Here is a 288358-nt window from a genome sequence, read left to right on the forward strand (position 1 = left end):
AGTGCGCGAGATCCGGAGTTTCTTGGGGCTCGCCGGTTACTACCGAAGATTTGTAGAGGGTTTTGCTCGCCTATCCGGACCTCTCACAGCTTTGACTCGGAAGAATACAGAATTTGTGTGGTCAGAGAAGTGTGAGAGAAGCTTCCAGGAATTGAAGAGCAGGTTGACAACGGCACCAGTGTTAGCACTCCCAGAACCGCATAAGCCATTCGTAGTCTTCAGTGATGCGTCTAAGTTCGGTTTGGGTTGTGTCCTTATGCAGGAAGGACGGGTTGTAGCCTATGCATCTCGTCAGCTTAAGGACCATGAGAAGAATTATCCGACGCATGATCTAGAATTGGCTGCGATTGTTTTTGCACTCAAGATCTGGCGGCATTTCTTGTATGGGGAAGCTTGTGAGGTATTTACTGATCATAAGAGCTTGAAGCATTTGTTTTCCCAGAAAAATCTGAATATGAGGCAAAGGCGTTGGCTGGAGCTAATCAGTGACTATCAGTGTGAGATCAAGTACCACCCGGGGAAGGCTAATATAGTTGCTGATGCTTTGAGCCGGAAGTCTCATTTGGAGGATGAAGCCGAACCGTCAGAAATGGATTCGTTACTTTATGGGATGAGAAGGCTCCTTATAGAGAGTTCGCAGCAAGTAGAGATTTTGTCTTCAGTTCTTGATATTCGGGTAACTGATTTTGAAGAATTGAAAGCTCTCCAAAGAAAGGATCCGAAGCTTCTGAACATCAGGAAAAGAGTCCGAAAATCTCGAGGGCTGTTGCACTATAGCATGGATAGTGATGGGATACTTCGGTTCCGAGATCGCAGAGTTGTCCCAAAGGACTCAGATTTCAAAGAACGGATCATGGCGGAAGCTCATGTGGCCCCGTATTCAGTTCATCCCGGCAGTACAAAGATGTATCGAGACTTGAAGAAAAATTACTGGTGGGATGGAATGAAGAAGGACGTTGCCTTATATGTGGAGAAATGCCACACGTGCCGTCAGGTAAAGGCCGAGCATCAGAGACCTGCAGGTATGCTCCAACCCCTCCCTATTCCTGAGTGGAAGTGGGATGACATCACGATGGACTTCGTAGTGGGTTTGCCGAGAATGCCTAGTGGGAAGAATTCTGTTTGGGTGATTGTGGACCGGTTAACGAAGAGCGCTCATTTTCTGCCTGTTAATAACACCGACTCTTTGGGTAAGTTGACCCGTTTGTATGTCAAGGAGATAGTGCGACTACACGGCGTACCAAAGAGTATAGTGTCGGATCGAGACCCGAGGTTTACGTCGCAGTTCTGGAAGAGTTTGCAGGCAGCTTTGGGTACTAAGTTGAAGTTCAGTACTGCTTATCACCCGCAGACAGACGGCCAGTCAGAGCGCACCATACAGACCCTGGAAGACATGTTGCGAGCATGTGTCCTGGAATTCCAAGGAAGTTGGGAAAATCATTTGCCGCTCATTGAGTTTGCCTACAATAACAGCTACCATGCGACCATTCAGATGGCTCCCTATGAAGCTCTTTATGGGAGAAAGTGTAGGTCGCCCTTGTGTTGGGATGAAGTTGGGGAGAGTAGGGTAATTGGACCCGAAATAATTCAAGAAATGCAAAGCCAAGTCCGGATCATTAGAGATAAAATGGCGGCAGCTCAGAGTCGCCAGAAAAGCTACGCTGATACCAGGAGGAGAGAATTGTCATTTGAAGTTGGTGATTGGGTTTATCTTAAAGTCTCTCCCATGAGAGGTGTTAAGCGTTTTGGTAAGAAAAGGAAACTAGATCCGAGGTACGTCGGCCCTTTTCAGATTCTGGAGAGAGTAGGGTCCGTCGCCTACAGAGTTGCTTTGCCAGATTATTTTGGGGATGTTCATGATGTCTTCCACGTATCATCCCTGAAGAAGAGCTTTGGGTAGCAAGAGCCACGTTTCGTCGACCCAGCAGGTATTCAGTTGCAACCGGATCTCACTTACGAAGTTGTTCCGTTGCAGATTTTGGATTGGAAGGAGCAACAGTTGAGGTCCAAGACGATACCTTTAGTTAAAGTGGCTTGGGGAGATCCGTTAGCTCAAGACTTCTCTTGGGAGCGAGCAGCGGACATGAGGGAGCAGTACCCGTATTTGTTCGAATGATGGAGGTATGTATTTTAATCTTGATCTCAGTTGGATTATGAGCGTTTATGTGGCTTGCTTTAAGTTGGTGGTTGATTTGCAATTTCGAGGACGAAATTGTTTTTAAGGAGGGGAGGATGTGATGACCCGCTTTTAAGTGTATTTTCGCTGAAATAATTGTTTTTATTTTAATTAATATATCAGTTATTTATTTTAATTTATTTGCGTTTTAAAATTGGTTTTTTATTTAATTTAATTTATTTGAGGTTGTGTTTTATTTCTTTTAGTTGTTTTGTGGTTTTAATCTTTTTGGCGGTTTGTTTCGTTTTCCCGGAGTGAGGATTGGACCTCATTTCTTTTCACATCATTTTCCTTTTTTCTCTTTTTCCTTTTTTCTTTTTCCCTTCTTTTCTTTTTTCTTTTTCTTTTTTCTTCTCTTTCTTTTTTTTCTTTCTCTCTCCCCGATCCGGACCCCCCCGAGCTCTCTCTCTCTCCTCCCTCTCCCTCACGCCAGCGTCCTCTTCTCCAGCCCCTACCGCCGCCGTCCGGCCACCGTTCGGCCTCCCACCGGTCCCATTCTCTTCCTCTCCCTCCGGTGCACCACCCCTCCAAAACCCACCCCCAACCGGCCGACCGTTTGGCCGGAAAAGCTCCAAGAAGGGCGCACGGATTTTGCTCCGATCCGCCGCCGTCGCTCCACCTCCGGCCACCATTTCTTCACCACTTCATCACCGACTCCTTGCCGTCCTAACCCACCCATTTCCGGCCTCCAACGACCACCGGAACAGCTCCTACGAGCTTAGTTTCCGTTTTGGGTAATCCGGCCATTTCCGACGATTCCACCGCCACCCACGGCCAACCACCACTTCCAATAACTTCACAACCATCCCTAGACCATTCCCTATCAATCTCGTGTCCTAGTTTGTCCCCGTTCAAAAGTGGGTTTTTTAAACCCACGGCCACAGTGAATTTTCACTGTGACGTTGCTGTTTTTCCGCCGTTTGCAACACCTCTTGTTTTCTAAAATTGCCATATAGAGCCGTAAGTATTTTCCAAACCCTATTTTCAGATTTTAATATATATTGCTCATTCAATTATTTACTGTTGTTGGTTGTTGATTCCGGACTGAGTCCGAGGAGTTTCGGGGGTCGGATGGATGGAGGACGGAGTTGCCTGTTTATTTGATTTATGATTGTTGGATTATTTTATTATGCATTGTTATGGCATTACATGGTGCATGCACATGTGTTTGAGGATTTATGTGAAAAGCCTGTGTTTTGGCGTAAGTGTATTGCGGGTGCATGTGTATCACGAGCCCAAGCCGGGATGGGTTATTATCTCGGTGGAGCTCCTCTGGTCACTCGGGAGCGGAATAAACTGAGTGATGTCCCCTGAGTTGTCGAGAGAGATGACGGGAGCGGGGCTAGGGGATGCTTGGCTACGAACGCGCCGGGTGCGGAACCGGGTACTGCCCTACTCACCGACTCCGTGGCCCTTCGCTGGCGAGGGCTAGAGGATGCTTGGCTACGCACGCGCGGGGCGCGGAACTGGGCATCGCTCGTTAGGTGTCACATGCGTGGTGGTACTCTACGGTGTGACACTGGAGCCAGGGTGTGCGGATGACCCCTAGGGGAGGTCATGGTGCATACGGTTAAAATTGGATAATGGTTTATGAGGCCAAATGGGACTTTTGGCGTGGGCTAGATGGACTTCTGGCGAGATATTGGGCCGGATGGACTTCTGGCGAGATATTGGGCCAAATGGACTTTTGGCGTGTTTTTTTGGAAAGGATATGTGTTTTTGGGCCAAACGGGTTTTTGGCGTGTGTGGAAAACTTATGTTTTATGGGCTTTGTGCATTGGGCATGGTTCATGCATATTGTTTGAGTTCTATGTGTTTTTATCTGGTAGTGTTTGGGTTTTACTTACCTGCGGTACCATTCGTGGTTCCGTAACTTTTGGTGCAGAGTTAGAGGACGAAGAGGAGGAGGCTAAGCCCGAAGATGCGGCTCCGCCGGGTTGCTGATGCTATCTTTTTTATTTGTTAAAACTGTATTTGTGTTTTGTAATATTTCATCTATGTATGTTTTAAACAGCTTGTATTATGTTAAGAAAAATTCTGGTACTTAGTTATGACTTTCGTTATCCGCTGCGTGTTTTCTCTGTACACATCTGTTGCCTTGCACACAGTCGGCACCCGTCGATGGGATGGTGACCCGGGTTGTCACCATCCGAACGTCTCAATTTCTCCGTATTCGGGCGTGGGGATTTGGGGGCGTCACACTTTTGATTCAGATTTATGTTGATGATATAATATTCGGTGCTACTAATGAAAATATGTTTCAAGTTTTTGCTAAGACTATGCAGGAAGAATTTGAGATAAGCATTATGGGAGAACTTACATTCTTTCTCGGATTGCAAATTAAGCAAGTAAAAAGTGGGACATTCATCAATCAATCAAAATATATTAAGGAATTATTGAAGAAGTTTGGGATGGAAAATGCTAAGGAAATTGGAACACCAATGAGCCCATCAACTAAACTTGATAAAGATGAATCCGGTAATCCAGTTGACTCGAAGATATATCGAGGTATGATTGGTAGCTTATTATATTTAACAGCCAGTAGACCAGATATTATGTTTAGTGTGTGCTTATGTGCACGCTTTCAATCATCTCCAAAAGAATCACATTTAATTGCAGTTAAGCGCATTCTTAGATATGTTAGTGGTACAATTAACCTAGGGTTATGGTACCCTAAACACACATCTTTCGATCTAATCAGCTACACAGATGCAGATTAGGCTGGCTGTAAAATAGATCAAAAAAGCACTAGTGGAGCATGTCATTTCTTAGGTCATGCACTAGTTTCTTGGTTTAGTAAAAAACAAAATTCTGTTGCACTATCTACTGCTGAGGCAGAATATGTTGCTGCGGGTAGTTGTTGTACTCAAGTTCTCTACATGAAGCAACAACTTGAAGATTTTAAACTCATGTATAATCACATTCCAATGAAATGTGATAATACAAGTGTTATAAATCTTTCAAAGAACCCAAGACAACATTCTAGAACTAAGCATATTGAAATAAGGTATCATTTTCTTCGAAATCATGTGCAGAAAGGCGATATAATATTAGAGTTCACAAACACACACAATCAGTTAGCAGATATTTTCACAAAACCTTTACCGAAAGATAGATTATGTATGATCGGAAGAAAAATAGGTATGATGCATGCTATGAATATCTCTTAAAAGATAGACCAGAGTCAATAAAAATAGAGATAGATTTTTTAAATACTTTTACATAAACTTGAGATTCTTAGCCTCATGTTTGAGACGCTCATTCTCTTCATACAATATCATGTCATTTTTATCCATGGGAACGGGCAAGCGAAATGAAGAATATAATAAAGATTTCAACTGTTTATTCTTCTGTCGAATAATTCTTTCCCTTGTGTGAGACTCTTGAACAATTCGTTGAAGTACAACAATTTGTTCTTTGAGCTTTTCAACTTCCTGATTTTTGGCTTGTAGCCGCTGAGAAAAAGCAACAATAGAGGAAGAGTAGCGAGTCCCAAGACTCACCAAGTCATAAATAGCACCAATGGCAGCTGCAGAAAGGACAGGAGGTTGAGATGCAGAATGCCTCATGGATGGATCTAGAGAAATGTTAGAAGAATGAGCCATTGAGAAAAGAATAGAAGGCTTAAAACGAGAATGCTGAAGGAATACAGATGAGTTATAGAGATGAGATGAAAACTTGATGCAGATTGGATGAACTTCCGGACTGATTTTATAGAGATAGCATAAAGAATAAGACAAACTATTGTCTCTTCAAATCTTTTTTAGTCAAAAGAAATACAAGATATGCTGGACACACATTGTCAAAAGTTTTCTTACTAAGCCAGCGAGATTAACAGTAGATTGTCCCTATTTTTCTAGTAAACGATGAACCTCTGCTGTTATCTGCCGATGTTGACCTTGTATTTGAACCCTTTCTCGTTCCAGCTCCTCTATTTGTGGTTTCAGATCATGAGCATACCAATCTGTAAATTTTTTCAACTCTTGGTTTTCTTGCTTTAGCCTTTTATTCTCACTATCCTTATTAACAAGCTTCTGTCGTAACTCAAATATTTGCATGTTAAGATGATCAATCTCACTCACCCTCGCCATTAACCTCTGAGACATGATCGTAATAGAGGCAGCATATTGACTACTGAGCATTCTTGATTCTGCAATAATTTCAGAATCAGCCTTACTAGAAAAACGGTTCACTGCTCCTATCATGGTATTGACGGCCTCAGGAGAGAAGATTGATGATTGATGCGTCAAGGATTCCTGATTCAAGTCTGGAACATTAGTGGAAGAGAATTGCTCAGTCATTCTATCGTTGTGGAAAAACAAAACTCAGGTCAAGAATCGATTATTTTTTTGGCATCTGATAGATGAAAATGATCATTTTTTTATAGCAACTCAGAGCCTTCAATCACGTTTGTCAACAACATCAGACGATTGTTTAAATCTCCAGCCGCACTAAATTCATAGAGTTAGGCCTCGAGACTTTGCAGCATTAGTCGGGTCACGAACGGCTCCTTTTTCAACTATCTACAATGACTATTAAACGCATCATTTTCTTCAGTCCATTTACTTGTTGTCGATCCTTTTTAATGATGCCAAAAGGGGGAGAAGTTTTTGACTAGAACATTAACATTGTTTAAATTGCTAAACTTGTTATATATGCTTGGAATTATATTTATACTTTTGCTTGAAAACTAACGCATATTTTCAGGGGGAACTTAAGTATTAATACAGGTTTCAAGTTCTATCAAGTATTTGTCCTCATCAAAAAGGGGGAGATTGTTGAACCCAAGGTTTCAAGTTTCATGTGATTATAAATCTACACATGGATTTTGATGATAACAAATGAATTCAAAAAATAAAGGAGTTTCAAACTCAAGTTGTCCACACAATGGAATCAAGTACATTAAAGAACCAAGCATGAGCAAGAAGGAAACAAATTCACATTAAAGTCATAGAGTAATGTTATAAATCTCTTAAAATTCGAAATTAGGATTAATGCTCAAAATTAATATTTATCATAAAGCATTAAAATACATTTTTCACATGTGCATGAATATTTTTGAAAATTAAATTTGAAAATTTTGAAAGATGATTGATTGTCATCTTTTACATGTGCATGTCTTGATTAAAGGGTTGAACTTTGAAAATATTAAAGATGATTGATTGTCATCTTTTACATGTGCGTGCCTTGATTAAAAAGTTGAACTTTGAAAATATTAAAGATGATTGATTATCATCTTTCACATGTGCATGTTTTATTTGAATATTTCAAAAGTGATTAATGCTTTTTTAGACTTATACAAAAGGTAGATGATTTTGTTTGAAAAATTTGAAAAGTAAAATGTGCTCCTTTTGTCATATACAAAAAGTAAAAGATTAGGTTTGAATTTTTTTGAAAATGAAAGTGTGCTCCTTTTGTCATATGCAAAAAGTAAAAGATTAGGTTTGTATTTTTTGAAAAGGAAAGTGTGCTCCTTTTGTCATATGCCAAAAGTAAAATATTAGGTTTGATTTTTTTGAAAAAGTGAATGATGTTGTCTTTGACAATTGAAAAAGAAGAACCTTTTATTTGAATTTTTTAAAAAATTGAATGATGTTGTTTTTGACATGTGAATCTTTTTTAATTTGAATATGAAGTCTCATATGCCTATAAATAGATTATTTGAGAGTTTCACATTCACAACACCAAGAGCATACAACATTCATTCAAAACTTCCATTCTCTCTTTTCTAAGCATTGAGCCTTAATCCTTGTTCATTTTGAGAGATGTAGTTTGCGTTGTATTGTTCTTATTTCACTCATTGAGGAGTGTTTTCTGATAATCTACCCACTATCAGCTTTTGTATCAGAAAAAGGGTGTGTATAACCCTTGTGCGTGTAGAAAGTATTCTACACGGGGAATAGTTGAATCACCACGTGTAAGGTGATTGCAAGTGTAGAGGGTGTTCTACACGGATCCTTTGTAGCGGTGTTGTTCAAAGGTGTAATAGGTTTCTATCTCCACCTGAAGGAGGTTGAATAGTGAATTTGGGAATTCTCAAGGGGTAGCTTGAGGCAAGGACGTAGGCAGTGGGGCCGAACCTCGTTAACATACTGAGTTTGCTTCTCTCTTACCCTTACTCTTTATATTTATTGTTATTTCATATTTTGTTTATATTTTATATTATATATTTGATTTATAATTGTTATTTTTTTAATACAACTCAATTCACTCTCCCTCTTGTGTTAGTCATCTGGGCAACAGAGAGAATATAAAATCATTAATATAGACCCATAGATATCATGGATTTTGGTTCAATAGAGTTGAAGGTAATATCGGCTACTAATCTCATTGCTTTAATTTCTTCCAAAAGCTATTTGTCTAAGCCGTCATCTCCCTTGTCTATGATGAATCGAAGAAAAAGCAAGAGCAACAATATCGTAGAGGCCCGGTTCTTGCAAGAAGGTTCCATATTTCCAATCTTTCTATTTCTACTTTTCTTTGTTTTATTTTTTTTAATAGAAGTTGACGTGGCAGTCGGTCGATTACACGGTGGTTACAAAGGCCGACTGCCTGTAGAAGAACTAGTCACGAGACTTACTTAGTGTGAGGGAAAAAAATTATTATAGCAAAGAGTTCTCATGTAAGTCGGTAGCTCAAAAATCTTTGAGATGAAGAAATCAGCTGGCGAAATCTTTTGGGCCAAGGAACATGGAAGACTTCCAAACTAATAAAATCATACTTAAAAATATAATTTTAAATAAAAAGTTTGTTTTTACACAACTATACAAATAATAATAAAAATAATAAAATTTAAAATTCTTAAATAAAATATTGGGTGTTATAATTTTGGAAGTGCAATTGCTAGTAAAAGATTTCGGGATATTCGAATTATGTTGGTATCATACGTTTATTATCTTGTCACCATGCTTAAGTTGTTACAAAAGAATTTTTTTTCACTGCAATTTTTATTGCATACTGCTAGATCATTAGATGTATTACATCTTAACTGTTATATACGAGAGGTAAGTAGCCTTGTGTTACATATCCAGACGTGTTCAATCACCATCAAATCCCAAGCAAAGGCTGGGGACGCTGCACTATCTCCCTCGGAAAGCCATGCACCGTCGTGTGGGTCTTGAAGGTTTCCATATGGTGGGCTTTGAACTTGGGTGGAAGCGGGATGACTATCACTTCTACCCTATAGGGCAGGTCCATGCTACTCAGCATTAGGTCCACGGAAGATGACTCTCCTATTTTCTTTGCCATTCCTTCATATTTGTCCATGAGGCCTTGTAGCTCGTCTCCCATCCTCTTTCACTCCTCATCCGCAGGTCATGCCTTGCTGGCGATTTGGAGCTCCTTGTTCGTCCTGGCACTCTCTTTGAATTCAACATTCTTTCACCTCAATGCCTCGTTATCTTGCCTGAGGGCTTTGATGTCAGAGGTCAAATTTTTCAATAGCTCTTCCATTTCCGCGACTCTCCCTTCCATGCTCGTCTAAGACTATGAGGACTCTTGTTCTAGCGTTGCACGAGAGCGTGTAGTGGCCAGCATACAAAAGGCACGCTATCTTCTTTAGGCTAAAACAATTTTGGATCCCACAGACAGCACCAACTGTTAATGTGTGTTTTGTAGCTGCCACCCACAACTATAGCCTAGTATCTGCAAAAAAAAAGGGGGGGGGGTGCTTGACTAGAGCCGAGGCCTCCAATGCCATAGTCAGTATTGCAGAGAAGTTAAGATAAGGAATGAGAGGGCAAAGGTCGAGAGTTGGTACTGCGTATCAAACCCCTTCCCGTCATCGACCTTCTCCCTTTTATATCCCTTGGGTTTATTGGTGATTGGTTGCATCGGCCTTAGCTATCGTGATGTTGCATTTAATGCGGCCATCTTTGTTAGCTGCAGGGCCTGAGCTTGAGGCCGACCACTCTCAGTCGCATTTAATGTAGTCGATCTTGTAGGGGATAGGATCTTGACCTATCCACCTCTCATTAATGCTTGAGTATTGGCGGACCCATCGATTCCTTCTCACTCTCTCGGATCGTTGGGCTTGTCTAGGCCTTTACCCATGGGGATTGTGCGCCCTAGGTGCTGCGAGCTTAGGCCTGGCCTAGCTGAGTGCAAAGCCCCTTTCCAGTATATTATAGATAACTTGATGGTAATGCTCTTGTAGAATTCTACTACCTCCGAATTTAAAAATGTACTAAATCTATTGGAAATTTACTCTAAAAATACAACGTTAGAATTAATCTTCTTTTAGGTGTAGATAATGTCGTATTTATAAGAAAATCAAGGCTTTTCAATGGTTAAACAACACATTTAACAACGTGTGAATTATAACCAATTGACACGATGCCTTGTATAGCCCTCACGCAGTTTTTGAGCACTAATCCAAGAGGCATGCACCAGTTACATATTAATTTAGTACATGGGCTCCAATGTCGTTGTTCTTTTGTAGTAGATGGAGTTTCAAGTTAAGAATACTCACCCTTAAAAACTTCTCCTTCCAAGTTCTTCTTTGGGGGTTAGAATTCTTCTTTGGATGAAGCTCTCATGGGAAATGCTTAGAAGGCTATTGGGCAGATATTTAATAAGCTTAGGCCCCGTTTGGATGTTGAGTTGAATTCTTTATAAATAATAGTGAATTAAGATGATAGAGTGAATTTTATGGAGCCCACTTAAGATGAATTTAGATGTGTTTGGATGTTAAGATAAGTTTAAATTATTTATGGAAAGTTAAACAAGGTTTTGGGTCTTAGGCATAAAGAAGTGTTGAATTGAAAATGGTTATGAGTCCCACATGTAAATAGGTTTTAAATTAAAATGAGTTTAGTGATTTAAGAGTTGAGTGTTTGAATGTTAGACTTAACTTAAATTAAATTGAATTGAATTGATTTCAGTTAAATCTAAGTTTCGAACAACCTTCGATGGAGATATGAGAGATTTATTTTGTGATGCAAAATGGTTGACGGTCATGCAATATTTTTAAACAAAATTATGGCCTATATAGCTAGAAAAAAAAGTGGGAGCATCAAACACCAACAACTAGGGGTGCACCATCTGCCCTGCCTCAACATGGGCGAGGCGAGGGCTCTATGCCACAGTTGCAGGGGGCAAGTGGCCCCACTTGCTTTTGGGGCCTCCAGCTAAGGCGGGCAACAGAGGAGGGGCCCAGCCCCATTCCAAGTTTCCCCCTTCCCGCATATATCATATAATATATAATAAAATATATAATATATGTATTTATATAAAAAAAAAAAACCAAAGGCATGAAACAACGTCGTTTTGTCATACAAAATGGTGTGGTTTCATGCCTAGGGTTATATATATATATAACCAAAAGACACCATTTTGTCTATGGGGGTTAAGACAAAACAACATCGTTTTGGTATGGGGGTTAAGAGACCTCCTCTCTCTCTCTCTCTCTCTCTCTCTCTCTCTCTCCAACGTTGCCATCGCACGCACTACATTGTCGCCATCCATCTGCATCTTTGTCACCGAAGGTAAGAATCGAATTTTCAAGGTTTCCAATCCAATGTTTATTTTATTTTTTATAGAGTTATGGAATGGAGATTGGAAGAAGAATGAGATTTAATTGGAGATGGGGGATGGGATTATGTGTTTGTAAATTGTGTGCTTTGGAGACTGGATTGTGCATGTGTTTTTGTGTTTTTTGATTTTTGTGTGTGAGGTATAATTTTGTGACTTTAGGAGATTGAAACCCTTAAATTAATTTAATTAATCCTAAATCCTAAATTAGTTTAGAGATTTCGATCTTGTTGAACTTTCTATTGCAAAAATGAAAATCCAGTTCTATTATATTTCGTTGAAGTTTCTATTACAATGAAAGGCTACGAAGTTGAATATATATAATTGTAAATGCTGATTTTGGTTCAGAATACTACTAGGAAAGTAAGAATGACATATAAATAGAAGTAGCTAGCCCTATGCCTATCAATTAGAAGGCTTCCTTCTTTCCTTCAGTGCACATGCAGTTCTGATCAAGTTGACTATTATGAGATAAAACAAAATTGCCGATTGGAATCTTAGATCTAATAACAGAGATATACGGGGGACTAAAACATTGTAGTAATATTTAAGAAAACGTGTTCTAAATTGAATTTTATATATGAATATATATATATATATATATAATATCATCTAGCAAAGATCCAATAATATAGTTGGCTTGTATCTTCTATGAAGCATCTTAATTAATTAGCTCTCGCGAAAAACGCATGCAAGTGGTTATATTTTTAATATTTTACATATCGTATTTTATTATTGAAATTAGTTTATGGTTGTAGTATTTTATATATTATATCATTACAATATATATTTATTCTATTATAATAAGTGGCTATCTAACTACTACAGTAATTTTTCTTTTTTTTATTAAGTCCGTTACTTTCTTGTTTTAGGGATACAATAGTCTTTTTCTACTTTTCTCACTCTCATTCCCAATTATCTCTCTCCTCTCATTTCGAACATCTCTCTTACTCTCCCATATCTGTCTCTCTACCTCCCTCCCTCAAACCCACCCTCCCACATGTTTCTCTAAAACACTTAAATTTTAATCTGAGTATAAATGCTCATATGTGTAAGAAAAAAAATGGCAATAAAGAACAATAAGTAAAAAAGGAAAAAAAAACACCCACAAAGAAAAACACTTAGATCCGAACAAGATCTATTCAAATATGTTGAGATTAAAAAAAATTATATCAAAACACATAATTTGAATTTATCGTCTAACATTTCAAAAAAATCTCAAATCTTATGCATGCGTTCTTTGAGTGTAGTGATAGTATTTATTGTGATGACAATAATGCTATTTTTATTTTTCTATATTATTCTAATGTATCTTGACTATAATTTTAAACTAATCTTTTTATTTTTTAATGTATGTAAATATGTAATAATTATACTTACTGGCCTATTATTATCTAAATATATTTGTTAAAGTTGGTTTTTTTTTTTTTTGTCTCTACACATTAAATTATTCATTAATCAAGTTTTTTTTTTTTAAATACCATATTATTTTTGTAAAAAATTGTTTAACCCAACTAGACAAACGTGCTTTTCATATGCTCCTAACCTAGTGTATATATATATATATATAGATATAAAGAAACAAGAGCTAGAATGTTAGAGCTGGTAGATCGAGGACCTCATCTACATATATACTGACGTTGCATTCATAACATTGCATTCAATTTATTCGATAAAACAATAAGATGTAATTAAACACTTAATTTCTTCGTGCATTGTTAAATATTGCAATCTCTTTAATTATTATGGCAATGATCAGGGTGTGAATTGATTAAAGTGCCTGAGTGTCTGTCTTGTACGTGGAGGTCAATGGTCTTCAATTTGTATTCCGATTGATCGTTAATAATGTTGAGTTGGCTTGTCTTTTCAGTTTTATGTTTTGAAACGTCAAGTAATTTGTATGCAAGCTTCTTCATGCATAAAAGATGAGTACTTCCGATCATGACAGCACTAATGTGCATAGCACAATGGAAATGTTCCTATGCTTTTGAATGCACATATAATATTCAACAAGTAATGTTCCTATGATTTTGAATGCACATGCATTACCCTGTCTCAAAATAGTGACATAAATAATTTCATGTTGACTATACCTTGATTGTTGATGTTAGTGACATGTTGGTGGTTTTCATTCTTCATTTCTAATTTTTGACTGTTTTGGAGAATCAGAAATATTTAGTCAAGCAAATTTCAGCTATAGCTCTCCTACTCCTACCCTTACCCCTACCCCAACACCTAACCCTACACCTGGCACTAACCCCATGGACCCTAGTCCTAACCCTACGGAGACGAAACTTTGCCCTGCCCCCAAGCTCACACAAAGTAAGAAATATGTTTTCATAATTTGGTTTCACTTTATCAAACTAAAAGATGATGACCCCAATAACCCCCAAGCAAAGTGTAACTACTGTGGTAAAATTTATGGATGTTACTATAGGAAACATGGTACATCACAATTAAAGGTTCACTTAGAAAAACAATGCATGAAGAATCCAATATCAAGATCCTTATAGGAGAAGAATAAATCTAGACTAGATATTAGACCTAAAAAAATATCATATGGGAGTAGTGGGGGTTCAACATTAAAGAGGTATATTAAGTATAATTCTAATGAGTGTAGAAGAATGTTAGCTCGTGTGGTTATTATGGATGAGCTACCTTTTTAGTTTGTGAAGGAGAGATGGTTCCAAGAATATTTTAACTGCTTGGAATCCAGATTTAATATTCCTTCTTGCCACACTGTGGCAAAGGATATTAAAAAACATTACAAGAAAGAGAAAGATTTGTTGAGGGGCTAATTAGCGGGTCAAGTAGTTTGCCCCACTACTGATACTTAGGCATCCGTCCAAAATTATAATTACATGTTTTTTATTGTGAATTTCATTGATTGTGATTGGATGCTACACAAAATTTTTTTGAAGTTTTGTCAAATTCCCGATCACAAGGATAAAATGGTTGAGAAGGCCTTGGAGGTCGCAATAAAGGAGTGGGGGTTGGCATATGTTTTGACAGTGATGGTTGATAATGTCTCGTCTAGTAATGTCACCTTGGGATATCTTAAGACCTATCTTAGAAAGACAAATAAGACAATCTTGGGTGGTAATTATTTGCATGTTAGATGTGCTATATATATTTTGAATTTAATTGTTACTGATTGATTGAAAAATATTGATGACTTGGTTGAACAAATCAGAATGACTGTGATATTTGTGAGATCTTCTCCTGCTAGATAGAAGAAATTCAAGGTTGCTGTGAGGAATGCGAACATAACATCCAAAAATGGCCTTTGTACTAATGTTCCTACAAGATGGAGTTCAACTTTCTTGATGTTGGAGGCAGCCCGAGAATATAAGGAGGCGTTTTAATTATTGGGTAATGAAGACATTCAATATGTCAAATATTTTGATGAGTACGTGGATTAGGAAAGCCTACTGATGATGATTGTAAGGTTGTTGCTACTTTTGTAGATTTTTTTAGGCTTTTCTATGAGGTCACATTGAAGTTATTTGGTTTTTTGTACCTATATTCAATGAGTTATATCAATAAATATGTAGGGTAAAAGAAAAATTAGATGAAATGTGTAGGGGTAACCATTTTAAGATGCGGGAGATGACATTAACGATGAGGGTCAAATATGATAAGTATTTGAAAAATTTAAGTAGGCCAACTATTTTGTTATATGTGGCTGCTGCTTTTGACCCCCAAACTAAGATTGATGTCATGGTATATGGTTTGGGACTTGCACATTGGAAGGCATGAGCTGAGCTTATTAGTAAAATGATTAAAGACCCTTAGTAAATTATTTGATGAGTTTATCGTGATCAAAGGTAGTAATACATCTACACCTACACCTACCCCACCACTTCCTCCAAAAACCGGGGTGGGGAAAAAGCGTACGTTGGCGTGTGGTGAGAGCCTCTCATAGAACCCCCTACTGGTTCGTCAATTTACGAATGCGAAGTCAGAGGCAGATAGATAGTTGGCAGGAGATCTTCTCCCATATATAGCAGACTTCATTTATTAGCATGATGGTAGACCAATGCCATGAAATATCTCATCCTTTGAGAGATAACCCACTTTATTTTAGTCATTCCTATTAGCACAGTTGCCTAAGAGTCGACCTTTAGTATCAAATGGCGTATATTGGATCCATTCCGGAATTCATTATCTGCTACCACTGTGGAATCATTGATTTGCATGCAAAATAGGATTATGGGAAAAGAAATTCATGTTCAGGATGTTCTTGATTTTGATGAGACCAACAAGGAGAAGGGCGGCAATCAACCTAGTTCTAGTAATCGTTGATTTCATTTTATGCTTTTAATTTATTTATATTCATTTCATCCATATTAATTTCAAATTTAATTATTGTAGAAATATATGAGATGACATCTACCTCTGCTGCAATAGGACTGTGGTATTGGACCTACCATTGCGAATTTGCAATTTGTCATAGGTTTGTACAATTTGTATTGTCCCTTAATTATTTTTTGTATTTATATAATTTTTGGTATCTAATTGTTTTTCTTGTATTTTTTTAACTTTTATAATCTTACTATCATATGTGTAGCTTAAGCCTCAATGAGTTAATCCTAATCCCAAGCCCAAGGACCAAAATTCAAATGATCTATTCTCAATGTCTCATCTTGATCCCATCTCATTTTGGTTAGTCAGATTTTAGTTTTTAATTTTTTTCATTTCTAATAAATGTTTGTAATTTTAATTCTTGTTTCTTGTTCATAATTCTAATTTATTTTTCTATGAAATTGTTAATGTTGTTTCAAATTTTATAATCTGACAGTCACAGCAAGCAAGACTAATTACATGTCTTTCCACCCTTGACCACCCCTCTCAAGGCGCCCCAAATGTCACAGTCAAATAGCTCACTTAATTCAGTAAAATTTGAATCAGTTGTATTTCATGATAATGATTCATTCAGTTATTTGTAATGTTGATAAAATGTCTATTGGACCATCTATTTTATGTTTGTACTTTATAATTGTTTTCTTTTAATTTTGTAATAGCTTAATTATTATTAATTTATTAGGTAGTAGTAATTCATTAGTTCATTTGATCTAACTTTTTATAATGTATATTATTTTATTATTGTAAATTCTTTTTTTTTTTTTTTTGGGTTAATTTTTGTATCTAAAAAATAGTTCAAAATCAACTTCTGGGCCGCTGGCCCATTTTAGGGGGGCTGCTCCACCCTTGCACCCCGGATGGGATACCCCTCCCCTCACACCAAAGGCGGGTGCCGGGATGAAAAAATCTCACCTCCGCTCATACGGGGACCCCTCCCCCATTGGGTCCAGGGAGCACCCCCTACATTTATGTGTCGATGTCTTGTAACGGTGCAAAACATGGTACTCCTTCGAAGTTGAGCGCGGCAGCAATCATCACTTGAAAAGGTCAACGTTTGGACAAACGATATTAATGTTTGAACATAAGTGTTTGTCATCCGTAGAATGCCATGCCAATTTGTCCGATACAGCACGCAATAGTCATTCAAGACTTGACAACGTTTGGGAGGGGTGTCTTAACATTTTGAATCTTCGGACAGTTACCAATTGACACCATCCTTACCGCGCCACGTTGTGGTTTGCAGCACTCAACCCATTTGAGTGCAAACGCCAAAACGAAATAAGTACACATTTGGATGTTAACTCATACCTGAGCGCCATGTTAAGGTTTGGTTTGAATAATGAATTGAAATAAGATGAATTAAGATAAAAGTTAAAAAATTAAATAAAATATTTTTAATATATTATTTTTAATAATATTATTATTTTGAGATTTAAAAAAAATTAAATTATTTATTATATTTTATGAGATGATTTCAAAATATTATAATTATTAAATGAGATGATTAAATAAGAAAATCTGGGGAGACCTCAAATTCCAGTGTTTAGGCGTAAGGCTTCACATCCTTACTTTGTTTTCATTTTCAAATTCGTTATCTTGATAGTGTTAAACTTCAACATGTTTTGAGTCTAATTAATTATCTCTAAGTTCTCAATTATGAATTTTTTTGCTTTGAGATGTTGCATAGGTGTTCAAGAAGTTTTAAAGCGACCATTGTGTTCAAGTCCACGTATCAAAATGATCCTCAGTTTAATTTTTGTTGGTAAAGTGACGAGAAATTCAAACGTGGTTCATAGGCAATTATAGAAAGACATGTCGTATTGATATTCAGTTAATTTTTTAAATGGAAGCAATGGAAAACACTATTTTGTCTTTTAAAAGTGACTGCTCCATTTAAATGCTCGTCAAAAAAAAAAAAATTACTTAATAATTAAAGAAATGATTTTTAATATATTGGTGTATTTTTTATTTTTTAAAAATATTTAAATATATTAAAATAAAATAAAAATAAAAAGAACTAAAAAATAAAGGAAAATGATATTATTACTACTCAACTACAACTCATCTACAACTTTTTTTGTATTTGATTTTTTTTTAATTTTTTATTTTACTTAATGATTAAGGAAGTGGGTATTAATAAAATTATATATTTTTTAAATTTTTTCTTAATGATTAAGGATGTTAAAAAAATATTTAAAAGAAAATAAAATAAAAATAAAAAAATTTAAAATACACATGAGTGATAAATGGGTTGTAATGTAATTGGTGGTGTATCATTATCCAAAAATAAAAATAACAAAGTGTGCTAACGGTCAAATGAAGCAGTGTTACATAGGCAGCAAGGTAGCACCGCTTAGAAGCAATGAGCTACCTTCTCCCTATTAGTGATTTCTTTTTTTTACAATTTTTTAATTCTTTTTAACATTTAAAAAATTATAATATTATTAAAAAAATTAATCATTAAGTTATTAAAAAAAAAAACTATCACGACCCATCAAAGGGACCATTTATCGAAACATATTACATTTTCTATTTTTAAATAAAAAATGCACAATCAATCTGCATCAACATAGAACGTAAAAATACATTATAAAAACACCAAAAAAAAAAACTAAAAATACATAAAATAGTAATTAAAAAAATACTAAAATATACACAGAGTCACAGACGCGGGTGGCCGCTGTACGAATTCTTTTTCCAAACGTTAAAATCCTGTCTTCCTTATCGAACCTTCTGTCAATGGTCAACATTATTACGCTAACAATTAGTCAACATTTTGCAGCCAGCCACCTAGAGGGTTCAAAAAGTCCGACTGTCCGAGCACGTTGCCATTCAATTCAAAACAATTACTTTCCAATCTGTTGTTGCATTATTTAATTTAAGAGTAATCATATTTATTATTTTAATTTTTATCATTCTCTCGTTATCTAATATTAAATAATTAAAATTTATTTATTATATTTTATTTATTATATAATGCTTCAACTCTTTTTTATCTCAATATTCAAATGTATTGCTATATATGAATACAAAAAGATCTTGTTCCTAAAACACATGTCGCATATTAAATCTCTAATAAATATATTAAGATCGAATGGTACATTCTTTTGTCTTGCATTACGGATTTATTTGAGAACATAATTATTTTTAGATATTTTCATACTATTTTATTATTATATTTAAGTTTACTATTATTTATAAATTATTACTCTCAAATTATGAACATAATTTTAATAATATATGATGATATTTAATCAAATAATAATATGATATGATATCACTATGAAGTTGATTTGTAACTCTTAACATTTCAAGTAATACCTTTGATTTCTTCTGGATGCATACTCACAAGTCCCGATTATACCGTAAAACTTGGTTTGTGTCTCGATTGGACGGTGATGCTAATAAAATATCTAGTCGTTGCCTTCATTCTGGTCAAGTGAAAACGCTTGAGTTGTAACTTGTGAGGTGTGGAGTAAGGAATGCAAAGTCAACATAGATTAAAATACCATATTCATACTATTATTTGTCTATCTCGAAATATATAAATTGAGATAGAGGAAGTGGTTGGTTACCAACTTGTTGAGTGCAGTTTGGGATCCGGGAGTCAGGAACAGAGGAAATGACAACGTGTCCTGTGGTAACTCTGAGCTCCAAGAATGAGCTTCGGATGCCGGTTATGGGCATGGGAACCTCATCGTACCCACCGGCCGATCCAGAAACGGCAAAGGCCGCAATCATAGAGGCAATAAAAGCAGGGTATCGACACTTTGACACCGCCTTTGTTTATGGGTCGGAGCAGCCTCTGGGCGAAGCAATTGCCGAAGCTCTAAGGCTCGGCCTCGTGAAGTCCAGGGACGAGCTCTTCATCACCACCAAGCTTTGGGCTGCCTCGGCCGAGCGTGATCTTGTCGTCCCGGCTATCAAGATGAGTCTTAGGTATCGTTACTTTTTGTCTTACTTTACATTTTTTTCTTGGTCATAATTACTGGGCCAGCTTTTCTTTGACGGTAATGGAGCAATAGCATCATATATAGCAAGTTCGGTCCCATGTATTTTGAAGTCTACTTTATCCGTCTGATACAAGAAATGTTTAATTTTTTTTATTATTATAATTTTTTTTAATTTTTATACAAAATATAATAAATATTTTATGTTTTAAAAAATTTTAAAATAGTAATAAGATTAAAAAATAATATTTTATTTAATTTTTTTAATTTATCTCATCTCAACTCAAAATAGCACTTCAATGAGATTTTACTTGAGTTACTTGTGCTACTCAAAATATATAGTTTGAGAAAAATAACTCGTATAATAAATTTTAAATAAATAAATTTTACTTACAGGTCCATAGAGAACGTACACATGCTAACCACACTGTTGATATAGTAGAGCTTAGTTTAGAAGAAAAGTTTAAAATATAAATTTCTTTGTAATATTGTTAGAAAAGTTTAAAAGAAATAATCTGCTACAGTATATAGAGTAATATTTTCCCGTGAAAGTTGAGCATCCTTCTCAATCTTTATAAACCATACAGGAATCTGAAATTGGACTATATTGATATGTACCTGATTCATTGGCCGTTGAGAGTGAGTCAAGAGGTGCGTAAGATGCCCATTGTTAAAGAACACGCATTTCCCTTAGATATAAAGTCAGTTTGGGAAGGCATGGAGGAATGTCAGAATCTGGGCCTCACAAGGGCCATTGGTGTCAGCAATTTCTCTTGTAAGAAGCTTGAGGAGCTGCTTTCTGTCGCCAAAATCCCTCCGGCTGTGAATCAAGTAATATTAATTAACTTGTGCAAAATGTGTCCAACTTTCAGATTCTGATTCCTAATAATAGGAATACCAAACTCTTAACGGCTTATCTTCTTCAGGTGGAGATGAACCCACGTTGGCATCAGAAGAAATTGAGAGAGTTTTGCAAAGCCAATGATATACATATTACCGCTTACACTCCACTGGGTGCAAATGGGACGAAGTGGGGAGACAATAGGATTATAGACTGTGATGTCCTGGGAGACATTGCTAAGGCTAAAGGCAAAACTACTGCCCAGGTATGCCTTTTATTTTTTCCCCGTTTATGAGTCCTTTTTAGAGAGAGAACACAAGATTTTTCACCAAGCAAAACTATTTTTGTTAATCGTGTTTCGATCAAATTACTTGAAGGGTTGACTAGATTTATGAGGAAAATCTTGTCTATTTGTTTATTTTTTCCAAATAATTATTTTTACCTATGAGGAAACGTTACAAAGGTAAGAGACATGTCTCATCACAATTTTTCAAAACCCCAGTACTGTTCTTGCCAAGTAATCTTCATTAATGATTTGTTATATTGGTAAATGCATTGGCTTGCAGATATCTTTGAGATGGGTATATGAGCAGGGGGTGAGTTTTGTTGCAAAGAGCTTCAACAAGGAAAGGATGAAGGAGAACATGCAGATCTTTGATTGGTGCTTGACTGAGGAGGATTCAAACAAAATCAACCAGCTTCCTCAGCACAAGGGTACTACTTTTGCCTCTATTTTGGGACCCCACGACCTCGTACTGGAGCTTGATGCTGAGATATGATAAACTACTTATCAACTAATAATTGAAGGACATGGGAGTGTTGGGATAGAAGGATCCACCAAGAACTAATAATCATGGGTTCCCAGGTCATTCCATATATTCATATAAACATTAGGTGATATTTTTGTACTTTCTTTTTTTGGTGGAAAAGAAGAAACGATTTATTTTTCTATGGATCCACCTAGATAAAAGAATAGTTCGTTGTTGAATAAAGGATATTATATTTTTATCAGTCTAAAAATATACAAAAGAATCACAATATTTGTACAATTAACCGCACATTTTTGTAATCACTATGAGATGCAAGAAAGGAGATTACTTGCCGAGAGCCTATGCATTCTCGGGATTAGTCAGGATGCTAATCCTGGACACCTAATACAAGATATTAATTCATTACTTCAAACTCAATTACTAGAAAGCATCAACTGATACAATTTGGGCAATTGTCATTTGGACATAATTACCACCAAACTGCGATTCCATGTACATTTCTTGCATCGTGTAAGAGCATGTGTGCTGACGGCATGCTCTTGTACGTCTAATGGCTGAGCTCTCAGCGGTTTTGGTTTTCGGTCTTGTGGGCTAGTGACTATAGAAAAAAAAAATGGAAAGGGCGGCCCTAAGGTTTCCCTGGGAATCTCTGATACCTAAGTCAGTGGTGAACTTCTAGAAATATAGGGAAACGTAAGTTTAGTGAGTAAAAGAAAGAGCTTAGGTGAAAACTCCCTCCTTTTACTCGATGGTCGGGGGTCCCTTTATACCCAATCCTAAGGGTCAGACGACCATGCCCTGTGGCCTAGGTAGAGGGTTGTCCTCTCAGGGTTCCCTCTACCATACTTCAATTAATGCGACTTGATCCCCTAGATGAAGTAATTAATGCAGCGTGATTTCCTAATTAGTTCAATTAATACGGCATGATCTCTTGGTATTGCTCTAGAGTCCCCTCTCTTCCCTCTAGCGTGCTTTCCTCCCTTTTGCCAGTTTGGTTTCCCGCGCTTCCTGTGTTATGTCTCATCCTAACCCGAACAAACATGCTCGATTAACGTGGATCACATGTCTATGTTGGGTCGCTGAGAAATTCTGCGGGCCTGGACAAGCCTTTCGAGCCCCCTAGGGTACAGGGGACCCTCCTAATGTCTGGTCCAGGCCAATCTTCATGAGCCTAAGGCTCTGGCAAAAATCCCCCAACAGTTTTTCCAACAATGCTCATCAGACTAGGCCGATAGAAATTTCTTTGCTTCGGTCTAGCATTGCCACTTGTTGCTTTTACCCGATCGATTAAGCGAAAACACTAGTGATCTAATTGCTTCATGCATCTGATTTTGGTTCTCCCGTTGTTGTTTTCAATATGACTCTTGGGGAATTAATCCCAATATCTGATGATGGTCATTCCGTCTTTTTTGCAATGATAGCTGTCAAACGTTCTCTTTCTTCCGTGGCCTTGTACGTGTGCAGGGCTTTAAATCATTCTTCCATGCTCTATACTCGTAGGGTATCGAGAGCTGATCGTTACTAACATACCTTCACTCTTATTGCCTTCCTCTCATTTCTTTCGCTATGCCAAGCAACATTGTGACCAATCCAAAAGAACATGTCAAGGCAATATCATTGAGAAGTGGGCGGACATATGAACAACCACAAGCAGCAAATGCCGACCAAGATGAATTTGAATATAAAGTGGAGTCCAAGATGAAGGAAGTCGAGTTCGAGATGAAAGAGTGGAGCAGACAGAGGAGATAGCCGACCAGAAAGCTGAGAAGACTAAGGAGAATAAAGGGGCTTCAAAGCCCAAGAAATCCAAAGAGTTTACAGTTGAAACTCATTCTCCTTCAATTTATGATCCACCAATTCCTTTTCTGCAAAGATTAAGAAAAAATAAGATTGATAATCAGTTCTCTAAATTTTTTAATATATTTAAGCAATTGCATATTAATATTCCTCTCATTGAAGACTTAGAGCAATGCATAAATATACTAAATTTTTTAAAGATATATTATCAAACAAGTGAAAATTGGAAGAGCATGAGACTATGATGCTAGCTGAGGCAAGCAGTACAATTTTACAAAAGAAGTTGCCGCCTAAGCTGAAAGACCCAAGGAGTTTTACGATCCCTTGCACTATAGGAAATTCCTACTAATAAAGCTTTATACAATTTAAGGACAAGTATTAATCTAATGCTTCTCTCTATTTTCAAGAAATTAGGTCTTAAAGAAGCAAAGCCGACCAACATCTCTCCACAGTTGGCGAACAAATCTATCAAATAGCCGAGAGGACTCATTGAGGACGTACTGGTAAAAGTTGATAAGTTCATCTTCTTGACCAACTTCGTTGTGCGCGATATGGAGGAGGGAGGACAACGAGATCCCTTTGATACTAGGCCGACCTTTCCTTGCAATGGGGAGAACCTTAATTGACGTCCAACAAGGAAAATTCAGTTTGAGGGTAAGCAAGAAACAGGTCACTTTTGATGTATTTAAATCTATGGAATTCCCTTCTGAGGTATATTCTTGTTTTCAAATAAGTGACCGAGACGTGCTTATGGCCGATGAGACTTATGGAACTGAATTTCCAAAGCCACCATCCTTTCCTCCTTCAATAAAACCGAAAGTGGAAGAGTTAAATTCATCTCAACTGACATCTCCAAGTAAGGAACCACCCAAGCTTGAGCTCAAACCGCTTCTATCAAATTTAAGGTACGCTTTCTTAAGCCAAGACTTTACTTTTTTAGTTATTATTAATAGTTCCTTGAATGATGTAGAGGAGGAGAAGCTGCTGAGAGTCTTATGGGAACATAAGATGGCCTTGGGTTAGACCATCTCGGACATCAAATGAATTAGATATGGTTTGGTAGTAAGATGAGAATTTTGAGTTTTAAGATAAAATATTAAAATATTATATTTTAATATTATTATTGTTTTAAGATTTGAAAAAGTTAAATTATTTATTATATTTTATATGGAGATTTGGAAAAATTATAATGATGATATGAGAATTTTGAATTTGAGATGAAAATTTTAATTGGCCAAACCAAACCTTAAAGATGCCTTTTGGCCTTGCAAGGCATCGGCCTTTGCAATTTGCATATAGGCCGATGCCTTTTGGCCTTTGCAATGCATCGGCCACCTTCCAAAGATGCATGATGTCCATCTTCTTGGACATGGTGGAAAAAGTTTTACAAGTCTTCATGAATGACTTTTTGGTTTTTAGATATTCTTTTGACAATAGTTTCTCTAACTTATCTTCAGTTTTGCAGAGATATGAGGAGACCAATCTAGTTTTGAATTGAAAAAAAATGCCACTTCATGGTCGAGGAGGGAATAGTGTTTGGTGATGTAGGAATTTATTTCACACATCTTCTCAGTCTTAATTGTTTTAATTCAAATTATTTTGTATGTTTCTTAACTCGTTTGTCTAGAATTTTAGATGTATTTTACATTTATCATTCTTGAAAATGTTTAGTATTTTACAAGTGTTTAATTATTGAAATAGGTTGAAATTGGGCTGATGTGAAGAGACACAATTAGGGCTAAGCCTAGAGAATAAATCCTAGTTGAGCTAATCGAGTCAAAACAGAACATTGTTTGAGTTTTTGGGTTCTAACTGGAGCTACACACCCCGATTTTAACTTTTGTTTGGCTTTCTAGAAAGCTAAGAGGTAGGCCTAAAACTTTTATGAATATTCCAAAACTCATTTCTGCCATTTTGAAGTTTAAAACTTAAAAGAAACAGAGTAGTCCGAATCTGTTCAGAAGTTTATTGCAACCCAGACCCTATTTTGGTTTAAGCCTGTATCTGGAGTTTTAGAAGTCAGAATAAAGCAAGCTTAGGTGCATTGGAAAGCTGAGAAAAAGATCTAAAACTTTAGTAAGGGCCCATCTCTAAAATATTTCATTCCAATGCTCTAAATCCTAACTAGAAGTCGGGCAGCCAAGAATTCCAGATTTTCAACAGCATATATGGGGAATATTTTTTGTTTTAAAATTTGGAAAGAGAATTGATTTTGAATGGATTTGATGGACTAAATATATGCAAGGAGGATCTTAAAAATAAAAAGCTCCAGAACAAAGAAAAGAAAAAAAATGAAAAAAAGAAGTCACATAAGGAATCTACAAAAAATTCAAATTTGCAATGTGCTAAGAGATAGCCTAGACATATTTTAGTACTTTGATTGTAGCTTCCTATCTACATATCCAATTGATGTGATTCTCGATTGGTTGGAAATATATCTTAAAGGACTACAAATTTCTCTCTGATAAAGATTTCAAAATTTGAACTCCTAAAGCTCATACAAGACTGTCAAAAAAGTTAGGCCATTTTTTAAGGGAAATTAGGAAAAACTTATGGTTTCTTTTCTACCATATATAAGCATATTATTGGCATAAAATTAGAGGATGATTGAAAGTAACAGCTGTAATTCTGAGACAAAGTCAGATTTGTGGAGTATCGTCGAATTCCTATTGGGAATCGTCATATCAAGGTGGAGAATGGAGCTAGTGTCTAGGTGCTAAAAGTTGGTACCTACAAGCTAGTTTTGCAAGGCGGTCGCATTCTATTACTCCATCATGTATTATACGCTCCTGAAATACGACGAATTTTACTTTCTGTAGTTTCTTTAATTAGACTTGGTTTTCACATTTTATTTGAAAACATTGGTGTTTCCATATTCTTGGGTAATGTTTTTTATGGTTCTGACGTTTTATGATAATCGATTTGGATTATTCAAATCCGAATGAATCTACTTTTTTTCACTGAATTTGATAATTTAGATTGAAGTAAATGGCATACTAGGCTTGGTCATATTGAGCAAGAGAGGATGACACGATTAGTTAGAAAAGGCTTAATAGGCAATCTCGCTAAAGTCATGCTACCCACCTGTGAACATTGTTTGATGGGAATATAAAAAAGCAAACCATTTGGAAAAGCACCAAGAGCATCTTCTCTGTTGCAATTAATCCACTCAGATATTTGTGGTCCAATGAGTGTGAGGGCCAGACACGGGGCTATAGATTTCATCACATTAATAGACTATTTTTCACAATGTTTATTTGATCTCCCATAAGTCTGAAACATTGGATTACTTTAGACAATACATAAGCTTGGTAGAGAATCAATTAGATAAGAGTATAAAGGCTCTAAGAACTTATCGTGGACATGAATATTTGTCTTAGCAATTTAAAAGGCTCTATGATGAAAAAGAAATTAAAGGTAGTTGATGATGTCATATACACTACAACAAAATGGCATGGTAGAAAGAAGAAATCGGACACTTCTTGAGATGGCTAGATCGATGATGGCGCAAGCAAACCTGCTAATATCATATTGGGGATGCACTTTTGACTGCAAGCTACATCCTTAACCGAGTACCCTCCAAATCAGTGTCATCTACTCCGTATGAACTTTAGATCTATAAGAAACTCAACTTGAATAACTTGCAGCCATGGGGTTCAGCGGGCTTCGTTCATGATTCTTTTCGTAACTTTGGAAAGCTGGGTCTTAGAGGGAAGGAGTGTATCTTTATAAGATATCCTGATCACTCTAAAAGATATGTAGTAATTGGTGAACAATCTAATGGAACGATATCTGAAATTGAGTCACGAGATGTGAATTTCATCGATGATGAATTTCCAATTAGAGGTGAGGTTGATAGAAGTTTGGAACTCCAAGAACTTAAGGATCAAGAGGAAGTCACTCCAAATATCCTAGTTGAGAATGATGAAATTTCTCAAACTCCTAGGAATGAGTGATTTAGCTCCAAGTAATGATATACCACTTGTTAATTATCCACAACGGTTTCAACCACGTAGGAGCTTACGTGGAAATGTTCCCTGTCATCGATTTAGGATTAAAAGCAAAATTTTCATGGTGGGGCTGCAAGATGATAATGACCCTAAAACCATTCAAAAGGCTCTCTCATCTTCTACTAAAGATGAGTAAATGAAAGCACTAAACGATGAGATGGAGTCTATAAGGACTAATCAGGTCTCAGATCTGGTAGACCTATCGCCGAGGTAAAAGGCCATTGAGAACAAATGGGTCCTAAAGGTCAAGCGTAAAGTGGACGGGTCAACAGAAAGGTATAAAGCTCACCTCTTGGAGAAATGATATACCCAACAAGAGGGTGTAGATTGTGATGACCCGCCTTTACGTGTATTTTCACTGAAGGAGTTGTTTTTAATTTAATTATATAATAGTTCTTTTATTTTAAATTATTTTATTTTAAATTATTTTTAATTTATTTGATGTTGTGTTTAATTTATTTTAGTCGTTTTACGGTTTTTTAAAATTGTTTTCGGCGGATCAGTTTTTGGTTTCCGGAATGAGGATTGGACATCATTTCTTTCTTTTCTCTTTTTCTTTTTCCCTTTTCCCTTTTTCTTTTCTTCTTTTCTTTCCTTTCTTTCTTTTTCTTCTTCTTTCCTTCCCGGTTTCTCTCTCCCCACGCAGCTCTTCTTCCTTTTCTCCTTACCGTCACCGGCCCTTTGACCGCCTGGTGCGCCGCCATCCGACCGTCGTGTAGTACACCACCCCCACCATTCTCTTCCCCTCCCACCAAAGATCATCCCCACAAATTTTCAGGGCCATCCGACCAGCCGTTAGCCGCCACGCACGGCTGGAAGTCACGGCACCAGCCCTGTTTTTCCCCTCTGTCGCCAGTTGATTTCTCAGCCCAGAACCGCCGCTCACCAGTGGCGTGGCCTACACCACCCACCCAAATTTCTTCCCCTTCCACCGGTGAACATCCCCACCAAGTTTCACCTCCATCCGAGCCACCGTTAGCCACCACGAGCTCCTCCAAGCCACACGGTTTTTCAGCGATTCCGGCGCCGTCGCACCACCTCCAGCCACCATCTATTCACAGCTTCTTCCCCTACCTCTTGCCGACCTAACCCACCCATTTCCGGCCTCGATCCATTGCCGGAGCAGCTCCCACGAGCTCAACTCCGATTTGGGCTTTTTTCATTTTCTCTGTTGTTTCCACCACCACCCACGGTCAAAACGCATTTCCTTTAGCTTTATAAATATCTCAAAACCATTCCCTATCAATTTCGTGCCTTGGTTTGTCCCCGTTCGAAAGTGGGTAATTTATTACCCACGGCCACAGTATAAATTACACTGTTACGTTGCTTTTCCTCCGCCTTTTGCAACTCTGTGAGGTTTCAAAAAATACCGTATAGCGCTGTAAGTATTTTCCAAACTCTAATTTTAGATTTAAATATATTTTACTCTTACAATAATTATTTGACTGCTGGTTGGCTGATTCCGGACTGAGTCCGAGGAGTTCGGGGGTCGAATGGATTGAGGACGGAGTTGTTTGGTTGTTGTTGATATTTGTTTGAGATTTTTGTGCCTTGATTTTTGCATTGTATCGTGCATGCATGTCCATGTTTAAAAAAGGAAAAACCGGGTTTTCGTGTAATTGCATGCATGTACATGTGTTTGTAAAATGAAAGCTGGGCTTGTAAGCGAGAAATGATCTATGGTATATGTGATCGGTTGGACTGACTGGTTTGAGTCAGAGGCACGTATAGGGATGGTGGTAAGTAGGGACGGTGGTAGAATCCCGCCTGTGATTCCCGCCTACGGTGCACATGTAGGGTTGGTGGTAAGCAGGGACGGTGGTAGAATCCCACCTGTGATTCCCGCCTACGGTGCTCGCGTAGGGAAGGTAGTGAGCAGGGATGGTGGTAGAGTCCCACCTGTGATTCCTGCCTACAGTGCTCTGACGGTCTGGTTTTTGGGCCATTATCGGGGATAATAGCGAGGTTATGTTTAAAGGATATGTTTTGGGCCAAATGAGACTTTTGGCGTGAGTTGGTAAGGAATACGTTTTTTGGGCCAAATGGGATTTTGGTGTGCGTGGAAAAATGTGATTTTATGGGATATGAGCATTTGCATTCTTTCATGCATATTGTGGAGTTTATTATGTTTTTATCTAGTAGTGTTTGGATCTTACTTACCTGCGACACCATTTTTGATACCGTAGATTTTGGTGCAGAGTTCGAGGAGGAGGAGGAGGCTGAGCCCGATGATGCGGCTCCGCCGGAGTTCTGAGTTGGGTTATGCTTTGTATTTGGCTTTGAAACTATATTTGTGTTTTGTAATATTTTATTATGTATGTTTGAGCAACTTTGTATTAAACAATGAAAATTCTGGTACTTAGTTTATGACTTTGTTATCCGCTGCATGTTTTTTCGTGCACATTTGTTGCTTACACACACTTGGCACTCGTCGATAGGGTGGTGACCCATGATGTCACCATATGGACGTCTCAATTTCCCCGTGTTCGTGCGTGGGGATTTGGGGGCGTCACAGGTGGTATCAGAGCGGTTTGGCTCTGAGTAAAACCACAAGTCCCGTAGGTAGTACCAGAATATTTTTAAAGTTGTATTTTAAATTTATTTTAAGTATAGTTGCTATTTGAGTTGTTTTGAATTTATTTGAGCTTGTTTGCTTGTTTTATTTATTTAGTTATATTATTGCATGCTGGTTTCTTTTTGTTTCTTGTTATGTGGTTTTTGGTTTTATATTGTTGGTTTTTATTTATTTTTTCTTAAAGTGGGTCAAAGGTTGTGTTGTGACAGGAAGATAGTGAGACCAAGAAAATCTACTCAAGGGTTTCGGGACGATACACCGAGAGATGATTCTATAGCCCAAGCGATACGGCAGATGACGGAGTTTATGCAACAGAATTTTAGGCCACAACAAGGAGGTCCTTGGCCACAACAAGGAGGGCCTTGGCAACAAGGAGGGCCATGGCTACTACCTGGAGGGCCTAGCGGAGGGGTGCAAGCTGGGTGCACCTATAAGCGCTTTCTGGCGCGTAGAATTCCACACTTCACTAGAGAAGAAGATCTACTTCAAGCTGGAAAGTAGGTCAGAGACTTGGAAAGAACTTTTGAGGTGTGTGGTTGCACTGAGGCGCAACAAGTATTCTACGCCAGCTATCTGTTGCAAGGCACCGTTTCTGAGTGGTAGGATACAAAAAGAGTAATGCTGGAATCAGAGTTAGGATCTTTTGCCGCTGTGACCTGGCAGCGCTTCAAGAAAGAGTTTAATGATCGGTTCTTTCCCGCTTCTGTGAGGTGGCAAAAAGCAAGAGAGTTCTCAAGCTTGGTCCAAGGGAGCATGACCGTGGAACAGTATGCCCGAAAATTTATAGAACTTGGGCGATTTGCTCCCCACCTCATCGCCACAGAGGAAATGCGAGCCGAGCGTTTCCATGAGGGTCTACGTCCTAATATACGCCGTATGGTGGTCAGCCACCGAATATCCACTTTTCAGGATTTAGTGGATGTGACCACTCTTGTGGAGCGAGAGAATAATTTGAGAATGAGTTCCCCTCCAGGACATAAAAGGTGGAGTTTTTCTGGTGAATGAAGTAGTTCGGGTTCGCCTCAGAAGTTTGTTCAGCGGACCGAGACTCGACCATTAGCAGCCTCTGGAGTACGTATGGGAGGACGAGTGCCAGTTTGTGGAAGATGTGATAGAGCTCACGGAGGCGAGTGTCGTCTGGGTAGTAACCAATGTTTTGAATGCGGTTAGACGGGGCATCTTGCTCGTGAATGCCCTAGTCGAGTTCAAGAAAGCCGTAGAGCTCGTCATAGTGGTAAAGCTAACCAGAGGCACTTGGCTCGGGCTCGAATGTACGCAGTGACTCCTGGTACCATTGGAGGCGAGGTTACGGAGACTCAGAATGCTGGAGTCATGGCAGGTATGGGTCTAATCTAATATTTCGTGATGAATGCCTTGTGTGGTTTTGTTTTGTTTTATATATATATATATATATATATATATTATTGAGGCTTGGAGAGAATGACATGATCTGGGTGATCTTTTAGGGAAGTAGAATAATTGAGTTCTTTAGTCTCATGGAGTTTATGAAATGGTTTATAGCGTAGTAGGTTGTAAGTTCAACAAATTTCGATGTTAGATTTTATGAAGTTTCAGCCAAGTTTTAAAGTTTGGGGCCTTATAGATTTTAGGAAAATAAGTTTATGGTAATTAAGGTGTTAAGTTTGACAAGCTTTGGGGGGGAATAATTAAATTTCGAGTTTTAGATTTCGTGATTCGGATGAATAATTTGGTGGCAATTGGGGCTTTAGATTTTACAAGCTTTCAAGGTGAATATTTTGGATTAAAGCCACCAATATTGGGAATTTCAGAAAATGATTTATTACCTACTAATGTTTTAGAATTTGAAAGATTCGGGAGTCGATTTTTCTTTTGTGAGATGTAAGTTCCTTGATCTTAGAAGTTTCGGAAGATGATTCTTATTTGATTTAAGGTTTTAGAATTGCAGAGTAGAAGGACTCATTTATAATAAGAATTAAGTTCTTAGTTTTACAGACTTAGTGTTGTGTCTTGATCTACTCTAGTGAGTGATTAGTTTGTAACCATTAAAATGGGGTTGATTAGAGTTGAGTTATTGATATGAAAATTTTTCTAGAGTAGATTTCTTTGAGGATTGGCGGTAATGATCTAATTCATGTAATTCTTTGAGGATTGAAGATATCGAGCTAGTTTAGGAAATAATTATTGTTAACCCGAGGTTGTAGTGGCAGATTTTAGGAAATAATTCTATCGATTCGAAAGATATAGGTCCATCAGGGTGTTGGAAATAGTAGATTTTGTGTTGATATTGAATACGATTGAATTTGAGGCTATATGATCCATAGACTTTTGGGAATGGATTCTTAGCAGGTTTATGGTCATTCTCGGTACCAAACTTTAAACAATGGCTAGTTGCTGATTTAAGGATACAAGTTGAGTAGATTCAGGAATGATTCTTGTTGAGTTGAAGATATAAGTCCAGGTGATGGAAATGTGATAATGGATCACTTGTACGTTTGAATGATTTGTGGTGTTGGCTAAGAGTACATGAGATCGATGAGTAGTTATGGTAAGTGCGTATGGATTTTGGGGAGTGCTGGTCCTAGTCTCATCTATTTTTGGCTTGGTAGGAGTTGAAGAGGAATCTATGTGGTAATATTAAATTCAAGAGATTTTGGCTTTGAGTTATTTGGTAAGTTGAACGAAATGTGCAGTCGAAGCGGGTTACCCATTGGGATGATGGTTTGAAACGATTGTTGTGTTTATCTTGAGAATTAATTGTAACTTGAAGTCATAGGAATTTAAATTGGTGAGGCTATACTTTTCTTTGGAGATCAAGTATCTAGTTGGGAGAATTGGGGATATGGTTAATTAACTTGAAAGGAGATCGTTAGGTCACCATGTGTGGTGTATGAAGAATAAATCTTGGAAGTTGAAACTTGTGCATCAATGGTGGGTAGCATAATCATATGTATGATGTAATAAAGTAAAGCAGTAGGATCCATGAGTGTTGTTTAATAGTTTTGATGGATTGAAGACTTAAACAGTATGGCCTGTCTTGAGATTTATTTGTGAAGTGCTATTGAAGGAATTAGTTGTGTTAAAACTAGAGTTTTCGAGAGTACAAGTAGGTGGGTGAGTTACCAAGAGCGTTTCGTTTATGTCTAGGTGAAGTCAGTGGTAGTTTATAGTGAGTGAGTTATTGCAAGATTAGATGTTATTCAAAATATAGGTAATGAGCTTGAAGTGTGGGATCTCGGATAGAGGTTATAGGCGCTCTCGTTGGTTGGCCAGGAAGGACTTGGGCCTTTTGGAGATGTTCCTTATCTTTAGAAGAAATGTGTATTTTGGGACGATGTTTTGTGTTTTCAAATTGGGACCCGGAGGTTGATTAGTACTGGTTTCTGTCATCAATCAATGGATGTATTTTTGCGGAATGTTGGTTTTGATTAGGGCAACGATGGCCAACTGAGGAATGAGTGGAGATTTGTGGTTTCGGAGGTATTTTATTTTCTATAGAAATGTGGTAAAAGTTTTCTTGTGATTAGGTGTGGTTTGAGCTTGTACTTCATGATATTAATTTTTGAGGATATAGCATTTATGTATTTTGGTGAGTTATCAGAGTGCACGTGAAAGCATGATTTTTGGAGATTCTTAGAAGTTCAAATTTTGTTTTGATTTTGAAGAATTAGTAGTGATTCGAAATTTTAATGGCAGATTAATCTTTTGGTTATGCAAGTTCGTTTATTGATGGTTAACTTTGGAAGTGGCTATTAAGTTACCAAAGTTGGAATGGGATGAAAGTTTGGAAGGTAAAGTAGAGACGTCGTTGATATTAGTAATTTATGGTGTGAAGATAATAACCATTGGATTTGTTGGGAGTTGTATCCTGTATCTTTGGCGCTGGTGTTTGATCTTGCAAATTTCGAGGACGAAATTTGTTTTTAAGGGGGGAGGATGTGATGACCCGCTTTTACGTGTATTTTCACTGAAGGAGTTATTTTTAATTTAATTATATAATAGTTCTTTTATTTTAAATTATTGTATTTTAAATTGGTTTTAATTTATTTGATGTTGTGTTTAATTTATTTTAGTCGTTTTACGGTTTTTTAAAATCATTTTCGGCGGATCAGTTTTTGGTTTCCAGAGTGAGGATTGGACCTTATTTCTTTCTTTTCTCTTTTTCTTTTTCCCTTTTTCCTTTTTCTTTTCTTCTTTTCTTTCCTTTCTTTCTTTTTCTTCTTCTTTCCTTCCCGGTTTCTCTCTCCCCGCGTAGCTCTTCTTCCTTTTCTCCTTACCGTCGCCGGCCCTTTGAGCGCCCGGTGCGCCGCCGTCCGACCGCCGTGTAGTAAGCCACCCCCACCATTCTCTTCCCCTCCCACCAAAGATCATCCCCACCAATTTTCAGGGCCATCCGACCAGCCGTTAGCCGCCACGTACGGCTAGAAGTCACGACACCAGCCCTGTTTTTCCCCTTTGTCGCCGGTTGCTTTCTCAACCCAGAACCGCCGCTCGTCGGTGGCGTGGCCTACACCACCCACCCAGATTTCTTCCCCTTCCACCGGTGAACATCTCCACCAAGTTTCACCTCCATCCGAGCCACCGTTAGCCACCACGAGCTCCTCCAAGCCACACAGTTTTTCACCGATTTCGGCTCCGTCTTACCACCTCCGGCCACCATCTCTTCACAGCTTCTTCCCCTACCTATTGCCGACCTAATCCACCCATTTTCGGCCTCGATCCGTTGCCGAAGCAGCTCCCACGAACTCAACTCCGATTTGGGCTTTTTTCGCTTCCTCCGCCGTTTCCACCACCACCCACGGCCAAAACGCGTTTCCTTTAGCTTCATAAATATCTCAAGACCATTCCCTATCAATTTCGTGCCTTGGTTTGTCCCCGTTCGAAAGTGGGTAATTTATTACCCACGACCATAGTGTAAATTACACTATTACGTTATTTTTCCTCCGCCTTTTGCAACGCCGCGAGCTTTCCAAAAGTACCGTATAGCGCTGTAAATATTTTTCAAACTCTACTTTTAGATTTAAATATATTTTACTCTTACAATAATTATTTCACTACTGGTTGGTTGATTCCTGACTGAGTACGAGGAGTTCAGGGTCGGATGGATTGAGGACGGAATCGTTTGATTGTTGTTGATATTTGTTTGAGATTTTTGTGCCTTGATTTTTGCATTGTATCATGCATGCATGTCCATGTTTAAAAAAGGGAAAACCAAGTTTTCGTGTAATTGCACGCATGTACATGTGTTTGTAAAATGAAAACTGGGCTTGTAAGCAAGAAATGATCTATGGTATATGTGAACGGTTGGACTGACTGGTTTGAGTCAGAGGCACGTGTAGGGATGGTGGTAAGCAAGGACGGTGGTAGAATCCCGCCTACGGTGCTCGCGTAGGGACGGTGGTGAGCATGGATGGTGGTAGAGTCCCACCTGTGATTCCCGCCTACAGTGCTCTGACGGTCTAATTTTTAGGCCATTATAGGGGATAATGGCGAGGTTATGTTTAAAGGATATGTTTTGGGACAAATGAGACTTTTGGCGTGAGTTGGTGAGGAATACGTTTTTTGTGATGACCCGCTTTTACGTGTATTTTCACTGAATGAGTGTTTTTAATTTAATTAATATATTAGTTTATTTATTTTAAATGATTGTATTTTAAATTAGTTTTAATTTATTTGATATTGTGTTTAATTTATTTAGTCATTTTACAGTTTTTAAAATCGTTTTCGGCGGATCTGTTTTTGGTTTCCGGAATGAGGATTGGACCTCATTTCTTTTCTTTTCTCTTTTTCTTTTTCCCTTTTTCCTTTTTTTTTTCTTCTTTTCTTTCTTTTCTTTCTTTTTCTTCTTCTTTTCTTCCCAGTTCTCTCTCTCCCCGTGCGCAGCAGCTCTCCTTTCCATTTCCGTCGCCGCCCCTTTGACCGCCCAGTTCTCCGCCGTCCGGCCACCGTTTAGTATACCACCACCACCATTCTCTTCCCCTTCCATCAGAGATCATCCCCACCAATTAACAGAGCTATCAAACCAGCCGTTAGCCGCCTCGAGCCCTTGGAAGTCACGGCACCTGCCCTGTTTTTTCCCTATTGCCGAGTGCTTTTGCAGCCCAGAACCGCCGCTCGCCGGCAGCGTGGCCTGCACCACCCACCCAGTTTTCTTCCCCTCTCACCAGTGAACATCCCCACCAAGTTTCACCTCCATCTGAGCTACCGTTAGCCACCACGAGCTCCTCCAAGCCACACGGATTTTCACCGATTCCGGCACCGTCGCACCACCTCTGGCCACCATCTCTTCACAGCTTCTTCCCCTACTTCTTGCCGACCTAACCCACCCATTTCCAGTCCTGATCCGTTGCCGAAGCAGCTCCCACGAGCTCAACTCCGTTCAGTCCCTTTTTTGCCTTCAACCGCCGTTTCCACCACCACCACAGGCCAAAACTCGTTTCTCTTAGTTTCATAAATATCTCAAAACCTTTCCTTATCAATTTCGTGCCTTGGTTTGTCCCCGTTCGAAAGTGGGTAATTTATTACCCACGGCAACAGTGTAAATTACACTGTTATGTTGCTTTTCTTCTGCCGTTTGCAACGCTGCGAGGTTTTGAAAAATACCATATAGCGCTGTAAGTATTTTCCAAACTCTACTTTTAGATTTAAATATATTTTGCTCATACAATAAATATTTACTGTTGGTTGGCTGATTCCGGACTGAGTTTGAGGAGTTCGGGGGTTAGATGGATTAAGGACGGAGTTACTTGATTTGTTGATTTATGGTTGGTTGGTTGTTTTGCATTGAGGTTGCATTTTACATGGTGCATGCATGTGTATTTTATTTATTTGAGAAAAGTCCAGTTTTATCGGCATAAATGAGTTTTGGGTGCGTGTGTCTCACGAGCCCAAACCGGGATAGGTTATTATCTCGGTGGAGCTCTTCTGGTCACTCGGGAGTGGATAATACTGAGTGACATCCCCTGGGTTGTCGCAGGGCGACGACTGGATCGCACGATACGGTAACACTGTCGTGTCGACTCCGTGGTCCCTAGAGTGGCGGGGACTAGAGGATAGCCTGTCCAGGTACGTGCAGGGCGCGAGTCTGGGCATCTCTCGTTTAGGTGTCACACGCATAGTCGTTACCTGCGGTATGGCACAGAGCCAGGGTGTGCGGATGATCCCTAACGGAGATCATGGTGCATGCATAATTGGATTTTTTTTATGGTTTTCGGATGCGGACCATTTTTTGGGAAAATGGCAAGGTTTGGTTTTGAGGTTTTGTGATCCATTTTCTGGAAAAATAGTGGTTTGGACCATTATCTGGGATAATGGCGAGGCTTGGTTTTAATCGATATGTTTTTGGGCCAAATGGGTTTTTGGCGTGCGTGGAAAGATGTGGCTTTACGGGTCATGTGCATTGGCTTTTCTTTCATTTATGTTGTTTGAGTTTTATATGTTTTTATCTAGTGGTGTTTGGATTTTACTTACCTGCGGCAATATTTTTGGTTCCGTAGATTTTGGTGCAGAGTTCGAAGAGGAGGAGGAGGAGGCTAAGCCCAAGGATGCGGCTCCGCCGGAGTTCTGAGTTGGGTTATGCTTTGTATTTGGCTTTGAACTATATTTGTGTTATGTAATATTTTATTATGTATGTTTTGAACAGTTTTGTATTAAATTAAGAAAAAATTATGGTACTTAGTATATGACTTTGCTATCCGCTGCGTGTTTCTTCGTACACATTTATTGCTTTTACACACACTTGGCACTCGTCGATAGGGTGGTGACCCGCGATGTCACCATCCGGACTTCTCGATTTCCCCGTATCTGTGCATGGGGATTTGGGGGCGTCACATAGATAATGAGGAAACTTTTTCTCTAGTAGTAAGGTTTGCCTCAATTCGCCTAATTCTAGCCATTGTAGCACATTTAGATTTGGAACTCTACCAAACGATGGAATTAATGGTGATATTCTTAAAAATGGTCCTGTTCACTATGGAGCATATTAGAGAGATGCTTTAATCTACCTTTTTATGGAATCTCATTGAAGTAGTTTGTAATAAGGAGATTATATCTCCTACTTTATGTCTAAACTCATGCCTTCATGCTTGGATCTCTTTTAATAAGGCAGCATCTATATATGGTTACTTGAATTATTGAGATCTTTAGTTTATTATGGCATGAAATTTTATAAATCACAATTTTTTCGCTGCGATTATTACATATAGCTAATTGCATACTATGATGCATTGCATATTGTATGTCATAAACGGGAATATATGTGACGCCCCCAAATCCCCACGTACGGACACGGGAAAATTGAAACGTTCGGATGATGACAACACGGGTCACCACCTTATCGACAAGTGCCAAGTGTGTGTAAAAGCAACAAATGTGTAAAAGAAAATGCAGCGGATCACGAAAGTCATATAACTAAGCACCAGAATTTTTCTTAGTTTAATACAAAGTTGTTCAAACATACATAATAAAATATTAAAAATACATATATCATTTCAAAGCCAAATACAAATCATAAACTCCAACTCAGAACTCCAGCGGAGCCGCATCCTCGGGCTCAGCCTCCTCCTCCTCCTCGAACTCTGCACCAAAATCTACGGTATTAAAAATGGTACCGCAGGTAAGTAAAATCCAAACACCACTAGATAAAAACATATAAAACTCAAACAATATGCATGAAATAAAATCCAATGCACATGTCCCGTAAAATCTACGGAATAAATGGGTTTTTTTCCACGCACGCCAAAAACCTATTTGGCCCAAAAACATATCGTTTAAAATCAAGTCTCGCCATTATCCCAGATAATGTCCCAAACCACCATTTTCCCAGAAAATGGATCACAAAGTCTCAAACCAAACCTCGTCATTTTTCTAGAAAATTGCCCGTAACCAAAACCATAAAAACGATCCAATTATGCATGCACCATGATCTCCCCTAGGGATCATCCGCACACTCTGGCTCTGTGCCACACCGCAGGTAACGACTACGCGTATGACACCTAAACGAGCGATGCCCAGACTCGCGCCCAACGCGTCCCTGGCCAGGCCATCCTCTAGTCCCCGCCACTCTAGGGACCACGGAGTCGACACGACAGATTTACCATATCGTGCAATCCGGTCGTTGCAGGGGATGTCACTCAGTATTATCTAATCCCGAGTGACCAAAGGAGCTCCACCGAGATAATAACTCATCCTGGCTTGGGCTCGTGAAATACACGCACCCGAAATTCCATTTACGCCAACAAAACACGATTTTCTCAATTAAAATAAAATGCGCATGAATGTAATATATAAATGCAACCTCAAGGAATAAAACAACCAACCAATACCAATCAACACATCAAGCAACTCTGTCCTTAATCCATCCGACCCCTGAACTCCTCGGACTTAGTCCGGAATTAACCAACCAACAGTAAATATTTATTGTAAGAGAAAAATATATTTAAATCTAAAAGTAGAGTTTGGAAAATACTTACAGCGCTATACGGTATTTTTTGAAAGCTCGCGGCGTTGCAAATGGCAGAGGAAAAGCAACGTAACAGTGTAATTTACACTGCGGCCGTGGATAATAAATTACCCACTTTCGAACGGGGTCAAACCAAGACACGAAATTGATAGGGAATGGTCTTGAGATATTTATGAAGTTAAAGGAAGTGAGTTTTGGCCATGGGTGGTGGTGGAAATGGCGGTGGAAAGCCAAAAAGGGCCTGAACGGAGATGGGCTGGTGGGAACTGCTCCGGCAACGGATCGAGGCCAGAATTGGGTGGGTTAGGTCGGCAAGAGGTAGGGAAAGAAGCTGTGAAGAGATGGTGGCCAGAGGTGGAGAGACGGTGCCAGAATCGGTGAAAATTTGTGTGGCTTGGAGGAGCTCGTGCCGACTAATGGTAACTCAGATGTAGGTGAAACTTGGTGGGGATGTTCACCGGTGGAAGGGGAAGAAAACTGGGTGGGTGGTGTAAGCCACACCGCCGGCGAGCAGCGGTTCTGGACTGAGAAAGCAACCAGCGACAGAGAGGAAAAACAGGGCTGGTGCCGTGACTTCCAGCCGTGCGTGGCGGCTAACGGCTGGTCGAATGGCTCTGAAAATTGGTGGGGATGATCTCTGGTGGGAGGGGAAGATTTTGGTGGGGGTGGTGCACTACACGGCGCCTGGATGACGGCGAACCGGGCGGTCAAATGGCCGGCGACGGGAAGGGGAAAAGGAGCTGGGCGTGGCGGGAGAGAAGAGAGGAAAAGAAGAAGAAGAAAAGAAAGAAGAAGAAGGAAAGAAAAGGAAAAAAAAAAAGGAAAAAGGAAAAAGGAAAAAAGAAAAAGAGAAAAGAAAAGAAATGAGGTCCAATTCTCACTCCGGAAACCAAAAACCGATCCGCCAAAAACGATATTAAAAACCGTAAAACGACTAAAATAAATTAAACACCACATCAAATAAATTAAAACCAATTTAAAATACAATAATTTAAAATAAATAAACCAATATATTAATTAAATTAAAAACAACCCTTCAGTGAAAATACACGTAAAAGCAGGTCATCACAATATATAACCATGTGTTGCATATCCAGACGTTTCAAGTCTCCATTAAATCTCAAGCGAAGGTTGGGGGCATCACAACTATTGCTCATGGCCTAAGGTGGTACAATAGTATTTGAGGGTATGCAGTGCAACCTAAAACAAGAGAAAAATAAAGGGGCTTGATTATGAGTTGTGTGGCAAAGTTTGGGTTCCAACGCACCATGCACGGGGAAGTGAGAGACCAACGGAGGAGGAGTTATATCGTGGAGGGTTGTTGTGCTTACGACTTGATAGTTAGACATGCGACTCACGCATTACGGTGTTACAATCGAGATCAATGTTGTGGCAACCCTTGGGCACAAGAAGGAGGTGTCTTTATGTGATGCATGGAGGCTCTAGTGTATGAGTAATACTACATACAGTCGTGGAATTGCAAACGATGCGCAATCGTTTTGAAAAAGAGTGGGATCCACGATTAAAAAGTTAGTTTTTTTTCATGTGAGTCCCATATTAATTTATTTTTTTCAAAACGACTGCACGCCGTTTACACAATCATGACTGCAAATATCATTTCTCCTAATGTATTTATATGAAGTCAGGTCTAAGTACTTTATGAAATCGGGTTTGTAAGTTTTTTCTAGGCGTGGCCAAGGCTGATGGGCTAATTTATAGGTCCATTGTGTTGTTTTAAGGGTCTGATTGAACTATTGAGATTGCTTGGATCAAGTCACTTAGGTAAGTTCGGATAATGAAATGAAATTAAAATTATGTTAATAATTATGAAATGATTTGGACTAGATTTTTATTAGATTTTAAAAAATAAGAGAGAATAAAGTGAATAAAAATATTATAAAATTAAAATATTGTTATAATATTATTTTTTAATATTATTTTTATACCGAAATATGAAAAAATTGTATTATTTTTTGTGTTTTGTTTGAAAGTTTGAAAAAATAGTAATGATTAGATAAAAATGTTGAACATTAAAAATTAAAAAGTATTTGTACTTGAGAAGGAAAAATGAGAAATTATGAGATGAAATAAGATCAACTCACTTCCTAAACAAGCCCTTCAATGATCGATTCTTAAATCTAAAACAAGCCCAACTCATCCAATTAGCATTTATGGGCCTTTAAATAATTTTTCGGATCAAATCCTGATCTAGTCATGGGTCCGCTAGTCCAGTAAAATTAAATGTGCATTAACCGACTCATTGGGTTCAATAAAATCCATAGTCATCCCGAAATAATTTATGGGCCAATGGCTCATCCAATATTGTCAATAACCTCAATTGGGATTCATGATAAAATATTGAGCCCAAGATCCGATTTTTGCCTAAAATGTAAGGGTCTTGTTATCATGCCCGAAGGTTATAGAACAGTGCATTTTCTTTTGTTTTTTTTTAATATTCAATGAATAACAGAGAAATGCACCATTCGGCCACATGCGTCGGTCACTCAAGCATTTTCCAAAATGTAAATCTCAACAATGGGTGCGAATTAAAACCTTAATAAAAACTTCACCCTAATTTCTAGCTTAAGGGCATGTTTGGCAAGCACGAGAATTTTTAAAATTTCTCATAATTTCATTCTCATATATCTCTTAAATACAAAACATTTTTTTAATTTTAAATTTTCTACTTATTTATCTAAATATTACATAATCATTAATCTAATACAAAAATCAATACAACTTTCACAAATTTTAAAACAAAAATAATATTAAAAAATTACATCCAAACAATGTTTTAACTTAATCTATTTGTTGTCACAAACTTCAATACAATACTTATTTTAAAATATTTTTTTATTCAATGTTTTCTTTCACCTTTCCTAAAATCCAATAAAACAAATTCATTCAGGTCATTTAACTGCTATTCATAAAAGTTTGAAATATTTTAAACATTCAAACATACCCTAAAACTCCATATACAATAATTATGTTAAAAAAAAAACAAAAATAAACTCTTTTACAAGTTTGGGAGTGTTCAACCTAGAGTTTATAGGTGTGCTACTCACTTCATAAGACATGGGGTAGCCCCCTCCCCGCTCCTAGCCTCAGGTGGGTTTTCACCCTCGAACCCCACCCCCACATCCCAGGGACGAGGTTCCCCACTCTGCTGCCCATAGAGGTGTAAAAAAAATTGATAAACCAGTAAACCAAACCGGACCGGACCAAACCGATGGGATTGGTTTGGTCCTGAGTTTGATTTGGTCCGGTACTGGTTTTATTTTTCTTAAAACATGTCAAAATAGGTTCGGTACTGATTTTTTTTTTTTCTAAAACCTAACCGGACTGGTTTATATATATTAATTTTTTATATTATATATAATATATACCTATATATAAAATAATTTTGTATTATATGATAAATTACTAATTAATATAACATTAAATTTTAAAATTTCATATCATTTTGTTTATTGTATTAATAGTTATACTAATATTATATAGTGCATATTAATAGTTATACTAATACTATATCATTATATATTATAATATATCATTATATTATATATTATAATATATTTCAATATTCAACCTCTTTCAGGTGGAAATAAAAACCTATTACACCTTTGAACAACACCGCTACAAAGGATCCGTATAGAACACCCTCTACACTTGCAATCACCTTACACGTGGTGATTCAACTATTTCTTGTGTAGAATACTTTTTACACGCACAAGGGTTATACACACCATTTTACTGATACAAGAGCTGATAGTGGGTAGGTTATCAGAAAACACTCCTTAATGAGTGAAATAAGAATAATACAGCGCAAACTATATCTTTTAAAATGAACAAGAATTAAGGTTCAATACTTAGATAAGAGAGAATGAAAGCTTTGAATGAAAGTTGTATGCTCTTGGTGTTGTAAATGTGAAGCTCTCAAATGATCTATTTATAGGCATATGAGATTTCATATTCAAATTAAAAAAGATTCACATGTCAAAGATAACATCATTCACTTTTTCAAAAAATTCAAATAAAATATTCTTTTCAATTTTCAATGACAACATCATTCATTTTTCAAAAATTTCAAATCTAATATTTTACTTTTGGTATATGACAAAAGGAGTACACTTTACTTTTCAAAAAAATCAAACCTAATCTTTTACTTTTTGCATATGACCAAAGGAGCACACTTTACTTTTCAAATATTTCAAACAAAATCATCTACTTTTTGCATAAGTAAAAAAAAACATCAATTACTTTTGAAAATATTCAAATAAAACATGCACATGTGAAAGATAACAATCAATCATCTTTAATATTTTCAAAATTCAACCCTTTAATCAAGGCGTGCACATGTAAAAGATGACAATCAATCATCTTTCAAAATTTTTAAATTTAATTTTCAAAATATTCATGCACATGTGGAAAATGTATTTTAATGCTTTATGATAAAATATTAATTTTGAGGCTTAATCATAATTTTGAATTTTTAAGAGATTTATAATATTACTCTATGATTTTAATGTGAATTTATTTCCTTCTTGCTCATGCTTGTTTCCTTGATGTGCTTGACTCCATTGTGTAGACAACTTAAATTTGAAACTTCTTTATTCTTTGAATTCATTTGTTATAATCAAAATCCATATGTATATATATAATTACACAAAACTTGAAACCTTGGGTTCAACAGAAACTATTCAAACAAAGCATACACATGTGAAAGATGACAATCAATCATTTTTAATATTTTTAAAATTCAAACTTTTAATCATGCCATGCACATGTGAAAGATAACAATCAATCATCTTCCAAAATTTTCAAATTTAATGTTCAAAATATCCATGCACATGAGGAAAATGTATTTTAATGCTTTATGATAAAATATTAATTTTGAGCCTTAATCATAATTTCAAATTTTTAAAGATTTACAATATTACCCTATAAGTTTTAAGAGTTTTAATGTGAACTTTTTTTCTTCTTGCTCATACTTGGTTCTTTGATATACTTAATTCTGTGAGGACCCGCTTTTACGTGTATTTTCACTGAATGGTTGTATTTACTTTAATTAATATATTAGTTTATTTATTTTAAATTAATGTATTTTAATTGGTTTTAATTTATTTGATGTTGTGTTTAATTTATTTTAGTCGTTTTACGGTTTTTAATATCGTTTTCGGCGGATCTGTTTTGGTTTCCGGAGTGAGGACTGGACCTCATTTCTTTTCCCTTATCTTTTCTTTTCTTTTCTTTTCTTTTCTTTCTTTTTCTTTTTTTATTTTTCTTTCTTTTTCCTTCTTTTTCTTCCTTTTCTTTTTCTTTCTTCTTCCTCCTCTCCTGCGTACGCACAGCAGCCCCTTTTTCTCCGTCGTTCGGCCACCGTTTAGTGCACCGCCACCACCATTCTCTTCCCCTTCCATCAGAGATCATCCCCACCAATTTTCAGAGCCATCGGACCAGCCGTTAGCCTTCGAGAGCCGCTGGAAGTCGCTGCACTTGCTCTGTTTTTGCCCCTGTCGCCGGTTGCTTTCGCAACCCAGAACTGCCGCTCGCCGGTGGCGTGGCCTACACCACCCACCCAGTTTTCTTCCCCTCTCACCGGTGAACATCCCCACCAAGTTTCACCTCTATCCGAGCCATCGTTAGCCGCCACGAGCTCCTCTAAGCCATACAGTTTTTCACCGTTTCCGGCGCCGTCGCACCACCTCCGGCCACCATCTTTTCACAACTTCTTCCCCTACCTTTTACCGACCTAAACCACCCATTTCCAGCCTCGATCCGTTGCCGGAGCAGCTCCCACGAGCTCAACTCCGTTCAGCCCCTTTTTGGCCTTCGACCGCCATTTCCACCACCACCCACGGCCAAAACTCATTTCCCTTAGCTTCATAAATATCTCAAGGTCATTCCCTATCAATCCCGAGCCTTGGTTTGTCCCCGTTCAAAAGTGGGTATTTTACAACCCACGGCCACAATGTAAATTACACTGTTACGTTGCTTTTCTTCCGCCGTTTGCAACGCCGCGTGTTTTCTAAAAATACCATATAGCGCTGTAAGTATTTTCCAAACCCTCCTTTCAGATTTAAATATATTTTGCTCATTCAATAATTATTTATCTGTTGGTTGGCTGATTCCGGACTAAGTCCGAGGAGTTCGGGGGTCGGATGGATGGAGGACGGAGTTGCTTGTTTTATTGATTTATGAATGGTTGTTTATTTTTGTGCATTGATATCGCATTTACATGGTGCATGCACATGCATTTTTATTTAATTGAGAAAAATCTGTTTTATTGGCGTAAGTGGATTTTCGGGTGCGTGTGTATCACGACCCCAAGCCGGGATAGGGTATTATCTTGGTGGAGCTCCTCTGGTCACTCGGGAGCGGAATAAATTGAGTGACGTCCTCTGAGTTGTCGCTGGGCGACGACGAGAGCGGGGGTTAAGGGATGCTTGGCTACGAACCCACCGGGCGCGGAACCGGGCATCGCTCTACGCTCCGACTCTGTGACCCTTCGCTGGCGAGGGCTAGAGGATGCTTGGCTACGAACGCGCGGGGCGCGGAACTGGGCATCACTTGTTAGGTGTCACATGCGTGGTCGTAACCTGCGATATGGCACTGGAGCCAGGGTGTGCGGATGACCCCTAGGGGAGGTCATGGTGCATACAGATTAATTGGATAATGGGTTGAGATGGATATGGGCCAAATGTGACTTTTGGCATGATATTTGGAAAGGATATGTTTTTGTGCCAAATGGGATTTTTGGCGTGCGTGGAAAATAATATGTTTTTATGGGTTTTGAGATGTGGTTTATGAGACATGTGCATTGGGCATACTTCATGCATATTGTTTGAGTTTTATATGTTTTTATCTAGTGGTATTTGGAGTTTACTTACCTGCGGCACCATTTTTGGTACTGTAGATTTTGGTGCAGAGATCGAGGATGAGGAGGAGGAGGCTGAGCCCGAGGATGCGGCTCCGCCGGGGTGCTGATGTTATGTTTTGTATTTAGTTTAAAATTATATTTGTGTCTTGTAATATTTATTTATGTATGTTTTGAATAGTTTTGTATTAAACAAGAAAAATTCTGGTACTTCGTTATTGACTTGCTTTTCGCTGCTTATTTCTCGTGCACATTCGTCGCTTTTTCACACTTGGCACACGTCAATAGGATGATGACCCGTGATGTCATCATCTGGACGTCTCGATTTTCCCGTGTTCGTGCGTAGGGATTTGGGGGCGTCACAGGTGGTATCAGAGCGGTTTGGCTCTGGGTAAAACCACATGTCCATAGGTAGTACCAAAATGTTTTTAAAGTTGTGTTTTAAAATTTATTTTAAGTAAAATTGCTTTTGGATATGTTTTAATTGTTTTATTTGTTTGAGCTTGTTTGCTTGTATGTATTTATTTAGTTGTGTTAGTGCATGCTGGTTTCTTTTTTTTTTTTTTTTTTCTTGTTATGTGGTTTGGTTTGGGTTTTTGGTTTTATGTTATTGGTTTTATTTGTTTTTCTTAAAGGGAGTCAAATGTTGTGTTGTGGCAGGAAGGCGGTATAATCGAGGATACTATTATTAGGCAAGAACATTTAGTGTAGTAGACTTGAATTTTTAGCGATGTGGTTTGCTTGTATGATGTTGAGGTCTGAAGGGAATGTCATGATTTAGGCAATCTTTGTAAGGCAGGAACTCACGTAGCAATGAGGAGAGGGATTAGCTTTAAGTCGCTTAAGATGATTGAGGTCAAGGTTTTGTAAAATTTATGTAACGAGGCTATAGGATAGGAGAGTGTAGGTTCAACGAAATTTAAGGATGTGTTTAATGGAATTTTGTTTAAGGATTGGGGTCTATTGTCGCTGTGACCTAGCAGCGCTTTAAGAAAGAATTTAATGATCTCTTCTTTCCTGCTTCAGTGAGGCGGCAAAAAGTAAGAGAGTTCTCAAGCTTAGTCCAAGGGAGCATGACCGTGGAGCAGTACGCCTGAAAATTTATAGAACTTGGGCAATTTGCTCCTCACCTCATCGCCTCGGAGGAGATGCAGGCAAAGCGTTTCCATGAGGGTCTACGTTCTGATATACGCCGAATGGTGGTTAGCCACCGGATATCCACTTTTCAGGATTTAGTGGATGTGGTCACTCTTGTAGAGCGAGAGAATAATCTGAATATGGGCTCCCCTTCAGGACAAAAGAGGCGGAGTTTTACTGGTGAAGAAGTAGTTCGGGTTTGCCTAAGAAATTTGTTCAGCAGGCCGGGACTCGACCATAAGCAGCCTCGGGAGTGCGTATGGGAGGCCGAGTTCCAATTTGTGGCATGTAATAGAGCTCTTGAGGGTGAGTGTCGTCTAGGTAGTAATTAATGTTTTGAATGCGATCAGACGGGGAATTTTGTTCGTGAGTGCCCTAGTCGAGTTCAAGAAAGCCGTGGAACTCGTCGCAGTGGTAGAACAAACCAGAGGCATTTAGCTCGGGCTCGAATGTACGCAATGACTCTTGGTACTGTTGGAGGCGAGGTTACAGAGATTCAGAATGCTGGAGTCATGGCAGGTAGGGGTCTAATCTAATCTTTAGTGATGAACGCCTTGTGTGGTTTGTTTTTCTTATATTATAGAGGCTTAGAAAGAGTGGCATGATCTGGGTGATCTTTTAGGGAAGTAGAATAATTGAATTCTTTAGTTTCGTGAAGTTTATGAAATGGTCTATAGTGTAGTAGATTGTAAGTTCAACAAATTTCAAGGATAGATTTTATGAAATTTCATTAAAGTTTGGGGCCTTATAGATTTTAGGAAAATAAGTTTATGGTAATTAAGGTGTTAGGTTCGACAAGCTTTGGGGGGGAAATAATTAAGTTTCGAGTTTTAGATTTCGTGATTCGGAAAAGTAATTTGATGGCAAATAGGGCTTTAGATTTTACAAGCTTTTAAGGTGAATGTTTTGAATTAAAGCCACCAATCTTGAGAATTTCAAAAAAAAAAAAATATTTATTATCTATTAATGTCTTAGAATTTGAAAGATTTGAGCAGTCGATTTTTTTTTCTATTATGGGATGTAAGTTCTTTGATCTTAGAGATTCCGGAAGATGATTCTTGTTTGATTTAAGGTTTTGGATTTGCAGAATTGAAGGACTGATTTATAATAAGAATTGAGTTCTTAGTTTTACAGACTTAGTGTTGTAGCTTGATCTACTCTAGTGAGTGATTAGTTTGTAACCATTAAAATAGGATTGATTAGAGTTGAGTTATTGATATGAAAATTTTTCTAGAGTAGATTCCTTTGAGAATTGGAGGTAATGATCCAGTTCGTGTTTTTCTTTGAGGATTGAATATATCGAGCTAGTTTAGAAAAATATTTACTGTTAACCCGAGGTTGTAGTGGCAGATTTTATGAAATGATTCTATCGACTCGAAAGATATAGGTCCATCAGGGTGTTGGAAATAGTAGATTTTGTGTTGGTATTAAATACGATTGAATTTGAGGCTATATGATCTGCAGACTTTTGGGAATGGATTCTTAGCAGGTCTAAGGTCATTCTCAGTACCAAACTTTAAGCAATGGCTAGTTGCTGATTTAAGGATATAAGTTGAGTAGATTCAGGAATGATTCTTGTTGAGTTGAAGATATAAGTCCAGATGATGGAAATGTGATAATGGATCACTTGTACGTTTGAATGATTTGTGGTGTTGGCTAAGAGTACGTGAGATCGATGAGTAGTAATGGTAAGTGCGTATGGATTTCAGGGAGTGCTGGTCCTAGTCGCAGCTATTTTTGGCTTGGTAGGAGTTGAAGAGGAATCTGTGTGGTAGTATTAAATTCAAGAGATTTTGGCTTTGAGTTGTTTGGTAAGTTGATCGAAGTGTGCAGTCGAAGCAGGTTGCCCATTGGGATGATGGCTTTAAACAACTGTTGTGTTTATCTTGAGAATTAATTGCGACTTGAAGTCATAGGAATTTAAATTGGTGAGGCTATACTTTTCTTTGGAGATCAAGTATCCACTTGGGAGAATTGGGGATATGGTTATTTAACTTGAAAGGAGATAGTTAGGTCACCATGTGTGGTGTATCAAGTAATAAATCTTGGAAGTTGAAACTTATGCATCAAAGGTGAGTAGCGTGATCATATGTATAAAGTAATAAAGTTGTAGGATCCTTGAATGTTTAATAGTTTTTTATGGATTGAAGATTTAAACAGTATGGCCTGTCTTGAGATTTATTTGTGAAGTGCTATTGAAAGAATTAGTTGTGCCAAAACTAGAGTTTTTGAGAGTACAATTAAGTGGGTGAGTTACCAAGAGCGTTTTGATTATGTCTAGGTAAAGTCAATGGTAGTTTATAGTGAGTGAGTTCTTGCAAGATTATATGTTATTCAAAATATAGGTAATGAGTTTGAAGTATGGGATATCGGATAGAAGTTATAAGTGCTCTCGTTGGTTGGCCGGGAAGGACTTGGGCCTTTTGGAGATGTTCCTTATCTTTAGAAGAGACATGTGTATTTTGGGATGATGTTATGCAAATTGGGGCCTGAAGGATGATTCGTACTGGTTTCTATCATCAATCATTGGATGTATTTTTGCGGAATGTTGGTTTTCGTTAGGGCAGCGATGGCCAACTGAGGAATGAGTGGAGATTTGTGATTTCTGGAAGTATATGATTTTCTATGGAAATGTGGTAAAAGTTTTATTGTGATTAGGTGTGGATTGAGCTTGTTCTTCATGATAATAATTTTTGAGGATATAGCCTTTATGTATGTTGGTGAGTTATCAGAGTGCGTGCGAAAGCATGATTTTTGGAGATTTTTAGAAGTTCAAATTTTGTATCAATTTGAGGAATTAGTAGTGATTCGGAGTTTTAATGTGAGATTAATCTTTTGATCGTGCAAATTTTATTTATTAATGGTTAATTTTAGGAAGTGGCTATTAGGTTACCAAGGTTGGAATAGGATGAAAATTCGGAAGGTAAAGCAGAGGTGTCGCCGATATTAGCAATTTATGGTGTGAAGATAATAACCTTTGGATTTGTTGGGAGTTGTCGATGATATGTATCTCTCAATTAGGTTCAAAGTTGTATCTTGTATCTTTTTGGCGTTGATGGTTGATCTTGCAAATTTCGAGGACGAAATTTGTTTTTAAGGGGGGAGGATGTGATGACCCGCTTTTACATGTATTTTCACTGAATTGTTGTTTTTAATTTAATTACTATATTAGTTTATTTATTTTAAATTAATGTATTTTAATTGGTTTTAATTTATTTGATGTTGTGTTTAATTTATTTTAGTCGTTTTACGGTTTTTAATATCGTTTCGGTGGATCTGTTTTGGTTTCCGAAGTGAGGACTGGACCTCATTTCTTTTCCCTTATCTTTTCTTTTCTTTTCTTTCTTTTTCTTTTTTTCTTTTTCTTTCTTTTTCCTTCTTTTTCTTCCTTTTCTTTTTCTTTCTTCTTCCTCCTCTCCCGCGTACGCACAGCAGCCCCTTTTTCTCCTTCCGTCGCCGCCTGTTTGTCAGCCCAGTTCTCCGCCGTACGGCCACCGTTTAGTGCACCGCCACCACCATTCTCCTCCCCTTCCACCAGAGATCATCCTCACCAATTTTCAGAGCCATCGGACCAGCCGTTAGCCTTCGAGAGCCGCCGGAAGTCGCTGCACCTGCTCTGTTTTTGCCCCTGTCGCCGGTTCCTTTCGCAGCCCAGAACCGCCGCTCGCCGGTAGCGTGGCCTACACCACCCACCCAGTTTTCTTCCCCTCTCACCGGTGAACATCCTCACCAAGTTTCACCTCCATCCGAGCCGCCGTTAGCCGCCACGAGCTCCTCCAAGCCATACGATTTTTCACCGTTTCCGGCACCGTCGCACCACCTCCGGCCACCATATTTTCACAGCTTCTTCCCCTACCTTTTACCGACCTAAACCATCCATTTTCGGCCTCGATCCATTGCCGGAGCAGCTCCCACAAGCTCAACTCTGTTCAGCCCCTTTTTGGCCTTCGACCGCCATTTCCACCACCACCCACGGCCAAAACTCATTTCCCTTAGCTTCATAAATATCTCAAGGCCATTCCCTATCAATCCCGAGCCTTGGTTTGTCCCCGTTCAAAAGTGGGTATTTTACAACCCACGGCCACAGTGTAAATTACACTGTTACGTTGCTTTTCTTCCGCCGTTTGCAACGCCGCGTATTTTCTAAAAATACCATATAGCGCTGTAAGTATTTTCCAAACCCTACTTTCAGATTTAAATATATTTTTCTCATTCAATAATTATTTATCTGTTAGTTGGCTGATTCCGGACTGAGTCCGAGGAGTTCGGGGGTCGGATGGATGGAGGACGGAGTTGCTTGTTTTATTGATTTATGGATGGTTGTTTATTTTTGTGCATTGATATCGCATTTACATGGTGCATACACATGCATTTTTATTTAATTGAGAAAAGCTTGTTTTATTGGCGTAAGTAGATTTTCGGGTGCGTGTGTATCACGACCCCAAGCCGGGATGGGGTATTATCTCGGTGGAGCTCCTCTGGTCACTCGGGAGTGGAATAAACTGAGTGACGTCCCCTGAGTTGTCGCTGGGCGACGACGGGAGCGGGGGCTAGGGGATGCTTGTCTACGAACACACCGGGCGCGGAACCGGGTATCGCTCTACGCACCGACTCCGTGGCCCTTCGCTGGCGAGGGCTAGAGGATGCTTGGCTACAAACGCGCGGGGCGCGGAACTGGGCATCACTTGTTAGGTGTCACATGTGTGGTCGTAACCTGCGATGTGGCACTGGAGCCAGGGTGTGCGGATGACCCCTAGGGAAGGTCATGGTGCATACAGATTAATTGGATAATAGGTTGAGATGGATATGGGCCAAATGTGACTTTTGGCATGATATTTGAAAAGGATATGTTTTTGGGCCAAATGGGATTTTTGGCGTACGTGGAAAATAATATGTTTTTATGGGTTTTGAGATGTGGTTTATGAGACATGTGCATTGGGCATACTTCATGCATATTGTTTGAGTTTTATATGTTTTTATCTAGTGGTATTTGGAGTTTACTTACCTACAGCACCATTTTTGGTACCGTAGATTTTGGTGCAGAGATCGAGGATGAGGAGGAGGAGGCTGAGCCCGAGGATGCGGCTCCGCCGGGGTGCTGATGTTATGTTTTGTATTTAGTTTAAAATTATATTTGTGTCTTGTAATATTTATTTATGTATGTTTTGAATAGTTTTGTATTAAACAAGAAAAATTTCTGATACTTAGTTATTGACTTGCTTTTCGCTGCGTATTTCTCATGCACATTCGTCACTTTTTCACACACTTGGCACACGTCGATAGGATGATGACCCATGATGTCATCATCTAGACGTCTCGATTTTCCCGTTTTCGTGCGTGGGGATTTGGGGGCGTCACAAATTCTATTTTGTATATAACTTCAGCTTGAAACTCCTTTATTCTTTGAATTCATTTGTTATCATCAAAATTCATGTGTAGATATATAATTACACGAAACTTGAAACCTCGGGTTCAACAATCTTCTCATTTTTTATGATGATAAATATTTGATAGAATCTGAAACCTATATTAATACTTAAACTCCCCCTGAATGTACGTTAGTTTTTCAAATAAAAGTATAAATATAATTCCAAGTATATATAACAAGTTTAGTAATTTAAACAATGTTAATGTTCTTGTCTAAAATTTCTCTCCATTTTGGCATCATTAAAAAGGATTCGCAGCAAATAAATATACTAAAAAAACGGTGTGTTAGTAGAAACTGTATATAGTTAAAAAATTAGAATCTCCCGTGACTCAACAAGTGTGGCTGGAGATTTGAACAATCGTTTGATGTTGTTGACAAACAAAATTAAGAGTTCTGAGTTTCTATAAAAAAATGATCATTTTCACCCATATGATACCATATAAAATCAATATTAAAGTTTATCTAATTCGCATCAAATCTTATTTTTATTTTTATAACTCATCTGCATTCTTTCAACATTCTCGCTTTAAACTTTTAATTTTTTTCTAAATGACAATCAACAGGAGGTTGAGGTGTTGCAACATGGTATCAATGACAGGAGGTATTCTACACCTCAACCTCCTGTTCTTTTTGTAGCTGTCATTGATAACATGTTCCAACAAAAAAATAATAATTTGGCTAATAAGTCAGACTCCGATGCTATCTATGACTTGGTGAGTCTCGGGACTCGCTACTCATCCTCTATTATTACTTTTTCCCAGCAGTTATAAGTCAGAAACCATGAGGTTAAAAAACTTAAAGAACAAATTGTTATACTTTAACGAATTGTTTAAAAGTCTCACACAAGGGAATGAATATTTCAATAGAAGAATAAACAGTTGAAATCTCTATTAGATTCTTCATTCCACTTTCCCGTTCCCGTGAATATGGATGACATGATATTGTATGAAGAGAACGAGTGTCTCAAACATGAGGCTAAGAATCTTAAATTTACGTAAAAGTATTTATAAAAATTCTCTCTCTATTTTTATTGACTCTAGTCTATCTTTTAAGAGATATTCATAACATGCATCATACATATTTATCGTCTAATCATATATAATTTATCTTCTGACAAAGATTTTGTGAAAATATCTACTAACTGATCGTGTGTGCTTGTAAACTCCAGGACTATATCGTCTTTCTGCACATGATCTCGAAGAAAATGATATCTTATTTCCATATGCTTAGTTATAGAATGTTGTATTGGGTTCTTTGAAATATTTATAACACTTGTATTATCACATTTGATTGGAATGTGATTATACATGAATTTGAAATTTTCAAGTTGTTGCTTCATGTAAAGAACTTGAATACAACAATTACCTGCAGCAATATATTCTGCCTCAACAGTAGATAATGCAACAAAATTTTACTTTTTACTAAACCAAGAAACTAAAACATTACTTAAGAAATGACATGCTCCACTAGTACTTTTTCGATTAATTTTGCAACCAGCATAATCTGCATATGTGTAGTTGATTAGATTGAAAGATGTGTGCTTAGGGTATCATAACCCTAAGTCATCACTAAGATATCTAAAAATGCACTTAACTGCAATCAAATGAAATTTTTTTGGAGATGATTAAAATTGTACACATAAGTACACACTGAACATAATATCTGATCTACTAGCTGTCAAATATAATAAGCTATCAATCATACCTCAATATACCTTCGAGTCAACTGCTTTACCAGTTTCATCTTTATCAAGTTTAGTAGATGGACTCATTGGTGTTCCAATTTCTTTAGCACCTTTCATCCCAAAATTTTTGAATAATTCCTTAATATATTTGGATTGATTGATGAATGTTTCACTTTTTACTTACTTGATTTGCAATCCAATAAAGAATGTACGTTCTCTCATCATACTCATTTCAAATTCTTCCTGTATAATCTTAGCAAAAAGTTGACACATATTTTTATTAGTAGCACCAAATATTATATCATCAACATAAATATGAATCAAAAGACTATTATTATTTTCGTGTTTAATGAAAAGAGTTGTGTCGATTTTTCCTCTTGAAAAACCTCTTTCAATCAAGAAACTACTGAGTTTCTCATACCAAGCTCTAGGAGTTTGTTTAAGTCTATATAAGCTTTTGTAAGTTTGAAAATATGATTTGGAGAAATATAATTTTCAAAATCTGGAGGTTATTTAACATATACCTTTTCATTTATAAAACCATTTAAGAAAACACTTTTAACATCCATTTGAAAAAGTTTGAAATCTTTATAACAAGCATATGTATGTAGCATTCAAATAACTTCTAATCTTGTGACTGGTACATATGTCTCATTATAATTGATTCATTCTTCTTGATTGAAACATTGGTTTACAAGTCAAGCCTTATTTCTAATAATGATTTCGGACTCATCTTTCTTATTTCTAGAAACCAATTTTATTACAATAATAGTATGATTTTTGGTCTAGGATCAAGTATCCAAACATTATTTCTTTCAAATTGATTCAACTCTTCTTGCATACCTATAATCCAAGATTCATCAAGAAGTGATTTATCAATATTTTTGGGTTCAATCTGAAATAGAAAAGTAGTATGATTACAAATATTTCTAAGATATGATCAAGTAATTACACCTCATGAAGGTTTTCCCAAAATTTGTTCCACTAGTTGATCTTTCACAATTTTTTACTGTTTGGTTGCATCTTGTATTCAATTTTGATGATCTTTCCTAATATCTACATGTTGGACTTCCTCTATTGTGTTCTCTTTGTTGAGATTAAGACTTTCCGTATTATTTATACCTCATGTTTCTTCATTAATGGATTTCTTGGAGAGTTAAGAATTAGATTCAACAAATACTACATGCATAGATTATTGTATAGTTAAAATTAATTTATTGAATACTCTATAAGCTTTACTATTAGTAGAATACCTGAGAAAAATGCATTCATCATATTTTGCATCAAACTTGCCTAAATTATCTCTGCTATTCAAAATAAAACATTTGCATCCAAATACATGAAAGTAATCAATGTTGGACTTTTTCTCATTCCAAAACTCAAAGGGAGTTTTATCTAATTTAGATCTTAGCATAACTCTATTTATAACATAACATGCAGTACTTACCGCTTCGGCCTAAAAGTAATTATGCAAGTTATTCTCATTAAGTATTGTTCTTGCCATTACTTGAAAATATATATTTTTCCTCTCTACTACCCCATTTTATTGAGGAGTTCGAGGAGTAGAAAAATTATATACAAAACTATTTTCATCACAAAAAGTTTCAATATTTTTATTAACAAATTCTTTTCTCCTATCAGTTCGGATACTTGAAATAGTATAATATTCTTTTTCATTTTGAGTTCTCTTACATAATTTGGTAAAAACATTATGTGCCTCATCTTTATGAGTAAGAAAAATGACTCAAGTATATCTAGAGAAATCATCAATAATAACAAATGCATAATATTTTCTTCCTAAACTTGCAATTCTATTTGGTCCAAAAAGATCAATGTGTATAAGTTACAGTGGTCTAGTAGTAGAAATATGTTTCTTAATTTAAAAAACAAATTATTTATTTACCAAATTAGTATGCATTATAAATTTTGTTTTTAAGAAAATTTACCTTTGGTAAACCTCTCACAAGATTATTTTTTGAAAATTTGAAAATGAGTTCCATGTTGGCATGACCTAGTCTTCTATGCCATAGCCAACTAGTTTCATTTTAAGCTGAAAAACAAATAACATCTTGTGAGACAATTTCTTCAAAATTGATTGTATAAACATTGTTATTTCTAAAAGTAATAAAATAAATATTACAATCATAATCATTCAAAATAATGCATTTATCCATTTTAAAAATAACTGTAAATCTTTTATCACATAATTGACTTATGTTCAAAATATTATATTTAAGACCTTCAAAAAGTAGAACATTTTTAATTATCAAAAAAGATTCATTACCAATTTTACCTATTTCCACGATCTTCCCTTTCGAATTGTCTCAAAATATCACGTGTTCTTCTTCTTTAGATTTAAGATCAAAGAACTTAGTCTTATTTTCCGTCATGTGTTTTGAATATCCACTATCTCAAAATCATTTGTTTTTGCTTGTGAATGACTTCATGCATACCTATAAAAACAATTAAAATGATTTTTCATAGTACCCAAGTTCTTTGGATCCTTTATTTATTAGTATTAGAAGAAACAAGATTTTTAGTTACCCATATAACCCTAATAGTTATTGTATGCTTTCTTCTAATATGACAAGCATGATAATTATGACAATTTCTATTACAAAAATTGCAAATAGTATGTGGCATATATAAAAACTTGAATGATTGTAATAGTATCTTTCTTTGACAAAATTATTTTTATGAAAAAAAATTTTGAATATTGAATTTTGATGTAGAAGGATTATCAAATTTTTTTTATAAGATTTGTATTTTTGTTTTGATATATATCACAAGTCTGCATTCTCAAAAATACATATTTGACTACTAAAAAGTTTTTTAAAATTTCTTTTTCTCTTCGTAAAGTTTTCAACAATATTTTCTAAATCAGTTATTTTCTTCTTCAACTCAAAATTTTCATATTTCAAAACAGTGTTTTCTTTTTTTAAAACATCAATTTCATTTATTAAAGAAGAATTTTTATTTTTCAAAATAGTATACTTGGTACCCAATTTTTTAAATTCCTCATAAATCTATTCTAAAACATTTTGCAATTCTTCATATGAATGATTTTCAATATTATCACCTCAAGGTCATCTTTAATCATAAGACAAAGATTTACTGATTCTTCATTACTTGTTTCACTATCTAAACTATTTGAATCATTATCCTATGTAGCTTTCATTGGTTTGTTGCCTTTGTTTCGATCTTTCTTTAGCAGAGGACAATCTGACTTAATATGTTCAGGTTTATTGCATTTATAACAAATTAAATAGTCATTTTTACCTGAATCTTTCTTGAAAAACTTTTTGAAAGATTTCCTCAGATGAGTTTTATTTTTGTTTAAGAACTTCTTAATTCTTCTTGTTATTATCGTAATTTCTTCGTTTTTGTCGTCATTTTCCTCATGTTCATTACTTTCACTTTCATTAAGAACATATTTAAGTGTCAAGCTCTTATTTGACTTTTTCTTTTTCTTTTCTTCTTTTCAATGTGTACTCATGGGTGGAAAGTGACCTGATGAGTTCATTCACCTCGAGTTTCTTGAGGTCTCTAGCTTCAAGAATCGCTGTCACTTTTGATTCTCAACTTTTTGGTAAAGAGTTAATAATTTTTCGTACTATCTCCACCTTGCAATAAACTTTGTCAATAGCTGTCAAGCTGTTTATGATGTTAGTAAAACGAGTGTACATACTAGAAATAGATTCATCTTCATTCATCTTAAACATTTTATATTTATGAGTAAAAATATAAATTTTTTATTCCTTGATTTGAGAAGTTCTTTCATAAGTAACTTTCAAGTTATCCCAAATTTTTTTGCCGTAGCATAAGTCATTATTATATTAAACTCATTTCCATTGAGAGTATCATATAATAAATTCATAGCAGTTAAATTTAATGTATAAAGTCTATTATCTTTACGATTAAACTCTTTTTCTTTTTTTACCTTTACTCCATCAACCACTTTTGTTGGAATATAAGGTCCATTTACAATACAGTTCCAGATTTCTCGACCTTGATCCTGAAAGAATATTCTCATTCTAACTTTCTAGAATGAGTAATTGTCTCCACAAAAGAGTGGAAGTTGACTGCTAGATTGACCTTCACTAAATAAAACTGCAATGTTAGCCATAAGATTTTAACTCAAAAGATAGTTAATCTTATAACAGAGTCCTTACTCTGATACCAATTGTTGTCCAGATGATTAACACAAGAGAGGGTGAATTGAGTTGTGTTTAAAAATTAAAAATTATAAATAAAATACACAATATAAAATATAAACAAAATACGAAATAACAATAAATATAAACAGTAAGGGTAAGAGAAAAGCAAACTCAGTATGTTAACGAGGTTCGACTCCACTGCTTACGTCCTCGCCTCAAACTATCCCTTGAAAATCCTCAAATTCACTATTCAACCTCTTTCAAATAGAGAAAAAAACCTAATACACCTTTGAACAATACCACTACAAATGATACATGTAAAACACTATCTATACTTGCAATCACTTTACACGTGGTGATTCAACTATTCTCTGTGTAGAACACTTTCTACACGCACAAAGGTTATACACACCCTTTTGCTGATATAAGAGTTGATAATAGGTAGGTTATCAGAAAACGCTCCTCAATGAGTGAAATAAGAACAATATAACGCAAATTATATTTATCTCAAAATGAACAAGGGTTAAGGCTCAATGATTAGAGGAGAGAGAATGAAAACTTGAGACTCCTTTATTCTTTGAATTCATTTGTTATTATCAAAATTCATGTGTAGATATATAATTATACGAAACTTGAAACCTTGAGTTCAACACTAATTATCATGGTATCCATATTGATTATTCATCTAAAATAATGTCACTTTACATAAGAGCATTTTCATTGGTTTGACTAAATTCATCTTTAAAATTTAGCCAATATTACACTTCTTTGCATTTGTCTATTCTATTTAAATTCAATCCTCACATTAGATTAGCCATTCATTCTTTATATAATAATAAAATATTATTAAATTTATATTTTTTTAATTTATAATTCTACAAATTTAATATTATTAATAATTATATTATAATTAATTAATATTAAAAAATCATATTTTCAAAGGTTATTTAATTCTCAAAATCATATAAAATCATATTTTATATTATAATTAAATTAATCAATTATATTATAATGATGAGAAAGTAGTATTTTAATTTTTGGTGAATGAATGCAGTCTTCCATATTTAGCTAACTACTGTAGCAAAAATATAAAATATTTTAGATTTGCCGAATCCAAATTCCAATATGGGCCTTTTTTACGCAAATAATTCAAATTTTTGCCAACATCCTCATTTGCTCTAATATTTTTATTTTTCTTCAACTATTACAAGTACTAGTCTCGTCATATATTGAATCCTCAATAATAGACATGAGCTTGTCTCCTCTCCTTTTCTCTCTAGGAAAAAAGCGGTGGTTTGTGGGGTCCACTCAAGATTCTAACATAATCGAGTAGTGGGAGCATAGTTTTAAATACCGTACCGTACCGGCCGGTACGGCCGGAATATTCCGTACCGGTCACCGGTCCGGTACATATATTACACCTATTTCGTACCGGTCTGAATACCGGCCGTACCGGCCGATATTTCGGCCTGTACCGGCCTACGTATCGGCCCGTACTGGCCAGTATTTCGGCCTTCTATTTTTTTTTTTTTCATTTTTTCAAACTACAAGTTTATTTTTTGGCCCCCAATTTATACCAGATTATTTATAATTTATATATATATGTATTTATATATAAATTATTCATATATAAACTATTATTTTAGAATATAATTTATTTATTTATATTTATACATATAATTTATTTATATATCGACTATTCCGAAACGGTACACGAAACGGTACCGGTATCGAAATATTTCGTTCCAATGCCTTGACCGGTACGCCATCCGGTATGGTATTCAAAACACTGAGTGGGAGAGAGTGTGTGAGCGCAGTGGGGTGGTTGGGTATGCCAAAAACGGTTGCAGGGAGGGGGAAAAACTTTTACCAGGGACAAATCAGATAGGCCTACGGCAGTTCTTGGTGGGCAAAATGAATGAAATAGAGGAACGATGGGGGAAACTAAGACTAACAGAAGAAGAAGCAAGTGATATTGTGGTTGGAGATGAAGCTTCTGAGGTATTGTAGAGAAAATTTGAATGCAGTGTTGTTGGTAAAATCTGGATGGATCGAAAGTTGAGTGCAGTGGTAGTAGAAAATACAATGGGAAAGGTCTGGTGTATCAGTCAAAGAGCAAAATTCCAAGAAGTGGGAGTAAATATCTTTGCTATCCAGTTTGCAAATGAAGCCGATAAGATGAGGGTAATGGATGGTAGACCATGGTTGTTTGACAGCTACATGTTTGTAATAATGCCATTTAATGGATTCATTCCACCTCAAAGAATGGATTTCTCGAAAGAAAGAATGTGGGTCCAAATGCTAGAGTTGCCTTTAGCATGTATGAATGAAAAGGAAGGAAAAAGAATTGGTAATACTATAGGTGAAGTTATTGAGGTAGAGATATAGGTCGATGGAAGTGACTGGGGCAGATTTCTGAGGATATTGATGTTAATGGATTTGTCAAAACCTTTAGCAAGAGGAAAGACTATTTCAGTCAAGGGCATCAAGTACTGGATACCTCTAAGGTATGAAAAAACTTCCTCATCTTTGCTTTGAATGTGGCCGTATTGTTCATAGGGAAGGTAACTGTGAGAAAAAAACAGGAGCTGAGGGTGAATAGTTTGGGGTTTGGTTGAGAGCTGGTATGAGGGTAAGGGGTTCAAAGCATTTTAGAGGTAAGACAAAAAATGAGGGTAGTCAGACAATGGAGACAAATGGGATAGATTCTGGGAGTAAAAGTAATGAGGAGAGGGAGGAGAGAGTGGAGTATGTTGATAAGTTACCGATAGGAGAAGAGAAGATTAATGAAACTGAAACCACAGAAGGAAGTAAGGGGTATGAAGAGGGATTAACCGAGGTGATAGTTAAAGAGGCTGAAGTGTTAGCACTTGCAGAACATAGAGTAGAGGAGTCTGCAATAAAAGTTACTTCTGTTGAGGTAATTGCAAAAGGAAGTGGAATGTGGAAAAGAAGAGCTAGGGGAATGGCAACAGAAGATAAAGTTAGTAAGACAGTTAGCATACATGAGAGAAAAAGGAAATGTAAAAAAGAAAATGGGGGCAAGGGGAAAAATAGAGAAAAAATGAAACAATGGTGGAAGGGGAGGAGATGGAAGAATTAAAAAAGAAAGAGGTAGAGGCTGCTAAGCAGCCCCACCTATCTCAATGAAAACACTTAGCTGGAACTGCCAAGTGCTTGGGAACCCTTGAACAGTTCAAGACCTTTACCATATGGTGGAGGAGAAGAGATCCAATGTAGTTTTCTTAATGGAAACTAAGTTGACTAATAGAAAGGCTGAAACAGTAAAGAGAAGGTTGAAATGTGATGGGTTCTTTGTAGTGGAACCTTTGGGAAGGAAGGGAGGACTAATCATGCTATGGGACCATACTATTATTGCTGAGGTGGCCAATTATTCACAAAGACATATAAGCCTTTGGATCATGAATGAGAAAAGACATGAAAAATGGTTACTCACAGGGTATTATGGAGAACCTGATGGTGGCAAGAGAGGTGCCTCTTGGAGGTTCTTCTCCTCACTCAAACCAGACAAGAACACAGGTTGGGGAGTTATTGGAGATTTCAATGAAATAGTAGCACATGATGAAAAAATGGGTGGAAAGCCAAGAGAGGAGAGTCAAATGGCAATTTTCAGAAATGTGTTGAGGGAATGTGGTTTGTTTGATTTGGGTTAGGGGGCAGTGATAAAATTACTTGGAGTAATAAACATGAAGATGATACTTTTACCAAAGAAAGATTAGGCAAATCATTGGTTAGTGCAAAATGGAAAAGTTATTTTAAGGAAAGCTGGATCGAGGTGATGGTTGCTAGATGCTCAGATCACAAGCCATTGCTATGGGTTATAAATCAAGATAGAAGGGTGGGGGAGAGAAAGAGAAGGGTGTTTAGATATGAAGCTAGATGGGCATTGGAGGAGGAATGCTCTGAGGTACTGAAGCAAGTGTGGATAAATGAAGGAAATCATAATCTGCATTCATACTTAGAAAGAAGTAAGACAGCATTAATAAGATGGAGTAGATACAAAGGGGCTAACTCAAATAGGGAATTAGAAGAAAAAACAAAAGAGCTGAAAAGATTGCAAGTGGATGAATGTAGAGGGAACCTACAAGCAATTAAGACACTACAGAGGGAGGTAGAACAAATGTTAGAACAAAAGGATTTGAAGTGGAGACAACGAGCCAAGCAAAATTGGTACCAGCTAGGGGATAAAAACACTAAGTTCTTTCATTGTTGTGCTACTCAAAGAAAAAGTAAGAACAAAATTTTAAAAGTTAGTGATGAAGATGGAAGATGCTTGTCCCAGCCAAGAAGAGATTGAGGTGCCTTTCAATGATACTTTGGAAAGTTTTTCACCTCCTCAAATCCTAATCCAGTGGAGATTGAGAATTGCACTGCCCAGATGGAAACTAAAGTTACCAACCAAATGAATGAAGGACTATCAAAAGCATTTACAAGAGTGGAGATTGCGGAGGCCATTCATCAAATGGCACCCTTCAAGTCACCGAGACTACATGGATTTGGAGCATGCTTCTATCAAAAGCATTGGTCTATTATTAGAGATGAAGTTAGCGTCCTTTAATTGCTGAATGGTAACTCTTTTGCCCCTTCTATTAACCATACTTTTATAGCACTCATCCCTAAGGTTAAAAGTCCTATAAAAGTCATTGAATATAGACCTATCAATCTATGTAATGTGGTCTATAAGATCATGTCTAAAGTGTTAGCTAATAGGATGAAAAAGTTTCTGAATATTATAATCTCTCAAAATCAAAGTGTTTTTATTCCTGGGAGATTAATAATTGACAATATAATGATAGCATATGAGTTGTTGTATTCTATAAAAGTTAGGAAAAAGGGAAGAGTGGGAGTCATGGCCATAAAGTTAGATATGTCAAAAGCTTATGATCTTATCCTCATTGACAGCTTTAACTATTATCTGAGCATCACCCTCAAACAAGACTCGACAAAAACCAAGATCTCTGCATAATTCAAAAGCTTTCCATAGTGCTAAGCATTCAGCCATAGCTAGAATTTGAACATGTAATCTCTGCTCACAGTAGGCAGTGAGGACCTCTCCCATTTCATCCCTTATAACTATTCCAAGCCCAGCTTTTCTTTTCTTTTTTTTTTATCAAGGGCTGCATCCCAGTTGACTGTCACACTCCCTGCAGTAAGTGTCTTCCATCCTTCTTGTCTCATAAGCACTCTGTTTGGGTTTGTGTGTTCTACCACGGATTCGCCCATTTGAAATTCTATGAGTTGCTCTCTTGCTGCATTAATAAGCTGCCTAGGTGGTGTAAATTTATTTTCAAACACAAATTGATTCCTCCTTAGCCATATACTTCTCATTACCACCGCTACTTTTTCCATTTCCTCTTTAGTAAGGATTTGTGCCATCTTCTCAATCAAATCCATTAGGCTTTCTTCTAATATAATCCACTTCTGAACTCTAGCACTTGATTCAATCCAAACATCAGTGGATGCCGCACACTGCCACAAAACATGCATGACTGACTCCTTGTGCAATTTGCAAACTGGGCATAGATCACTCCCCATTACTTTTTTTGCCACCAGGTTACTTCTTGTAGCTATGTAGTTATTCTTAGCTTTCCATAGGAAAAGCTTGACTTTCTCTAGAATATTCAGTTTCCAAATCTTGCCCCATCTCTGATTTGTTATGAATTCTGTTGAACTCCCTTTTATTCCTTCTTCTCCTTTCCATCTCTAGGAAATAAGCACTCCTAACAGAAAAGAGCCCTTTTTGTGAAGGACCCCACACCACTTTATCATCAGCACCCATCTTGCTCAAAGGTACACTGAGAATTTGCTCCACTTCAGCTTCCACAAATATCTCGCGAATTAGAGCCTCATTCCAAATCCTTTCCTCTTCCATGATCAATTCTTCTACCTTTGCCTCCCTTTGTAACCTTGAAAATGGAGACTGAACACTGAAGTTAGAAGGCACAATAAGCCATTTATCTTCCGAGATCTTTATGCTTTTCTCATTTCCCACTCTCCACCCCATCCCCTCCTTGATTAACTCAGAAGCCTTCCAAATACTTTTCCAAATGAATGAGGGACTTCTTCCCAATTTTGCTTCCAAGAATGAGGACTTACTGAAATATTTTTGCTTGAAAATCTGGGCCTCTAAACTTGTGGAGTTTGTAAGAACTCTCCACCCTTATTTAGCAAGCAATGCCAAACTGAAATATTCCACATTTCTGAAACCAAGACCCCCTTTATCTTTTTGCTACCCCAATTTGTCCCAGCTACCCCAATGCAAACCTTTATTAGTTTTCTGATTGCCCCACCAGAACTTGGCCATTAGACCATTAAGCTCATAACATAGATTTTTTTGGAACAAAAAAAAAAAAAACACTCATAGTGTATGTGGGTACTGCTTGAAGAACTGCTTTGATGAGAACTTCCTTTCCTGCAGCTAAAAGGAAATAATTTTTCCAATTAGTTACTTTTCTCCACACTCTTTCCTTAATGCCCCTGAAAGTAAGGTACTTAGATCTACCAATTACTGAAGGAAGCCCCAAGTGTTTCTCATAAGACCCTACCATTATTGATCCACCAGCAATTTTTATTCGAGACTAATCAATCAACTTTGTGTTTGAGCTAAAGAAAATGGCAAATTTTTCTTTATTAAGAACCTGACTAGAGGCCCTTTCATACACCTGTAGAAGGTCTTGAATCTTGTACCACTCCTCTACTGTTGCCCTTCCAAATAGAACACAATCATCTGCAAACAGAAGATGATTGTTTCTGGATCCTCCCCTTGCCACATTCACCCCCCTTGTGACCCCTTTCGAGTCTGAATAATTAAGCAGTGTTTAGAGTCCTTTAGCACACAACAAGAAGAGATAAGGAGATAAAGGATCTCCTTGTCTCAATCCTCATGAGGGATATAAGATAGGTTCAGGTTGTCCATTAACCATTACTGAGTATGACAGTGATCTCACACAGCCCATGATATGGTAGCATTGTGTTGGATGTGAAGAAAATGCTAATGCAACAAATGGGATGGAAGATTCAATTTGTACACAGGAGCTCAAAAGGAGCAGGACATAGGTTAGCTAAGGAGGCTTTACATCTAGATACAGAGATTATATGGATGGAAGAGATACCAACTTGTATAGCTGAATGCATAGAAAAGGAAAAAAGTTGTAATCCTAAGACTATTAAATGATGAATACAAATATCATTTACTTTAAAAAAAAAAATAATAATAATAGACATGAGCTTAATTTGCTTAAAATCTAAATTCCACCCCTTACCCTAACGACCTTCCATAAATAGAAACCCTTAATTAAGATAATGGTTGTGCCAGGTTGCTAGATGGCCACCCATCATTTATAGTTGGGCATACCGCTAGTGTAATTTTTTTTTATGCATTTTTAACATCTTTATTATTAAAAAATTAAAAAAATATATATACAAATGTACTAATAGTAATTTCCTTAACTATTAAGCAAATAAAAATTAAAATTAAAATATTCGAACAATAACTTTGAGCGATAACCTTGAAGGGACTAAGCAGCATTTTCAATTAAAAAAGAAAAAAAGAAACAATAGCTTAATTTTATAAAATAGTAACTTTGCAAAATTTGAGGTGCTACCCTTTTCCATCTCAACTTATATTATATCCTAAATTCTATCATTGCTCGAGTCTCATTTTCTATATGAATTATGAGCCAAACAACAATATTTTAGTCCCACCACTTAAAATTGGAAAAACCCAATTAAACCTTGCCTCAATGTGTGACCGAGAAACCCCATGATGCTTTTTGTGCCTGCCTCTATGCGTATCCTTTTTTACTTGTTGTAGAATATTAAAAAACTCTATTTATTATCTATTTTATTATCATTCACTTAACATTTATTAATATGGTATCAAATAATTGACCTACAAAAAGTAGAACATAATAAATAGTTTCAAATAATTTAATATCAGGTTATGAGATGATTGGAAGATGATATAATAAAATAGATGATGAGTAGCATTGATCAGTACACCCTTACCATGTCATACTTAGGATTAAGTCCTCCTGTTTAGTTGTAAGACTCAACTGAGATCAATTCGGTTTAGTCTAATTTTAATCTGAGTCTAGCATATAAACACACAACTCTTAAATTATTAAATTCATCTCAATTCAAAACCTCTTTACACGTGGGATCTACAACTTTTTTTAACTCAACACCTCTTTATACATAAGATTGAAAACCTTTTTTCAACTTCTCATAAATAGTACTAAACTTATATTAACATATAAATACATCTAAATTTATTTCAAATATGTTTCACATAATTCACTCCATTACCTCAACTTAATACTATTTATAAAAAACTCAATTCAGTTCAACTTAGCCCAACCTTCAAACATAATCTTAATACTACTTTGATCAGCTAAGTCACATTGACAAAAAATGTATCTTCATCAACTTATTTGCTCCACTCTTTTGTTCTTTTATTTAAATATATATATATATATATATGTATAGAAAATATACACAGCAGTCTCACATTTTTTTATATTATTGAAAAATATAAATTTACTATTTTACCCTCTTCTATTTTACACTGATGTGTTGGGTGTAGGGCTGCTGTGTAGCAGTGCTCATATATGTATTGTGTATAACTTTTTACCACCTATAAAATGAAGGTGCGGTTTAGATAATAAGTTGAGATGAGATAAATTGAAATGAAATTAAAAGTTAAATAAAATATTATTATAATATATTTTTTTTTAATATTATTATTATTTTAAAATTTAATAAAATCAAATTATTTATTATACTATATAAAAATTTAAAAAATTATAATAATTAAATTGGATTAGTTATAATCAATAATGGCTCTTTGAAATTGCTTTGAACAATAGAGCTTTTTGACTCTATAGCTTTACTAAAACAGTACTTTTGCCAGAAAATTGCTGCTATGCAGCTATTAAAAATATCATTAAAATGAATTATTATCATTAGAATGTACTTATGTACGAGTTTTTTTTTCCAAACTTTACATCAGCGTGAAGAGATTTTCTACGAAACTACAGCTACGGTAAGCCCATGCGTACTGTTCCTGTTCAGGACTGCAATAAAATTAGGAAGGTGATACTTCTTCAGAACGAGTTCATCGAAAGCGTTTATTTTTATCCTTTTTATGTTTTTTTATTATATTTTTAAATTTATTAAAAAAATTTAAAGAATAAATAAAAAATCATAAATTCATTAAAAATATTTACTTAACCATTAAATGAAAAAAAAAAAAAAAATCAGTGACCACCGTCAATTTCCATAAAATTATAGCTTTTGGAGTTTCCACTTATTTTTCAACGAAAAGACCAGTTTGATGTAGTGAATATTTGAAACTCGTGACCAAGTGATCTCAGTAGTCAGTACGTACGAAATCCGATTGAAGAGGATTAGAAAAATCAATCATAATATATACATAAAAAATTAATCTAACTTAAAGACAAATTTTATAGTTTGACCATTTGAAGTAAGGGGCCGCACACTACCCATAGGCTGCTTTTGACGTGCTATATTATTTGTCATATTTCAAATAAATTAACATGTCTACATCTTTCCAAGTCATCAACTACCACATGATTATAATATATCTTAAAAAAATAAGAGCCGTGCTACACTCATGTGCAGTATGAGATATCTCCCGACAAGAGTAAAAAATTAATTAATTTTTTATATATTTAAATATTTTTTTTAAAAAAATAATATCATTAAAAAAATAATTATTTAATCATTAAATTTAAAAATAATATCGGACCAATCAGATCCCAACTGTCGGTAGAGTAGATTTATTATTTTTATTAATCTTTTGGCCATTCTGTTCACACTTCACATCTTTATTAGTAATAAATCTTTTCCATAGAAATAATATCTTGAACTCCATCCGCGTACTCAATGTTAATACAACAAATTTGCTCACATCCTGCAGCAAACGTGACGTGGAATTGACGTTTTCTAACATTTTAATTTTATATTTTTATGAAGTTGACATTAATTATGTGTAATAATACAAGTATGACATAAGTATTTGGTGTAGATTGATACAGCTGTACCCATTTAGAAAAAAAAATAGAAAATTTATTCGCACGCTTAATCACTTGTCATATATCACTCCGCTATGTTTGATTACAATGTTCTTTCAAAATTTGTCAATTTTTTTTTTAAACAAATCAAATATTTTTAAATCTAAAAAATTTTTCTAAACAGAAAATAATATAATCTTTATAAATATCAAAATTAAAATACCCATAAAAAATTATATCCAACAACTTTCGACTATACGTACACACTTTCACGAACTCTAATATAAATTTATTTTTTTTAAAATAGAAATATTTATTCAAAATTTTCTCACTATTTTTATGAAACCCACTCTAAAAAAAATGCTCAAAATTTATCATAACCAAAAAATACAATAATTAATGAAATTAATCATAAAACAAGAAGGCACGCCTCCCTCACTTCACTTCGTAAATTAAGAATTTGATTCCTTAGGCATATAGATGAGTAGGTGGTCAAATTGGCCTTCAAGCGTATAATCATCTAATTAATTCGATTTCTTAAAGAATTAATTCGATTATTTGGCCGTACATAGATGATGAGTACGAGCTAGAGGTTGAATCAGCACCAAGCAATATTACAAATGGGAATATTTAATTTCATATAATTAATATTCTTTCTATGTGATGGAATATTGTAGATATTTCATTGAGATGAAAGTAGAATAACTTAATTTTCTATAAATATCGAATGAAGGGATTATTTATAGATCTTAGTGAATAAATTAGAAGCTGTTTAATTCGTATGAATATGAATGAAACATGCATTAGAGGTTGTACTTGTACAATGACAACTTTTTTGTTGTACATAATTACTTCGAGAGAGATGCTACAATTATTGAAAATTGGGTATCGAATAGGCTAAATCGTCTTTTTATTTTTTTTTATTTACACATTATTTTAAATATTTTCAAAAAATAATAAAATTTACAAAATTATAATAAAATATTTTGATCTTAATCATTAAGTAAAAAAAAAAAATACACAATTCGGTGGAAATTTTATGAGAAGATGTTGTCCTAAATTTCTTTTTAGAAAATACTAGTTATATATATACACATTTTAAGTATAGAAAAGATTTGCTTACATTAATATCCCACTTACAAACCACGCCAACAAGCTTGAAATAGAGAATTTTATGAGCAAAGATGAGAAAATATATGCTTGCTGTGGAATCACATTCTTCTTTCAAAACCTCCAATATTTTTTTTTAAAAAAAAGAGGGCTCACATGATCAGATCTTCCATGGAGCATTTTTTGATCATTAAGAGTGGAACTTGATGCCAAACTACGTTAATAGGGAACTTAGATTTGAGGCGGGTCTTTTTAGTCGAATATTCAATCAGCTTGTTTAATTGGAATTGTTGTCGAACATGCTCTTGATGGATTCTTAATTGGATGGTTGTTGAAACTAGGTTATCTTGTGAGTATATAACTAATTCTCTCAGCCATCATATTGTTTGTTAATTATGTTCCTAGTGTTTTTTATTCCTTATAGACAAGTTTTGAAACTAGGGCTACATTCAGAGTGCTTTGTTGCATGAGTTGGACTCGTTTCTCTAATTTTTAAATCTGGAATTTCATTACTGAATTAAGTTATCTTAGTTTTTAGCTCTAGAATTTTATTATGAAAAATATTTTAGCTACAAAAAATTACATAAAAGTAAACTCACAAACTGTTATGGCTTGATATGATAGGTTAGATTATAAAATTACTTTTATTATGAAGTAGATCTAATATGTTGGGAGATTTTCGTCGAGGGCCGAGGCCCATGAAGACCGGCTCAGACCAGGCATTAAGCAAGTCCCCCTTACTCCAAAAAACCTAAGAAGCCTGGCCTAGGTCCGCAATGCCCTTTTAACGATCTAGGAAGAACCTACAACCCATATAAGTCAAGCATAGCTATCCGGGTCAAGATAGGACATTACAAAAAAATTGCAAGAAACCAGATCAGCGGAAAGGGAAGGGACGAGACTCAAAGCAGCACCAGAAGATCATGCTACATCAAATGAGTTTACCAAACAATCATGCCTCATTAATGACTAATCCCAAAGGGCCATGCCGCATTAAAGACGGTATGGCGGAGGGAGGTCGATGAGGACTTCCCTTTCTCCTAAGTTGTAGGGCATGACCTTCTGGGTCCTAGGGCTGGGTATATAAGGTCTCTCAACTCTCAGGTAAATGAATCAACTTTCTCTCTGATTGAATCCTTTCAACTAAGCATTTGACTTGCTATTTTCATTACTTTACAAGTTATCAAAAGAGTTATCGCTAACTTAGGTATTGAAAGTTTTTCAGGCTGTCCCAAGTCCACCTTTCCCAATCTTCTCTTTGTTATCGTAAGCCCAAGAGACCGAAGACTCGGACCAGTGAGAACCCAGCTTTTAGGCATACGAAACATGCCGTCAACATAATGGATTTCATAAAATTACATCAATTTATAGGTTTACTTTGTATAATCTCTTTGTGTCTGTAGCTGTTATTATTGAAAGACTGTATGCCTCTATTTACCTTCAAGAAGAAAGAATTAATTTCAATATATTGTTTGAGTCTTGATGATTTTACAGTTATTTTGGACATAGCCATTACTAATAAGAAAAATGAAAATATTGTATAATATTTGTTCTAATTCCATCATGAATGGCCTGTATAGCATAATTTTCATCTCTTATGCAATGCAAAATATTGTTGAATGATATCAATGCATTGTTATAATTACAGAGGAAAACTCTTTCTCATAATTTATCCGCATATTTTGGCACTTGAAGGTTGGTCATATTAATCCTCAAAGGATGATCAAGATTAATTAACTTGAGTATATGATACATATACAGTCGAAGAGTGTTGAAGACGCAATCATTTTATAAAAGAATGAGATTTATTATTAAAAAATTAATTTTTTTATTATAAGAATCTCGTATTTATTCTTTCTTTTTTTTAAAGATTATATGATACTTATGTATTCTACGACTGTAAATATCATTTTTTTCTTGTGAATATACTCTATAAACAATATACTTAATGCGTTAGTATATAGTAGCATTGCATTGGTGGGTCAATTTCCACATCGCCTAGTTTCCATTGTTTGGTTCACGGCTAAAACTAGTACTTAATTAGCATCTAATCTTATTTGCTGCCTTAACTATTCATCTCATAGTGTCAATATTGTGTTAGTACAGTGCTTTTCTCGTTCGAATTCTTTCCAACGTCTATCTCTATTGTATTCTAGCTTGACAATTACAACCATTTGTCTAAAGATGTGTTTGGGATTTGATAGGGGACCTAAAAAAGGAACCTACAAACGCTTTACATCCACTTATTCGGGATCGTGTTTGCATTTTTAGCATGCCTTTTTGTTACGTGGTTGCTTAAGCCGTTTAAGTTACTGTTTAAATAGTGAGGTAATTTTAGATAATCTGTCAATAATAATAATAAAATAATAATAATATAATAAAAAAATAATAATAGTTAAAAAGTAATGATAAAATAATAAATATTAATCTAAATGTAACCTTATAAACTCGTGGCACTCGCCTGTTTTTTCGTTCATGGCTAAAACTAATACTTAATTAGTATATAATCTTATTCGCTTGCTTGACTTTTCATCTCATGGTGTCAATATTGTATTAGTAGAGTGCTTTTTTCTTTCGAATTCTTTACAACCTCTATATCTATTGTATTCTAGTTTGACAATTACAACCATTTGTCTAAAGATGAGTTTGAGATTTGATGGTGGACCTAGAAAACAAACTACAAACGCTTCACGTCCAATTGTTTTAAATAGTGTTTGCTTTTTTAGCATGTTTTGTGTTGTGTGGTTGCTTTGGCCACCTTTAGTCTACTTTTGAGTAACTAGCTAATCTCGTATCATTTATGAATAATAGTGAAAAAGTAATGAAAAATTAATATTAAAATATTAAATATTTATAAATAATAATAAAAAATAAATAAAAATTAATGATAAAATAATAAATAATAGTCCAAACACAGCCTTAGAGCGACTTGCCATTTTTTTTTTCATTTACCTTTTGGTTTTTGATTGTTTGTTCGTTCGCACAATTGGTGGGTTGGGTATCTGTATAAATTTCAAGCTTTAATAATGTTGTGAAAAGTGTTGTGAAGAGTGTTGTGTGTATTATTATTCTGATTTTATTTTATTTTATTCCATCTTATTTTCAAACTAATTTAACAACCTTTTCAAATTAATTGTGACAAATTTTTTAAAATTTCAAATAAAAAATAATAAACAATTACAAAATTTTCAAATTCCTTAACATAAATAATATTATAAAATTATATTCTTACAATATTTTAATTTTATAATATTTTTATTCAATTTTTTTTCTCTCATTTATGAAAATATAAAAAATATTCAATTTAAATTATCTCACTACTATTCATAAGTAATCTTATTACTATTCACAAAATTCTCATTTCATCTCACTATTTAAACCAGCCTAAGAGTTCATTTAGATGTTGATATGAAAAGTTAAATTGTAAATAATAATATTTGTAGGTTTTTATTGAGGTAAATTTAACTTTTTAGATTGAAATTAGATTAAAATAGATTTATATTTTATAAAAAATTAAAATAATAATAAATTCCATTAATAATTAATCTGAGAATTGAATTGGATTGTATTGCACAACCAAATACCGTGGAAGTAAGAATCCATTCAAAGATAGGTGTTTTAATTTGGCACCAACTTTACGCCGTGCAGTATTTATGATTTATCAACCCAAAATCTCAAAAGGAATTATTTACGAGCATACTTAAAGAATTTATTTATTTATTTTTTTAAAATCAATTCAAGAAATTAAATGGTAAAAAATTGATTAGTTTAAATCTCAAATATATAAATTTCATATAAATTCTTATAATAAAGTGGATTTTAGTTAAAAGAAAATTGTAAAAAATCATATTCTTTATTAATAAAATTCATTTTTTATAAAATATTAAAATTTATCTATTTAAATATGAAAAAAATTTGATTATAAGTGATTTTATACATTAATATATATATTTATTTAATATGATTAGTCAGAAAATTAAATTTAAATAAAAATAATATCAATTTAAATTTTAATTAAGAAGACAAACCAATACGCTGGTTGCGTACCAAAACTCGGCCAGGAGAAATGCACATGCAAGCAGACGTAAACCAATAAATAATTGTTTAGGATGTGGCCAATATTAGGCAATATATGCTACTGAGTTCTGAGGAGTGAAAAAAGTCAATCATCTGTGTCTGTCTCGCTCGCATTCCACCGACTCCACCACCCCCCCCCCCCCCCCCCCCCCTCTCTCTCTCTCTCTCTCTCTCTCTCTCTCTCTCTCTCTTTTTCTGTTTTTGGTACCACATCTCTCGTTTAAAAATTTGATGGAAGACTAGCTGCTGATGCTGTGGTCTTTTGACGTCTGTCTGAGCTGTGGTCGTAAAGTGCGGAATTGAATGGCTGGCTTAACCGAAGAGCCGCTTCCGTACAGAATCATGGAACAGGATGCTTCATCTTCATCTTCTCATTCGAGCCCGACCGACGCTGTGTCTTTCTTTGGGCTGTGTTTGGTGCTCGGAATCGCTTGTAGGCACCTCCTGCGTGGGACCAGAGTCCCTTATACATTGGCCTTGCTCATCCTCGGCATTGGCCTCGGATCCATTGGTATTTGCTTTATTTCCATTTCGAATTTGTTACTCTCTCTCTCTCTCAAAGTGTTATTTGTTTTGACCATCGGTTCTAGCTCTGTCTTATCATGGACTCATCTAAGTATCTTCGATGTTTGCTTATATAAAAAAAAAGTATCTTTGAAGTTTCAATAACTGATAGGCTGTTTACAAAGTATAATTCATTTACGTATTATTTACACAAAGCTTTTCAGTTTCTCTTTTAAGCAAACAACCAAAGAGTCTAGAGAGCATAAAGAAATTTAAGAGTACTTATGTCTTTTGGAGACAACACCCAAAGGAGGTTCATGGCCAAGGGTAAAGTTGTTACTGTGTAATCTTGTTCAACCCCTAAATTTGGTGGAGTTTTGCTATGTACAAGCAAAACTGCGTACTAATCTGTGTACTAATACTAATTTCTTCATATTCAAAATTTAAATTAACACTGCTTTCAATAAAATTTGTTTTTTGATCAATCACATGAGATTGGTACACATTAGTGCACAATTATACTTGCAACTAGATTTTTTCAATTTGGTGACAGCGGGTATGCAAATGGTATATAATATATACACCTGAACATTAGAAGGGAAAACAGGAGAAATCTTGATATCGAAGATACTGATTGCAAATACAAGGGACCACCTCAGGAAGGCCCAGCCATATATGGCTCATACTCCAAAAGAATTAGTCCATTACAATTGGAGTTTCTTGAAATTGTTAGGGTGAACACAAAAAAATAGAGGAATATTTTCTAACATTCTTTGTGCAAATTAAATCGACAATCTAATAAAAATAAACTCAACCAGAATAAAGAAAATCAAGCAACCCACAAGCAAGAGACCCAAGAATTTTATGTGGAAAACCCTCAAATGTGAAGGGAAAAACTATGGGACCTAGTCTAGGTTAAAACTTCCACCATCAACAATAAAGGTTATAGATTGTCTTCTATAGAGCAATCTCTAGAGGCTAATGGTACATCAAGAATATCTGTATTCTTGGTTTAACACATAATCATCACCATACAAAATGCATATCAACCAGGGCAACAAAAAAGATTTCACCAAATGGGTATTTGTAGACTTGTAGTAAACAATTAGAGAGGAATTTTAACGATCAGCACCAATCAAAACGAAACTCTCACTGTAAGGAATAAGATACTGAAATCTCATCAAAATCTGACCACTGATAATCCCTCAAAACTCTGGTGGAAGTGTGGGAAAAAGACAAATTTTCACTCATCGTACATACGGCGCCGCAACTCCCTCTCTTTCTTTTCTCCTTTTATTTTCACTCTCTAACACACACGGCACATCACTTATAAAACACAAAACCTACCTTTAGAAAATTACCCAGTTGCCACTAAGTGGCTCACATGGGTTTCTCTCACTTGGCGGGACCTACCCAACAGAATTCATTATAAAAGACTATAAATCTTGTCTTCCAAGTAATGTGGAATGCCATTCACCACCTTGTCATACTAAAATTGGGAACATGGATTCATGGGAAAAGAGAAGTAAATGTACTTCTCTAAAAAAGTGAAAAATATGCAGGGAGATTAAATTTTTGTTAGTCATTGAGAAAATATTTGCTTCTATGATCATCTTGTATACGTATTTTATGTCTGTACTTTTTTAAATTAATATCTATAAGTACTTATCCTGAAATAGAAAAAAAGATTTGCGTCTAAGTAAGAGAAGTCTTGATCATAATAATATTCCATTTCCAAAATCTTAAAACTCCTACAACCATTGGTTGTAGAAATATAAAGAGTCCTGCTGGAATTCAAAATACTATATTCTACTTGCATCCACATCAAATCATGGGCATCACTTTGCCCATTATTCCATGAGTTGATGAAAACGGTGCTCCTTTCTTAATTTGGTCGATAGTTTTGGTACATACGTGAAGAACTGTGAAAGAAGTAGAGACCACCTAGGAAAACTAAAAAAAGACACCATGTGTATAGCAAATTTGCTCAATTTAACAGTAATGCTATGCCATTAACTTTGTCCTGTTTGTAACAATAGATTTATTGTAGGTAGTGTCCTTCCTTCAAGTGATGAAGTAGTTGGGTTACAATGTACTCTATTCTGGCGATCATGATGATGAATATGATTGCATAATAATTCATTTTGTTTCGAATGCTGATGCCACTAGGAGAAATATGAGCTATTTAATCGTGGGTATTTGGAGATGTAATTCATGTTGTATGTGGAGTATGTGAGATTTACTTATGAGTAGGTGTTTTGAAGTATTATTGTTGATATGGAATTTGTAAGTACCATTTATGGTATAGAATTGCTAGAAATTTCATACTGTGAAAATTTTTATTTATTTTGTTTTGGACCATGAACTTGAGGGGTTCTTTTGACTTTGGTGAACTATAAATAAAGCTTGTGGAGATGGTTACCAAATAATTAAAGAATAATTTCCAGTAAACATTGGCATTGAATAGAAGATGAAATTCGACTGTTATTGCATTTTTTTGTAAGCAAGAATAAGTTTAATTAGAATTAGGACTGACCTAATTCGCAGAACAGTGCTGAAGGCACAACTGAAAATTAAATTACTGAAGAAATTCATTGCAGCTATGAAATAGGAAACAGAAGAAACAAGGATGCCTCCAAAAACAAGCATACAGTTATCCAATAATGTTATTCCTGCTATTTTTTGAGCTAATAAATCTTCTCTTTGTGCCCAACATAGATGCTTTGATCACTTCGCTTCACATTTTGTTTCTATACTATGGTGGTAGATAGTTTGGTGGGTCTTGAAGTAAATATTGTGATAGGTTGAGTGCGAAAAACCATTTTGGTACCTGAATGTTTCAAACACCTGGCAGCTTTATGCTTATTTTGATTTTTTTTTGCCTTTAAGGTTTCATCTTTAAACTCTGCTCATTTGGTTGATTCCTTAGATGTGTTTGGATTTATATTTTGTTTGAAATTAATGGTAACTTGAGGTTGATTGATGTACAGAATATGGTACTCACCATCGATTGGGGAAGATTGGCGAAGGCATTCGACTTTGTAAGTTAATTATATACTTACTTAACTACAACACCTAAGATAGGCTTGGCCTGCCACAGTCAGTTTTTGACTCAAGGAGTCTCTCTCTCTCTCTCTCTCTCTCTCTCTCTCTCTCTCTCTCTCTCTCTCTATTTTTTTAATTTTTAATATATTAGCTACCAAAAAGGATAGATGTTTTTAATATGCAGGGGCAAATATTGATCCTGACCTTCTGTTGGCTGTTTTTCTTCCTGCACTTCTTTTTGAGAGCTCATTTTCCATGGAAGTGCACCAGATAAAGGTTTTGGTTCTCTAACTCTCAGGACTAATATTCGAGTTTTTGTTAGTGGAATTGTTTTTTAACACATTTGATTTGTAGACTTGCATACTCCCTTTTTTTCACTGTTCCACCCACTGGCAAAGACTGTAACACCCCGCTCCCCATAGCTAATAATAAAGTCACTTTTAAAAATCATAAATCATAAAAAATTTATTAAAAATTTTTGAACTTTTTTTTTTATAAATTTATATATCATAAAAAATACTAAAATCATAAATCAGAGTTTGCGGAAGTATTTATAAAAAATTTCTCGAACTTTCTACTATAAAAATCATAACTTAAAATCTCTGATACGATCTAGGCCACTTCATGCCTCCTTGGACTAAGTCCCGTTCTGCAGTTATACATTCATACAAATTCTGACTTAGGGTGGTTTAAAAATATAAAAACAAAATAAAATGAGTTGATGGCTCAATAAGAAACCCATCATAGCGTAAACATACTTAACATAAGGTTTTCATAAAATATTTCATGCTGAGAACTTAAAATCATGATCATCCATAAGTTGGTTATGACATGCATGACTTATCTTGGCTTATTTGACTTATCTTACTTATCATATTGGCCCACACATTTAACCCTATATGTGAGGTTGTGTACCGGCCCCACATCCCGCTGCCGTAAGAGGAGCTGCTAGTAGTATGCTAGATACCATGGTGGACAATGCTTAACTCTGTGGCTTGTACATCCACCCATAAATCGTATTGGTACCATGCATTTGAATGACCATCTTGTCAAACTGTGAATATCTTACATTTGATCTTATGGAAGCTTACGTGTCTTATCCAACGTGAGATGCATGATACATACATAACTATAATATGCAGAAGAAAACATGATGACTGTTGTGCTTGCAAATATTATGACATGCGTGATACATAAACATTGACTTTCAATGAACTGGCTTTAATAATAATATATATAACTAGCTAATTATGCTAATCCTAATTTATGATCAAGCTACTTACCTCGTAGTGTTGTTTCTGAAATTTCACTTCATAACTGGTTACCTATACAAGGTACTATGCATTACTAAATTTCTAGAAATACATATTATAATACTATATTTACTTAAATAGATAGTATGGAAATAATTTAATAATTTATTTTTTATTAATAAATACATGTAAAGTGACCCAAAATGGCTACAACTAAGAGATATAGACTAAGGGGCAATATGGTAATTGACTGTCCCATGTTTCTTAAACTTACAAAAAGCTACAAGACAATTTACTTGTAAAAGGAGTTAAGGGCCATGGTGTAATTTAGTTAAAAAGGAATCTATGCATTGGTGAAGGCTATTGCTTCTTTTTCATTTTTAGAGGAATCAGTTGAAACCCATACGGTTTCGGTGCTGAGAGAGTGAATAAAGTGAGAGAGAGAGAGAGTTGTGAGAGAAAAATTTAGAGAAAGAGAAATAGAGAGAAAGAGAGATTAGAGCTTACAGAGAGGATGAGACCGCGTGACAAGCTTGGCATTGGGTTCGGCCGCTGCACTTACGGATGTTTATGGTTTTTCAAAATAACACACGGAAGTGAAGATATTTATAGAGAGATTTGGGAGAGGGTGTCGACGAGTTTGAGTTGGACTTGGTCGTGATTATTCAATAAGAGAGTTTGAATTTAAAAACATGATCTAATAGTTCATTTAATTTAGGATTGGCAGTGACTGAGACTGCGTTGGGTACTTCAATTAGTGATGATTTTAAATTGAAATAAATTTATAATGGTCGATCTTTAAATTAGAAAAGGAGTCTAAATCGTTCAATAAATAATTAATAGAATTTAACCTAGTTATTGAGCCTAATTAAAACTTCTAATCAACCTCAATGATAGGATACCCCAAGACCAAGTGGTGAAAGCCTTGGTCTTGGTGTATCACTCCCCTCAAGGTCCAAGGTTCAACACCTCATGAGTGCAAACAATCCTTTGGGGCCACATCCCTAGTGAATAAGTTAGCGATTTAACTAGTTCCGTGTAGGGAAACTTCTGATGGTTAGGTGCATGGGATTGGGGTTTACTCTGCAGAGGTGGTTTCGAAGGGCCTTGCCTTGGAGACATTCCCTGGCATTAGAAAAAAATGAAGCTTATTTAATATGACCCATTAAATATAATTTAGGTTCAATAAAAATTTTCAATATTTTAACCTTAGAATTATTGGGCCGGGTTGATACAAACACTTCCTCTCCACATATTGTGTAACACCCCCTTCTCATAGGGCTAGGAACTGGGTGTGGGGGCAGTGGCTTAATTTGTTTGTCGGTGGTGGTGTGAGGAGCAGAAAGTGAAGAAGTTGTACGTGGGGCTGGTTTTGTTGGTCTGAGTTATAAGAGAGAAAACAGACGGAGGGAGAGAGCTTGGGTGCATGATAAAGAGGGGGCTTATGTCAAAGGAATCTGCTGGCCATTTAAAGTCAGCAGATTCTATCCATTTAAAGTCAGCAAATTCTATCCATTTAAAGTCAGCAGATTCTATACCTTGTACAGCTTTGATAGCTATCTTCTATATTTGTAAATCTTTTATTCTTTCCTTAATTAGGATATACCAGCTGTAGGCTATATTTAGGCAAATCTGTATATGGTAGTTTAGCTGATTTTAAGGGCAGAAGATTAGCTTGTATTCTGTATATATAAATGGGAATTCTCCATTGAGAGATGCACATTTTTTGCTCAAAGATCTCTAAGTTTGTCAGCTTATGCATGGAATATATATAAAAGGGAAGAGAAGGGCATTCGGCAAGAGGAATTTGGGTTGGAGAAAGTGGTATGAGGGAGAAGTACTCTAGGTGCAGTGCATGGATATGAGTTTAGAGAGAGAAAAATGTAGTTGTCATGTTGCAATAGGGGTGTAGTGGGTGTGAGGGTCTGGGCGTTGTCCAATTACCTGAGTGTTGTCGGTTTGGGCTTGTCAATGGGCTAACTCTATAGGCCCATGGGCATATCGAGTGTTTATCCATCCAAAAGTCTCAATTGGGCTACGTATAAAATTTATATGCAAGTGACAATATTGTAATACCATTAATAGGGCTGGATACTACTTGACAAGCTGCTCGAGATCGGCTCAATCAAACTCGAGTTCAGCTCGATTCATTTATTAAATTAGCCATCCGTGAACACAAAATTATGATCTATTATTAAAAGAAACAACCTGTATAAAGCTTGGTTCGACTTGTATAAGCTTGTATGAACTAGAACAACTTCATATTTATTATTTGTTTATAGTATAATTTTAACTTTATGATGAGAATATCTTAATTATTAAAAGGACAAGGAAATCATGTTGTTCCTTTATACCATGTGCAAAGATACTCTTTGGTGTACTAAACTTACCATCTAATAGGCCTAGGTCCTAAAGCTTTTGGGATACATAAAAGTTCTTTTAAAGATTTGCTCAATACGTGGTAGAAACTTGCTGAAATCCTTCTTTTTATTCAGACCCTTGGCTGAATTATAGTAAGCATCAATTGCTTGATTTCCACCATGTATATGCTACTGTTTAAGTGGCTTAAAAGGTCTACTTTGCAAGGGCCACTTTAAGCCCTCTATAACTCCCTGGGCAGGTCTGGTCTTAGGCCCAGAAACAAGATTATAACCTAAAAACTGCCGAGTATGTGTTCGAATGGTATGACGAACAGCAGCCAAGTGGAGATGACGTGGAGCTTGCATGAACTGACTCACCTGCTGGACAGCAAAGGAAATATCAGGGCGAGTAATAGTCAAATAATTTAGACTCCCCACTAATTGTTGATACATAGTGGGGTCAGAGAGGAGATCACCCTCTTCCCGACGATACTTCGTGTTTACTTCTAGAGGAGTATCCACAGAAGAAGTATCCTGAAGACCAGCCAAAGTAATCAGATCCTGAGTGTATTTATGCTGATTAAAAAAAAATGCCAGAAGGATTAGTATGGACTTATAACCCCAAGAAGTAAGTAAGAGGACCAAGATCCTTCATATGAAAGGAGGCTTGGAGATGATGCTGTAATTGGGTGATCAGAGCAGAGTCCGTCCCAGTAATAACAATATCATCAACATAAACCAAAAGAAGGACAATGCCAGGAGATGTCTTGCAGAAAAATAAAGAAGAATCAGGGTACTCTGCTTAAAAGAAAATTGAAGCAAAGTGGAGCGAAATTTATCAAACCATGCTCGGGGAGCCTGTTTCAGCCCATACAACGATCTTTTCAATTTACAGACATCCGAGGAGGAAGTTGAGGACAAACCAGCGGGAAGGGTCATGTAGATTTCTTCTTTGAGATCACCATGAAGAAAAGGCATTTTTGACATCCATTTGATGAAGAGGCCAGCCTTGGGAGGCAGCAACCGAGAGAATAGTCCGAACCGTAGTCATCTTGGCAACCGGAGCAAAAGTCTCCTCATAGTCCACCCCATATTCTTGCTGATTACCAAGTGCAACCAACCGGGCCTTATATCGATCCAGAGTTCCACTAGAACGCAGCTTGATGGAATAAACCCATTTGCAACCAATAGCTTTCACTTGAGCAGGACAAGGGACGACATCCCATGTATGATTATCCTGAAAAGCCCGAAGTTCCTTGGCCATTGCCGCACGCCAACATTCATGTTTAGCGGCCTCACAGTAACCTGACGGGATGGGAATGGAGGACAGAGTAGCATGAAGAGAAGTATAAGAGAAACCATATCGGTCTGATGGATGAGATACTCTAGTCGAACGGCGAGGAACTGTGGTAGTAGGTAGATCACCTGTAGAGGATGCAAGCTGAACAGGCTCAGATGGTGGACCAGTCTTAGGAAGGGGCAAAGGAGGGCGTTGTCTTTCATATACAAGTCCAGATTTGAAACGGTTAGGAAAAGAAACCGGGTCATCAAAATTAGGCAAAGCGTGCATCTCAGGCAAAGACTCAACAGAAGAAGGAAAGAAGGACTGATTCTCAAAAAACACAACATGACGAGAAATACGAAATCGGTTAGAGCATGGACCAAAGCAAACATAGCCTTTGTGAGAAGCACTATAACCCATAAAAGTGCACCTAACAGATTGAGCAGATAAGTTATGTCGTTCATGGGAAGGCAAATGAACAAAGCAGACACAACCAAAAGTATGCATATCAAGGTAGGTAGGATGTTGACGATAAAGACGAAAGTAAGGACACTCAAAATTCAAGACATTGGAGGGAAATCTATTAATTAAATATACTGCTGTAGATAAGGCTTCGACCCAGAATTGAGGGGGAACAAAGGATTGGAATAGTAACGTACGAACAACATCCAACAAATGTCTATTTTTTCGTTCAGCAACACCATTTTGTTGAGGTGTATACGGACAAGAACGCTGAGAAACAATGCCTTTTTGATTAAGAAAATCATGAAACTCATGAGACATGTATTCATCACCTGAATTAGACTGCAAAATTTTAATGCTAGAAGAAAATTGGGTTTCAACATAAGCAGTAAATTGTTGAAAGACAGAGAAGACCTCAGATTTTGAGCGAAGAAAATAAATCCAAATATACTTCGTATAATCATCAATGAACGTAACAAAATATTTATAATTTGCGTGGGGATAATAGGAGAAATGCCCCACGTATCACTATGAATCAAATCAAAACAACGTTCAGCATGAGTACTATGAGAAGGAAAAGCAAGAGACTTACTTTTGCCTAATTTACATGTGGAACAATCAAAAGAGAGAGAAGAAAATTGATCTTTATTGCCTAACAAACCAGAGTTTATGACATGAGATAAAATAATGGAATTAGGATGACCTAACCGTTTGTGCCACACTTTACACTTATTGTTCACAGTGTTACAAGCAAATGAAATGACTTCAAGAATGGAAAAATGTAAAGGAAATAAATGTCCAACTTTAGGCCCCTTTGCGAGTATCTTGCCCAACACCTGATCCTACACAAGACAACCACCACGAGAAAAACGAACATCACAGTTGTTATCAACCAATTGACCCACTGAAATAAGACTAGTAGAAAGCTGAGAAGATACAAAAACATCTCTAATAGTGGAATCCATATCCCCAATAGCATGAATAGGTAACTGACTACTGTTAGCAATCTGAATGTGTGCCGATCTAGTATAAGGCCGAACATTGCTAAGTGTATCAGAAGAACTAGTTATGTGATTGGATGCACCCGAATCAACAAGCCATGAGGGAGAAAGGGAACCGTTACCTTGCAGCCCTAAGGCTGAAAAAGCGGAAAGAATCATCTGCTGAATCTTCTTAGTAGTAAGAGTAGATGAGTCATCAACAATAGTAGAAGAAGCGGAACCCACAGTAGCCCGATAAGCATTAGCCTGACGATTTTGGGGATGAGTAGGATAATCTTTGATAATATGCCCAGGCTTCTTACAGTAGTTGCAAGATTTTCGTGCACAATTATTAGCAATATGTCCGTATTCTTTGCAATTGAAACATTGAATTGTCCGCATGTCTCATCCCTTGCCTTTTCTGTGAGTAGCATAAGCCACTGTAGTGGGTATCATTTTGTCGTGCTGATAAGTAGCTTGGGTGGCAAGGCGCTGCTCCTCACGAAGTAACTCCCCAAAACAAATATCCAAAGACGGCACAGGAGCACGATTCATCAAATTAGAGTGAGTGACCTCAAATTCAAGACGTAACTTCATTAAAAATTGATCTTGCTTGCTTTGCTCATGAGCTTCCTGCACAACAGAGAGAGACTCTTCTGGTACCTTGGCATAAATTATGTTAGTAAATTCTCCCCAGAGATTATTAAATCCAGAAAAATAATCCTGAATGGAGAGATTGCCCTGAGTGTAACTGGCAATTTCATACTCTAACTGAGACTATCGAGCCGTATGGTCCTGATTATACACCTTTTTTAAATATTTTCACATAGATTTAGTAGTCTTATAAGGCCCCAGATTAAGAACAATAAGAGGATCAACCGATGCTAAAATCCATGTCATCACCCTAGCATCTTTGATCTGCCACTAAGCTAATTTAGGAAGCTCAGTAGGAGCTGGATCACTCTCATCAATATGACCCCATAACTCCTTTCACGTAACAAATAAACGGAATTGAAATTCCCATGTAGAATAATTTTTACCCGTGAATTTCACGATAAAAGACTAGGAAGACATGAGACCCGTAAGTAAAAAAAATAAGCACACGCCTAACAAAGATAATACCTGACCAACCGAAATTTGCTGACAATCCAAAAGAAATAAAGAAGCTGCCGACACACAAAAAATGCACAAGCAGCTGCTGCTGAGACCAAAGAAATTCACAAGAATCTGCTGCCGACACAACCCACAAAGCCGAAATGGAAAAAGGCAACAGAATTTCACAAAACAGCAACAGAAAAGGCAACAGAGAGTGCCGACCAGGAGCCTGAAACCAGAGCCTCGCAACAGGAAGCCGAAAGCCACAAAACAACGCTTAACCCACGACCAGACTGCACCGAAAATCACCCAGAGAGGACCGAATCACCAGAACAGCACCAAAAGACAGAACAGATGCTGCTGAGAACGCCAAAAAGAAAAGCCCGAAAGAAACAAAAACGTAAGACTAGTAACCTGCTCTTGATACCATGTCAAATGGATTGAATACCTCCATTGTGAGGATTTAAAGGCACCAAAGTGCAGCAGACATGGCTAGAATTAAGCCTAAATTACAATAACTAAAATTTGTCTACGTATGGAAACTAGCACCCTGTACAGATTTTAAGTAAAGAAATATATACAAGTGTCTAAAGATAAATAAGGAAACACAGAGCATATCACGCTAACATTCTTGTGGGCTTTGTAACCAGCCATGTGTTTCTGGAGTTTTACTTGCTGTGACTCCAAGGTATGCCTCATACTAAGGAAATGTGAGTCGCTGAAAGATGGTCCTTGGAGAAGCATTTGGAGGACTAAGATGCCTTTAAAGGTTGCATTCTTCATATGGACGTGTTGCTGAGAGTCAAAGAAACAGGTATTGGTGAATCATATGGGTATTGCTAGAATATGGTTTGGACATTTAGATTTATGCTAAAATGGAGCTTTAGGTCTTTTATCGCAGTCAGGATTTAGGTTGGAGAGACAGCAAAATAGATGATGGTTTTTTGTTTGCTGGTATTGTGGAGAACTAAAACAAGAAGTCTTTTTTTTGCATAGAAAGAAAGGAAGAAAGGGGAAAACAGAATCAGGGGATAGGCGTTACCTTGATAAATAAAAAATAATTAAAATAAGAAGAATGCAGAGGCAATGGCAAACAACTGTAAAATGAGCCTAATCATCAAAGAGCAAGGACAAGAATCTGAAGAAGGCCAGATCTATGATCAGACAAACGCAAGGTACCCCAAACATGTAAGATTCGTATGGAAAACATTCTTCGACACCCATATATGACCCTCATCATTTCTGAAAGCTTATCTCTGCAGCTCATTCTAGATAAACCCAGTATCAGATGATTCAATGATTACCATTCAATTTATTCTTTGATTATCAGCTTTAATACACCACCAAATCGAAAAGTTGGGGTTGGCTATTGACAATGGGTTCTTTGAGCTCATGACATCATGACATTCCGTGATGATCAGAACTGAATCTAATATCTGTTGCCCCTTGATGAAAGCATTTTGAGAGCTGGATATAGTATTTGCTAATAGTATCTTCAATTGAATAGCTAAGACTTTGGAGATAATTTTATAGATGCTCTACCCAGGCTTCAAAGACTTTTGCTCTTTTTATTCTTCTTATCAGTTGGGTGTTTCCTTTGCGTACTCCATGTGTACTTGGGTTGTGCCCCTTTTGCTTTTAATAAAATGCATTAATTGTGAAAAAATACACCATCAAATTGATCACATGATTTCTGCATCAGCAAAAGACAATGAAATGAGAGAACACAAGCACTTAAAATCTCTGGCAGCTGTAGAAGAAATATAGTGATCAAATGATTAACTATCAGATGCTAATTTCTAATTACTGTGTAATGACCAAGTTTTTGCTTCTACAATGATTAACTGTCAGAAGCTAATTAGAAACTGCTGTACACACAACAAAAGCAACTTCAAGAGAGATAATGGCAATTGCTTCCTCATGTTCATGGAATCGTAGCAAGAATAGTCAATCAAATTACTTCATTGTGTCTTGTTCATATCATCATCCTGCAAAATGATATTTTCACCTTAACGAAAGAGATATCTTCATAGAATTTTAAGTACCCTATTTAGCTCATTGATATGTATGATTGTTAATGACTTACTCTGTTGGAGCAATTGTAGCTTCAGGCAAGTCATCAGTATTTTTTCAGAATTTAGTTGAACTAGCTGTTTCCCACTCTTTTTATGCGCAGAGGTGTCTTGCACAAATGATAGTCCTTGCTGGTCCAGGTGTTTTGATTTCGACCTTCTGTCTTGGTTCTGCTTTGAAGGTATCCTTACCTTGCTGCTTAGACTACTTGTTTGTATCACATAATCATGCCTGTGATATCCTGCAGTTCACTTTCCCGTACAACTGGAGTTGGAAAACATCATTGTTGCTTGGGGGACTTCTGAGTGCCACGGATCCTGTAGCTGTTGTTGCTTTATTAAAGGATCTTGGTGCCAGTAAAAAACTAAGTACAATAATTGAAGGAGAATCCTTGATGAATGATGGGTATTTATTTTCGATGATCTACTACTATTTTTATTTTTGTTTCTGGTATTGCCATTTAAATTATATGTTTAGCTTTTGAAATCTACCTGTTCTTGTGTATGTATGTTCCCTCCATCCTAAATTGAGTCTTAGTTTTCTCTTTTGGGATGTCTCAAATGAATGCCCCCTATCAAAGTCAAACCATTTTCACCTATATTTGAGAGTTGCAAGCCCCATTTTTGATAACGATGAGGACTGAGGAGGCATCTCCGATTCTCTATGATTTCCCTACACCTCAGCATCTCAAACCTTACGTCAATCTGGCTGGCATTGTGGCAAGGAGGTTCTTGAAGGCAGCTTGTCAAAGGGAACTGGTACAATTTCAGTGTTTGGAGTTGGAATAGGTAGTGAACGGGCTGATCAGACAAGTGCACGTGGGCTTGGGGGTGGGCTATGGTTTATGAGTCTGCAAACTTTGCCGGTCTGCAAGATTGATAGGCTTTACTAAAACCAAGTCAAGCGGGCCCAAACCCAAGGCTATGGAGAGGGGTAAAGTGAAAGTTGCGCTGAACTTACGTTGTAGACAAAGTGTCGAAGAATTTGGTCCTTGTACAAGTTGTAGAGGGTGGCGTGATGGACTCAACCTTTGGTAGTGGAGTCTTTGAGCATTTTCTGCAAGGTCTAGTGTTGGTTCCGAGCTTGTGGAGTGGATGTGGAATCAGTGTGGTAGGCAATGCAAGGGGGTGGGGGGGCTTGGGATGACATTGTCCCTCTTTGTTCATTACCCCAAAATTCATCCTCTAATTGGGTATGTGAAATCTTTGATTTTTCCTCTTTCTCGATCCCTATCCTGTAGGTACAAGATTTGAATCAATAGAGAAAAAGAACTTGCCATTTGTTGGTTATTAGGGGTATCCTTGACAAAATATCAAGTTGGCTCATTCGTCTTTATATTGATGGTTACATGTGTCAAGATTAGGGTTGAGAGAAAATGAAGGGTAGACCAAAATCATGTCTTACCCTCTCACTACTGCAGTATATATATACTATGGAGTACATTTCACATTTTTACCCTCATTGGGTATTATGCCCTTTAACCCTCCCCCTCAAGCTGGAGCATATATGTCATATAAACCCAACTTGGAACAAGTAAGTTTCAACCGAATATGACATAAAGAATTAGTAGATACATCTGCAAGTTGTTCTACATACTTCACAAAAGGTCTAGAAATATCACCACTAAGCATTTTATCAAGAATGAAATGACAATCAATTCTATATTCAATGAAACACCAAATTAGAGGCAATATGTGTTGTAGCTTGATTATCACAAAACAATTGGAGAGGAGTAAGTGCTGGAAAACCAATCTCTTGAAGAAAGTGTTGTAACCATGTCATCTCACTAGTACCTCGAACTATTGCCTTGTCTTTTGCTTCTGCACTAGAATTAGCTACTGCTGTTTGTTTCTTACTTTTCCATGTAACCATATTACCTCCCCAGAAGGTACAATATCAAGTAGTAGATCGTCTATTTGAAGAAGACCTTGCCTAATCAGCATCTAAAAAGGTTTCCACTCGAAGATGTCCATTTGCCCTGTTTAGGAATCCAAGACCAAGAGCTTGCTTAAAATAGTGAAGAATATGGCTTACACCATCCCAATGTGAGACTCGTGGAGCTTCCAAGAGTTGACTCAATGCATAAGAAATGTCAGGTATGATGATAGTAAGATAACTCAACTTTCCAACAAGTCAACAATATGTACTTGGATCTTCAAACAACTCTCCTTTTTTTGAGAAAAGTAAGAAGTATATTAATAAAAGAATAGGCAAAAGTCTCGTTCAGTACAAAGAATGTCCTAACTACGTAGGAACGAAAGAAATAAGGAAATCATGAAAATCTTGGCCATTAAAATTAACAGCGATGGCCCAAGTACAAAGAGTTCTAAAAAAGAAAGCTTTCAGCTCCTCCATCGATCTCTCTTTGTCCTCGAATGTCCGTGCATTGCGCTCCTGCCATACGCACCACATGATGCAAATCGGAATCATCTTCCATAAAGCCTTAATCTGGTTGTTACCCCTTAGGTCAGTCCAGCTAGCTATAGTGTTGCCACTACGGTCTCCGACATAACCCAACCCAAGTCTAGTTTGCTAAAAACCTCGTTCCACAACCCTCTAGCTACCTTGCAGTGTAGTAGAAGATGATCCACAGATTCTCCCCCGTTTCTGCACATATAACACCAATCTACAATGATCACCTTTCGTTTTCTTAGATTGTCCGTTGTGAGGATCTTCCCCAAGGCAACTGACCATACAAAGAAGGTAGCTTTGAGGGGCGCCTTGTGTTTCCACAGTCTTTTCCATGAAAACTGAGAGTGATGCGTTTGTGTTAGGGACTTGTAGAACGTGCGTACCGAAAACTAGGGCTGTACACCAAACCGAGGAACCGACCTCCACCGACAGAAACCGGCCGCGGGACGCCGGAACCGGCCGAAACCGGCGAAGAACCGGTCGGCGTTCGAGGTAAATATATAGAAACCGACGTCGGCCGGTTCGGTTTCGGTTCTCCTGTGCGAAAAACCGCTGAACTGGCCGACCGGTTCTTATATATACTTTTTCCTTTATTACGTATAGAAACGACGCCGTTTCACTTATGGAAAATTGAAACGGCGTCGTTTTAGATCTAGGAAACACAAAAAAATATAAAGGAACGGAGCCAAACGGCGCCGTTCCAAAATGAGATTAAAATCATCCTAGCCCCTCCTTCTTCGTCCCGTCTCCTTCTTCCAGCCTAGGTTTTCTGCAACATTCCTCGGAGAACTTTCATGGCAGACGACGGCGCCGCTTCCCTCCTTCGTCACAGAGACGCTGAAGGCAGACCGAAGACCGCGCCGACGCAGTCGAGATCGATGGCATCGGTTTTCTTTCCCCCAGTCGATCGGTTTCGGCCGGTTGGAAGAACCCCTCTCCCACGTCGGTGGGGTTTCGGTTTGGCGCCGAAACCGACGCCGACGCATCGGTTTACAGCCCTACCGAAAACATACCTTTGCCTGAAGGTATCCACCACAATAAATCTAAGGGCTGGTTGCTTGGTCTGATTGAGTACAACAAACTTAGGAAGGCTTCAAAATTGTCCAATTCCCAATCTTGTGCCGCCTTATTAAAATTGATGTTCCATTAGATTTGATCCCCTACTACCACCATGACCTCTGCCACCGAAGCCGCTTTGGCGCTTGCAACCATGAACAATGTTGGGAAGAGTTCCTTAAGTGCACAATTACAGCACCATGTGTCGTGCTATAACTTGATTCTATTCCCCTCTCCTGAACGGAAACTGGTGTGCCGAGAGAAGACCCCCCAACCTTGCCTGATATGTTTTTACAACCCCACACCATACGCCCCTCTGACTTCCTTAGTACACCATCCGCCCCATAAACCACCGTACTCACTCTCAATCACCAACTTCCGAAGAGCTTCTTGTTCTCTATGATAATGCCATAGCCACTTAACAAGTAATGCTCGATTAAAAGTTCTCAAGTTTCTAATGCCCAGTCCACCGTTTGCTAGAGGCCTACATACTTGTTCCCACCTAACAAGATGAAACTTGAACTCCTCGCCCATTCCTCCCCACAAAAAATCCCTTTGAAGCTTTTCAATACGAAGTGCCACCCTTGCTAGAATAGGAAATAAGGACAAGAAGTAGGTCGGGAGGTTAGATAAAGTACTCCTGATTAGTGTAGTTCTACCCCCTTTAGATAAATACATTCGCTTCTACCCTACCAATTGACGCTCTATTCTCTCAATTACTGTATCCCGGAGAGCAACCGCTTTCGAAGGAGCCCCTAATGGAAGGACCAGATAATTCATAGGGAGTGAGGCGATCTTGCATCCCAGAGTATTGGCCAAGAGTCTTAACCGCGGAACGCTTCCGATAGGCATCATCTTTGATTTGTCCAGATTCACTTTCAACCCTGAGACCACCTCAAAGCAGAGTAGTAGTGCCTTCAAAACTCAAACCTGGCTTTGGACCGCCTCGCAGAAAATAAGAGTGTCATCTGCAAACAATAAATGAGAAATGTTAATATTACGCTCTCCCGAGAGACCAATTGAGTATCCATTCATTCTCCCATATGCGGCCAGGATTGAGATCATTCTACTCAAGGCCTCCATCACAATGATGTAGAGTAATGGGGACAATGAGTCTCCTTGTCTCAGGCCTCTTGTGCTATTGAAGAATTCCGTTGGGCTTCCGTTTATTAGAACTGAAAATTTCGCCGTAGAGATACACCAACATATCCAGGAGCGCCATCTCTCCCCAAAACCACACTTTCCCAGAATATATATGAGAAAGTCCCAGTTAACATGGTCATATGCCTTTTCCATGTCTAACTTGCAAATAATCCCTGGAAAGCCCGCTTTCAGTCTACTGTCCAAACATGCGTTTGCAATGAGAACTGCATCTAAAATCTGTCTGTCCTTTACAAAGGCATTTTGAGGTTTTGAGATTATCTTTCCCATTGTCTCGCTAAGACGATTCGCGAGTACCTTAGAATCTTGTAAACCCCATTAACTAAGCTTATGGGTCGAAAATCCTTAACCTCCTCCGCTCCCACTCTTTTCGGTACCAAAGCTAGAAAAGTGGCGTTTAAGCATTTCTCAAATTTTCCAAACGAGTGGAACTCCTGGAACACCTTCATTAGATCCTCCTTTAGCACCTCCCAACATGTTTGGAAGAACCCCATAGAGAACCCATCAGGGCCCGGTGCCTTGTTTACATCCAATATTCTGTTTACCAGGAGGCAATGAACATGATCTCACGTCCCACTATGGTGAAGGGTTGTCATTTCAGTTTCCATAGCTTTCCTCCAATCCAAATGAGATATTGCACCCTTAATTGTCTTGGGAACAATAGTACCAATTTGAGATCAAGGATCCTATTGGCCTGTATTTTGAAGAAGCACTCACTGAATAGTTTGTGTGGAGGCCCAAACTTGATGGATTAGCGCTTGAGATAATTGATCAACCAAGTATTGCTTGGTTGGAGAACCCTTTTGAAGAGGTTGATGTTCATCACGCGGTGAAAAGGATGGATAGAGACAGAGCGCCGGGTCCATATGGTTTAACCATGGAGTTCTTTCAATCTTGTTGGGAGGTATGGTCAAGGAGGAGCTTTTCTCGTTTGGAAATTTGAAAAGAAGCCTCAATTTGATATTTATTGCATTCATCCCCATGAAAGTTGAGGTTTTGGATTGTAGGATTATCACTCTATTAGTCTAGTGAATAGGTTGTATAAGATCGTTTCAGTAGTCCTTGCTAATAGGATGATTGTGGTTATCAAGAAGATCATTTTGAAGTCTCAAAATGCGTTCCTAGGCAGATAAATTTAGACTTGGTGCTCATCACTAATAAATGCATGGATAGCATAATTAAGTCAAGGGTTTCGAGTATATTGTGTGTGTTAGATATGGGGAAGGCCTACGATCATGTTGACTGGGAATTCCTACACTACTTAGTTGGGCGATGTTGCTTTGGGGAGATATGGTGTTATTAGATTATGCATTGTGTTTCCATAGTTTAGTTCTCGGTATTGGATGATCCAATTGGTTTCTTCAATCGTTCATGGGGGTTGAGATGAGGTGATCCTTTATCTCCTTTTCTTTTTGTCATTATCATGGATACTCTTGGTAGAATATTGTCTACTGTAGTTGGGGGTGGTTTTTTCTTGGGTTTCTTGGTGGGGGGAAACTAATTGAGGCATAATTAGTATGCCCATCTATCTTTTGCAGAAAGTACATTGATATTTTGCGAGGCAGACCATGGCTACATCCAATCTTTGAGGGCTTTTCTTCTATGCTTTGAAGTTGTCTTTGGCTTAAATGTAAATGTTTCTAAGCCAGAGCTAGTTGCGGTTGGAAATGTTCTCAGCATAAGGGGTATGACTTTCAAATTGGGATATAAGGTATCTCCACTAGCCATAAAGTATCTTGGCCTTCCGTTGGGAATCTCTTTCAAGGCCAAGACTATTTTGTATGATGTGCTGGAGAAGATTGAGCATAGGTGGGTTGGGTGGAAGAGGACCTATCTTTCAAAATGGGGTTGGACCACCTTAGTTAAGGTGCCTCTGTCAAACCTCCCCCAATATTTCTTATCATTATTCACTCTTCCCGCTTGTGTGGCGTCCTGTATTGAGAAGCTCCACTATGACTTTTTGTGGAGCAAACTAGGTGAGGAGTTCAAGTTCCACCTTATTGGCGCATTTGGAGGCAGGCTGGGGGTTCGTAATGTAGGAGGCGGGAAGGGGGTTTGTAATCTAAGGGCATTCGGCATTATAACCATGAGTAGATGTGTAAACGAGCCGGGTTCGAGCGAGTGGTGGGTGGTCGTCATGTTTGTTTATTTTTTATTCTTATACATCGACTTAGATTTTTGGTTTTCGAACAGCTCAATTATTATTCGAGTGAGTTTAGCTTGTTCACAAGCTACTTCATTTGAACAAAATAGATTATTTATATTGTATTCATAAACTATTACAAACAAACTTTAACTTTTTTTCTAATATCTTTCTAAAATTGATACATACATATATCTATAGTTGTAGTCATAAGGATTCAAGTAATATGTATAATATTAAAAATGTAATTTCCTTTTATCTCTTTATATTTTTAAGATATTTGCATTATAAGCAATACTAGTAAAAATAGTAAATATTAAGTTTTTGAAGTTTATACGAGTTGTATAGTGTAATAATTAATCATAATTTTGGGTTAATGAATAGCTGATTTAATAAACGAATTGAGTAGAATTCGATTTTGACCAAGCTGATCTCAACCATGAGAGGGAGGCCCATTCCAAATATGAAGGTGGTAGTAGGCGGTGTTCCAATGAAATTTGTATGTGGCACATGGAGTGGGGTTGTGGAAAAATAAAAAATAAAATTGGGAGAGGCATTTCGAGACACCAGATTGGTGGTGGGTTATGGGTCTTAAGATTGGTTTTTGGCACAATATATTGGCGATAGGGTCCGTAAGGATCATATTCTGCAGTCCACAAGATTGTGTGTGAGCATGAGGCTTCTGTGGTTGAATTAATGGAAATTTCTAATCGTTCGCATTAGTGCACGCTAGCTTTATAAGGGTGGCCCGTGATTGGGAAGTTGGTACTTCACATAATTCTTCAATTTGCTTTATTCATTCGGAATAAGTAATGAAGAGGTGGCCAAGATGTTCTGGATTCCCTATAGGAAAGGGAAATTCTCTGTACGTTCATTCTATGAGGCCATCACTACTCATGATAAAAATATTTATCCTTAGAGAAGCATCTGAAGGAACAAGGTGCCTCTTAAGGTTGCATTGTTTGGATGAACTACTTCCTCATGAAAGATCTTGACCATGTATAATCTAAGGAAACGTTAAATCAATGTTATTGATTAATGCTGCATGTGCCAAAATAGTGTAGAAACTATGGATCATTAACTCCTTCGATGTGAGGTTGCTAGGGCCATATGGAATGATTTGTCGGTAGAGTTGCATTAGCATGACCAATGCTTGGTAAGTGGTTGATCTTCTTGCTAGTTGCACTACCCCATGCCAAGGATTCAGAATGCGAGTAACCATTGATTTGGAATGTTGAGGGCATTGTGGGTTGAGAGCCCCACATTGTGCATGTTAGGTTGATTGGTTTAAGTGGTTACATTTTTGGCTTCATGATACTTTGTTACGTGTTATTGAGTTGTGATATTTATAACTATGAGCATTGTTGATGTCCATTTCGGCATGCCCACTGCCCTGCTTACCACTTGCAAACAGACTTGACCCTTGGCTATTTAGAGGGAAGCCTTCGACGCTAAAGTTAGTTCCTTTGCCACCACCTATGGGGGAGTTATATAGAAAAAGGAAAAGGAAAGTTAGACAGATGATCTTGCCTTTTGGCTTAAATCTTGCTTGCTATATATTGTTTAGAGTGTAGTGGCTGGCTTTCCTTTCCTTAGGTGATCTGACGTTTGTCCATGCTTTGAAGGGGACATCACTACGTTTACTGTGACGTCCTCTCTTGAACTCTAAGGTGTTTGGGTTCTGACATAGGCATGTCCCTTAAGGGGTCACTTCACCCCATTTAATGCAGTAACCCTCCTTGCACCGCACCAGGGAGGGGTAGGTGATTCCGACTTGTCTGCATGCTGCGAGTTCCCCTTAGTGCGGTTTGTTGGGCCATCCTTGTATGGGCTGCTCAAGGCCTGCTATTGGGCCCATGGGCCTCCAGCCTGCTTGGTATTGCCCATTTTCCCCTAACAAGCATCATTGATGTTGATGGTATTATTATTGCTTTTTTGCATATTTATAATCACCTTGATTTATTGCATCCTTTGCGTATTTGGCCACTGAATATGCTTAGTTTCCTTGTCCAGGACAGCGATTGTGGTTTATCAGTTATTCTATCAAATGGTCCTTGGAAAGAGCTTTAACTGGACTGCAATAATCAAATTTCTGACCAAAGTCTCACTTGGGGCGTATGTATTACTTTTTTTGTTGCAATCCTAACAAAATTATTCTGGTTATATGACCCTTTCCTTGTCCAGTGTAGGCATTGGTCTTGCTTTTGGAATAATCTCCACTTTATGGCTTGGGGTTATTTTTAATGACACGGTGATCGAGATTACGCTAACACTTGCTGTGAGCTACATTGCTTACTTCATTGTAGGTTCCTTTCCGAGCTTGGGCAGGGCACCTCAGTTTTTGAGTTCATGTATATTCATTATGTTTGAATCTGTTATTGATGTGTATTAATAGTAATTAATATCTTTGAGAAATTTTCCATAAAGTAAAAAAAAGGAACCATCTTGCTAAACATGACAGCCTACTTAATTGCTTTTGCTTAAGCCTTTTGAATTCATGATATCCAACACTATCATACAATGAATACTTTGGATGGTTCGTTTTTTGAAACTTTGACCAAGAAGGTTTGTTGACTACTTCTGTGTGTATCAGTTGCTGAACATAGGGTACTACTTTCTTTGAAGTTTGCTTTTTTGCCATATATATATATTTGATGTGGCATACATTTTAGGGAAGTTTGAAAAAACCCCATGCAATAATTACAATTCACATGGTTTCTTGATTCAGTTCCAAATGACAAAGAAGGTTGGTTGGAGTGCTTGGAGTCTTGTTCTAGAATCATTTTGCTAAATTCAGTATGCTCAGATTAATTACTCTCTAAGTTATTCATAACTTAATATGTTTATACCTCGTATTGCTATTAGTAATTATTGCATTAAACATAAACAGAAATATTGAACTTTTTTTTTTTAGAAGAAGACGGTACTCCAATTTTATTAATAAGCCCTCGTTCATGATGGAGTAATACCTTGGTTATAGCCTGACACCTTGGGGAATCATACAATTAAAAAAACAGCCCAGACCAAGGTGTGAAACAAATACCACTAAACAAAAATAACTTTGAACACCTACGATATATATATATCCTATAAGTCAACCAAAGGAAGAAAAAAGAAAGAAACTGCTGATGTTTTCACACTACAATCCTTTATTAATGGTGGAAGTCCTTCCTCTTCATGTGCCATCCATAAGCCCCCTCCAAGACCTACTCCCTGCGTGACATTTTGAACCCAGTCCAAAACTTTCATATCCAACGTAGTGAAGGAATACCTGCTCTCTCAGTGGCCTGCAAGCCCTTGCCTCTGGGATGGACTGGTAGTCATGGTACTCTCTAATAGTCCCATTAGTGCCACTTGTAGCCAACCAATCAGCTACTTGGTTGGCTTCAAAACATGTGTGGTTCATAGTCATGATAAGGTTCTGACAAGTCAGCACAGGCCATCCCAGTAATCCCTTGTCGACCAATTTGCCCCACCATCTTCATCGAACCTATTTACCACCAGTTGGGAGTCAGACTCCACTGCATTACACTGACATGGACAAAATGCTTAGTTAAAGATTTGAATTTGGCAAATAAGGGGTGGTGTCACGTGGTTGATAAAAACCCGGTGAAATTCTGACATGGCACGACACACTTGGTTCAAAATCCTGAGTCCACAATGCTTGGTGGTTATGACTTTGTGGCCTTAATGATCACTTGGGAAGACAAGAGGGGCAAGTGAGTACTTATGTAACAAATTTGAGGGCCAAAATTGTCTTTTTGTTTGTAGTCACCTCTCACCTGCACATGTAAATGGATTTTCAGCCAACTTCGCAAGCCAATTTCATGGAGGGGAGTAGGTGACAAAGAAAGCTGAAATTAGGGGGTGGGGAGTTCTGCTGAGTTAAAGATTGTGAGAAAAAGAAAGGGGGGGGGGGTAACTGACAATCAGTTGAGAGTTTGCGGCGGAAAAACGTATTCAACACTTCGTCCAATTTATTTTTACTGAAGAAAATTTTCAATCTGTGAGTTCTTAAATCTTTCCTTCTCGGTTCAGTCCAGGCACTGTTTGGTTTTCAATTGGTCTCCCTTGAATTGTCACTCAGAATTAGCTTCAAGCTTTCTTGTAGTGGTAGTCTGGTTTTGGAACACTTCTGGTGAACAAAGCACTTTCATAGTGTTTGCTTGTTCACTGATGATGTTATAACTTTCAACATATAGAATAGTTGAATGCTATTAGTGATTAAATCTTTCAAGTTTTTGAAAATGCAACAAAATCTTCAATTTGAATATATCTCTTAGTTGATCCCTTTTTGAGAGTTCATGTCTTGATTAAGATTTTTTTTTTTAATTGCAACTGCAGATTCTGATATTAATAATCTATTTTAAGGGATTCAGAAACTGACTGCGTTTTTTTAATTAATTTTTTTTTTAGGGTCAAGAGGGGGTTGATGTTTCTGGTATTTTGACAGTGATGACTCTAGGAATGTAAGTTAACTTGTCACAGAAATTTTTATTGTCAATTGGTAAATAGATATCTGTTGACATTACATTTTGTCGACAGGTTCTATGCTGCATTTGCGAAGACTGCTTTCAAGGGTGATGGCCAAAAAAGCTTGCATCACTTTTGGTATGCCTTATGGTTCTGATATATTTTATTGAAGTATATGTAGATGCATTTTTATGTTTCTAAATAATTAATAAAAAATTAAGAGTGAGAATAAATGGAATACTGGATTTATAGTCAGGGACCAGAAATTATCCTGTTAACTACATTGAAAGTCAAATACCATAGTTGGAAAGTTTGTTTTATTGCCTCAGAGATTTCTTGGAGTATTTAAAAATATTGACAGGTTATTCTCACTTCTAAATGATTGAAACCTGATATATGGTGTTCGGGAGACATACGAGGTGGAGAGGGAAAAGGAAAGTTCATGATTTAAGAGCTAAATGAATTAGAAGTCTTATAAACTCAGGCAGGCGCCCCTTCACAAACAGTTATAACTTGTGTTTTTTTCTTTTGTTACAAGTAGCAAATCATTATATCTCCAAATCCATCTTGTCCCTAAACCATGATCTATGTGCTCCACTTTAAGTAATGTATATGGTTTCTTCTTGTTCTTTTCACTAAGTCATAATTTTATTTTTTTAGTGAAATAAATTGTTAAGTCATTTTAATGTTCAATACCCCAAATAAAGAATATGTCTTCAAACTAATCTGTAAATGCTAGCTATAGACACCATGCCACTAGAGCATGTCTTAAAATGGTTGCATCTGTTTCTTGATAGGTATTTGGAATGTTTGATTTATCAGTGAACTGGCACAGTTATAACCTTGACTATGTTCTTCATTTCCTTTTCAGGGAAATGGTTGCTTATATTGCTAATACATTAATTTTTATCTTGAGGTAAGGGCCCCATTAACCACTCCAAATTTCTTTTTTATAATCTATGTTTTTGTGGTTGGTAAAAGAATAGATATGTGGTGGCATTTTGGTTGAGCAAATGTTGACAAGGCATGTGTTCTTGGCATGCTTGCGTATATGCATCTACTGCACTTGATAAAAGATATTTGTAGATTCTATAGGAACATACGAAATGAAGGCCAGCATGATCGAATTCTTACTTTCTTCAAAATTGCAAATTTAAATGCTTTTTTCTTCCTGACAACGACAGTTGTCATAGCTGAAAATTATTGGGGCGTGTTTTTGCATGTATATTTGGGACGTGTCTCTGTGCGAGTGCACAAGCCTTCTTGTTAAGAGAGCGTCTCATGTTACAAGTTCTAGTTTAGTCATATCATAGTGGAACACCTAAGAAGTAATAAAAGGTTCCTCATCAACAACATATTATCTGCATATTGATTAATAAAAAGCTTGGGGCTGGCTCAGGGTTAAACCATGGGTCTTCAATTCTTATTACAGCTCCTTGAAATAGTCCTAACAGCAACCCCTTTAAGGTCACGGCGCTGCAGAGTTTTCTACAAGTGCTAAACTCTTACCCTTAATCACATATGTTACAATTACGCCACATATAAAATGCATTACTCATAAATTCTATGATAATGTGTATGATGTGATCAAGGAAACCAATTTGTTTCATTTTTGCACTGCATGTATAAGTTTTTCAATAATTGACTTCAACTGCTTTGTGCTTTTATTCTAATCAGTTTTTTGAATAGAGATTCTCTCCAATTACTTGGTCGAATTGGATGGTTTAATTGAGGAGGGAGATATACACAGACATCATGTTGACCATGAAACATTCAATGCCATTCCATCTAGGATTTTTGGGCTGTATAGACTATCCCACTTTAGCATTTAATGTTGTGTCTATCTTTCCTTGAATTTGACTACACAATTTGGTTAGGCAATTTGGAAAGTATCTCAATTGAGTAATACCAATTTAGAAAACAAATTTTGATATTAACATACAAAAAAACGTGTGATCAAATTTTTACTCAAAATTGCTGTCAAGTTTAATCTCCTACAAACTGCAGATGGTTAACCAACAGATCTTCTAACGGATCTTCTAGGATAGGGTCTACCTGAACTGTGTGGAAGCTTCTAAAAAAATCCTACTTAGTCTTGATGTCCAGAGAGAACAAAGTTTGAGAAAAATTTCAGCTTTCCTTTGCTCTACACTCTTCTCTGGATTTTTCTCTTGGTTTGGATCTCTGCGGCACATTCTCGGTAGAATAAATACTCCAATAGTCCTATGGTCCCATGTATAGAGCTTATTTAGGAACTTGTTGGGAACTACCTAAATCTTTCTTCCAATAGGAATTGTTTTTGTCATGTCTCATAAATACCCCTTAATTCCTATTGGGAAGATGTTCTTGTTCTTTATAATTGTTCCAATGGGGGTCTAATTGTATCATTGATTGGTCATTTTAGATTATAGGCCTAGATGTGGCTTGGGCCTTCCTTGGGGCGTTACAAATGGTATTTTAGAGTTTATCCTAATCAGAAATGTGGGACTTGAGCCATGCCACCTATGACTGACTAGCTCGATGAAGACGTCGGGAATTTGAGGGAGGAGATTGTGATTCCCCATACTGATTGATAAGGGTAGGTGGTATATGAGATTCCATATTGCTTGGGAAGAATAAGTTTTTGCTCTTTATAGTGGTTCCATTAGGGCTCATTGACTAGCCTTTTTGGAATATAGACCTAGATGTGGCTTGGGCCTTCCTTGGGGTGTTACATTATTATTTCTTTCACAAAGAAAATGGGCATAGAAATTACTAGCAGATGGGCTACCGAGGTGTTGGAGATGCGATCTGGATTCGTATGTCCTTAAGTTCTATTAAGTTTCATAATTGAACTATCATGTTAAGAACTCCGCAGTGGAGTTTTTGTTGATAAATAATGGTGTACCAGAGAATTAAACTACGTCCAAATACAGAATGTTGAAAACACCAAATTATATTACAACCTCCTCCAAATAGTTGGGCCACACCAGTGCACTCATAACAAACTTTAAGTTGTAAACATTGTTTTCTGATTTTTTTCGAAATAAAAACAGACATAACTAAGACTAAACTCAACCCCAATCTTAGGGGTGGTAATCTTGTTGGTCAGTTGGATAGATGGTCTGGTCCTCTTCTCCTTCTGCGGGCTCTACTTTCTATGCAAAAGTATCTGTGATTCCGATGAATGAAACCGCAAGTGGAACTACCACGTGAGATATAATCTCAATAGTACTCTAGGAATGAATGAAGGATTGCAAACAGACTTGTACTTCCCAAGTTTTCATAAAACAGATTGGTTATCCAATTGTTGAAAACAGATATCAAAGATAGCATGCATATAATATCTAACAATTTAAAACAGTACAGGTAATCTTTAACACTCATGACATCAATCATTATTCAATTGTTTGTATTTATGGCCGAGTGTATAGACCGGCTTTGGATGATCCTTAGTCCAGTTGCAAGGTTTGCCATGTCGACATTTATTCACTGCAGAAGTGGCCAGAGGAGTTCCATTTGGATTCTTCCCTTACCCAGCCAAAGGGTCATGTCTCTTCTCATAATATCATTCATTACAGTGAATTATAACATAACATAACATTTTGACAGTTCATGCAATTTAGGAAAAACATCGTGGCATGAAAATATAATATATTCAATCGGCTGTATAACTCGTTTGTTTTCAGAGATGAGATGAGATGAGATTAAAGTTGAAAGTTGTTTTAATATTATTTTTATATTGGGATTTGAAAAAGTTGAATTGTTTATTTTATTTTTATATTGGGATTTGAAAAAGTTGAATTGTTTATTTTATTTTGTATCGGAATTTGAAAAAATTGTAATGATTATTTTGAGATGAGATGAGAGTTTTCTAAAAGCGAACAAGGATTTCTCGAATATCGTAAAAACTAATTCCAATCCCGAGAGACAACATAAATTTCAAGAGTATCGTAGAAGATCGCATATCTTTATTGTGAGCCTCCGCTTTTCTTCGTTTTTTATGGGGTTTTCAATTAACAAATTAGTATAAAATATAAACTTAAATTTTTACTTATAAACCCCCAATGATTCATTATTTACCGAGTTTGTCCTAGTTCCCTTCTCTAATTACAGTTTTGACCCTTTTAACTTTTATTATTTTCAATATAACCCCTTAACTTTTTTTTTTGATAAGTAAAAGAAGTTTTATTTAGTGAATGTAACAGGCGAAGCCCATGTACACAGAAAGTATACAAAAGCACCTAAACTTTATACAATTTGCATTTTGATCCCATTTCTATTATTTTTCTCATGCTTCATTTGCTTCTTAGTTCTTTCATATTTTTATGCTTATTTTCAATTATTGACAATTTTTATTGTTAAAATACCCTAGTGTCCGAATGTTCCCTACTTTAAAATTTCATCTCTACAATTTATCACTTTGTGGTTTTTCTTTGAACACATCAAGTTTCAACTTTAACACACTTAATGAAGCATGGATTATTAAAATCCACTTCTAACACCTAGTGGACGAGACTCCCATATGCTTGAATTTCATTTTTGTTTTTATTCATTGTTTTAAACCAAAATATACTATATTCCTATAAATATCATCATCTTCAATTCTTGTGCTCATTTTCTTGAAGATTTATGTGTCTAAAGATCACATCAGTAAAACTTGGAACTAAGTTAGAGAAGTTACATGTTTTGTAATGTTGAAGCGTTGAAGACCTAACACTAGAGGATATCTAAGTGTGTTGATGTTTTGAGGCCTGGAAAGGGTGTTTGACTTGAGGGGAAGTGTTGAGAAAATAATGGAAAAATCTGGGATTTCCAGACTAAGGACGTTTGGCCAGACCTTGAGAGGAAGAAGTAGAGAAATTTGATAGAGTTGAGTGTAGAGAGAGGGTGAGTGGATTAACATGAGATTACAAAAATGCAAGAAGCCCTTTTATACATGAGTTGCGCGGACTCCACATCTTCATGGTAGTCTGCCAGCTGCTGATATGGCAGTCAGCTGCTGCATGGCACTTCCCAATTTTTTAAATAATTCTATGTGTTCTAATTATGCTATTTTCATTATTATTTTTAATCTAAGAAACTTGTATGTAGTGATTAAAAACAATTTGTAAGTCCTCTCTCTTGGTTTTCTCCTTTGTTTTCGTTTGTGCATGTGTGGGTTTGGGTTACGTTTTTATTCTGTGTGATAATATAGAAGAAAAAAAGTAGAATATTAAATGAAAAGGATATGAAAAGAAATGCATTTTTGGACCAATAGACCACATATAAGAAAGAAATGGAATTTATTCTAATTTGTATCTTTTTTTTTGTAAGTATTCTTATTTTAATTTGGATATTAGCTATTTATTAACTTAGAAAAAGGAGAAAAATCAATAAAGGAATGCAAAAGGAAAAAATGATGAGGAACTTTGTATAGTGCCTACAAAAGAGCTCAAGCTAGAATCCATTAGGACCTTAGACAATATTTCTAAGTCAAAAACCCACCATTTAAAACATATAGAAGGAAAGAAACACATATGAAGAAGAACTGCATTTTGAGGCAGTAGTCCGCCAATAAGAAAGAAATTTAACTTAAGGAAAATGAAACCAAAACCATTTTATTCTGATCTGTCTATTACCCAAAGATTAAGTTAATAGAAAGAGAAAATCAATGGGGCAATGGAAAAGAAGCAAATGGTGAGGATCATACGTTTCCAATGAAAGAGCTCAAACTAAACTCCAGTTAGGGCCCATAGATCTCATAGTTTCTGAGACAAAAACCCACCTTTTTAAGAAAAACAAAGTACACCATTGAAGTTTCTTGAGAAAGTGGTTGGGAAAGGTAGGAAAATGAAGGAATACCAGTACTGTGAGCTCTGTTTCTTCTAATTTGTCAACTGGAGTGTATATTTCTTCTGTGAAATGATAATATTCTTCTATTTTTTTAAGTGTACACATAACATTTAGATCCAAATTACTACATGTAATGTGTTTCATGCATCTAACTCATTTTCTACTTCTTGTGCAGTGGTGTTATTATAGCTGAAGGCATTCTTGATGGAGATGATAATTTCAAAAATGGTAACCCTCATCTTTCCTTATCTGTGCCACAATATGTTCTGTAGATATGGTGAAAGCACACGTTAAAGTATCTTGTACTTAAAAATGGAGATTTGGGGTGAAATATGGTTGAGTTGAAAGTCTGAAAAGATTGGCAAGATAACAATTGGGCAGTGAAATAGGAGTTTAATTTTAAGAGTAGTACAAGTAATCTTGATGTTTGACTTTAAAAAAACTGAGTTGACAATGAGCCCTATCTGAAATGCCATTTTCTTCACATGTAAGAACGACTGGGCATGCCCCCTGTGCCCCGGGGGGGGATGCATTTGTTCAAAACTGACTAAGTGAATGTATTACTTACTAAAAAAAAGTAAGATGGTTGTTAACAAATCAATTGATGTTTTGCATATCGGCATTTCCATCATTTGCAAAGCGATCGGGGTGATCATTAAAATAGACATCAAATTTGTAAGAAAAATTTTATATTTCAGGCATGATGCTTTTGATGGTACTTCTATAAGTACTCTAGGAGTTAAAAGTGCCAAATTCTGTGATCTTTAGGTTCCGTTTGGTAGATAAAAATTTTCATCTCAAACTCAAAATTCTCATCTCATCATTACAACTTTCTCAAATCCCCATACAAAATATAATAAATAATTTAACTTTTTCTTAACTTTTTCAAATCCCAAAACAATAATAATATTAAAATATAATATTTTAATATTTTATCTTAAACTCAAAATTTTCATCTCACTTACCAAGCAGAACCTAAGTCTTTGCAATGATGGGCATGCTTGATGTTCAATTTAAAAATTATATGAGTTTCTTTTAATAGAAAGAATCGTACCAGAATTAATTGATCAAGTTGTATTTCTTTATTTTTATAGTTGCTTGTATTACTAATTTGTTGTTCAAGTACTTAGGTTCTTTATTCGTTTGTTGTATGCTATATAAATTGATCCTTTCCAATTGGTTTTCTTCTACCTTTTATGGAAAACTCATCGGCGAAAAAAAAAAAAAAAGAAAAAGAAATTTCTAAAAGGAGATGCCTAACATTGAAACAAATCTCTATCACAATTCAATTAGAGTTTAGGGATAAGGAATAAAAGCCCTGGCAAACAGATGGTTGACACTACGATGCTCTAGAATAGCTGATGGTGGCAGAATTCTGAATTTGTTTTGTGGTTTCCCTGGAAATAAAGAACAAAATATGGCTAGTTACACTTATTCACCTATGGTTTCAATCTAATTTCCCAACAGTTGGCTTTAAAACTATACTTTACCCTCTTGAGATCAAAGCTCATTGGTATCCTTGAATCCCAATCCTTAATTAATGCCAGCTTCTCTTTCTTTCCTCTTTTATTTTTATTTTTATTTTATTTTATTTTTTTTATAATTTTAAATTTTAAATTTTTTAAAATTATTTATTTATTTTTATTTTTATGTTGGGGAACCTCTCCAAGGCAAGGCCCTTTGGACCCACCCCTGCAGAGTAAACCCCAGTGTTGCGCACCGCACCCTCGGAAGTTTTCCTACACGGAACTGGTTAAATCGTTGGCTTTTTACCAGGGGATGTGACCCTAAAGGATTGTTTGCACCCATGAGGTGTTGAACCTTGGACCTTGAAGGAAGTGAGACCCTAAGACCAAGGCTTTCACCACTTGGGCCAACCCTTTGGGGTTCCAGCATCCCTTTCTCATCGGTTGAGCACCTATATTTTGCCTCTTTAGGCTTTTGGCTGTCAAAGGCAACATAATGTCCTTCCTGGAATAATACCAAACCTATTGCTTTGTCAGAGATGTTTGTTTGTGTATTGAAAGGCAGCTCAAAATCAGGCAAGTTTAACAAGAGGACTACCTCAACTCTGTTTTGACAATGACATCAAATTGAGCTGGTGAGGTTGGTTTACTTGTGCGATTTGTTTGTCGTGGCCGTTGCATGGATTGCAACTTAAACTCGTGCCTACCATGAAGCTATGAGCATTACAAGGCTTGCTATGTGCTTAAAATTACCCTTAGAGTCAGTGCTTGAAGAATACAACATGCGTTGTTTTCTTGTGAGAACAATTGGCTTTTCACAGGGTGCTTGTGGTTCCCCGTTCCTCCATGAAGGTTTAGACGAGGACCCGTGGTGCCAAGGGTGCCGGCCAATGGTCAACGCCAAAGAGGGAATTGAAATAGGCATGTAATTTTCCAGAGGGAAGTACATGTGAAAGATATTTACTTATGTAATTGCAGAGGAAATTCAAGCAAAATACGTTGTGGTGACAATGCTAATTGTTAAGCACCAAAATACTAAACTTCAAAACAAAAATGGCCTTTCCCCCTTCATTAAATCATGAGATATTACATCATCCAAATGTACATAAAGTTAGTCGCCTTAAAGTGGTGGATTGATTACATGTAGTCGCCCGACTTAACATTGTATATTCTAATGGAAGGCATAAGGTACCTTTGGCAGCTACTGGTCTCTGTACATAGGACTCGGGTAGGTTTGACTTTTCTCCCTCAGACATCATGATCTAGATTTGGATTGAAATCTATGGTCCCAAGAAGGAAATCATAGGTAGGTTAGGCGGTTATGACAAGACTGCTAATGAGAGATAATGCTATTGAAAATGTTATGAACACCTTCATGAAAAGATTGGACGGACACGTATATGCTTGGCGAGGAATCACCCTCACTCTTATAGCGACGTGCATCCTCAAGTGTGGCGAGGAATCACCCTCTCAGGTAACACATGTACATACCTAGCAAGGTGAGGAATCACCCTTTGGGGACGTTGTCCTTTTTTCTTATGCAAAATACAGAAACATATTAGTATTAATATGGCGAGGAATAATCCGTCTTCATTATAGGGATAAAAACTCGTAAAACTAGTATTCGGCCTATTTTAGCCCCAGTAACATTCTTTCACTACACAAGTGCTCATCACATAGCTATTCATCACACAGACTTCTCACACAGAGATACTTGTTGCACCATGGATTCTTTTACCTGGCCAATCAACTCAAAGACACCAACATGTGATGTGCTAGGAGATCCTACATCCCGACTATTAGGTGAGGCCAAATACGACACTGTTCCACCCCAATCCCCACAAGGTATTCTCCTTCTCATGTGAAGCACGTGGCAACGTTATGCAGGAATGATCCGGGGAATTCTTTGTCCCATCTCATGATTATAGATTTACGAAATCAACTTCTTACATAGAGATAGACATTTTCACGTAGAGATAGACGTTCTCACACAGAGATATTGGGTTCCCGCACAGGGATTCAAAGTCATGTATTGAAAATAGTTAACACATTCCAACATTGGAAATCAGTGTGTAAATATAGGCATATACATATTGATTGAAATATTTATTCATGCTTGTAGAATGGGGGAGAGAAGTGACAGAGATAATGCAATTCCTCTTACTCACAACATTCATCCCACATTCCTTGCCCTGTTTGAGAAGCTAACCCACCTTCCTACATCGGAAATCTTTTTGTTGCCGCTCTGCTCCTTGCTTTCTGAAGTAGTTGACTTCACGAGCTCTTTGGTTAATAAAGTCTCAAAAGTAAGATCTCGTCCTACGTCCAGGTCCTTTAAATATGGTATGATTTTCAAATGTCAGTTTTGACTCCTTTCTGATTCCAAATCTGTGGTAAGGATTTTCTTTAAACCTTCCCTGTCATATTGCAGGATCGTATGCTTGGTCCTGACTTTCCTTGAAATAGGGTCTCAATTGTGGCTTTAGTTGTACTGCTATGTTTAGACGACCTGACTCATCAAACCTTCACCTTTCATCGTAGAACCACTCCGAATGTGATCTTTTGGATGGAGTTGGGGTTTTGCATGCAGTATTGCCACTTTTTTTGAGCACTTCCGTGTAGTTTTGGAAAGCTCCCTCACTTGCCTAGTCTCTTCTAGGTTGTTGCTCGCCTTGGCGGATAACTCCTTGTCTTGTCAAAGTTATTGGCTTCCGCAGCTCCTCATTCCCACCTTCTCAGTAAGTGGCCTTTTCATGCTCGCTTTTAGTGAAACGGCATACTTATCTCCATCTTCGCTTTGGGACATGTCAACCGAGTGTTTGCAAGGTACTTGCTCACCCATGTGCTGGATTGGCTGTACTTTGCTGCTGCAAATTCCTTAGACCACTGGAGTGTTTTTTTTCTTTGCCTTCCACTCAACTTCAAGAATGGTTTGTCCCTTTTCCTGCTAGGCGGTTCCTCACGTTGCACAAATGAAGATTGGGCTAGTTTGGACGTGCACGTGTTGCTTGCGAGTATGCTGGATCACTGCTTAGATGATGCAAAGAGGAAAGACAACAGCTTCGGGCCAAGCCTTTTCCTCTATCTGCATGGGCCTTGTTGGCTGGAGGCGAGTGTTGGGGTTGCCTTGTTTTGGGGCAACTACTTGGCCTCCATTAGAGTGTTGCTAGCACTTGGACCAAAGACTGAGCGGCTGATGGATTGTGCCACATGGTGGAACTGCCCTGCCTCCCAACAAAGGCAATGATTATCTCTTGCTTGCTGATAGTGTTGATGCCTTGGTGACATGAGTTGCCTTGGAGTTTGAAAGGAAGATTGTATGAGGGTGGCGTGTGATTTCAGAAAGGCATACAGAGAGTGAAAATGAAGCCTCAGTTTTAAAGAGGGGTGTGAGAAACCGCTTGTGCTGTCCATTTGTTGCCTCTGGTAAGATATTTTGAACAAGGGACCAGTGTGCTCATTGTAAGGGCCCAGTCTTTCCTTGTATATTTGAAGAGTGTGTAAAGGTTAGGAGGTGTTGCTTCTGCAAAATAATTTTTCTCTAGTGGTGTGCTTGGCTGAGACTAGTGCATGGGTCATGGGGGCATGTGCTATAGTATGCCTTTGTTAGGAATTTATCTTGTTATTTTTTAAGCATATTACCAATCTGATTTGACCTGTGGTGAGAAAAGTGTGACCTTTAAACGACAGTCAGTAACTCAGACTCAATACCATCTGTGCAATTAATGCATAAATAATAAGTTTTTTTTTTTCTTCTGGTAAAATATTTTTTTAATCTTTTCTAACTTCTTGACATTCATACTCAGTGTGACTTATTATGATAAAAAAATATTTGATGTGCCTATTAGCACATGAAATCTATTAGTTAACCACTACTACGTTCTTTTTTGCATATTTGGTGTTGTAGAGAAGATAATTTTCAATACTACTGGTTGTTGTCAATCTGTACACATTAACATTGCTTGCTTTTGTTTGAGTCTTGAGGAATATCCGTAACTCATACTGCCAAGCTTCTTCTCCTCAGGATATTCATGGGCCTATCTCATTCTCCTCTATGTTTATGTACAAGTTTCTCGGTTCATAGTTGTTGGAGTTTTGTATCCCTTTCTACGGTATTTTGGCTATGGTTTGGATTGGAAAGAAGCTACTATTCTCATGTGGTCAGGCTTGCGAGGGGCTGTTGCATTGTCACTTTCGCTTTCAGTTAAGGCAAGTTTTGGATTCAATTAATTATATGTTGTGACATTAATTTTCATATTCTTATTATTTCATGCATAAACTTGGGAATTCTGTAGATTTATTATTTTCTAATTTGCTTTCTGGTATCAATATGCCTTTTCTTTTCTTGGAATCTTATAATGTAAATCTTCTACTGCAAAATTTTGGTAGTAAAGATTCTACCAGCAAAGAGGTCATAGCGTTTGGGGGTAATTTCATTTTCTGGATTAGCAGACACAGCTCATTCTTGCTGTTTGTATGTGGTAGGGTCTGGTTTTCTGCCAAACCACATCAGCTCACCTATTGTCAATGCCAGCACTTTGTAATTAGTGTTGCGATTCCCAAATTGTGAGAAGTTCAATCTCTATTATCTTGTTCAGGTCTTAGCTTTAGAACTCAATCGTATACGGGTCATGAGATCTTCAATCTGGAATTCTTCTTTTGATATTGCAATCCTTCTTATTGAGAAACACTGCAGACTATGTAGGGCTACGGGGACAGCCTTGTTTGGATGGCTATTTCAACCCATCTCATCTTATCTCATTTCCTTTTCAAACATCACTCAAACACAAACACTCTTCAATTTCAAATCTTTAATTTTTTTAATCTAATCATTACCTAATCATTATAACTTTCCAAACTTCCAAATAAAACCAAAAAAAAAAAAAATCAAAATTTTCAAATCTCCAAAATAAAAATAATATTAAAAAATTATATTCTAACAATATTTTAACTTTATAATATTTTTATTCAAAATTTTCTCTCTCATTTCCTAAAACCCGATAAAACATCTTAATTTAAACCATTTCACTACTATTATATTTCTCATCTTATCTCAACATCTAAATGAGGTTAAATTCAGCTTCCATTCAACTATAGTTGAGAGGGATAAGTATCAGCAAGCTGTAAAGGACAAAGAATCCGATCGATCTGGTGAAAGAAGCAAGCTTGACTATCCCCAAGAAATTAGATCCTTCATCATTATAAACCACCCCCCTCCCCCTGTGCCTCTCTTCCATGCACTGCCCAGCTCAAATGGGACCAGAAAACATCTTTTTTTCATCTTTTTGTCAGCCCTTGCTTCCTTTGCCAACAAGCCCTCTGGCCTCCTTCACACCAGCTCAAAGGGGACCAGAAAACATCTTTTTTTCATCTTTTTGTCAGCCCTTGCTTCCTTTGCTAACAAGCCCTTTGGCCTCTTCACACCTCATTCCTTATATAAGCCACCAGTAGGGGTAAGCAAGGTCCGTTCCGGTCCAGTTTGGTCCCTGCGCTTGGGGGGGGGTATGCTATTGGTCCGGTCCATTCGGCCCAACTTTTTTATTTTTATTTTTAAAAATCGATTAATTAAAAAAAATGATTTAAAATACTAAATAAGGGACTTATTAAATGAAAATTACGTAATAAATTGTACAATTATTAATATATACAGTACTATATATATTATAGTCATACATTAAAAAATATATATAATACTCTATATAGTTATAGTGATTTAATACTAACATATTAAGTTAACTATACTAATACTATTATAAATTTATACATAGATTATAATTAATACTATAACTCTTATAATATGTTAATATATTAATATATTCTAGTACTATATATAATAGTTATACATTAAAGAATATAATACTTATGTAATATTGTGATATATTAATAATTAATTATATAAAATTATTTATATAAATAATAAAAAATATATATTTTTCATTCGGTCCGGTCCAGTAAGGCTGTTCATTCGGGTTCCAACCCGGAAACCCGGGTATAACCCAAACTGGAACCCGGATTTAAAATTCGGGCCGAAACCCGGACCGGGTTAGCTCGGGTTAGATCTAGGCCGGAACCCGGATGAACCCGGGTTTTGCAAAACCCGGATTCCGGATTGAACCCGCCTTTTTTTTTTCCTTCTCTGAGGCTTTAAAAGCATAATTTTTAAAAATAAAAACCTATCTCATATTAAAGATTTTTTTTAAGAAAAATCAATGTTGAAAAGCATAATTCTCTTTATGTAAAAACATATATTTAATATAGAAATTTTTTAAAAAATGTTGAAAATCATATATATATCTTTTAAAAGCCTATATTTTGTGAAAATTTTTCTAAGAGGTAATGTTAAAAAGCATAACATTGTCCAGAATAATAAAATATATAAAAATGAAAAACTAAAATGCATACAATCCACTACATATTACATTACATACAAAATATAAAATTACAAGATATTAGTTACATATTAATAACATAGTCTTTCATGTGATTTAATCACACCAAATAAAACTTCCAAGTATATTTGCTGTAGCCACCCAAACGGAAGACAGCCGCCACATTGAATTCCTAGTATATTCTCTACAGCCACCCAAACTGAAGAGTAAGAATGTATTTCAACAGAGAAAAACACAAACCATGGAAAGGAACACTAAATTCTCCATTTACATAACTGGGTGAATAAAAAAAAAAGAGAGAAATATAAAACTAAGGGTATGACAACTCCAACAGGATAGGTTATCAAGCCAATCAATTGGGGAGAGATAAAATTTGTGTGGTTTTTTTTTTTCTTTTTCTATAAGTGTAAGGGAAAAAACCATTATACACAATCGGGAAATCAGTTTTCATCAGCAAATAAAACCAATCATACCATACAGATGCAAAAACAGAGAAGAAAGAACTAGTGTTAAGAGTACTTACTGTATGATACATGGTGCTTGGAAATAGAGGAACTTACCAAATAACTACGTTTTTCTCCAATAAACTTCAAGCTAACTCATGATTCAAAGATTAAATACAGTACTTGAGCTATAAAAAAAACATCAAAAGATTCAATCCAAGGAAGAGTTGAATATCGCAATCCAGGACAGTAGAGCTTCAAAACATTAGGAATCAAAGTTAATTATTTTAGAAACCTGAAATGTGTCAGAATTTAGAAATTGAATGGGTTTGGTTATACACTTATGACTTCAAGGAAAATTTGATAGATAAGAGTATACAATGCCATGCACTGAAAAATTGATATAAATGTACTGCTAGCTAGCTATTTCAAGGAAGCATCATATTTGTCAATAATTTGGACGTGCTGAACTGCATGTACTGCATGTTGTAGTTATGGTACTGATACTAGAAGTTATTTCACAAATCTGTCACCCATCTACACGGTACTCCTATAAACATGCTCATGATATCTTACATATGACTATTTTCACTAAGGAATAGATCTAGATACTCATCCTTAAAATGCTAGCTGTCAACTGCAGACCGTAAACAATATCAGGTCTTTTACACACACACACACACACACACACACACACACACACACACACACACACACACACATTGATGATCCTTCTCTTACCCTTCTTTTTTTCTCAAGAAAAATAAATAAATAGATAAAACTTTTCCTTCCAACCTTCATCCCAAAAACTTTTCATTCCTGCACAAGCACTTTTTTCAAATCAATGACTAGCTAGCTATCCAGTTGTCTAGTTCTGAAATTGATTTCACCTCTCTCTACATATATTTTTCTATTTTTTCAACAACCCCAAAAAGATCGTAAACCATAAAAGTAACCTCAAAAAATGGCACACGCAAGCTTCAAGAATTTTGTGCACAAGCTGGAACACATTTGAAAAGCAGAAAAAAGGAAAGTTTCCCAACAAAACAAAAAGGAAAGTTTCCCAATAAAAATAGTAGGGTATATCAAAACAAGATGCAGAGCACTGCCATATAGTAGAAAAAAAAAAAACATCTCATACAAATACTATCTTCTTTAGAGAGAGTATAGAAGAAACAAAATACTAGAAACAGAATAATTAAAACAAAAACGCTCAAAAACTATAAAAAAAAAAAAAACCCATGTTTAGCAAAAAAGAGCAGATCTATCAAAACAACAATATATACTTTATACCCACATCATATTTGTTCAAAGGCATTGATCATAGAACAAAACAGACCCAAAAAAAAAACCCCACGTTTAAAAACAAAGAGAAGAAATCTAGCAAAAGACTATTTTTTCACAACCCAAAAAATAGCATATCTAACAAAATAATAAAAGTAATAAAAGAGCCCTTGAAGATCTAAAGAAGGATGCAACAGATCTGACTTGAACAAAAGCTACACGAGCCATAACAGAGAACCAAAACTACACAGACCCAAATCGGTATAAAATGTACCCAAATCACAGAGAACAAACCTTGGGGGTCACGAGGATGATGGCTGTGGCTAGGGTTTCGGCACTCAAAACACAGAGAGAGAGAGAGAGAGAGAGCAGCGGCTAGAATGTCTGCACACGAAAGCGAGGCCATAGTAGACATAGTAAGAAAGAAAATCAAGCAAAAGTTAGGGTTAGCATATTCACCGTGCGAGATACCTTCGAGAAATTAAAGCAAGAATAATTGCAAGATACCTTCGAGCCTCGAAAGAAATTGCTTCTTCCCATTTCTGCTCTCCTCCTCTCCACCAAGTAACCATCGACATCATGGAGATGTGAAAAACCCCTGAGACAGAGCGGCGGCTAGGGTTTCATGGTTAGGTTTCGTGTGAGACAGAGAGAGAGGGGGTGAGTAATCGGGGAAGACGAAAAATTAATTCCTCCGTTCGTTTTATATAAACCCGGTTACATCGGGTTACTAATATGGAACCCGGGTTTCATACCCGGGTCCGCACCCTATAAATCCAGTTTGTCTAATGCGGGTTCTGGCCCGGATGAAATTCGAGCCGAAACCCATAACCGGAACCCCGGTTATCCGGTTCCGGTCTGGATGAACAGTCCTACGGTCCGGTCCAATTTTTATAAGACCAAATGAATTCGATCTTGTCCCGGTTCTGTTGATCCAAAAATAGCCAGTCCGGTTGGTCTCTCTGGTTTGGACCGGCCGAATCTCACTCCTAGCCACAAGGTTTGTCTCAAGGACTGAATTGCCGAACATAGAGAGAGAAACACTTGATATTATTCATTGATCTTCTGAGCCTATACATACTACATACAAATGACAATATGTAACGTCCATATTTGTGGTGGGTATTTTAGAAAATGATTTTAAGAAAACAGGCGGGAATTACGGTTCCTTTAGAAATTTATTTTCCTTTCATGCCAGGATACAGAAGACTTCATGTTTATAAATAAAACTTGTTTTCTTAATTTGAAAGGTTACAGCGGAAAACATTAAATTTCATAGTGAGTCTCTTAAACAAATAACATGCCTAGGCTTTCGTGCTCTTTCCCTTGGGCTTTGCCTGTCCTGATGCGTTATGCTCATCTTGTCCCTGGGAGGGCACACAAAAATTAAAATGAGTTGATGACTCGTAAGCATTACTTCATACAGTTAAAATATAATAATATAGGATTTCAGTCATGCATTCATCACTCCATACATATCATATACATAACATGCATAGAATTTTGTTTGTTTTAAAACGTTACGAGGTGATATTTTTCTTTTAAACATGCTTTCTTCTCGTAAAATAATTTCCCACACCTCGCTGCCTTCATTTCTTAAAGTCTTTTAATGCATACATCTTTTCATACATATATGCATTCATTATTTCTTATCACTTTCATTGGCCGTTGCACACTGTTGTGCCTCGTATGCTGGGATTAGCGGTTTTTTGGACCTAATTCCGCTCGTGACCATGGGTTGGGAATCCATTCCGTCAGGATGCAACACTGGGTGCACTACTAATACTACTTACCCGGCATTGCAATCTACCCAGTTCAGTCCTTTGGTACCTTTCCATTCCGTTCATATGGCCGTTACGTATCTTTATACATTAAGCATTCAGTCCATTCATTCATTTTCAGTCATTTCATTCCTTTACAGTCCATTTAGTTTTTTACAGTTCTTTCATTCAGTTCTTACAGTCCTTCAGTTCATTTCATTCATAAAGTCATTTTAAAAGCTCATTCATAAAATTCATTTAAAAAAAGTTTTCTTTCATGGCATCGTTTAAAACGTCAGTTCATATATCATTAAAGCATCAATTCGTTTTGTTTTGTGAATATACATACAATACATATCACGTATAGCATCCATCCACATGCATACACTTACGTACTTTGGGTGCATGAAAAGGGGTTGCCAAGGAGGGTCATTACGTACTTATACTTGAAAACTTATGCTTAGCTTTCTTTTGTCGTAAAACGTGTTTAGTAGAGAAAAGCGTCAGTTCGTAAAACAATTTAAAGAAAAAGCGTTTCGTTTTCCTCTTCTTTTATTTAAGAAAACTCTAGAAGAGTATGAACGAATACTTACCTAGACTTCATGTTATACTCATTCAATGTAGTGCATTCGTGTGCATGTCAGATGACAATTTACATGTATACACATAACCTTACGCCATTCTCTATCTAATGCATAAGTAACTATTCTAAAAATAGAACTATGCTTCACTTGGAACACTCTCCATCCATCCCTGGGCTCTTACGTGCTATTTACTATGCTAAAACCTTCGGAGTCTTATTCTTTAAAGTGAATTTCCGTAATTCACCTTAGGGTTAAGACACAAAGACTTTTATCTTACTCTTATGTTTCCACATTCTGACGCATAATTCCGACCGACAGAGTCACGTGTTCTAACCTTAGACGATATACTCATCACTACCTTTATGCATCCTAGCCCATACTAAATCCTCATTCCCATCCATGCAAGCCACATGACTTTAAGCCAACTCCGAGGTTTAAACATCGTGCAACCATGCTGAGGACAAATTACCCATTACATATGGTAACAGGCATATGTGTCTCGCTAGCGACACATGTACCTTATCCATTTTTCACCTAAGATCAACTTATAGTCCCAATGAACGCCCACTTGTATAAACAAGCTTCATACTCCGATACTAACTTGCTCAGACCTGGTTGATAGGACTCTTCCTATTTTACGGCCCTGTACAAGTTCATCCCGACAATTAACAAGAGGACTGCATCTACAAATGCACCTCTGTCACATCACGTAGCTCGAGACAAATCTCGAGTTACGGCACGACGCCCATCATGCTTCCACTGCACTACTCTTACACTTTTCCACCACTTTATACATATTCTTAGTCATAAGTCAACCACAAGATGACACCTGTCACCTTGGATTACAGGCCACACCACAGCTGCTTTGGGACGCTGTTACATAGTTCCCGATGCTACACAATATACTCTACGCTCCTCAACAACGAACCATCCTTTTATACGCGACACGCCTTACGGTGCATCGCTACACCACACAGAGCACACGCCACATGTACTCTCTTCCAGTCATACTACACCACGCATCAATATGACGCACGTCACACGGTGCGTCGTTGCACTACATGGAGTACGCTCCATGTGTACTCCCTTCACACCACGCTACATCACAACTACGGTATACACCTCACGCTCATACTTCATAACACAATCCACAACACTACATGATTATGCCCAATACTTTGTTACATAGCCACACTTCGCTTTATAACTACGCAGCGAACTCTACAATTACTAATAACACAGTTTACAGTCCAACTAACTAACTAACATTAACATAAATAACAAGGGATAGAAGGTTATACCATCGATAGGATAACCCATGCGTTGCTCGCTGCCCGTCATGATCAAGGAGTCGGAGGAGTTAACTGCCACCGTACAGTGGCTGTCCACCCCTTAAAGTGGCGGTTTGAGCTTGGAAATAGCTAGGCATGGTCTTGGAAAGGCTCAAGGTGGCCTCGTGGTGGTCTGGGTGACGGAGCACGGCGGCATCTCGCTATGAACAGTGCACCCGAGAGAGAGTGAAGGTGCATGAGAGAGGTGGTGACCATGGAATTTCGTGGGAAGCTATGAGGAGGAAGATGGAGGTTGGTGGAAGTGCTTGGTGGCAGGTGGTGGCCGGACGGTGGCTCACGGTGGCGGATTAGCCATGAGTAGTGTAAACCATGCATGAGAGAGTGGGGGAGAGTGAGAGCTGTGGGTAACTTGGTTGGATATGAAAATGGCTGAGGGAGGTCGTAGTGGTGAGAGGATCATGGTGGTGGTGGTAAGGTAGTGTGGGTAGCTATGCACGGTGGTGAAACTGTGTGTGCGTGTGACCCATCGGAGAGAGAGAGAGGTAGGGGGAAGGAGACCATGGAAATGAAGCCCATGGAGTGAGGATGCCGTTGGTGGAGGTTGGAGACCGAGCTAGCCTTGTATGGTAGCGCTACGGTGGAGAAATGGGCTTGAAACTCATTTTAACTAAACTGCTGTGGGAGGAGGAGGAGGAGGCTGCCATGGAGTTCACTAATGGGAGGAAGGACTTACCGATGAGGAGGGAGGCTGGTGGTGGTGAAGGTGGAGTTGAACGGTCGACAGTGGAGGTAGGCTGGAGGAGAAGCCGCACAGTGAGAGAGAGGAAGGAGCACGTCGGGCTGGGAGAGAGGGAGAGGAGAGAGAGAAAAGTGAGGGAAAAAGGTAGGGGCTTGGGTATTTAATCCAGGCCCTTCGTTTCGGGATCTTCAAAACGATTTATCAGTGAGTTTAAATACCGATTTGAAAACGTGTAAAACATAGAGAGGAATTAAGATGAAGTCTTGTTAATCACTCAAAGAGAATAAAACTATTTAAATTAATTTAGAGTTTTCAACATAAATTTAAATCTCATAATATTTTTAAATCACTAAAATATTTTAATTTAAATAATTTTTCACAATTATAATGTTTTTAGAGCTCATCAAAATATTATAATTGTGCTATTTAAAAACAAGTTTAGTCCAATAACACTGGAAATATCACATATAAATATTTTCAGAATATTTAAAATATCCGTAAGCTTTAAAATACTGAGCTTGCTTTAAAATCTGCTTGATATCTTTTAAAACACGCCATCGAGGTACAACACGTAAAATGAGGCTCATAATTATAGAAGAAAGAAGGAACAGGTTATTACACAGTAATACCCTCATATACACTAATTACACTAATTACAACCATGCCCTCTAACACTCCTCCTCAAGCTGGTGCATATATATCATATAAACCTAACTTGGAACAAATAAGTTTTAACTGTCTACCACACAATAGTTTGGTAAATATATTTGCAAGTTGATTAGCAAACTTCACAAAGGGTGTAGAAACGTCACCATTAAGTATATTATCCCGAATGAAGGGACAATCAATCTCAATGTGTTCAGTCCTCCCATGGAAAATGGGATTAGATGCAATATACACTGTAGCTTGGTTATCACAAAGTAACTGAAGAGGGACAAGAGTTGGAAACCCAATCTCGTGAAGAAAGTGTTGCAACCATGTCAGCTCACTAATAGTGTGAGCCATTACTCTATATTCGGCTTTTGCACTAGATCGAGCTACTACTGTTTGCTTTTTACTCTTCCATGAAACAAAGGTACCTCCCACAAAGGTACAATATCCAGTAGTCGATCTTTTATCTTAAGGAGATCCAGCCCAATCAGCATCTGAAAAGGCTTCAATTCTAAAATGTCCATTTGATCTATACAACAATCCAATGCCAGGAGCTTGCTTAAGATAACAAAAAATATGGATTACAGCATCCCAATGTGAGACCTTGGGCATTTGTAGAAATTTGGCTCACTACACTCACTGCATAAAAGATATCAGGTCTAGTGGTAGTAAGATAATTCAATTTACCAACAAGTCTTTGTTGTCGACCTGGATCCCCAAACAACTCTCATTCCTCTTTTAAGAGTTTACGATTTGGGTCCATAGGTGTGTCAATAGGCTGTGCACCCAACATGCCAGTTTCTTCCAGAAGGTCAAGTACATATTTTCTCTGAGACAGGTTAATACATTTTTTTGATCTACCGACTTCAATTCCAAGAAAGTATCTAAGTTTGCCAAAATCTTTTGTCTGAAACTGATCATGTAGGAATTGTTTCAGCCTAGCAATTCTAGATGAGTCACTTCTAGTAATTATAATGTCATCCACATATACAACCAACAAGATATGACCTACATCACTATGGAGGCGAAATACCGAGGTCTGTTTGGCATCTATGAAGACCAAATGCCAATACAACATAAGAGAACCTCCCAAACTATGCTCGAGGAGATTGTTTCAAACCGTATAATGCATTTTTTAACTTGCACACAGTACCTCAATACTCCCATTGAGCAACAAACCCAAGTGGTTGCTCCATATACACTTCCTCATTTAAGTTGCCATGTAGGAATGCATTTTTAACATCCAAATGAAATAAGGGCCAATCCAAATTAGCAGCAACTGAGATCAATATTCGAACAGAAGAAATTTTGGCAACCGGGGAGAAAGTCTCATTATAATCAATGCCATAAGTTTGAGTGTAACCCTTAGCAACCAAGCGGGCTTTCAGATGTTCCATAGAACCATCAGGGTGAAATTTGATGTATATACCCATCTACAACCAACAAGGTGTTATCGGGTGGTAGAGGAACACGATCCCGTGCCCCATTATGGTGAAGAACATCCATTTCATTTTCCATAACTGTCCTCCATTCCAGATCAGATAAAGCATCCTGAACAGTCTTAGGAATAGAAAGTTCTGAAAGTGGAGAAATAAAACATGAAAAAGATGGAGATAAGGCATGACAAGAGACATATTGGCTAATTGGATATTGAATAACACAAGAGTGAGTACCTTTTCTGAGAGCAATATGTGGAGAGTTTGAATCACTAGGTAACTCAGGATCCAAAGATGGAGACAAGGTTGGTGGAGGCATGGGAGTTGGGGGTTGCAAGTGATGCGAGTACACCTATAAAGGAACACAGGAAGGCACTGAGGAGGGTTGGGTAAGAGTGGGTGAGTGTGTAGGAGAAAGGATAAGAATAGATAACGGTAGAGGATCACACTCAACGACCAAAGATGTTTATGAAAAATAGGGTATGGACTCAAAGAAGGTGACATCAGCACTAGTGAAGTAACGTCTAAGAGTATGACTATAGCAACAATATCCTTTTTAAGTCCGAGAATAACCAACAAACAAACACTTAGTAGCACGTGGATCGAGCTTATCAAAGCTTGGGTCAAGATTATGAACATAACAAACACATCCAAAGATTTTTGGAGGGAGAGAAAAAGATGGAGAGGAAAGGAACAAGATGGAGAAGGGAGAGGAATCATTGAGGACTGATGAAGGCATACGGTTAATAAGGTGACATGCAGTAAAAACACCATCATTCCAAAACGTTTAGCAACATGCATATGCAGTAAAAGTGCTCGGGTTACATCTAACAAATGGTGATTTTTGCGTTTAGCCACCCCATTCTGTTGGGGTATATAAGAGCATGAAGTTTGATAAACAATTCCTTTATTAATTAAGTAAATAGCAAATGCATTAGATTGATATTCTTTAACATTGTCAGAATGCAAAATTTGAACTTTTTGTCTAAATTGAGTTTTAATTTCTTCCCGAAAGACTTTGAATATGGAAAAAGTTCAGATTGTGCTTTCATTAGAAACAACCATGTTATACGAGAATAGTTATCAACAAATGTAACAAAATATTGGGACTTGTTTGATACAATGTTGATTGGTCCTCCCATATATCAGAGTGAACCAATTCAAAAGGACTAGAAGCTCGATTATCAACTCGAGGTACAAAAGACACACGATGGTATTTGCGAAGCTGACATGCTTCACAAGAAAAGGGAGACACATTTCCAAGATTCCTAACTTGACGTTTCAAAAGAGAAATGGATGGGTGTACAAGGAGGCAATGCCATTCAAAAGCAGATGATGGGGATGTGAGGGCTCGAGTGGGTGATTGTTTGACATCGAGGTAATACAAACCACCAGCTTCATGCCCGTCTTGAGATCCTGAAAGATACATATAGAGGGATAAAAGGTCACAGAAATTGAAGAGTTTGAGTAATTTTACTAATGGATAGCAAACTAAAGGGAAAACTAGGAGCATATAAAACAGATGACAAGGATATAGAATCAGTGAGTTTAGTGGATCCAATGCCCGTAACTTTAGTAAGAGAACCATTAGCAAGAGTAACACTTCTTGGAGATATCATAGTATCTAACTTAGATAAGGAATAAGACAAATCGGTCAAGTGTTCATTGGCTCCTGAATTGATGATCCATGTATCTTGAGGAGACAAGACAAGACATGCAATATGCTAATCATCTCTGAAGTTAGGTTGGAGCTTGTTGACGGTGATGTAGCATCTTGGACAGTGGCTTGATTAGTGGACCCAAATGGTCTACCATGTATATCCCAAAATAGTCCACTAAGTGGTTTGTGCGACCACAATGGGTGCACTTACGAGATTTATGACCTCGAGTGCAATTATCTCTGACATCACATCCCCCACGTGCAGCTTTACCACTTTGGCCTCCACGCCCACTAGGAGCAACATAGGAGGTAGCTAAAGCAGATCTCTCATCACTTTGATCAAAAGACAATGTGGCTCGTTGAAATCGGGGAGAACATATCAGGAAATGAGGGAAGTTGTGGACTTGCCAAAATTTGAGAATGCACTGACTCATACTCAGGTTTTAAGTCAACAAGAAACTGAACAACATTAAAATCTTCCCGTTGTTTTAGCATACTTGAAACATTAGAAGTAATAAGTTGATACATTTTGAGTTCTTCACATATACTCATCACTTGAAAATAATACTTTTCCAGGCCCAAAGCACCCTGTTCCAGCCTAAAGAATTGCTTACACAACTCATAAATATGGGTTGTGTTCCCAGCACCCAAATACATCTGTTTGAGATGCCTCCACACCTCTTGAGTAGTGTCAAAATGTATTAAGCTTGTGCAAATATTAGGCTCAATACTAGTCAACATTAGAGGCAATATTTGAGCATCTTTTTGTTCCCATTGAGCAAGGGTAGGACTAGTTGAGGCTGGCATTGGATCAACCAAGTGAGTACGACGAAGACCCTTGCCTTTCAAAAACATTTCAACAAATTTTGACCACAACAGATAATTTTTTCCATTCAACTTCACCGAAGTCATGGGCATACTAGCATTTGGTGCAAGAGACATTGACTCAAATTTAGTTGCCATGGAGAAAAGTATCACAACAATTCAACTTGGAAACAAAGATTTCACACAAAACATGAAATATGGATGAAAAACTGGGACATATAATCTGGAAAAGTAGAAATTCAGATTAAGAACCCAAATTTTGGGCCTGTATTGGGTAGAACCAGCCTGTACCAGTCGAAATAAGCAAGAATAGGCACTGCACCGGCCTGTTTTGGGCCTGAACCAGTCTGTTTTGGGAAATTTCGGGTATTGCTTTTACGGGTTTCACTGGTAACCTTAAACGGGAATAAGCTATCCTAAACGAGGATAAGAGAAGCTGGTTTACCATATACGCATTGCCAAATGGGGCTTATTCCGGATAGATTAAGTTCTTACTCTAGGTTGGGGGCATACGTAGTCGAGAACTGGGTTTGTTGAGACCTCCAACCAAACCCCCGGAAAGCTTGCTGTTGCCGGCGATAAACAGTTCTTCCGGCAGGCAATGACGACGGGAAACTCACCGGCATGCATAGAAATTGCCGGCGAGTTCGATTCCGGTGACCTTGACACCTGAGGTCAACGAAAACATGTTGAAAGTAGCTCCCTCAGCTTCCTGCCGCCAACACTGAAGAGGACAACCACCACTCACCACCACAAACCACCATAGACGGTGATGGTGATACCACACTGTGCCACTAACCACCACTAGCTCCTTGTCGCACAACCACCACCAACTGACTACTCAATGCTTTGATACCATGTAGTCGAACATAGAGAGAGAAAAACACTTGATATTATTCATTGATCTTCTGAGCCTATACATACTACATACAAATGATAGTAATACACTAATTACACTATTACACTAATTACAACCATGCCCTCTAACATTGTTAAATTGAAAATATGGTATTAGGATTTCCTGTTTTTAGGTAAGTTGATTTTGAAATTGGAAACCAACATTGGAACTTCGGCATTTTGTCTCTTTTGCCCATGCCCCTTCACTTATCTGGAAATATTTAAATGTTTTTTTCGTAGTCTGTGTTCTAGTGAAATTTTGAAAAGGATCACTATCCACATCTTCATAACCCAAGTCGTATAACTCAAAAATAACCCAAAGGAAAACAGTTAAGACATTTTGTGTATTGAGCGGTCTCTAACAACACATTGTTTGCCTTGTGCTTAGCAATTTATTTGGTTTCTTCATTATGATCTATATATTGAGGCAACTTAAAACAGTATTTTCTTGTTCCATGATTCTTTATCATTGACAAACATAAAAAATGATCGTAATAGCCGGAATTTGAACATCTCTCATGGTGAAGAAGGGTTTATTGAGGAGAGGCAGATTTTCTAAATTCAGTGGCAGATTACTCGGATTGGTTCTTATGTCCCTGATATAATATCATAAGACAAGAAAGCTGGTTCATGATCGAATGTATGACACACAAAATATGTAAGGATCCATGTATGATAAGTACCTCAAGATAAGGACAGGCTGCAATGCCAGGAGGGGCACACTGGTGGTGCACCTTGTGATGCCATCCTTATGTAGGGACCATGCGGAATCGAGATCACAAAGATATCTAACCACATACACGAGGTTCAACAGTGTGTATCGGCCCACAAAAAAATGGATCTAAGTCCATATGCATGTATGCATCTACGACAGTTTTATTGAGCATGTACTTTTTGAAAAGCAAACCCTATGTCATTGTGTTGGTTACTGTGCGATGCAGTCACTTGCTGAGTATTCACTCACATTTATTTTCATCTGTAAACATTCACTCACTTAGAATTTAATTTATGATCTTTCAAAAATCTTGAATTCATGTGTTCATAAATATTGAGGAATTTTGTGGAAATACACAAGACTTGGACCTTAGTAAATTCTATTTATGACTCTTTTTATTAAGACAGTTTTAATTGTTTTGTCATTATGGAATCTTTTATGTTGGCTCACATGTGATTTTTAAGAATGTTAGCATTCGTAACACTATATTTCTTCTCTCTTGGGATCTGTATTGGTTTCTGTACCTGGAGTTTGGGACTTTATTATGCAATTCTTAAGCTTTTGTTTCAAAGAACTAATGTTCCTCATTCTCAAAGACTTCTTGTGGAAGTTAAAAAAAAAAAAAAAAGTTTCAAAACTACCAGGACAGGTTGCTTTATACACCGAGTCTTCTTACATTCAGTATATTGAATAGCATTCTGCAGGAAAAAAAAAAGAAGGTGCTTTTACAGAGTTTGGATCCCAATTCATTTAAGAGGAAATCCACTAACTACTAAAAAAAGGCATATCTATTTTTGTCTTCATATTTATATAAAGTACATCAATCAGTAACTGAAGTCTCTTAATCTTTGTAAAATGTAACACCTCAAAGGGATGTGGCCTAATTATTGAGTTTATTTGTAACTTAGGTTCCTTGATCTCTGAAAAGTTTCCTAAGTTATGGCTTCAGTTGTATAGACTTCAAAAAGAAAAAAAAATATTGTGAAACTTTTATTGGCAGGTAAATTACATCTAAGTTTAATGGTCGATTGCTTTCCTTATTGCCTTCATGATATCATACCTAAGTAAAGGCAAGGGTTTCATAATTGAAGACAAAGCTGTTATTTGAAAATTAGCCTTTGACTATCTTGAAAAGTATGCTCAAATCTATGCATTGCAATCACAAAGCCCAATTGGAAAAGCCCAATGGCCGCCTAAGGTTTGTTGAGAAGCATTCACATGAGGTGTAGCAGATTCATTTTTATAGACAGCTAATTAGATCATAGTTTGTCACTTGGTGTCTATTACTAACATTTCATGTCTTCTTTTATGTATTTTTGGTGCCTTAATAATATATTTCTTCTAATTGATATACTCTGGTTGTTTCAGCGCGCTAGTGATAGCTCAACAGTACTCGATTCGAAAACAGGAACTCTGGTAAGTGTTTGAGCAAGCATCTAAATTACATCTTCCATTTGAGAGATAAATGAATTAGATCACTTCATGTATCTTTGCAGCTGAAGAGGATAAGAAACCAGAAATTACTTTCTTACATATGAAGATATAATTACACACTTTTTCATTTTCACAGTTTGTTTTCTTCACTGGTGGAATCGTACTGTTGACACTTATTGTGAATGGTTCAACAACACAGTTCATTTTAAGCCTTTTACATATGGATGAGCTATCAGCTGCAAAGGTAAGGACTTAAGTGTAATGTTATTTAAAAAAGACTAAGATAGATCGTTAATTTCTTAATCATGTAGTTGATTTCTAAATGCTTTGTTCGTAGTCTGATATAGACAAGCTCTGACACCAAAGTTGGTATAGGAGAATGGTTGTGTGCAATGTTTCTTTTTTACTCAGATGCCACAAGCATTTATTAGTATCATTTTATTAATATTCTCTTTTAACAATCACTTATTAATACTATGTTGTAAATATTATTTATTGATAAAGAATATCAATAAAGAATACCCTCACTAATAACAACATGGTATGACTCTATTATGCCACAAGTACTTCATATTGAAGAATCACACGGGTAAAGAAAGACTCCAACTCTTGTTTCAGTTGCTTGTAGATATGTCCTCAATAGTATCCGTGTCAGAATACTAGAGAGACCAGAAATTTACGAAGAGATTTTTGGAAAAACTGATCTGCTATGTGCAGCATCATTCTCATTAAGTAGGCAATCTTTACAAGGTAAGAACTAAGCATTAAGTCCTAACTATTAGCATCTATAGATGGTAACAAAGAATAATATAATATCTACGTTAACATCCCCCCTCAAATTGATGTTGGTAAATCAACCAACAACAATTTGCCAACAAGAAATTGATGCCGTTGTCGAGTCATGGTTTTGGTGAAGACATCAGCCACTTGGAGATCAGAAGAAATGTAAGGAAGAGATATTACTCGATTTTCCAAGGTATCGCGAATAGAATGACATTCAACCTCAATGTGCTTGGTGCGTTCATGGAAGATGGGATTGGTTGCAATTTGAATAGCACTAGCGTTATCAACATGAAGTGGGGTAGAAGTAGTCTGAGGAAACCCAATCTCCTCAAGAAGACCGCATAGCCATACGATTTCAGAACAAGCAGTAGACATGACACGATACTCTGCCTCAGTAGATGATTTAGAAACACCATCTTGTTTCTTACATCTCCAAGAAATTAAGGCATCACCTAAAAACATACATCAACCCGTAGTAGATCGACGTGTATTCGGACACCCAGCCCAATCAGCATCACTATAGGCAACAAGTTGAAGAGATGAGTCGGTAGGAAAGAACAACCCATGAGTAGGTGAACCTCAAAGATAGTGGATGATGCGTTGAATTGCAGCAAGATGGAGATGTCAAGGAGAAAACATAAACTGACCGACCTGATGAACAACATAGGAGATATTAGGTCGAGTAGTGGTCAAGTAGAGAAGATTCCCAACCAGGTGCCGATAGAGAGTAGGATCATCCAGAAGGTCCCCTCATCTTTCCTGTATTTGACATTAACCTCCTTAGGAGTATCAACAGAAGAAGTGTCCTCCAAACTAGCCAAGGTGATAAGATCTTGAATATACTTATGCTGGTTCAAGAAAATACCATTGTCCTGATGATGAACTTCCAATCCTAGGAAGTATGTGAGCTGGCCAAGATCTTTCATATGGAAAGTTGCATGCAACAATTGTTGAAGCTTAGTAATCAAACCATAGTTAGTACCAGTAATGATAAGATCATCCACATAAACCAAGAGAAGGACTATGCCCGAAGCAAACTTGTGGAGAAAGAGAGAAGAATCATACTGACTTTGCGTAAAACTGAAGGAAAGAAGTGTATTGCAAAACTTCTCAAACCAAGCCTGGGGCGCCTGCTTGAGCCCATATAGAGAATGCCTTAACTTATAGACATCATGAGGAGAAGAAGTAGTCATACCAAAGGGAAGCTTCATGTAAATCTCTTCCTGGAGATCACCATGACATTTGCCACGACTGTGATGTGGCAATAGCTAAGATGGTTCGAACTGTGGTCATTTTGGCAACAGGAGCAATTGTCTCCTTATAAACAACCCCATATTCTTGCTTGTTACCTAGAGCTACGAGGTGAGCTTTGTATCAGTCCAAAGAGCCATTAGAACGAAGTTTTATAGGAAAAACCCATTTACTTCCAATAGGTTTGACTGTAGGAGGACAAGTAACAATATCCCAAGTGTGATTCTCCTCAAGTGCTTGAAGTTCAGTTTGCATTGCATTTTGCCAACACTCATGTTCTATGGCTTGTTTGTAGCAAGAGGGAATGGAAATAGAGGATAAAGTAGCGACAGGAGAGACAGGAGAGGAGAAACCATACCAATTAGGGGGTTGAGTAGGATGAGTAGACCGGCGAAGAGTGGTGGAAGCAGGAGTAGGAGTAGGAGCAAGATCAGGTGTCGGGTCAAGAATGGGAGCACAGAGGAAGTGGAACCAGATTCATGTCGACGACTTCTTTCATACACAAAACCAGGTTTGAACCTTTCCACAATTGTTGGGGAATCAGAAAAGTTAGGTAGAAGAGAGAAAGATGCAGATGGTAGCTCAACATGAGATGGAAAGAAATATTGATTTTCAAAGAAAACCACATTCCTAGAAACCCGTAACGACGAGCAAGGGGATCATAACAAACATAACCATTTTGAGGTTTAGCATAACCAAGAAAAAAACACTTAATAGATTGAGCAATAATTTTATGTCGTTCATGAGCAGGAAGATGCACAAAACAAATACAACCAAATGTATGAAGATCAGAATATAAAAGAGAATGACCAAACAACTTAAAGAAAGGATAAACATGATTTAACGTAGGAGTGGGTAAGTGATTGATTAAATGAACTGAAGTAGAAATTGTTTCACACCAAAAATGAGGAGGAACAGACGATTCAAGTAAAATGGTTCTTACTATATCAAGAAGGTGACGATTTTTCCTCTCAGCTACACCATTTTGTTGTGGTGTTGAAGTGCTGAGAGATGATTCCTTTGCTTTGAAGAAAGGCCTAAAACTCATTAGACATGTATTCGCTTCCAGAATCAGATTGCAAGATCTTGATGCTGGCAGAGAATTGAGTCTCAAGAAGGGTAAGGAAGCGCTGAAAGACTGAAAAAACTTTTGTCTTAGCCCGTAGGAAGTAAACCCAAGTAAAACGACTAAAATCATCAATGAAAGTAACAAAGTACTTATAATGCGCATGAGAAACAACAGGTGCAATCCCCCAAACATTATTATGAATAATATCGAAATAGTGTGAGGCACGAGATGCATGAGAAGGAAAAGGTAGAACTTTACTTTTGCCAAGTTTGCATGTTGTACAATCAAAAGAGAGATCAAGAGAAAACATGCTTTATGGCCCAATAAACCAGAATTAAAAAAGTACGAAGTACATCAGAGTTTGGGTGGCCTAGACGTCAATGCCACATCTTATTTCCAGGACTAACAGCATTATATGCATAGGAAAGTAAAGGAAAGTAAAGGAAAATTAGGGATAATTGGGGAAGGAGAAACATGGAGAGGAAAGAGTCGTCTCACTTTAGGCCCCTTCGCGATCATCTTCCTGGACACTTGATCCTGCACAACACAACCAGAATGAGAGAAATTGACATTACAATTATTATCAACCAATTGACCAACAGAAAGGAGAATTGTGGAGACACAAAAACATCAGTTAAGGAAGAAGAAAGATCACCAACAGCACGGATAGGTAGAGAACTGCCATTAGCAGTGTTGATTTTCAGATTTCCATCATAATTTCGGAAATTGGAAAGAAGAATAATAGTATTGGTCATATGATTAGAAGCGCCGGAGTCAAAATACCATGGCTTAGAAGAAACTTTATGATTAACTGAGACACTAAAAGTTGGAAAAGCAGAAATAATCATCTGTTTTACCATTTCAGGAGTGAGTGTGTTCGGATTTGCTAAGGCTGTAGGAGCAGGAATAGGAACAATAGGCAAGGCAATAGGCAATGCAGCAGAACTAGAGGCACCGACGGAGGCATGATAAGCAGTAACCTACTTCCTTTCAAGTCGTATGGGACAAGTAGAGATGATATGGCCCGGTTTCTTGCAGTAGTTACAGAACTTTTGTGGGCAATCCCTAGTAATATGACCAAAAGCTTTACAACTAAAATACTGGACAACATGCATATCTCTACCCTTATGCCTCCCTTGTGCTGCACAAGCCACAGGAATAGGTGCACTAGTAGGAGCCTGATGTGCCATGGAAGCTTGAGTGAGTAGACGCTGCTTCTCATGAAGAAGTTCACTTAAACAAGCATCCAGAGATGGGATAAGAGCACGATTCATCATATTAGACCGTGCAATTTCAAAGTCGGGTCATAACTTCATCAAGAATTGATCTCGCTTGCTGGTTGCATGCACTACTTGGACAGTAGAAAGAGTTGCAGTGGGAACATTAGCATAAACAATGTCAGAATAGTCAGCCCAAAGAGTTTGAAAACCAGAAAAATATTCCTCAATTGAGAGACTTCCTTGTGTGAAATTAGCCATCTCATACTCCAATTGAAAATGCCTAGCAGAGTTGTCTTGATTGTAAATCGTATTGAGATAATTCCACATCGCAGTGGCTGTCTTGATCGTAAATCGTATTGAGATAATTCCACATCGCAGTGGCAGTTTTATAAGGCCTCAGATTGAGAACAAGATGAGGCTCAACCGAACTAAGGATCCAAGTCATAACCCGACTGTCCTTAATTTCCCACTTAGACAAAGCATCAACATCTTGAGGTGCGGGATCACTCCCATCAATATGACCCCACAATTCTTTTCCTTTGAAAAATAATTTAAATTGAAACTCCCAAGCAGAATAATTTTTGCCAGTGAACCTAATATGGAACGGTTCCAACTTATCTGATGACATGATGCAACCGAGTGATAGAGAGAAGATCCCACTAGAAAGTCATAACTTGCACCGAAAAAAGTATTGCACAAACAAGCACGCATCAGGAAATATCCCACCAAAAAGCCAAGCAAGAAACAAACAATGAAAGTGCACCGAAAAAAAAAAAAAAACACAAACCAGAAACTGCAAAAGAAATCACTGAAGGCCCCTGCCAATCAGAAATCAACAACCAAGGTAACGAAAACAAGAGCCCAGACCAGAAAACCCTACAGAGGGCGCCGAACTCCCAGAACAGAACTGGAAAACGCAACAGAAGTTGCCGACAGCAAGAACCAAACCAAAAGCACCCACAGAAACCCAGAAACCAGAAAATAGCCACAGACAGCGCCGAAATCCAACACAGAATCACCCCTGAGAGAAAAAAAAAAATTCAAAACATGCAAGTAATCGAACCTGCTCTTGATCCCATGTCAGAATACTAGAGAGACCAGAAATTAACGAAGAGATTTTTGGAAAAACTGATCTGCTATGTGCAGCATCATTCTCATCAAGTAGGCAATCTTTACAAGGTAAGAACTAAGTATTAAGTCCTAACTATTAGCATCTATACATGGTAACAAAGAATAATATAATATCTACGTTAACAATCTGGGTGGATAAAACATAAAAACAAAATGAGTAGAATCTTTAGTAAATGATTCTATAAAAAATAAAGTTTAGATTAGTGATCAGCATTTCATTAAAATAACATTAAAAACACTTTTTTTTTAATAGAAACATTGTAAAGAATCAGGATAAAACATTGCACACACATTTATACCATTTTTATTTAATCTTTTGGGTCTTCTTAACACATTTGCGCCTCACTGCAAGGGTTGATAATCACAAAGATGCCAACTACTATGGTTGTATGAGTGGAATTGGGTCTAAGATATTACATCCTTGGTAAATGGTGGTGTACTCAAGTGGGTCAATCTCCACAACATATATTAGCTCTGACACTAGTGCTTGTCCTTTAATTTCATATGACCAAAAATATTTATAAGCCTCTTATGTATTCATACATCATCTTTCTTTTCCTTTCATTTTTTCCTTTCTCCAAACTTCTGAATGCAAAAACATTCATAACACAAGTATATTCATAAAGCAAATCTAGAGAAAGCATGCAGATTAAAAGCAGTTGAGAAAATTGTAATTGATAACATATTATTAACACATAAAAAGGTATTCTGAAGAAGTTTTATTTACAATGCATGAACATCTCAAAACTATTATTGATAAAATCAATTTATTTAGAAGTTAATAAAATAAATATCGTATCCACTTACCTATCTCCTTCACTTCGGGAACTTAATGAACTTCTCCAAGTATCCACCATTTGGAGCTCCTAAACATCACTTTCCAACACTATGAATAGATCTAATTTGTCCTTTGTAAAACCAACAGTGAGGTGTTTTTTATGCAATGCCTTGTGTCCAATTTTTACCTTCCTCAAACTTGGCCTTCCTACAGTTGCGTCTTTAAAATATTGCTTCTAAGGCACTTCAAACTCCCTCTAATAGATTTGGTCTTGGTCTACCAAGGGTTTCTTTAGGATCGTACTTAGAGTTTTCTGCACCACACCAAGGCTATATTCAGCACTTGTGCAACTTTTCATTGTACTAGCCATGGACCAACACCATGCATGTGAATAGTAATAGACCAATGTTGAAATAAATCTTAAAACATTGCTCAAATTTCACGATCCAAAATTTTCCACTCTTGATTACTAAAGATGGTGATTGTTACAGGGAAAGTGAAATGATTGATATGGATAAATTGGGTAGAGTCTCCAGACCTTTAAATTTCAAAATTTATCAGTTGGAGTCACGATTGACATGCTCAAAATATCAAAGAACCATACTTAACAAAGATCCACTGAGATAGAAGTAAATTTCATGCTTAGATGAAAAAAGATAGTCGATTAGTCTATGATCCTTACAAGTCTATGTGCATTGAAAGAAAACTACAAAGATAAATATGTAGAGACCTTTAAGCTTCCATTATTTATGAGTTGAGTGATGGTGATTGACTTAAGACAAATAATAAGAAAAATAATTATGTACAACTTGAAACTTCCCCATTTTGAGTTAGGAGAGGATAATGTGGCTTCATAGAAGTAAAGCTTACAGCTTCAAAAATGATAAATTGTGATAGATTGCAAAATAAATGGCAGAATATGGAGTCGTTCAACTAACAAAACCTTCCTACATTTAACAATATGGTGAAGATTGGGGATATTACCTAGAGATAGAGTCACCACCTTGATTGATTTAAAAAAAATATCAAAGATTGTTGATAAAAGGGACTTGGACAAAATCCCTGGTATCAGTGACTTTGATAACACATTCGTGTTGTGTTTTTAGAAAATATTGATCAGGACTAATATTCTACATATGCTTTTGCTGATTTTGAGTTTTGTTTCATACATGAAACAATGAGGTACTCTGAAAACCATCAAATAAACAAGAACCATACTGATTTTGAGTAATTGAAAGCTCAAGGCGCATAAAGATGTATGTTACAATACTGGGCAGTAGTCGATATTTATGGTTTCGCGAGTACTCAATATTTTCATTCTTAGTGTATCAGCTAGAATTATAAAATTGAAAATCTTAATCATATCCTTATACGGGTTCTTATTTTTCCTCTTCTTTTTCTTCTTTTTATTTTATTTTATTTTATTTTTTTATTTTTTATTTCTGTGTTTGGTCTTTATATTTGTGTATCAATTAACAGCGGCGCATACTGGGCTACACAAAGTACGAAATGTTGAACAAAGCGTTAGAGGCTTTTGGTGAACTTGGAGATGATGAGGAACTTGGACCTGCTGACTGGCCTACTGTGAAAAGATATATCACAAGCTTAAACAATTTGGAAGGGGAAAGTGTGCAACCTTATGGTGCTTCTGAAGATGATGATAATAATCTGAACCTGGCCAATTTGAACGATATACGCATACGCATGTTGAATGGTAAATTAGTTATTATTGGGAGTGCATCTGAAAGAGATTCTCATCCCGACCCTATGAATTTCAAAGATATAGCAGTAGGCCTCCTAAATGGCGGATTTATTGAAAAGTTTCATGTCAGTCCCGTTACTTCACATGTTTATTACCATATTTCATTCATTTCACTCCCACTACTTATTTTTCAATCTAGCTTTGAATAGAACTATAAAAAACAGTTAGCTTCTTAACATGTTTTTGTTTCCTTTTTAATGTATGTTCCTTTTAATGTTGATAGCATTGCTTATTGATTAATTTGCATCTCTCTGAAAATATTGTTTGTACATTCATTTCTTTAAATCAATTCGATGGTTATTGTGGAATATAATGCTTGCTAAATTGAAGGTAAACTCCTTCGCTACTTTAAGAAGCTTTTCCTATGTCAGGTGTCCAAGCTGCGTACTGGGGTATGCTGGATGAAGGGAGGATCACACAAACTACTGCAAACCTTTTGATGCAGTCAGTGGATGAAGCGCTTGACTTGGTTTCACATGAGTTATGTGATTGGAATGGTTTAAAAACTAACGTTAAATTCCCAAGTTATTACAAGCTACTTCAGGGCTTTGTCCCCCAAAAGTTGGCTTTGTATTTCACCGTGGAAAGGTTGGAATCTGCCTGTTATATATGTGCTGCATTTCTTCGTGCCCATAGAATGGCACGATGGCAACTACATGACTTTTTAGGTAACATTAACTTCCTTGGTCATTGTCAACATGCTTTGCCAGTTATCACATCATTATTGATCTTGCAACCTATTGGTGTCAATTTAGATAAATACATTTCCTTTTCCAATCCTTCTTCCCCACCCCACAGCCAAAAAAAAAAAGTTATATTTAGTACTGAATCAATTCTGTTATCATGACAAGATTGTCAGTGAGATTTTCTACCTTGATGGTTTAGTGGTCCTCCCGTTGTAGCAAGAAAATTTGTTGTTTGATAACAATATTGGAAATTATGGAGTTTGAACCTTTGATTTCTACTTTATCTTATGAAATTAATAACAGGGCTTAAACTTCTATGGAAAACCCTAATTTTAGTTATTTATAGTTGTCAACGTTTTCAATAATCTGAGAACTATGAAGAATATTCAGATCCTTGTCAGTATTGGTATTTTTATGAGCTTCATATAGACTGTTGGCATGCTTCCTAACAGCTTAAGCTTTTGGGACTGATGGTTTTTTCAACATGATCTTTTCACATATTTGCTCGAGCTGTAGCTAAATATAAAATTGCTACTATTGGTATCTTCCATGAACTTGAGATACGTTGTTGTCCCTCTTCCTAACCACTTGAGCTTCTGGGACCAATGTTGTCTAACAACCGCAATGCCACATGTAAATATTCTTTGTCAAGTATAGCATATTATAATCTTCTATTCAGATTCAAGCTCAACAGCTGGATTTACTCAGACAATATGGTGTTGGCACAAAGAATCATTGTTCTGCAATACTTGAGTGAATTCTAGCATTTCTATACAAGAAATGAAAATACTCTTTTAGAAAATAAATATTTCTTTTCAGGTCATGGCCTAAACGGCTATTGCCTCTAATTTAGATTTAGCCTCTGAATATTGTTATTTCTGGACTGCGCAAGTTACAGTGAAATTTTTTCTTCTTCTTTAAAACTCCGTCTATTCTTTAGGTGAAAGTGATGTGGCTTCTATAGTCATCAAAGAAAGCGAGGCAGAAGGACAAGAAGCAAGAAAGTTCTTGGAAGAGGTTCGTGTAGCTTTTCCTCAGGTTTGTAATTTGAACTCCCCTGTGGATGTCTCATGATGATCAGATGTGCTAGATCCTAGTTGGAGTTCATTAGCTAAAGCCCTTTCAGATTTTGTGTGGAATTATGGGACCAATATTGCATCAATACATAGTTTGCGTAATTTTCAGGTTATGTGTTTAATTTTCAGGTTTTACGGGTTGTGAAGACAAGACAAGTAACATATTCAGTGCTGAATCATTTAATAGATTATATCCAAAATTGTGAGAAGATTGGGTTATTGGAAGAGAAAGAGATGCTACATCTTCATGATGCTGTCCAGGTTCATTCAGTGATGATGTGTTGTTCATTTAGTGATGATGTGTTGTTCACTTTCTATTGCATCATTTTTCTCCTAATTTTTTCTTTACCAGAAATTTTGCCTCAATTAACATGCAGACTGACTTGAAAAAGCTTCTAAGGAACCCTCCTTTAGTTAAGATACCAAAAATGAGTGATTTGATTAGTGTGCATCCTTTATTTGGGGCTCTCCCTTCTTCGGTCAGTGCCCCACTCCAAGGTTCTACCCAAGAAACAGTAAAGTTATGTGGTGTGACACTTTACAAGGAAGGTTTCAAGCCAAAAGGTATTTGGCTTATTTCCAATGGGGTGGTCAAGGTAACTAAAAGACTTGCCTTGGATTTCCAGTTCAAGATATATAACTTTCTTATATATGACAGAAATGAGAAATATTGTTTTGCAGTGGACAAGTAAGAGCATAAAAAACAAGCACTCACTGCATCCGGCTTTTACACATGGGAGTACTTTGGGCCTATATGAAGTGCTAAGTGGGAAGTCTAACATTTGTAACATGATCACAGATTCTGTGGTTCTGTGTTTTTTTGTTGAAAGTGAGAAGATACTTTCAGTCCTGAGTTTGGATCCGTCATTAGAAGATTTTCTTTGGCAGGTATGGCTATACTATCTTTGCAAAAAGAAATGAAGATATGACCGCTATTTGAGTTCTTTTACTCAGCAGCCCTGCACCAAACACTTGCTGAGGGAAAAAAATAAAAAGATGAAAAATAAAAGTAGGTGTGTGGTGTAGGGCTGCTGAATAGAATTTTTCATTTCATAATCATTCGTATAGCATGAATAGCCAAATCCATTGGCAACCAACTTGTAAAAAATTGCAAATATAACAAAGTTCTTTAATTTCCTACTATGGGGCATACACTATTTCTACTTATCATTAGATATGCACAATTAAGGCTATGTTCGTTTCTACGTAAAATATTTTCCCAGCGAAAATGATTTTGAAGAAACTCACTGGTTTTATATCGTTTGGTTGAGACTCTCAAAAAGATTCTGAAAACATTTCCAGATGTTTATTGGGTATTGGAATATTTATGCTTTCCTCTTAAAACAACCATAAAGCAGAAAATGATTGGGTTAAAATAAATAGAAAAGTTCAGTTCCCAAGGCCAACAAGTCTAAAAAGGTTAAAATAAATATAAAAATCAACCAGTTTTGCACATAGGAATAACCTCCCAAACTTTCACCCAAAATTCAGACAACTTGCATACCAACAACACCTGGACAGCCATAAATGCCATACACCGCCCTGCCAATCCACCCAAACCACCACATGCTATCAGCTACAATCAAAAATTGAAATAAACTACTGAGCCATGTAACCAAAACAAAAACAATCCAACAAAGAAAAATCAATAGGTTGCACCAGGTACAACCTGAATTCTGGATTTCAATGAAACCCCAAATACCGCTTGCCATTTTTGTCATCATGAAGAATTTGCCTGCTGAGTTTGGTATCACCAATCTCTACACACTAACAGGACCACCTACATATATGGCTTGGGGATGGGTACCAACTGGAGACTTTTGGCAGATGGTACGCCCCTGTGATAAGGCTGCAGGCACTGATCCACTCCATTTTTTGTGACAACGCAAACACTGTTTGCTGAGCTAAATTTTGGTAGATAAGTAGGGAGGCGTTTCATGAGGTGTGGTGGCTTAATTCCAGGGCTCAGAGATTTTTTTTTTAAGCAAAGATTGGGAAAAGGAGATGGACCGGCGGGTGGAGAAGCATCAAGTGCGCACATGGTGGAAGTGGGTTTAGTGTGAGAAGCATAAACGCCAGTATGGTAGTGTAAACATGATAACATAACTGGCTTCGTTAGCACGTGAATACTGATCTTTCATTCAATTTATCTTGCTTTGCAGGAAAGTGCTATTGTTCTTGTTAAACTCTTGCTTCCTCAGATATTTGAAAAAATGGCACTTCAAGATTTGAGGGCTCTTGTTTCAGAACGATCAATAATGAAGTTATACATAAGGGGAGAAACTATAGAAGTTCCTCAGCATTCTATTGGTTTCTTATTAGAAGGATTTATAAAAATACAAGGGGCTGAAGAACTCGTTGCATCACCTGCAGCTCTGTTGCCTTCACATGGGAGTCTAATTTTCGAAACCCTCGAATCGTCAGGTATGAAGAGAGGGGGAACATCTCCAACCTGTTTATAAGTTCTTGTCCCTTGTTATGTAGCGGTAGAGTAGGGCAGGTAATTCCCTTAAAAATTCTTTACACCAAGAGGGTTGTCACCTTGCATAGTGCTCAAAACATTTGATGACATATGTTTCTTGCTCGAATTAATTATCTTTAAGCATGGTTATCTTTCAAGGAAAATCAGCTTAATGTTCCACAAATCCAAGGCATGTTGTACATGGGATTCCATAACCATTAGCCTTTTTACTGATCCTGTTTATGGCCAAAATTTAATTGAGGTTCCTGTTTCTTATTTATGATAACAGGTATCACGGGAGCCAGTTTTTCTCATCAAGGATCCTGCTATCAAGTAGAAACAAGAGCAAGAGTGATAATTTTTGACATGGCAGCATTTGAAGGAGACAGTACCCTCCAAAGGTCATCCTGGATATCTCCTGCTGCTGATCGCCCCCATAGATCCCTTGGCAGGGAACCTCGTCGTCTAATGAGTTGGCCAGAAAACTTCTATAATCTAAAGCAACATAACCAGATCCGAGAAGGGATTGACCAACAAGCTAACAGCTTGTCTGCAAGGGCAATGCAGCTTAGCATCTATGGCAGTATGGTATGATTGAATTGATATATTTTTTAGTGTCTGGAAGTTGCTTCGTGAAATAAAGGTCAAATGAATTTATTTTCTTAGACTAAAGTTTTTGCCCTTCAGAATTTTCTATTTTTCTCTTTTTGTTTTGGCTATTAAATATTAGGGAAATTTAATGAAGTCCCTAGGTTTCACTAAATAACATGGTTCCTGAACTACAGAAGAATGAAAAATGGAAAAAAAAAAAAAAAAATTCTGTGTGATTAGCAACTTATGAAAACAGGGCTGTTCCCAATACCCATCAGCAAGGTAGGCAGAACATCTCCCCCTTCATATGTGCCTTTGGGGGGAGTAGAAATAAAATCCCTCTCACCCCCCACGTGGTGGGAGGGTTTACCTCATTTACACCCTATGAAGGCTTGGGTGGGGAAGGTGCCAAATCTACAGGATGGGGGGAAGTATGGGCATGGGAGTGGAAGGGTTCCAACCCCTTCCCCTCCCGAATCTGCACAGGGTGGGCAGTTCAGGCATGTGACCCTTCCCCTCCCACACGTTTGCAGGCAGTGGGATTAGGGAACCCTCCCTCCAGTTGCACGGGGTGAGGAGAAAAGGATCCACCCTCCACCCACATGGCTAGAGCAGTTCCCACTTCGACCTGCACGTGTGGGGGTGTAGGTGCGGGGAAACCACCACCCCCTGGGTGATTGATTGCAAGGCAATGATGATTATATCTTATACCATCAACCTTAAAAAAAAGGTGACTGATTGCATGTCGTGTCACATGCCGCATCAACATTTCCGTCAGATTTTGTTCGAAACTCTTGACATAATGCGTTGTTTATTTTTGCAAGGTGAATACCAAATGGTGTACTAGAAGTTCTTGGAGGCGTGGTCTCGTTAAGCCATCACACAGCTTGTCTTATCCAACAGTTCCTTCATATAAAGATCGCCGCCTTCTTTCTGTCAAATCAAAAGGAGGTATTACTGCAAGGAAGAACCTTGGCGAGAACAAGTTTACAGGTAATCGACAAGTTAAATATCCAAGGGGCAGTCATCCAGTAGATGATTCTAGTGACGAGTCCGGACCTGAGGATGAGGTTGTAGTGAGCATTGATTCCCCAAGTAGGCTTTCTTTCCGCTAGGTTTCGTGAAAGTCAACATCTTCAGAGTGATCGTCGCGATTCATTTATTATAGTTGTTGCATTCTGCTCGAGGGGTTCTACGTAAATAAGAAAAAGGTCATTATGATAGCCTAAAGGCCTTCCACTACGTAAAGCTCGATGACGTGATATGTTTTATGTTATCTTACTAAATTTTGTATGGTTTATGCACCGATTACCAAATACAATGAAATCCTTTTGAGTAAGAGATGAAACCACAAGTGCATGCATATATTTTATGTAGAGAAATTGAAAAGATCAGAAATTTGTCCGACTGAAAAGTGAACATGAAAAGTTGGGGTTCTTTTACTAATGTATAACGTGTAATACCCTAGTGCAAATGCACAAGGTCCCTAAATTATTATTATTTTAAATAAATCAACTTCATTTAATCAAAACTTCACATACTTTTGTCTATCCGGACAACTTGTGAGATAAAAGGTAGGATTGAATCCCACCACATAATGTTATCAACGGTCCAAGCATAGCGTGTTAATCTATCGTGCTATTTTAAATGTCTGCAAAATAGCTTTAGGCTAAGTTTGAATACAAGAAATGTTTTATCTCATATCATCATTACAATCTTTTCGACTTTCCTCGCAAGATAAGAAACAATTTAAATTTTTTAAATTTCAAAATAATAATAATATAAAATAATAATATCCTAATAATATTTTATTTAACTTTCATTTATCCTTATAGTATTTCAATTCACTATCCAAATGACACTTTAATCTCCTTAATTATATTACTCAACAATGTATAGGTTCCTCTTCAGCTTGAGTTTCCTTTACCATGAATGAAAAAGGATAAGATCTATAATTTCCATGTAAACACATAACTGTAGGTCCCAAGCATTGCTAGCAATTCATCTCCTCAAAAGCTTTAGGCTCCTGTTTATTTTTGCTAGATGCCATTAAAAATCCCCCTTTAGCATCTCTAAGTATGGCTCCAATCATTGCTTGGTTCTGGTCATAAAACATTGCCTCATCTACATTCAGTGTAGAACAGTTGGAAGATGTTCCCAACAACATTGAGTATGAACCAATTTTTGTGGTTTTGACTGGTACTTGTTATGAGCTTTTTGCAAAGCTAAAGCATGATCAATCACTTGCCATGGATTCATCCAACTGTTCTGCACCATTTTCTTCCTTTCAAACCATATATCCCATGTGATAAGAAAGAATAGTTCCATCTCATCCTTGCTACCACCATCTCTTACCTTCCAAGCAATATCATCAAATGCCTTAGTATACTACCTGAAGCTTGTATATATGGTAGATGTTTCCCCTATTATTGTTTTAGAGTAGGACAGCAATAAAGGGCATGAGCTGTATCCTCTACTCCCTCGTTCCAAAATTGGCATCCTTCAACTGTGAAGACTTTCCTTTTCTTTAAATTATGATTTTTTGGCAAGCAATCTTTGCAAGTTCTCCATGCAAAATCTTTCACTTTGTTTGGGATTTTCATATTCCATGGATCCCTCCATAGACACCTCTTCATCTCTACATTGGAGCAGTCTCCTTTATGTCCATGCTTTCGTGTTGCTTTGAGTAGTCTATATACACTTTTGACACTATATTTTCCATCTTTTTCTAGTGCCTATATCAGTTTCTCTTCTTGCTCTCTTGGGCTGAGCTCAATCTTCAGAATTTTTGTTGCAACGTATTTTTTTTTTCTCTCTTGGGAAGCTCTAACCCTTCTATATCCGGGAAGCTCTAATCCTTCCATATCCCACCACTTTGTGTTCTTATCAATAAAGCTTTCCACTCTTTCCCCTTCATCCATTCCATATATTCCTTGGTGTAAGTTCCTGTGTCCAGGTATCCAAAAGTATCTTCCCAGATCTCAATGATGAGTAAAAAACAAAATACACATCTGAAAAATACTTTGCTTTAAAGATTTTGTGCAGCAAAATGGCTTTAGGTTGCATGATTCTCCAACCTTGTTTAGCTAAAAGTGTCATATTGAAAGTTCTAAGGTCTTAAAACCCATGCCTCTTGCATGTTTTGACTCACCCATCCAGTCCCAACATATCCAACAATGTCTCTCTTTTATTCATTATGCTTTTGTCCTTGGCATAATATGACATCATGGTTTCTAGATCATTGCAAAGTTTTCTTGGTAACTTGAAGCAACTCGTTGAGTAGGTAGTAATTGATAAAACAACTGCTTTGATAGGTACTTCTCTTCCACCTTACAACAACAGTTTCTTCTTATAGTTTTGAAGCTTCAACCACACCTTATGTTTTATACAAAGAAGGCGTTTTTTTTTTTTTTTTTTTTTTTTGCCCTGCCTACCACATGAGGTAATGCTAAATATTTCTGATATTGTTGAAAGCTCTAGACCCAAAGAAAGACAAGATTTCCTTTTTTAGTCATGCTCTAACATTTCTATTGAAAACCATAGAAGTTTTTTCTCAATTAATCTTTTGACCTGAAGCCTTTTCATACTTTTCTAGTAGTTGTTGCACCTTCATATTTTCTTGCAAGTTAAATTTAGGCCTCGTTTGGTTACGCAGTTCAAATGAGATGAAATATTTTGAATAGTAGTTAAATTTTTGAGTTAAAATGAGATGAAATAGTTTGTTGTGTGTTTGGATAGTGAGATGAGATGTAATAATTTTTATTTTTTGGGATTTGAAAAGGGCATGGGTCTCAATGAGTTCTTTCAAGTTTAATAGAAAAATTCTCTAATCAATGCTCATTTCTGAGTGAAATCCTTAACTACAAGTCTAACTTTATATCATACAACATTGCTCTTGAAGTCAAGATTTTGTCTCCAAAACTTATTTCCATTCGACTTTTCATACATTTAAGACAATTTAGACGAAATTACAGACTTTACATTGATCCATGGATTTCAATCACTCTTTTATGGATCGATCTGTTATAGAATCATCTATTGTTATAATTTGTGAAAACATATGTAAACTTTTATTTGTTTCTATATCACATTCAAATTTTGAAGATACACCATGTAGCTTAACCAAATAGCAAATCAAGAAGATTACATGAGGTTACTTGTTCTAATGTCTCTATGGCCAATTCTTCAGTGGTGTTTCTCTGATGAGGTGGATTACCATTTGCTTGTCGTTCCATATTATTATTAAGATAATCATAAAAGAAAACTACAAGAATGCACTTCATGATAATCATATCTCTAGTTTCCATACTCCCACTGATTTTGCCAACCGTAAGATATTTGACATTTCAATTTTCTCAAATTCAAAATAGAAACAATACATTCTAAATCATTTGAATCTCCTTTAGTGATCAGTAATGATAATGTATCCAATAAATATTATAGGATTCAACTTTCTTTCATTTGGGTTATAAAGTATTACTTTAATTTGACTGCCTATACATGTATATGTGTTACGCCCAAAGAATAACACGATAGTTGTAGCACAGTTTTGGGATGTCGATCCACAGAGAAACAAATTAAAAGAATAGCAGAAGAAACAAAAAAACTAAAAAAAAATATTAAATGATTGACGGAGAATAAAGATTAATTTTAAATACAAATTAAAATGAAGCAAAGTTACTAACGGAAGAAATACTCAAATTTGATGAACAGTAGAGCATCAGGAATCCCTTGCACAAATCCGGTATTTTAATTATTCTTAATTCATTAGATAACTCAATTAGAAACTCAATTCCCGAAATTTCCAATCGGAATTTATAGATGTATAAACCAAAATTAAATTAAATGTAACCCTTTGAAAAATCATTCACCACTTCTAAAATATGTAAATTACTATCCTTATTGAGAAAATTCAACAACGACAATATACTCAGGAAGCGATATTGCAGCAAAGAACTAAATCAATATAGATAAATAATTGATCCAAACATAATCAAAGAACTAATCAATTCAATAGAAAAAGCATGACTAAGTCTATAAACAAAATAAATTTTATGATTATTCGGAGAAGAAATCATTAACAATGAATTGAGAATAATAAAACAAAAGAGTTTTATCAATTGAAAATCAAATACATGAATTAAAAATAAATTAGAAATGCCATCTAATGTGCAAGTTCATCCCTAACCCTACTCGAGAATTTAGTTATTTATAAATATAATAGATAACAAAAATCTCAAGAGAAGAATGAAGTGAACGGCGGCCATGGAAGTTATTTTCTCATCTCTTCAAATCTGTCTCTTGTGCCTCTTCTCTCCCTCTATTTCGTGCTAATGATATGCTTATATAGGGTAGGAAAGAAACCGTAATTTCTTCATAATTTCTGCATAAAAAGATCTCCTAAATTTTAGGACTCATTTTCCAACCACATATGCACGTCAGGAGTTCGAATTTGAAAATCTTTATTAGAGACCAATTTATAGCCCTTTACGATAGCTTTCTAATGCATCAACAATCGCATTAATCCAATATGTGAGTAAAAAGTTATTATTAAAAGACTAAAGTATGTCCAGACTGTCTCCTGGCGAATTTCAGACTTGGACTTCTTATGGTTTCCTTTTGTATTTTTTTTTTCTTTTTCTTTTCTTCCAAATTGCTCTCAAACCCCATAAAAGTCCTGCTTTGAATTTGACTGGGCTTGACTTGCTCTTTTATAAACTCTAAAATTAAACAAAAAAAATTGTTTAGGAGTATCCCAATGTAAATAGAAATTCAATTCAATAATACACATTAATTTCTATGATTTCTATTCACATTTTAGTATTTTAATCCAACAATAGGGTATTTAGAGTGCACTTTCGCACACTCATCAACATGCCTTAAATCAATTCATAAGTCAAAATAAATCATTAAGACTACTTTACTAAAACACAATATAAGTTCTAAACCATTATAGCCCAACTCTTATGATACTATTTCAATCTAATTCAATGATTTTCTCATTTCTATCTAACTGCAATTCCTCCCTATGAGAAGTATCTCAAGAATTATTAATGGCTTGAGACTTCTCCTGTAGCAAATAGATACATTCATACCATGAAAATAATCTATAAAATAATGAAATACTCATATCTATCAAATATTATAGATAAAAATGTTTGCATGTGTCTATATGCATTATCTCAAGAAACTCACTATTTCTTGTGGCATCTTTTATTGATATGTTTGATTTGTTTTTATTTTATAAAAATCAACACACATCTTGAGATTAGAAAATCTAAATGCGAAAAATATTTTATTTACTAATCTCTATAACTTTTTTTGAAGATATTTTCCAAACTTTTATGTCACAAATTATGTTTCAAATTTTATGTCATAAATTGTAAAAGTTTTTCATAAATCATTTTTCCTTTGGTTCTAATACATACCTCATGAGTGAAAAAAGTTTTAATGAAAACATTATTATGAAGGCATGACAAATACAACTTTATTGGAAAGAAACATGGAACCAACATAAATGGCATATTGAACAAATTGAAATTTGAACATTTGTACTCAAGTTTAATTTAAAAAGAATGCATACACATGTTTAAGATCTGATTTGAAACTTATACAGAAAAATGTTTACCCTTCCATTCGAATCATGTCTTATGCTTAGGGCACCTAAACTTTCATGTGTCATTGTTTTTTTCAAACTTCAATTAACACAATTCTTATATTTTCATTATAATCATTTCATTCCTTTCCCAAAATGTACAAATTAGCAAAATGAATTTGTATCTAGCTAACAACCATGCTACTAACTTGTTCATTTCTTATTATTTTAATGAAAATAATGCTTCCAAAGTAAACCATTATGTACAAAACTAAAAAAAAAAAACAAAATTCATATAGTTTAACATGTAGTAATTAATTCAATCTTCTTAAACATTGTAATTTTCTGACCCTTATCAGTATTATCAATAATAATTGATGTTAAACTTAAGATGGATAAACTAGGGTCTAAAACTCTTAGTGTAAATTTGACATGCTCATGTTTCTCTATATTAGAGTCAATTCTATACATGAAACTTGTAATAATATTCATATACTTACTGTAAGAAAAGATTTTTGATCACATTAATGCTTTGAGGTCGACATTCCTAAACAATAATAGAATTTAAATCATTACGAATGAACTAATGTCATCAAGATCCCTCACTTGGAAGTGAATCCTGATGCACAGAATGTTCCCTCCAGTTTTAAATTCAGAATTTAAACTATGCATTATCAATAATTTAAACTACACACAAGAAATTGTTGGACAACCTGGATCTTTATATTTTGGAGGAGAATTATTCTGAAGGATGTCGCTTACCTGTTCTGTAAGAAAAGTCTTCTTTTGCACTTTCATTGTACACTTCGCAATATACAGATCTTTTAAAAATTTAGCGTAAGATGGAATCTGTTTAATGGTATCCAACAAAGGAATGTTAATTTTCAATTGTTTGAAAATCTCAAGAATATCAGCATTTTGAACCAATTTGTGAGAAGGTTGCAACCTTTGGGGAAAATGGACATGTATTGGGGTTTTCACAGGCATATTTAGCTCAACATTGTCAAGTTCACCATCACTATTGGAATTTAAAGAATTTTTTATCTAACCAACTTTCATTGAAATACTCTTATCAATTGTTTCTCCATTGCGTAAAGTGGTGATGGACTTGGCATGTTCAAATTTTGAATTAGAAGAATTTGAATTTCTTACCTCAAATTTCCCTTTGGGATTTGGCTGAGATTGAGCGGGAAGTTTACCATTTTCTTGAACATGCAATGTGGAGGTCAAGTCACTAATGGAAGTTCTCATCTCATTAATGGCCTGCATTCTAAGTATTAATTTTGGATTGCTCCTGCATAAAAGTTTGTAATATCTACTCAAAAGTTTTCTTATGTGGAGGCACATAAGGAGTTGAAGAAGAAGGCCCTTGAGGATTTTGATTTGAGTTGGACTCGTTCCTTCAACTAAAGTTGGGGTGATTTCTCCATTCAGAATTATATGTTTCTGAATAAAGGGAAGAAAATAGGGGTGGACGGGGGCCGCCCCCCGCTACCCCGCCCCCGTCCACCCCGCCTCCACATGGGCGGACGGGGTACCCCGCACCGCATGAAATACACTAAGCGGGGGCGGGGGGCGGGCAAGGCTCAACCCCGCCCCGCTTTTCCCCCACCCCGCATTTTATTTTTATATTATAAATAATATTTTATATTTATAAATATATATATTTTTATTTTACAAATTGTATATATATATTTATATATAATATATTACAATTTGTTAAACTTGTTCACAAGAATCACAAGAGAGTGAGACTTGTTCATCACAAGATTGCATATGCCATGGGTACCCTAGGCCCCATTTATATAGAACTCTAAGGTCATACAAGAGTTTTACTTGAGCAATGTGGGACTTAAACACAAGTTTAACAAATTTAAAAATTAGTAGTATAATTTTTATGTTATTAGTTTTTAAATTACTATTATATATATAAATTTTAATTTACGATTTAATTATATAATAATTTGGGTCTAAAAATAATATTTTTAGACACAAAATTTTTTTTTAAGCCCATTAAAATATGGGATTCTTGAAGTGGGCGGGGGGCGGGGCAGATGGAGTGTTCGCCCCGCCCCCCCGGCATCGGAGCGGGGGGCCCCGCCCCCGCCTCACGAGGGCAGCGTGCGGGATCAAATATTCATCCCCCGCATATGCGGGGGAGGGGTGCGGGGAAGGGGTGCACCCGCCCCGCATGATGTGGGTAGCACCCCTAGAAGAAAATGGTCTCCTATAAGAATTTATGGCATTTTCTTGGTCGATTAACACCTCTTTAAAAGCGGAGATTGTTGGACAATCCTAAGTTAGGTGTCCACTAATCTCACATATGCCACAATTCTCTCATTCTTTTTCAACGGCCTTAACCAAACTTACCTTCCTAAGTTTCATGGCGTCGACTTTTCTTATCCAACTTGTTATCCTAGCATTCAAATCATCATTTCATCTAAGGACATACATACCCTCTTGAAACATGGCATTGAGCTTGGGCTTATTTGACTGATCAGAATGATCTGTGTTGTTCCAAGATTTGGCATTTTTAGCCAATTGATCAAAATAGTCCTAAGTATCATCAGGATCTTTAAAAAATTTCTTTGCATTTCTTGCCGTGTGTCAATAGATCTTGATCTCAAGGAATTCAGCCAATTTTTGGCTTTTTCTTTCAAAGAAAATTGGAACAATTTTAATCTAACAACATCATCATTGACAGCTTGGTTTTGTAAAGTTGCACAAACCGCTTCAAATTCTTTTAGATGTAAATAAGGATTTTCTGAGTCTAAGCCATGAAACTTGAAAAGTAATTGAATTACCCCTAGTTTTAAATCAAAATTGTCTATATTCGTAGGAAAAATCATGCAAGATGGAGTACTTGTCCGCAAATACTCACGCAAAGTTCTCATTGGTAGATTATTTTGAAGTTCATGATGAACACTATAATTCTCAGCCATGGTATTAGAATGAGAATTTTTAGAATTACTAGACAAACTATCAACTAATTCTTTTAAAACAATTTCCTCTTTTCTCAACATACCAGTTTGATAACGTTGCCACAAGATCATTCATTATAGAGGTTCAAGCACATTCAAAAGTTAAAAGTTATGGAGAGGTCTCAAAATTAATTAATGCATGCACCACTTAAAGTCTTCTATTCTAAATACTAAATGAAAAACAAGCAAGAAAGTAAAAAAAATGGACGAGATTACCAAATGATATGAATATGAAGGCAATGTTACTTAATCTCTTTCCTGTCAAAATAACAAAAATCGTATCTACAAAAAAAAAAAAAAAGGAGAAAGTTAGCAAAAAATTATTAAACTTTTATTTTTCTTTTCTTTTAAAAAAATATTATCACACATTGCAATTCTCGTCAACGGCGTCAAAAACTTGATGCCCCTAAACTTTAACTCAAATAGTGAACCAAAAATTTAGTGTAGTTTTATCTGTAAATATACAAGTGTTATAATACCTAACATGGTCAAATCCACAATGATTGACTTATGTGATGAAGAAAATAAACTCAAACGAAGAAATTAAATTACAAAAAATGAACGTGCAATCAAGTAGATAGGAAAACTATTGAGATGAAAATTTTTAAAATAACATAATAAATTTAAAATGATAAAATGTATTAATATGGAGAATGACTAAGGTTTCGAGAATCCGTCTAATAATTTAGAATATTGTTTCCGATCGATTTACTTCAATTAAACTAATAATGATTCCATTTAATTGTAAGATTTAGCATTTAAGGTTAAGAAAAATAGTCACTAATGATTAAGCATAAACAATTGATGATTATAATCTTCACAAACTCATTTAACTATCACATGGATTTTTTCAAGCATTCACTGTATTCAAAAATCACAATGAATCAAGATAAATATATAAACAATCAAAATACCCAATAATAAAATCCTTCAATCGATCAAGCTCACAAAATAAACTCCATTGTTGATCTGAAAACAATATTTAAGTCTTTAAACTTCACCTCTAATCTTAGTACGATAGTTTAGCCAACTATATTCATCACAAGAGTCATAGAAATCAAATAATTATTCTCCATCAGTAAACTAAAATAAAACACAAAATAATAATGAAAAATAATCTGAACAAGAGAGCAAAGGTGAGAGAAAATAGAGTCTCAAAAGAAAAACTCCTCGACTTCCAGCTTCTCGTCCCCTTGTTTTGTGTCTTTTTCGTCCTCCAAACGAAAGTGAAAACCTGCACTTTTGCCACCCGTAGCTACTCTATTTCTTTCCCCTAAAACCAGAGCTAAAATTTCCAAGCTTTTCTTTCTCTTACTCTCTGTAAGCTTCCTCAGTCAGTCCCTGTAAGTTAGTTTTTATGCTTCTCTCACCAAAGTTCTCTTTTTTCCTGTGCTGACCTCCCGTGAATCACTCCTCTAATCTCTCCAAAACCTGCTATGTGACACCCCGTAAGTCCATCCTCAGCACATGAAAAGGTTAGCCTTTTCTTTTCTTGTTGCAAAGTCCACTGCATGATAGTTGAAATGTAGTTGCCATGTGTGCTTGTGCTTCCAAAACAATTTTTCTTTTCTTTATTCCATGCATGGGTCCCATATAAAATTTGCCTTTCAATTTTCTGCATGTAAACACATAGAAACAAAAAAGAATAAGTGTCACAACCCCACCCTATCAAGAGGGAGACCATGATCCCGTACCTATTCTTTTCCTATTATAAAAGTAAATTTATTTATATATGAATTCTCATATTGTTATTAGTATTATTATTATTATTTTATTAATTTTTTTAAAAGATAATGTGAGACGATTCGAACGCATCACGCATAAATTCTAATTTCTAACTGAAAAAAATATCTAATAGACATACCTTTACATTCCTTTACAAAGGACTCTCAGAGTCCGTCATCTATTTATTTAACATAACTACTTTAAACAAAAAGGGACTCAGTCCCTTCAGTCTTTACAAAAGGAAACTAACTTAAAGCAGGAGGGGTTTCCATTACCCCACTATATACTTTATACCCAAAGGTATCTAGTCTAGAAGTTAACTCAATAAAACATCCCCGTGTGGGGTCTAGTATTATATATTTTCATAAAAAGAAACCAAACTACTAATGGACTACTAAACATCGGCCCCTCCCTCCTCAGAAATACTCAGCTCCTCAGTAGATTCATCTGTACTTGGACATTTAAAACATAAACACAAAGTGAGTCTAATACTCAGTAAGCAGTACACCATGCTGTTAACTTAATAAGCATATAGTACTTTCTTTTGAAAACATGCATCCATAAACCAATACTAATTCTGACAATACTTCCATACATATACTTTCTTTATAACATCATGCATACACTTACTTCTTACTATCATGCATATACTCACTTCATACTTTCATGCAAAATCTTTATTTCTTATTTTCATACATACTTATATATCATATTTTCATGCATACACTTCATTTAATCTTTTACTTTCTTGTGGCCAATGCACTATTACGCCCCGTGTGTTGGGGTTAGCGGTCCTATTGGACCTGGATTCCACCCGTGGCCACAGGTTAGGAACCCCTTTCTGCCAGGGAGCAGCACTGGGTGCACTACCAATACTACTTACCTGGCATTGCAATCTGCCCATTTCTTTGATATCATTTCCTTTCATGTGGCCATTATATATTTTCATACATTAATTCATTCCTTTTCTTTCTTTGAAATCAACATTTTCAATATCTTCCTTAGTCCAATAAATATGTTTTTATTTTGGAAAATAGCATTTTATGTCATGCTTACATACAAATAAAATCTTAGTTATTTCAAGAAACATGTATAAAAATTTCATAACTTAGGGACTACATGCATGCATTTACCATATATACATACAATCAATTATAATCAATAGGATACTTAACAGGGGCTACCAAGAAAGGCTTGTACATAATATAAACTCATTTATTCTTTAATTAGAGGAACATTTGGAAAGAGATAGAGAAATATTCTTCCACAAGAGAACTTGAAGTGGGTGCATGGTCATAGCTACTTACCTCGATCCGCTGCAATCCCTTTAACTTCAGAAAATCCTAATCCAATAAATAACAAGTGTGTTAAAACTCATCCAACATCCTTTAGATCCCCTTTTAACGATGGCTAAAATATTAAAAATCTAACATCGTTTTCTACCCTTAATGTTACCTCAATTAATTGCCCTCTGGACAAATCCTTACAAGAGTAACATAAGAAAATAGTTAATTTAGTTAACATAACATAAAAACAACTCCATATATGCATTTAATCACTTAAAACAGAACATAATTATATATATACACAAAACAGAACATTAAAACAGCCTTATATATATAATTAATCCCTTAAAACAGAGCATATATGTAGATATACAAAACATAACATCAAAACATCCCCATATAAATACTTAATCCATTAAAACAGAGCATATATGTATATATATAAAACATAACATCAAAACATAAACTAAACAATTTAGTTAGCTTCCAAAATCACATTAAATCACATTAAACAATTTACCTTAAGCTCCTAGATTCTTTCAAGAGGTGAAGTGAAGGTCCAAAGCTTGAAGAAAATGAGAGGAGTTTAATTTCTTGAAGATGAGAAGAAAAGAGGAAAGTGGCGTTGGCTAGCATGGAAAGAGAGATGAAGAAGACTTGTTCTTCATTTGTTAGGTGTAGACCGATGGGTTTGAAGAGGAAAATCCTTCATCTATTAGGTGTAGACCGATGGGTTTGAAGAGAAAATCTTTCATCTATTAGGTGTAGACCGATAGGTTTGAAGATAAAATCATTCATCTATTAGGTGTAGACCGATGGGTTTGAAGAGAAAATCCTTCATCTATTAAGTGTAGACCGATGGGTTTGAAGAGAAAATCCTTCATCTATTAGGTGTAGACCGATGGGTTTGAAGAGAAAATCCTTCATCTATTATGTGTAGACCAATGATTCATAAGAGAAGAAGGCTTAGTTAAATTTTGGTCATTAAAAGCTTAAGGAAATGGAGGGTTAGGATTAGATTTAGGAAGATAACTATTCTAATTACCAATCCAATGGTAGGAATCATTTGTGCTCTTTCATAAATCATAAAATTTTAGGATTTAAGGAGAAAATACTACAAGGCCTTAAAATCATGTACTTAATTTATTTTAACAACCCACATAAAAGTAAAAACACACTCATCTAAATAAAATAATAAAAAATCTTTACATGAACATATTTAACTTAAGGAATAAAATAAAATGACATAAAAACTCACATAGTAAGACTAGGGTATTACAGTAAGTGTCGTCCATGTGCAAAAAGTATTGCTTTTCTTCTTTGTCTACATGTGTCCCATTGAAAAGTCAAAGATCAAAAAGTTTAAAAATAACACTTGTCTTCTTTAATCGAGAGAGTATAATTGATCACAAATCTTGCTAGCTAGCTAGCAAGCTAGCGCATGCCTGAGCAACCAGGTGCCCCATGCTGTCAAAACATCTGCATAGAGGTCACGTCTAGAAGTATTATATAAAAGCAAGAAAAACAAGAAAGAGAAATAATATAGACAGAAAATTAAAAATAAATAAAAAAGTAAAAATAAAATATAAAAAATATATTGTACATGTGAGAAAATATTACCCAATTAAATCAGAGGTTATAAATTTAAGTATAAATCATGATATTAACCAATTTAAATTACAACTCAAATTTATAAATATTAACTATTTTTCCATCTAAAACCAATAATAATGTCACTAAGCAATTAAAATACATTGGTTTTAAATATATAAAATATGCAATATTTCAGTTCAATCAACCCTCTTATGGAAGGAAGAAATAAAGTTGACTATTCTTAATTATTCTTCCTCTCATGTTGATGTTGTGATAGAGGAAGATTTAAGGAAATGGTTTTATAACTGGGATATATGGCCAACTAGAGGTTTCTCAAAGAATTGAAACATGAAACTTAATTAAAAGATTGAATAGAGGAAGCTTGGCTTGTCTTTGACTTCAATGAGATTATTTCACAAGAAGAAAAATGGGGAGGAAGAGATAGGCCTAACCATCAAATTAGGGACTTTTTAGATATGCTGGGGGAATGTGAACTAAAGGACTTGGGATTTATAGGGCCTAGATACACCTGGTGCAACAAACGGGAGGAATCAGCTTTGATTTCATAAAAGGTTGGATAGGTTTCTGGGAAATATGGCTTGGTGCAATATGTTTGAAAGGGTTGCAGTATTCCATGGCTCTTCCTTTTGCTCAGATCACTTACCAATTTGGGTGGATGTGATGGAAATTCAAACCAGAAGGAGAGGGCCTAAACCATTTAGATTCGAGGCTATGTGGTTGGGAGAAGAATCATGTTCTCAAATTGTTCAAGATTAATAGAAAATGCAAGGAAGCTAGAATGGTTTACAAGGAGTCATGGATACTATTTCTGGTTGCACTCTAAACTGCAATTATGGAATAAAGCTAAGTTTGGAAAAGTTCAAGCCACATTGCATGAAGCAAGACTGAGACTGAAGTATGTACAACTGTAACACTCGTCCTTGTAATGAGACCTTTAGAAAATGATTTTAAGAAAAATGAAGGAAATTACCGTTCATTTAAAAATTTTTCCTTTCATGCCAACATACGAAAGACTTCACGTTTATAAAATAAAACCTATTTCTTAATTTAAAGAGAGTTATAGTGAAAAACATTAAATTTTATAATTAAAAGTCTTTCACATAAAATATTGTGCCTAGGCTTCCATGCTTTTCCTCTTGGCTGTGTTTATCCTTATGCATGCCATCATCTTGTCCCAAGGAAGGCAAACATAAAAACTAAAATGAGTTGAAGACTCGTAAGTATTACTTCATATAGTTAAAATATAATAACAAAAGTTTTCAGTTATGCATTCATCACTCCATACATACTATACATAAGACATTCGTTCAATTAAAACATTACAAGGCGGGGATCTTGAAAAGGATTTTCTTTAGTAAAACATTTCCCCACACCTTGTGTCTTCATTTCTTAAAGAGCCTGAGCATACATGCATTCTTTCTTTACATGCGTACATTCTTTTTTGTCACTTTCATTGGTCGTTACACACTGTTACGCCGAGTGTGCGAGGGTTAGCGGTCTTCCTTTGGACTCGGACTTCGCCTGTAGCCACGAGTTGGGAATCCTTTTTCAATCAGGGGGTAGCGCTGGGTGCACTACCAGTACTATTTACCCAGCATTGCAATCTGCCCATTCGTGTGGTACCCTTTCATTCATTCATATGGTCGTTACGTATTTTCATACATTAAAACATTTATTCATTCAGTCATTTCTTTCATTCTCTCATTCATCAGTCCATTCATTCATAAATGTCATTTAAAAGCATGGGCTTAAACATCATCTTTCAAGGCATCATTTACAACATCATCTCTCATGTGGATATTTTAAAACATTAGTTCATATGGGCATTTTAAAACACTTTTTTTGCGTCATTTAAAATATCACTTAAAGCATGAGGCATAAGTCTCGCATTTCATTTTATGAAATACATCCAATACTTACTACATATAACATTCATTCACATGCATACACTTGCATACTTTGGGTGCATAAAAAGGGGCTGCCAAAAAGGGTCATTACATACATATACTTGAAGACTTATATTTAGCATTCTTTCTTAAAACTTTGTCCGTGTCATTTTGTAAAGCATTGTAAAGGGAAAAGCATTTAATTTTCATTTTCATATCTTCTAAAAAATTCTAGAAAAGTATGAACATAATACTTACTTGTACTACATGACATACTCATTTCATGCAGTCCATTTATGTGTGTGTCAGATGGCAACTTACATGCATACACATAACCTTAATGTCATTCTTTATCTAGTACATAAATAACTAAACTAGAAATAGAACTACACTTGACTTGGAATACTCTCCTTCTATCCCATGCTAAAATCTTTGAAATTAAATTACAGTCACTACCTCTGTCTTCTATGTCTTTCTTATCACGTTTTCTCTTTTTGGGACCCACTTGGGTCATCTTTTCCAAATTTAGCATTCTACTTTGAGTGCTCATTCACTAAAGTGAGTCTCTATAGTTCACCTTAGGGTTAAGACACTAAGACCTTCATCTTACTCTCTTATTAACCACATTCTGATGCATGACTCAGACTTAGTCTGAGTCCCAATCATAGACGGTACACCCGTCACTTCTTTCACGCATCCTAGCCCATACTAAATCCTCATTCCCATCCATACATGTCACACTACTTTAAGCCAATTGTGAGTCTTAAATATCATGTAACCATGCTTAGGATAGATTACCCATTATATATGGTAAATCCGTCCAGTACATGTGTCTCACTAAATGCACATGTACCTCACCCCCTTATCACCTAAGATCAACTTATAATCCGTTGAACGTCTACTTGTATAAATAAGCTTTATACTCCGATATCAATTTCTATTCAAACTCGGTCAGCAGGATTTTCCTACTTCGTGGCCCTTTACAAATTCATCCCAACACTTAATATGACAAGGCTCTATTCACACTTCCATCGTGTCACGTACCTCGAGGTTAATCCCAAGCTACATTGTGACACCCGTCACTATGACAAGGTCACATCACAACTACTTTAGAACACTGTTCCACAGTTTCCGACTCTATACAACACACTCTACGCTCCTCAACTACACTATCCAAACCTTCATGACATGCCATTTGGTACATTACGACTTCACTACATGGAGTACACTCCACGTGAACTTCCTTCCATTCAACTACGCCACACACTACTATGATGCATACCGCATGGTGCATCACTACACAACATGGAGTACATGCCACACACACTCCCTTCATAACACTATGCCACATTACTACTACAGCACACACTTCATACCCACACTTCACAAGACAGTCCAAAACACTTCACAATACACTGCACAACTATGTTCAACACTTCACTATACAGCGAACTCTACAATCCCATCAGCTAACATCTAACATAAATAACAACGGAAAGAGGGTTACACCATCATCAGGATTAACCTGTGCATGCTTACTATCCATCACAGTCGATGGCATAGGAACGGTCGTACGTGGCGGCTAAACCATGTGTGGTGGCTATCCACCTTATATGGTGGCTGTCCACCATGTAAAGTGGTGGTTTGGGTTTAGGGCTAGGCTAGGGGAGGCCAAGGGAGGCTAGGAGTGGTCTCACGGTGGTTGGGGTGACGGAGCACGGCGAAGCCGTGGGTTTCAAGAGGGACCCATGGGTCTCAAGGCATGGAAATGGAGGGAGGAGATGGGGAAACTCGACTGAGCATGGAGGTGGCAGAGGGAGTATCGTGGTGGCAGGTGGTGGCTGAAGGGCAGTGTATCTAAGCAGTGAGGTGCAACCCGTGTGAGAGAGAGGGAGGCTACATGAGGGGTGGATCGGAGCTATGGTTGGCCGGGTTCGGTGGATTATAGGTGGTCTTCTCCACCAATTGATTGGTTTAAATTCAATTATGGTGGAGCCTTATTCCTTGACCATAATAAAATTGATATTGGTGCAATTTTTAGAGATTCTTATAGTTCTATTGTCATAGCACTAAGTAGAGGGGATGAGGAATTTCTTGAACAAGAAATTATGGAAGCTATTGCTGTTTTGGGGGGACTACAATATTGTCTAAACATTGGCATCCAAAATCCAATGATTGAAAGTGATTGCAAGTATTTGGTTGAGGAAGTTAATCATGAAGTAGATTCTTTTACAGTTAAGAGAATTGTTATTGCTGAAATGAAACGATTAATGCAGGACTTTAGGAATTGCAAAATACAATGTGGTGGTCGACTTTCTAATGCCGCTACTCATCGTCTGGCTAGATATGCATGGGCTAATTCACAAATGCATATGTGGTGGCACTATGTTCCTACTTTTATTGAACATATTATTTATGTTGATCAGTTATCTTTTACTTAGAATTGAGGTCTTTAGCATCTATTTGCAATGAATTTCAAACTTTCTATAAAAAGAAAAAAGAAAAAAGAAAAAAAAAAGATGCAAGCACATGGAAACCAATAAATAATTGTTAAAGCCTTATTATTAAGAGCATTGTTTTTAGATTATGCATATGTAAATGACGATTTTGATAAATATAAGATGAATTTAGATTTTGGCTATTCTATTTACACAAGTCTCTATATTGGAATAACTATTTTTTTATTATATAACAATAAAATAATATAAGATGAATTTGACTTTCACTATTCACATCAAACATCTACATTAAATTATCTATTTATTTATTATATAGTAATAAATAATTAACAATTTAATTATTAATATAATAATAAATAATTATATAGTAATAAATAATTCACATAAAATCTTCTTCTCTTTCCTTCATTCCCACCACGACAGTTTCCTCCCCCATCCATTTTTCTCTCCTCCCTGTTATCACCCCCAACATCTTTTCAGTTAATCATGGTTTTCTCCCTCTTTCTTGCTCTTCCCACATTCGCCAACCTAACGACGAAGCCATGCACTACCCAGCAAGGCATCATACCTCTTCCACGCCCCACAGAAGAGCAAACTATGGAAGCCACCCGGCAAGGTGCTACACCAGAACCACCATAAAAACAACCCAAGCACACAACCCAACTTTTGCACAAACCTCTGTTTTAGACAACCCAAAACAAAGCAACAAATATGCATCTCCGACAACCACTCCTCATCCACACCATGATTTACACCATCCACAACAGGACCTCTACGTTGCACCATAAGTCATCCCAAGTTCTTCATTGTCTATACACCACCGAGCTTCCCTCCGTTGCCCCCTCACCCTCCCCCTGACCACCTTATTCCATGATGCAAGCCTCACCAACCACAATACCCAACTCTACGGGCCAACAATCACAAGCTTCCTCGCTGGAAGAACTCTACTAGTGCTCCACCCATAGCCACCCATAATCTATTTTCTGAACGAATTGGTGGGGATCAAAAGTGTAGGTTGCTGCCAAGTGCCGTATGAGAGAGAGAGAGAGAGAGAGAAATAAGATCTGAAAATATGAGAAAAAGTTAAAGAAAAATAATAAAAGATACATTCTTAGCATATAATAAATACCAATTTTACTTTTTACTATACATTTACTGTAGATGAAAGTTTAAAACTTTAGATATAGATGCAGTTGGGTTTTTCTTTTAATAGTTAAGAGCATTGGCATTGGCTTCATCAAAAGCCAAGCCAAATGCATAAATAGATGAATAGGTGAAAAAAGGGCTGCATTGGATTAGTCAAACCAATAAATGGGTAACTTTGACCTGCAGTATTTCTAACCTTTCTTTCATATTTGAAGTGCTCCTGTACACTCATCTTTGAAATATTTTACTCCATTTTATTTCATCTACCGGTCAATTTTCTTTTCCCTCTCTCGATTTTTCCTCCCCGAGTTTTCTCTCCCCATTTCTCTCTTTTTCATTTCTCCCAATCCCTTCGGCTCTACACTTCGATTCTTCCTAGCGGAACACTCTGTTCGATTCTTCGTAGCAGAACACTCGGCTCTACACGAGCTTCTTCTCCAAAGGCAACCGGTATGTTTTCTCTCCCCCTTTCTCTCTTTCTCTCGTTTTCAAGCTATTTTTTATTCTTCCTTGGATTCTTGGAGCAGAATCATTCAGGGGTTTCTTCTACAGGTTTCAAGCAGATTAGATTCGTGCGGAAGGCAAAGATTTCAGGTTCGTTGGATTGCTTTTCTCCTGCAACCCTAATCTTATTTCGGTTTTTGATTTCCATTTAGCCCGATTGGGGCTTTTGCTTTCGGATGTTTGGCTGGGAAAAATTTATGGTTACCATTGAGCATAGGACTGATGTTGGTTGAATTTATTTTGTGAATTTCTTGTAGATTTTCTAAGGTGCACTCAGTCCTTTCAGCTCAAGCAACCACACTCATTCTGGTATTGTAGTTGTTGGATCCGTAATGTATTGTTGCCTATAGGAAGATTTATGTGGCTGTGTGTGAATTGGTTTTGTATGCACTCGGTTATATGGAACTCTTCCCTAGCAATTCTTCTATTTGGTTATGTGTTTGTCTAAATATTTGCTTCGGGATGATGAGCAAGTGATACTTTCTTATAAGTTTTCTTATAAGATACGATATATCTAGTATGTCCTAATATTTTTATTTTTCCAAATGATGAATATTTTTGAGTCTGTTGTTCTTGTGTGTGAGTGGATAGATTTGACTATCATCTTTGGTTTGTTAACTATTGGAAACTACATCCAACATGCAAATCAAAGTTACCTCACTGATTTGAATTGGACACTATTATTTGATAATGTAAAGAATGACATGCTTGTGTTCTTGTTTGTGTTTGTGTTTGGAGTTTTGCTTCTGAACAATGACATGCAGCATCTATTTTTAAAACTTGGTGAGGTTGGAGCTAATGTTTGTTTGGGAAGTAATTGATTGGGTAACACTCTGCCCACTTGTGGTATTTGTATGGGCTGAGTTCAGTTGCAGCATGTGGTTTTGATCATTACTCTTTACCCACCTGAGTAACATCATAGTATCCACCATTGAACTCATCTCATGGTCTGCCATGATGCATGATTAGTATAAAACATCCAATATGTTATCTCAGTGCAGGTCGATTAAAATGTTTATGTTTTTCTGTTATTTGAACTATTTTTTAATATGAATATAAGACTGTAAAAAATGGCCAATTTGAAGTACAAAATGGTCTAAAAGTCCTGGCAATAGAGGCATGCATGAGAGAACAAAACATTGGCTTAGGAAAAATGGCAAGGGCATTGTGTTCAGCCTGTGCCTACCAGTTTAAATTCTATATGCTCCCATACTTAAGGCTGAATTCTAGCCTATGCCTACCAGTTTATTTCTAGCTCATTTTGTGTTTAAAGGCATCACTAATGTATAGTTTACTAGTTGATCATCCATCCAATTTAATCTAATATGTCTTTAGAGACATCTAATCTAATCTCACTAATAAATTACAGTCTCATATTCTAATAAACTGTTTTTTAATTTTTATACTGTTTTTCTATTTATGGAAAACTTGGTTTCCATATATTAGCTGAATTTGATAGGCCTTCAATAGAGCTTGTGGATCTACTGTTTTTCTATTTTTTTTATACTGTTTTGCTTTAAACCGTCTTCTGGACCTTGTTTAATGCAAAATACGTTGTATGTGCTGCTGTTTTTCTGTTTTTGTTCTTTTTTTTTTGGATCTGTTTTGCAGTCATTTATTTATACTATTTTTCTATTTTTGTTATACAGTTTTTTTGTAAACTGTTCTGTCTTGTTTAGCTATTATTTTTTTCAATTGCAATCATTTTTGAATTGTATTGTCTTGTTTATTGTGATGAATTTGTATGTGTCTGACAACTTAATAATTACAATTTTTAAAGGATGGACAATCTTTTGGAGGAGGACCCATTCTTCACCACTCTCTTACAAAGTGGAGGAGAAGGTCCTATTATCACTCCAACATTCACACAACATTCTAATTCTTTGGTCAGCCCAACTCCCCTTCACGGTGAAAAGAGGCCTCCAACAAAAAAGTTCAAAGAGGAGCTTCTTTCACTGTTAAGGAGGATAATGTACTTATCTCTGGTTGGCTTAACATTAGTATTGATGACATTCGGGAAACTGATCAGAAATCCACTCAAATGTGGGAGAGGATTTCTGATTCTTATCACGAATATAAGAAACCACATAATGTGAACCGTTCGATTGGGTCATTGATCAATCGTTGGTCCATGATCCAAAAATGCACAAATAAGTTTTGTGCATATCTAGCACAAGTTGAGTCATTGCACCCGAGTGGTGCGACCGAGCAAGATAAGGTATGTACTATTTTCCTTTAATAATGTAGTCTATTTATGTAAGATTTATTTTTTGACAATATTTCTTAAACTTTTTTTCAGATTGAAAGAGCAAAGATATTGTATAAAGAGATGAAATAAGGGAACTTCACATTAGAGCATTCTTGGAATCTTTCGAGGCACCAAGAGGCTGAAAAGGAAAGCTTGAAGAAGTGGAAGGCACAAGAATCATCTGATGTTGAGTTCAACATGGCATTAGAAGCAATGACCGAGGATAGATGACTGTTCATGGCAAAGAGAAGAGAATGGCAGACGAAGGCTGATCGCGATAGAGGTACACAACTGGAGCTTGATAAAAGAAAGTTTGAGGCTGAGATGATGAGCAAGGATCTTTCTGGTATGAATGCCATGCAACAAGCCTATTTCCATAAAGTTCAGAAAAAAATTTGGGAAGAGTCAATGAGTGATTCAGATGGTATATCCGAATGACCTATGCATTTCCAGCTTCTAGTGGCTGCTTAGCCACAAGACTTCCTGAGGAAGCATGTGGCTAGGCAGCCACTATGAATGGATTTTATTCTATTTTTTTAATGAAAATCTTTGGAACAATTTGTGGTTAAAAAATCTGAATGTTAGTTTAGTTTTTGGCACTGTTTGTGGATAGGAAATTTGTGAAGTACCCATCCTTTTGGAAGTGTTTGTGGATCTGAATTGTATGTGATGCAACTTGTATTTGTTGAAAGTATTTGGTGAATGGAAGTTGTATTTCTAAACTTGTCTCTTGGATCTGTTTGTGGACATTAAAATGATAATGGTAGTTGTTTATGGTGTCATTTAGTTAGGCTGATTTTGTACGCTGTTATGTGGCTTTTTTTTTTTCTGTTTTGAGGATGTATTTTTTAACTTAAGAAGCTGAATTTGTGTAGGTTTTATTAGCTTCAGATGTTGCAGCTGTATAGTTTAACTTAATAGTATAGTTTGTGTAGCTTTTATTAGATCCATACGAGATTTATACGAGATTTGTGTAACTTTTAAGAAGCTGAATTTGTAGAGATGTGTAGAGATAAATCCAGCTTTTAAGAAGCTGGATTTATACGAGATGTGTAGCTTTTAAGAAGTTGAATTTGTGTAACTTTTAAGAAGATGTTGCAGCTGTATACGAGATTTAATTACCATATAATTATTTCTGATACTGCCTTCAATATAAATAAATATAAATATATCCATATAAGTTAATAAAATGCACAATATATACTGCCTTCAATATAAATATATATATCCAAAAAAAGTTAATAAAAGGCAGTATATAAAGGCACAATATATACTGCCTTTAATATAAATATATATATATATATATCCATATAAGTTAATAAAAGGCACAAGTGATACTGCCTTCACTTAAACAAACTAGTGATAGGTTCTCAACATTAAAATAATAAAAAGGAAGTCATAAAAAGAAGCTGAATTTTAATGACCACTACAATACACCATAAGGATGTTGGCTATTCAAGAAATCCATATTATGCTTGGTCATGCATATTCCATAAGTGCTCGATAAGGTCGGCTTGGAGTTGAGAATGAGTGCCTCTATCTCTAATACGATGATGTTGGATAATGAACTCCATGAATTCAGGTATATTATCGCGTGAAATTGGCTCGGATGGAGTATCATCATTGGCTTCATAATTGAATTGGTCAGACCCGAGATATAGATGACGTTCATCTTTAACAATCATATTGTGCAAGATAATGCATGCGTACATAATATCTTTTAGAACTTCGGGTTGGAAATACCTTGCAGGTCCACGCACAATTTCAAATCTAGATTGGAGTACTCCGAACGTACGTTCCACATCTTTCCTTGCAGACTCCTGGCAAGCAGTAAAATGTTTTTTCTTTTTCCCATGTGGAGCAGGAATTGTTTTTACTAATGTTGCCCACGAAGGATATATACCATCAGTAAGATAATATCCCATTGTCTACTCGTGACCATTGATAGTATAGTTGCATGGAGGAGCACGACCTTCAGCCAACGCAGCAAAAACAGAAGATCGATCAAGTATGTTGATGTCGTTATGAGATACAAGTAAACCAAAAAAAAAAAAAACATGCAATATCCAAAGATCATAAGAGGCAACAGCTTCCAAAATAATAGTTGGTTCATTTACGTGAACAAAGTACATTCCTTTCCAAGCACTAGGATAATTCTTCCATTTCCAGTGCATGCAATCAATGCTACCCAACATTCCTGGAAATCCACGCCTTTGTCCAACTTCTAGTAACCTTGCTATATCATTGCTGGTTGAAGACCTCAAGTACTCACCCCCAAAAATTGACACAATCGCCTTTACAAATTTCTTCATACTCAACTATGCAGTACTTTCTCCAATTCTTACATACTTATCCATAAGATCTGCTGTTACCCCATATGCGAGCATCCTAATTGCCGCAGTCATCTTTTGAAGGGAAGACAATCCAAACCTACCACTGGCGTCTCTCTTTTGGACAAAATAATCATCATGAGTCTCAACTGCAGAATGTATATGTAAAAAAAGATCACGATTCATTCAAAATTGCCTCCTAAAAACATTTGGCGAATATATTGGCGGTTGAGCAAAGTAATCATTCCAAAGGCGTTCATGACCTTCCAATGGATTGCGTTGGATGAACATATGAGGTTGAGAATTAGGATGACGTAAAGAAGATGCTCCAAGAGTTGCATGTCGTTGTCTATGTAGGACCATTGCTTCTATCATAAGATTCTCATGATCGAAATAATCTTTATTTAAAATATAACGAGTATTGCTATAGGGATCCATAGGGAACTAAGAGAAAAAAATGTGAAGAATTGGAAGAAGAAATATTGATTTTTGATGAGTGGGAAGTAGTTTAAGAATGAATATATTTATAGGGTTTAATCCAAGACTATTAGCTACATCTAAAAAACTTGGCAAAGGAAGGACGGTTAGCTACATCTACAAGTTGGTTTGAAAAATTATGGATATGAATGTTGGGTATTGTGTATAGTGGAATGAATATGTTTGACCAATGATAGAATTGTAGATGTAAAGTTTAGATAGAGAAAAAGGGTGGTTTGTAGTTAGTTTCAAACATAATATTTTATCTTGGATGAACAAATTGTATATGTGTTTATTGTTCCTTAAATTATTATATATTTGATTGTTAGGTAGAAGAAGTATTGGTAAAATGTATTTGTTGGTAATTAGGTTGAGAAAAAAAAATTAGAAATCAATAATTTAAATATCAAATTAAATTATTAATGTACATATAGTAGGTTTAATTGCAAAATATGAAAAAAAAATATTATTAAAAATATAATATTATATTATTATTTTGATGAATCTAATAATTAATTTAATGTGAGATTATGAATAGAAAGATTTTAAAATTATAAAAAATTTGTACTTTTTATTAAAATTTGAAAAGGATTTTGACGAAGTTAACGTATATGCCCTAAAAAGTGGGAGATCTTTTGGATATGATAAGCGGGTAATGATGCCATAACTAGGACGTGATCGACTTCTGCTCGAAAGTTGAGGAGAAACGAAATGTCAGAGCATCTCTCTATCGCTCACAGTCGGCAGCCCTCCCTCCCTCTCTCTCTGTTTTTGGTGCCACATCTCTCGTTTATAAATTTGATGGAAGACTAGCTGCTGATGCTGTGGTCTAAAACGTCTGTCTGAGCTGTTGTCGTTAAGCGTGGAATTGAATGGCTGGCTTAACCGAAGTGCTGCTTCCGTACAGAATCATGGAACAGGATGCTTCATCTTCATCTTCTCATTCGAGCCCGACGGACGCTGTCTCTTTCTTTGGGCTGTGTTTGGTGCTCGGAATCGCTTGTAGGCACCTCCTGCGTGGGACCAGAGTCCCTTATACATTGGCCTTGCTCATCCTCGGCATTGGCCTCGGATCCATTGGTATTTGCTTTATTTCCATTTCGAATTTGTTACTCTCTCTCTCTCTCTCAAAGTGTTATTTTATTTTATTTTTTTTACCATCGGATTTAGCTCTGTCTTATCATGGGCTCTATTCCTGTGTTTTTTTTGTTCACCGTAACAATTTCAAGGAACTCCAATTGTAATAGACTAATTCTTTTAGAGTATGAGCCCATATATGGCTGGGCCTTCCTGAGGTAGTCCCTTGTATTTGCGATCAGGATCTTCGATATCGGGATTTCTCCTGTTTTTTCTTCTAATGTTTAGGTGTATATATTATGTACCATTTGCATAACCGGATGTCACCAAATTTAGGGATTGAACAAGATTACACAATTTACCCTTGGCCATGAACCTCCTTTGGGTGTTGTCTCCAAATGACATAACTAAGTACTTTTAAATTTCTTTATGCTCTCTAGACTCTTTGGTTGTTTGCTTAAAAGAGAAACTGAAAAGCTTTGTGTAAATAATACGTAATTGAATTATACTTTGTAAACAGCCTATCAGTTATTAAAACTTCGAAGATAATTTTTCTTTTTTTAATAAATAAACATCGAAGAAGAACACAGGAATATTTTCTACCATTCTTGGTGCAAATTAAATTGACCGTCTAGTAAAAATAAACTCACGAACAGAATAAAGAGAATCAAGCAACCCACAAGCAAGAGACCCAAGTTTTTTTTTGTTGATAAGTAAAGCAAGAGACCCAAGATTTTTACGTGGAAAATCCTCAAATGTGAAGGGAAAAACCACGGGACCTAGTCTAGATTAAAACTTCCACCATCAAGAATAATAGGTTTATAGATTGTCTTCTCTAGAGCAATCTCTAGAGGCTAACAGTACATCAAGAATACATGTTTTCTTGCTTTAACACATAATCATCACCATAAAAAATGCATATCAACCAGGGCAACAAAAAAGATCTCACCATATGGGTATTTGTATACCTGTAGTAAACAATCGGAGAGGAATTTCAACGCTCAACCCCAATTAAAATGAAGCTCTCCCTATCAGGTATATGATACTGAAATCTCATCAAAATTGGATGACAGATAATCCCTCAAAACTTTGATGAAGTGTGAGAAAAAGACAAATTCTCACTCATTGTACATATGGCACCGCAACTCCTTCTCTTTCTTTTCTCCTTTTATTTTCACTCTCTAACACACACGGCACATCACTTATAAAACACAAAACCCTACCTTTATTGCCACTAAGTGGCTCACATGGGTTTCCCTCACTTGGCGGGACCTACCCAACAGAAATCATTATAGAAGACTATAAGTCTTGTCTTCCAAGTAATGTAGAATGCTATTCACCACCTTCTCATACTAAAATTGGGAACATGGGTTCATGGGAAAAGGGAAGTAAATGTACTTCTTTAAAATAGTGAAAAATTTGCAAGGAGATTAAATTTTTGTTAGTCATTGAGAAAATGTTTGCTTCTATGATCATCTTGTATACGTATTTTATGTTTGTACTTTTTTAAATTAATATCTATAAGTACTTATCCTGAAAAAGAAAAACAGATTTGCGTCTAAGTAAGAGAAGTCATGATCATAATAATATTCCACTTCCAAAATCTTAAAAATCCCACAACCATTGGTTGTAGAAATATAAAGAGTCCTGTTGGAATTCAAAATACTATATTCTACTTACATCCACATCAAATCATGGGCATCACTTTGCCCATTATTCCATGAGTTGATGAAAACGGTGCTCCTTTCTTAATTTGGTTGATAGTTTTGGTACATCTGTGAAGAACTGTGAAAGAAGTAGAGACCACCTAGTAAAACTGAAAAAAGACACCGTGTGTATAGCAAATTTGCTCAATTTAACAGTAATGCTATGCTATTAACTTTGCCCTGTCTGTAACAATAGATTTATTGTAGGTAGTATCCTTCCTTCAAGTGATGAAGTAGTTGGGTTACAATGTACTCTCTACTCTGGTGATCATGATGATGAACATGATTGCATAATAATTCATTTTGTTTCGAATGCTGATGCCACTAGGAGAAATATGAGCTATTTAATCGTGGGTATTTGGATATGTAATTCATCTTGTATGTGGAATTTACTTATGAGTAGGTGTTTTCAAGTATTATTGCTGATATGGAATTTGTAAGCACCATTTATGGTATAGAATTGCTAGAAATTTCATACTGTGAAAATTTTTATATTTTGTTTTGGACCATGAAATTGAGGGGTCCTTTTTTTTTTTTGGATAGTTAACTTGAGGGGTACTTTTGACTTTGGTGAAGTATAAATAAAGCTTGTGGAGAGGGTTACCAAATAATTAAAGAATAATTTCCAGTAAACATTGGCATTGAATATAAGATGAAATTTGACTGTTATTGCATTTTTTTGTAAGCAAGAATAAGTTTAATTAGAATTAGGACTGGCCTACTTCTCAAAACAGTGCTGAAGGCACAACTGAAAATTAAATTACTGAAGAAATTCATTGCAGCTATGAAATAGGAAAAAGAAGAAACAAGGATGCCTCCAAAAACATCCAAAAACAAGCATACAGTTATCCAATAGTGTTATAAATCTCCTGCTATTTTCCGAGCTAATAAATCTTCTTTTTGTGCCCAACATAGATGCTTTGATCACTTTGCTTCACATTTTCTTCTATACTATGCTGGTAGATAGTTTGGTGGGTCTTGAAGTAAATATTGTGATAGGTTGAGTGCGAAAAACCATTTTGGTACCTGAATATTTCAAACACCTGGCAGCTTTATGCTTATTTTGATCTTTTTGCCTTAAGGTTTCATCTTTAAACTCTGCTCATTTGGTTGATTCCTTAGATGTGTTTGGATTTATATTTTGTTTGAAATTAATGGTAACTTGAGGTTGATTGACTTACAGAATATGGTACTCACCATCGATTAGGGAAGATTGGCGATGGCATTCGACTTTGTAAGTTAATTATATACTTTACTACAACACCTAAGATAGGCTTGGCCTTCTACGGTCAGTTTTTGACTCTAGGAGTTTTTCTTTTATTTTTTTCATATATTAGCTACTAAAAAGGATAGATGTTTTTAATATGCAGGGGCAAATATTGATCCTGACCTTCTGTTGGCTGTTTTTCTTCCTGCACTTCTTTTTGAGAGCTCATTTTCCATGGAAGTGCACCAGATAAAGGTTTCAGTTTTCTAACTCTCAGGACTAATGATTTGAGTTTTTGTTAGTGGAATTGTTCTTTAACACATTTGATTGGTAGACTTGCATACTCCCTTTTTTCACTATTCCACCCACGTGCAAACACTGTAACACTTCGCTTCCCATAGTTAATAATAAATTCACTTTTAAAAATCATAAATCATAAAAAATTTATAAATAATTTTTCCATCCTTTCTACTTTATTACTTATCAAAAAAAAAAAAAATTTATAAATAATTTTAGAACTTTTTCTTTTTATAAATTTATAAATCTTAAAAAAATACACAAATCATAAATCAGAGTTTGCGGAAGCATTTATAAAAAATTTCTCGAATTTTCTACTATAAAAATCATAACTTAAAATCTTTAACACGATCTAGGCCACTTCACGCCTCCCTGGACTAAGTCTCGTCATGCAGTTAGACCTTCATAAATATTCTGATTTGGGGTGGTTTAAAAATATAAAAACAAACTAAAATGAGTTGATGGCTTATTAAGAAACCAATCATAACATAAACATACTTAAAATTTTCATAAAATATTTCATGTTGAAAACTTATAATCATGATCATTCATAAGTTGCTTATGACATGCATGACTTATCTTGGCTTATCTGACTTATCTTATTTATCATATTGGCCCACACATTTAACCCTGTGTGCGAGGTTGTATACTGGCCCCACATCCCTCGGCCGTAAGGGGAGTCACTAATAGTATTCTAGCATATCATGGTGGACAACACTTAGCTCCGTGGCTTGCACATCCACACATAAATCACATTGGTACCATGCATCTGAATGACCATTTTATCAAACTGTTATTATCTTACACTTGATTTTATGAAAGCTTACATGTCTTATGCAATTTGAGATGTATAATGCATACATAACTATAATATACAGAAGAAAACATGATGAATGACGTGCTTGCAAATGTTATGACATGCGTGGTATATAAACACTGGCTTTCAAAGAACTGGCTTAAATAATAATATATATAACTAGCTAACTATACTAATCCTAATTTATGATCAAGCTACTTACTTTGTAGTGTTGCTTCTGAAATTTCACTTCATAGCTGGTTACCTATACAAGGTACCATGCATTACTAAATTTCTAGAAATACTTGTTATAATACTCTATTTACTTAAATAGATAGAATGGAAATAATTTAATAATTATTATGTTTTATTAATAAATACGTGTAAAGTGACCCAAAATGGCTACAACTAAGAGATATCGACTAAGGGGCAGTATGGTAATTGACCGTTCCATGTTTCTTAAACTTACAAAAAGCTACATGATAATTTACTTGTAAAAGGAGGTAAGGGCCATAATGTAATTTAGTTAAAAATGAATCTATGCATTGATGAAGGCTACTGGTTCTTTTTCATTTTCAGAGGAATTAGTTGAAACCCATACAGTTTCGGTGCCGAGAGGGAAGAAAGTGAGAGAAAAAAGTCAGAGAGAGATAGAGAAAGAGAAATAGATATAGAGAGAGAGAGATTAGAGCTTATAGAGAGAGGATGAGACTAGGGGTAAAAGTTTAAATTGGAAAACCGGCCTGGACTCGTTGGTCCGGTTTTGGACCGATTTGGTCCAGGCCCGGTTTCTATATTGTAAAAATCGGCCAGATCCAGTCCGGTTTCGGTTATGTGCTTTCCGGGATTGGACTGGACCGGTTTAAAAATATATATAAATTAAATTTTTAATATTATAGAAAATATTATATATATAATTATATATCATATATGAAATAATTTTATATTATAATTTATAGCATAAAATTTTAATCTTAAATATGAACATTTGTACTTTGTTTGATCCTATGTTATTAATATAAAATATATATTAATTACATTTTATCGCCTAATAAATTCTCAACATATTCCTTTTGATAAATACATAATACGTTAGTAATACTAATATTAATATACATTAATATATTAATTACCTTTTGCTTTAATTAATTATTATACATTAGTATAATAATGTATATTAGTATATTAATTACATTCTATGCCCTAATGCTAATATTAATAGTATTAGTAATCCACTAAGTCTATATATAAAGAACTATATAAATCATTATAGTAATTCCCCAATTTTACTAATAAAAAAATATAAATCATTATAGTTTTAGTAATTTAGTAGTTATACTAGTACCATATCACTATATGATAGTGATGTATTACTATATCACTATAAGTCTATATGATACTATTGTGATATAGTAATACTAATACCATTAGTATTAGTATAACTATCAGTGATACTAATACTAATACCATTATTAGTATTAGTATCACTGATAGTTATACTAATACTAATATTAATACTAATACTATTATATAGTTATACTGATCACTGATTCACTATAACTATATATAGTATTAATATCACTATATGTAGTAGTAACACTATAATATATAGTATTAGTATATATTAATATATTATAAGAGTTATAGCATAAAATATGTATAATAGTATAGTTAACTTAATATCATAATATGTTAGTATTAATTCCCCTTTCTATACTTAGCAAATGAGGTTTGTTTATATCCCTGGTTAAGAGTTTATTGTCTCTCTTACTGGTAGGTTGACTGGGGGTTTTTTCAGTCACTTCAACTCCCAAAGTAGTAAAATCAAAACCAAAATTAATCGGAGTGAACATAATACATAGAAAAGGAAAATCCAAAGGATGCATTCCCATGAATAATAAAACAGTGTTTGAACATTCATGGCCGTACAGATTTCAAGGACTCCAAAAACTAAAGCTTACTCCCCAACTCCTTAAAACAGCTTAACTACCCCCTAGCTATTTATTGACAAAATTTACCTGCTTCATTTTTTTATACAATAGTTTTTTTTATAAAACATATATTTTTTTGATAGCAGTTATTTTATGAAATTGAGACTTGATTAAAACTAGAGAACCAAGCTGAACCGGACTGGAACCGGTAAAACCAGAAGTACTGGTTTAGGAGGGTAATCGGTGCGGAATCGGTTCTTGAAAATGCAAAACCGGTGTAACCGGTTCGGTTCCAAAAATTCTACAAAACTGGACTAAACTAGACCAGTTACACCCCTAGATGAGACCATGTGATAGGCTAGGCACTGGTTTTGGCCATTGCACTTATGAAGGTTTATGGTTTTTGTAAGGCCCTGTTTGGTTCCTTGACTGCACTGAGTGCAGTTCACTTTTTAGCATCTTCTACCATACAAACACCAACTTTGACTGCATCGTAAATAAGTTTAGTGGTCAATACCGTAAATAGATGTAATCAGTCTTGACCAATGGCAGCTTTTCTGCAATGGCATCATTATGCCTACAAACCGAATGGTGGAAAGAGAAAAGTCATGTTTTGTATATTTTGCCCTAACTTTAGGTTGATGGCTGCAAGTGTAGCTTGGAAAAAAAATTTTGCTCTTTAAGGATTTGACGCCGGCAGTTCATTTTTGGTATGTCAGATGAATAGTCGAATTTAATGATGAAACTCATTTATTTTACAACTTCCTATAAATATATCTAAACTCATTTTAACATCTAAAAACATTTAAACTCATCTTAGATGGGCTCTACAGAACTCACTCCACCATCTTAACTCACTACTTTTGTTTGATAAGTAAACGGTAGTATTAATAATAATAGGCATAGCCCAAGTACACAAGATGGTATACAAGAGATAAGACCTATTTAGGTCGCTATAGAAGTCGCAAGGAAATCATGTAGATTTAGACCATTAAAGTCTATAGCTAAGGTCCACAGAAATAAAGTACTGAAAAAATAGCAACGAAGCTCCTCTGATGTGCGCTCCTTATCTTCGAAAGTTCTCTCATTCTTGCCAAATACACCACATAATGCAAATAGGGATCCACTTCCACACCGCTTTGATTTGAGAATCTCCGCCCGGCATCACCCAACTGGCCAATAACTCAACCACTGACTCCGGCATTACCCAGCTTATCTCTACTCGACTGAAGACTTCATACCACAAAGCTCTAGCTGACTCACAATGTAACAGGAGATGGTTCACTGACTCACCAGATTTCTTACATATACAACACCAATCGGTAATGATAATCCGACGCTTACGCAAGTTATCGGTAGTCAAAATCTTTCCTAACGCTGCTGTCCAGGTGAAGAAAAGAGCTTTGGGAGGCGCCTTATTCCTCCACAAGCTTTTCCATGGGAAAAGAGAATTTGGTATAGTTGTAAGGGCCTTATAAAAAGATCGAACCGAGAAAGTACCCTTACCCACAGGTTTCCACCACAGCTTATCTTCATGCCTTCCGTTCATCTTCATAGAGTACACTAGATTGAAAAAATCCGCGAAGCTGTTTACTTCCCAATCCTGTGCTGTTCTACAGAAAATGATATTCCAATGGACTTGGTCCCCAGAACGAACCAGAAGATCTGCCACCGAAGCTTTTGGGTCAGAAGCCACTCGGTATACCGACGGAAAAGAATCCTTCAAAGCCTCCTCTCCGCACCATATATCTCTCCAAAATTTTATACGTGTGCCCTCCCCCACCAAAAATTTCGTATGGTTGGCAAAAACCCCCCACCCTCTTCTTATATGCTTCCAAATCCCCACCCCACAAGGCCCCGTCCCCTCTCTAGTGCACCATCCCACCCCCCCCCCCCCCCCCCCCCCCCCATAAACTGCCATGTTTGCTCTCAACAACTAATTTCCATAAAGCTTCCGGTTCCATATTGTACCTCCATAACCATTTCCCAAGCAATGCACGATTGAAAGTTCTTATGTTCTTTAACCCCAACCCACCTGAGGAAATAGGTCTACAAACCTTATCCCAACTGATTAGGTGAAACTTGAATTCATCTCCCATCCCACTCCACAGGAATTCACGGTACAACCTTTCTATCCGAGCTGCCACGGAAGTTGGAATAGGGAATAAAGATAGGAAATATGTAGGTAAGTTAGACAGAGTACTCTTAATCAGGGTCACACGGCCTCCTTTTGACAAATACAATCTCTTCCATCCAGCCAATCTTCGTTCTATCTTCTCAATCACTGGGTCCCAGATAGCAACAGATCGTGAAACGGCCCCCAACGGTAGTCCAAGATAGGTCATAGGGAGATGAGCGACCTTACATCCCAAAATACTAGCCAACTGTCGAGTGCTACTGACATTCCCAACAGGAACTAGCTCTGATTTATCAAAGTTCACTCTCAAACCTGACGCTGCTTCAAAGCATAACAAAAGTGCTTTCAAAGTCCTAAGATGTTCTTGTTCAGCCTCACAGAAGACTAAAGTGTCATCTGCAAAAAGTAAGTGGGATATCGAGATTAGACCCCTATTCAGATCACCCACTGAAAATCCAGCCAGCAGACCATTGGTAACTAACGCCGTTAACATCCTACTCAGAGCCTCCATGATGATGACAAAGAGTAATGGGGATAGTGGATCCCCCTGTCTTAACCCCCTCGAGCTGTTAAAAAAACCTTCTGGACTACCATTGATCAACACTGAAAAACTTGCCATTGAGATGCACCATCTAATCCACCTACACCATTTTTCCCCAAACCCGCACCTCTTCAGTAAAAAAATTAGGAATTCCCAATTTACATGGTCATATGCCTTTTCCATGTCTAGCTTACAAATGATCCCTGCAATACCAGACTTTAATCTACTATCCAGGCATTCATTGGCTATTAAAACCGAATCTAGAATTTGACGACCTCTAACAAAGGCATTTTGTGGTTTGGAAATTATCTTACCAATGGCTTCACCCAACCTGTTTGCTAGTACCTTTGAGATGATTTTATAGATCCCATTAATGAGACTAACGGGCCTAAAGTCCTTCACTTCCGAAGCCTCGGTCTTCTTTGGAATTAAGGCAATAAAAGTCGCATTCAGGCTTTTCTTAAATTTCCCCCACAAGAAAAGTTCCTTAAATACATTCATAATATCCTCTTTTACCACCTCCCAGCAAGATTGGAAGAAACCCATCGAGAAACCGTCTGGTCCTGGTGCTTTATCTTTTCCCATTCGTCTGATCACTTTATACACCTCCTCTTCCTCAAAAGCTCTTTCTAACCATGAAGCTGTGTGTGGCTCAATCGAATCAAATTCAAGTCCATCCAATTTTGGCCTCCATCCCTCTCTTTCTGTAAATAGCTGTTCCAAAAAATTCAGCACATGTTCTCGGATCACAGGAACCTCCGTACATTCACTACCATTAATTTTCAGCATCTCGATGGTATTATTCCTCCTATTAGAGTTTGCCATTGTATGGAAGAATTTTGTATTTCGATCCCCTTCCTTCAGCCACAATGCTCTTGACTTCTGCCTCCAAGAGATCTCTTCAAGAGATAAAACCCCTTCGAGCTCGGCGGTCAACACCGCCCTTCTAGAAATTTCCTCTGCGGTAAGCGATCTATCTTCATTGAGCCTTTCTAGAACCTGTAATTCCTCCATCTTGTTTTTCTTTTGTTCCCCAACATCACCAAAACTTTGGGTGTTCCAAAGTTTTAGATCCTCCTTAAGAGCCTTCAATTTGCCTGCGAGAATATGAGAGGGAGTACCATTAAACTGATAAGAAGACCACCAATTCCTTACCCTGTCCACAAATCCTTCACTTTTCAACCACATGTTTTCAAACTTGAAATAACGACGCCCGCTATGAATGCCTCCTCCATCCAGTAAAATTGGAAAATGATCTGAGCATAGGCGCGGTAATCGCCTCTGACATACCTCCGGATAATGACATTCCCATTCCGGCGATATTAAAAATCTATCCAACTGAGACCATGTTTGACTATTAGACCAAGTAAAAAGACCACCCATGAGTGGAAGGTCCACCATATTCAAGTCAAAAATGCAGTCGGAAAACTCTGTCATCGCTGGTCGTAGTCGACTGACCCCATATCTTTCACTGGGGAATCTTATAACATTAAAATCCCCTCCTATGCACATAGGAAGGTCCCACCAGCTGTGTACACCCGTCAATTCTTCCCAAAGGAGATGCCGGTTGCTGTCTACATTCGGACCATAAATTCCTGCAAAAGCCCACAAAAAATTATCCTCTACCATCTTAAAAGAACATGCCACCGTATAATCCCCTATGAACTCCTCCATCTTTACCACTACCCTTTTATCCCACATCACAATGATACCCCCAGAAGCCCCATTCGAAGCCAGATAGACCCAATCCACATAAGGACAATGCCATACACTTCTCACTATATTTCTAGTCACCAACTTCAATTTGGTTTCCTGTAAACAAATAATATCCGCCCGCCAATCTCGCAGCAAGTTTTTTATACGAGCTCGCTTATTACTCTCGTTCAACCCCCGAACATTCCAAGACACGATTTTTGGCTTCATAAAGAAAAACAAGTACCCTTCCCTTTGACCCTTTCACGGCTTGAACTTCCCTCATTCAAAGACCAATTCAGTCTCTTAAGCTCCCTACTTTTCTTAGCACCCTTATTCTTAGAATGCGAATGTCCCACCTCAATAGCTGTGAGGAGCGCCATAAATTGTTCTTCATAACCCACACACTCCATACCCACTATATGTTGAATATCCTTTACCTTTTTAAAAAGCCAATCCGACATCTCACCTTCATTGGGTAACAAACAGTCTAGAGGAAACGGATTCCTCTCCCCATACGCCTCAGCCAGATTAAGACCCTCCCATTCCAGCACTGTCTCCACCATCTCCATCCCATCCGAAGGTTGGTTTTCCTCTGGAGTGACAGGAACCAACAACAAATCAGTGCTATCACTCCCCCCTACCTCTACTTGTTTGGTCGATGGGTTCTGTGTGTTTAAAACTGGTAAGGATGGTCCCGATAGCTTGCTTTCTTCACTGAGCATCACGGGGTCTTGACTCTTTTCCGTTCCAAACTCTGAAAAAGATTCCAAATGTTCGCCAAAAACACCAGGGACCTCAACTTGGGGTGATACCATCACCACATTTAATTTCGGCTGATTCTGTGTGAGAAAATCCGGAAAAAAAGACATCGGGGCCCTAAGCTCAATAGTTTCCTCCACCCGCGACGGCAGAATCTGCTTCTCTGCAGTCGCCGGCGTTGTCTGTACCACCGGGAAAGGCTTCGCCGTCGTTATCTGTTCAACCGGGACCTGGGTCACCATCGGGTTCTTTGGTTCCGACGTAGTAGGGTCGGGTCGATCTGTCCGGATCTTCCAAGCCTTTGTGGCTTTCGGCCCACGGGAAGGCCTCGGGTCCTTAAGATGTAAGGCTTCAGAATTGGCCAGAGAAGGTCCCGGCCCATTGGGAAGGTGATTTTCAGATCTCGGCCCATATGAAGGCCTTTCTTTGAAGGCCACTCCAACCCCCCCATCTAGGCCCACTCCCGGTCCATTATGTGCCCGCCCCCACTCTTTCCTTATTAGATGGTCTATCTTCCTTTGCAGATCACCTATCTGCGACTTAGCTTCCCAAAGGAGTTTAAGCGTCTCCCCATCAGTCACGCCTCCTACATGTCTGCTGCCAACCTGCCCCTGTACACGACATGGCTCTCTGTTAGGGACCTGTCCCATAGCCTCATCATCATGTACGAGCCTACCTTCACCTTCAGTCCGAGCCACCTGCGGCTGCACCACCATCAGTGCCTCCCTGTAAGACTGAGGATTCGCCTTGGTAGACTTCTTCATCAGACTTACATTCTGTCTCTTTACATCTGCAATCTCCCACAACATCTCCCCCATTTTACTCCAACCATAACCCTCTTCCTCCGGGACGAAGATAAACTTCCTCCTCCCTCCAACTCCATATTCCACCACTGCCAGATAACGTCCTCTCTCATTTGAACACCGTTGAGCAATAAAGCTACTGCTGCCTTCCCTTATTGTGGTGTAAAAATCGATTTTTTCATCCTTAGAGCACCCATCCATGGCCTTAGCGAGCCATGTTACAGCTGAAGGTCCCAGGACTATACTAGCCACCATCTTCCACGTTCTTTCCGTGATAACCACCCTGCCCCCCTCCTTAAGCAAAGTGAAACTTTTAGAACCTATAACTAACTCCTTACACGAATACATGACCATTACAGAAAGCCAGAACAACCGCCGTAAGGACCGTCGCTAACCACCCAAACTAACGCAAGGATACTATCAGCAAGCTAAACATCCTCGAGAGAAAAGCTCACGTTTTCACTCAATATTGTTTATCACGTACTTCGGTAAAATATGAGTTGAGTTTGTTTTAATAATTTAATGAGTTGAGTTTGTAAAATAAGCTCACTACTATTAATAAAGAATTGAGTTCAGCTCAGCTCAACATCCAAATGCAACCTAAGTAACATGGTTATTGGGCCTAATTAAAACTCCTAATCAATCTCAATAATTTATCGCTTGTGGGCTTATCCAATATTACCCATTAAATATAATTTAGGCCCTACTTAACAATATATATATATATATATATATAATTTAGGCCCAATAAAAATTTTCAATATTCTGACCCTAGAATTATTGGGCTGTGTTGTTACAAACACTTCCTCCCCACATATTGTGTAACACCCCCTTCTAGTAGGGCTAGGAACTGGGTGTGGGGGAAGTGGCTTGATTTGTTTGTCAGCGGCGGTGTGAGGAGCAGAAAGTGAAGAAGTTGTACATGGGGCTGGTTTTGTTGGTCTGAGTTATAAGATAGAAAATAGACAGAGGGACAAAGCTTGGGTGCATGATAAAGGGGGGGCTTATGCATGGAATATAAATAAAAGGGAAGAGAAGGGCATTCAAAGTGGTATGAGGGAGAAGTACTCTAGGTGCAGTGCATGGAGAGGAGTTTAGAGAGAGAGAAATGTAGTCGTTATGTTGCAATCGGGGTCTAGTGGGTGTGAGGGTCTAGGTGTTATCCAATTACTTGAGGGTTGTCGGTTTGGGCTTGTCAATCGGCTAATTCTATAGGCCCATGGACATATCGATTGTTTATCCATCCAAAAGTCTCAGTTTGGCTCCATATAAAATTTTTATGCTAGTGACAATATTGTAATACCATTATAGGGCTGTAAATAAACAATACTACTTGACAAGCTGCTCGAGATCAGCTCAATCAAACTCGAGTTCAGCTTGATTCATTTATTAAATTAGCCATTCGTGAACACAAAATCATGATCTATTATTAAAAGAAACAACCTGTATAAAGCTGGTTTCGACATGTATAAGCTTGTATGAACTCGAATAACTTCATATTTATTATTTGTTTATAGTATAATTTTAACTTTATGATGAGAATATCTTAATTATTAAAAGGACTAGGAAATCATGTTGTTACTTGTATACCGTGTGCAAAGATACTCTTTGGTGTACTAAACTTACCATCTAATAGGCCTAGGTCCTAAAGCTTTGGGATACTAGAAAGTTCTTTTAAAGTTTTGCTCAATACATAGTAGAAACTTGCTGAAATCCTTCTTTTTATTCAGACCCTTGGCTGAATTAATGTAAGCATCAATTGCATGATTTCCACCATGTATCTGCTACTGCTTAAGTGGCATAAAAGGTCTACTTTGCGAGGGCCACTTTAAGCCACTCTGTAACTCCCTGGGCAGGTCTGGTCTTGGGCCCAGAAGCAAGATTATGACTTAAAAACTGCGAGTATGTGTATTCTTGTGGGCTTTGTAACTAGCCATGTGTTTCTGGAGTTTTACTTGCTGTGACTCCAGGTTATGCCTCATACTAGGGAAATGTGAGTCGTTGAAAGATGGTCCTTGGAGAAGCATTTGGAGGACTAAGATGCCTTTAAAGGTGGCATTCTTCAAAGAAAAAGGTATTGGTGAATCATATGGGTATTGCTAGAATATGGTTTGGACATTTAGATTTATGCTAAAATGGAGCTTTAGGTTTTTTATCACAGTCAGGATTTTAGGTTGGAGAAAAAGTAAAATAGATGATGGTTTTTCGTTTGCTGGTATTGTGGAGAATTAAAACAAGAAGTTTTTTTGCATAGAAAGAAAAGAAGAAGGGAAAACAGAATCAGGGGATAGGCATTATCTTGATAAATAAAAAATAATTAAAATGCAGAGGCAATGGCAAACAACTGTAAAATGAGCCTAATCATCAAAGAGCAAGGCCAAGAATCTGAAGAAGGCCAGACCTATGATCAGACAAACACAAGGTACCCCAAACATGTAAGATTTGTAAGGATAACATTCTTCGACACTCATAGATGGACCCTCATCATTTCTGAAAGCTTATCTCTGCAGCTCATTCCAGATAAACCCAGTATCAGATGATTCAATGATTACCAATCAATTTATTCTTTGATTATCAGCTTTAATACACACCAAATCCAAAAGTTGGGGTTGGCTATTGATAATGGGTTCTTTGAGCTCAAAGCTAAGGTTTTGGAATTAATGGCAGTTGATGTGGCATTGGTGTTGTGCATAGTTGAGAGAAGCCGTGGCTGAATCTGGGTTATTTCTTTAGGTCAAATCAGTGTGGAATGTCTGGTGGGGGAGGTGGAAGCTTTGGTCCTGTCAGGAGGCGTAGAAACAAACCATCTCTCCTTAATAAATACAACAAATAGTCCAACTTCACATCGTCATATGGCATTTCCAGCATCAATTTGCAGAGCGCACCCCTAGTATCCCTAGTTTGATTCAACTATCATGACATTCAGTGATTATCAGAACTGAATCTAATATCTGTTGCCCCTTGATGAAAGCATTTTGAGAGCTGGATATAGTATTTGCTAATAGTATCTTCAATTGAATAGCTAAGACTTTGGAGATAATTTTATAGATGCTTCTACCCAGGCTTCAAAGACTTTTGCTCTTTTTATTCTTCTTATCAGTTGGGTGTTTCCTTTTCGTACTCCATGTGTACTTGGGTTGTGCCCCTTCTGCTTTTAATAAAATGCATTAATTGTGAAAAAATACACCATCAAATTGATCACATGATTTCTGCATCAGCAAAAGACAATGAAATGAGAGAACACAAGCACTTAAAATCTCTGGCAGCTGTAGAAGAAATATAGTGATCAAATGATTAACTATCAGATGCTAATTTCTAATTACTGTGTAATGACCAAGTTTTTGCTTCTACAACGATTAACTGTCAGAAGCTAATTAGAAACTGCTGTACACACAACAAAAGCAACTTCAAGAGAGATAATGGCAATTGCTTCCTCATGTTCATGGAATCGTAGCAAGAATAGTCAATCAAATTTCTTCATTGTGTCTTGTTCATATCATCATCCTGCAAAATGATATTTTCACCTTAACGAAAGAGATATCTTCATAGAATTTTAAGTACCCTATTTAGCTCATTGATATGTATGAATGTTAATGACTTACTCTGTTGGAGCAATTGTGGCTTCAGGCAAGTGATCAGTATGTTTTCAGAATTTAGTTGAACTAGCTGTTTCCCACTCTTTTTTTGCGCAGAGGTGTCTTGCACAAATGATATTCCTTGCTGGTCCAGGTGTTTTGATTTCGACCTTCTGTCTTGGTTCTGCTTTGAAGGTATCCTTACCTTGCTGCTTAGACTACTTGTTTGTATCACATAATCACACCTGTGATATCCTGCAGTTCACTTTCCTATACGACTGGAGTTGGAAAACATCACTGTTGCTTGGGGGACTTCTGAGTGCCACGGATCCTGTAGCTGTTGTTGCTTTATTAAAAGATCTTGGTGCCAGTAAAAAACTAACTACAATAATTGAAGGAGAATCCATGATGAATGATGGGTATTAAATTTCGATGATCTACTACTTTTTTCTTTGTTTCTGGTATTGCCATTTAAATTACATGTTTAACTTCTGAAATCTACCTGTTCTTGTTTATGTATGTTCCCTCCATCCTAAATTGAGTCTGTCTTTTCTTTTTTGGGATGTCCCAAATTAATGCTCCCTATCAAAGAATCAAACCATTTTTTCACCTATATCTTAGATTTGCAAGCCCCTTTTTTGATAACGATGAGGACTAAGGAGGCATCGCCATGATTTCCCTACACCTCAACATCTCAAACCTTACGTCAATCTGGGTGGCATTGTGGCAAGGAGGTTCTTGAAGGCAGCTTGTAAGAGGGAACTGGTATTTCAGCATTTGGAGTTGGAATAGGTAGTGAACGGGCTGATTAGACAAGTGCATGTGGGCTTAGGGGTGGGCTTGGAGCAAGTTCACTCTCAATCTATGGTTTAAGAGTCCGTAGACTTTGCCAGTCCAGAAGATTGATGGGCTTTGCTAAAACCAAGTCAAGCGGGCCCAAAACCAAGGCTATGGAGAGGGGTAAAGCGGAAGTTGCGCTGGACTTGCGTTGCAGACAAAGTGTCAAAGAACTTGGTCCTTGTACAAGTTGTAGAGGGTGGCATGATGGACTCAACCTTTGGTGGTGGAGTCTTTGAGCATTTTTTGCAAGGTCCAGTCTTGGTTCCGAGCTTGTGGAGTGGATGTGGAATCGGTGTGGTATGCAATGCAAGGGGGAGGGGGGACTTGGGATGACATTGTCCCTCAGTGTTCATTACCCCAAAATTTATCCTCTAATTGGGTATGAAATCTTCAATTTTTCCTCTTTGTCAATCCCTATCCTGTAGGTACAACATTTGAGTCAATAGAGAAAAAGAACTTGCCATTTGTTGGCTATTAGGGGTATCCTTGTCAAAATATCAAGTTGACCCATTCGTCTTTATGTTAATGGTTACGTATGTCAAGATAAGGGTTGAGAGAAAATGAACGGTAGACCAAAATCATGTCCTACCCTCTCACTGCTATAGTATATATACACTATGGAGTACATTTTACATTTTTACCCTCATTGGGTATTGTGCCCTTTAACCCTCCCCCTTAAGCTGGAGCATATGTCATATAAACCCAACATGGAACAAGTAAGTTTCAATCGAATATGACATAAAGACTTAGTAATACATTTGCAAGTTCTTTTACATACTTCACAAAAGGTGTAGAAATGTCACCACTAAGCATCTCATCGAGAATGAAATAACAATCAATCTCTATATTCAATGAAACACCATATTGGATGCAGTATGTATCGCAACTTGATTATCACAAAACAACTGGAGAGGAGTAAGTGCTGGAAAACCAGTCTCTTGAAGAAAGTGTTGTAATCATGTCATCTCACTAGTACCTTGAGCTATAGCCTTGTCTTGACCATGTAATCCAAGGAAACGTTAAATCAATGTTATTGATTAGTGCTGCATGTGCCAAAATAGTGGAAAAAATGTGGATTATTAACTTGTTCGATGTGAGGTTGCCAAGGCCATATGGAATGATTTTTCGGTAGAGTTGCATTAGCATGACCAATGCATGGTAAGTAGTTGATCTTCTTGCTAATTGCACTACCCCACGCCAAGGATTTAGAATGCAAGGAACCAATGATTTGGAATGTCGAGGGAATTGTGTGGGTTGAGAGCCCCACATTGTGCATGTTTGGTTGAAATGGTCAAGTGGTTACATTTTGGGTGTCATGATACTTTGTTACATGTTATTGAGTTGTGATATTTATAACTATAAGCATTGTTGATGTCAATTTCGGTATGCCCACTACCCTGCTTACCACTTGCAAACAGACTTGAGCCCTGGCTATTCAAAGGGAAGCCTTCGATGCCAATGTTAGTTCCTTTGCCACCACCTATGGGGGAGGTATAAAGAAAAAGGAAAAGGAAATAGTTAGACAGATGATCTTGCCTTTTGGCTTAAATCTTGCTTGCTATATATTGTTTAGAGCATAGTGGCTGCCTTTCCTTTCCTTAGGTGATCTGACGTTTGTCCAAGCTTTGAAGGGGACATCGCTGCGTTTACTGTGACATCCTCTCCTGAACCCTATGGTGTTCGGGTTCTGACATAGGCATGTCCCTTGAGGGGGCACTTCACCCCATTTAATGTGGTAACCCTCCCTGCACTACACCAGGGAGGGGTAGGTGATTCCAACTTGCCCTGTGCCAATTGAATCCATAGACGTTCTTGCTGGTGCAAGTCTTCTTGTCCACACCCCGCGAGTTCGCCTTAGTGCGGTTTGTTGGGCCATCCTTGTATGGGCTGTTCAAGGCCTATGATTGGGCACATGGGCCTCTAGCCTGCTTATTATTGCCCATTTTCCCCTAACAAGGATCATTGATGTTGATACTTTTGATGGTATTATTATTGTTTTTTTGCATATTTATAATCACTTTGATTTATTGCATCCTTTGCATATTTGGCCACTGAATATGCTTAGTTTCCTTGTCCAGGACAGCGATTGTGGTTTATCAGTTATTCTATCAAATGGTCCTTGGAAAGAGCTTTAACTGGACCGCAATAATCAAATTTCTGACCAAAGTCTCAGTTGGGGCGTATGTATTACTTATTTTTGTTGCAATCCTAACAAAATTATTCTGGTTATATGACCCTTTCCTTGTCCAGTGTAGGCATTGGTCTTGCTTTTGGAATAATCTCCGTTTTGTGGCTTGGGGTTATTTTTAATGACACGGTGATCGAGATTACACTAACACTTGCTGTGAGCTACATTGCTTACTTCATTGTAGGTTTCTTTCCGAGCTTGGGCAGGCCACCTCTTTTCTGAGTTCATGTATATTCATTATGTTTTAAATGTGTTTGGGTGTTGAGATACTCTCAACACTTCTCAACATACTCCATTACTATTCATTACTTTATTATTAATTTTCACCTACTTTTTACTACTATTCAATATTCTATCATTACTTTTCACCTACTTTTTCATTACTATTCACAACATACCTCAACACTTCTCAACACTCAAACCCAACCTAATTTGTTATTGATGTGTACTAATGGTAATTAATATCTTCGAGAAATTTTCCCAAAAAAAAAAAAAAAGAACCATCTTACTAAACATGGTGGCCTACTTAATTACTTTGCTTAAGCCTTTTGAATTCATGACATCCAACACCATAATACAATGATAAATACTTTAGAGATGGTTCGTTTATTGAAACTTCACTTGACAAAGAAGGTAGGTTGACTACTTCTTTGTGTATCAGTTGCTGAACATAGGGTACTACTTTCTTTGAAGTTTGCTTTTTTGCCATATATATATATAAATTTGATGTGGGAAGTTCGAAAAAATCCCATGCAATAATTACAATTCACATGGTTTCTGGATTCAGTTTCAAATGACAAGAGGTTGGTTGGAGTGCTTGGAGTCTTGATCTAGAATCATTTTGCTAAATTCAGCATGCTCAGATATATTATTCTCTAAGTTATTCATAGCTTAATATGTTGATACCTCATATTGCTAGCAGTAATTATTGAATTAAACATAAACAAAAATATTGAACTGTTTTTTTTTTTAGAAGAAGACGGTACTCCAATTTTATTATTAAGCCCTCATTCATGAAGGAGGAATACTGTGGTTATAGACCGACACCTTGGGGAATCATGCAATTAAATAAACAGCCCAGGCCAAGGTGTGAAATAAAGACCACTAAACAAAAATAACTTTAAACACCTAGGATATATATATATATATACTATAAGACAATCAAAGGAAAAAAATAAAAAATAAACTGCTGAAGTTTTCACACGACAATCCTTTATTAATAGTGGAAGTCCTTCCCCTTCATGTGCCATCCATAAGCCCCCTCCAAGACCTACTCCCTGTGTGAACTTTCATCTCCAATGTAGTGAAGGAATACCTGCTCTCTCAGTGGCCTGCAAGCCCTTGCCTCCGGGATGGACTCATAGTCATGGTACTCTCTAATAGTCCCATTAGTGCCACTTTTAGCCTACCAATCAGCTACTTGGTTGGCTTCAAAATATGTGTGGTTCATAGTCATGATAAGGTTCTGACAAGTCAGCGCAGGCTATCCCAGTAATCCCTTGCGACCAATTTGCCCCACCACCTTCATGGAACCAATTTACCACCAGTTGGGAGTCAGACTCCACTGCATTACACAGACATGGACAAAATGCTTGGTTAAAGATTTGGATTTGGCAAATAAGCGGTGGTGTCATGTGGTTGATAAAAACTCGGTGAAATTCTGACATGGCATGACACACTTGGTTCAAAATCCTGAGTCCACAAGGCTTGGTGGTCGTGACTTTGTGGCCTTAATGATCACTTGGGAGGACAAAGGGGGGGCAAGTGAGTGATTATGTAACAAATTTGAGGGCCCAAAATTGTCTTTTTGTTTGTAGTCACCTCTCACCGACACATATAAATGGATTTTCAGCCAACTTCGCTAGCCAATTTAATGGAGGGGAGTAGGTGGAAAGCTGAAATTTGGGGGTGGGGAGTTCTGCTGAGTTAAAGATTGCGAGGGGGGTAATTGACAATCGGATGAAAGTTTGCGGCAGAAAAATGCATTCAACACTTCGTTCAATTTATTTTTACTGAAGAAAATTTTCAATCTGTGAGTTCTTAAATCTTTCCTTCTCGGTTCAGTCCTGGCACTGTTTGGTTTTCGATCGGTCTCTCTTGAATCGTCACTCAGAATTAGCTTCAAGCTTTCTTGTAGTGTTAGTCTGGTTTTGGAACACTTCTGGTGAACAAAGCACTTTCATAGTGTTTGCTTGTTCAATGATGATGTTATAACTTCAACATACAGAATAATTGAATGCTATTAGTGATTAAATCTTTCAAGTTTTTGAAAATGCAACAAAATCTTCAATTTCAATATATCTGTTAGTTGATCCCTTTTTGAGAGTTCATGTCTTGATTAAGATTTTTTTTAATTGCAACTGCAGGTTCTGATATTAATAATCTTGAACTATTTTAAGGGATCAGAATCTGACTGCCTTTTTTAAATTAATTTTTTTATAGGGTCAAGAGGGGGTTGATGTTTCTGGTATTTTGACAGTGATGACTCTAGGAATGTAAGTTGACTTGTCACAGAAATTTTTATCGCCAATAGGAAAATAGATATTCTGTTGACATTACATTTTGTCGACAGGTTCTATGCTGCATTTGCAAAGACTGCTTTCAAGGGTGATGGCCAAAAAAGCTTGCATCACTTTTGGTATGCCTTATGGTTCTGATATATTTTATTGAAGTATATGTAGATGCATTTTTATGTTTCTAAATAATTAATAAAAAATTAAGAGAGAGAGTAAATGGAATACTGGATTTATAGTCAGGGACCATAGTTGGAAAGTTTGTTTTATTGCCTCAGAGATTTCTTGGAGTATTTCAAAATATTGACTGGTTATTCTCACTTCTAAATTATTGAAACTTGATATATGGTGTTGGGGAGACATACAAGGTGGAGAGAGAAAAGGAAAGTTCATGATTGTAGAGCTAAAAGTGAAGTCTTAAATGTCAAAATATTGTGTGAATGGCCGAATCAATTTGGCCTTGAGTGATGTGTATATTATATAAGCTTTACAAGAATGCTATACATGGAAAGAAATAGCTGTACATGGAAAGAATGTAATTCCCGAATGATTCTAGCCCTATATGGAAACTATATTCTGTCAAATATGCTAACTGTACAAACCCTAAGTAAATTAAGAAAGTGTGAAAATAAGGAAAGAAGAATTGAATAGAAGAATGATTATGGACAGCAAAACTTTCCATTGACAGCCCCCCCGTCAAGTTGATGCGGGTTGATCAACAAGCATCGATTTGCTATTTAAGAAGCAATGTCGATCGCGAGTGAGAGTTTTGGTGAAGATATCAACAATTTGTAGTGCAGTGGAAACATGTAGAAGAGTGATAACACGAACTTCAAATGTTTCACGGATAGAGTGACAGTCAACTTCAATATGCTTTGTGTGCTCATGATAGACAAGATTGGCTGTGATCTGAACAACACTCGTATTATCGGTATGTAGAGGTGTAGGATTGGTCTTAGAAAAATCTAGCTCAGCAAGCAAACCTCGAAGCCAAATAATTTCAGAACAAGCAAGGGACATCGCCCGGTACTCAGATTCTGTAGATGACTTAGATACTGTCTTGCTGCTTACTCTTCTAGGAGATCAATGCATCACCTAAGAACACACAAACCAATGATGGAGCGATGTGTATCCACACGACCAGTCCAATTAGCATTGCTATAAGCAGCAAGGCGAGAAGAATTGCCTAGAGGAAAGAATAAGCTACGGGCAAAAGTGCCTTGAACATAGCGTATGATCCTATTGACAGCAGCCAAATAGAGGAGTCTGAAGAAATTGGCTGACTTGCTGTACAATAAAAGAAATATCCGGTCTAGTAAATGATGAGATAAACAAGGCTACCCACCAACTTCCGGTTTAAATTGGGATTAGCAAGTAAGTAACCTCCTCTTTGCGAAACTTGACATTTAATTCCATGGGATTATCAACAGAGATAGCCTCCTGTAGTCCAACTATAGCCACCAAGTCACTTGCATACTTATGTTGATTGAGTGAAATACCAGAGGGACTACGATGCACCTTAAGACCAAGAAAATATGTGAGAGACCCAAGATCTTTCATATGAAAGGACTCTGAGAGATGAGTCTTGAGCTGGCCAAGTAAAGCAGAATCGGAACCAGTGATCACAATATCATCAACATAAACCAAAATAACAACAATACCCATATCTGATTGCTGAAGAAACAATGAAGTGTCATACTTGCTCTGCTTGAATGAAAATTGTAATAAATTGGTGCGGAATTCATCAAACCAGGCCCTCGGAACTTGTTTGAGATCATAAAGAGAGCGATGAAATTTACACACATGTGAAGCCGGAGAGGGAAACAATTCCGGGGGAGGCTTCATATAAATACTCTTTAAGATCCCCGTGAAGAAAAGCATTCTTGACATCCATATGATGTAGTGGCCAATCACTGGAAGCAACAAGATATAGAATCGTACGAATACTAGTCATCTTAGCCATAGGAGCAAAGGTCTCTTCATAATTGACACCATATTTCTAACTATTCCCAAGTGCAACAAGCCGAGCTTTGTAACGATCCAAACTTCCATCAGACCGGACCTTGACTGAGTAAACCCATTTGCAACCTAGAGGAACAATGGTGGGAGGACAAGGCTCAATGTCCCATGTGTGATTGGCCTCTAGAGCGGCGATTTTTTCCTGCATAGCTTGTCGCCAACAATCATGCTTGGCAGCATGAGTAGGATGTGAGAATATCAAAATTGGACAATGTAGCTGTAAGTGCTGAAATAGAATTGCCAAAACTAGGGGAAGGAAACCCTTACCTATCCGAGAGTACAGAAACTCGAGGAGAACGATGTACCAAAGGCTTTGGAGGTACTGCAACTGACTGGATTTGGAGCGTGGTACGATCAGTTATCGGGTGAGCCACCGTAAGAGACTTAGGCGGAAGTGTCTTGTATACACAATACTTGGTTTAAAGTGAGAACGGACTTGATGAAGATTCGAGAACTGCTGCTCAAAGAAGGGAAGGAACACAATAGAAGAGGAGGGCACAGAGGACACATGAAAGAAATGTTGATTTTCAAAGAAAATAACATTCCTAAAAATGTGTGTATGATGTAATGTAGGATCATAGCAAACAAATACATTTTGACACATTATATCCCAAGAATGCACATTGAACAGATTGAGCAGATAATTTATTTCACTCATGAAGAGGTAAATGAACAAAACATACACAATCAAAGGTATGGAGGTTATCGTAACTAGGTTGCTTAGCAAATAAGTGGAAATAGGGAGACTCCATATGTAGGACTTGGGAGGTTAAATGATTGATCAAGTGAGTAGTAGTTTTCAGAGCCTCAACCCAGAACATGGATGAAACAGAGGATTCTAACAAGAGGGTATGTACCACATCTAGGAGATGACGATTTTTGTGTTTGTCGATTCCATTCTATTGTGGAGTAGCGGGACATGAATGTTGATGAATAATACCTTTAGAAGTTAAGAATACCTTAAACTCAGTAGACAAATATTCACCATCGGAATTTGTGAGTAATGTCTTAATAGAAGCAAAAAATTGATTACATACGAAAAACTCAGTGAAAGTATGAAAAACCTCAGATTTAGAGCGAATAAAGTAGACCCAAGTAAATCTGCTATGATTATCAATAAAAGTCACATAATATTTAAATTTTTCATGTGAACAAAAGGGGGAACGTCCCTAAACATTACTATTGATAAGATTAAAGCAGTGAGAGGCTCTACTAGCATGCAAAGGGAAGGGAAGGGTTTACCTTTTGCCAAGGTTGCAAGAAGCCCACTCAAGAGATAAAGAAGAATGTTCTTTATTACCAAGTAAACCAGAGTTCAATACATGGGATAAGATCTAAGTATTGGGATGACCTAAACGACGATGTCACATCATACTAAGATCTTGAATATTATTACAAGCAAAAGTAGGGGTGCTACCCGCATCATGCGGGGCGGGTGCACCCCTTCCCTGCACCCCGCCCCCACATGATGCGGGGGATGAAATTTCATCCAGCACCCCGCCCCCGTGAGGTGGGGGCGGGGCGAACACCCCATCCTCCCCGCCCCCCGCCCACTTCAAAAATCCCATATTTCAATGGGCTTAAAAAAATTTTTTGTGTCTAAAAATATTATTTTTAGACCCAAATTATTATATAATTAAATCTTAAATTAAAATTTATATATATAATAATAATTTAAAAACTAATAACATAAAAATTATGTTACTAATTTTTAAATTTGTTAAACTTGTTCACAAGAATCACAAGAGAGTGAGACTTGTTCATCACAAGCTTGCATATGCCATGGGCACCCTAAGCCTCATTTATATAGAACTCTAAGGCCATACAAGAGTCTTACTTGAGCAATGTGGGACTTAACAAATTGTAATATTATATATATATATATACAATTTGTAAAATAAAAATATATATTTATAAATATAAAATATATATATTTATAAATATAAATATAAAATGCGGGGCGGGGGAAAAGCGGGGCGGGGTTGAGCCCTGCCCGCCCCCCGCCCCCACTTAGTGTTTTTCATGCGGGGCGGGGGACCCCGCCCCGGCATGTGCGGTGCGGGGTACCCCGTTCGCCCATGCGGAGGCGGGGCGGACGGGGGCGGGGTAGAACGGGGCGGGCCCCCGTTGCCCACCCCTAAGCAAAAGACTTAATAGAAGAAATTGGAGAAAGTGCTGGAACAGGCAAAGTAGTGGAAACAAGCGCCCCACTTTAGGTCCCTTCGTGATCGGCCCCCTCGTTACCTGGTCCTGTACAACACAACCATCACTATAACAATTAACAACACAATTATTATCAACTAATTGACCAACAGAAATGAGATTCGTGGAAAGTTGAGGAGCAAGAAACACATAAGTGAACTTAGAAGATGCATCTCCGATAGCAGCTATTGGCAAAGAATTTCCATTGGCAGTCTGAATAGCAGATTGACCAGCATAGGGTCGAACATGACACAAAGTAGTGGGATTATTCGTCATGTGATTAGAGGCCCCCGAGTCCACGTACTAGAGTTTAGTAGAATTGTTACCTTGGAACCCCATTACTGATAATGCCAAAATTAGCATTTGTTGCACCATTTTGGGTGTGCAGTAATTCGTTGCAAGAGGTGCAAGAACAGAGGGGTCACCTGAAGAAGAGTCATGGGCCACAGAAGTTGCTGCTGAGGGTACAACAATAGAAGTTTGAAATGCTTGGGCCTAATGGTTCTGGGGGCGGGCAGAGACGACATTCTATGATAATGTGACCCTTCTTCTTACAATAAGAGCAGTATTTTGTTGGAAAGTTTCCAAAATCCGCCTAGTCAACTCTGCTGTATTCTAGGAGATATTGGCTATAAATGTGTGAATATTCTAGGAGATTTAGTTTCCTTAGAAGTTAGGATTAAATTTATTCTTTCCTTTTTCCTTCTGCAGTAATCTATTTATACTGTCTTGTACCTATGTTACGAATTAATGAGAATTATTCCTACAAATTATTCTCTCATTCTAGATGGTATCAAGAGCAAGGTTCCATTTATGATTCATATAAAAATTCTATTCCCTTTTCTGTTGCTGCCAAGCCTTTTACCATGTCTGATACTTCAAACAAGGCCAAATTTAAAAACAAGCTAGAACCAAAACCTACCCATTCTGAACCATACTCTGTCCAAATTACAAACATACGACTAAATGAGGTTAACTTCCTACAATGGTTACAATTAGTCAGGATGTATATTCGAGGTAGAGGAGATACTCACCAAGAAGAAGGCAGTGTGACCAAGTATTTCAATGTTCTTAAGGGACTTTGGATGGATTTAGACTTATTCAATGATTATGAATGGAAAAATTTTGATGATTGCAATCATAATAAGAAGATGGTGGAGAATGCTAGAATATTTAAATTCTTGGCTGGACTTAATAATGAATTTGATGAAGTTAGGGGAAGGATTCTAGGGAGATAGCCATTACCTCCACTTGGAGAGGTATTTTCGGAGCTGCGAAGAGAAGATTGTCATCGGAATGTCATGATGAAAAAAAAGAAGGATGAAACTGTGGAGAACTCTGCATTAGTTGCTGCCAACCCTGCTCCTTATTGTGCTACTAGTACAAATCTGTCAACTGCCAATATTTCTGCACAGCGGGTCCTATTCTAACCAAAGGGGGTTTGAAGATAAGCCTCGAGTATGGTGTGATTATTGCAATAAACCACACCACACTCGAGAGACTTGCTGGAAACTCCATGGAAAGCCTGCAAACTGGAAGATTAGCAAATCTGGAACCTCTAGCAGCAACTATATAGCCCCAGAGCCAATGAAGCAAAGGCTAATTTCCTAAGTGTTGAGCAGGTGGATCATCTTCTTCAATTGCTGAAATCCACTCCTACATCCGGTCCTCCTACTGGTTCCTTGGCCCAAACAGGTAATACTCCTAGTACCTACTCTTGTGGCTTAACTATTGCACCATGGATTATTGATTCTTGTGCATCCGACTATATGACGAGTACTTCACAAATTTTTCAATCTTATTACCCTTGTCCTGGTAAGAAAAAAGTCAGAATTGCAGATGGAAGTTTCTCATCCATTGCAGGAACAGGTTCTGTCCAAATCTCTGAGAAAATTGAACTAAAATCTGTCCCCTAAACTTGCTTGTAATTTGTTGTCTGTTAGTAAACTCTCACGGAATTCTAACTGTTGTGTCATTTTCTTTGATTCCCATTGTGAATTTTAGGACCAACTCTCAGGGAGGATGATTGTTAGTGCTAGGATGATTGATGGACTCTATTATTTTGATGAAACCCTATTCAACATTAAACGAGCTTAGGGTTTGAGTAGTATTAGTACTTGTTCTATGCCTGTACAAGAACAAATTATGCTTTGGCATCTTAAACTTGGATATCCTAGTTTTCTCTATCTAAAACATTTGTTTCCCAGCTTATTTAAAATTGTTGATTGCAACTCTCTTCATTGTGATACTTGTCATCTATCCAAGAGTCATCTGAACACCTATCAATCAAATGGTTATCATGCTTCAAAACCTCTTTATTTAATTCATAGTGATGTTTGGGATCCCTAAAAAATCACTACTGCATCTGGAAAAAAATGTTTTGTGACATTTATTGACAATTATACAGGGTTGTGTTGGGTGTATTTGATGAGTGATAAATCTGAAGTTGAAAAATTATTCAAGGATTTTTATCATATGGTTGAAAATTAGTTCCAAACACAAATAAGTATCCTTAGAACTGATAATGGTACTGAATACTTCACAACAAATGTTTAGGAACTTTTTTGTCTGAAAAAGGCGTTCAACATGAATCTACTTGTCGTGACATCCCACAACAAAATGTTATTGCAGAGCAAAAAAATCATCATTTATTAGAGGTTGCACGTGCCCTAATCTTTTCTATGCATGTTCCTAAATATTTATGGGGTGATGCTATTTTGACTGCTTGTTATCTCATTAATAGGATGCTTACTCGTGTTTTGAAATACATCACTCCTTTAGCTTGCCTAAAGGAGTTTTTCCCTACTTGTCGAGTAACATCAGATTTACAATTAAAAGTTTTTGGGTGCACTGTTTTTGTTTATATACCAACCCATCTTCGGTCCAAACTTGACCCTAGGGCAGAAAAATGTATTTTCCTCTTATATGCTCCTAATAAGAGGGAACAAATATTTTAACCCTATTACAAAGAAAACTCACATCAGTATGGATTTTTTTTCCTTGAAAAACAGCCTTATTTTAGCCATAACTATCTTCAGGGGGAGAAAGAGAAGAGTGAAGATGAGTTTTGGCAAAATTCTAATATTTTTCCTAATGTTTTCATTGACATTGACATGTACATCCATACTCCTTTAGAAGGTCAAAAAACAGAAAATTTATTTAGTGAAAATAATGGAAATCTGAGTCTACCTGTACAAGGCATAAGTGATTCACAACTAGGGGGAGAAATACTACCAGAGATTATCTCATCTGAACTTCGTGTTTATACTAGAAGAAGAGATCGTCATAATAATAGAAATCCTTCTTCCAATCCAGAGCAAAGCCAATCATCATCACCTCTAGAATTTTGTTGACAATTTTTTCTGATCTAGATTTACCTATAGCCCTTAAGAAAGGAGTTAGAACCTACACCATACATCCTATTGCCAAATATCTATCCTATCATAGACTCTCCAATACCCATAAGGCCTTTACATCCAATTTTTCTCATATGTTTATTCCAAGAACAGTTCAAGAAGCCTTGGATCACCCGGAATGGAGATTGGCTGTTCAAGAAGAGATGAATGCACTAATTGCTAATGACACTTGGGAAATTGGTGATTTACCAGGGGGAAGAAGACTGTGGGCTGTAAATGGGTATTTATAGTCAAATTCAAGGCTGATGGTTGTGTGGAGAGGTACAAAGCAAGACTTGTGGTAAAGGGGTTCACTCAAACATATGGAATTGACTACCAGGAAACTTTTGCTCCCGTAGCCAAGATGAACTCAATCCATGTGTAACTATCCCTAGCAGTCCATTCCAACTGGCCCTTGTATCAATTAGATGCGAAGAATGCCTTCTTAAATGGAGACCTAGAGGAGGAAGTTTTTATAGATCAGCCATCAGGATTTGAAGGCAAAGAAGGCAAGGGGAAGGTGTGCAGATTGAGGTAGTCTTTGTATGGACTCAAGCAATCTCCTAGAGCTTAGTTTGAATGCTTTGGGAAGGCGATAAAGAGTCACGGCTACTGCCAAGGTCAAGCTGACCACACTATGTTCTATAGACACACTGGTGAAGGCAAAGTAGCTATACTTATTGTCTATGCTGATTTTATTCTGACAGGGGATGACAACAATGAAATTGAGAGATTGCTAAAGAGTTTGAAATCGAAGACTTAGGTAACTTGAAATATTTTCTTGGCATGGAGTTTGCAAGGTCAAAGAAAGGTATATTTGTTTCCCAACGAAAATGTATTCTTGATTTACTTGGAAAAACAAATTTATTAGGGTGTACAGCTGCAGAAACACCTATAGAGCCAAATCTAAGACTTCAACCAGCTAAACCTAAAGAAGTAATCAATAGAGAACAATACCAAAGATTGGTAGGGAAACTCCTGTATCTCTCTCATACTCAGCCTGACATAGCTTTTGCAACAAGTGTGGTAAGCCAATTTATGCACTCACCAGGACCTGAACATTTTGATGCTGTATACAAAATCCTAAGGTACCTAAAGGAGACTCCGGGTAAAGGCTTATTGTTTGGAGGTCATGGGAGGTTACAAGTGGAAATATACACTAATGCAGATTGGGCTGGAAGTGTCATTGATAGGAGATCAACTTCTAGCTATTGCACATTTGTTGGATGAAATTTAGTAACATGGCATAGCAAGAAACAAAATGTGGTGGCAAGGAGTAGTGCTGAGTTTAGGGCTATTGCTCATGGAATTTGTGAAGCATTGTGGATTAAAAGATTGTTGGAAGAGTTGAAAGTTGCTAGTTCATTACCAATGAAATTGCATTGTGATAATAAAGCTGCAACAGCTATTGCTCACAATCCAGTTCTTCATGATAGAACAAAACATGTGGAGGTGGACAAGCATTTTATCAGGGAGAAAATAGCTAGTGGGGTTATTTGTTTGCCCTATATTTCTACAGCTGAGCAAGTAGTAGACATACTTACAAAGGGACTGTCGAAGAAATAGTTTGAAAACTTAATCAGCAAGCTGGCTATGAAAGACATTTTCAAACCAGCTTGAGGGGGGGTGTTGGAAAGTTTCCAAAATCTGCCTAATCAACTCTGCTGTATTCTAACAGATATTGATTGTAAATATGTGAATATTCTAGGAGATTTAGTTTCCTTAGAAGTTAGCATTTAATTTATTCTTTCCTAATTTATTCTTTCCTTTTTTATTCTGCTATAATCTATTTATACTGCCTTGTACCTATGTTATGAATTAATGAGAATTATTCATACAAATTATACTCTCATTCTAGATATTTCTTGGAACAATTAGCAGCAATATGCCCACATTCCTTGCAACAAAAACACTGCAAGGTGCTAGAATGCACAGACGGTCCTCGTCGTTGAGCAACATAATCCATAGGGGCTGACCCTGAACTACCATGAGATTGCTCCAGAGTAACTTGAGTACCAAGCCGTTGTTTTTCACGAAGTAACTCACCAAAACAAACATCAAGAGAAGGAACATGAGAGCGATTCAATAGAGAAGAGTGAACAGATTCATACTTGGGTCGGAGTTTCATAAGAAATTGATCACGAAGACTAATCTTGTGAAGATGTTGAATAATGGAAAGAGAAGCAACATGAACATCCGCGGTAACCGGATCATAATATTCGTTCCAAAGAGTCAGAAACGTCGAATAATAGTCTTGGATGGAACGATTGTCATGTTGAAACATGGAAATCGCATGCTCTAATTGAAAATGACGAGCACTGTTATCTTGATGATATACTTTCTTTAAGTAAGTCCACATGGATTGAGCGGTACGATGAGGCCGCAAGTATGTGGCTCAACCGAGCCAAGAAGCCAAGACATAATCTAAGCATCAAACACAGCCCATGGTGGAGAAGACGTTGAATCCTTGGATTTATCAAGATTGGGTGCACAATCCGTGCCATCAATATGACCCCAATGATCTTTTCCATTGAGGAAAAGTTCAAATTGAAAAGTCCACTTAGAATAATTGTTGCCCGTAAACTTGGCACACATAGGTGTGGAGTCCATTGTAAATAAATGAAAATCGAGCCAAAAAATAACCAAAAGGAAACTGCCGAGAAGCAAACAAAATGCCCACAAAACCGAAAAAAAACTTTACGAGAAAATACCCACAACCTGCAGAATATTGTTCCGAGACTACTGTGCCGAGAGGAACAAAGCACTGTTATGAGAGTAACCAAGCCAGAGAGACACCAGAACCACCAAGGGAAGGTTGTGCCGACTGCCACCAAGCCACAGAGTTGTCGAGAAACCCAGAACAGAACCACTAGAAAGAAATGAGGGGAAAAGAAAAAAAAAATCACAGGTGCACCACAGGACCACACAGACCTAACCGAAACACACGAGAGGCACCTCCGAAACCGAGAAGAGAAGAAAAAAAAAAATTCAAGGAACAAATTAGCAGTTAGCTCTTGATACCATGTCAAAATATTGGGTAAATGACCGAATCAATTTGGCCTTGAGTGATCTATATATTATATAAGCTTTACAAGAATGCTATACATGGAAAGAATGTAATTCCCGAATGATTCTAGCCTATATGGAAACTATACTCTGTCAAATATGCTAATTGTACTAGCCTAAGTAAATTAAGAAAAGGTGAAAATAAGGAAAGAAGAATTGAATAGAAGAATGATTCATTGACATTAAAAACTCAGGCAGGCGCCCCTACACAAACAGTTATAACTTGTGTTTTTTCTTTTGTTATAAGTAGCAAATCATTATATCAACAACATATTATCTTTTGTTAAAGTCATTTTAATGTCCAAGACCCCAAATAAAGAAGATTTCTTCAAACTAATCTGTAAATGCTAGCCAAAGACACCATGCCACTAGAATGTCTTAAAACGGTTGCATTTGTTTCTTGATAGGTATTTGGAATGTTTGATTCATAAGTGAACTGACACAGTTTTCACCTTGACTATGTTCTTCATTTCCTTTTCAGGGAATTGGTTGCTTATATTGCTAATACGTTAATTTTTATCTTGAGGTAAGAGCCCCATTAACCACTTGAAATTTCTTTTATAATCTATGTTTTTGTGGGTGGTACAAGAATAGATATTTGGTGGCATTTTGGTTGAGCAAATGTTGACAAGGTATGTGTTCTTATAATGCTTGCATATATGCATCTACTGCACTTGATGAAAGATATTTGTAGATTCTATAGGAACATACGAAATGAAGGCCAGCATGATAGACTTCTCACTTTCTTCAAAATTGCAAATTTAAATGCTTTTTTCTTCCTGATAACGACAGTTATCATAGCTGAAAATTATTGGGGTGTTTTGTGCATGTCTATTTGGGACGTGTCTCTGTGTGAGTGCACAAGCCATCTTGTTAAGGGAGCGTCTAATGTTACAAGTTCTAGTTTAGCCATATCATAGTGGAACACCAAAGAAGTAATAAAAGGTTCCTCATCAACAACATATTATCTGCATATTGATTAATAGAAGGCTTGGGGCTGGCTCATTGGGGTTAAACCATGGGTCTTAAATTCTTATTACAGCCCCTTGAAATAGTCCAAACAGCAACCCCCTTTAAGGTCACAGCGCTGCAGAGTTTTCTGCAAGGGCTAAACTCTTACCTTAACCACATATGTTACAATTACGCCACATATAAAATGCATTACTCATAAATTCTATGATAATGTGTATGATGTGATCAAGGAAACCAATTTGTTTCATTTTTGCACTGCATGTATAAGTTTTTCAATAATTGACTTCAACTGCTTTGTTCTTTTATTCTAATCGGTATTTTGAGTAGAGATTCTCTCCAATTACTTGGTCGAATTGGATGGTTTAATTGTGGAGGGAGATATACACAGACACATCATGTTGACCATGAAACATTTAATGCCATTCCATCGAGGATTTTTGGGCTGTATAGACTATCCCACTTTAGCATTTAATGTTGTGTCTTATCTTTCTTTGAATTGGACTACACAATTTGATTAGGCAATTTTGAAAGGATCTCAATTGAGTCATACCAATTTTGAAAACAAATTTTGATATTAACATATAGAAAAACACGCGATCAAATTTTTACTCAAAATTGCTTTCAAACAAGTTTAATCTCCTACAAACTGCAGACTTACTCTGGTTAACCAACATATCTTTTAACAGATCTTCTAGGATAGGGTCTACCTGAACCGTGTGGAAGCTTCTAAAAAAATCCTACTTAGTCTTGATGTCGAGAGAGAACAAATTTTGAGAAAAATTTCAGCTTTCCTTTGCTCTACACTCCCTACTAAGTGCCGATACAGAGATGGATCAGATAACAGGTCGCCCTCATCCCGACAAAGCTTTAAATTGACCTCCATAGGTGTAAGTACTGAGTTTCCAGATTGAATCCCAGCCAAGGTGAGAATCTCTTGGGTAACAAGAATGTACCTCAAGACCAAGAAAATACTGAAGTGGACCAAGGTCTTTTATATGAAAGGTAGTTTTGGGATGCTGCTGTAGTTGCTCAATCAGGTGAGAATCAGAACCTGTGATAACTATATCATCGACATATACTAAAAGAACAAGAAGTCCAATGGCAGTTCTTTGAATATAGAGAGAAGAATCAAACTGACTTCGAAAATGAAAATCAAGAAGAGTGGTACGAAACTTCTCAAACCATGCACACGGTGCCTTCTTTGAGCCATAGAAAGACCGCTTCAACTGACAAACCTCAGTAGATGATGAATTGAACATACCAGGTGGAGGAGACATATAGATTTCTTCCTTCAAACCCCCATGTAAGAATGCATTTTTCACATCCATCTCCGCCTTTGGAAGCAGCAATGGCGAGAAGAGTACGTATAGTAGTTATTTTGGAAGCGGGTGCAAAGGTCTCTTCATAATCAAGTCCATACTTTTGACAATTTCCAAGGGCCACTTAAATGGGCCTTATATCTTTCAATATTACCATTTGGCCAAAGTTTAATAGTGTACACCCATTTGCAGCCTATGAGTTTTACGCCATCAGGACATGGGACGATGTCTCAAGTGTGGTTATCCTGAAAAGCCTGAAGTTCATCTTGCATAGCTTGCCTCCAATGAGTTCAAGCAGCAGCTTGAGAATAAGACTTGCGCATAGAAGTAGTATCAAGAGTAGCCTGATGGGCAATATGTACGAACCCATACTTGTCCGGGTACCTGAAACTCAAGATGATCGTTGAGGTTTAGTTGGGATGGGATCAAACGTCGATATTGTGACAGGAAGGAGCATCAGAGACTGTGGACGACGTCGTTGATACAAAAGCCTTGACTTCAAATGTTCAAGAGTACAAGACACATCATAAAAAATAGGCAACTGAGCAGAAGTAGAATCATGTGAAACGCAAGACTGGAAGAAATATTGGTTTTCAGAAGAAAACCACATTTCAAGAGACACGGAGTTTGTGAGCATCTGCATCATAACACAAACCTTTTATGAACATTAATATACCCAAGAAAAGCACACCGAGCTGCCTGAGCAGAAAGCTTGTGATATGGAGAGTCAAATTGTAAATTTGGAGGGGGTAAATGATTAATGAAGTACACAGTTGTAGATAAGGCTTCTACCCAAAAATGAGGAGGCACAGAAGATTCAATCAACAAAGTACGAACAACATCCAAAGGATGACGATTCTTACGCTCAGCAACCCCATTCTGTTCAGGGGTGCAAGGATATGAGCGTTGAGAGAGAATACCCTAAGTTTTGAGAAAATCCTAAAACTCATGAGACATATTCCCCCCCAGAGTTAGAAAGTAGTGTTTTAATACAAGCAGAAAATTGAGTCTCAACAAACACAACAAAAGCTTGAAAAGTGGAAAACACATCAGCTTTTGATCGAAGAAAATATATCCAACTGAAACAACTATAGTCATCAATGAAGGTCACAAAATACTTTTATTGAGCATGTAAAAGAACGAGACTCACTCCCCATACATCAGTATGAATTATCTCAAAATATGTAGAAGCACAACTACCATGTAAAGGAAAAGGTAAAGATTTGCATGTACCAAGTTTACAAGAGCTACAATCAGAAGATACAATAAAAACGGAATTTTTATTCCCCAAATGACCTTGTTGCATAAGATGATGCAAAATAGAAGAATTGAGATATCCCAATTTTTATGCCAAACATCACTATTATTAGTAACTACAGTACAAACAAAGGAATAAAAACTAGAATTGGAAAATTGAAGAGGAAATAGACATCCCACTTTAGGCCCTTTCGCGATCACGTTCCCCGACACTTGATCCTGCACACAACAACTACTATGATCAAAATGAATCTCACAATTATTATCTACAAGCTGTCCAACAAAAATGAAATTCTTAGATAATTTTGGTGACACAAATACATTGTTGAAAGAGGGCCCTAGAGTTCCAATTGTAGTGATAGGAAGAGTATTACCATTGGCTATTTAAATGTTCTGGTCACCCTTATATTTACAAACATCATGTAAAGCATCGGCATTTCCAGTCATATGATTGGAAGTCATAGAGTCAACCAACCAGGGAGAGGTGAGGAAATTTCCCTTACCTTGAAGACCAAACGCTGAGAAAGCGGAAACAATCATCTGTTAGTAGAAAGAGAATGAAACCTGTAGAATAGATTTGATGAAAATAAATTCACTTTATTCAGAGTGTACATACAAGTATATATATACCCTAAATACAAGAGACCCATATACCCTTATACAAATACATTATAGACAATATATTCTAACACTCCCCCTCAAGCTGGGGCATATACATCATATAAACCTAGCTTGAAACAAATAGGTTTTAATTGACTCCAACACAAGGATTTAGTAAACACATCTGCGAGTTGATCTGCGGACTTCACAAAAGATGTAGCAATGTCACCACTTAGTATCTTATCTCGAATGAAGTGTCAATCAATTTCTATATGTTTAGTCCTCTCATGAAACACAGGGTTAGAGGCAATGTGCAGTGCAGCTTGATTATCACAAAATAGCTGGAGAGGGATAGGAGCTGGAAACCCAATCTCTTGAAGAAAATGTTGTAACCATGTCAGCTCACTAGTAGTATGTGCCATTGCCCTGTATTCAGCTTCCGCACTAGAACGAGCTACTACTGTATGTTTCTTACTCTTCCATGTAACCAAGTTACCTCCTACAAAGGTACAATATCCCGTAGTAGATCTTCTATCTGAAGGAGATCTTGCCCAATCAGCATCTGAAAATGCTTCAACTCTAAGATGTCCATTTGGTCGATATAGTATTCCAAGGCCAGGTGCTCGCTTGAGATAACGAAGAATATGAACTACAGCATCCCAATGTGAGATCCTAGGCGTTTGTAAAAATTGACTCAGTACACTCACTGCATAAGAGATGTCTGGTCTAGTGATGGTAAGATAGTTCAATTTCCCAACAAGTCTTTGATACATACCTGGATCTCTAAACAACTCCCTTTCTTCTTTCAAAAATTTACGATTGGGATCCATAGGGGTGTCAATAGGTCGTGCACCCAACATGCCAGTTTCTTCCAAAAGATCAAGTAAATATTTCCTCTGAGATAGGTTGATGCCCTCTTTAGATATACTGACTTCAATTCCAAGGAAATATCTAAGCTTGCCCAAGTCTTTCGTCTGAAACTGATCATGTAAAAATTGTTTTAGTCTAATAATTCCAGCAGAGTCACTCCCAGTAATTACAATATCATCCACGTATACAACCAACAAAATGTGACCTGCATCACTATGCAAGTAAAATACCGAGTGATCTGTTTGGCATCTGTGAAGACCAAATGTCAATACAGCATCAGAGAACCTTTCAAACCATGCTCGAGGAGATTGTTTTAAACCGTATAATGCCTTTTTCAACTTGCATACAGTACCTCGATACTGTCCCTGAGCAACAAACCCAGGTGGTTGCTCCATATAAACTTTCTCATGCAAGTCACCATGGAGGAATGCATTTTTACATCCAACTGAAATAAGGGCCAGTCTAAATTAGCAGCAAGAGAGATTAGCACTCGAACAGAAGAGATTTTGGCAACTGGAGAGAACGTCTCTTCGTAGTCAATGCCATAGGTTTGAGTGTAGCCCTTTGCAACCAAGCAGGCTTTCAGACGTTCTACAGAACCATTAGGATGAAATTTGATATTGTATACCCATTTACAGCCAACAAGTTGTTTATTAGGTGGTAGTGGAACAAGATCCCATGTGCCGTTATGATGAAGAGCATCCATTTCATTTTCCATAGCTGTCCTCCATCCCGGATCAGATAATGCATCCTGAAGTGTCTTAGGAATAGAGAGTTTTGAAACTTGAGATGTAAAACATGAGAATGAAGGGGATAAGGCATGATATGAAACAAATTGACTAATAGAATGTTGAGTAACACAAGAACGTTTACCTTTGCGAAGAGCAATAGGTAGAGAGTCCGAAGTACAGGGCAACTCAGGATCTGAAGATGGAGGCACGACTGGTTGGGGCATGGGAGCCGGCAGCCGCAAACGACGTGAGTAAACCTGTAAAGGAACTGGGGAAGGTTGGGTAAGGTTGGGTGAGTGTGAGGGAGATAATGTAAGAGTAGGTAATGGTAGAGGATCACACTCAACACTCGAAGATGTATTTGAAAAATAGGGTATGGACTCAAAGAAGGTAACATCAGCACTCGTGAAATAGCATCTAAGAGCAGGACTATAGCAGCGATATCCTTTTTGAGTCCGGGAATAACCAACAAAGAGACTTGGTAGAATGGGGGTCAAGTTTATCAAAGCCTGGACCAAGGTTTTGAACAAAGCAAACACATCCAAAGATTTTTGGTGGAAGAGAAAAAGGTGAAGATTATGGAAACAAGACAGAGAAGGGAGATGAACCATTAAGAACTGATGAAGGCATATGATTAATAAGATGACAAGCAGTAAGAACACCATCACTCCAAAACCGTTTAGGAACATGCATATGTAGCAATAGTGCTTGGGTTACATCTAACAAATGCCGGTTTTTGCGTTCAGCCACCCCATTCTGTTGGGGTGTATATGAACATGATGTTTGATGAACAATTCCTTTCACTTAGGTAAGTAGTAAAGGCACTAGATAGATATTCTCTAGCATTATCAGAACGCAAAATCTGAACCTTTTTGTTAAATTGAGTTTTAATTTGTTTCCAGAACACTTGAAATATGGAAAGAAGTTCAGATCTGGCCTTCATAAAAAACAACCATGTCACACGAGAGTAGTCATCAACAAATGTAATAAAATATTGAAACTTGTTTGATTCAATGTTGATTGGTCCCCATATATCAGAGTGAACCAATTCAAAAGGACTCGACGCTCGTTTATCAATACGAGGAACAAAAGACACACGATGGTGTTTACTAAGTTGACACGCTTCACAAGAAAAGGGAGACACACTTCCCAAGTTCCTAATTTGACACTTCAAAAGAGAAAGTGAGGGGTGACCTAGGCGACAGTGCCATTCAAAAGCAGATGATGAGGGGGTTGTAAGGGCTCGAGTGGGTGACTGTTGAACATCAAGGTAATACAGACCACCAGCTTCATGCCCCGTACCAATCTTGTTCCCCGTCTTGAGATTCTGAGAAACACATGAAGAGGGATAAAAAGTAGGGGTGAGCATCGGCCGGTCCGGACCGGCAAAACCGACCGGACCGGCACTGTTTGGACCGGACCGGACTGGACCGAATTGGGTCCGGTCCGGTCCGGTCCCATTTTTAAGGGACCGAAAAAATTCGGTCCGGTCCCGGTCCGGGAGTTTTTCACCCCGGACCGGACCGGACCAGACCGAATAGAAATAAAAAAAAATAAATATTATTTATATATATTATTTATATAATAGTATTAGCATATTACTAATATATATAATAGTATACTATATGTATATATATTAAATATATTACAATATAATTACATAAATATTAAAAAAAAGGTCATTAAATATTAGCATATTATATAAATATATAGTTATCACTATTACTATTATTACATATAGTTATTAGTTATAGTATTATTACTACTAGACTAATAGTATTAGCATATTACTAATATATATATAATACTATATGTATATATATTAAATATATTACAATATAATTACATAAATATTAAAAAAAATGTCATTAGATAATAAAAAAAAAAAAAAGTCAACCTTAGACCGAATGGACCGACCGGACCGGACCGGACCGGTCTTGATGGAGTTCGGTCTGGTCCAGGGTGGGAAAACCCTGGACCGAATAGGTCCGGTCCGGTCCACAAAACCGGACCGGACCGGACCGAACTCACCCCTAATAAAAAGTCACTGAACATTGTAGATTTTGAGTAATCTTACTAATAGACAACACACTAAAAGGAAAACTCAGAGCATGTAGGACAGATGACAAGGATATGGAGTCAGTGAGTTTAGTGGATCCAATGCCTGTAACTTTAGCAAGAGAACCATTAGCAAGAGTGACACTTTTTACAGATGGTACAGTATTTAACTTAGACAAGGCAGAAGACAAACCGGTCAAATGTTCATTAGCTCCTGAATCAATGATCCATGGACCTTGAGTGGATGAGACAAGACATCCAGATGCTATACCTGAGTGGGTAAGAGTAGCTGTGGAAGATGAAGCCCCTGTGTGACCCAAAAACCGCTCATACTCATCCTTTGATATGCTAATCATATCTAAAGATGGGTTGGAGCTCGTTGACTGTGGATCATCTTGGAAAGTGGCTTGATTAGCAGACCCAGATGGTCTACCATGTAGATCCCAACAATAATCCACTGAGTGGTTAGTGCGACCACAATGGGTGCACTTACGAGATTCACGACCTCGAGTGTGATTATCTCTGGTATCACGTCCTCCACGTGCACCCCCACGTGCACCTCTACCACTCCGATCTCCACGCCCAGCAGGAGCAACATAGGAAGCAGTTAAAGCAGATCTCTCATTACTCTGATCAGAAGACAATGTAGCTCGCTGAAGTCGGGAGAATATATCAGGAAATGAGGGAACCTGTGGACTTGCCAAAATTTGAGAACGCACTGACTCATACTCCGGTTTTAAGCCAACAAGAAAGCAAACAATATTAAAATCTTCCCGTTGCTTTAGCATACTTGGAACATCAGAAGTGATGGGTTGATATATTTTGAGTTCTTCACATATGCCCATCACTTGAGAATAATATTCTTCCAGGCCCAAAGCATTCTGTTCCAACACGAAGAATTGTTTACACAACTCATAAATACGAGTTATGTTTCCAGCACCTGAATACATCTGATACAGAACTCAAATTCGTGAGAATCGTGCTCTGATACCATGTAGAGCAGATTTGATGAAAATAAATTCACTTTATTCACAGTGTACATACAAGTATATATATACCCTAAATACAAGAGACCCATATACCCTTATACAAATACATTATAGACAATATATTCTAACAAAACCAAAACCAAAACATTGTATTCTAATCTAGCTGTTACCCAAAGATTAAGCTAGTAGAAAGAGAAAATCAATGGGGCAATGGAAAAGAAACAAATGGTGAGGATCGTATGTGTCCAATGAAAGAGCTCAAACTAAACTCCAGTTAGGGCCCTTAGATCTCATTATTTCTGAGACAAAAACCCACCCTTTTTAGAAAAACAAAGCACACCATTGAAGTTTCTTGATAAAGTGGTTGGGAAAGGTTGGAAAATGAAGGAATACCAGTACTATGAGCTCTGTTTCTTCTAACTTGTTAACTGGAGTGTATATTTCTTCTATGAAATGATAATATTCTTCTATTTTATTTTTATTTTCTTAGTGTACACATAAAATATAGATCCAAATCACTACATATAATGTGTTTCATGCATCTAACACATTTTCTACTGCTTGTGTAGTGGTGTTATTATAGCTGAAGGCATTCTTGATGGAGATGATAATTTCAAAAATGGTAACCCTCATCTTTCCTTATATGTGCTACAATATGTTCTGTAGATATGGTGAAAGCACGCATTAAAGTATCTTGTACACAATAATGGAGATTTGGGGTGAAATATGGTTGAGTTGAAAGCTTGAAAAGAGTGGCATGATAATAATTGGGCAGTGAATAGGAGTTTAATTTTAATATTAGTACAAATAATCTTGATGTTTGACTTAAAAAAAACTGAGTTGACAATGAGCCCTAGGTCAAATGGCATTTTCTCCTCATGTTAGAACGACTGGGCACTGGGGGGTTTTGACTAAGTGAATGTATTACTTACTAAAAAAAGTAAGATAGTTATTAACAAATCAATTGATGTTTTGCATATCGGCATTTCCATCATTTGCAAAGCGATCAGGGTGATCATTAAAATAGAGACATCAAATTTGTAAGAAAAATTTTATGTCAGGCTTGATGCTTTTGACGCTACTTCTTTAAGTACTCTAGTAGTTCAAAGTGCCAGATTCTGTGATCTTTAGTTTTTGCAATGATGAGCATGCTTGAAGTTCAATTTAAGAATTATATGATATTTTTTTAATAGAAAGAATCGTATCAGAGTTAATTCATCAAGTTGTATTTCTTTATTTTTATAGTTGTTTGTATTACTAATTTGTTGTTCAAGTACTTAGGTTCTTTATTTGTTTGTTGTATGCTATATAAATTAATCCTTTCTAGTTGGTTTTCTTCTCCCTTTTATGGAAAACTCGTCGGCGAAAAAAATAAAAATAAAAAAAAAATTCTTAAAGCAGGTGCCAAACATTGAAACAAATCTCTATCAAAATTAGAGTTTAGGGATAAGGAATAAAAGCCCTAGCCAACAGATGGCTGACACTACGACACACTAGAATAGCTGATGGTAGCAGAATTCTGACTTTGTTTTGTGGTTTCCCTGGAAATTAAGAACAAAATATGGCTAGTTAACACTTATTCACCTATGGTTTCAATCTAATTTCCCAACAGTTGGCTTTAAAACTGTACTTTACCCTCTTGAGATCAAAGCTCATTGGTATCCTTGAATCCCAAGCCTTAACTGATGCCAACATCTCTTTCTCATCTGCTGAGCACCTATGTTTTGCCTCTTTAAGCTTTTCGCTGCCAAAGGCAACATAATGTCCTTCTTGGAATAATACCAAACCTATTGCTTTGTTAGAGATGTTTGTTTGTGTATTGAAAGGCAGCTCAAAATCAGGCAAGCACAACAGGAGTGAAACCTCAACTCTGTTTTGACAATGACATCAAATTGAGCTGGTGAGGTTGGTTTACTTGTGTGATTTGTCTGCCTTGGCCGTTGCATGGATTGCAACTTAAATTCATGCCTACCATGAAGCTATGAGCATTACAAGGCTTGCTATGTGCTTAAAATTACCCTTAAGAATCGGTGCTTGAAGATGACAACATGCGCTGTTTTCTTGTGAGAACAATTGTCTTTTCACAGAGTGCTTGTGGTGCCCCGTTCCTCATGAAGGTTTAGGTGAGGACCCGTGGTGCCAAGGGTGCAGGCCAATGGTCAACGCCCAAGAGGGAATTGAACTAGGCATGTGATTTTCTTGAAGTACATGTGAAAGATATTTACTTGTATAATCACAGCAGAAATTCAAGCAAAATACGTTGTGGTGACAATGCTAATTGTTAAGTACCAAAATATGTTGAATTTTCTCCCTCGGTCGTCATACCGGGATCTGGATTTGGATAAAAACCTATGGTCCCAAGAATGAAATCATAGGTAGGTTAGACAACTATGACAAGACTGCTAATGAGAGATAATGCTACCGAAAGTGTTATGAACACTTTCATGAAAAGATTGGACGGACACGTATATGTGTGGCGATGAATCACCTTCACTCTTATCGCTATGTGCATCCTCAAACGCAGCGAGTAATCACTCTCTCAAGTAACACATGTACATTCATAGGCATGGTGAGGAATCACTCTCTGAGGACATTGCCCTTCTGTCTTATGCAAAATACAGAAACACATTAGTATTAATATGGTGAGGAATAATCTGTCTTCAATATAAGTATAAAAACTCGTAAAACTAGTATTCGGCCTATTTTAGCCCCAGTAACATTCTTCCACCACACAAATGCTCATCACATAGCTATTCATCACACAGATATTTGTTGCACCATGGATGCTTTTACCCGGCCAACCAATTTGAAGACACCAACACGTGATATACTTGGGGATCCTACATCCCGACTATTAGGTGAGGCTAGATACGACACTGTTCCACCCCAATCTCCACAATCTATTCTCCTTCTTGTGATGCAGAAATGGTCTAGAGAATTCTTTGTCCCATCTCATGATTATAGATTTGCGAAATCGACTTCTTACTTAGAGATAGACAATTTTGTTAACATATACAATTTAGGAATGTTTGGCTGTTACACGTATATTGATCTTTGTTAATATTAGCTGTACACAATATATTTACCATGTATAGATGCTGGAAATTAGGAATACTTAACTTTCCCATGTATAGATAATATATGCTTTCCTCGTAAAGATTGGCAAATTGCCTTGATAATAACATAGATGCTTGGACCGAGACAGTTTAGTTTTTCCAAAGCTCCTCATGTATTTTTTGGTTTCTCTAGTATTTTGACATGGTATCAAGAGCAAGGTTTGTGATTCTTGCCTGTTTTGAAAATTATTTTCTTGTGTCTTTGGGGATCTTGGCACCATCTGTTGCTGGTTTCTGGTGAGTTTGTGGATTTCGGTGCTCTTTGTTACACGTTTCTATTTCCTAGGAAGTTGTTGGCGATTTCTGTTGCAGTTCCTAGTTGGGTCTTGCATTTTGGTCGTGTCTGTTCACTTTTCTTGCCTCTAGTCTATCTTTCGGCATCGTCTGTGCACTTTGTCTTGGTTTCTTCTGGATTTCGGTGCAATTTCTCTTGGTTTTTGGTTTGATTTCCTCTTTCAGCATTGCCTGTTTTGGTTGGGCTACATCTTTTGGTGCAGTTTGTCTTCTCTGTGCAGTTCTGGGTGCAGCTTCCTTGGTTTGCTGATCTGGGTTCTTTCAGTAATTTTCTTTCGACATCTATTTGTTTCTAGTCTGGGTTCTTTGTGTTCGGCACTTCTTTGTTTTTCGGCACTTCGTTTTTCTTTGTGCTTGTTGCAACCCTCTTGTGGTGGGCTATTTTATTCTTGGTTCCATCATGTCATCAGATAAATTAGACTCGTTCCGTATTTGTTTTATTGGCAAAAATTATTCCGCTTGGGAATTTCAATTTCAATCGTTTGTCAAAGGGAAAGAGTTGTGGGGTCATATTGATGGGAGTGATCCTGCACCTCGAGATGTAGAGACTTTGTCTAAGTGGGAAATCAAGGATGCTTGGGTTATGACTTGGATTCTTAGCTTGGTTGAACCTCACTTTGTCCTCAATCTGAGGCCTTATAAAACTGTTGTTGCCATGTGGAATTATCTTAACAAGGTTTACAATCAAGACAACACGGCTAGGCGTTTTCAATTGGAGTATGAGATGGCTGATTTCACACAGGGAAGTCTTTCCATTGAGGAATATTTTTCTGATTTTCAAAATCTTTGGGCTACCTATTTAGATATTGTTTAACAAGGTTCCTATTGCAGCTCCCTCTGTTGTTCAAGTAGTGCACGAAACAAGCAAGAGAGATCAATTCTTGATGAAGCTCCGTTCCGACTTTGAAATTGCTTGTTCTAATTTGATGAATTGTCATCCTGTACCATCTGTGGATGCTTGTTTGAGTGAACTTCTTCGTGAGGAGCAACGTATAGTAACTCAGGCTGCCATGGAACATCAGGCTACTGTCAGTGCCCCTGTTAATGTGGCTTATGTAGCACAAGGGAGGAATAAGGGTCGAGACATGCGTGTTGTCTAGTGCTATAGTTGTAAAGCGTTGTGTCATATTGCTCATGATTACCCACAAAAATTCTGTAATTATTGTAGGAAACCAGGGCATATCATCTCTGCTTGTCCTATTCACCTTGAACGGAAGCAAGGTACTGGTTATCATGCCTCTGCTGGTGCCTCTAGTTCTGTTGTATTGCTTGCTGCCTCGTAGGTTGTTTCTTGTCCTACTCCTACAGCCTTTGCAAACCCGAACACACTTACTTTTGAAATGGTACAACAGATCATCATTTCTGCTTTTTCTACTTTTGGCCTCTTAGGTAATCATAAAGTTTCTTCTAAGCCATGGTATTTCGACTCCGGAGCCTCTAATTATATGATCAATACTATTTTTCCTCTTTCCAATGTCAAAAATTATGATGGAAATCTGAAAATTAACACCATTGATGGTGGCTCTTTGCCTCTCAACGCTGTTGGTGATCTTTCATCTTCCTTAACTGATGTTTTTGTGTCTTCTGACCTCTCCACAAATCTTATTTTTATTGGTCAATTGGTTGATAGTAATTGTAATGTCCATTTCTTTCATTTTAGTTGTGTTGTGCAAGATCAAGTGTCAGGCAAGATGATCACGAAGGGGCCTAAAGTGGGATGACTCTTTCCTCTCCATGTTTCTCCTTCCACAATTATTCCTAGTTTTCCTTTACTTTCCTTTGCATGTAATGTTGTTAATCCTAGAAATAAGATGTGGCATAGACGTCTAGGCCACCCAAACTCAGATATACTTCGTACTTTGTTTAATTCTGGTTTATTGGGAAATAAAGCATGCTTTTCTCTTGATCTTTCTTTTGATTGTACCACGTGCAAACTTGGCAAAAGTAAAGTTCTTCCTTTTCCTCATCATGCATCTCGTACCTCACAATGTTTCGATATTATTCATAGTGATGTTTGGGGGATTGCACATGTTTCTCATGCGCATTATAAGTACTTTGTTACTTTCATTGATGATTTTAGTCATTTTACTTGGGTTTACTTCATACGGGCTAAGGCAGAATTTTTTTCAGTCTTTCAGCGCTTCCTTGCCCTTCTTGAGACTCAATTCTCTGCTAGCATCAAGATCTTGCGATGTAATTCTGGAGGTGAATACATGTTTAATGAGTTTCAGGCCTTTCTTCAAAGCAAAGGGATCATCTCTCAACGTACTTGTCCTTCGATACGAGAACAAAATAGTGTTGTTGAGAGGAAAAATCGTCACCTTCTTGATGTGGTAAGAATCCTTTTACTTGACTCATATGTTCCTCGTTTTTGGTATGATGCACTTTCTACTTTGGTTCATTTGATCAATCGCTTACCTTCTCCTACGTTAAATTATGTTTCTCCTTTCCTTAAGTTGTTTGGCCATTCTCCTTCATATTTTGATCTTCATACATTTGGTTGTATTTGTTTTGTGCATCTCCCTGCTCATGAATGACATAAACTTACTGCTCAATCTATTAAGTGTGCTTTCCTTGGTTATGCTATCCCACACAAGTGTTATGTTTGTTATGATTCCCATGCTCGTCGTATAAGGGTTTCTAGGAATGTGGTTTCCTTTGAAAATCAATATTTCTTTCCATCTCATGTTGAGCTGCCATCTCCGTCTTTATCTCTTCTGCCTAGCTTTTCTGATTCCCTAACAATTGTGGAAAGGTTCAAACCTGGTTTTATGTATGAAAGACGTAGTCGACATGAGTCTGGTTCCACTTCCTCTGTGCCCCCTCTAGATCTTGACCCGGTGCCTAATCCTGCTCTTGTTTCCACCACTCTTCGTTGGTCTACTTGTCCTTCTCAACCCCTTAATCGGTATGGTTTTTCTTCTGCCGTCACTCTTGTCGCTACTTTATCTTCTATTTCCATTCACTCTTGCTACAAATAGGCCATGGAACATCAGTGTTGGAAAAATGCAATGCAAGCAGAACTTCAAGCACTAGAAGAGAATCACACAAGGGATATTGTTCCTTGTCCTCCTACAGTCAAACCTATTGAGAGTAAATGGGTTTTCTCTGTAAAACTTCGTTTTGAGGGGACTTTGGACCGGTACAAAGCTTTTCTTGTAGCTCTGGGTAACAAACAGGAATATGGGGTTGATTATGAGGAGACATTTGCTCCTGTTGCCAAAATGACCACGATTTGAACCATCTTAGCTATTGTCGCTTCATAGTCGTGGCAATTGCATCAGATGGATGTGAAGAACGCCTTTATTCATGGTGATCTCCAAGAAGAGATCTACATGAAGCTTCCCTCTGGCATCTCTGTATGGCCTCAAGCGGGCTCCCCAGGCTTCGTTTGAGAAGTTTCGTATTACACTACTTACATTCTGCTTTACGCAAAGTCATTATGATTCTTCTCTCTTCTTCCACAAGTCTACGGCAGGTATAGTTCTTCTCTTGGTTTATGTGGATTATATCATCATTACTGGCACAGACTCTGGTTTGATTACTAAGCTTCAACAGTTGTTGCATGCCACTTTCCACATGAAAGATCTTGGTCAAGTCACATACTTCTTGGGATTGGAAGTTCATCATCGAGCAAATGGTATTTTCTTAAACCAGCATAAGTATATTCAAGATCTTATCATGTTGGCTGGTTGGGAGGACACTTCTTCTGTTGATACTCCTATGGAGGAAAATGTCAAATACAGGAAAGATGAAGGGGATCTTCTGGATGATCCTACTCTCTATTGGTGCTTGTTTGGGAGTCTAATCTACTTGACCACTACTCGACCGGATATCTCCTATGTCATTCATTAGGTCAGCTAGTTTATGTCTTTTCCTCGGCATCTTCGTCTTGCTATAGTTCACTGTATTATTTGCTATCTTCGAGGATCGCCTACTCGTGGGCTATTCTTTCCTATAGGCTCATCTCTTCAACTTGTTGCCTACAATGATGCTGATTGGGTTGGTGGTCCGGATGCGCGTCGATCCACTACTGGTTGGTGTATGTTTTTAGGTGATGTCTTAATTTCTTGGAAATGTAAGAAACAAGATCATGTTTCTAAATCATCTACTGAGGCTGAGTATCGTGTCATGTCTGCTGTTTGTTCTAAAATTGTATGGTTACATGGTCTTCTGGAGGAGCTTGGGTTTCCTTAGACTAATTCTACCCCTCTTCATGTTGATAACACTCGGGCTATTCAGATTGCGAACAATCCCGCCTTCCATGAACACACCAAGCACATTGAGGTTGATTTTCATTCTATCTGAGATACTTTGAAGAGTCGGGTGATATCTCTTCCTTACAATTCTTCTTATCTCCAAGTAGCCGATGTCTTCACCAAAGCAATGACTCGATGGCGGCATCAATTCCTTGTTCGCAAATTGTTGCTGGTTGACTTGCCAGCATCAATTTGAGGGGGGATGTTAACATATATAATTTAGTAATGTTTGGCTTGTACACGTATATTTATCTCTTTGTTAATATTAGCTGGACACAATATATTTACCATGTGTAGATGCTGGAAATTGGGAATACTTACTTTCCCACGTATAGATAATATCTACTTTCCTTGTAAAGATTGGCAAATTGCCTTGATAATAACATAGATGCCTGAACCGAGACAGTTCAGTTTTTCCAAAGCTCCTCTACGTATTTTCTGGTTTCTCTAGTACTTTGACAATTTTCACACAAAGATGGACATTCTCACACATAGATATTGGGTTCCCGCACAATGATTCAAAGTCATGTATTGAAAACAGTTAACACATTCAAACATTGGAAATCGGTGTGTAAATATAGGCATATACATACTGATTGAAATATTTATTCATGCTTATAGAATGGGGGAGAGAAGTGACAAAGATAATGCAATGCCTCTTACTCACAACTTTCATCCCACATTCACAGTACTGCTTGAGAAGCTAACCTACATTCCTACATTACTTCAAAAATAAAACTACCTTCCTACATCGGAAATCTTTTCGTTGCCACTTTGCTCCTTGCTTTCTAAAGCAGTTGACTTCATGAGTTCTTGGGTTAATAAAGTATCAAAAGTGAGATCTCGTCCCATGTCTAGGTCCTTTAAATAGGGTAGAATTGTCAAATGTCATTTCTGACACCTTTCTAATTCTGAATCTGTGGTAAGGATTTTCTTTAACCCTTCCCTGTCATACTGCAGGATGGTAGAGATAGATTACCAAGCATCATCCGCATGCTTGGTCCTCTGACTTTCCTTGATAGAGGGTCTTAGTAGTGGCTTGAGTTGTACTGCTATGTTCAGACGACATGACCCGTCAAATCTTCACCTTTCATCCCAAAACCACTCCGGATGTGGTTGGATGGAGTTGGGGTTTTGCGTGCAGTATTGCCACTTTTTTTTGTGTACTTTCAGAAAGCTCCATCACTTATCTAGTCTCTTCCAGGCTGCTGCTCACCTTGGCGGGTAACTCTTTGTCTTGTCAGAGTTACTAGCTTCCGCGGCTCCTCGTTCTCACCTTCTCAGTAAGTGGCCTTTTCATTCTCACTTTTAGTGAAATGGCACACTTATCTTCATCTCGCTTTGGGACGTGTCAACCTTGCGTTTGCAAGGTGCTTGCTCGCCCATGTGCTGGACTAGCTGTACTTTGCAGTGCCTACTGCTAATTCGTTAGACCACTGGAGTATTTTTCATCTGTGCTTCTACTCAACTCCAAGAATGGTTTGTCCCCTTTTGCACTAGGTGGTTCCTCATGTTGCACCAGTAAAGATTGGGCCAATCCGGACTTGCTTGTGTTGATTGTGAGTATGTTGGATCACAACTTAGTTGATGTAAAAAGAGGAAAGACAACAGCTTTGGGCCAAGCCTTTTCCTCTATCTGCATGGGCCTTGTTGGCTGGAGACGAGTGTTGGGGTTGTTGGCCTCCATCAGAGTGTTGCTAGCACTTGGACCAAAGATTGAGTGGCTGATGGGTTGTGCCACATGGTGGAACTGCCCTGCCTCCCAACAAAGGCAATGATTATCTCTTGCTTGCTGAAAGAGTGTTGATGCCTTGGTGACAAGAGTTGCCTTGGAGTTTGAAAGGAAGATTGTATGAGGGTGGCGTGTGATTCCAGAAAGCCATAGAGAGAGTGAAACTGAAGCCTTAGTTTTAAAGAGGGGTGTGAGCAAACGCTTGTGCTGTCCATTTGTTGCCTCTGGTGAGATATTTTGAACAAGGGACCAGTGTGCTCATTGTAAGGGCCCAGTCTTTCCTTGTATGTTTGAAGAGTGTGTAAAGGTTAGGAGGTGTTGCTTCTGCAAAATAATTTTTCTCTAGTGGTGTGCTTGGCTGAGACTAGTGCATGGGGCATGGGGGCACGGGCTACCGTATGCCTTTGTTAGGAATTTATCTTGTTATTTTAAGCATATTACCAATCTGACCTGACCTGTGATGAGAAAAGTGTGACCTTTAAACCAGTCGGTAACTCAAACTCAATCCAACCCTGCAATTAATGCAAAAATAATAACTTTTTTTTTTCCCCTTCTGGTAAAAGATATATTTTTTTAATCTTATCTAACTTCTTGAAGTTCATACTCAGTGTGACTTATTGCGATAAAAAAATATTTGATGTGCCTATTAGCACTTGAAATCTATTAGTTATAACCACTACTACGTTCTTTTTTGCATATTTGGTGTTGTAGAGAAGATAATTTACAATACTACTGGTTGTTCTCTATCTATACACATTAACATTGCTTACTGTTTTTTGAATCTCGAGGAATATCCATAACTCATACCGCCAAGCTTCTTCTTGTCAGGATATTCATGGGCCTATCTCATTCTCCTCTATGTTTATGTACAAGTTTCTCGGTTCATAGTTGTTGGAGTTTTGTATCCCTTTCTACGGTATTTTGGCTATGGTTTGGATTGGAAAGAAGCTACTATTCTCATATGGTCCGGCTTGCGAGGGCCTGTTGCATTGTCACTTTCGCTTTCAGTTAAGGCAAGTTTTGGACTCAATTATTTATATGTTGTGACATTAATTCTCTTATTCTTATTATTACATGCATAAACTTGGGAAATCTGTAGATTTATTATTTTCTAATTTGCTTTCTGGTATCAATATGCCTTTTCTTGGAATCTTATAATGTAAATCTTTTACTGCAAAATTGTTGTAGTAAAGATTCTACTAGCAAAGAGGTCACAGCGTTTGGGGTAATTTCATTTTCTGGATTAGCAGACACAGCTCATTCTTGCTGTTTGTATGTGGTAGGGTCTGGTTTTCTGCCAAACCACATCTCTAGCTCACCTATTGTCAATGCCAGCACTTTTTAATTAGTGTTGCGATTCCCAAATTTTGAGAAGCTCAATCTGTATTATCTTGCTCAGCTCCTAGCTTTAGAACTCAATCGTATACGGGTCACGAGATCTTCAATCTGGAATTCTCTTTTTGATATTACAATCCTTCTTGTTTAGAAACACTGCAGACTATGTAGGGCTATGAGGACATAGCCTCATTTGGATAGCCATCTCAACCCATCTCATCTCAATCCCATTTCTTTCCCAAACATCACTCAAACACAAACACTCTTCAATTCCAAATCTTCAATTTTTTCATCTAATCATTACAACTTTCCCAAACTTCTAAAAAAAAAAAATTCAAATTCTCAAAACAAAAATAATATTAAAAAATTATATTCTAACAATATTTTAACTTTATAATATTTTTATTCAACCTTTTCTCTCTCATTTCCCAAAACCCAATAAAACATCTTAACTTAAATCATTTCACTACAATTCACAGATTTCTCATCTCATCTCAATATCCAAACGAGGTTAAATTCAGCATCCATTCAACCATAGTTGAGAGGGATAAGTATCAGCAAGCTGTAAAGGACAAAGAATCCGATTGATCTGGTGAAAGAAGCAAGCTTGATCGTCCCCAAGAAATTAGATCCTTCATCATTGTAAACCACCTCCCTCCCCCTGGCGCCTCTTCCATGCACCGCCCAGCTCAAAGGGGACCTGAAAACCTCTTTTTTTCATCTCTTTGTCAGCCCTTGCTTCCTTTGCTAACAAGCCCTCTGGCCTCCTTCACACCTAATTCCTCATATAAGCCACTGGGTTTGTCTCGAGGATGGAATTATTTTTTAAAGGATGGTGCATCTTGTTAAATTGAAAATATGGTATTAGGTTTTTCTGTTTCTAGGTAAGTTGATTTTGAAATTGGAAACCAACATTGGAACTTCCGCATTTGCTCTCAGTTTTGCTCTTGCCCCTTCATATCTGGAAATATTTAAATGCCTTTTTCGTATTCCTTGTTATAGTGAGATTTTGAAAAGGATCACGTATCCACATCTTCATAATTCAAGTTGTATAACTCAAAAATAACCCAAACGAAAACTGTTAGACATTTTGTGTATTAAGCAGTCTAACCACATATTGTTTGCCAGTATGCTTTGCAATTTATTTGGTTTCTTCATTATGATCTATATATTGAGACAACTTAAAACAGTATTTTCTTGTTCCATGATTCTTTATCATTGACGAACATAATAAAGGATTGTAATAGCCGGAATTTGTACGTCTCTCATGGTGAAGAAGGGCTCATTGAGGAGAGGCAGATTTTCTAAATTAAGCGGTAGATTACTTGGATTGGTTCTCATGTCGCTGATATAACATCATAAGATAAGAAAGCTGGTTCATGATTGAATGTATGACACATAAAATATGTAAGGGTCTATGAATGATAAGTACCACAAGATAAGGACAGGCTGCAATGCCAGGAGGGGCACACTGGTGGTGCACCTTGTGATGCCATCCTTATGTAGGGACCATGGGGAATCGAGATCACAAAGATTGCTAACCATACACACGAGGTTCAACAGTGTGTATCGGCCAACGAAAAAGTGGAACTAAGTCCATAGGCATTTATGTATGTACGACAGTTTTATTGAGCATGTACTTTTTGAAAAGCATATCCTATGTCATTGTGTTGGTTACTGTGCGATGCAGTCACTTGCTGAGTATTCACTCACATTTATTTTCATCTGTAAACATCCAAGGGAAGAAAGTTGACAACGGATCTACAAAACCAGGCATAGCTCATGGGATTGAGATGGAGTCGTAGAATTTAATTTATGATCTTTCAAAAATCTTGAATTCATGTGTTCATAAATAGTCAGGAATTTTGTGGAAAAACATAAGACTTGGATCTTAGTAAGTTCTATTTATGACTCTTTTTATTAATACAGTTTTAATTGCTTTGTCGTTGTGGAATCTTTTATACTTGGCTCACATGTGATTTTTACGAATATTAGCATTCGTGACACTATATTTCTTCTCTCCTGGGATCTATATTGGTTTCTGTACCAGGAGTTTGGGACTTTATTCTGCACTTCTTAAGCGAACAAACGTTTCTCATTTCTCAAAGACTTCTTGTGGAAGTTTAAAAAAAAAAAAAAAAAAAAGGTTCCAAAACTACCAGGACAGGTTGCTTTATACACCAAGTTTTCTTGCATTCAGTATTTGGAATAGCAGTCTGCTGGGGAAAAAAAGGTGCTTTTACAGAGTTTGGATCCCAATTCATTTAAGAGGAAATCCACTAACTACTAAAAAAAGGCATATCTTTTTTTGTCTTCATATTTATATAAAGTACATCAATCACTCTAATATGCCTACCTAGTTAGGGCATTAGAGTTGTAATACTGGCTTTGCTATTGATCAATATAATTTGTTTATTTATAAAAAAAATATATAAAGTACATCAATCAGTAACTGAAGTCTCTTAAATTTAGGAAAAAGAAAAAAAGAGAGGAAAATTAGACTTTTGGGGTATATCTAATCTTTGTAAATGTAACACCTCAAAGGGATGTGGCCTAATTATTGAGTTTATTTGTTACTTAGGTACCTTGATCTCTGAAAAGTTTCCTAAGTTATGGCTTCAGTTGTATAGACTTGTATAGACTTCAAAAAGAAAAAAAAAATATTGTGAAACTTTTATTGGCAGGTACATTACATCTAAGTTTAATGGTCGATTGCTTTCCTTATCGCCTTTATGATATCATACCTAAGTAAAGGGCAAGGGTTTCATAATTGAAGACAAAGACAAGTCTTTTTTTTTTTTTTCCCCCCCGGATAAGTAAGACAAAGACAAGTCTTCTCTGTCAAAGTTGTATATTTTTGTACTGGATTCTGTTATTTGAAAATTAGCCTTTGACTATCTTGAAAAGTATGCTCAAATCTATGCTTTGCAATCGTAAAGCCCAATGGCCACCAAAGGTTTGTTGAGAAGCATCCACATGTGGTGTAGCAGATTCATTTTTATAGACAGCTAATTAGATCATAGTTTGTTACTTGGTGTCCATTACAAACATTTCATGTCTTCTTTTATGTATTTTTGGTGCCTTAATAATATATTGCTTCTAAATGATATACTCTGGTTGTTTCAGCGTGCAAGTGATAGCTCAACAGTACTTGATTCGAAAACAGGAACTCTCGTAAGTGTTTGAGCAAGCATCTAAATTACATCTTCCATTTGAGAGATAAATGAATAAGATCACTTCATGTATCTTTGCAGCTGAAGAGGAATAATAAACCAGAATTTACTTTCTTACATATGGAGATATAATTACACACTTTTTCATTTTCACAGTTTGTTTTCTTCACTGGTGGAATCGTACTGTTGACACTTATTGTGAATGGTTCAACAACGCAGTTCATTTTAAGCCTTTTACATATGGATAAGCTATTAGCTGCAAAGGTGAGGACTTAAGTGTAATGTTATTTACATAAGACTAAGATAGATCCTTAATTTCTTAATCATGTAGTTCATTTCTAAATGCTTTGTCCATAGTCTTATATAGACAAGCTCTGACACCAAAGTTGGCGTAGGAGAATGGTTGTGGGCAATGTTACTTTTTACTCAGATGCCACAAGCACTTATTAGTACCATTTTATTAATATTGATCTCTATTAACAATCACTTATTAATACTATGTTGTAATTATTATTATCAATAAAGAATATCAATAAAGAATACCCTCACTAATAACAACATGGTATGACTCTAATATGCCACAAGTACTTCATAATAAAGAATCATATTGGTAAAGAAAGACTCCAACTCTTGTTTCCGTTGCTTGTAGATATGTCCTCAATAGTATCTGGGTGGATAAAACATAAAAACAAAATGAGTAGAATCTTTAGTAAATGATTCTATAAAAAATAAAGTTTAGATTAGTGATCAGCATTGCATTAAAATAACATTAAAAACATTTTTATATTAGAAACATTGTAAAGAGTCAGGATAAAACATTGCACACATATATATACCATTTTTATTTAATCTTTGGGTCTTCTGCACACATTTGCGCCTCACTGCAAGGGTTGATAATCACAAAGATGCCAACTAGTATGGTTGTATGAGTGGAGTTGGGTCTAAGATATTACATCCTTGGTAAATGGTGAACTCAAGTGGGCCAATCTCCACAGCATATATTAGCTCCGACACCAGTGCTTGTCCTTTCATTTAATATGACCAAAAATATTTATAAACCTTTTATGCATTCATACATCATCTTTCTTTTCCTTCCATTCTTTGCTTTCTCACAACTTTTGATTGCAAAAACATTCATAACACAAGTATATTCATAAAGCAAATCTAGAGAGAGCATCAGATTAAAAGCAGTTGAGAAAATTGTAATTGATAACATATTATTAATACATAAAAAGGTATTCTGAAGAAGTTCTATTTACACTGCATGAACATCTCAAAAATATTATTGAGAAAATCAATTTATTTAGAAGTTAATAAAATAAATATTGTATCCACTTACCTATCTTCTTCACTTCGAGAACTCAATGAACTTCTCCTAGTATCCACCATTTGGAGCTCCTAAACATCACGTTCCAACACTATGAGTAGATCTAATTTGTCCTTTGTAAAACCAACAGTGAGGTGTTTTTTATGCAATGCCTTGTGTGCAATTTTTATCTTACTCAAACTTGGCCTTCCTACAGTTGCATCTTTAAAATATTGCTTCTAAGGCACTTCGAACTCCCTCCAATGGATTTGGTCTTGGTCTACCAAGGGTTTCTTCAGGATCGTACGTAGAGTTTTCTGCACCACACCAAGGCTATATTCGGCACTTGTGCAACTTTTCATTGTACTAGCCATGGACCAACACAGTGCACGTGAATAGTAATAGAGAGAAACAATGTTGAAATAAATCTTAAAACGTTGCTCAAATTTCACAAACCAAAATCTTCCACTCTTGATTACTAAAGCTGGTGATTGTTACATGGAAAATGAAATGATTGATACGGAGAAATTGGGTACAGAGTCTCCAGACCCTTAAATTTCAAAATTTATCAGTTGGAGTCACGATCGACATGCTCAAAATATCAAAGAACTATACTCAACAAAGAAAGCTCTAATAAGATAGAAGTAAATTTCATGCTTAGATGAAAAAAGATAATCGATTAGTCTATGGTCCTTACAAGTCTCATGTGCATTGAAATAAAACTACTAAGATAAATATGTAGACCTTTATGCTTCCATTATTTATGAGTTGAGAGATAATGATTGACTTAAGACAAATAATAAGAAAAATAAATATGTAAAACTTGAAACTTCACCATTTTGAGTTAGGAGAGGATAATGTGGCTTCATAGAAGTAAAGCTTACTGCTTCAAAAATGATAAATTGTGATAGATTGCAAAATAAATGGTAGAATATGGAGTCATTCGACTAACAAAACCTTCCTACATTTAACATTGTGTTTTTAGAAAATATTGATCAGGACTAATATTCTTCATATGCTTTTGCTGATTTTGAGTTTTGTGTCATACATGAAACAATGAGGTACTCTGAAAACCATCAAATAAACAAGAACCATACTGATTTTGAGTAATTGAAAGGCCCATAAAGATGTAAGTTACAACAGTGGGCAGTAGTCGATATTTATGGTCTTGCGAGTTCTCACTATTTTCATTCTTAGTGTATCAGCTAGAAGTATAAAATTGAAGATCTTAATCATATCCTTACATGGTTCTTATTTTTCCTCCTCTTTTTTTTTTTTGGTCTGTGTTTGGTCTTTATATTTGTGTATCAATTAACAGCACCGCAAACTGGGCTACACAAAGTACGAAATGTTGAACAAAGCGATAGAGGCTTTTGGTGAACTTGGAGATGATGAGGAACTTGGACCTGCTGACTGGCCTACCGTGAAAAGATATATCACAAGCTTAAACAATTTGGAAGGGGAAAGTGTGCACCCTATTGGCGCCTCTGAAGATGATGATAATAACCTGTACCCGGCCAATTTGAACGATATACGCATACGCATGTTGAATGGTAAATTAGTTATTATTGGTAGTGCATCTGAAAGAGATTCTCATCTCGACCCTGTGAATTTCAAAGATATAGCAGTAGGCCTCCTAAATGGCAGATTTATTGATAAGTTTCATGTCTGTCTCATTACTTGGCATGTTTATTACCATATTTCATTCATTTCACTCCCACTACTTATTTTTCAATCTAGCTTTGACTAGAACTATTAAAAACAGTTAGTTTCTTAACATGTTTTTGTTTCCTTTTTAATGTATGTTCCTTTAAATGTTGATAGCATTGCTTATTGATTAATTCACATCTCTCTGAAAATATTGTTTGTATATTCATTTCTTCAAATCAATTCGATGGTTATTGTGGAATATAATGCTTGCTAAATTGAAGTAAACTCCTTTGCTAGTTTAAGAAGCTTTTCTTATATCAGGTGTCCAAGCTGCCTACTGGGTTATGCTGGATGAAGGGAGGATTACACAAACTACTGCAAACCTTTTGATGCAGTCAGTGGATGAAGCGCTTGACTTGGTTTCACATGAGCCTTTATGTGATTGGAACGGTTTAAAAACTAACGTTAAATTCCCAAGTTATTACAAGCTGCTTCAAGTGGGCTTTGTCCCTCAAAAGTTGGCTTTGTATTTAACAGTGGAAAGGTTGGAATCTGCATGTTATATATGTGCTGCATTTCTTCGTGCCCATAGAATGGCAAGATGGCAACTACATGACCTTTTAGGTAACACTAGCTTCCTTGGTCATTGTCAACATGCTTTGCCAGTTATCACATCATTATTGATCTTGCAACCTATTGGATTTGGTGTCAATTTAGATAAATATATTTCCTTTTCCAATCACTTCTTCCCCACCCTACAGCCAAAAAAAAGTTATATTTAGTACTGAATCAATTCTGTTATCATGACGATATCGTTAGTAAGATTTTCTACCTTGATGGTTTAGTGGTCCTCCCCTCGTAACAAGAAAATTTGTTGTTCGATAACAATATTGGAAATTATGGAGTTTGAACATTTGATTTCTACTTTTTCTTATTTAATTAATAATTCTGAGCTTAAACTTCTGTGGAAAACCCTAATTTTAGATATTTATAATTGTCAATGTTTTCAATAATCTGAGAACAATGAAGAATATTCAGATCCTTGTTAGTGTCGGTATTTTTATGAGCTTCATATAGACTGTTGGCATGCTTCCTAACAGCTTAAGCTTTTGGGACTGATGGTTTTTTCAACATGATCTTTTCACATATTTGCTCGAGCTGTAGCTAAATATAAAATTGCTACAATTGGTATCTTCTATGAACTTGAGATACATTGTTGTCCCTCTTCCTAACCACTTGAGCTTCTGGGACCAATGTTGTCTAACAACAGCAATGCCACATGTAAATATTCTTTGTCAGGTATAGCATATTATAATCTTCTATTCAGATTCAAGCTCAACAGCTGCTTTACTCAGACAATATGGTGTTGGGACAAAGAATCATTGTTCTGCAATGCTTGAGTGAATTCTAGCATTTCTATACAAGAAATGAAAATACTCTTTTAGAAAATAAATATTTGTTTTCAGGTCATGGCCTAAACGGCTATTGCCTCTAATTTAGATTTAGGTCTGAATATTGTTTATTTCTGGACTGCCCAAGTGACAGCGAAATTTTTTCTTCTTCTTTAAAACTGTGTCTATTCTTTAGGTGAAAGTGATGTGGCTTCTATAGTCATCAAAGAAAGCGAGGCAGAAGGACAAGAAGCAAGAAAGTTCTTGGAAGATGTTCGTGCAGCTTTTCCTCAGGTTTGTAATTTGAACTCCCCTGTGGATGTCTCATGATGATCAGATGTGCTAGATCTTAGTTGGAGTTCATTAGCTAAAGCCCTTTCAGATTTGTGTGGAATTAAGGGACCAATATTGCATCAATACATAGTTTGTGTAATTTTCAGGTTATAGTTGTGTTTAATTTTCAGGTTTTACGGGTGGTGAAGACAAGACAAGTAACACATTCAGTGCTGAATCATTTAATAGATTATATCCAAAATTGTGAGAAGATTGGGTTATTGGAAGAGAAAGAGATGCTACATCTTCATGATGCTGTCCAGGTTCATTCAGTGATGATGTGTTGTTGACTTTCTATTGCATCATTTTTCTCTTAATTTTTTCTTTACCAGAAATTTTGCTTCAATTCACATGCAGACTGACTTTAAAAAGCTTCTAAGGTGCCCTCCTTTAGTTAAGATACCAAAAATGAGTGATTTGATTAGTGTGCATCCTTTATTTGGGGCTCTCCCTTCTTCGGTCAGTGCCCCACTCCAAGGTTCTACCCAAGAAACAGTAAAGTTATGTGGTTTGACACTTTACAAGGAAGGTTTCAAGCCAAATGGTATTTGGCTTATTTCCAATGGGGTGGTCAAGGTAACTAAAAGACTTGCCTTGGATTTCCAGTTCAAGATATACAACTTTCTTATATATGACAGAAATGAGAAATATTGTTTTGCAGTGGACAATTAAGAGCATAAAAAACAAGCATTCACTGCATCCGGCTTTTACACATGGGAGTACTTTGGGCCTATATGAAGTGCTAAGTGGGAAGTCTAACATTTGTGACATGATCACAGATTCTGTGGTTCTCTGTTTTTTTGTTGAAAGGGAGAAGATACTTTCAGTCCTGAGTTTGGATCCGTCATTAGAAGATTTTCTTTGGCAGGTATGGCTATACTATCTTTGCAAAAAGAAATGAAGATATGACCACTATTCATACACCACACACTTGCTGAGGGAAAAAAATAAAAAGATAAAAAATAAAAATGTGTGGTGTAGGGCTGCTGAATAGGATTTTTCATTTCATAATCATTCGTATGGCAAGAGAATAGCCAAATCCATTGGCAACCATCTTGTTAAAAAACTGCAAATATAACGAAGTTCTTTAATTTTCTACTATGGGGGCATACACTATTTCTACTTATCATCAGATATGCACATTTAAGGCTATGTTTGTTCTACGTAAAATATTCTCCCAGGGAAAATGATTTCGAAGAAAATCACTGGTTTTATATTGTTTGGTTGAGCCCCTCAAAAAGATTCTGAAAACATTTCCAGATGTTTAGTGGGTATTGGAATATTTATGCTTACCTCTTAAAACAACCATAAACCAGAAAATGATTGGGAACCAACTGCAAACTGTTGAAAAGTTCAGTTCCCAAGGCTGACAAGTCTAAAAAGGTTTAAATAAATATAAAAATCAAACAGTTGTGCACATTGGAATAACCTCCCAAACTTCCACCCAAAATTCAGACAACTTGCATACCAACAACACCTGGACAGCCATAAACGCCATATGCCTGCCAATCCCCCCAAACCACCACATGCTATCATACTACAATCAACAATTGAAATAAACTACTGAGCCTTGTAACCAAAACGTAAACAATCCAACAAAGAAAAACCAATAGGTTGCACCAGGAACAACCTGAATTCTAGGGGATGGGTACCAACTGGAGACTTTTGGCAGTAGGTACCCCCCTGTGAGAAGGCTGCAGGCACCTGTTCTACTCCATTTTTGGTGACAATGCAAACACTGTGTGCTGAGCTCAATTTTGGTAGATAAGTAGGGAGGTGTTTCGTGAGGCATGGTGGCTTAATTCCAGGCCGCAGAGAGTTTTTTTCAGCAAAGATTGGGAAAAGGAGATGGACAGGCGGGGGGGACAAGCATCAAGTGCGCACATGGTGGGAGTGGGTTTAGTGTGAGAGGCATAAATGCTAGTATGGTAGTGTAAACATAATAACATAACTGGCTTCCTTAACGCATTAGTACTGATCTTTCATTCAATTTATCTTGCTTTGCAGGAAAGTGCTATTGTTCTTGTTAAACTCTTGCTTCCTCAGATATTTGAAAAAATTGCACTGCAAGATTTGAGGGCTCTTGTTTCAGAACGATCAATAATGAAGTTATACATAAGGGGAGAAACTATAGAAGTTCCTCAGCATTCTATTGGTTTCTTATTAGAAGGATTTATAAAAATACAAGGGGCTGAAGAACTCGTTGCATCACCTGCAGCTTTGTTGCCTTCACATGGGAGTTTAATTTTCGAAAGCCTCAAATCGTCAGGTATGAAGAGAAGGGGAGCATTTCCAACCTGTTTATAAGTTCTTGTCCCTTGTTATGTAGCGGTAGAGTAGGGCAGGTAATTAAAGACCATCTGCAATCCTAAATAAAATATAATAAAAATGATCATCTTCAATGAGTATCAGCCTCAAGCAGGTTTAAGCAGTGTTAGTCAAGCTCCAGGTGTCAACATTTGACTTTCCTATCAGAGGTTTTCGATTTCATTATCTCCAGTAAAGGAAGTCAACACGTCTGTTTTCCAATGACAGACACGCCCTCACAGTTCTTTATGTAATTTTTTTTTTCTATTTTAATTCTTGCCTTATTACAGTTATTTTGCGCTTTTTCACCCTTGATTTTGGTTTGTCCTTATCCTTGGGCTTTTATGGCTGCTTCAGCTCAATAATGGCCCTCAAAAATTCATTACACCAAGAGGGTTGTCACCTTGCATAGTGCTTAAAACATTTGATGGCATATGTTTCTTGCTCGAATTAATTATCTTTAAGCTTGGTTCTCTTTCAAGGAAAATCAGCTTAATGTTCCATAAATGCAAGGCATGTTATACACGGGATTCTGTAACCATTAGTCTTTTTACTGATTCTGTAATGGCCAATATTTAATTGAGGTTCCTGTTTCTTATTTATGATAACAGGTATCACGGGAGCCAGTTTTTCATATCAAGGATCCCGCTATCAAGTAGAAACAAGAGCAAGAGTGATAATTTTTGACATGGCAGCATTTGAAGCAGACTGTACTCTCCAAAGGTCATCCTGGATATCTCCTTCTGCTGATCGCCCCCATAGATCCCTTGGCAGGGAACCTCGTGGTCTAATGAGTTGGCCAGAAAACTTCTATAATCCTAGGCAACATAACCAGATCCCAGAAGGGATTGACCGACAAGCTAACAGCTTGTCTGCAAAGGCAATGCATCTTAGCATCTATGGCAGTATGGTATGATTGGATTGATATGTTTTTTTGTGTCTGGAAGTTACTTCGTGAAAGAAAGGTCAAATGAATTTATTTTCTTAGACTAGTTTTTGCACTTCAGAATTTTCTATTTTTCTCTATCCTTTTCTTTTGGCTATTAAATATTAGGGAAATTTAATAAAGTCCCTAGGTTTCACTAATAAAGTCCCTGGGATTAGCAACTTCTGAAAACAGGGCTGTTCCCACGACCCATCAGCAAGGTAGGCTGAACATCTCCACCCTTCATATGTGCTTTTGGGGGAACGAGAAATAAAATCCACCCCCCCCCCCCCCCCCCCCCCCCCCCCCAACATGGTGGGACGGGTTACCTCATTTTCACCCTGTGAAGGGCTTGGGTGGGGAAGGGTGCCAAATCTGCAGAATGGGGGGAAGTATGAGCATGGGAGTGGAAGAATCCCAACTGCTTCCCCTCCCGAATCTGCACAGGGTGGGCAGCGCAGGCATTTCACGCTTCCCCTCCCACACCCATTTGCAGGCAGTGGAATTGGGGAACCCTCCCTCCAGCTGCACGGGGTGAGGGGAAAAGGTTCCACCCTCCACCCACATGGGTAGAACAGTTCCTTCTTCGACCTGATCGTGTGGGGGTGTAGATGCGGGGAAACCACCACCCCTTGGGTCATTGATTGCAAGGCAATGATGATTATATCTTATACCATCAACCTAAAAAAAAAAAAGGTGATTGATTACATGTCGTGTTACATGCCGCATCAACTTTTCCGTCAGGATTTTGTTCGAAACTCTTGACATATTGCATTGTTTATTTTTGCAAGGTGAAATACCAAATGGTGCACTAGAAGTTCTTGGAGGCATGGTCTCGTTAAGCCATCACACAGCTTGTCTTATCCAACACTTCCTTCATATAAAGATCGCTGCCTTTTTCTGTCAAGTCTTATCCAACACTTCCTTCATATAAAGATCACCGCCTTCTTTCTGTCAAGTCAAAAGGAGGTATTATTACTGCAAGGAAGAACCTTGGTGAGAACAAGTTTACTGGTAATCGACAAGTTAAGTATCCAAGAGGCAGTCATGCGATAGATGATTCTAGCGACGAGTCCGGACCTGAGGATGAGGTCGTAGTGAGGGTTGGTTCCCCAAGTAGGCTTTCTTTCCTCTAGGTTTCTTGAAAGTCAACATCTTCAGAGTGATGCTCGTGATTCATTTATTATAGTTGTTGCATTCTGCTCGAGGGGTTCTACATAAATAAGAAAAAGGTCAAATATGATAGCCTAAAGGCCTTCCGCCTGTAAAACTCGATGACGGTGATATGTTTTATGTCATCTTACTAAATTTTGTATGGTTTATGCACCGATTGCCAAATACAATGAAATCCTTTTGAGTAAGGGATGAAACCACAGGTGCATGCATATATTTTGTGTAGAGAAATTGAAAAGAGATATTTGTCCGACTGAAAAGTGAACCTGAAAAGTTGGGGTTCTTGTATTAATGTATAACGTGTAATACCCTAGTGCAAATATATAAAACGTCCTTAAATTATTATTATTATAATTATTATTTTAAATAAATAAACCTCATTGAATCAAAAACTATACATAATTTTGTCTATCCGGACAACTTGTGAGATAGAAGTTGGGATTGAATCCCACCACATGATAATGTTATCAACATTCCAAGCATATCTTGCTAATCTATCATGTTATTCTAGTTAGGTTTGGAAGTTTTTACAATCTAAAAACTTTTATCTCGTCTCAATTTATCATTACAATTTTTTTAAATTTTCACATAATATAATAAACAATTCAACTTTTTCAAGTCTCAATTTAATTTTTTTCAAATTTCAAAATAATAATAATATTAAAAAAAATAATATTTTATTTTCATCTCAAATTAAAAATTCTCAACTCAATATCCAAACCTATCCATCTGCATCATAGCTTTAGGCCCAGTTTGGATACAAGTGTTTCATCTCATCTCATTTCATCATTACAATATTTTTAAATTCTCACGTAAAATATAATAAACAATTCAACTTTTTTAAATGTGAAAATAATAATAATATTTAAATAATATTTTATTTAACTTTCAACTCTTATTTCATATCACTATCTAAATGATATTTTAATCTACTTAATAATATTGCCCGACAATGACATAGGTTCCTCTCCAGCTTAAATTTCCTTCACCATCAAAAATCACTTTCTAGGATAAAATCTGTAACTTCCATGTGACCACATAACTGTAGGTCCCCGAGCATTGCCAGCAATTCAATCTCCTCAAAAGCTTTAAGCTCATGTTCATTTTTGCTAGTTGCCATTAACAATCCCCCTTCAGCATCTCTAAGTATGGCTACAATTCTTGCTTTGTTCTGGTCATAAAACATGGCCCCATCTACATTCAGTTTTAACATTCCCAGTGGAAGATGTTCCCAGCAACATTGAGTAAGAACCAAATTTTGTGATTTTGACTTGTGCTCGTTATGAACCTTTTGCAAAGCTAAAGCATGATCAATCACTTGGATCCATCCAAGTGTTCTGATGCACCATTTTCTTCCTTTTAAACCATATATACCCCCATGTGATTAGAAAGAATAGTTCCAGCTCATCCTTGCTACTACCATCTCTTACCTGCCAAGCAATATCATCAAATGCCTTAGTACTACATGGAGATTTTATAGATGGTAGATGTTTCTCCCAGCTAAGGGTGTAAAAAAAATAAAAAATAGATGAATTGGTAAACTAGATCAAACCAGACCGAACTAGTGGATTTGGTCCAGTATCGAGTTTGATTCAATCTGATATCGATTTTATTTTTTTTAAAACCGGTTAAAATCGGTCCGATTCCAGTTTTTCATTTTTTAAAACTGGACTGGATCAAACCGATTCATATATATATATATTTTAATTTTTTATATTGTATATAATTTTTACATATAATATATAATTATATATGAAATAGTTTTGTATTATATGATAAATTACTAATTAATATGATATTAAATTTTAAAATCTTATATCACTATAGTTTATAGTATTAATAATTATAATAATATTATATCACTATATATTATAATTGATAAAATGTCAAAAACTGTATGATTAGATTGCTAAATTGAATAAATTGTTTAACAAAAAATGAATTAAGTACTTAATTATGCAATAATTTTTAATACTTAACTCATTGATAAATTCTAATATTTATACATTTAAAAAAATTTATAATGCAGTTGTTAAGCTACATAAGAGTTAATATCTCAATTTTACAGCTCATGATGCTAACACTTATATTTTATTCCTGGGGGCTGCAGGGTATTTTTGGAAAGGACTTGATGGTCCCAAAATGTGGACTGCAATGTGTGTGAAGGCAAAGGAACCAAACCTGCAGGGCACGGACGAAAGACACGATGAAATCGTGGCCTCAACACTGGGCAGAAGACCCACACACGCGGAAAACCAGCAAGCGCTGGAGCACCAGGGAGCGAGCCACTTAACGCTGAGCAGGGGCTGGGACGCGGGAGTGGGAGTGCAGGATCCAGCCAATCACTCATGGGAGAAACAATGCACGGAAGTATAAAAAGGCAATTTTTGAGTGATGGCCGGCTTCTTCTTTTCCTCTTTTTTTAGTTTTAGTTTTTGGGGCTGCTGTTTTTGGAATTTTTGGTTTTTTTTTTTCTTCTGTCATTCTTGTTTTAGGGATTTTATGCTTTTGCTCGAGGAGGATATTTTTTTTTTCTTGCTTTTGGGTTCTCGGTTTCAGACCCTTGTTTGGAGGCCAATATTGTTCTTCATTTTCTTTTGGGAAGTATATTCTAAAATGGAGATGGAGCATTTGCATTCAAATACGTTAGGCTAACTTTTCAACTTGAGCTACGAGTTGTTGAGTCCTTTGTTCAAGCTGCTTATTGAAGTAATTTAGTTTTATGATTTCCATTCTATTGAGTTACAAATATATATATGAGAATATAAATTCTTGAAACTCTTGTTCTTGTTCTGCTGCTGTTGACGTAAGGTAATCTTTTCAAGGTTTTTCATGGTTAATGCTTCATAGTGAATCTATTTGCACTCTGTAGACACTTAGATTTGGCAAAAATCTGGTTTTAATTTTTTTTATTTTCCAATTGTTAATACTTGGAATGGATTGACAATTGAGTTATTGACATTGAGACTTAAATCAGAGTTTGAGATAGGATGAGACAATCCCGTAGCCCAGGTGTTTGATATATTGTCTTTTAGGTGTTTATTTTTTTGCAATTTCTAATTCCTTTTACCCATTTCTCTAGTATTTATTTCTTTTAATTTTACAAGCATTCAGAAAATTATTCTTTAAGAAAGATAGAGAAAAGATCCAAACCATTTTTTATTAATACACTCCATATTGGTACATAAATACACTTTTCTTGTTTCTTTTATTAGTTGTGTAAGTAGCCCTTTCACAAACAAGTTCATCACACAAACACAACTCATTATATGCGTACTCTTCATGAACATTGTTGTCCCTGTGGAAATGACCTTGGAACTCATCCCATGCTCTTCATGAACATTGTTGTCCCTATGGTCTTTTGCACTTGGAAGACAGTTTTAGAAGACCATCGATAATATACTATGATATATCACTATATTATATATTATAATATATCACTATAGTCTATAATACAAGAGAGGGGAAATCGATCCCCAACCTAAGACTATAGTGATCTGGTTCTTTTTCCTCCTCTAAGAAGCTCTGTTGTGAAAAATCTGGTATTTTGATCCACAGCCTTGAGCCACAGAGTCTTTGATCTTTGCCTCCAAAGAATTTTATTCATTTCCAGCCAATATTGCACTTCACCTTGTTCTTTATGGTACTCCTTTTTGTTAAGATGAAGAGGAGCACCAGTTTGTAAATTCTGTAGTCGACTTCTAGCTTACTGAAACTTTCTTTGAACATTACCAAAAGACAGTTTATTCCATTTTGTGAGATTTTCACCGCACAAAGATTTTCACCATAACATCCCCCATAGCACCGCCTCTATCCACATAGCCTCAAACCTGAATGGTTTAGAACCTCTCCTTATTGGTGAATTTCTTTCAATCTGCAAAATGATAGGAAGGTAATATGAGTGTGCAGTAGATCCATGAACCACTTTAGCAAAGGGGAACATTTGAGTCCACGTATTATTATTATCTAGCCTTTCACAGATGTTACTCATTTGGTGTCGATTATTCCACCAGGTGAATTTTGGTCCAGCATACCCCAAATCAATCAATTGACAATCATTCACTGCATGCCTAAAATCCATCATTTGTCTTTCAGGTCTTGCTCTACCTCCATATTTCTTATCTCTGCTCAATATTTCATTGAAATTTCCAAATACTAGCCAAGCATGAGTCCCTTCTCTTTTTAGTAAAATGAGCAACTCCCAAGTCTCATGCCTTCTAGTAGTATTAGGCTGCCCATAAACCCCAGTCAGCTACCATTATCTTCTATTCTTCCACCCTCAATTACCATTGCATCGATATGGCTTTTGAGTAGCTGCATATTGATAAGGCTAACTCATTTTTCCACATTAAAGATATCGCTCCACTTCAACCCTCCCTATCCATAGCCAAACAACCATGGAATCCCAACTAGAATTTTCACTTTTCTAACTTCCTCATTGTTAACTTAGTCTCCTGTAGAAAAAGTACCTCAAGTACTTCCTTCATTACCAAATCACGAAGTGCATGAACTCCATGTGGGTTCCCAAGCTTACTAGAGTTCCAACTAATGATTTTCATTGCTGTCGACAGGGCTGAACAACAGCCTCCATCGATATCTTAAGCTTGTTTTCCCCCTCAAGGACTGGCAACCTTCTTTGTTTTAGTTTAACTTGTTGACTATCAATTTTTGCCACCTCCAACTCCTTTCTCTTCTGAGATGGACTCATATGGATAGTGGTGTCAGCATGAATGTCATTCCTTATGCACCTTGACCATCTCTTTGCTGATGATGACTATGGGCTTGAGCAAAAGTTCCACTTCTGGGCTCTCTACCTACACTGCTTGTTGGACCGTGAAAAGTTCCTCCCTCCTTACTTCCATAGACCCACTTTGCTTTCCACCCGTTATAACCGTTGGCCAAATCTCATTTAAATCAGCCTCCATATTTTCAGCCCTTCCCTCTATAAGCTCACTACTTGTTGCACCCTCTTCAACAATCCGATGCGGATCCTTTACTATCCTCATTTGGTTCATTCCTTCCTTATTTAAACCTATAATGTTTCCTCCCTTATTAAGAGAGATTCCATAATCCCCTCTGTTGACTTGCCCCCTATTTAATCCATGACTATTTTATCCTTATTTCTAGCTTTCTTTTGCGCCATTTCAGCAGTGTGATTTGTTACTCTTGATAGTGGTGGATTCTGATCAGTTTCCTCCCTCTGGCCTTGGTGGTAGTAGCTAGACTCGAAAACCGACATTCTCGGTTCGGTACTGTGCCGAACCGACCGCCGACCGACCACCATTTCCCCCTAATTTTGCCGACCGAGAACCGACCGTTCAAGGGGCTGGAACCGGCCGGAACCAATTCCAGTCAGTTCACGGCCGGTTCACCGGTTTGGGCCAATGTTTTGGGCCCCTTTTTAGAAGGTTTTTTTTTTGCTCATTTCAAAGTTTTTGGGCTTTTTCTACTCAATCTAATGAATTTATTAGTCAATATTCATAATATTTTAAATTTTTCTTCTTGTATTTTTAAAATTCATTACTAGTTTAAAACAATAAAAATAATATTGTTTTAGAAACTAATAATAGTAACTAGTAAGTAGTAATTACTAAATAATACTTTAAAATCTAATAAGTTAGTTAATAACTAACTACTAAGTAATCAATAAAAGTATCCACTAAATGAGTAGGTGTTAATACAAATACAAATACAAACCAACACAAATTGTTTTAAGTAATAAACAAGCAACTAACACAAATTAAACATTAAAATCTTGGATATTTAATTCTTCATTCCATATTCGAAAAGTCTTCAATCTTCAATAGTTGTGACACCTGATTGTGCTCCCATTTCTATATAAATATGAAAAAAAAATTAAGATTAAACATCAAATATTAATAAATTTGGATTATCAATAAATAAATGAAATTAACTTATAAAAATAAATTAATATTGAATGAATATATTACCAGATTCTACTACAAAACTCTCCACATTATCCATGGCCTCTCAAAGATCAATTGGCGCCGACGAATGTCGTAACCAATTTTGAGTACAAATAAGTGCCTCAATTGTTTTCGGAGCCAATGAACTCCGAAACTGATCAAGTACACGTCCTCCTGTACTAAATGCTGACTCTGAAGCAACAGTGGAAACAGGCATAGCTAACAAATCTCGTGCAATCTTTGCAAGTATAGGATAATTAACCTCATTTTGTCTCCACCAGATCAACAAATCAAAAGATGAACTGAGTGCCTCACAACCATCTGATAAATATCGATCCACCTCTGTTTTAGCAACAGCTGATTCAATCTCGTTATCTGGCTCATACCAATCCATATACAATTGTGACTCTTCTTCACTTTCTATTGAGGGTATAGATGTCGAAGCGGGCACATGTTCTCAACTGCTCGAAGTAGAATCAAATGTAGCATTATACTCATCGTATAAGTCGAATAGTAACTGCCTCACACTAGACACCAAATGTAATCCTCGAGTCTCATCATAAATTTTTCTCAAGTTGCGGGTGAGAAGGCCTAACTTATTTCGAGGATCAAGCACAACGGCAACCAACAACAAGTTTAGCTTATCCAATGAACCCTAATACTTATCATATTTCGTTCTCATGCTTATGGTCATGTTCATCAAACAATTATTAGAACTCTGACTCAGCCTAACCAATTCTTTTTGGAGCATGCAAATCTCCACAAAACTTGTATTTGCCGTGACATGAAGGGATTCAGAAAAGCGACAAGTGGCATCATAGAACATCTTCAAAAATTTCACAAAAACCCGCACTGTCTCCCACTCATCAGCTCTAGGAGGCCCTATGTGTCCCTCATTAAAGTAAGATAAAAAATTGTAATCCTCACTCTCCATCCGCCTAAAAGCCATTTCAAATTTCTCAGCCGCATTCAACATCATGTAAGTTGAATTCCATCAGGTTTGCACATCAAGACACAACAATTTTTTACAATCAATTTTTTCTTTTTCTGCACACTTCTTAAACTTGTCTAATCTAGGGGTGCTACCCGCACCATACGGTGCGGGGTAGGCCCCCCCCCCCCCCCCCCCGCCCCCTGCCCCCGCATGGGGCGGATGGGGAAAATCCCCCCCGTCCCCCGCCTCCGATGTGCGGGGGCGGGGTACCCCGTCCCGCATGACGGGGTACGGGTGTGGGGGGCAAGCCGTCCGGCCCCCCGCATCCCCCCTTCTGGGCCTTGGGCCCAGAAGCAATTTCTGGGCCATTTTGGGCCCAGAAATCTCAGCAATGGGCCAAAATGGCCCACAAGTATGTATTTTTGGCCCAAAAATACCTTGTAGGCCATTTTGATTTTTCAGCCCATAAAATTATAAGTAAAAAAGGAAAAAAAATTTAAAACCCAAATTAAAAGAAAAAAAAAAGTGTTATGTCTAAGAGTCTAATACGTAATAAGCTAATAATAATAACTAAGCTATTACAAAATTGAAAGACTAAACAATTACAAAATTACAAACATAAAAGTGTCCAAATGACATTGTATCAACATTACAAATTATTGAATACAAAATTTTTACAAATCAATAAAAATTGATCATTCTAAAGAGGCTTGTCAGCTGTGGCTTGTCTTTGAGTCAAGGGGTGTGACAGTTGGAGCGGCCCGGGCTTGAGCACATTTTTATGTTGCAGAGGTGCTAGACGTCTCATGTGTTACTACAAAAATTAATATTAAAATTAATAACGATGAAATGGAAATGAATATAAAAAAATTAAAATAATAAAATAAAAAATAATTACCAGGTGGTCCAAATCCAGACTGATCACCACCCTCATCGGTCTCCTTAAAATCTAAAATATCCGGAACATGAATATCCTTTCCTATCGTCCAACTCTGTGTGCATATCAATGCCTCTACAGTTGTAGAAGACAATGAACTACGGAAAGGATCCAATATACGACCTCCGGTACTAAAGGCTAACTCTGAGGCAACGGTGCTAATAGGGATGACCAAAATACAGCGGGCAATCTCAGAAATGATGGGATATTTCTTTGAGGCATTCTTCCACCATCCTAATATATCGAAATGATCATCATCATCTTGGACCATATCCGCTGACAAATAGTTGTCTAACTCAGAAACGACCTCCGTAGATTGTTGGACTAGTGTGGGATTCTGTGCGAGGATCTTAGTCCACGGCATTCTGCGCTTCTTTGTAGGAGGCCCGATCACGGTGTCTGTGGAAGGAGTTGGGGTCGGTGTATGTGTCTTCGATGTAGTACCACCCTTAATTGCCATAAACTCGTCATACAATTTTTTCAGGGTATCTCGGACCAATTCACCAATAATGTCAGTCCATACCTGATCGTGAACAAGTCCCAACCCATATAACAAGCCTGAAACTTTCAAACGGGGATCAAGAATAACAGCCACATATAAGAAAATATTCATTCTAGTCAAATCTCCCCAATACTTGTCATATTTTAGCATCATGGTCACTGCCATCCCCCTCATCCTTTCATTGGAACCCCTACGCATATCTTCTAATTCTTCTTTAACCCTACATATTTGTTGACAAAACCCATGGGATGTAGGGTACAAAGAACCAGATATATTCAACGTGACATCATAAAATAATTCAAGAAAATCAACGAAAGTAGAAACTACCACCCAATCATCATCATTAGGCTTTCGTGATCCCCCGTGCTCATCAAAGTATTTGACATATTGGATGTCTTCATCACCCAATAATTGAAAGGCTGCCTTATATTCCTGGGCCGCCTCCAATATCAAGAAGGTTGAGTTCCATCTGGTAGGAACATCAGTACAAAGACCCTTCTTCGATATTATGCCCGCAACCTTTGCAGCAACTTTGAATTTCTCCAATATAGAAGGAGAAGACCTCACCCATTTCACAGCCATTCTAACTCGTGCAACCGAGTCATCAACATCTTTCAACCCCTCAGTCACAATTAAATTCAAAATATGTGCAGCACATCTAACATGCAAGTATTCACCACCCAAGAATGTCTTATTTGCATCTTTAAGATAATTCTTTAGATATCCTAATACGACATCATTAGACGACGCATTATCAACTGACACAGACAAAACCTTTTCCAACCCCCACTCCTTTATTGCGGCTTCCAATGCCTTCCCAATCGTCTCACCCTTATGATCAGTTATTTGACAAAATTTAATAATCTTTTTGTGCAGAACCCAATCAGCATCAACAAAATGCACAGTCAACGACATGTAATTCATATTTTGGATAGAAGTCCAAGTATCGGTAGTGAGGCAAACTACCAAACCCGCGAGTTGGCCCCTCAAAACATCTTTATCACGAAGGTACATCTTCTTAATATCCTTTGCCACTGTGTGATGAGAAGGAAGTACAAATCTGGGTTCCAACTCTTGGACAAATTCTTGGAACCCTTTACCCTCCACAAACTGAAAAGGCAGCTCGTCCATGATAATCATACGAGCTAACTTCCTTCTACACTCATCGGGGTTATACTTCGTATACCCCTTCAATGTTGGCCCCCCGGCCCCACTACTCCCATCAGCCATTTTAAAATCTAGTCTAGATTAGCCCTTCTCTATTAAGGATTTTAAAATTGGACTCTTCTTGCATTGTTCCTCTAGATGGACTTTCAGCTGGGATGTACCATGTTTCCTATAGTGACATCCATACATTTTCCCACAGTGATTACATTTAGCTTGTGGGTTGTTGGGGTCCCCACCCTCTAGTTTGGTAAAGTGTTACCAAACTATAGATACAGGTTTCTTGCCTTGTGTGGGCTTCGGAGCAGGGCAAGGTGTACTCGTTATAGGGGTAGGAGTAGGGTTAGTTTCTGGGGTAGAGGTGTTGGCTGGGGAAGGCGAGCTATCACTGAAATCCGAAGACATTCCTGATTTTCCAACAAAAAAAAAAAAAAAAAAAAATTCAAAGTGCAATCCAACACAATCAGCAAAAACTACATACATAACTTTTAATAGGCATTATTAAAAACTACATACATAAAAACTACACACAATCAGAGTCGAAGAGAGATGCTTCATATTTTTAATAGGCATTATTTTAATAGGCCACTTTAATAGACATTTTTTAATAGGCAAAATGACATGTACTTAAATGATTGAATATGTACTTAAATGATTGAATAAAAAAAATTATCATAATTTTAATCACCCAAAATATATCATTGTCAAAAATCACCCAATGATATCATTCAATTAAATGATATGTACTTAAATGATTGAATAAAAAAAGACATTCATGAAGGCCATATTTGATTTTATACTATTTTCAAATTGAGTTTTTTTGAATTTTAATTATCTAATAGTTATAATTATTTAAAACTTTTAAATAAAACAAAAAAAATGATAATATGCTTCATAGTTTTGTTCTCTCATTTTTACTTTTCATATATTTAATTTTATAAAATTATTTTCTTAATAGTTACTGACATTAATATTAGTATATTGGTATATTTTTAAAATTTTTAAAATCTTGAAAGATGTTTAAAAAATATGAAAAGTAAAAAAGATCAAAAAGTGTAAATTTGCCAAAAATCTCATTTCATACTTTCAAGAGCAAAAACCCTAGCCAATGACAAGAAAGATGTCAAAAACCCTGATATAGCCAAAAAGTCCATGATGATTACTATCTCAAACAAGTTTCACAACTCCATAAATTTATATATATGTATATAAATAATTTATATATGTATATAAATATATATATGTATATGATTATTATCTCAAACAAGTTTAGGGTTTTTTTTTAAGGGTTTCAATCCATGAAACCCATAAAAAAAAATTAGGGTTTTGGATTGGGGATTGGAACCCCAATCTGAAACCCTAAATTGATTTAGGTTGAAACCCCTAAATCAAAATTAGGGTCCCTAAATTGATTTAGGGGTTTCAATCCATGAAACCCATAAAAAAAAATTAGGGTTTCGGATTGGGGATTCGAACCCCAATCCGAAACCCTAAATTGATTTAGGTTGAAACCCCTAAATCAAAATTAGGGTCCATAATATGATTTAGGGGTTTCAATAATTGAAACCCCTAAAAAAAAATTAGGGTTTCGGATTGGGGATTGGAACCCCAATCCGAAACCCTAAATTGATTTAAGTTGAAACCCCTAAATCAAAATTAGGGTCCATAATATGATTTAGGTGATTGAAACCCCTAAAAAAAAATTAGGGTTTCGGATTGGGACCCTAATTTAATTTAGGGTCCCAATCCAAAACCCGAACCCCTAAATTGATTTAGGAGTTTCAAATCATGAAACCCCTAAATCAATTTAGGGGTTAGGATTTCAATGAAATTTACAACAAAAATGGGCAATCCGAAGTGAAAAAAATGCTTGAAATCCGAAACAATCACACAATTTGACAAATCAACGAATCCACAGCACACAATCCACAAATCTCATCCTCCATCTCCGATTCAACCCCATCCTTCCTCCAATCTCCGATCAAAACTCAAAATATATATATATATATATATATATATATATATATATATATGTATATATATATATAATTTAACGGAGAAAAATTAAGAAAATAATACCGTGCGTCCGGTGTGCGTCCGGCGTGGCAGAGGGAGGAGGGACGGCGTGCGGCACGGCAACTTTGGCTCGGAGGGGAGGGGATTGGGGGTTTCGGAGGGGAGGGGAGGGGAGGGAGTCGGGAGAAGGGTTTGAAGAAGTTTCTGGGTTTCGAACCCGCCGGGGGGGGGGGGGGGGGGGTGGTTACGGGTAAGGGGTGCCACTTAAGTGAAACGGCGCCGTTTTGGCAATGTCATTGCCAAAACAGCGCCGTTTCACTTAAGTTATACTTAAACATATATATATATATAATTAATAATATATAATATATATTATATATATTATATATGATGCGGGGCGGGGCGGGGGAAAAACGGACCGGGGAGGATCCATCCCCGTCCCCCGCCTCGCATGGGGTTATCCTTTCCGGGCCGGGGGGCCCCGCCCCAGCCCTGACGATGCGGATGACCCGCCCCGCCCTATGCGGGGGCGAACCGAACGGGGCGGGGCAGCGAGTAACGGGGCCCCGCTGCCCACCCCTAGTCTAATCTAGCAGGGGAGGAGCGCACATATCTAACTGCATTTCTAACCATTGTGATGGCGTCATTACACTCCTTCAAACCCTCATTCACAACAAGATTTAAAATGTGAGCACAACATCTCAAGTGCATGTACTTCCCACCCAACACATTCCCCGTCAAAAAATGTTTCAAGTAAGAAATTGCAGTATCATTTGAGCTAGCATTATCAACAGTCACAGTAAATATCTTATCAATGCCCCAATCAAGGAGGCACGATTCAATATATTTTCCAATTGTATCCCCTCGATGATTAGGGATCAAACAAAAATTAATGATTTTTTTTCTTCAACTTTCAATCATTATCAATGAAATGGGCAGTTAGGCACATATAATTCAAATTTTGTATCGATGTCCATGTATCAGTAGTCAATGAAATTCTCATCTCCCCGTCTTTAAACAACTTTCTAAGCTTGGCCTTTTCAGATGTAAACAATTTCATACAGTCTCTTGCAACTGTAACACGGCATGGCACTTTAAATTTTGATTCAAGTAACCAAACCAACTTCTTAAATCCTTGTCATTCAACAATTCTAAATGGCAATTCATCAATAATTACCATTTCCGCAATGGCCAACCTCACTACATCTTCACTATATTTGTGGGTTACAAGATTTCTTACCACGCTACTATCACTCTCTCCAACTTCCTCACCCGCCAATATTTGTTGACATCTATCTAGAGGCCCATGTTTATGAGGATTTCTTGGACATGCAGATAAGTGGTTTTGCATAGTTGAAGTCCTATTTCTCTTTGAGTGGCAAGCATAAATCTTACTACAATAGTTACACTTAGCCTTCGGATCATCTACGGGACAACCCTCAACTTTCGTAAAATGATCCCAAACAACTGACGGGCCCTTCCCCTTCCGTTTCCTAGGAAGTGGACAAGTACTACTAAGGGCACTTGAAGGTTTTGGTGTTTGGGTTTCTCCCAAATTTACGGTTTGTTCATCATTATCAAGATCAATTGGAGTTGATGAGGAATCCATCTAACATATGAAACATTAATTTCAAAATTAATTAAGAAACATATATATCATTCACGGCACCAACAAATAATATATAAATTCCCCCAGATGACAAGAAGTCACTTATTGAGAATGATGATAAGAAAAATATACAGGTTCATGCAATTAGAGATAACTGAGAGAAACTAATTATTTAGTTCTCTTGATCTGCATCATATAGTTTTTCTTTTCCTTTTATCCATCTTTTTGTTTTGTTTTTATCAATGTTAAAAAATTTGTCTGCAACGCACACTTTTGTTAATTGTTTCATTTTAATTATGCTTCATGATTATTTGGTAGGATGAGTACGTCAAGGCTTAGTGGCTTACTAATTACTATGCTGCTTTACTCAAGAAACAACAAGAGATAGAAGAAACTGCTAAGAAACATGATTTCTCAAATGCACAGTCCTTAAATGGTCTCTCTAGCATGTCCAATGCAAAATTGCAAATTATGACAAGTATATATTAACTTCAAATATATATAAACACTAAAAATAAACATTAATCTAAACATTAATCCAACATTCCAACTTAGTAAAATGTAATAGCAAGATCCTATCAAAAAAAAAAAGAAACTTACATTACTTACATCGATAGATGAAGGCGGAAGGTGCGTCGCGCCGTCGAGCAGAGGCTGGTAAACCGAGAGAGGGCCAGACGCAGGGAGAACGGCAGAAGACGAGAGGCGATCGGCGGCCGTATGGAGGATGGGGGGTTTCTGTTTTCAGAAACTCGGAAGGCCAAACGAAAATGGAAAGCCAAAGGGGAAGGGGGGTATTTTACCCTAATACCAAACGGTGCCGTTTATATTTAAATGTAATAATTTAAGACTTCAGAAAACGACGCCGTTTCAATTATTTAAGTGAAACGGCGTCGTTTTATATGTATAAAAATAAAAAAAAAAATATAACTAAACGGTCGGTCGGTTTAGCGGTTTATTTAGCCCTGAACCGCACGCCGAACCGACCGATGTCGGTTCATGATAATTTCCCTCGACCGCCGACCGGTTCTTGGCCGGTTCCGGCACCCTGAGGTCGGTTCCGGTCGGTCTGGGGCGGTTTATCGATTTTCTGTACACCCCTAGTAGCAACCCTTTCTCATCCCACCTCCAGTACACATCCATTGGAAAAATGGGAGAGCACCTTAAGAGTACAAGTCCTTGTTAATCTACCGTCAACTACAATCCTCTTAAAAGGAAAATGTTTCACAATGCAAGTTGGACTCAATCACTCCAAGGAAAAAAAAATAAACTTTTATAAAAGAATGAGATATCTACAAAGGAAAGAGACTCTATACAAGTCCCCTACGTACAAACTCCACCATACATAGCGACTCCAAAGTATTTTCCCTCAAGGGAGGCATAGTCTTCAACCTCCCGAAACTCTAAATTTCTCTATTGCAATGTAAAATATGTGAAGCTATGAGAGATCATAAAATCATCTATCATAGTGGATTTTGCCTCCAAACAACCCTTTTATGTCAAACCACTTAAATCTTTATGTGTCTCTTTATTTATTTTTATTTGATTATTTATTATTCTTTTATAGATGAATGTGAAGAGCACTGCATGGAAGCCCGAATCACTATTATGGGCCAGGAATAATTCCTTCCTCCATTCCGGCCATGGTGCAATTGTTGGCATTAAGAGTCAGCGCTATCAGTGGGATAAGGAAAAGATAAAACCAAGATATAAGACATCGGAAGAGATAAGATAAGGAATAGATAAATCAAAAGAAGTTGACTCAGATCCTTAAAAAGAAAAGACTTCACAAAGCAAGTTGGATTCAATCACTCTAATGAAGAAAATAGACCTTTTATTAAAGGAAGTGATCTGTACAAAGGAAAAGGACTCTCTACAAGCTTCCTACGTATAAACTCGGAAACTCCACCACACATAGCGACTCCAAAAGATCTTCTCTCAATGGAGGCATTGTCTTCAACTTTACGAAACTCTAAATTTCTCTATTGTATTGTGAGATATATGAGGCTATGAGAGATTGTAAAATCATCTATCATTGTGAATTTTGCCCCCAAACAATCTGTAGGCGTAAATTGTTATGTTGAACTACGTACATCTCTATCTTTATTTATTTATTTATTTTTGATTGTTTATTATTATTTTATGGATGAATAGGAAAAGCATCGCATGGAAGCCCAAATCTCTATCGTGAGCGAGAGATAATGCCTTCCTCCATTCCGGTTTGTTGTGTAATTTTTGGTATTAACGCTGTAACAGTCCGTTATAAATTCAATGGTGGAATTTCTATAGACTTTAGGAATCTCGTGAAAACCCCATAAGTTTTCACGAATCAACCAATTACACAAGTTTTAGTTTGTCAACATAATCAGTGTTATCACTCAATATGGTAACAGAATTGTGATTTTAATTGTTTGAGATAGTTAGAAGTGTCAGAATAAGTTATGGTCTACACCACTAAACTCAGTTGAATATTTAGGATTTTATGGAACAATAACTCATTTTCATAATTTCAGACGAAATGTCTATTCGAAAATGTGAATTTATTTTTAAGGGCACTTCAGAGTTGAGTTTTGGTAAACGATTTTCACAGTAAGTTAATAATATGAATATTTAGGATTTTTCAATACTAAGTTTATTACACATTTTTGTGGAGTGAATAGTAACCTCGATAAACGTACTAAGTGCAGTGTTTTTAAAATCACAGTGTGGAATGTCCAAATTAGGTTAGGGAAGTTTTATTTGGACACTTGGCAAAATCTTAGCTACACATAGTGAATAGTATTAGACACTTGACACAAAGATGAACCATTATATGGATTTGTGAAGGAAATCAAGATATGAGATCATACAACCTAAGCAAAACTTTTTTCATCTGATCTACCAATTTGATCCAGATCAAATAGGGTTTTAACCCCTAGTGAAATTCTAAATGGTTAGAATCTAATTGGAATCCCAAAATCTTAGTTGAAACTGAAACCCTAAGCAGTTTCCCCAAACCCTAAAGTTGACCTTCAAACCCTTTTTGATCCAATTTCTAGCATTCTGTTTAATCACTTGATTAAATCACTTTCACACGCCATTAATTTCTCAAATTCTTGTTATGACATCATTATCTAACCTTTTAAACCTTGGAAATTTGATTGGGCTAAGAAAAATTGGATTTGAGCTTGATAGCATCTCAAACCCTAACTAAACCCCCTTTAAACCCCAAATTAAAGCCCACTTGATTGAGGCCCACCAAGGCCCACGAATTTGGCCAACCTTGGTAAAGCTTCTTGAAGAAGTTTCCTCCCCCACATGGCAGACCATCCACTGCCCTTAGCTGCACCCAATAGTATTTTGATGGGAAGGAGAATCCACCTCATCAACTTTCATACCTCACAGCTTCTACAGGCAGTCCCTTCCCCTCACTATTCTTCACTTTATGTCACATAGCCACCTCCAATCAATGGTCATTCAAGTCCATATCTCCCCCTTCCAAAATTCTTGAGTTGTGCAAGACACACTTCCTTCCCTTTCATCACTTCTTCACCCCGTTCTTAGAGAGAAGCCCAAAAGAGCTCTCTCAGGTAGATTTTTAGGTCTTTTTACATGGAACTTTTCGACCTCTTGTAAGTATTTTCACACGATAAATCCTTCATAAAAGTTGTTCTTCTTTGAGTCTATAGTCATTTTGTTAGTAGAAAGTATTTTTAACCATGTAAAGGTCATTCTGGACGTGAAACTAGAGAGTATGTTATGTTTTGGAGTTTTTGACCAAGCTAATGGACATATCTTGGTCCGAAAATTTTATGAAGTGTTGTTAGAATGTGTTTAAGAGTGTTCATTGAGGTTTTGTTTCATGAACAAAGCTTTTGATGATAGATTTTCTTAAATCTAGAAACTTGAAAACTGGAAGTGGCAAAATAGTTTTTATTTGGAGAAAGTTTGAATATTTCATGGTTTGATGTTACTCTAAATAGTTTTAAAGATATGATTTTTCTATGCAAGAGAATTTTGGTTAGGCCTAAGATTTGATGTCTTTGAATTAGATACATGTTTTATTGATTTTTTTTAGCCATATGATTTTAAGTTTAATGGTTGGATATTCTTTAGGACACATTTTTTAAACTATGTGATGCTTTATTTCGAAGATCTCACATTCTTAAGCCATTAATCAAGAGATTTATCAAAACTAGTTGAGGAAAAAGTTTCTGTTTTTGGGCTAAGTGTAAAACCAAAAACTCCAAGTGTTATTTTGTGATTTTGGTGACTTTAGTTTGATGATTTAAACCATGGTTGATCTTTGGATGATATTATGAATATGTTAGAAGTAAGATTTAATTTTTTTGGAATTCTTGGAGATGTTTTGATTTAGGGTCAAAACTTGTGATTCAAGTGTTTGGTTCTTTTTACAAAAAGTTTGGTGTTGATTATAAGCTTTTTCTAAATGGATGTTTTAAGTATGGTTTTAAACTTAGGATAGGAAGATCCTTGTTGCAAAATTTTGGTTTAAGCATGAATTTTGAAGTTGGAAAGAATTGTAACAAAAATAAGAGAAATGACCTATGGATGTTTCGGCTATAGTGTGTTTTCCATAGTGGTGATTTGTTTTAAATTTTTCTGAGTTGATATTTGAGATTAAGACAAAATTTATATGAGGATTGTAAATTATAGAAATTTTTAGAATTAAGATGTGAAATCCACATGTAGATGGTAAAATGATAATTTTACCCTAAGTTAGCTTGTTTTCATGTTTCTAATTGTTAATAATTAAATTTCTAACTTTTAGAATACCATCTTACAATTCCTCATGTTTCTCGCTTTATTCTCGTAGAACGCAACGATCAAAGTAAGTTAGCTTCTAACTTACTATCAGTTTACTGTGTATGTATGATGGGGTAAGGAAACTAAAATTTATGTATGTATGTTATCATATATGTCATGTCATGCCACGTTATTACATGTTTATCTGTTATGCATGATTTATTCTGTCATAAATATTTATCTGTTACACAATCTATTATGTCATGTATTGTTATATGTTATAAGTATACCATGTTAAGTATGTCACATGTTACATGCGTGTCATGTCATGTAATATTCACCATTGCTAGTATGTCATGTTAAGTAAATAAGTCAGATCAAGTTTATGTTAAGTCAAGTTTCAGATCACGTTCATGCTAAGTTATTCATGTCAATCACGACCCTAAGTGCTAGGATGAGGTAATATTCTAGTGGAACTCCTATATTCACGCTAGAGTATCTAAATAGGTGTGAAATTCTATGGGTTGATGAATTACAGTCAACAAGTTGCAAATGAGGCCTAACTAGCTGGTCACCGAAGCTTGCCGGGCACTAACGCCGATGGAACCATATTTTATTTTTACGTGTGTTCACAGCAAGTAAGGCACAAACAATTCATGGGGTCACAACAACTATGGAGCATACACTACGTGAGACTCAACAATTGTGACACATAGAATACGTGGGGTCACAACAACTGTAGAGTACATATTAATGCACTCACAGCTAGTATAGATACCTGTGTTATGATGCGGTAATTGGCAGGGACACACAGCTCAAGGGGACCCATGTAGCACCCATATGGTTACGTTATTAATTAAGTCTATTGAACAAGATTCCAAATTCATGTCAAGAAGTTAAGAATAAGTAATCATGGTCCATGAGATAAGCTCAACAATATAAATAAGCATGCATGACAATAAACATAAGATATATACTTGAGGCACATGGACTTGGCTATGAAAAGACAACCTAGAAACATCATAATTTTTCATGAACATGGCATGCTCTTGTTCGTAAACTACTAATAGGAGTACTTAGGTAGCTTGCACTTCTTCACATAAGTACCCTTTATATTACGGCATATTTTACTTCTTCACTGTAGTATCGGCAGAACGTATGACTTTATAGCAGTACTAGGCAAATCATATATTCCTTGACCATAATACAATTTAGTTTGATAAATGTTTCATGCGTGACTCAAAAATAGTTCATGACATGCTCTTATGCTTTATGACATGGTAATCGTGACATGTGATAGATATTCATGATCAATGCTTATAATGACATGGCATGACATAATATTGTGAATAGGACAATCATAACATCACTAGAGAGACTCTAACTTCTCTCCTGAAACCCACTACAAAACTGAACTTGCTTAGAGGGGGTGGAGCTTTAGCTTCTCCCTCCCTCCTCTCTCCTCCCCTTTCTCTCTAGTTTTTTATTTTCTAGTTTTTGGTTGTTTCTGCTCAAAGTATGGCGAAATGTTGATCTGGTGTTCTCTGGAGCCCATTGATTGCCATGCACTCCACTGCAGAATTTCCAAGGTGTCGATCCTTCAGATAGGCAAAAAATTTCATCGAACGGAGCAGCACACGCACAGTTCAAGGTATGCACGTGACATCCATGAGCTACCGCAAGGGGAGCTTTTCTACTTCCATGTGTAGCTTTTCTGGGATTAGGGCCACCGGTTTCTATAGAACCGACTGACTACCATATTTTCAATGTGGCGCATGTACCTCACACACCACCAAAGTCTCTTTGTTTGGTGTTTTTGATTTCCTCTAAGGTTGAAAATACAGATCTATAGCTTTCCAAGATGTAATTTGTTATTTTTTTATGTATTTTTATGTTTTCTATTATTTCCTTTATTTTAGGTTTAAAAAAAACATATTGTCTCTTGGATTTTTATCTATAGAGTGTGTCATCTGTGATGACCCCTTTTTATGTGTATTTTCACTGAATGAGTGTTTTTAATTTAATTAATATATTAGTTTTGTTATTTTAAATTATTGTATTTTAATTGATTTTTATTTTATTTGATGTGGTGTTTAATTTATTTTAGTCGTTTTATGTTTTTAAAATCGTTTTCGGCAGATCAGTTTTTGGATTCCGGAAGTGGGGACTAGATCTCATTTCTTTTCCCTCATATTTTCTTTTTCCCTTTTTTTCTTTTTTCTTTTCTTTTTCTTTCCCTTTTTTTTTTCTTTTTTTTTTCTTCTTCTTTCTCCTTCTCTCTCCCCGCGCGCTACCCCTCTCCCCTTCCCTTCTCGTCGCCATCCGTTGACCTGCCCAGAACCACCGCCGCCAGCCAGCGTGGTCGACACCACCCCAACCAAAAAATTCCCCTCCGGCCGGTGATCACTCCCACCAAAAATCTCCTCCATTCGAGCCGCCGATCACCTCCTACATCCCTTTCTTTCCGCACGGTTTTTTACCGATTCTGACGTCATCGCTCCACCTCCAGCCACCACCTCTTCACAGCTTCTTCCCCTACCTCTTGCCGTCCTAACCCACCCAATTCAGGCCCCGATCCGTTGCCAGAGCAGCTCCCACGAGCTCAAGTCCGTTCAGCCCCTTTAAGCTCTTCCACCGCCGTTTCCACCGCCACCCACGGCCAAAACTCACTTCCTTTAGCTTCATAAACATCTCAAGGTCATTCCCTATCAATTTCGTGTCTTGGTTTGTCCCTGTTCGAAAGTGGGTAATTTATTACCCACGGCCATAGTGTAAAATACATTGTTACGTTGCTTTTTCTCCTCCATTTGCAACGCCGCGAGCTTTCAAAAAATACTTTATAGCGCTGTAAGTATTTTTCAAACTCTATTTTAGATTTAAATATATGATTACTTTTACAATAAATTCATTGACTGGTTGGTTATTTCGGACTGAGTCCGAGGAGTCGGAGGTCGAATGAATTGAGAACGGAGTTGTTTGATTGATGTTAATATTTGTTTGAGATATTTGTGCCTTGATGTTTGCATTGCATAGTACACGCATGTTCATGTTTAAAAAGGAAAAATCGAGTTTTCGTGTAGTTGCATGCATGTACATGTGTTTATAAAATGGAAACTGGGCTTGTAAGCGAGAAATGATTTGTGATATATGTGAACAGTTGAACTGACTAGTTCGGGTCAGAGGCACGTGTAGGGATGGTGGTAAGCAGGGACGGTGGTAGAATCCCGCCTGTGATTCCCACCTACGGTGCACGCGTAGGGACGATAGTGAGCAGGGATGGTGGTAGAGTCCCACCTACAGTGCTTTGATGGTTTGGTTTTTGGGACATTATCAGGGATAATGGCGAGGTTATATTTAAAGGATATGTTTTGAACCAAAATGGGATTTTGGCGTGCGTAGAAAAAGGGTGATTTTATGGGATATGTGCATTTGCATTCTTTCGTGCATATTGTTGAGTTTTATATATTTTTATCTTGTGATGTTTGGATCTTTACTTATCTGTGGCACCATTTTTAGTACCGTAGATTTTGGTGCAGAGTTCAAGGAGGAGGAGGAGGCTAAGCCCGAGGATGCAGCTCCGCCGGAGTTTTGATTTGGAAGTTACGCCTTGTAGTTTGGTTTGAAATAATATTTGTATCTCGTAATATTTTATTATGTATGTTTTGAACGGCTTTGTATTAAAGAATAAAAATTCTGGTACTTAGTTTATGACTTTGCTATCCGCTGCGCGTTTCTTCGTGTACATTTGTTGCTTATACACACACTTAGCACTTGGTGATAGGGTGGTGACCTGTGATGTCACCATCCAAACGTCTTGATTTCCCCGTGTCCGTACATGGGGATTTGGGGGCGTCACATCATCTAGTCTGTCTTAGATGAAGTGTGGGATTTGTTAACTCTGTCTTATGACGAAGTGTTGTCTCTCAAACAATTTGTCTGTAGAGAGTTACAACAATGGACTAGACCATGTCAGTCACAAAAAAAAATTTGTGTATGGAGAGTTTTAAAAGTAGTAGTTGGCCTATACTCATATGTCTTGGGTAAAAAATGTGATGTCCCATTATGAATGAATGAAGTATGTTTTACCATAAAAAATAAAAATAAAATAAAATAAAATAAAAAAAAAAAAAAAAAAAAAAGGAATTGTACATCATGGTATAACATAGTAAACATAATAATCACATGACTAAAACAATATGGCATGACATAACATTGAAAGCAAAACAAGCATGCTACAAAAATAACATGGCATGACATAAATAATTCAATTAATTAAGCATATATAAAATATGAATATAAATGATGTAACTTACCACCCTACATACATAAAAATATCACAAGTAAGTTAGAAGCTAATTTACAAAATGCTATGTAAACATCAGCATAAGCTGAAATGAGAGATGTTTTAGGGTTAGATTATCTCACTTAATCCTAATAAAAAATAAAACTTACTAACTTTGGGCCAAATTTGCACAGTTACCTATTAACTTTTGAAAAATTATAAATTTGCCCCTAACTAAGGAAATTGCAAACAGACTTTAAAAATTTACCAAAATTTACATTTCTCATATAAATTTCATCCTAAATCCAAAGATGAGTTTAGAATTTTTAAAAACTAAACCTAAGTATGAAATCTCTTCTTGGCCGATTTACTTATAGGCTAAAAATGTGATTTTGTTTGCTACTTGGCCACTTAACACACTTGCATGCTTAACCCGAAATTACTAACTCATAAAAATCACATCTTTAGTTTTAAAATCATTCCAAGATACTAAATCATACATTTTACAAAAAACTAATCTCACCACTTCAAAGAATAACCCAAAACATCAAGATTAGGTCAAACTAAACCAAACAAATTCGCTTTAAAGGATTTGGCTATATCACTTTGTAAATCATGCAAAACCATTTTATAAAAACCTAATATGCTATAAATCAAACCATGAACTTGCATAAAAATCATAAGAATACACCAAAGCATCGAAATCTCAAAGATTTTTCAACAACACATCACAAACTGCCAATGTTTAACAATCATTTCCAAACCAGCAGTATACCATCAAAACACTCACATCCAACCTTCAAACCTCCAATAGAAATAACTAACACCCTCCAAAACATTTAATACACAAAGTTAAATAAAATACAAGTGATTTGAGCCAAGAGAATGAACTTACAAAAGCATGAAAATCTAAAATATTTAGCACCATAACTCTCCCTCAATCTCACTTTCAGTTTTGCTCTCAAGGAAGAGAAATGAAGAAGCTCAAAGTGAGGGGAAATAAGAGAGGGCATGGGAGACTAAATGAGATGAGGAATGTATGACTTAGTGTAGGTTTGGGAAGGCTTGCTTGAGTTGTTGGACAAAATCCTTGAAGGGTGAGCCTTGAACCTTGACTGGTTGAGTGGTGATGGGAGTAGGTGGCTTGCTTAGGTGTGATGGCCACTATTTGAGCTGACATGAAGGTAAACAATTGGTCATGAGAGTGTTCATTCAATGGGGGAAAACTTATGTGAGAACCTTGGGGAAACTAGGGGTCATTCAGCTAGAACTTTTCCTCCAAAACCAATTGACATCATTTGGGGTTTGGTCAAGGTTTCACTTAGGGTTTTCAAGTCTAATTCCAATTGGGTTGGTCAAATAAAGTACTATGGTGTAAGAAAGTGGATGAGGTGTCTACTTAAGCTGTTGGTTGCATGTGGAAGTAGTTTAAACCAATACAAAAACATAATTAAAAAACTATGTAGCTCACTTTAGGGTTTGGACTTTTGGGATTTGGGGTTTTGATTCCCTTACAAGTATTTAGGGGTTTCAAACCATCTTTGGTGGCTAACCTTGGTAAGTTGGTGGTGCTTGGGTGGTTGAAATAGTGTGATAGGTGTAAGAGAGCATGGTCTTGTACGAAAGTAGGTAGGCTGCTAGATTTTCACTCCATCCACCTTACACTTGAACCTTTATTGACAAGTGTAAAGTTTGATCCAAATGAAGGGTCATGCTGATGCCAAGTGTCCAAATAGATTTTCTAGTGATCATAGGCTAATTTGGATATCCTACATGGCAATTTGACAGCTATTTGAACCAATGCCACATGCATTCTCCTGAAGGGTTACTATTTACCCAAAAAATTCAAAACTTTTTATTATACCATAAAATCCTAAATACTCATACAAGTCTAATGATGCAATTTGTTTCTTAAAATTACACTCTTAAGTGTCTCAAATAAATAAAAAGTAAATTCTATCCTCGTAATGGATCGAGATTCGAATATGGTGATGGACGAAAACCTAATTTATCTCTTGATTTCATGAAATCCTTTCAGGATCTCATGACATTTCTATGGTCTGAAAAATTCTTCTTATTGAATTTCTTACGGCTCTTTAAAAGTTCCATCCATCCTACTTAATGGAAGACACATGTCACTCTCTAATGTTGTCATATGTTTATATATATTTTGTTTATTATAAAATTAAAAAAAATTAGAATTATAATAATTTTAAAATAAAAAATACCAAAAGAAACAAATTATGAAAAAACATGTTGCGCAGAGGGAGGGAACTATGATGCGTCCATACTCTACTTGAGATTTGACGAAACTTGAAGCGTTAGGACATACAATATAAAGTCACATACCCCATTCATGACAGTATAGGATGCAATACACCTAGCATACTTTGTCCCAATATGTGGTAAACTCAGCGGATATTTTTTTTAGCAATACACATTGTACCAAAATGATAAACCAAAAATATAAAAACTTTTCTATTAATATTCACATAAAAAAATTCATATCATCCATCCAACTAGTCTATAAAATAAAATAAAATTCATATCATATTTTTTAAGCTTTAAAACATGCTTAAAACATCCAACAAAAATATAATTATCATAAACACAAAACTTGTCAATAAAAAGATCCAAACCTTTCAACTAAAATACAAATCCTTGAACCTCAAGGTTTGACCTATTGCAAAACATCTCCAAGAACTCCAAAAATTTAAAAAATCTCTTCTAACATGTTCATAACACATTCCTAAGAACTAACATGCTCCAACACTTAGCAAAAATAGAATTTGAATAAATACATAAAAGTCACAAAAAATCACAAAATCTAACTTGAAGTACTCGGCTCCAAAATTTAGTCATAAACATAATTTGTTTTCTTAACTTCCCTTTGATCAAACACTTGATCCGAGGCATATCATGATGAGATCTTCAAACCAAAACATCATATAGTTAAAAATGTGTCCTAAAGTAGATAAAAACATTAAACTTAAAATCACATAGCTAAAATAAACCAAAACATGGATCTAGCTGAGAACATCAAACTTTTGACTTAACTGAATATTCTCTTACATAAAATTTCATATATTTGAAACTAATACAAAAAGTCTTCTAAATAAGATTATAAAATGCATTTAAAAGGACTAGTATCATCAAATAAGTTTTTAAAAGCCACTGGAGTATGAATAGACCACAAAAGATCCAAATTTCCTTACAATAGAAATTATTTTTCCTCTCCCAATTTCTAACCTTTTAGATCTAAGAAAATCTTCCATAAAAAACTTTAATCAAGCAACTAATCTCCAAAAAACATTCATATCAACATCTTTACAACACTCTATAAAATGTTCGGACCAAAATTTGTCCATTAATTAGGTCAAAAACTCCAAAATAAAACACACAAAAAAGAGAAGTCTTCCCTAAACTGTTTGAGATCCGAGCTTCACAGATCGACAAGTTTAAATCCACTGCATATTTTTTCACGGTAATCCATTCCCATTAATTATATAACAAAATCATGACAAAACCTTAAACTCTGATACGTTAGATGATGGGTTTATACATACTAACCTCTGATGAAGGGCCAAGAGCATCTCCTAATTAAGCCGGGTCTACAATAGCCAATCGTTTATGAGAGCAAGCTGATAACAATCACCATGACAGTGCAGACCGCTCCGAACCTCTATGGTGCTACCTACAATGGGTAATAATTCTATAAGGCATTTCATTCTCTCATAGAACAATATAAAACCATATACTCTACATCCCAAAAATAAAAAAGCAGTGATAGAAACGGTTGGGTTTCATTGGAGCGGTGACAGAGCTTTTGCAACTTCACACTAAAAAAATTTCATGGCAGCATAGAGTCATAGACCGCTCCGGACCTGTATGGCGCAACCTACAATGGGTAATAATTCTATAAGGCATTTCATTCTCTCATATAGCAAGATAAAACCAGATAATCTGCATCCCAAAAAAAGAAGAAGAAGTGATAGTTATGGTGGGGCTTCATTAGTTGCAAGTTGGCTGCGGCGACTTCTCTCTCTTGGAGTGGGAGACTTGATCGGAGCCGTATGCAAAAATTTCCAATTGATGAGAGCAAACGACAATGAAGAGACGCTAATTAGGGTGGCATATTGAGGGAAAAGAGTCCAGCAGTAATTTGGAGTGAATGAGGATGAGTTCAAGAGTATTAAGTAGAGAGAGGGAAATTTGAGTTTTACTGAAAATTTTCGGCGAGGAGATTGGCGCCAACTTAAATTTTGCATGCTTTTGTGTTGACATTAATATTTGGAGGGAACTATAATATATGATTATATGTACGCACGCCACCACTTAATACACATTACCTATTTTATTCTTCTTCTTTCTTATATATTAGATAATGTTATTATAATTTTATGTTAATATAAATAATATATATAATAATATTATTATATTCTTAAACTTGATAATATTATCATATTTATTTGATCATATGATTTAAATATAATATATATATATTAATAACATTTTATTGCTTAATAAATTTTCAATACATTTCTTTTGATAATTATATTAGTAAATTAGTAATACTAATACATTAGTATATAATGTAAATTAATTACAATTTATACTTTATGGTCTTATACTAACACTCTAATACTATTAGTAATATACTTTAAGTCTATATTATATAAATTATTATATAAATCACTACAGTATTAGTTATACCCTACTATATATAATATCACAAGAGATGTGACTAACAATTGCCGGAATAGGTAGGTATTTCAAGCGATACATGACCAAATTGACGGAAAATCATAGGATATCTTCTAACGTTTATTAGTAATATACTTTAAGACATATATATAAATTATTATATAAATCACTATAGTATTAGTTATACCATACTATTTATAATATCACAATTGATGCGACTAACAACCGCTAGAATAGGTAGGATTGAAAAGTTTTCCACGGCCAAATCGATGGAAAATCATAGAATATCTCCTAATCGTAGGATCGATGCTTTTGTAATTGGTGCTATTTTGAGACCAAAATACACAACAAATACTCTTATATGTTGTAGTGGGCGGCTTGGCCTTTGATATGAAAATAAAGCATTTACAATTAACCTGGTTCTATTGTGCATCCGTTTAATTAAGTTTTCACCATAAGTAATGATTTCACATGATTATATAACAGTGATTCTGAAATCAAACTTTGAATCTACACTTTATCCTAATTAATTAAATATTTCCCATGTGGAGCCCGCTTATTAAGGAGGAGTCTTGTGCACTTGTCATAAGGGGAGTATGCTATTTGAATTTATAATAAAATCTATCATATGATGAAGACAATTATCAATTATAAATTTTTTCATAATTTTATTTTGAGTTTTCATTTTTTATTTTTTATTTATATTTTTTAAAGAGTTGGAGTCACATGTCTAAGAGTGCCCCTCCCCGCATTATTAAAACCTCACTTATGGCTGAGAAAAACCGTGGTTATAAGTCCATTAAAAAAAAAAACAAAACCTCATTATTCCCAAAAAAGAGACCAATACAATAACCAATGCACCCAAAACGCTGAAATGAAACTCATATCCTAAGACTTGGCAAACCCAGAGCATCCAATCGAATTAAACCACGAGCACGACGAGGCAACTCACAAGAGTTCCAATAGATACAATCGGACCCCTCCTCCCCCTGTCTAGCTAAAAAATCCGCAACTCTATTACCTTCCCGAAATTGGTGTAAAACCAAGTATTGAGTACCAGTCAAAACCTGTACAACCTCCTCCCAATAATCCCACAAGTACCACACCGTGCACATATTCTCTCTAAGCCACTTAACCACCAACGTAGAATCACTTTCAATAACCAAGTTGACAAAGCCCAACTCTTTGCAAAGAGTTAGACCACTAATGAGCACCCTTAGCTCCGCTTCATTATTGGTACCAACCCCATATTTAGAAGAAAAGGCCGCCAAAAATCTGTCGCTCTCATCCCTAATAACCCCACCTCCCCCACGACTACCTGGGTTACCCCTACATGAACCATCTACATTTAATTTCACTCATCCATCACTTGGCTTACTCCACGCTACAAGCTTCGGTATCCTCGGGACCACCTCTCTTATCGGTATGCCTAGTTCAGATAAAAGCTTACGGTCAAAGCTGGATAGAGCCTTGACTTTTAGTATCTTGTACAAGAAGACCAGCAGCCAATATTTGATCGAAAACCATATCACCTTCACCGAATCATACCTCCCCTGCATTCGAGCATCACACCTCCATTTCCAGAGTCTCCAAGAAATCAACATAGGCATGATCCCTATCAGAACACCACGCTGCGTCTTCTTCTTTGCACAAGTAAACCACATTTTACATCTCGCCCACTAGTCATCCAAAGCCATGCAAGGAACGCTGAGAAGACTTGATGCACGACGCCATACAGCAGACGCCACCATCCCCTTGCACAAGACATGATCCCTAACCTCCACCCCTCCACTGGGACAGCAGACACATTTTGAAGCCAAAGAGATACCGACCGACTACATCCTCTCCTCAACAGGCAAGCAATTCTAGCCTTCCACATACACACTGACATTTTTTTTTTTTTTGGAATAAGGCTGCACCAAATCCAATCCAGGCCTTCTAACTTTGGTTGCGTAACCCCTATGACCTCCCATGCCGTTTTGGTCGTGAACTGTCCATCCACACCAGGACACCAAATTCAAGTATCACACCCCTCTCTTCTCCCAGGAACTTCTCGTATAATGTCATCACCCACATCAGATGCTATTAAAGAATCCAGAAATGCCCAATCCCATCTCCCCTCCACCCAACAGTCTTTTACCTCCAACCTTTGTTGATTGACAATGGGTACCTCTGCCGCAAGCACCCCTCTTGATAACCAACGGTCAAACCAAAAAGAAACAGCTCCTCCCAAACTTTAACCGCCATATGTTCCTTCACCATCAGCATTACACTGCAAATAGACTTCCAAAACATGGAGCTCGAGTTCCTGCTAGTTGTTTCGAAAAAAATGTCCTTCCTTTAAATACTTTTCTTTAAAAAATCTAGTCCACAAATTATCAAGTGATAACAAACGCCAAGAAAATTTCGTATGCAAAGCCTTTTGCACCTTCGCAAAATCACGAACACCAATCCCCCCTTCCATCGTTGGTGTGCATAATTTGGTCCACGACCTCCATTTCCTCCTATTTCTTCCATTCTCTTCTCCCCAAGAAAAGGAAGATAGAATTGAGTTTATTTTTTCCAAGACCAACTTTGGCATCTGAATTACAGCAAGCAAATGAATAGGTAAACTTGCAAGAACATGATTAATAAGGACTAGTCTCCCACCCTGAGAAAGTAACTTAAATTTCCACCCCGCCACTTTTTGCTGAATCTTCATGATTAATGGTTCCACTATCCTTGCAGTCATTTTACCAACAACCAACGGCGCCCCTAGGTAGCAAGTTGGAAAAGTACCTTCCACAAAACCCATGAGACGTAATAGAGACATCCTCCTAGCCACTGAACATTTCTTTGAAAAGAATAATGCCGACTTTTCCTTATTAATTTTTTGACCCGACCAAATCTCATATTTTTTTAATATAGCTTGAAGCACCCTCAAAGACTTCTTCTCACCACTCGTAAAAATCAATAAGTCATCCACATATAACAAATGGGAGATTAAAGGAGCCCCCCAAGGATGTGAAAAAATCCCAATGCTTCCCTACTGGAATTCCTTCTTCAATAAATGGGAAAGTACCTCTTCCATGATTATAAACAAATACGGCGATAAAGGGTCCCATTGGCGCAAGCCACGCTTGGGCTGGCAAAAACCTTTAAAGGTCCCATTCATCATAATAGAGAACCACGGGGATTGAATGCAAACCTTGATCAAGTCGCAAAATTTTTCTGAGAAGCCAAAGCTCTTCAAAACATTGAGTAAAAAACTCCAGTCCACCCGATCATAGGCCTTGGCCATGTCAATCTTCAACAAAACATTCCCACCCATAGTCTTCTTATTGATTGCTTTCACCATCTCTTGAGCCAAGGTAATATTTTCAAAGATACTCCTCCCCGGGACGAAAGCACCTTGCTCATGAGCAATTAGTCGATGGAGAAGCGATGTCATCCGTCTGACTAAGATTTTTGAAAAAATATTATAGGCCATGGAACATAAACTGATAGGCCAAAATTTGTCAAAAGACTTTGGATCCTGCACTTTAGGGATTAGCACAATAAAAGATGAGGAATAAAACCTGGGTAAATCCTGCCCAGAAAAGAAGTCCCCTGCAGCTGCGACGACATCCTCCTTTATGATATCCCAACATGATAAGTAGAAAGCTGACCCGAACCCATCAGGCCCCGGGCTACTCAATCTCAGAATGGACATAATGGCCTCCCGGGCCTCCTCTGCCAAAGGCCGTCGACAAAGGGCCTCATTTTCGTCCGCCGAAACCTCTTCACTAATTAAATCTGACAGGTCAACCTGGGCACCCACATGTCCCTCACCCAAGAATTCCTGAAAATGACGAGTAGCTCCCAAATGTACCTCTTCTGGCGAGTTTAACACCCTCCCATCCATAAGCGTCATCGAAGAAATAACAGCCTTACACTTCTTAATGGTTGTAACAGCGTGAAAAAAACTTGAGTTCTGATCCCCCTCGTCCAACCATTTCTTCTTAGCCATTTGCGCTAACCTAGCTGCCTCATTTTGTTCCTAAAAAGCCAGTTCCGCCTTAGTGACCAGAAAATCTAGCTCCACATCAGGATCATAATTCCCCTGCAATTGAACCTCTAAGCACAACATGCCCCTCCAGATCCAAGATGGTATTACCAACATGGCCAAAAACATTTTTGTTCCATGTTCGCAGCACTGCCTTTAATTTCTTTAGCTTTGCCGCAAGTTTCCACAACCCTTCTCCTTCCACAGGCTCCCGCCAAACCTTAGCAATGCAGTTCTGAAAAGAAACATGATTAGTCCACATGTTCTGAAATCTGAAAGGCACCGGACCATCTCTATCATCTGTCATCGAACCTTGGATAATCATAGGACAATGATCCGAGGTCTTCCGGTCAACATATTCCATATGCACTTCCGGAAACGCACACAAGAATTTATCATTCACTGCCAGATCCAGTCGAGCCCAGCTACGTGCACAACCAGCTTGGCCATTGCACCATGAAAGCCTATGCCCCTTCACTGGCAGCTCTAGAAATCCACACAAGTTTAAACATTGATTGAAATCCTCCATGGCCACTAAAGGCCTCAGATTACCCCCTATCTGTTCACTATCCTCACGTATAATGTTGAAATCACCTGCCACCATCCATGGCAAATCACTATCATGACCCTCCAGCGATTGCCAAAGGTCCCCCCTCTCTTGATAAGTACATTTAGCATAAATAAAAGTTAACAACAGCTTTCGGTCCATGACCTGAAAGCAGCCTGTCAAAAACTAGTTCGACATATCAATAATGTTTACCTCAAACACATCCTGCCACAGAAGCCATACCTTCCCCCTGACAACCTCATTTGAACAATACTGTTGAAAGCCAAGGTAACTCACAAGGCCTGGCAACTTGTCCTCCCCTACAAATGGTTCCATGATAGCAACAATATGAACCTTCCACTTATTCACTAACCTCCACAAGCGTCTCCATGACGTATGTAAGCCATGAACGTTCCACACTAGGATTGATTCGATCATTTAATAAATTTGGAGGTCCTGGACTACATTCGTTGAGACTGTCTCAAACCCACCTGATTTGCATTCACCGTCCCTCTATACGTAGATCGTCCCACACCATTTTCCAAGTTAGACTCATATCCCTTCTCAATCGCTAGGTGCGCTATCGGCTCCTCCTCATCACACTCCAAAAGATGACCATCTCTACTATCAGCTTCACTCTCTACAGCCCTCCCTTCTATATCAAGAGCATCCGCAACAAACCTCGAAGAATCACCACTCTCCCAGGTCTTACGATTTCCCTCATCCATCAAAAGAAAGTCCACCACCGGAGAAGCTTGTCCACTAAACCTCCGCACCATTAGCTTATCCTCCAATCGCAAAGTTTTTATATTGGGACTCTCCGTAGCAACCAAACCGGAATCCTTCGTCGAACCCCCATCTAAGCTGTTTACCTTGCCCCCTTCCGACGTCAATAACAATGTATCCTGGGCCCCTTGCACTTTAGCTGATTCTACACATCTCTCCACCTGAGCCACTCCACTTGACATTGCACCCACGTCACTTGTTTCCCCATGGACCACCACCCTTTGTATCGCAACCTTAGCTTGCCCCTCACCCCATAAGACAACTCCACGGGATCCCTGATGTCTTTCCCATCCTGAGACACCCCCTCTTTGTCAACCACAATTTGCGTTTCTCCAACCAGGCCGGCACTCGCAGTCAAAGCCACCACATTTTCCAATTCCCCATCAACCTAAGTTCCCAGCACTGTATTTGGTTTTGAAGCAGATATTTCCTACCACACTTCCTTGGACCCAACCTTCTTTGCCCCCTCCTTCCGTTCCGGAGCACGGTGAACCATAGAACGCCCCAAAAGACACACCACATCAGTGTGTCCTTGATGCCTGCACTTTGAGCAATAGAACCCCAGTTTTTCAAACTGAACAGGCTGCCACCGTTTCTTGTTAGCTACCATAATCAGGAACCCTTGAACCAATTCAGCCGCTAAGTCCACTTCAATGCAAATTCGAGCACCCATCGCACGAGTCTTGTTTAACGTGGCATTGTCCGTGCCCAGATACCTACCAAATCTGGTAGCCAGAATTTGAAGGCAATCTCGACGATACAGATGCAATGGCAACCCCGATAAAAAGATCCATTGCACTGCCAGTGAAGGTTCTTCAGCCAAAGAGAAGTCCTTCATCCAATGGAAAATTCTAAAACTGCACCTCGCAATCAGACGTCCCTCTCGTGCCCATCCATGTATGAAATCTCTCTCACTTGCCATCTGTAGCAGAACATGGTAACCATCTATAAACCTCACATTAGGAATCTCCACAAGCCTCCACGTCTTCACAATAGCCAACCAAACTGCATCAATGGAAGGTCTCGTACGTAAAAATTTTAAAATCAGCGCAAAACGAAACTTCTCCCCTGCCTTAGACATCTCAGCCTTTGTAAACACAAAGCCCAATTCGCCATCCACCTCCACAAGATACCTTATAGGCATCTTGAAGTCCGACTGGCCTCTAGTCCACATCAAAGTTTGCACAAAAAACTTCGGTACCAAGCCCTCATCTTGACTAGACCTCCCCCCAACCACTACTCATACCCCCGTCAGACCCTGCTGATGCCGAAGACACCAGGGGGCCAAAGGGCGCCGCCATAGGCGAAGCCCTAGATTAAAACCTACCGCTGAGCACAATACAAGAGCTCCGAGAAAACCTCTCCGATAGTTTTTTATTTTATTTTTTATTATATTATAATTTTGTCTATATGCATTACATTATATTATATATATATATATATATATATTACAAACATTATATTATATATGTGATAAAACATGTGAGTATAAGATGCCGCTTTATCTTTCCCATTAATAGAAATAGGGTTGTTGAATGTTTAGTAATCAGAAGAAAAAGGAGTTGCCGAATGTTTAGTGCGCCAGGATATAGTGCAACCCATTTCCCATAGAGCAATGCCTCCACAGATCTATGTCCCTTCACTTTCCCCTGATCAAACCATCGCGTCCTCCACATAGCATCTCAAAAACGTAGGCAACATCTCTTCACTTTCCCACAAAATATCCTCTGTTTTGCACTCTCAAAACAGAGCACTCCATAGTAGTGCAAACTGATAGCCATATTTAATGCCGCTGCCAGAAGCTGTAGCAGAGATTGCCTGAGAACAACATTGTTGCTTCAAACCGAACACATAAGTACCTGGTTTGTTGAGTTCTAGCCGTTTACGTTTGAACCATGTGTCGTTTGTTGAGTTCTTACTCCTACCCGTTTGCCTTCAAAATCATGCCTCTATTCTGATGTTTTGATTGTAAAATTGAAACAATGATCACTCAGGCCCATAGAATGTTTACGTTGTAGCAGTCTGGGAAAAAAATCATAGAATGTTTACATTGTATGGAGTGTTTGGGATAAAAACCATAGAACGTTTACATTTTTTGAAGTGTTTGATAAAAAAAACCATAGAACATTTATGGGCCTGAATGATCATTACTTTTCTTTTATGTTTTACGAGCCTGAGTGATCATTGCTTCGATTTTACGTTGTAGCAGTCAATGAATCAAGGTAGATTTTGCTTTGATTTTACTTCTGTTTTTGTTTTACGTTGTAGCAATCAAGGAACTATGCAACCATAGAACGTTGACCTTTTATTTCTAGTTTGATCCTGAACAGGGGCTGGACTAATCGAGGCGAACATCCTCTATTTTGCACCCTCAAAACAGAGCAATCCATAGCAATGCAAATCGACTTCCTCTCCAACTTTCCCCATCAAAAACTCTCGTATGTTGGTTATCTAACTCCTACAATTAACTTTCAGTTATGGTTTTTCACATGCTATTTCTGGTTTTTCTTTTCTTTTCATTTTTCTTCTCCATGCTTGGGTTGTTATGATATTTCTGCATAAAAAACTCTTGTACGGTCAAGACTAATCATATTTTATATTGGAGACAGGATTGAAGAATGTAGAGAAAATTAAAAAAAAAAAAAAAACTCAAAATATTGTTTGTATAGCCAAGATAAATCCCTTTGACCTTTATTAAAATTGTTATGCCTCGTGTGTATGCACTACATAGAAACATTAGACCCACAAAAACTTTTATGAAATTAAATTTATAAATTGACTTAGTTTAGTGTGCTAAATATATTTATAGTTTAATAAATCATATTAAATTTATAAAATTGATGTTAGTTTCACACTAAGGTGATAATGATTGTGGTGTTTTCAAAAGATGTTAGTTTCACACTAACATGCAGCTTATCTAAAAAAATGTGTGATAGTGGTTTTCGATGACCCAAATGTAGCAGCTAGCCACACGGAACTTAGACCTTTGAATTGAGATCAGACCTGTTGGAAACTTGGAATATTACTCCATCATTGTCCTTTTTTGGGGGGTTATTTACCTTATATTAATTTTTTTTTGTAGAGTTTATTTCGTTGGGTTTTTTTTCTTTTTCTTTTTCTACCAAAATTACGTAGTGCTTGTGGGAAGTTAGGGTGGTGTAATGGAAAGAGGAGAGGTTTATTTTGTTAAACTTAACTGGGTCCAACAAGCATATGCATGAGACAAAAAAATAATGTGTGACTTGGTAGTTTGCCTTATTAGAAAAAATAATATAGAGTTATGATATCTTGATTGTCAATTTGGAGTTGACACATAAATCCAACAATATTTATGCAAATTTATTGTTTATTTTGTAAATTTATGCTTCTGGTTATATGCAAATTTATGCTTTATTTTGCTTCACTTTTCAAAGTTCAAAATTATTTTCCGTACTATGTTTTAAGTTATTGATGATCCTGCATTCTCATTTAATTCTATTTTCATATTTAAAATATTATTAAGCTATGGACAAAAGTTGGATGAAAAAACCTCGACATACAAAAGAGAATGTCGATGGTGTCAAGGAGTTTTTGAAGCTTGCATGCGAGAATTGTGCTACTGATTCGCCGATTTGTTGCCCATATAGAAAATGTGGATTACGTAAGATGTTCATGCCCAACATGGTATATAATCATTTTATTAGCTATGGAATTCCTCAAGGTTACACCATTTGGCATGCTCATGGGAAGAGAAAAAGGGGAGGCATCTTACCATGCTATTGAATCCCAAAATAATAATAAGCAAATAAATGAAGGCTCTAGTGGGATGACAATCATGTTATATGACGTTTTCCCTATGTTTGATCCTGAAATTGTTGAGGATGGGCTTGAATAGGTGTGGATGCTAGAGAAGCTGGAATGAAAAATGAAAATGGATGAGGTTCTAGCGAAAGAGTTAATAAATTTTACAATATGTTGAAAGATGTTGATGAGCCATTATATGAAGGGTGCACAAAATATACTAAGTTTAGTATTATTGTACATCTCTGGAATATGAAGTGTTTGTGTGGATTGAGTAATAGCATATTCACAGAACTGCTTGAATTTGGAATGAGTTGCTCCCACCAGGAGCATCATTACCTAATAATACGTACGAGGTTAAGAAATACATGAATGAGTTAGTTCTTGTATACGAGAAGATCTTAGTATGTCCTAATCGTTGTATATTATTTTGGAAGGAAAATGAGAATTTGGAAACATGTGTGGTATGCGGAGCTTAAAAAATGGAAGCAAAAAGAGTCAATGGATGATAGGTCTAAAAAAGGCAAAAGAAGTTCAGCAAAAATATTACGATGGTTTCCATTAAAAACAAGGTTGCAAAGGCTTTTTATGTCATCGAAGACTTCTTCACAAATGAAATGGCAAGCTATAGGCCGTACAAATGATGGGGTACTAAGGCATCCAACATATGGCATGGCTTGGAAGACATTTGATTTACAAGATGATGACTTTGCCTCTGACCCCCGCAATGTTAGGCTTGGTTTATCTACAGATGGCTTTAATCCTTTCGATAACATGAGCATTTCCTATAGTACCTAGCCGGTTATGTTGGTACCTTACAATTTACCGCCTTGGATGTGTATGAAATGATCAGGTTTCATGCTACGTTGATTATACCGGGACCGTCATCACCTTCAATGAATATAGATGTATACTTAGAGCCTCTAATATCATAATTAAAGGAATTATGGGAGTTTGGAGCACCAACCTATGATGTTTGCTCCAAAGAGATCTTTACAATGTGTGCGGCTTTAATGTGGATGATAAATGATTTTCCTGCGTATGGTGATTTGTCTGAGTGGAGTACGAAAGGTCGTTTAGCGTGTACTTATTGTATGGGTAACACACGATCTAGATGACTAAAACATGAAAAAAAGTTTTCCTATATAGGGCATAGACAATTCTTGCCAAGTGATCATAGGTGGAGAATGATGGCAAAAACATTTGATGGTACACGAGAAATTAATCTTTCACCTACTATGCCAACACCTGATGAAATTTTGGAACAATTAGATGATTTAAATTGCAATGATAGAACAGATCGTAAAAGAAAAAGAATTGTGGGGTCAACTAATGTTTGGAACACTCATGGAAGAAACGTAGTATTTTCTTTAGTTTGCCTTATTGGAAAGATAATTTATTGCGTCATAATCTTGATGTGATGCACCTTGAAAAAAATGTGATGGATAATATTGTTGGCATATTGTTAAATATTGATACAAAATCAAAGGATAGGATAAAGGCACGCCTTGACTTACAAGAGATGGGTTTGAGACCACAACTTCATCCGTTTATAACAGATGTAGACAAGACATATTTGCCTCTAGCTATTTTCACAATGAGTAACAAAGAGAAATAAGACTTGTTGAAGGTTATACAAAATGTAAAAGTACCAAACGGTAATTCTTCAAATGTTTCACATTGTGTTAAGCTTCAACACCCTACTATAGTGGGCATGAAGAGTCATGATTGCCATATACTGATGCAACAACTCCTACCAATTGCATTACGTGGGTCATTACCTAAAAAGGTAATAAAACCATTAATTGAGCTATCTGGATTCTTCAGGGGAATTTGTTCCAAAACGTTGCGGCTTAAAGATTTGGACCGATTAGAATCTAGAATACCTTACATATTGTGCAAATTATAAATGATATTTCTGTCATCATCTTTCACGATTATGGTGCACTTGACCATACATTTAGTTACAGAATGTAAGCTTGGAGGATCCGCTCATTATCAATGGATGTATCCCGTTGAAAGGTATGCTATAGTTATTGAATTAAAAACACATAAATCTATTAAAGTAAGAATATATATATTTTTTAAATAGTAAAAGTCATCTAATGATTTATGTGGTAGGTACCTACATCGACTTAAGTTTCATGAGCGTAACAAAACTGCACCTGAAGGTTCCATTGCTGAAGGATATTTGCTGGAGGAATTATTAATGTTTTGTTCTCATTATTTAGAATTTGCTCGAACGGTTTTCAATAGACCATCTAGAAACCCGTATGATTCTAAAGGGAAAGTTGTTGACGTTCACCTCGATTTTACGTCGTGGACCTAAGCACATTGCTATATTCTCTTCAACTCTGACGATTTCAGTCCATTATGCAGTGAGTTGCAATGCTTAATATGTACAAATTAAATTACATTTCATTTATATTTGTGTAATTATAATAGACATTTGTGATGTCGTGAACATATATAGGATGCACTTGGAAATAATAAGGAATACAGTTGATGGAAATCATTTATCGAATGATGAATTACAGAAGAGGCACGAAGACCAATTTTGTAATTGGTTCCAAGACTACGTACAGATTACACCCCATTCAATATTGTATCACAATATCTATTATGGCTCTGTAGATAGTTTTCGTCATTTTAATCAATGCTAATAATCCAACCTTTCAGGTAATGAAAATGGATGACAATGGAAAAAGTGAATTGGGCCATAAAGTCGTAATGCATTCTAAAGGTCCCATGCAAGTTGCCTAAAAATTTAAGCGAATTGTCATCAATGACACAAAATATCGCACTAGGAATCACGAAACTGGAAAGAAAATTCAGAATTGTGGTGTTAGTGAGTGTACTGATCAAGATGGCCCTACTTGGTATGGCCAATTAACACGCATAATTGAGGTTATGTATTATGATGGGTCTCGATAGGTGTTATTCAAATGTGATTGGACAGACGTTGCTCAGGGTAGAGGTTTTAAGGAGGACAAGTTTGGCTTTACACTTGTAAAATTTTCTCATCTAGTACACACTAGTAGTCAGATAACTGATGATCCGTTTATTCTATCTTCCTAAGTATCTCAAGTATTTTATGTGGCAGATGAAAGATGCCCAAATTGGATTGTTGTCGTTAAGACAAAACCAAGAGACGTGTATGACACTGGTGAAGAGAAAGTGACTGACGACGATGAGGATGAGGATGAACATTTAGTCAATGAATATTGTATTAACACTTCCAACGATGAACACTTCCAACGATGAAACTATTGAACCTGGTATTGACGATATTGTGTGGACGCGAAATGACATAGATGAAATGACGATCGAAACTCCTCAATAGTGTAGAGTAAGAAATATAGATTTAGACTATTTAACATGATATATCTTATCACATAAATATGTCTCATATCATGATCCAAATATTATTATTTCTATTGATTTGCATATATGTAAATTTGTTTTTGTATAGGTACAATGGGTCCAAAAAAGAAGGCAAAGACTACCATACCACACTTGTGAAGATAATCTACAAGACTAAAAGCTATCCATTGTGGGACACAATCTGATACGGCGGCCCATTCGTTACCCTCTGTTGATGGGCCACCCCTTTTCGTTGATAGGATGGTGGAGTCATCACCTTCTGTAGAGTGTCCTTCCTAGCCATCATTATCTTCACAGCAAGGGACCCAACCTTCTACATCGAGCCAAATGGGAGGCCAACCATCCACACATATGGAGATAAGCAAAGAGACCGAGCCATGCACATATGTACCAATAGCACCTGGTTCGGAAGCATAAAATGTTAACTCATGTTCCGACATTGGAGATCATTTTGTTGTCCTTGTTGGTATGTTTTTGTTTTTCTTACTTATTATTTATTTCACTATGAATGCAGATTTACAAAACACTAACAATGTAACTGAATCTATTTTTGCAGATAGTAATGGAGATCAAGTAAAGAGACCAATACACTCGATTCATGACATTTGGCATCTTCCAGAAGGGGATCGAATTGAAATGGAGATCAATAATCTTGGTCAACCCATCAAAAAGCAAGACTCAAAGGTGGTAAGGTTTGGTGGTCTGATAGCGAGAAGTAATAAATTGGTTCCAATAATTTACAAAGATTGGAGGTTGGTGCCTAAAATCATAAAGGAAGAAGCGTGGGATCTTATAAAGGTATGATTTTTTATATTAAAACATTATTATTAATTAAATAGGTATATTTTGAAAATTTTGTTAGAAAACTACTCACTCATTTGTGTAAATTTATTTTGACGATAGGGCAAGTTTAAAATTCCTAATGACAAATTGGATGTATTCAAAAAATGGATATTAAAGGACTTGGGGAAGAAATGGACAGACTACAAGCATGAATTGAAGAAAAAATTACTTAATGAAAAAGACACCTATGCAGCATAAGTTGTGGCAAGGGCAACTCCTGATATGGTGGATTTAGAGCAACTTGCAGAGTTGGCCAATCTTTGGTTCGATCTAGAATATGTGGTAACAATGCGCATTTCTGTTACAGATTTATAAAGTCAACCAAATAGTTATTTTCATAATTCTCATAATATTTGTGATGTTGTAGTCAAAATATAATAAAAACAATGAGTGTCGTAAGAAACAGGTGATTGTTCACAGTGGAGGATCGAAAAGTTTAGCAAGATATGCCCATGATGTGGTATTTATTTAATTAATATTTAGTTACTGTTGAATATTTGTTAGTTCTTTGTTTTTGATATAAGCGTTTAATCTAAAATATTGGACGTAGAAAAAATCAACTGGGACATTACTAAGTAAAGCCCATTTGTTTGTCCAAACCCATAAGAAAAAGGATGACACACACTACAATGATGATACAAGGAAGAAAGTGGTATGTTTATTTTCAAATTTATTACTTTTTAATTTTAATGGATTTATAAAAGATGAAGGATAATGTGTATTTTTTATTATCTATTACAGGTTGAGATGGAGGAACTTTTACCACAGGACACAAATCCTATAGAAATGGGGTCTGGAGGAACCATTACGTGGGCATCAAATGATGGAGTCTACAAAGCAAACTTGTCAACATTCACTGCCAACGTCAAGCCAAGAAGATGGTATATCAAATGAAGAGTTTGATAGAATGCGAAACAAATTAACTGAATTGCGGAACTTAATAAACACATTTGTGCATGCACAGGTGAGCACTCCACATATGCTTAGTTCATATCAATCAACCTTATTTTGAAATTTTTGGACCCTCATTTGAATTTATATTCAGGCTTCAGGACAAAATCAAAAAGAGAATAAAGAGGAAGAGAAAGATGAAGAAGAGGAAAATGCTAAAGAGGAAGATGAAGAAGAGGAAGAGAACAATGAGGACGATGATTGAAGGGATCATAAATGAGACTATAATTGAGACTATATTTATGGTATTTGCCATATATCGACGTTTGCTCTATTTGGTGGTATTCACAACTTTCCTTAATTGAGACTATATTTATGGTTATGCCATATATCGATGTTTGCTATGTTTTACTAAGTTGGAATAGGACAAATTATAAAAGGAGAAGTGCTGGATTATGAGATATTGTGAATCTTAGTATGATGTTTAACATATTTTGTCATAAAGTTCACAAGCACCACATTCTTTTTTAAAAAAGAATAAATATGAGATCCATATTAAAATATTAAATTTTAAATAATAGACTATTTTTTTTCTAAAGGAATATTGTATGACACTTGCACAATTTTTGGGGGTATTTTCGTATCATTTAAATAAGTTTTTATTTTATTTTATTTTACTACCAATAAATTTATAATAGTTTTCACCTTTGATGCTATATATTAATACCGGCATAACAATATATACGCCAACGCATTTATAAATTACCAGCATTTCACCGTTTCATTGATCAATTTTTGACATTTTATAAATGCCGCCAATGTATATAATTATTTCCGGCGTAGCAATATAAAAGCCTGAAAACTACTAATTTACCAGCGTAAAATTAATCAATGTCCGGCATTTGTTTAAACGATATAAATGCCGAAAAACTCAATACTTTACCGGTGTAAACTTTATCAATTGTCGGCGTTTTGTGAAACGTCGCTGATTATATATATTTTCACCAGCGGTATATTATAAATGCCAAAAAATATGGTTAATATAATGTCGTATAATTAATAAATTATTGACGTTTGTTTAAACGCCACAAAAAACATATATTAGTACCAGCGTAATAATATAAACGTCGGGAAACTACTAATTTCCCGATGCATCATTACTATATTGGTGGCATTGTTATAAATGCCGCCAAAGCTATATATTATTATCGGTGTAAAAATTTAAACGCCAGGAATCTCAATAATTTACCGGTAGAAACATTTAGCACTTGTAAATTTATATATCTACCTGTGCATAAACAAACGCCTAGCATATAAATGCCGGTAACTCTGTCTTTTTTTGTAGTGATATATATATATTTATATTTATTTTAAAAAAAATATATTTTTTATATATATAATATATTATTTTATATAGTAGTTGTATAAGTTAATTATATAATTTTTATTCAAAGAATCACCATTGACCATATATATAATAAAATTATTTAATATTCATTAACCATATATTTATGTTAAAGAGATCACTTTATTCTAATTTTACTAATTTATTCAGTGTTTTATATTAATTTTTCTATCAAAAAATGAAAAAAGAGGAACAAATGCTCATGGGCTGAATTGACCAACTAGACCGATAGCTAACGGTCCAGTCCAGCAAAAGTGATTGTGACGCCCCCAAATCTCCACGCACGGACACGGGAAAATCGAGATGTCCGGATGGTGACATCACGAGTCACCACCCTATCGACGAGTGCCAAATGTGTGTAAAAGTAACAAATGTGCACGAAAAAATACGCAGCAGATAATGAAAGTCACAACTAAGTACTAGAATTTTTTTCTTAGTTTAATACAAAACTGCTCAAATCATACATAATAAAATATTACAAACTACAAATATAGTTTCAAAGCCAAAGGAACAAGACATTAACACCAACTCAGAATTCCGGCGGAGCCGCATCCTCGGGCTCAGCCTCCTCCTCCTCCTCGAACTCTGCACCAAAATCTACGATACCAAAATGGTGTCGCATGTAAGCAAAATCCAAACATCACTAGATAAAAACATATTAAAACTCAAACAATATGCATGAAAGAATGCAACGCACATGTCCCATAAAAGCCACATTTTTCCATGCACGCCAAAAATTCCATTTTGACCCAAAACATTTTCTTTAAACATAGCATCGCCATTATCCCAGATAATGGCCTAAAAACCAAACCATCAGAGCATTGTAGGCGGGAATCGCAGGCGGGACTCTACCACCATCCCTACTCACCACCGTCCCTACGCGTTCATCGTAGGCGGGAATCACAGGCGGGATTCTACCACCGTCTCTGCTTACCACCATCCCTACGCCGCGTACACCGTAGGCGGAAATCACAGGCAGGATTCTGCCACCGTCCCTGTTTACCACCATCCCTACGCGTGCACCGTAGGCGTACAACTCCGTCCTCAATCCATTCGACCCCCGAACTCCTCGGACTCAGTTCGGAATCAACCAACCAACAGATAACTATTTATTGTAAGAGCAAAATATATTTAAATCTAAAAGTAGAGTTTGGAAAATACTTACAGCGCTATATGGTATTTTTTGAAAACTCGCGGCATTGCAAACGGCGGAGGAAAAGCAACGTAACAGTATAATTTACACTGTTGCCGTGGGTAATAAATTACCCACTTTCGAACGGAGACAAACTAAGACATGAAATTGATAGGGAATGGCCTATGGCGGTCAAAGGGGTGGCGATGGTAAGGAGAAAAGGGAGAAGAGCTGCGCGGGAAGAGAGAAAACGGGGAGGAAAGAAGAAGAAAAAGAAAGAAAAGAAGAAAAAGAAAAGGAAAACGGGAAAAAGAAAAAGAGAAAAGAGAAGAAATGAGGTACAGTCCTCACTTCCGGAATCCAAAAACTGATCCGCCGAAAACGATTTTAAAAACATAAAACGACTAAAATAAATTAAACACAACATCAAATAAATAAAAATCAATTTAAAATAAATAAACCAATATATTAATTAAATTAAAAACACACCTTCAGTGAAAATACACGTAAAAAACGGGTCATCACATCCACTCCCCTTAAAAACAAATTTCGTCCTCGAAATTTGCAAGATCAAACACTAGCGCCAAAAAGATACAGGATACAACTCTGAACATAATTGAGAGATACCTATCATCGACAACTCTCAACAAACCCAATGGTTATTATCTTCCCACCATAAATTACTAATATCAACGACGTCTCTGCTTTACCTTCCAAACTTTCATCCCATTCCAACTTTGGTAACCTAATAGCCACTTCCAAAGTTAACCATCCATAAACCAAGTTGGACGACCAAAAGATTAATCTCCCATTAAAATTTTGAATCACTACTAATTCTTCAAAATCAACACAAAATTTGAACCTCTAAGAATCTCCAAAAATCATACTTGCGCGCACTCTGATAACTCACTAAAATACATAAAGGCTATATCCTCAAAAATTAATATCATGAAGTACAAGCTCAATCCACACCTAATCACAAGAAAACCTTTACCATATTTCCATAGAGAATCATATACTTCCAAAAACCACAAATCTCCACTCATTCCTTAGTTGGCCATCGCTGCCCTAAACGAAAACCAACATTCCGCAAAAATACATCCATTGATTGATGACGGAAACCAGTACTAATCAACCTCCAGGCCCCAATTTGAAAACACATAACATCATCCCAAAATACACCTGTCTCTTCTAAAGATGAGGAACATCTCCAAAAGGCCCAAGTCCTTCCCGGCCAACCAACAAGAGCGCTTACAACTTCTATCCGATATCCCATACTTCAAACTCATAACCTATATTATGAATAACATCTAATCTTGCAATAACTAACTCACTATAAACTACCATTGACTTCACCTAGACATAATCGAAACGCTCTTGGTAACTCACCCACCTACTTGTACTCTCCGAAATCCATACGCACTTACTATTACTACTCATCGATCTCATGTATTCTTAGCCAACACCACAAATCATTCAAACGTACAAGTGACCCATTATCACATCTCCATCACCTGGACTTATATCCTCAACTCAACAAGAATCATTCCTGAATCTACTCAACTTATATCCTTAAATCAGCAACTAGCCATTGCTTAAGGTTTGGTACTGAGAATGACCTTAAACCTGCTAAGAATCCATTCCCAAAAGTCTACGGATCATATAGCCTCAAATTCAATTGTATTCAATACCAACACAAAATCTACTATTTCCAACACCCTGATGGACCTATATCTTTCGAATTGATAGAATCATTTCCTAAAATCTGCTACTACAACCTAGAGTTAACAATAATTATTTCCTAAACTAGCTCGATATCTTCAATCCTCAAAGAATTATACGAACTAGATCATTACCGCAAATCCTCAAAGAAATCTACTCTAGAAAAATTTTCATATCAATAACTCAACTCTAATCATCTCCATTTTAATGGTTACAAACTAATCACTCACTAGAGTAGATCAAGCTACAGCACTAAGTCTGTAAAACTAAGAACTCAATTCTTATAATAAATCAGTCCTTCAACTCTGCAACTCTAAAACCTTAAATCAAATAAGAATCATCTTCCAGAACTTCTAAGATCAATGAACTCACATCACACAATAGAAAAATCGACTCCCGAATCTTTCAAATTCTAAAACATTAATAGATAATAAATTATTTTATGAAATTCTCAAGATTGGTGGCTTTAATCCAAAACATTCACCTTAAAAGCTTGTAAAATCTAAAGCCCCAATTGCCACCAAATTAATCATCCGAATCATGAAATCTAAAACTCAAAATTTAATCATCACCCCCCAAAGCTTGTCGAACCTAACACCTTAATTACCATAAACTTATTTTCCTAAAATCTATAAGGCCCCAAACTTTAAAACTTTGCTGAAACTTCATAAAATCTAACATCGAAATTTGTTGAACTTACAACCTACTACGCTATAGACCATTTCATAAACTCCACGGAACCAAAGAACTCAGTTATTCTACTTCTCTAAAAGATCACCCCGATCATGCCATTCTCTCCAAGCCTCGATAATATATATATATATATATATATAAAAGAAAACAAAACCACACAAGGTCATCACGAAGAATTAGATTAGACCCATACTTGCCATGACTCTAGCATTCTGAATCACCATAACCTTGCCTCCAATGATACCAGGAGTCACTGCATACATTCGAACCCGAGCCAATTGCCTCTGGTTAGCTCTACCACTGTGACGAGCTCCACAGCTTTCTTGAACTCCACTAGGGCATTCACGAGCAAGATTCCCCGTCTGACCGTATTCAAAACATTTGTTACTACCCAGACGACACTCGCCTCCGTGAGCTCTATTACATCTTCCACAAACTGGCACTCATCCTCCCATATGCACTCCCGAGGCTGCTAATGGTCGAGTCCCGATCCGCTGAACAAACTTTTGAGGCGAACCCGAACTACTTCCTTTACCAAAAAAACTCCGCCTCTTATGTCTTGGAGGGGATCCCATTCTCAAATTATTCTCTCGCTCCACAAGAGTGGCCACATCCACTAAATCCTGAAAAGTGGATATCCGGTGGCTGACCACCATACAGCGTATATCAGGATGTAGACCCTCCTGGAAACGCTCGGCTCGCATTTCCTCTGTGGCGATGAGGTAGAGAGCAAATCGTCCAAGTTCTATAAATTTGCAGGCGTACTATTCCACGATCATGCTCCCTTGGACCAATCTTAAGAACTCTCTTACTTTTTGCCGCCTCACGGAAGCGGGAAAGAAGCGATCATTAAATTCTTCTTAAAGTGCTACCAGGTCACAGCGGCAAAAGACCCCAAACCTTAAATAAAATTCCCCTAAACATATCCTTAAAGTTCGTTGAACCCACGCTCTTCTATACTATAGCCTCGTTACATAAATTCTACAAAAACTTGACCTCAATCATCTTAAGCGACTTAAAGCTAATTCCTCTCCTCATTGCTACGTGAGTTCCCACTTCAAGAAAGATTGCCTAAACCATGACATTCCCTTCAGACCTCAACATCATACAAGCAAACCACATCGCTAAAAATTCAAGCCTACTACACTAAATGTTCATGCCTAATAATAGTATCCTCGATTATACCGCCTTCCTGCCACAACACAACCTTTGACCCCCTTTAAGAAAAAAAAAAAAAACCAACAACATAAAACCGAAAACCAAAACCAAACCACATAACAAGAAACAAAAAGAAACCAACATGCTATAACATAACTAAACAAATAAAAACAAGCAAACAAGCTCAAATCAATAAAACAAATAAAACATGTCAAATAGTAACTTTACTTAAAATAAATTTTAAAACACAACTTTAAAAGCTTTCTGGTACTACACCTACGGGACATGTGGTTTTACCCAGAGCCAAACCGCTTTGATACCACCTGTGACGCCCCCAAATCCCTACGCACGAACACGAAGAAATCGAGACGTCCGGATGGTGACATCACGGGTCACCACCCTATCAACGAGTGCCAAGTGTGTGTAAAAGCAACAAATGTGCATGAAAAAACACGCAGCGGATAATGAAAGTCACAACTAAGTACCAGAATTTTTTTCTTAGTTTAATACAAAACTGTTCAAATCATACATAATAAAATATTACAAACTACAAATATAGTTTCAAAGCCAAAGCAACAAGACATTAACACCAACTCAGAATTCCGGCGGAGCCACATCCTTGGGCTCAGCCTCCTCTTCCTCCTCGAACTCTGCACCAAAATCTACGGTACCAAAATGGTGCCGCATGTAAGTAAAATCCAAATACCACTAGATAAAAACATATTAAAACTTAAACAATATGCATGAAAGAATGCAACGCACATGTCCCATAAAAGCCACATTTTTCCACGCACGCCAAAAATTCCATTTTGGCCCAAAACATTTCCTTTAAACATAGCCTCGCCATTATCCCAGATAATGGCCCAAAAACCAAACCATCAGAGCACTATAGGCGGGAATTATAGGCGGGACTCTACCACCATCCCTGCTCACCACCGTCCCTACGCGTTCATCGTAGGCGGGAATCACAAGTGGGATTCTACCACCGTCCCTGCTTACCACCATCCCTACGCTGCGTGCCTCTGACTCAAACCCGTCAAACCAACCATTCAAATATACCATAAATCATTTTCTGCTTACAAGCCCAGTTTTCAAGTTCCAACACATGTACATGCATGCAACTACACGAAAACCCGGTTTTCCCATTTTAAACATGAACATGCGTGCACTATACAATGCAAACATCAAGGCACAAATATCTCAAACAAAGATCAACATCAACCAAACAACTCCGTCCACAATCCATCCAACCCCTGAACTCCTCGAACTCAATCCGGAATCAACCAACCAACAGATAACTATTTATTGTAAGAGTAAAATATATTTAAATCTAAAAGTAGAGTTTGGAAAATACTTACAGTGCTATATGGTATTTTTTGAAAGCTCGCGGTGTTGCAAACGGCGGAGGAAAAGCAACGTAATAGTGTAATTTACACTGTTGCTGTGGGTAATAAATTACCCACTTTCGAATGGGGACAAAATAAGACACGAAATTGATAGAGAATGGCCTAGGGATGTTTATGAATCTAAAGGAAGTGAGTTTTGGCCGTGCGTGGCGGTGGAAATGGCGGTGGAAGTGGAAAAAGCTCAAATTGGAGTTGAGCTCGTGGGAGCTACTCCGGCAACGGATCGAGGCTGGAAATGGGTGGGTTAGGTCGGCAAGAGGTAGGGGAAGAAGCTGTGAAGAGATGGTGGCCGGAGGTGGTGCGACGGCGCCGAAATCGGTGAAAACCCGTGTGGCTTGGAGGAGCTCGTGGTGGCTAACGGTGGCTCGGATGGAGGTCAAACTTGGTGGGGATGTTCACTAGTGAGAGGGGAAGAAAACTGGGTGGGTGGTGTAGACCACGCCTCCGGCAAGTGGCTGTTCTGGACTGCGAAAGCAACCTACGATAGGGGAGAAAAATAGGGCAGGTGCCATGACTTCCAACCGTGCGTAGCGGCTAACGGCCCGTCCGATGGCTCTAAAAATTGGTGGGGATGATCTCTGGTGGGAGGGAAAGAGAATGGTGGGGGTGGTGCACTACACGGCGACCGGATGGCAGAGAACCGGGCGGTCAAAGGGGCGGCGACGGTAAGGAGAAAAGGGAGAAGAGCTGCGCGGGGAAAGAGAAAACGGGGAGGAAAGAAGAAGAAAAAGAAAGAAAAGAAAGAAAAGAAGAAAAAGAAAAGGAAAAAGGGAAAAAGAAAAAGAGAAAAGAGAAGAAATGAGGTTCAGTCTTCACTTTCGAAATCCAAAAACTGATCCGCCGAAAACGATTTTAAAAACATAAAACGACTAAAATAAATTAAAAACAACATCAAATAAATAAAAACTAATTTAAATAGATTAATTTAAAATAAATAAACTAATATATTAATTAAATTAAAAACACACCTTCAGTGAAAATACACGTAAAAACGGGTCATCACAGTGATGGACTAAAATGTTTAATCTATGACCCCTCCAGGACCGAACCAGACTGATTACACCTCAAGATATGAAGTTGGAGCTAATATGGATTTAGAGAAGGAAAATGCTAGGGTACCTCCTCCCGGTGCCCACATTGTCCCCTTAACATGGTTTTGCCAAGTGGTCATGGCGTAAGTCAATATTAAAAAATAAAAGGAGAAAATACAAAATCATTCAAGAGGTTTTGAGATTTTTAATTTTTTGTCTCTTCCTTTGGGACATCTTCAGAGTCTCTTTGGTTTCATTTTAGCTGAATATATGATATTAAGATATTATTTTCCTTTTCTTTTTTAATAATGGCTGATGTGACTATCAAGGATAAGACCACGTCATGGGAGCATATGTAGGGCAACCATAGAAATGTCCTTTATTTGAAGAACAATCCTGCTACTTATAGGCGTACGGATGCAGAGTCCCTGTGCATTTTATTAAAAAAAATGTAAAAGACAGTCAAAGAGGAAAAATGGTGACCATATAGGGTTCCAAGGTTCCAAAGAAAACAAAGAAGACACTTGGCTAGAAATCTCAGTCTCCCCAAGTAAGCTCATTTCTATCTAGGTAAAATTTTTATTTCTTTGTTCTTTTCTTGCTTTCGGTGAAGCCTTCCAAATGTATGATGAACCAGATGTGATTGTGTTCTTGCTTGTTAGCTCCTCTGAAGGTGGAGCTCCCATGCAGACTCCCTCTTTAAGCATTGTTTATTATTATTATTATTATTATTATTATTTAGAAACCTCGTGAAAACTCCGTAAGTTTTCATGAATTGACTAATCGCAAAGGTTTTAGTTTGTCAACATAGTCACTGTTATCACTCACTATGGTATCAGAAATGCGATCTCAATCGTTTGACGTAATTAGAAGTGTCAGAATATGTTATGGTCTGTGCCACTAGACTCAGTTGATTATTTAGGATTTCATGGTGCAGTAACTCATTTTCATAATTTCAGAAGAAATGCCTGTATCAAAACTGTGAATCTATTTTTAGGGGCATTTCGGGGTTGAGTTTTGGTAAACGATTTTCACATGAATATTTAGGATTTTTTAGTGCTAAGTTTATTATGTATTTTTTGGAGTGAATAGTAACCTCCACAAGCGTACTAAGTGTAGTGTTTTCAAAATCACAGTGTGGAATATCCAAATTAGGTTAGAGAAGTTTTATTGGGACACTTGGCAAGATCTTAACCACACATAATGAATAATATTAGACATTTGGAACAAAAAGGAACCATTAAGTGGTTTTGTGAAGGCAATCAAAGTGTAAGATCATGCCACCTAAGCAAGACATTTTTTCATCTGATCAACCAAATTGAGCCATATCAAAGAGGGTTTCAACCATAGTGAAATCCTAAATGGTTGGGATCCAATTAAAACTTCAAAAGCTTGGTTGAAACCGAAACCCTAAACGGTTTGCCCAAACCCTAGTATTAGAGCAATACATCTCTGGGTTGTAAACTACATGTCCTTAGGAAAATGCACCAAATACTAGGCTTGAAATTTTAGTCTTCATTAGGCTTTAATTTCTTGAAGTATAAGAGATAGTACGTGGTTTTTATAAGTGGACTCGTGTGTTTCAAGAAGTGACACATGACTCGTAGTAGGATACCTTGGAACCTTAAGAGAGACATCAATCAGGAAAATCAAAGTTCATCGATGGATGGAGGATTAGTTGAAGCTATACGCATGTTGACTGATATGCTTAGACATCAGCAACAGCAACAAGTGCACTTACCCATAGATTGTAAGCTGTCACTCAGGGAGGCACAGATGCTGACTCCCTAGGAACTGAAGGAGCTGGCATCATCACTAGTATTTTACTAGGACCTCTATGTTGTTAAGCTTAGTTAAATTTGATTGGATTGCAATTGATGGTATTAGTGTATTACTGTTATTTTGGGTAATGATAAGTTATTGAAGTTTGTAACTTGTACATTGTTGGATTTAAGTGAGTCTTTGTTGTTGGTGATTGTGGTTTTGCATGAGAGTTCAGTTCGAAAGTCGAATTGTTACCCAGTTGATAAGAGCAACAATTCTCATTAGGAGTATTATTGTTCATACTAGTGTAGATATATTATGCCTTTCAGTAGTACGAGGAATGGTATTAAAGGTTGAGGAATTATATTCTGTGTATTTGGAGTTGTTTTGATTTTGAGGACCTAATGGTATTTGTTTTTGGAAGAGTAAAGTATTTAGAACAACCTTTGGCCTTAGGAGGATTCATTTATGATAGTAGTTTTATCCAGCCACCATTAAATGGTTTTTTGTGAAGCGCTGTGTTTGTGGAGACATAGATTGCCCTTACATTGGAGACCAATATATGGGAAGTAAAATCTTAGTCTTGAGGATTTACATGAACACTAGGAACATATCCTTCTATTTAGAGTCAGAATAAGAGGTAGCTCATGATGGATAGATGAGCTATGCCAATCATAAGAGAGAAAGCCTTGAGTTTAGGTTAACAGCTGATTGTTTATCAAGGTGACACCTAGGAGGAGGAATGATTCATTTTAATTATGAAGGAGTAAGCTAGTCCTAGGCTGACAGGTTTCCCTGAGGAAATAGAGAAAGTAAATTCAGTTGTGTATGGATTAAATTCTTCCAAATCGAATTGCACGAATACTTGAAGTTTTAGATTTAAAGAGTATGCCAGTATGACTTGACCTACTTTGTGGAAGGGTTCTAGTACAATTTTGATTAGAGTGAGAAAGTTAAAGGAATGGCAGAATTTAGTGGTGTGTATATATATATATATATCTATGGTGAGCAACTCTTTGAGCATTAAGGAAATAAGTGATTTCACTTAAGCAAGGATTTAGTATCCTAGAAGGTCAGTCTAGAACTTGTTAAGTTTAGGCAATAACCTTTGTGATCGTTATAGATAAGATTAGTGTGGACTACGAGAGAAAGGCGTTACCTCATAAAGAGCGTTACCTGCCATTGCACACAACCACATGGTTAGATCGAGATAGTTTCAAGGCTAGGATGGCACGGGATAAAGCTAAGTATTGGAGCAGCAGAGGAGCATGCCGCAACTGCCAACATTGAGCCCACAACATCAGGATCATCTATGTCATCAACTCACCACGGGCGTTGCTAGTAGAGGGTTAGGAGCCAGAAAGCGACGATAAAGAGTTCGTGTAGCCCCAACCTAAGTCATTTCGACAACGTGGTATATGATTCAGAGGATGACGTGTTCAACTACTTACCCCAGCACACCGTGCCGTTGGACATCGATGCACCTCCTTTGGAGCCGACTAGTGCCGATAAATCCAGTGATGCACATTAGTTTCGGTAAGCAACATCTTCTATTGAGTGTGTTTTATGTTTGTACTTGCGTCGATTTCGATGACGAAATATTTTTTTTAGGAGAGGAGGATGTAACAGCCCGCTAGAAATTCAATGGTAGAATTTCTATAGACTTTAGGAATCTCGTAAAAACTCCGTAAGTTTTCACGAATTGACAAATCGCAAAAGTTTTAGTCTGTCAACATAGTCACTGTTATCACTCACTATGATGTCAGAAATGCGATTTCAATTGTTTGAGGTAATTAGAAGTGTCAGAATATGCTATGGTCTGCGCCACTAGACTCAATTGATTATTTAGGATTTTATGGCGCACTAATCCATTTTCATAATTTTAGACAAAACGCCTGTATCGAAACTGTGAATTTATTTTTAGGGGCATTTTGGGGTTGAGTTTTGGTAAAGGATTTTCACTGTAGGTTAATATGAATATTTATGATTTTTCAGTACTAAGTTTATTATGCATTTTTTGGAGTGAATAGTAACCTCCATAAGCGTACTAAGTGTAGTATTTTCAAAATTACAGTGTGGAATGTCTAAATTAGGTTAGAGAAGTTTTATTGGGACACTTGGCAAGATCTTAGCCACACATAATAAATAGTATTAGACATTTGGAACAAAAAGGAACCATTAAGTGGTTTTTTGAAGGCAATCAAAGTGTGAGATCATGCCACCTAAGCAAGACTTTTTTTCATCTGATCAACTAAATTGAGCCAGATCAAAGAGGGTTTCAACCCTAGTGAAATCCTAAATGGTTGGAATCCAATTGAAACTCCAAAAGCTTGGTTGAAACCGAAACCCTAAACGGTTTCCCCAAACCCTAAAGTTGCATTCAAATCCTTTTTGATCCAATTTCTGGCATTGTGTTTAATCACTTGATTAAATCACTTTCACATGCTATTAATTTCTCAAATTCTTGTTATGACATCATTATCCAACCTTTTAAACTTTGGAAATTTGATTGGGCCAAGAAAAATTAGATTTGGGCTTGATAGCATCTCAAACCCTAACCAAACCCCCTTTACATCCCAAATTGAAGCCCACTTGGTTGAGGCCCACCAAGGCCCACGAATTTGGCCACCTTGGCAAGGATTCTTGAAGAAGTTTCCTCCCCCACATGGTAGACCATTCACTGCCCTTGGCTACACCCAATAGTGCCTTGATGAGATGGAGAAACCCACCCCATCAACCTCCATACCTCACAGCTTCTGCAGGTAGTCCTTTTCCCTCTCTATTCTCCACTTTATGTCATATAGCTACCTCCAATCAATGGTCATTAAAATCCATATCTTCCCCCTCCAGAAGTATAGAGTCGTGCAAGACACACTTCTTTCTCTTTAATCACTTCTTCACCCTATTCTCATAGAAAAACCCAAAAGAGCTCTCTCGGGCAGATTTATGGGTCTTTTTATGTGGAGATTTTAGACCATTTTTATGTATTTTAACACGATGAATCCTTCATAAAAGTTGTTCTTATTTGAGTATAGTTTTTGTATATATATTATTCATATCATTCCATGGTCATTTGGTCAGTCAAAAGTATTTTTAACCATAGAAAGGTCATTCTGGGCGTGAAACTGGAGAGTATGTTATGTTTTGGAGTTTTTGACCACGCTAATGGACATATCTTGGTCTGAAAATTTTATGGAGTGTTGTTAGCATGTGTTTAAGAGTTCTTATTGAGGTTTTGTTGCATGAATAAAGTTTTTGATGATAGAGTTTCCTAGATCTAGAAACTTGAAAACTGGAACTGGAGAAACAGTTTTTGTTTGGAGAAAGTTTGAATATTTTGAGGTTTGATCTTACTCTAAAGGCTTTGATATTTTTATATAATGATACTAAGTCTCTTATTTTCATGTCATGATGTTATTTTGAAGATATTTAGTATTATTTTTAAAGATATTATTTTTCTATGCAAGAGGATTTCGGTTAAGCCTAAGATTTGATGTTTTTGGGTTAGATCCATGTTTAATTGAGTTTAACCATGTGATTTTAAGTTTGATGGTTGGATCTTCTTTAAGATACATTTTTAAACTATGTGATTTTTTAGTTTGAAGATCTCATCGTTCTAAGCCATGGATCAAGAGATTGATCAAAACTAGTTGAGAAAAAAGTTTCTGTTTTTGGACTAAGTGTAAAACCAAAAACTCCAAGTGTTATTTTGTGATTTTGGTGACTTTAGTTTGATGATTTAAAGCATGGTTGATCTTAAGATGATGTTATGAATATGTTAGAAGTAAGACTTTATTTTTTTGGAATTCTTGGAGATGTTTTGATCTAGGGTCAAAACTTGTGATTCAAGGGTTTGGATCTTTTTACAAAACGTTTGGTGTTGATTATTAAATTTCCTAAATGGATGTTTTAAGTATGGTTTTAAACTTAGAATAGGAAGATCTTTGTTGCAAAATTTTGATCTAAGCATGAGTTTTGGATGTTTAGGCCATAGTGTGTTTTTCATAGTTGTGATTTGTTTTAAATTTTTCTAAGTTGATGGTTGATTTTAAGACAAAGTTTATATGATGAATGTAAATTTTGAAAACTTTTGGAGTTAAGATATGAAATCCTTAAGTTAGGGGTAAAGTGGTCACTTTTCCACATGTAGAGGGTAAAATGGTAATTTTACTCTAAGTTAGCTTGTTTTCATGTTTCTAATTGTTAGTAATTAAATTTTTAATTTTTAGACTACCCTCTTACAGTTCCTCGTGTTTCGCTCTTTTTTCTCGTAGAACATGACGATCGATATAAGTTAGCTTCTAATTTACTATCAGTTTACTGTATATGAATGATGGGTAAGGGAATTACAATTTATGTATGTATGTTATTATATATGCCATGGCATGCCACGTCATTACATGTTTATCTGTTATGCATGATTTATTCTGTCACGAATATTTATCTGTTACACAATCTATTCTGTCATGTATTGCTATATGTTAAGTATGCCCCATGTTACATGTATGTCATATCATGTAATGTTCACCATTACAAGTATGTTATGTTAAGTAAAGAAGTCAGATCAAGTTTATGTTAAGTCAAGTTTCAGATCGACTCGATCCATGAAGAGATGAGGCTCTCTCTCTCTAGATTTTAAACCTCTCCCTTCTCTCTAAACACCCACCAAAGTTCTCGGCTAGAGGGGGTGGGAGCTTCGGCTCCATTCCCCCTCCCTCCCCCTCCCACTTCTGGTTTGTGTTTGGTCTTTTTTTTTTTTTTTTTTTTGTTTTTCAGGCTGAATAAGGGAGAATCGCAGATCTGGAAGAATCCAGCGACCACCGACCAACATGGCGTTGCCCAGCCATCGATCTTCAAGACCACAGAATAAGGTGCCAAACGGAGCGGAGAATGTTTCCTGGTGTTCTGGCGCGTGGCTATCACACGCCACCGGGAATCCCTCTGCCAACGCCACGAGCGGCGTTTCTGGGACCTATGAGTCGGGGACTTCGAAGATCGGCCGTCGATTCCCTCCTAGCATGGTGCATGTTTTGCACGCGCTACAGTACCTACTGGTTTACACTGGTTTTCCGTGCACAGTGTTTCCATTGTAGTTTATTTTGTGTCTTTTCTTTTCTTTTCAAAAATAAAAATCTAAAAAAATAGTACCTTCGGACTTTAGTCCGAATGGAATGGTCCCCCCCCTCCACTTGGTGGTGCTTGGTAGGGTTGGTGTCCCATATATCCCCGCTTAGTCGGGTATGGAGATTTGGTAACTCTATCATGGATAGAGTTGTGCTGTCTCTTAGACTTATGTCTTCAGAGGTTAGCCGTCTGGAGTAGACCATGTCAACACATTAGTGTGTTGAGAAGCTATTAACGTTTGTAACTGACTTGTTGTTTAAGTCAAAGTTGTATGTCCTCTTTAATGAATGGATGTGATCTGTTATTTAAAAAAAAAAAAAGTTTCAGATCACGTTCATACTAAGTTATTCATATCAATCACGACCCTAAGTGTTAGGATGAGGTAATATCCTAGTGAAACTCCTTTGTTCACGCTGGAGTGTCTAAATAGGTGTGAAATTCCTTGGGTTGACAAAGTACAATCAACAGGTTGCGAATGGGGCCTAACTAGCTGGTCACTGAAGCGCGCCGGGCACTAACGCTGATGGAGCCATACTTATTTTACGTGTATTCATAGCAAGTGTGGCACAAACAATTCATGGGGCCACAACAACTGTGGAGTACATATTAACGCACTCACAGCTAGAGTAGATACCTGTGTTGTGATGTGGTAATCAGCAGGGACACACGGCTCAAGGGAACCCGTGTAGCACCCATATGGTCATGTTATTAATTAAGTCAATTGAACAAGAGTCCAAGTTTATGTTAAGAAGTTAAGAATAAGCAATCATGGTGACCCCATAAGATAAGAATAAGTTTTAGATCAAATTCATATTATGTTATGTTCACATAAATGTTATGTTCATGTTAAGTTTCAAGTTTATGTTCATATCATGTTATTTTCACGTTTATGTTATGTTCAAATTCACGTTCATGTCATGTTATATTCACGTACATGTTATGTTCAAGTTCACATTCATGTCATGTTATGTTAATGTTTACATTATGTCTCAAGTTCACAATGATGGGAACCAAGGCAAGCCTACTCTTAAAGATCCTTTGCAAGTTCCAGATGGGCCAATTACAAGATCGAGAGCCAAGAAGATCAAGGAAGCAATGCAAGGATTAGTACAAACCATTTGGGAAGAAGCTAGCAAGAGCCCAACACTCAAGATGGGCTTGAAAGAAGAAGAACCAGCTTTGATCCACTTGATCCAAGTTGTGGAAGACTTGACTTAGAAATATGGCCTTTAGATATTAAGGTTTTCAATTTGTTTAAAGGATTTTTATTATTAGTTTTGAATAAGTGGGCTTGAGGATGCTTAACCCACATATGTCTTACTTATTTGAAATAGGGTTTAGAAGTACTATAGCATGACACTGTTCACGCTACAGTACCCGCGACTACTGTTCACCAAGGGCATTTTTGAGAGAAAGGGTCTCAAACTTTAGTCTAGGGTTTTATCATGTTTTGGGGAGGGTATTTAAAGGATGTAGCAGCTATTTCAAGGCAGACATTATTTTATTTCGAATTTTAATTGTGAGTGAGTTTTCTCCTCTTGTTCTTAATTGAACTCTTGAACTTATCAAAGGTAAATCACAACCTTTGTGGCGTTCCTCCTTGTAATTTGGGTTCTTGAGACGAGATTTCAAAGGGTCTAGATTTTGATATAATCCAGGTTCTTGAAACGAGTTCTCAACGGGTCTAAATTCTCCATCCATAGACTTGAGTTTGGCGTTCTTGGGTAAGTTTTCAAATTGATTGTGGGTTCAAGGGATTCTCTTCCCGCGGGTTCATATCACGTTTATGTCATGTTATGCTCATGTGTATGTTAAATTCAAGTTCATGTTTATGTTATGCATGTTCATGTTCAACTTATGATTCAAGTCCATGTTATTTTCAAGTTCACGTTCATGTTATGTTGCTAGCCCATGTTATATTTTAAGTTCAGGTTCATGTCATGTCAAGTCAAGTTTAGTTCACGTTTTAATTCAGTTTATGTCAGTTATGCCATACTACATGTCAAGTTATGCTATGCTTACTTACGACTTTAATTATGCATTCATGCTTTTACTGCCATGCATGCATCATTAACTTGTGTGTGAGTTTCCTGTTAACTTACAGAGATTTGTAATCAAATCTCACCGGGGTAGTCCAAACTACCATTCCCTCCGAATGGTAGGTGATGTGTCAGGATCAGAGCAGGGAGCAGACGTTGATAGACTGAAGGAGCTTGACTAGACGCCACAGACACAACGTGGAGCTTACAGCTTCCATAGTTAGTTTTTGGATAGTATTCTGGCCTTGTTAGTCAAGTTACACGAGTTTCTCGACGAACTTCCTTAATAGTGTATTTTGGTAATGTAAATTTGGAGTCTGGCCTCCCATGTTTTTGAGATTACAGTCTTCTGAGACTTGTACTGAAATCATAGAGGTTTATAGTATGCTTGGATTACGATTTAACTATTTGGGATTTTATAAGTTTGGTGCATAGTATTGCTCAAAAAAAATTATCCGCTGCGAATATTGCATAATTCTATAAACATGTTAGGAACATGACATCTTATATGTCATGAACGGGACAGGTAACCTTGTGTTGTATGTCTCGATGCTTCAGATGTCCGTCTAATCCCAAACGGAAATCTGAGGGTGTCACAATAGTTAAGGTAGGATATTTAACATTTTCTCCTTTCGAATGGCTTTGTGGTGCAGTTTTTGATAAAACGTCTTTTAGAGGACATCTCTATTTATGGAATGTGAAAATAAATGTGAGAGATCTCTAGAGGTGGACTTCGGGCCTCTACTAAAACCAAAAACACTACAAATTAAAGATTATTGTAACTAAATATATACATATGTGTGTGAGTGTGGGGGACTTCAAGTCAAATATCCAACACCAAAATGTCAAAAAAGTAATAAGCTAGGGGCCCACTTTGGAGAGTGGGGAGCAAAGCATGAGGGTAGGTGGAGAAATTTCACAATGAAAAAGTCTACATGCAGGTATCGTGATGGAAGCCTCACTCTCTCACTCAAGTGTTTGTGATCGTGTTGAGTGGTTGAATCTAGGGTTACCTCAAGGCAATTCCAAAATTTGATTGGTTGGAATGTGACTCCCCCAACTGCCACGTACAGGCACGTAAAAATTGTGTCACATATGTATGGACATGTGAAATTCTGATGAGAACACAAGTCACACACCCCAATGACAAGTGCTAAGTGTGTACATATGCAACACATATAAGACAAAAAACGCAGCTGATAAGTTAAGTCGATCAACTAAGTATCAGAATTTGGACTTATGGGGTTAAGTTTTAAGAGAATTCTTCTGATTTTGGTTGTTCTACTTTTATCTGAGTTTGCAGGTGGTTTGAAGTTAAATTGACTATATCACACACACACTCAAGGTCTTAGCTTTAGGTTGAAGTAAACGCCTAACTCTTGCTTGACAAATTGCAAAATTTTTGATTGATTTTCCTGCCATCTTTGATGTTAAAAGAGTAAGATACTAGAGATGAAATCTAAATTCATAAAAGCTTGGTGAGTGATGATACTTCTCTTTCGGGTTGAGTCGATATTGCCTAAACTATCATTTGCTTTTCTTTTT

The 288358-nt window shown here is 36.9% G+C and overlaps 3 protein-coding genes across 20 annotated transcripts; all 3 read left to right on the forward strand.

Moving 5' to 3' along the window:
• Positions 1-19540: 19540 nt before the first annotated feature.
• LOC122309300 (D-galacturonate reductase-like) lies at positions 19541-21874 on the forward strand. The gene is made up of 4 exons (XM_043122727.1): positions 19541-20011; positions 20610-20853; positions 20949-21128; positions 21430-21874. The coding sequence occupies exons 1-4, from the start codon at positions 19695-19697 to the stop codon at positions 21640-21642; spliced, it is 954 nt and encodes a 317-aa protein (XP_042978661.1). The 5' UTR covers positions 19541-19694; the 3' UTR covers positions 21643-21874.
• Positions 21875-74132: 52258 nt separating this feature from the next.
• On the forward strand, positions 74133-139823 carry LOC122311134 (sodium/hydrogen exchanger 8-like). 3 transcript variants are annotated; one of them, XM_043125548.1, is made up of 23 exons: positions 74133-74490; positions 77474-77524; positions 77713-77804; positions 87137-87214; positions 87281-87438; positions 95819-95920; positions 95990-96107; positions 98222-98274; positions 98351-98416; positions 99150-99194; positions 104268-104320; positions 109583-109767; positions 125602-125649; positions 125804-125911; positions 133379-133613; positions 134033-134329; positions 135288-135385; positions 135553-135684; positions 135801-136019; positions 136105-136311; positions 137586-137847; positions 138174-138472; positions 139300-139823. In XM_043125548.1, the coding sequence occupies exons 1-23, from the start codon at positions 74283-74285 to the stop codon at positions 139588-139590; spliced, it is 3405 nt and encodes a 1134-aa protein (XP_042981482.1). In that variant the 5' UTR covers positions 74133-74282; the 3' UTR covers positions 139591-139823. The 3 variants fall into 3 exon arrangements, with proteins under 3 accessions (XP_042981482.1, XP_042981483.1, XP_042981484.1); XM_043125549.1 differs by lacking the exons at positions 87137-87214; positions 87281-87438; positions 95819-95920; positions 95990-96107 and having other exon boundaries at positions 74134-74490; XM_043125550.1 differs by lacking the exons at positions 74133-74490; positions 77474-77524; positions 77713-77804; positions 87137-87214 and having other exon boundaries at positions 87294-87438; positions 95824-95920.
• A 24535-nt stretch (positions 139824-164358) lies between these two features.
• Positions 164359-228125, forward strand: LOC122309665 (sodium/hydrogen exchanger 7-like). Of its 16 annotated transcripts, XM_043123220.1 has the most exons (25): positions 164680-164806; positions 165778-165838; positions 167693-167743; positions 167880-167971; positions 180368-180445; positions 180512-180669; positions 183169-183270; positions 183341-183458; positions 185721-185773; positions 185851-185916; positions 196955-196999; positions 205839-205891; positions 208845-208943; positions 210810-211012; positions 219132-219179; positions 219335-219442; positions 221803-222037; positions 222456-222758; positions 223722-223819; positions 223990-224121; positions 224216-224434; positions 224520-224726; positions 225866-226127; positions 226777-227075; positions 227882-228125. In XM_043123220.1, the coding sequence occupies exons 2-25, from the start codon at positions 165820-165822 to the stop codon at positions 227903-227905; spliced, it is 3072 nt and encodes a 1023-aa protein (XP_042979154.1). In that variant the 5' UTR covers positions 164680-164806; positions 165778-165819; the 3' UTR covers positions 227906-228125. The 16 variants fall into 16 exon arrangements, with proteins under 16 accessions (XP_042979155.1, XP_042979147.1, XP_042979145.1 ...); XM_043123211.1 differs by lacking the exon at positions 165778-165838 and having other exon boundaries at positions 164362-164806; XM_043123212.1 differs by lacking the exons at positions 165778-165838; positions 210810-211012 and adding an exon at positions 215499-215683 and having other exon boundaries at positions 164362-164806.
• Positions 228126-288358: the final 60233 nt, after the last annotated feature.

This window comes from Carya illinoinensis, chromosome 5 (genome assembly GCF_018687715.1).
Source record: "Carya illinoinensis cultivar Pawnee chromosome 5, C.illinoinensisPawnee_v1, whole genome shotgun sequence".
NCBI lineage: Eukaryota > Viridiplantae > Streptophyta > Magnoliopsida > Fagales > Juglandaceae > Carya > Carya illinoinensis.

What these genes read in the sequence shown, in the direction of transcription:
- LOC122309300 (XM_043122727.1), top strand. Translation starts at nt 19,695, where the DNA reads ATGACAACGTGTCCTGTGGTAACTCTGAGCTCCAAGAATGAGCTTCGG. An exon ending in GCTATCAAGATGAGTCTTAG is followed by an intron (nt 20,012 to 20,609) that starts GTATCGTTACTT and finishes TAAACCATACAG; the next exon opens with GAATCTGAAATTGGACTATA. An exon ending in TCCCTCCGGCTGTGAATCAA is followed by an intron (nt 20,854 to 20,948) that starts GTAATATTAATT and finishes TATCTTCTTCAG; the next exon opens with GTGGAGATGAACCCACGTTG.
- LOC122311134 (XM_043125548.1), top strand. Translation starts at nt 74,283, where the DNA reads ATGGCTGGCTTAACCGAAGAGCCGCTTCCGTACAGAATCATGGAACAG. An exon ending in AAAAGCTTGCATCACTTTTG is followed by an intron (nt 98,417 to 99,149) that starts GTATGCCTTATG and finishes TTTCCTTTTCAG; the next exon opens with GGAAATGGTTGCTTATATTG. An exon ending in TTCGTGTAGCTTTTCCTCAG is followed by an intron (nt 135,386 to 135,552) that starts GTTTGTAATTTG and finishes TTTAATTTTCAG; the next exon opens with GTTTTACGGGTTGTGAAGAC.
- LOC122309665 (XM_043123211.1), top strand. Translation starts at nt 164,599, where the DNA reads ATGGCTGGCTTAACCGAAGTGCTGCTTCCGTACAGAATCATGGAACAG. An exon ending in ACAGTGATGACTCTAGGAAT is followed by an intron (nt 185,774 to 185,850) that starts GTAAGTTGACTT and finishes TTTTGTCGACAG; the next exon opens with GTTCTATGCTGCATTTGCAA. An exon ending in ATCGTCACCTTCTTGATGTG is followed by an intron (nt 211,013 to 219,131) that starts GTAAGAATCCTT and finishes TGGTTGTTTCAG; the next exon opens with CGTGCAAGTGATAGCTCAAC.